At 43.4% G+C, this 288358-nt stretch overlaps 3 protein-coding genes, 1 long non-coding RNA gene and 3 pseudogenes across 6 annotated transcripts in view; 4 read left to right on the top strand and 3 right to left on the bottom strand.

The window, feature by feature from the left end:
- The window catches only part of NTN1 (netrin 1), a 151915-nt gene extending 45935 nt beyond the window's left edge, over positions 1-105980 (top strand). Inside the window, exons 3-7 of one of the 2 annotated variants that reach the window (XM_066617664.1) lie at positions 41825-42013; positions 61229-61378; positions 65628-65681; positions 90793-90867; positions 104554-105980. In XM_066617664.1, coding sequence (XP_066473761.1) covers positions 41825-42013; positions 61229-61378; positions 65628-65681; positions 90793-90867; positions 104554-104882 — 797 coding nt within the window. In that variant the 3' untranslated portion in view covers positions 104883-105980. The remainder of the gene's footprint in view (positions 1-41824; positions 42014-61228; positions 61379-65627; positions 65682-90792; positions 90868-104553) is intronic. The other variant, XM_066617665.1, reaches the window with a different exon arrangement.
- Positions 14755-14871, bottom strand: LOC136642598 (5S ribosomal RNA; annotated as a pseudogene).
- Positions 105981-115602: 9622 nt separating the features above from the next.
- STX8 (syntaxin 8) lies at positions 115603-221426 on the bottom strand. Of its 2 annotated transcripts, XM_066615177.1 has the most exons (8): positions 221305-221425; positions 215132-215231; positions 211712-211806; positions 209762-209872; positions 203686-203810; positions 199737-199829; positions 151506-151607; positions 115603-116548 (listed from the first exon to the last, which is right to left on the bottom strand). In XM_066615177.1, the coding sequence occupies exons 1-8, from the start codon at positions 221319-221321 to the stop codon at positions 116481-116483; spliced, it is 711 nt and encodes a 236-aa protein (XP_066471274.1). In that variant the 5' UTR covers positions 221322-221425; the 3' UTR covers positions 115603-116480. The 2 variants fall into 2 exon arrangements, with proteins under 2 accessions (XP_066471274.1, XP_066471275.1); XM_066615178.1 differs by lacking the exons at positions 115603-116548; positions 151506-151607 and adding an exon at positions 170829-171327 and having other exon boundaries at positions 221305-221426.
- Positions 139994-140107, bottom strand: LOC136642946 (5S ribosomal RNA; annotated as a pseudogene).
- On the top strand, positions 141200-163562 carry LOC136640220 (uncharacterized). The gene is made up of 3 exons (XR_010793778.1): positions 141200-141277; positions 143159-143252; positions 163250-163562. It is a non-coding gene; the product is annotated as an uncharacterized lncRNA (long non-coding RNA).
- A 9505-nt stretch (positions 221427-230931) lies between the features above and the next one.
- LOC136641236 (TBC1 domain family member 24-like) lies at positions 230932-252858 on the top strand (annotated as a pseudogene).
- Positions 252859-261223: 8365 nt separating this feature from the next.
- CFAP52 (cilia and flagella associated protein 52) lies at positions 261224-286753 on the top strand. Its single transcript, XM_066612891.1, has 14 exons — positions 261224-261299; positions 263515-263714; positions 264549-264685; positions 268668-268796; positions 269685-269784; positions 270680-270796; positions 275579-275679; positions 276929-277099; positions 281157-281305; positions 281820-281965; positions 283977-284128; positions 285489-285591; positions 285760-285871; positions 286578-286753. The coding sequence occupies exons 1-14, from the start codon at positions 261224-261226 to the stop codon at positions 286751-286753; spliced, it is 1869 nt and encodes a 622-aa protein (XP_066468988.1).
- Positions 286754-288358: the final 1605 nt, after the last annotated feature.

The following is a 288358-nucleotide window of genomic DNA, read 5'->3' as shown; positions in this document are numbered from 1 at the left end:
ACCAGAAGCTTCTGGTTTTGTTTTTAAACCAACCAACCACAGTTTCCTGTGGCATCTGAACTCAGGAAACAGTGGCAAATTTATAACTGTGGTTTGCTGACAAACCACAGTTTGATGCATAAGTAATGTGTGCTCCTCTTTCCATGTGTCTGATGTTTTATGCACCACCCAACAGGGAGGTGCATGAGCTGTACCCATGTTGGGAATACACACAATCCCCCTGAGGAAGATGATACACATTTCCCCTTACCCACTTAAGCCCCCCAAAGGGAGGCTTAAGGAAGATGCATGAACATGAGCAGATGAGAAGATGCATGAGCAGGGGGTGGTCTAGCTATGAGAGTGTCCAACTTCTTGCCCACTGTCTACCTGCCAGCTCTACCCAGCTACTCATTCGTCCTCTCTCATTTTCTCCTTGGCGCATATGAGAGGAGGATGGGGAGGGGTTTACTTCCTCCTCCTGCAGCTTTGCTGCTGTTGCTGTGATCGTTTTCCTGAGTGCTGTGAGGAGAGTGCTCAGGAAGAGACCCAAAGCTGGAGCTGCCAACATTGCTTCCTTTGCTCCCTAGCAGCTGCTTGCAAAGTAATGAGTGTCAAGATGGAAAGGATTCAGGGGGCAGAGAGGTTTCAGTCCCAATATGCCACCTGCTGCTCGTACTTTACAAAAAGTGGTGACAGAGGAGGATAAAGATGGTGAAGTGCATGCTGGTGCCAGAGGTGGATGGGCTTGAAACTCCCTTGTACATGAATTGCTCGTGTCCACTCACATCTGTATGATTATGGAACAGATGCTAATAATAATCCTTGTCAATCTTTTCTATCCTTAACTTTCAATCCTGTAAGTGTTTTCTTTTTACTGTTAAGCCCGTTGGATATATTATGAAAATCGTTTCGAAAGATTAGTCTTAAAGCCTTCCTCTGAAAGGAAAGGTCTGCTCAGTGGCATAGCTGAGGGGGCATACTGTGCTCCAGGGTGGCACTGTGCGTGTGCGTGTGTGTTCTCCTGCCTGCCAGGAGAACCTGTCCCCTCCCTTCGCAGCCACTCTTGGAACGGGTTCTTCTTCTGCTTTTCCCCCAAGTGCTTCATGAGTGACTGCAAAGGGGACAGGTTCATGTCACCACAATTACTTCTGGGTTGGTGGCAGCATTTGAAGGGACAACCCCAGGGTGGCACAAGAGCCAGCTACGCCACAGTTGCTACAGTCCAGTTGCAACAGGTTACAAACTGAGATGTGACTGGCTTTTCCCTGGGTAGGAAAGGAAGATGACCTAAGTAGTGGTACAGAGCAAAGACATTGATTTCTATACAGTCCACTCTAGTTTCCCTACACAAATGTTTATGAAAAAAAATTCATTAGTTCAAGAAGCTCCTTTCTCTTATGCATCAACACAAAAAATTATCTGAGGATTTTATTAGTCCATAAAAATGTCATCAGCTCATGAAGCAATGTCATAAAAAAGTCTAGTAAACTTTATCACCATAACTCAAAATGGGAGTCTTTTGGCAAGAGATAAATAAATATCACCACTTCCCCTGACACATCCTTACAACAGTTTTGGGGATGGGGAATGGAGCATCAAGAAGAACACCCAGGCAGCCAATAAGCTACACATGGGGGGGGGCTGCTTGCTTAGAAGGACTTTGGGTCTGGGGCTGAGAAAAGTATGATGGATGACAGATTTCTGCAGCCATATGAAGAAGCAACATTTAGTAAATAGAACACCTGACTATATTCCTGAAGGTTGTATACTTATGTCTCCTTAAAGAACAATTCTAAAGGATTACTGTTGATACTATGTGGACATCTTGCCCCCCCTCTGCTTCCTCCCAAGGGGGGGGGGAAGGAACACATTGCATGGTCTCAGGAACGACTTTTCAGGAGGGCACATCTACTGACACACTTCATGCTGGACTGCTCTTGCCCTTTTGTTGTTTATTTGACAGGGTGAGGGGGTGCCTTGGGGTTAGTTATGCCTGGCCTCTGCCTGTGGCTGCACCCTGTGGTTCAGAGAGAGGATCTCCTTCCCAACATCTTTCTTCCCTGTACAGAACGAGGCCAATGGACTCCTGGTTGACTTCCTGGGTGTCCCACCTGCTCTGGTCTTCCTTATTGAACCTCTTCTAGCTTCTTCCTTATGCCTCCTTTCTTACTGCTCTCTCCTTTAGCCAGATCCACAGACTTGCCCATAGCTTTAACTTCTTTCTGCCCCTTGTCCACCATACCACTTCTCACCTCCCACTCACTCCTCACCTTTCTCCTCCAGCCTGCCTCTTCTCTCTTCTAGCTCTCATGACCTCCTTCACTCCCTTGTCCCGCCTTCTCCTCTCCTCTCCCAGCTTTTCTCATCTCTACCTTCCTTGCCTTTTCCCCCTTCCACATCCCTTTCCTCCCTCTCCCTTGCCCTGTCTGCTTCCCTTTTGTATCCACCCACTCCCACATCCCCTCATCCTCAGTAGTGTTGCCTTCAGCTGGGGAGCTGCAGTCCTCTGTCTGGTGCCAGCTGTCCTACTCTTGTCTTATGATATTGCTGTTTCTGAACTCCTTTTTTCCCCCCTCAGTAGCTAAATACCATTGGGCTGAGTGAATCATTTTCACTCCAGAGTAAATGTGTGGGTTTATCTTCCTTACTCAAAAAAAAAACAATTACTTGCTGTCACTGCCATTTCCTTTTGCACTCTTAAAGCTGCCCCAACATTCCCAGCTCTTTCCTGGCTCAGATGAAGTGCTTAGAAGAAAAAGATGCAGGTGGGGCAGGGAAGGGGTAGAAACAACAGCTAGTAGAAGCAAATACATCTGCACCTGGGAAATCTCAAGCTTTGTTTTGAAATTTAAATCAGGCATAGTGACAGCCACAAGGGCATACATGCTGGGGGAGAGGTACAGATTTATAGCTGCAGGTCACTGTTGAACTGAGCACAGTATTTGAGTTGACTTGAGTTTAACAATTGAGTTTAAATGCAAAAGATTAAAAATGTGGGCTTTATTATAATATGAGATCAAGAGGAAAAAAAACAACAGAAAGCAAAGCTGCATGTTTCTCCTTTGCACTCGATCCCAGACCTTTGCAAAAAAAACAAACAAGCAAAACCCTGACAATTTTAGTGTGTTCAACCAGATCCAGTACATTTACATCTCAGCATCTTCATTGGGTCTCTTGCTTGCTATCACCTACTTAAAAGGGATCCTGGGATCCATTACAGTGGCCCCAGATCCCTTGTGCTGCTGTGACTCAATGCGTCCTTTTTGGACAGTCGTGATGCTCTGTTTTTCACTTTGGATTTTGCGTTTGTTGTCCAGGAATTTGATCACAGTTAACCACTGCCTGGATAATGAAGTCTTTCCTTCTTTTCTGTCAAGATTCTCAGCAGTCCAGGTTGCTGTATGTGTAAGGCAAAGGTAATGTTAATAATTAATAATAATGTCTGTGCCTCTGTCACAACTAACAGTGGACTGAGATGTGTGTTGGCCCTGAGAGTATGGTTGAGAATGGGAGTGAAGAGGTTTGAAAATGTAATTTCCCAAAAAGTTAAGGAATGAACAAAAGAAGACCAAAGTAGGTGGTGAGGAGATTAAAATACTTTTAGACAGAAAAGCACAAAGTTTTGGACAAGCCTTTGGTCACTCCCATGGGTATAGATGTATCAGCAGCTTCTTTATTATGAACAGGATACACTCCAGGCCCCAGCCCTTACTTGTTTGGTCACACTGGGAGCATGCTTAAAGCGTAAGTACAAGAATAAGCTAGAAATAATAGTTATGTTGTGCAGCCCTCTTCCACATCCCCCAAAACCTTTCCAGATGTTATTCCTTAATCTGCCATATTCTTTGGCTGACTATAACTGAACATGAATTGTGTGACTATCACTCTGGCAATAAGGTAAACTGGTCAAAGAACTGGTGCTGAACCTACAGAGGCAACATTCCTGCTCTACTTCCTTTCAGATATCAGAATTTGGGTAAGAACAGCTGGAATTGCCCAAGGGATAGAAACAAGGCTAGATAAAACTAGAGCAGTACTTATCAGTGTTTGTCCTCCACTATACTAATATGTAAAGTGGTCCACCTATTTGAAGTACCACCAGAAGCAACTGGTGATGACATCATTGCCAGTTACTTCTGGTTTGGGAGGCCAGACGTGATGCAACAAACACCGGCAAGAGGCTAAAGGTGGATGGGAGGGCTTTTTGGAGCACAGAAAAACATGCTTTGGAGCCTCCTACCACTGTTCGTTGTGTCAAGTTCCTGATCTTGCTGTCAGGTGGCATGTGTCCAGGGGTCCTGCAAGTACCACCAGACACCACCTCAAGTACTACTGGTGATACCCATGCCACTGGTTGAGAAATGCTGAACTAGAGGAAAAACTTGCTTGCAGCTCAGAGTGCCTGGAGACAGAACCTTGAAACCTAGGTGGGAGTCAGTAGTAACTTGTTTGAGCAGCAAGACTAACCACAACCAAGTTGCCAGGGAAGTATGAAACAACTGCTGTTGTGGTAGGGGGAAGGGGGTGGTGTTGGATGATTTCAGGAGGAAATGGTGCAGAGTTGCAAGGCCACTTTTTCCCTTTTCTAATTCATGTAATCTAGCTATTATTGTTGTGGGCAATCACACCAAACTCCTGAAAGCCAGGAAGTTTTTTTCTGCTTGCCCCTGTGTTTTTGCTTTATGCTTTTGTATGTGCAGTAATTTCAATTATTGCTGCCTCTAAGAAATGAAAAATAGTATCTCATTTAGATATTGCCAGGGGGAGTATTCAGAGATCTAGTTCTTGGTGTGGTATGTAAATGTGCTGTCTCTCTCTCTCTCTCTCTCTGAATCAGGTGTCTATTGTGCAGTAGGTTGTATAAGCTAAACTCCACCCACTAAGCAACACAGTGTAGACTCCTGAGCCTGTGAATGGGTTAGGTTTCTTTCTTTCTTATCAGGCTTTGATTCCTAAAATACAGTAAAAAGACTTACTAATTTGTGAAGTGCTATCAGCCGTGCTAAGGTATGGAGGAGATTGGTATGTGGAACATATTCCCCAAACCAGGGGACGTTTTCAGTGAACTTGTTTGGTGGCCCCACCAGAAATGCATTATGAGCTGGAGTGCTGCAGTAGTTTCAGTGCTTTAGTTGCCTCTTATTAATAAAATTTTCATACGATATTAATTATGTTGGCAAACTACAATTGAACTTCTACAGTAATTTTTTCTAGAAACAATACCCTCGAATGCAGTGAAACTTGTCTTGGGAAATACTGGCACATGAATTTAGAAACAAACCAGCAGCCCAATCCAGACTACCCTTATGAGAGCAGAACATAGTTCTGTTGACATAAATGACATGTGGCATAATGCACAGCTCTCCTTCCACAGCCATTTTGGGGCCACTGCTGCAAATGGTGGCAGTGCCAAAGGCCCACTGCCCCTTTTGGCTACCTCTGGCAACTAATCTAAGCAGGTGAGACGGGCAAGGGATGGGCAGGGGGGGCATGGGAGAGTTTCTGAACACGGAGCAGGGAAGACAGGAGGCAGAATGGGGTGGATCCTGGCAGCACTGGTGTCTGCTGGATCCTGTTCCCTGTTCCTTACTCAAAATTGCTGGTGTAGACCTAAGATCCTCTGGGACAGCAGAGGCTTGCCCCATGGTAAGGGAAGGGAAGTTCCCTTACTTCAATGAGGCTTCCAGGCTGCCCCTATGCAGGATACAGTACACACTCCATTGGCACTGTTGCATTGATGGGGGGGGGAGATTTAGGGTGCAATCCTAACCCCTTATATCAGTGCTTTCCAGCGCTGACATAAGGGCAATTCAGCTCCGAGTTAAGGAAGCAGTTAAGAAGCAGTTAAACCTTCCCTTACTTTGAGGAGGGCTCCGTGAGTGATATCCAACTGCAGGATGCAGCACATGTCCCACTGGCACCGCTATGCCAGTGCTCCCTTATTTAGGTTTGGGTTGTGAATACAGGCTTCTTTTCTTATTTTAACTTCCAATGTTGTTTTCAATTATTTAGTATTTTGCTATCACCTTTGAAAACTAATTTTTGAAACAGAGAAATGTGCTTTTTAAAAACCTGAAACTGGCCGAGAGACATTTCACCCATTTTGCCTACCCTAAATGTGTCCAAAGACACTAAATAATCTTCAGTCTTTCCAAAACTGAGAAGACTACATTTATGGATCTGTAGGGCATGATAGACAAAGGAAGAAAGCTGAGGATTGAAAAGCACATCTCATGCAGAGTGCAAATCTAGGTATTCTCTTTTTGCCCAGTCTGGGAAATATGGACTTAAATTGAGGGGAAATAGAAGATTGCTCTCTTCTTGCTTGTGTTTCCCCTTTTGTGGAATGTTATATTGTGTCAGAATGATATTGAGAAAGTTTCATGATTATAGCTGAGAAAACTGTTGGGTATCTTAAGGCTGTTGAGTTTCTTAGAACCCAATCCGATGTATGTCTACTCAGAATTAAGTAGCATTATAGTCAGTGGTGCTCAATCCCAAGAAAGTGTGGTTAGGACTGTAGTCATAAGCTCTCTTTTTTGGCCCTGCCAACAATACAAGTGCACTATTAGTTTTTAAAATAAGCCGTCCATTGCTATGACAAAAATCTGTTAGCTCGTTGAATGCTATGGAATTTTGTCGTGGTAACTGGCATGTCATGTCAAAAACTGATAGTTGCCTATACATTAGGAGAAGAGGCTGGTCACACATCCTCACCTTATTTTTGAAGGAAAGGGGCCAACAGAGAACCAATACACCAAGAAAGCTATCTCAGAACAGTGACATAATGGCCGATTAGGACGAGTCCACAGGATACCATTGAGATGCTTAGGCTTCCTGGGACCAGCACATGCAGGCCAGTTCATGCATTAACTGGAATCTATTGTGCAGTCCATCCTCCCCTCTGATGCCAAGCTTGCAGGAAATCCACTCTTCACAAGCCAAGCATTTGTGCTGATGTGGGACTTGCTGACAGACTGTCCTTTTGTTCACAGGATGTGCTCCCCAGGAATTTTTCCCAGTAGCATTGTGATCCCAGGGCCTGTGAATGGTGGCCTGGAAAGGAGTGGCTCCTGGGGAGTGTAGGGTTTGGGGAAGCCGGAGGCCTATTAAGTGGAAGAATACCCTGAGACAGCAGGTGGGATTTTGAGCTGCTAATCTGAGTCATTTTTCTCATTGGCATTTTAAAAATTATTATTGGTACGGCATGGCCTCAGTGCCTCAGAGACTGATATTATTCACCTCTTTTGTGCATCGTACCATGTTTGAAATAAGGAACGAGGCGTAACAGCATGTGTCTCCTGTTCAATGCTTTTCTACCCCACTAGGGAGCTGGGACCTTTTTATTTCATATTAGGCTCCAGATTGGCTTCTTTATCCATTTTAACTCCTTAACAAATATTACAAAATGGGAGAATAATTAGCACTAGTCCCCTGGGAGTCATTCCATCCATGTGATGCATAAGAATACAAAGGCGAATTTAAAAAAAAAAGTAGTTGATAACAGTGATCAGTAAATGTTTGATTTTAAGACATCAATGTTTTGTACATTAAATATTTTATAAATGTGAACTATTAATAAAAGTGGTCAGGAATTTTTATTTAAATTTTAAAGATTGAAAAATGAAGGCATCACTAAAGTTAATACAAAAATAACTGCCAACTCTTGAGTTTGAGATTTTGTGGTACTCATTAAGAGGACTCTCCAATATTCACATATACTTGTCTCAGAAACAAATAACACAGGCCAACACACATTTTGCTTCCTTAACTGTTACACCAATTCCTGGGTATATTTGGGGTGCTGATTCAAAAAATGGCATCCGTTTTGCCCTATCACATCTAGTTTTGGAGATATAGTATAGCCTCTTTAGTGAATGGTTCAAGCAGTTTCCTCATGAGGAAGCCTACACCAGCCTTCAGTCTGCACGACAAGGAATAGATTCCTTCTGTGTACACAATGGAGGTGACCCAGGAAACGAATATAGCAGTCCACCTTCCTTGGGGGAAGCTGCACCTCCAGGGGATTTGTGAAACCTCTGGACATAGCAGCCAATGCAAGAAGAATGCTCTTGTGGATTTATTTTCATTTAATTGGATCAAAATGGTTTAACAGTTACAAAGGGAAAGAAGGGGTTGTCTTCTATCTGCCTGGGATTATCTTTACCCTTGGCTCTCCAGGGTTCCCTGACCCACAAGTTAATACTGAGGCATGCCTCTTGTACGTAACCTGAGATAGGCCAGCCAAAGGGATACTCCAGGCTGCCTGCTGGGACAGCAGGTCCTCCTAGCCTCTCTCAGGGATTGGGTGCAAAGCCCTGCCTCACTGCTGCCATCTGTCCAGTCATGACTGTGACTCACAGAGTCTTAAGAAGCAAAACTTAAAAGAAGACAACTGAAACTGGTGAAATCGCTGTCTCTTGGTAAATCTCCTTTGTGCCCTTTATTTTTCATTCCATGTAAGGTGAGTTGAGAACCTCAATATACTATGTATTGAAAAAGGATTATAAAGAGAACATTCTCCGTCTACCATAGTTCAGAATTCCTAAATTAGTTCTGTGGGAATTGGCTACTACATTAGCAGAATGGGGCTGATTAATACATTTCATTAAAAAAAATTAAACAATTTCTCCCCTAAATAATGCAGTTGGCTTCTATTAAGGACAGGCTGTAACTCACCAGAATTCAGCACGTCCTCTCAGAGGCATAGACAATTGGCTCGCTGGTTTTCTTTTCTTTTTTAAAAGTATGTGCTTTCTAGATACAGTGCCAAGAGAACTTGTATTTTATATAATTATTAACCGAACATCAACCTCAAATATGAAAAGCAAGCCATTCACTGACAGTTTGCAGAAAAGATGCTGTTAAGTGTTACAGTACATGTTGCTGGAATAATTTGAACAGTATGATCAGGGTGATCATTTCACTCAATAGCTTTAACCTATCCATAGGAAAATTAACACCATATATTTGTCTCACATTTAATTCCCAAAGTTTGTGTTCTGAGGAAGGATGAAAATTAGTTGTTGAGATAAAGCCCGGAATACTAAAAGGGAAGAGATTCATGGGGCATTGGAAGGCAGTAGATAAGTAGGAACTGTGAGACAGTGAAGGGGAGTTATGTAGGGTGTAAGGTGTGGGGTATAAGCTGTGTGGAGTGTAAACTTCTTCAAATTTCTGATCATGTAGCAGAAGGCCTTCACATTTGACTTCTCTCCCCACAACCATGATCACTAGCAATGTACAGTATTCTGTTTCTTTTTTTAACAGACTGAAAATGGATATGTCAGATTCAACCAAACAATGAATTCTGAACCAACATCACACTTGCAGCACAGTTGCCATAATACACATGTCTTCTTTCCACTAATTACACACATACATTTTGGATGATTTCTGGGATATTTTCTGCGGATATGGAAACTGGAAAGGTTTCTGTTATGAGCTCCCCTTTGCCCAGTCAGAGCACAAAATTGGAGGAATGTATTTTTGTTTTTCTTAATTATATCGCTGTGGTCATTCACAATTAAAACAGTGTATAAATTCCGCGTGAGATATCTGTGGCAGGACTTTTCTCTTTGTTTCTTAACTTGTAGCAGGGAGGTGAGATTGCAACACATTGAAAAGCCAGTCAGTTCCAAACGTTTATGCCAGCTTCACCAGCTTGAAACCATTCAAGGTCTATAACTTTTCTTGGAAGATCATATTTGGGAGGGGGGTGTTATAAAATATATACATAATTTTTAAAAACCCTCCATAGCATCATAAAAGCCTTGTTAAAGTACAGCTTCTCCTCATGCAGATTAATCGTCCCAAAGCCAGGGGACGTGCACTAATAGTATTTCCAGCAGCTGAGTCTATCCCCAAGGCCTTTTGTTGCAGCTGCTTAAAGCCCAAGTACCTCTGAAGGAGACAGCATTTTGGATGGCTGAAAGGTTGCTTTTGGCTGTGGTATTCGTTTGTAGTGGATAAGTGCCTGCAGGAGCTCAGGCACCCAGTGTCTTTCAAAAAGGCCTTGGAGGGAGGGAGGCCTTCTCACTGTGCTGGGACACAGCTGTGGGAGTCAGGAAGAGGAGCTTCTTAGCTCTTTTAGAGCTTTTGTTTCCTGAGGGACTGAAATGGCATGAGATGTGATGGAGATCAGTTCTTTAACCTGCTTCAGACCTGAACCTCTATCAATAAACAGGTGGGTTTCTTGAAAGGATTCAAAAACTTTGTTTCATTGACCTTATAAACTGCTCTTCAACTCCTGCCAAGATTTTCAATTTCTTGGAAAACTGCAGGCCATACTGGCTTTTATCCAAAATAATTGTTGTAATGAATTACCTCCCAGTTCCCAATCCATGGCAAAGCAATGATGGATGGTAGATTCATCCACACTTGCTCCATTTCCAAAAGTTACTTGTCTCTAACTGCAGCTACTTGAATCTAACTAACATGCCTGGAACTGGTGGCAGAAAGGTCTCTTTTTGTCACTCATCACCTTACTCTGTATTTTACACTGTATACACCCCAGGATCAGTCTACTTGGAGCATCTTCCTATGGATTCAGATTCATTTTTGCCATGATTGGGAAGGAACACTCTCATCTCCAAGCTCACAATAACCAAAGAATGTGCCTGGGGAGATGCCAGCTACACAGGGTAGCTGGCATTGGGACAGTACAGAGAATGTTAAACAACCTGTCCGACTGGCAAGGAGCTGGCATATTTAGTGAACCCCAAATGGGAGCAGTTACATGCTGATTTGAAACAGAAAGTGCTGGGGGGTGGAGTGCTTAGCAAAACATCTACTTAATATAGACGTTGCTAACCTGGTCCAGTGTAGCATGTGCTCTATTCAGCTTGTAAGACCTGACCAAAGTGGAGTTGTGGTATCCTCTGGGGGTCATTGCCATTTCCAGCCAAGAAATATATGGAGTCTAGGGTACGATGATGGGAATGGGAGGGAGGTATTCATTGAAAGATGGTTTCCACGTCATGTAAGGGGAATTATATTTAAACTGGCATGGGGTACTTGTTTTCACTTAAGCAGAACTATGAGCAGACGGCTCATAACTGCCTCCAATGTGAGGTCTTGTTCATTTTGGCCAACACAGCTACAAGTTGGGAGGTGGAGAGTGGGGGAAGCTGATGACAGTTTCTGTAGGTGGTATTTGGTGAGAGGTGGATGAGAAAGAAAAGCTGTAGCTGGAGGCATTTTGCATGAAGCTGCTTAGGATGGACGGGCTACTTAGGCAGCCATTATGATGGGATAGTGTACTGTTAACATCAGAGGAGATACCATAGGTTATGTAACATTTACATTGCAATCATATACATGTTTACTCAAAAGTAAGACTGTCTTCAGTAGGGCCTGTTTTCAGTTTAATTTGCATAACCTAAATCAGTGGCGGACCTCCCATTATAAGCGATGGGGCAAATGCCTTTAGGACTCTGCAGAAGCCTCTCTGAGGCTCTTGACAGGGTCAGAAACTATGCTTCCGGTTTTCCGGAAGCACTGTTTAAAGCCTCAGGGAAGCCTCAGAAATCTTTCCTGTGCAGCCTGTGGTTGTGTGAGGCTCCGTGAGTCTCAAGGAATGGGGGGCAGATTTGCGTGCAGCAAGTGGCAGCATCGCGCGGGGTGAGCGGGCGCCACCTCAAACCTTTCCCTCAGAGCGCGAGGCTAGGGAGGCGCTACTGGCCTAAATGAGGAATTGGCTTCCTTGTTTACTATGATCCCTCTGCCTTACAGTTTTTTAAATGTACACAACGATTCTCATTAATTTATGTAATTAATATATATGTATCAATATATGTAATAGTATGTATATTTTATGTATTAAAATACACATACAATTACATATATTGATACGTAATAAATATTTTCTCCATATTTATAATGCAGCTAGTATAATACTAAAATGCCCGTACAGAATGCTGTAACCCTTTAGGGACCTGATCCTACCTAACTGGCATGCTGGCATAGTTCATGCTCCACCTTGTGCGCCAGTCCTCTGCGCATCACAAAAGCGCTGTAAAGCACTTTTAGAGGCTGGTGTGCTAGTGCAAAGGCGGGCACAGTGGAAGATGCCCATCAGGAGTAGAGGGAGGGTGGGAAGGGGGTGGAATGGGGCACGGAAAGGGTGGCAACAGGAGTGGGGGTGGGCAGATCAGACCCAGGAAGGAAAGGAATCTGTGGTGCTGGTCCATGACACATCCTGTCCCAATTTGCCGGAACGAGTGCCCGTGGGCTCCTGCCAGCTATGTAGCTCACACAGGTCCAAATAGACCCATTACGCCAGCTGGGGCTTTCTCTAGGGCAATAGGACGAATATCCCCTTACCTCAAAGAGACCTCCAGCCTACAAAACTCCCCTGCAGCATGCAGCGTAACCGTACTGGCCCAGCTGCATGGGGATTTGCACTGAATTGGGCTGCCCAACTATAAAACATAGCCAAATGGCAATTCAGGATGGAGCAACTAATATTGCTGCACTTTGATTCATAATCACAGTGATTGAGGGAAGGCTCACTGGTGAGTGTTAGAGACTTATAGTACAGCACTAACCTGGTGACAGGAATTATTACTATGCTCATCTCATATATGGACCAAATATATGTTGTAAATCTTTTGCAAATTGAAAATGATAGATAAATTATAAGCAGTCATTACTGTAATACAAAATAAGTATTTTGTGGGCTGTAGGTTATTACACCAGCATTTGCTGGTGTCAGAGTATGCAAGATGTTAAGTCACAGGATAGCTTTTCATCAGCTTTCAGGCAATTTTCCTGTGTTGTTTTGTAAATCTTGGATAGCATGATTTTAACTCATTTGGCAATTGGTTCTTAAACCACATTTATCTCATTACTTCATTGGAACTAAACTTAAGTTCCATTTGAGTTTAAGGGTTTAAAAGATTTGTGATTTAGGTTGAGTGTTTGCCATTACGTATAGAGGAAACCCACTAGACAAGAATGCTGATATTATTTTTTTTAATTGATGTGTGCTCAGCTCAAAAACTTACCCCAATTAACCTAGCCAGAGTTTGAACAAGATAACACATCAAAACAAGTTTTGATTGCATAGTAAAGTTTAACTACTGTATGTGGGATTGAAAATTGAATTTTCTCCTAAAAAATACTGGATGAGAATCCTGTTGTGGTTTTATCGTCTTCACAAATATCGCATCTTGCTTGCTTGAGCCATTTGGATTTGTTTGTTATTATTTCTCCTGCAGTCATTTATAGTGTTGTAAACACGATCTTACCCTACCATCTGCCCATGCTACACCTTCCCCTGAATGAAACACACTAATCTGGCAGTGGTATTTGGTTACGGAGAATCCTGCCTGAGCAAGCAGGCTTGGACTAGAAAATCTTCAGTTTCCTTCCAGCCCTGTAGTCACAGGGTTCTATGATTCATGACATTGGCTTGGAATTAGGAGAGGCACACAAACAAGGGAGTTGCATTGGCAAATGACTGCGGAACAATTGGGGATAAGGAAGTGAAATAACATATTTGTAGTCTAAGCTCCAGCAGCTGTAAAGACATAATGAGCATGAGATAGCAAGTTAGAGGAAAGTCTCAACTTATCTGTTGCAATGTTATAGAGTTGACTTCTGTTATATCTCTCATGCCTCTCCCCCCCTTCAGATTATATATTCTGGAAACATTATGATGTACACATTTGGAATAGATCTTCCTTTTTCTCCTCTTTAGGGAAATGTCAGTTCAACAGAAGGTGCAAACATATTTCCTGTGAAGAGCCTTACGCACCTCAGAAAGCAATCAGGTATAGTCAGTTCTCATTATCCACTAGGGTTAGGTTCTGCAAACCCTCATGGATAGTGAACTCATAAGAACATAATTCGCAGATAACGAACCATTGTTCCTATGGGATCAGTGGGGTTAGGTACAAGGGGTACCATGGAGGAAAGGGGTACCTGCCATCAAAAGAATTCAGCAGAGACCCTTAAGAGGTTATCAGAGTGTAGCATGAAGTGACAAAATATGCTGAATGCTTCAGGTGCCTACCAGAGGCTGCAGAGATCTTCAGAACCCGCAACCAGTGCAGACCTCTTAAAATGACCAGCGGAAGCTTCCATCGCCATTTTAAAAGGGTTTGTGCAGGTCACAGGCAACATTCTGAAGGTCTCTGCAGCCTTCGGAAGGTCTCCACGTAGTGGATAATCACAACAGAGGCGCAGATAATGAGAGAAGGTAGCAATTACACCCCTCATAGATAAGAGAATTCGCAGATGGCGAATTTGCCTATAAAGAGAACTGACTGTAATAATTAGTCTTGGGGAAGCTGGACATTTCTTAAGTCTCAGCCTTGAGAACCTTGCTGTTTGTATTCTAGGACACCAATGAAGATGATGGCACCTGCTTTCTCAAGTGAAGTCTTGGAGTTGTTCTGCAGGTTAATGGTAGCAGGGAACGTGTTGGCTGCACAATATAATTTCCCTTAAATCTGTCCTAACTTCTCTGACAGGCAAAAACAATTTGCTGACTTATTGGGGAATGACTTAGTCCACTGGGGAAAGGGAATTGGCAAGATCAAATCCCAAAGTCAGTGCTCATCTGATGGCTGCTGTCCTGCCTACTGTCCCTCTGTTGACTTAGGTGACTTTCTTAAACCTTGCTGCCTTCATAGTCCTCTCCCAAGATCACCATCAATCTTCCCTTGGACGTAGCTAACATATAAACAGAGCAGATGCATAAATCCTGTCCCTAACTTGAGGTTCAGCCATGGTTGGCAACCTTCAGTCTCGAAAGACTATGGTATAAGCCTACAGCACCCGGTATTCCCAAGCGGTCTCCCATCCAAGTACTAACCAGGCTTGACCCTGCTTAGCTTCCAAGATCAGATGAGATCAGGCATGTGCAGGGTAACAGGTTCAGCCATGCTCTTCCATTTCACCAACCTCTTGCAGCTGATGCTGACACTGCTAAGGACCCTGATACTGCAAATCAGAGCTCACAGATGAGGTTCCTTAATTTGCAAAAATACCTTAAAGCCCCTGTCCATTCCCCACCATGCTTACAACTGTTCTGTCACACCACTGTATAGCTGCAATCCACCAACCAACAGCAAATGCACTCATTCCATTGTCTTTACTGACTCTTAAGTATAAATAAGTGCTGGTTTGGAACTCGCCATAATTCTCAAATTATCTAATCAAGAACAATCACTGATTGCACTGGAGTGGATAGTAAAGAGTCATGATGTGTTTAGCATAGCAAAGGAGTGGCGTGATTAAGTCATAAAGAAAATATGTGTGGGGGCTGTGGAACATGGACCTGTGTCTGTGGAATAGGTTGGTTCAATGGTTCAAGTAAAATTGTTGCTGTAGGCTTATGGTATGAAGAGAGTGTGCTTTTTGTTGCTGTTATATAAACTTGGAGTATGTTGCAGCTGGAGGCTTGAACTGCAAGCCTGACTTTCTGTCAGGGTTTTCAGATATAGGCTTTTCTGTATTCATTTCTTTTGGTCTTCCATAATGTTTTTCTGGGACCCGTAATGCTTTGGAGTGAAACAGACTGAATGATATGTTCTCTTGGAAGGAACCTACTCAGTTTTTGTTTTTATTGCTTTGTGGTTACATACAATTTTCTCAGTTTCTTCATATTGTCTGTCTAGAAGTGCCTCAACATGTGGATTTATGGTAGCAGTTTCTAAACTATTAATATCAATTTACAAGTGATCTAATCAAGTACATCTCCACCAAGCAGATGTGAGCCTGCAAGCAGGCTTCTTTCATCTCTATGATTACCAGATCCTGCCCTCCCCTGCACCATCTTTATAACCCCACGAGGCATTGCCTAGTTGTAGCCAAGGCTTGGCTAGGCTTCTAGGAGAATTAATGAGTGGTTGGGAAAATATTATGGACCATATCAAATAGTTTTCTGCTGGTGAATGCTGCAGGACCCTCAGGGAAGACAGAGTCCCCAGCACCTTGGCTTTACACAACAGTCCCTTCTGTGTGCCAGTATCCTGTGTTGTCTCTCTTGAATCTCATTAGTGTTTTTGTGGTTCACTCCTTACTGCCACAATTTGGAATTCTGGCATGGAATTCACCGCAGCACTTGCAATAACCTTAAACAGGAGGGACAAAATAAATATAATTTACTAAGTGTTAACAGAGAGAGAAGAGATGGAAGTACACACTGTTTCCCAAGGGCCTTGCTATTTGTAAATACAGCTCAAACACATTTGTGCACAGACTGTGGTAAAGACAGTTAACAGGATAAATCCAGAGGGATATCATTAGAGCAGAAAACAGGAGATTTGATGATGTTCAGAGCTACCCAAGACCTTTTCTTCTAAAAAACTGAAATCTAGTTTTATAGGCGTCACTTAGTACCTGCTTATGGACCTCTGAGGTTGTCAAGCCTGAATGTGATGGGAAAAGGGAAATGCAAGTTTTAAAAAACAAATTATTATTGGATCATGGAGTTATAGGTGACCTTCCGTAGAAGACGGATAATGGTTCTCTCTTGGGCAGCCCAGTCCTAAGCTGCACTGGCACAGCCAGGCCACACAACCTGTGCTGCATCCAGTGCAGCTTAGGAGCAGGCTGGGGGTCTCCTTGGATATAGTAAACGGATATAGTTCCCCCTTACCCCGAGTAAAGCCGCAGCCATCCCTATGGGGTTTCTCAGATCAGCACTAGTTATAAAGCTGGTGCAAATTTGGGAAGCCCATGTAGGGCTGCCTGTCAGGGGTCAGGCATCCCTACAGGGGGGATGGGTTCAGATATGGCATGCGCTGCCACCACTGATCCTGCCCCATCCTGGGCCCAATCTGCCCCTGTTATACTTTTCTCCTGCCCAAAAAGTCCCCTCCCCACTTCTGTTCCACCCTCCTGCCACTCTCGCCCAGCCCCTGTGCCACCCAGCGCAGACTTAAGGGTGTTGTCCAGTGCAGGGGTCAGATCCGGCGCTGCCAAGCCTGCACAGCCCTCTGTGCCAGCCCAGTTGGCTCCCGAGTACGTGTAAATGTGCATATGGCACATTTATAATACTTGAAGCCAGTAGGGGGACTGGTGCACTGGCTCAACTTCAAATTGGGATTGCACTATAAATTGCATAAAATTACAGTAGTTTTTGGCTATACGGTATCCTTATGGCATATGGAATTTATGGCAATGGTGTTTCTGAAAGGTCTGCCATGTTGCAAAGCACTGCAGAGACACCACAGGCACCCACCCATAAGTCGACCCCACAGATAAATCGAGGGCAGGTTTTGAGCCAACAATCATGGAATTTTCTATGACCCTCGGATAAGGGTAGTTTAAGGGGGTTAAACTTAGGGGTGTCTGACTATAGATTTTACCTGAGGCCAGATCCTGAAAAATAACCTACCACTAATTGTTACCTAAGAACTGTAGTCTCTAATTTATTAAAAACACAGTAAAAGATACATTTTTATTCTTTTTTAAATTCTGGTCTTCACCACCTTTTTGTAAACACTATCAGAGTAAGTGCACTGTAAACAACATACCAGTGGTTCCCAACCTGGTGTTCACGTAATAATAATAACAAATAATAATAGGTATTTATATACCGCCTTTCTTGGTCTTTATTCAAGACTTTATTCAAGGCGGTTTACATAGGCAGGCTTTTATTTAAATCCCTTATTAAATAGGGATTTTTACAATTTGAAAGAAGGTTCTTTCTTTCAAGAACCACTACATTCAAGGTGTTTCACTCCGATCTGGCTTCACATTCTGGCCTCCATCCTCCCACGCTCAGAGCAGATGGAATGGCTCGGCTTTAGCTTGTCAGCTGCTTCAAGGTCGCACAGTGCAGGTGGCCTCGAACTGGCGATCTTGTGGATGTTATCTTCAGGCAGATGGAGGCTCTACCCTCTAAACCAGACCTCCTGCCCACGTACTCCCAGGGACACTCAACAGGACCTTTAGGGGTACTTGAAAAAGAATGGAATAATGGCAGAAAAAGGCAGGTCGTGCTCCAGAATGCTTTGCAGGGCCAGCAAGGCAGGAAGGAAGGTAGCTAGTAGGCTGTGAAAGCCCCACCAATAGCTAGTTTCTGGTCATCAATTCATCTATGAACCAGTGATTGAAAACCAGCACAGTAAAAAAGCTGAAACATAATATGGAAAGTGATCAATCAGCCAGAATTTCTCAGCACACTTCTGGTGCAAAACAGTGCAAAGACAGAGTCTTCTGTTCTTCAAACAGATGAAAAGAGAAAATATGTGATGAATACATGAAGTCTGGGCTTTCATATGGAGGAGGGCTTGTCTTACTAATTACAAACATTTTGCTAATATGAAGGGTACAATTTATGGAAATGGGCTGCCAAGGGATATGCCAGTGAAAAAGGTTGAACCATGAATCCTTTAAGGTGCCTGGTGTGTTAAGCCAGAAGCTCTACATACAACATACAACCCGTAACTGGGATGTGTAATTCAATTCACAGCAGAGAGAGGCAGCTGCATGTATTTGCAACCCTTTTCACTCAGAAGTAGACCCACTGCTTTCCATGGGTGTTATTCTGAAGTAATGGTGCACTGAATTGTAGCCTGGGAAGGAGGGTTCCATCCTGGTGTTTCCAAAAACAGACCTGCTTTGCAAGCATTTGCCAAGCAGAACCAGGCTGCAGCAGAAGGAAGGAGACTAAAAGGTTAACTTTGGCTGGAATTTCCCAGTTGCCGTAGAAAGGATCTCTGCCCTGCCTGCCTAGTACCTGCCTGCTGCTTGAGAAACTTGGCGCCTGTCTGCAGCTTGAGAAACCAAACTGTTCAGAGTTGAAAGGCTCTGCCCTCTGATTGACCCAGAGATAAGGCAAAGTGATAATTGGAGCTTGATTACTTGGCAAAAATTTCACTACTATAGGTGTGCATCTACGCTTATGCTTATTCTGTATATGGCTATGCATCTTGACCAAAAAGCAGCCATACTTTACACAGTAACACTAAAAAAAATACAACATTTTTAAACATTTAGGTTCTGTAATTTGTAATTAACCTTTTCTGGTTTTCCCTATGTTCTAATGTTCAGCAGGTGGGAACATGCATAGGCAACGTGCTGGGGCAAATGCATATTATGTTTCCTTTATTGTCTAATTAGAAAATAGAACTAATTTTAGATCTGCACATGTGTTGTTGTGTACATGCGTAGAACTTGTGTGGTATATTCACAACCCTACCTAGGTCATGTTTGACACTGCTAAATACCAAAGCCCCAGGGCTTTCAAAATGAGCAGATTTTCTCTTTGCATCCTGCTCTAGGGCCCCTTGCATGTCCCAGGACCACTTATTAACAAAAGATCTTCAAATAATTTTCTGCTAAAGTGTTGTAAGGACAAATATGGTTGTCTCTCTGCAAGACTACAGCGCTGTACACACATGGAACAGTAGGGAGAGAAATGCCGAAGATTAAGGAAATGGCCTCTAAAAGAGCTCTGTCATAACAGACACGTTAACAAAAACAGGACATCAAGGTTGATCCCAGCACATTTTCTGCTTACACCAACCTGTTCAGGTCAAATGCAGATGCTTGGCTATTCTTTTCTCTTAGGATCTAACCCCTTGGTTAGTTTGTTGTTGTTGTTGAAACATCTCTCCTGCTAGTGTCATGTAACTCTGAGTTTGTGGTCAGGAAGGAATGCACAGAACCCTGAGTTGTTTTGAGATCAGAAAGCCTTTTACAGACAATTGATGTTAGAAGCATCCACATGGCAGGAAAATGCCTTTCTCTCTCCCACTGTTCAGGGAACAATTTCTCAGTGCATCTCCTAAGCCAGGGGTGCTCACACTTTTTTGGCTCGAGAGCTACTTTGAAACCCAGCAAGGCCCGGAGATCTACCAGAGTTTTTTTACAATGTTTGCGCCATTATAACATATAACATTTATGTATACAATGTATGTTGGTGTACCTTGCATAACCGCATGAGCCAATATTGTACAACACAACATAATTAACTATAAACATTTTTTGTAATTACTTGAGTTTACTTTGATAACTTGCACTGAAGTGAATCAGCCAAGGATGCATAGTCCGGACAGCCAGCCTCAAGCACACTTCCAAATGTTCATCAGTCATGGTGGACTGGTACTTGGACTTAATGATCTTCATGTAGGAAAAGGCTGACTCACGTAAAAAAGTGGAGCCCTTCCTGCCTCAGGTGCTCTTATATCCCTGAGGGCCCTATTGCCTTCAAGTGGCTGCAGCTGTGCAGCACACTCTGCTGGATGCCCAGGCCTTACCCTTAAAGGGGCCATTGCTGACACCACATCTACCTCCTCACCAGATCTTCCTCGATTCCAGTACAAGTGGGGGGGGGAGAGCAGATCTCTGTACAGACCAGTGCAAAAACAGGGGAAAGGTGTGGGGGAGGGAAGATCGCTATATAGACATCACAGCAAGACCAGTGCAAAACCCCTTGCACACAGAACCAACAGATGGAAATGGGGGGGGGGACAGATCTCCATACATACCAGTGCAAAAACAGGGGAAAGGTAAGTCAGCCCCAGTAGAGTCAACGGGGCTCACTCCCAGGGATGTGTGGACAGGAGAGAAGCCTGCCAGAGGCTCCTCTCCCAGAGAGGAGCCTGCCAGGGGTTCCTCCCTGGGCTCACTCCCTGGGCTCACAAGCCTGCCAGGGGCTCACTCCCAGGGATGCATGGACAGGAGAGAAGCCTGCCAGAGGCTCCTCTCCCAGAGAGGAGCCTGCCAGGGGCTCACTCCCTAGGCTCCCTGGACTCACTCCCTGGGCTCACAAGCCTGCCAGGGGCTCACTCCCAGGGATGCGTGGACGGGAGAGAAGCCTGCCAGTGGCTCCTCTCCAGGTCTACTCACAAGTCAGCCCCAATAGAGTCAAAGGGGCTCACTCCCAGGAATGCGTGGACGGGAGAGAAGCCTGCGATGGACTCATTTTGCCTCGAGATCGACCAGTAGACGTATTGAGCACCCCTATCCTAAGCAATAATAAAACAAATAAATAAAATCTGCACAGGAAGTGAAGCTTTAAATACTCTAAGTTAGAGCATGAGAGTGGAGTGACACACAAAACATTTTGTCTAGAAAAGGAGGTTGGACTCTGCTTCAGAACTCAGATCATAATGACTTGCAACACCTAGATGTAAACAGTACTGAAGAGGCAAACTGGAGTGGTAATGCTTAAAGGTGTAGTACCCCAATAATGCCTGTAATGGAAAATGGGTGATGTCTGGACTGTGGGCTGCTCTAAGTGCCAAAACAGAACTTCTTGTAAGTGGAGGGGTCCCATCTATCTGCTGCTATACAGAATATTGGTAGCACTGTGCAGTACAGAATGTATCTTTGCTTGCATGGTTCATGCTTGAAGGGAGTAGCAGTGTAGGTGGTCTCATGCTTTCTGGGTCAGGGAGATTCTGTCTGACTGCTTGTGGCACCGTTCCAAGGCATACGGCCCACCAGAGAAATATAGGAGTGAGGGAGACAGATTCTCTCCCATGATTTCCCTGGCAGTACTTTGATCTGCACAGTTCTTCTGTCCAGTCTTCACTTGGCTGAACTTCATGATGAGAATCACTGTTGCTGAAAAGTGTATGCGTATATTGCACAGAGAAGAGCAAAAACAAATGATTTTAAAGAAAGGAGAGGGGAGCGAATCATGCTGGTCCCAATGCCTCCTTCCCTGGACCTTTGAAGAGGTGGAAATGTGATTACATACCATTAGCACCTTTTATTTCTGCCCCTGCTCGCCTTCTGCATTGACTTACAACTGGTGTTCAGAGGTATACTGGCATTCACTGTAGGCTCCCAAGGGCTGTCTATAGAGGAGGAACAATAAGTAGATGATTTTGAATTATTTAATTTTGACTAGAAAAAAATACATTCTTCAGTTAAATATTTATTTTGTCAATTTACACACCTTGTCTTGTTTTTGGTGACCAATATGGTTTCTATTATTATTATTTTTTTTTACTGTTCCTTTTTGGTTTTTGTGCAAGTGAAAGCGAGAGTGGAGTGGTGGCTTTTAGGAGACACTAGAGGACAACCCATCTATGTGAAAGAAGTGGGAATGACGTCAGGAAGTCTTAATGGTGAAGTCTTAACATCAGATGTGCCCAGTTGGCTACCCTTCTGGATTCCCTAACGGTAGTTGTAAGCCTTTCCCGCCTAAACAATAGCAAGTTAAAAGTGGCAACTTTTAATGAAAAAATATATGTTGAAATCGTGAGATTCTGTACACCTGGCAGAGTCTTTGAAAGGGATGAGGAAGATTGATGAAACCTATTTCTCTATATTTACGGCAGAGATTTTCTCATCTTACTCCTGTCTCAGGATACTTTAGCAAAGAGAACTGTGGAATAAGAAATTCATTGCAGGAGGTGGGGATTCATTCATTCCCCTGGGGGCTGGGGATAAGAATAGGCCCTCAGTTTGACTGTATTTGTCCTAAAAGGCGACTAAACAGCCACCGGGTAGATGGGACTCCTTGCCTGGGAAGGCAGCTCATCTGAGAGAAGGAAAACTCTGATCCCAAACCTCCACTGCCTTGTGGCTACGTCCAGTTATGGAAAAGGCTTCAGGAGTCAACCTCGAGGCAAAATCCGGAGCCGGAGTCCCTGAGGCAGTTCATGGCTGAACACAGTCACGTTCTGGCAACTCCTGCGATGCCGCTGGAACCAACCATATTGGCCTCTGCCTTTCCACTGGACCATTTCAGCGACGTGGAGAGAGGGATTTGCTGCATGGGAAACGGTCTATCCTCCATATCTACTTTACCCAGGCTTTGCGCACTCTGTTCCAGAACCACCATTCAGAGCGCGATACCATAGTCTTCTGAGACTGAAGGATGCCAACATGTATGCAGGAGGTGGAGATTAGGAACCTATTGCTTTTCATAAGAAACCATTACTGAAAGATGAAAATTGCCAGAATTGATTTTCCATGGATAAATTATTGGAGATTTCTAGACTGCCTAATGCTGGTGACTTCCCTTGCAGTGTTGTAACATATAAAGTGCTTGTGCATTTAAACATGCCCGGTGTAGAGTAGATATTGTCGCTACATTATTTTCATTAGTTACAACCTTTAATAGATACTGTCAAGGTATCCACCATTTCTAGCCTTTTTCTGTGTTGGAGGAAGCTTCAAATTCTCCTGATTCCAGGGTCTGCTTGGAAAAAAACAATGCCTTGTCTAAGCACACTCCACATCCTTCTGCATTGCTTAAGCTGCCCTGAGGGGAAGCCTAAGTGATGGGGCTAATTGCCTGCAATAAACCAATTAAATGACTCTGATATAAATCTTGGTGGCACGCTCCTGGGAATCCAATGGCCATGACATCATCCAGCAAGAGGATCTCCCTCCAGTGCATGGTAACCCCTCTTCTCTCCCCCAACCCAGTTTGTCAGCACCATTACAGGGCCCTAGATCTGTTCTTTACACTGCCTGCTTTTTTACTTCTTTACTTCCACTCCTGCCACTTGTATGTTCTTGACAGTGAATCCAAGATTTTAGAAACGCATGATGGTATGTTTGATTCCAGCTAATTATAATACCTTTGCACAGTTCACAATTCTGATAAGGGCACCTAGATTCCTTGAGGGTGCAAGACTTTAAGCATTATCCTGCCTTGAGCTACTGCATGTTTAATGCCAAGAGGAATAAACACAGATGTATATTGAACTGCGGAAGGATTCTAAGGCTGCAATCCTGTCCACACTTACCTGGGAGTAAGATAGAGGTATTTGAAAACAGTGTTATTTACCTTACTCAGAAGTAAGCCCACGGTAAGTAGGTAGTAATCCTATCTCACACCTCTATCCATAGATAAAGAAAGGAATTTTTAAAACTTTAGCAACAAAAATAACAAAACACCAAGATCACTAGTCATCTTGATGTTAGGAGTAAATTCTAGAAATGATATGGAATTTTAGGACATTTCAAAATCTATTGACATTTCAAAGTTTGACCTCAAATTTTAAACTAAGTGGGCAATCTCTTGTTTGGAAAACAACTGAGCATAGATAGTTTATTTAAAACATTTATACTTTGCCTTCCTACTACCAAGACCATGCAAAATGGCTTAAAATAATTAGAAACAATTTATACTAATTACTCAACAAATTAAAGCAGCCATCTATTTAAGGGAATATTTCCTGAATGTTTTCCTCATCAGATACTTTTTTTCTGCTTAAAAGACACAGTGAACTGTGTTTGTACAGATTCTGGGAAGAACTTGTCCCTACTGTATATATCTGGCAGTTCTGGTGTTATGGAAGTGATAGCTCAGTAGCATTGTCAGCTCCTCCTACTCTTTGCTACCATACTTATGTGGGTAGTCTCTTCATATAACCTCTGGTAATGAAAAAAATTACTTTCTGAGGACCATTTTAGAAATTTCATTTTAGGTGCACATCTACAATGTTTTAAAACTGTAACCTTGTGAATATGACAGTCATCGGGGAGCCAGGAACAGGTATAGTTCCTTATTGAGTGTATACTTGTTGACCAACTCAGATTGACTTCTGTATGATGCCTGAAATGACCCCCACACTTATCCGAATATGTCACATTCAATCAGCAGTTAGTTTGTGAAACTCTCCCATGTCTCATTGTCTGTGTATTTGACCATCTTTTTTTGAGTGGGATCTGTGCCTCCCATTGCAGCCTCAAGTTTGTGATCATTTACTGTTTTTACTGAGTCGAAATTGTACATCAGTGCTGTACATCATTATAGCTTGCGTGATTCGATCATACTGTTTGTTTTCCTAATTAACATATTAACAGACACAGTGTGGGTAGTCTAATGGCCCAATCCTATCTCAGGTCAACGTGCAGGATGCAGGGCCACTGGTACAGCAGCTGCTGTATCCTGCACACTGGCAGGGTACCAGAGTGGCTGGGATAGGTAAGTATAGAAAAACTTTACTTACCTGTCTTGGTGCTGCCTGTTGCCTTGCAGGACTCCTCAGAACTGCACTAGCTCTTTATTTATATTTATTTTATACAGGTATTTATATACCGCCTTTCTTTGGTCGTCAGATTTCTGCTCAGACTTTAATCCAAGGCGATTTACATAGGCAGGCTGTTCCAAACCCCCGTAGGGATTTTTACAATTGAATAGTTCTCATCTTTCATAGAACTCCTCGTTCCAGCTGGATTTCTTCCCGGTCTGGCCTCTCTCTGGCCCTTCTCCTCCCATGCTCCCCTTGACAGCAACTCCTCTCTGCCACCGAGGGTCAGCACATCAGTATATCAACGTGTTGTCAGTTCTCAGGTACTTCTGGTCATTTCGAACTGGTAGCCTCAGATCTTCAGGCATACAAGGCGGCAGCTCTACCGACTGAGCCAGACCTCCTGCCAGACCTCTTTTACTGGCATAGATTTGAGGAGTCTGTTGTGGGTGGCCTTATCTGCGATGGGGGTCTGGATAGGGCGGGCACTGATACAGCAATAGGCCCCCCACCCTTTTTGGCTTCACTGCTTTCTGAAACCTGCTGGTGGCTGATTTGCATGGCACCATTAGTAGCACATGGCCTTCCAGCGTTTGCACCGACAGCAGCACTCTGTAGACAGATGGAGAGACTGTCATGAAGGTGTACCTTGTGGAACACCAGCATCTCATGAGAATTGGACCATTAATAAAGCAATTGTGGCATGTAACAGCAGAGGAGTTCAAGAGGCAAGAACAAAACGATAAAGAATGGCACATCCATACCATGCTGTGCCTTCCACAGACAGTGGTGTCTCCAGATGTGAAGTTTTGATTCCCAGCTTGTTCTTACTCCTTTTTTCTTCTTTTCTCCCTTTCTGGAAAAATTTTTGAAACAGTATCACCCAAAAATTCTAAATGGACAGAATGAAGGAAGCAACCTGAAAGAAGCAAACTATGAATGCATGATGTCTGGGTTCTTAAAATCTTACTGTATCTGTGATCATATGAATATGTGAGGCTGCCTCATCCTGAGTCAACCAGCATCTCAAACCTGATCCTGAATTTTCAGATTCAGAAGTTAGAGGTCAACATTTCTTACTTATGTTCAGAATCATTAATGAGCTTTCTAGATCATGAGTCAAACGGTTGATCCACCTAAGCCTACATCAAGGTTTTGGAAGAACTGAAGATTTCCCCCATTCAAATCTGAGACTAAACAGTCCCACAAATCAGTTATCATGTCAATAAGTACACCTTTCAATGAGCTGCATTTTTTGTACTGTGTGACATGATTCTGATATGTATCCTGGGCCTGCCACTTTTCCCCAGAAAGAGAAATATGGTCTAGCCTTGTGCTTTATGGTATGAAGACAGTCAAAAGAAAACCCCAGTGGCCAATCTGGTTTAGCCCAGGCATGGTGACAACCTCAGTGCTACTAAACACACTGCCTATTGTTGGCTGGGTGATCTTGTTAGAGTGAAACATCCAAACAGCTGCAAGGTGTTTGCCCTGACCCAGGACTTGCCCTGACACCTCCTTGCAAAGCTTTTCATGTCCTGTGCAAGTTGGTGATAACTCTGACCAGGATGTCAGTCAAACAAACCACTGGGTCTCCTTTTCCCTCAGATCTCTCCTGATAAAGCCTCCTGGGCATTAGCTGGCTGTGTTTGCTGAAGGGTCAGCCAGCCCCTGTTCACAAAGGAGTGCTCTGTCAACAATCCTCAAGGGGCACTAGCATATCTAAGCAAGCAGGGGCCAAGCAAGCTCTTCACACCTGTTTAATGTTTTGAAAGCAAAGCCTCAGCCTGTCAAGCTGGATCCAAGGCTGATACCTTTTTGAAGATAGCAAACAAAGGAAAGGAAGGGAAGGGAAGTCTGCTGCATTTCACACCCGGTATTCCAGACTCGACTCCGGCTATACCCGCTTTCTTCTTTGCACCCATCCATATTGACTTTCTGTGTCTTGTGGGTCATTAGCTGATTGATCTTTGCTTGTTTGGATATGTTTGGTGCCAGACTGAAGGATATACTGAGCCCCGTCTTAAAACTGACATCACCCTTTGCTACATTCTCTCATCTATGGTTGCACTCACAGCCCACCAAGCCTGCCTACAGTGCAGGTTGGTGCTTTTCCCTATCCTGCCATTTATGTGCCAAGCTCATGTAGTTATTATGCTCTTCATGCTGTATTGGCTTTCAGCATTTTGAATTTCCTTGCAGATGTGAACAAGGTTCTTCTATTTTGTATAAAGGGGGCAGGCACATAATATTCCTGGCCATAAATAATTTGAGGGGTATTTGGCTCCTGAATGCACTCTCCAAAAATGAACACTTACAGATGGATTTACAATACCTTAACCCAGAGAAGTGCCTACCTTGATAGCTCATCCTCCAGTCACAAACTCTTGATTGCCTCTAGCAAACCACTGTCTCTCTGCCTCTGGGGATAATGTTACTGACTTACCTTAGAGGGAAATTGTAAGGATAATCTATGCATAGTATTTTGGACACTGAAAAGCTATACAGTATATACACATCTTCATAGTTGTAGTTTTCATAGTCATATTAGCATTAGTATTACTCATAAATTCCTAGCACAGACTGTTACTAAGCTAAAGCAAATCATTCTGACTGATAACTCTATTCTTACTGCATCTGATGAGAGGAAAAATGACCTGCTCAAGAAAGGTACAGACACTGGCAAAACTAGGCACGCTTATTGTTGGAAAGAGCTCAGGCATTTCATCTCTTAAGAAAATACAGATGTGTGAGCATCAAAAATTGGATCTCTTAATAATATGCATTTTAAAAAAAGTGGTGCAGCCTTTGCACTTTAGACATACAGGAGGAGCCTGTTTATTCACGGATTTTCTAGTCGAAGTTCTGGCTCAGTGCTAGTCATTTGCTTATCCAGTTTTTGGTATCTGCGGGGGAGGTCTGAGAATTGATCCCTCATGGATATCGAAGCCCCACCTGTAGTATAATTGCCTGGTAACAAGATTATGGCCTTTCTTTAATAGGGCTGTGAAATGATTCAACTTGAAAGCTTGAATGTTAAGCAGAAACGGCAAATTTTAATTGACAGCCCAATCCATTGCTGGTCACCACCCCACGGTACAGTGGTGCTGAAACAGTTGCCACTGTATCCCACAGGGCCAATGAACCAACCAGACGTATCCTTTGGGTAAGGGAACATTGGTTCCATAACCCCGTGTTGGCCCCTTGCAGATCCTATGGGTCTACTTGGATCTGCACCAGTAAAATCAGTCAGTGGAGACGATGCAAGCAGCCCGTGTAGGGATTTCAGAAGTGGGGGGGGGAATAGGGTGCAACAGCAGCCTCAGTTACCATCCCTCACCCAGGAACACCCTCTCCCCACCATGAAGATAAAATATCCACTTCATTGAAAACACAATACACCTGCCATGCCTCAGATTTTGGAAGTGCAGTGGCAAACCTCCCAGGGATGCAGCATGTTTATTTGAGGCATTGACTGTGCTTCACAAAACTTATTTTAAACGTACAGGCTCCACTATAGTGAATATTGGACTTTTGTGCTGTATGCTTGTGGCACTCTATAATGTGCATGTTCTTCACAAATTATAGGAAAGCAAACTCTTTTGCCTGAATGATGGTCATGAGATTTGTGGATATCACCTACTGTCAGATCCATATGCTCCAAACATCATATAGAATTCAAAGTTCTGACTAGGGGAACGATCATTAAATCCTATTTCTCGGATTATGAAGGAGCCTCCTTCCCCTGCATCTTTGTGACCTGGGAAGGGGCTCTGCATGATTTGGGCTAGGCTGCTATGTTTCTTTCATAGAAAGTGTCTTGCCTCAGTAGCTAGGCTAGCTGATCATCCCAGCCATTCCAGTTGTATAATTCTTAAGTCTATAAACACACTGTAGAGATTGTACAATTTCTGTTGCTGTAATACAGTTGTGGTTGGTCTGTTTACAGTGGATCAGACCTGTGGCTCTCAAACTGAGTTTGCCTAAAAAGGTGCAAAGCACTTGCTAAGGGAGGAACAATTTATCTTTCAGTGCCTCCAAGCCCAGTTTTTGCATGTCTTGTCTAAGCCACATAACACAATGCCAATATGACCCTGCAAATTGCCTCCTAATCAGTATAACACGTGTATGGTCTGTTTGTGGTGCTTCCCCCCTCTCTTGATCGATAGCAAGCAAGGACTTCTAATAACTCCTTTCTATTTTGTGGATTTTTGGTTGATTCATAATTTTGGCTAACTATTTGTCTTCTGTTGGTTTGATTATCATGATTAGCTTAAATATTAGCTGAAATATTACCATGATTAGCTTAAATAACAAGCTTTATCCCACTCAGTTTAATAACATACCCTGCATTATGACAACAGTCAGCCAATCTTATTTCAAGATTGAAATAAGTGAGTGGCAACAGAACTCACCATTTTTTAATTACTAAACTGGTTTTAAAATCTCATTAACGCACATCAAACAAGCATTTCAAAAGGTTAATTGAAGAGATCCACAAAATATGAGTTTCATTATTTCTAAGGTTTTTGCTTTTGAATGAGAAATTTTAAATTTTACTTTCCAAATTCCAAATAATAAGTTTCATTATTTCTAAGGTTTCTGCTTTTGAATGAGAAATTTTAGGTTTTACTTTCCGATTTCATTGCGGTCCATGTTGGAGGTCCAGGTTCTGGAGCCCATTACTTCCATTTTCATTACTGGAAAAGATGCAGAAGAGAGTGACCAAAATGATTACTGGGCTGGAGCACCTCCTTTACGAGGAAAGGCTATAGCATTTGGGGTTCTTCAGTCTAGAAAAGAAGTGCCTGAGGGGGGACATGATTGAGACATACAAAATTATGCAGGGGATGGATAGAGTGGATAGAGATGCTCTTTTTCCTCTCACAAAACACCAGAACCAGGGGACATCCACTAAAATAGTGTTGGGAGAGTTAGGACAGACAAAAGGAAATATTTCTATACCCAGAGTGTGATTAGTCTGTGGAACTCCTTGCCACAGGAAGTGGTGATGGCATCTCGCCTAGGTTCCTTTAGGAGGGGATTAGACAAATTTCTGGAGGAAAAGTTCACCACGAATTACAAGTCATGATAGGTATGTGTAACATCCTGATGTTAGAAATAAGTTACCTCAGAATGCCAGATGCAGGGGAGGGCACCAGGATACAGGTTGTGTCTTGTTGTCTTGTGTGCTCTCTGAAGCACTTGGTGGGCCACTGTGAGATACAGGAAACTGGACTAAATGGGCCTTCGGCCTGATCCAGTGGGGTCTTCTTATGTTCTTATGTACTAATGGTTCCTCTTTCATCTTGTCCACCAGCAGTTTATAGTGACCCAAGGTAACTCAAATAATTTTAATCTTGTTACTGCAAAAACTCCATTCGTGGTGTAGCATCCAGGATCTCTTGCATGGGGTGGGGAGGAGTGGAATGTGTGAGAATGGGCGTGTGGAACAACACAGAAGTTAAGCATAGAGGAGTTACCACAGCGCAGTGAATGGCTGGCCCTTTTTCTCTGATAATCAGCCACATTAGATGTCTGTGGAGAAGCATGAAACCCACATAATGGTTCTTATTGTTCAATATTCTCTCTGGCTCCGAGACCCCCGCCCCATGCACGCACTTGCACAGCAGGAGAATCAGCCACTGAATCATCTTTATCCTAGGCAAACAAATAATCTCCCACCCCTCACTCCCAAGCTCCACCTTGGAAACTGAAGATCAAGCATCTTTGGCCAAGCTGCACAACGGCAGCACAAACACTTGGTTTTGCTCGGTTGGGCAGGCAGCTTGACCTGCCAACTGTTCTCTGGAGCCAGCTCTGCCTCTGAGGAAAAACCAATGCTGCCCAAGAACTGCAATCTGTCAAGTCTCTGTTAGCATGTCTGGCACATCAAGCAGCTGAACCAAGGATTGTAATTCATTGGCATAAGGAGAAGGACCCTGTAAGTGCTCCCAAAGAGCTCACACTGTGTTCCGTTTCTCTTGCACGAGGCAGGAGACCAGGCAGAGGGAAAGTTATGGTTTTGCCAAGCCGGCTGTGTGAAAAAGTCAGTTCTGGTATGTTAGTGGCCATCTTTGAACTGACAAAAGGGACTTTTTCCCAAAGAGGCTTCAGGATTTATCTAGAATGGTACAATGATAAAAGTCAGGGGAAGTCACCCTTTATTTTTGGTTCCCTCTCCAGGGAGCTGCCATATGCTTGGAATGAAATCAATGCATTTCAAGAGGCCTGAGAATTGTGCCACAAAGACAAGTTCACATCTCTGCATTTCATACTAATTAACCTGGAATAACTATATCTCCTGCTCAGATATTTATAGTTACTAATGTGGTTTTGAACACTTGCTTGCCTATAACTGGAGGTGTTTGAGCAGTTGTTACTTATTTTACTCAAAGTAAGCCCATCTTGTTCAGTAAGATTTAGGATTACAGCCTGTCTTACTCATCAGAAACAAACACATCAACTAGAACACTGAAGCACAAGGTGGAAATAATCCGTCCTTCATTAACCCAGCTTCATTAATGAACCATTCCCCCCATTAGTCCATTAAGTCAAGGGTTCACTGTGTAGAGTTTGGTATCGGAGTATTGGCTTAGTTATTCATGATGTTTCAACTGTTCCATGACCCATGTGTAACAGAATCTTCCAACCTGAAGAGGGTAACTCTTCTCCCATGGTACATGTCTCAAGTACTCAGGAGTAATGACTATACTCTTAATTGCTCCACTTCCAAAGTGGTTGCATTTACATTGTACATAACTGAGCAACAGGAAACCAGACAAATTCTTGACAAGCTTTTTTGGTGATGTTGAGGTTTTAAATGTTAGGAGAAGCCCTTTCTTAACCTGTCTACAATCAATGAGACATCCAAAATTAGTGGAAAAACATAAGGGAAGAACAAATTCCAACTCACTTTGAATAAGGCTTTGGAAGGGGCACACTTTATGCATGAGATCGTGCAAAGCCACTTTGGATAGAAGTGACTCACAGGATGAACTACAGGCCAGGCAATGACTACAGTTTGGGAGTTGTGAGCACTTTCATTTCTCACTTGAAGGTCATACCTGAGACCTCAATGTGGAACCTTGCTGCTGCTGCTGCTGCTGCTGCTGCAACTTGCATGTTTCATATAGATTCAGTGTGAAAGTATTAAACAAGTTGAGTCCCCTGTGGAAGATCCATAGTACTCACCAGACAAATACTGTACTTTCCTAAGTACTTGAACACAGTGGAACTTTTGAGCATACATGCACAGGATTGTGCTCAGAGCCTGTGAAATGATTAAGATGTGGTTTCATGAATAAAATATCCATTAAACAGAGGCAGTATACATACCATAGCATACTTTTGTGGGAGATAATTTTTTAAACAATCTCACTCAGAAGTTATTAGGTTAATTCATTTTTATAGCTTGTGCTGGTGTGGTAGAGGCAAGTGAAGGAAGAAACAGGTTTCTTTGTGCTAAGAATAGATTGTCTGATTGAATGGGATTCTGAGCCTTGTGTGAAAGCTGTTAAGATGAAAGTGCTTTTTAAGGCAAAACTAGCTACGTTCCTGCCACCCTAATGGACTGAATATATTTTCTTCCATAAATGTGCATGGCTTCCATGGACTTCTGTAGGAGAAATTAAAGAACTGTAGTTGATGACACCATTGCGGTGGTGCCCTTTGCCAGTGACACTGGAATCATTTCAACCAACTAGTGGCAGGGATGGGAAAGTCCAGTGTGGCTTGATTCAAGTTGAGTTGCTGAGTCACTGCCCCCTGCGACTTGACTCAAAAAAGAGTCATGGGGTCACTTTCTGAGTCGCCGAGTCACCCTTTAGTGACTCTAAGGCAGTGTGGGTTGGGACCCACTAGGTGGGTCATGAGCCAATTTCAGGTGGGTCTCCATTCATTTCAGCATTTTATTTATAGTGTGTTAGACTTGATGTGACCATGGTATGTGACTACATTTGGGGAAATGTTACAGAACTGTAGTTATAACAGGCTACTATGTATATGCTTTTAGCAATGATAGTAAATGGGACTTACTCCTTGGTAAGTGTGGGTAGGATTGCAGCCCTGGATTGTTAAAACTTTTCCTGCTTGATTATGTCACTTCCAGTCATGACATCACTTTTGGTAGGTCCTGACAGATTCTCATTCTGAAAAGTGGGTCCTGGCGCTAAATGTGTGAGAACCACTGCTCTGAAGGACTCAAGTTGAGTCGCTGCCCCCCTTAAAAAGCCCACCATGGAGAAAATGGGACTGCTGCCAGGGTGTGTGTGTGTGTGTGTGTGTGTGTCAGAGTTCTCTTTACTCACTCTCCTGCTGTCCATGCCCATCTGTAAACAGGGCGGGAGGGGTGGGAGGGACAGCAAGAGAGCGGGAACAGAAACAGTAAGAGTGAGGAGGGTCACTGCAACAGCTGCAGGTCTTACCAGGATAATAATAATAATATTAATAATAATAATAATACAGGTATTTATATACTGCCTTTCATGGTCCTCAGATTTCAATCCTTTGTAGTCCCACTTCAGCTGGTCATTCAGTGGGGCTTCCTCCTCACAAGTAACAATGGAGTGCTTCACAGCATCCATCCGGTTAAAAGTGTGATCTCTATGAACTTCCTTCCCTGCTTCCTCTCCCTCCATGGGCTTCTCCAGCCAATCGTAGACAAGAACCCCCTTGAGTTGCTCCTCTTGCCCTCCCTCAGCCAATGAAAATATCAATGCTCATCCTTTGTCCAATGAACATCTGTTCCTTCCTTCCTTCCTTCCTCAGAGACAGGAAAAGAGAGTCCAGTCCCACCTCCCCCCATTCATTGCAACATTAACCCTTTCCTGCCTCCTGGCTGGAACCTCCCTGGTGCTCACCCCATTGGAATGCTGGTCCCACAAGGTTTTTCATGCAGTGAAAACAGTGAGCAAGCATCCCCAGACCCAGGCAGACTCGAGTTAGTATGCGTGGGGATGAGTGCTGAATTGGGGAGCCTCAGTTCAAGTCTTTTTCAGAGTTGTCCACATGCGTGATTCACAAGTTGCCGAGTCACCCAAAATCATGCATTTTCATGACTCAAGTCGAAGTCACTGACTCGAGTTCCCAACATTGACTAGTGACCCCCTTTACTTTGTTTCCATAGAAGTCAGTGGAAGCCATTCTTTCCAAAAATTAGGGATATGGAAAAGGCCCATTGCCAGAAACCTTGCAGTGCTAGGGCTTACAGGTGCACTGGGTGCATGTGTGCACTCACATATGTGCATGTGTTGTAATGCAAAATAGAAAACCAATTTCAAGTCATCTAACTTTAACTTTAAAAACAAATGCCCAGGGATGGTACCCTTGGCTGAAACACTGATGAGCTTTGCTTATTACTAGGCAATTGGAAAAAATGCTGTCCACACATTTTTCCTTATAACCCATTGTAGCAACATGACCATTAAATGGTTAAACCGTAATACTTTCTATTATGGCATGCAGCTAAACTTTACCTTTAAAGATTTTCTTTCTTGTGCTCTTTAGCTTTTTTTTTTTTTTTGCCCCACAATAAAAAAAACAAAACCATGCTGTTTGCAACAGTGAGTAAGGGTTATTTGGGATACTGGGCCTCGTACAAAACTCAGGTGACCTGTAACTGAAGTTGCTAGACTAGAGTTTTAAAACATAATTCATGGTGGCAGCACACATGGGACGGGATCTTCAAAAATCCCCTGGTTTGTCCTCAGCAAGCTGCACAATATTCTGAGTGGTGCCTGACTTGTTGATTTTAATATATTGATTTTATTTTATTTATTTAATAATAATAATATTTTATATATTATAAAATAAATAAATTTTATTTATTTATTTATTTTAATATATCAAATATATTTAAATACTATTTTTATTTATGGTACGGTATTCCTCCCTCCTTCAAAAGAGCTCTGGGTGGCATGGTTTTCATATCACCATTTTTCTCACAACAATTCTGTGAGGTGGGCTAGACTGAGACATGCGTTACTCACCCAGGGGCGTCCAGTGAGCTTTATGGCTAAGATTGGGGTTACCAGATACAAACTGGGATGTATAGAAGAAAGAATTTTGGCAGGTGCAGCTCAACGTGGAAGGGTTTAAAAAGCTGCACCTGCCAAAATTCCCTCTTCTATACAATGGTTAAACGTGCAGGTTGAGCCTGTTCATCCATGGATCTGGCTGAACCTGGACCCTATGGAGCTGAGGGGAGCTGTGCTCCGGTCTCCCCGACGCAGCCTTCTTGACGCTTGGAAACCCTTCTCAGGTTTCCCTTCTGTTGCTTCCCTTCTGTGAAGCCTTAGAAGGTCACTTCTGGTTTTCCGTGGAAACCAGAAATGACGTTTTAAGGCCTTAAAAGGCTTTTGGAGGGTCAGGGAGGGCTTCTCCAGTCCTCCGAAGTAAAACTTTGCACCTGGTTTTCACAGAAAACCAGAAACCTTCTAAGGCCTCACAGAGACTTTAGAAGGGCATTTGAGTGCAGCCTCCACAGTGCTCAGAACACCCTCAAGAGGCAAGTGGAGCACACCACCTCCAGAGGGTTAAAGGTGCCTTAAATCAGAGGTTTCATTTCCAGTGGCATTTCCAGACCACAGTAGTATTGTGCTGTGAGCATAGGAAGTTCTTCCGAACCTGGGCCCACTAAATGTAACACACCCTCCCATTCACTGTAATGGATAGGTATGTTGCTCTTGAGCACTATATATGGCCAGCTGAGGGTTGACAGGAAAGGGGGAGGGGAATTAGCTCATTGATGCCCTACTATGGGATAATTGCACTTGATGTGAAGAGGAAAAGGGCCCCTGTGTAACCTTGGATGATGCTCTGGGAGGGAGTGGAATCTTCTAGAAGCCAGCTGTTTTGCAGTTCTTCTTGTTTCTGTTCTAATAAATGTTTTAGATGCCTGGCTATTCTTTGACCGGTCAATTAAATCCCCCTTTTTTAAAGTTGTGAAATGCAACATAGAATAATTGCAAGAAGGAAAAAGTACAAGAATAGTTCTTATGTTACATAAAATCTACTTATAGTTTGCTGGAAAATGTAACATGTAGATTCTGTAACATGGTTACAGCCATGGAATGATTCTGCTAACAATTTTTAAGGAAGAGGGCAGGAATGTGTTTAAAAATATTTGAAACCAGTCTCTAGACTTTAAAAAAAAAATGTTTGGTAGATATACATTATCCAGAAATAATCCTAACATGATGAGGGGCTCACAACATGTTCTGTTGGCCCTACAAAAATGATGAAGTGTTGTTATGAAATACAAGAATTTTGAAGTGAAGATTCATCTAGCAATCCTAGAAATGCAGTTTAATATGACCAACCTGTGCAGCAAGAATAACAAACAATACTTTATTTTGAGAATATTTAGGAGTTGGGGAAAGTTCTGTGTGGAGAGAACTCTGCTTTTCCTGCAAACAGGGAAAGCTGTAGCAGAGATCTGAAGCAGATAAGATTGTGAGTGAACAGACAAATAGCTTAAGTGGACAAATTGTTCCCAAGTGGATTCCAATTGAACTCTAAATAAACAATTTAACAAGCCTTTAGGCATTTCTAACTGGACCTGGCTGCCATTTGCTTTCCTTTCTACAACAGGGTTTTGTGTTTTAAACACGCATCAGCCATGGCATCTGTAGGAGATGCAAAGCCTGTGTCAAAGCCTGTAAGCAATTAAACTTCTTCAGATATGCAGTCTGAAATGCAGGAATAGCTGAGTTTTAAGGGATTCCCTGTATTTGGGGCCTCCTATGAATCTGAGAGAGTAGCTGTCCCAAAACGGCTGTGTCTGGGCTTCCTCATTTTGGACAATGGCAGTGAAGACTTATTTTTTCCGCCAATTATGCCCAGTTTAATCAGTAAGAAGAGAAAAGCAGAGAGCAAAGGGTATCATTGCGAAACTCTAGGTACTATGCCCATTTTGCCATCTAGCTGCCTTTGCTGTTTTTGATGCTTTTTTCCCTCCCCCCTCCCCTTTTTGTGTTTGTAGAGCCCTTAAGGAAAGAAGCTTTGGGTTTGGAGTGGCAGAACAGGGTCCAAATGATTAATCCTTTCGTCCGCAGCCTTTTAGCATCTCTAGATCATTAGAATTCAAAATTGGGGAAAGTACGACAATAAGCTCTGAATCTAGTTTAATCACTTGCTAAATTTGTAAATGAGTATGTTTGCTTGGGATCATCCTGGGACCTGAATGGGGAATAGGAAGGGCAAGTTAAGATATGGTCTTTACCATTTTTTTTGAGAAAAAGTAGCAGCGGTTGGAACTAGGGAGTTGAATCATTAATTATTTGGTTTCAGTTATGATTCAGGTTCATCAGTATTTTTAAACTCTGGTTTGTGGGGAAAAGAAGTAGACCTAGCCACACATGGACAACTCAAGCAAAGTAATGGTACACCACCAAGAACAGTGGTGGGGGCAGGGTGGGCAGGAGGTGGAACAGGGGAGGGAGGAAGTGGATCCCAGTGACACCAGTGTATGCCAGGATCCTATTCTCATTCCCGCTCCTCTTCCGTTTCCCTTACTCTCCTTGGGTCTGCACCAGCAAAATGTTCCCTGCCCTTGAACATAACACATGCAATTGATGAGTAGCCACTGCACAGTTTGCTTCCGTGCAGAATGTTTATCAGTGCCCTCAAAATTCAGCTGCTAAGAAACAATGCTACTGTCAATTCATCCTTCCTCCTAGCACAGTGTTCTCTGTTACTTGGGAGCAATAGGTTATTGACTGTACACTTCCTAGGTCATCATCAGTAAACTAAAGTTTTTCTTATTAAACTTGCTGGCAGCCTTCATTCTTTCTTGAATGTTACTGTAAGGGGGAAATGGTAAGTGTATTTCTCAGCAAGGCCACTTTTCTCATTGGGCACCATAAAGCACAGCAGGCTAAGAGTATAATTGCCAAGGAGTGCTGGCTGGAGGCCAGCCCAACCCAGCGGCAAGATATTCAGAAGCTGGGCACATTCAGGGACAGAGTGGAAGACAATGGATTTCTAATCCATCCCCTTTCTAATGAAATTAGAGCCTGTATGAACTGCCATTCCAAGGGATGGTGTGATTTGTGGGGCCTGGTTTCTGCAAACAGGTGCATGATGAGGGCAAGGAATAAATAGCTACATATGTGTCTGCACTGGATCTAAAGTGGTTAGGAGGTGTTGTAATGTGTGATAGGACAATGGTGACAGAACCCCAGACACAACAAAACCCCAGTGAGTTGGCACAGCAGAGTGATTTCCCAATGATTATTTTGGTGATAAGGAAGCAGAGCCCTTCACTGTTATGTTGCTACATTCCAAACCTTGCCCAAGATTAGAAATAAGTGGGGAGGAAACCAGGGAGGTGCAGACAGCTCATGTTTTCTGCCAAGCTGGATAACTGGTCATGCATCTATAGCAGAAAAGTTGATTCAGATTTGCTGTAATAAACAACATGTTTGTAATATGCAGTATTATGAGTTGTTAGTCTTAGAAGCAGTGGAACAGGAGAGGTCAGGAAGAGTGGAAGGTAAACAAAACTGGCAAATCAGTAAATGGAGAAGCATGCTTGATCTGGGTCTGGAGCTTTGCTGAATCTAATAATATCCCAAGTAATCTTGGAGTCAGTCCCATGGGAAAGGTTTATACGAGGTATTACTAAAGCCAGGCAGACAGGAAAGGAAGGGATGGAGCACATCAGGATTTGTATGAGGGAGTGTGAAGTTACACCCTAGCTGTTGCTTTCATCTCAGAAACGATCTACTGTTATCTAAGGGCCACATCATTAAATTGCACAGAGCCCATGGGAGAAGGTATGGATGAATACTTCCCATGACACATCTTTAATCATTTGAGGCCTATGCATGTGATTGAGCAGCACCTCTTTCAGTTTCTCCCAGGCTCCCTGACTCATTTTGTAATCAAGAATTATTAGACAGAAATTTGCTGAAATGAAATTATGAGTTTGGTATTCAGGTTTCAGATTCTTGTGTTAAATAAATTTTGAGTGGAGTTTATGTGTTAAATGTTTGAACAGGAAATGTTTTGTTCTCCTCATAAATATTGGAGAGCAAAAGCAAGGAAAACTAGACTTTTAATAATAGTGTAGTAGGTCACAGAGTTAAACTGGAGTGACCAGAAATACTTTGACATTAAAATTGCATCCATTATTTCAAAGGGTTGCTCTTATTGCAAAACACTGTGGGCCCAATCCTGCTAAAGTTACTCTTGACCATGTCCCTTGAAACCAATGGAACAAGTTAGCCACAGCTAATTTAAATCCCGTCGTTTCAATGTGACTTAACTATGACTGACTTGGAGCCCAATCCTAAGTCAGGCAGGGAGGAGGCATTCCAGGGAGGGGGGAGGCAGGTGGAGGGGGAAGAGGAGGCGTGATGGGGAGGTGGGAGGTGGAGAAAGGGCGGGTGGGAGGCATGCCGGGAGGATGGAGGGAAGCGGGTCCCGTGGAGCTCCACTGCGCCGGATCCAGGGCGTTTGTGTGGGGTTCGGTGCCCTACACGAATGCCTTTACCTTACTGCTGACTTTTGGTCAGCGGTAAAGTGAGCCGCCCCATTGCAGGGCTGCTTCCCTTACCTTCCGAGGTACCGCCTGCGGCAGGCTGAGGCATGCAGGATGCAGCGGGAGCCGTTCTTGGAGCTGCTGCAGCTGCACGCCCCGGACAGCTCAGGATTGGGCTGTTAGAGCCCTATCCTGAGCTTGGTGCACCGGTTCACCGCTGGCACGTACTGTTGCAAACATGCCATAAGGCACGTTTATGGCCTTAGCACTGGTGCTCCGCTGCTCGGTGGTCACGTGGACTGCTGGACAGCGGAGAAATAGGTGGGGGTGTGGGGGAAGTTGGAAGGAGGCGTTTCGGGGAGGGTGGGGAGGAGGCATTCCAGGGAGAGGGGGCAGGGCAGGAGAGGCGGGACCAGTGCAGCTTTGCTCCACTGGATTCAGAGCCTCTGAGCTGGGCTCGCCATCCGACACCGAGGCTCTTGATTCTTCACCTACCTTTGGGTCGATGTAGAATTGAGTAGTCCCATTGTGGGGCTACTCGCTTTACCGGGGGAAGGGGAACGAAAGTCCTCTTCTCCCGAGGAGCCGGTGGAGGCTGCCTGGAGTACAATGGATGTGGCGGCAGCCATTTTTGGCGCTGCTGCAGGGCAGCTCAGGATTGGGCTATTAAGCTTGAATGGAGTCTACGACTTTACAGCACTCCACATCATCCTTCACTGTTATATTTTGATCCTGAATTCTTTCAGTCAAACATGGATTTTCATGCTCTGAATTTATTAGACCTATAGCGAACACATCAGGCCTGTAGCCTTTTTTTTACAGAATTAAGATCTTGGTTTTCCTTCTATTTAGAACAGTTTGATTAAACTGTTTCAGATGGAAGATGTTATAGCAAAGCTTCTGAGGAAGCATACATAGTACAGAGTATGGCATTAATGCTACCCTGTGCACAACTTGTGGATGAGGGGAAAGAAAAGAGCTAATTTGCACTTGCTGGCAGGCTTATGCATTCTCTCGGCAAGTTCTGTACTGTAGGAACATCAATATGCTGATTAGCCCAAGTCACAACACACTCCTTCCCCACTAATTTATAACATTTTAAAACATGTGGTTAAGAATGCATGCAGTATCTTTTTAGCCACATGAGTGTTCATGTATTCCTTTTGAAAAGAAAAACAAGAGTTCACGGCAACCTTCTCAAGTTTCGCAGTTTAAACAAAATTGTATATTTTATAAAACTATTTTTGTTTGAACAGAGCGGACTGTCCTGTAGCACAACTGAATGCTTAAACTTTAGCGCAACGTTAATGCTGAAACTGACTAGCCCAGAAGCTGTCCATAATCTTGGCTTCTGAATTTCATCACTCCAATTGGTTTATATGGGATCAAAGAAAGCAGCGGAATTACGAATTAGAAAGTGCAGGGAACAGGTGTTTCCTTTTGCAGCAGTTCACCCACTTCCCTCCCCGTCTATTATCAGCATACCATTATTAAACTTCTAATGCTGGATCAGGGTGGATGCCATTGTAGCAGTTTGGGAAAGGTACCCCTGCCGCTGCACAAAAATGGTATATGCCATGTTGCCTGTCTTTTTACACCAGATACAGAAGTCTTCTGGAAAGAAATTAAGGAATCCAGAAAGTGCCAAACACACCCATGTTTTTATTTCAGATGCAAAACATCTGCTCAGTTGTGCCAACATCATTTTCAGACACATTCAGTATGTACACGGTTTTATGCAAACTCACTCCTTCTCTGGGGTCATTGTATGACTGACTTTGCAGACACATTCCCGAGTACTTTGGGACCAAGAAGTTATAAAGACACTCTCAGAATTAGATTGCAAGTGTCCTGTCCGTCCCCCCCCCCCACCTTCCCCAAGGGAATTATTAAGAGCTGCCTTTGAAATCCTGACACTTAGAATCAGGTAGCACTTCCTTTACTAAGGAAACTCTCTTATTTCATGGTTTGTGGCTTTGGAATTGCAGGCAGGCACCAAGGTCCAGCAAGCCTCACAGTACAAAAAACATAAAACATAATGCACCAGTGTCAACAGAAATAAAGATTATTTCTGCTGATCTGCCCAAATCTTGACACACAGGTAAGAATTAGGACATCAGTAGGGAGGCAGATTGGCAATCCATACTAAAGTTAAGGCTACTAGAAGAAAAAACAAAGGAGCCACACTAATTTTCAGGCCTGAAATTTGGTAATGAAGCAAACAGCAAGTCTTTGTCCCCAGACAGTAGCATGACATAAACACCGAAAACCATTAGGGATTACTCTCTGCAGTGTGGAATGGCATCCCATTTTGGGGCTCAGGACATGCTGAGTGTCAGTTCAGGTATGCTCAGAATTGTTGGAGCCAAGGGCAAACCTATCTGTTGTGCAGAACAGATAAGAACTGTTGGTCAGTAGCAGCAACATTTCCACTTTTGTCTCTTCTTTTTTTCAGCTTGCAATTGCAACTTACATGCCAGGAGGTGCCGTTTTAATATGGAACTCTACAAATTATCTGGCCGCAAGAGTGGAGGTGTCTGCCTGAACTGCCGGCACAACACAGCGGGTCGTCATTGCCATTACTGTAAGGAAGGTTACTATCGGGACATGACCAAACCAATTACCCACAGGAAAGCATGCAAAGGTATGTGTGCCAGGGCAACAACAACCAGGAAACCACAGGTTTATTCATTTCTTTCTTCCTCTGCCATGCTTGTAGCTGTTCTTCTCCTTACAGGCTAATCTTACATATGTTTATTCAGAAAGAAGTTTCACTGAATATGTTCTACTGAGTTTAAATGGAGCATACTCTCAGCTAAGTATGCATAGGACTGCATCTTTATTGTCTTCCTTTCTAGCTATTTATATCAAGTGTGTCAAATTGTAACATATGCTTTTGAATTTAATTCTCGTATCTTTTTTACCTTTTCCATTTTTTTTCTTTCGTCATGCTCATCAAGGGGTTGATAAAAAATAAGCATATACAGCAAGGCACCAACATGCTAATCATAGCTTCCTAAAATAAGTTTTTTGTCTACAGATCTGTTTATCATACTGGTAAAAAGAGCAAAGTCTTGTGAGCATGTTCCTTGGTGGACAGTTGGGAGCTACGGAAACAGGTCACTCTTTATACATCTGTACAGCACCTGTACAGCTTAGCCTTTTGCAAACCTTGATGAGTAAGAACCATGCATTGGAGTGTGTTTTGAACACAAGTCAATGTTCTGTGTGTGCAAAGGGACCACTGCTCAGTGATAGAGCACCTGCTGTGTATATATGTTTCAGGCTCGATCCTTGCTATATTCAGACTGGAAAAGCCCCCATCTGAAACACTAGAGAGTCACTGACAGCTCATACAGCCAATATTGTTTATGAATCAATGGGGTACTACCATATTTGTCTCCTGGATGGTTCTGTTGTGATCAAATGTGTCCTGGTCACTGGCATCCCTGGACATTTGCATCTGGGTTTTTTGTGTCCCAGTTATTTTCATCCCACTATAAATGGGCAACAAACTATATAACTATATATAACATATAACCCCATGTTATATATCCTAACCTTCTTATCTCAGCCCTAACCCTACCTTTGCATTTCCAAAATAGAACGTACATCTAATATAAATATACATATATTGGGACACAAATGTCTGGGACACAACTGTCCAAGAGCAGGATGCATTTGTTCAGAACACAGTTTTCCAGGAGGCAATGTTCCAGGAGCAGAATGTACAACACTGAGGTTCTACCATGAGGAGGAAGAGCTCCATAAATTGGGTGAGGGAAGAAGATACTTCAGAATTCTAACTTTGAAGTGACTTCTTTCAGCTTCTAATTTGTTTTTGTTTTTTTTACTTCCTGTCATATAGAAAAAAAGCAGAGCTGTCTAATAAACATCAGCAGAATCAGCTTGAACAAAATTAGAGGCAAAAGATAAAGGCTGTTTTTGAAAGAACTGATCTCTGGAGTCTTGTTTTCTCCTTAGTCAGACGTACAAGCTCAAGAGCTTGCCAAACAGTTCTTTTTCAAAATACAGCATACACGTCTTGCAAATGTGAGGTACCATACTGCTTGGTACCAAATACCAAATTCCTTGGGTTGCTTCTAGCAGAACTGAGTCTGGGCATTGATTAGTTCTGTTGCTGGGAGCTCTCAGCCACTGTACATTTTCCCCCCTCATTAATGGACATCTCCCACATGCACAGCTGCTGAGGAGGATTCAGCTCCTCTGTCTCTGACGGGGGGGGGGGGTGTACGTGTGATCAGCAATAGCAGCAGTTTTCCCACACTTCTGTGTTCACAGCAGCAGTCTCCTCTGATGCCCCTCTCTTCTGGGGCCGGAGAATTCACAGGAGTTGGGGGAGGGGAAGTCAGAGGAGGCTGCAAATGTGAGCACAGAAGTGGGGGTGCAAATGTTGTTACTAGGTACCCTTTTGGGGGCTGAATTGGGAATCTTGTTCCAGAAAGAAAGAAACATTGCTTGGGCTGCCCCAGTTTTTACTCCCACACTCTTACCTATTGGACTTTTGGAGTACTGGAGCAATCCAGTGGGTGTTTCCCCCATGGGAGATGTGTGATTTTTCAGGGATGTCTCCCCTGTAGCCATTTACCCTATTGGAACCTGTTTCAAAAGAGGCATAATTTAGAAATATGGAACTAGGAAAGGAGGTCTGACCAGTTTAGTTCTGAAAGCTCCACTTGTCTGGAGTATGCGAGCTGTGCCCAAGAAACCATAATGCTTTCAGGACTTTTAAAAGAAAAAGATCAGAAGTCTGTTTTGTTCAACTTGTCACAGCTTATCAGTCTTCTTTCCTCCTCTTCCCCCACAACCCTTGCCCTTCAAACACATAAGCACAGGCACACATATAGAAATGCTGAATGGCTTTGAGCAGCTATTCAGAACACGTGTGACTAGACAAGTAAAAACAAAGAGGTGGAAAAGGGACCTCAGACATAAGAGAAGAAAGACAAAGGTGTGAATGGATTGTTGAGGTTATTCAGATCAGCAAATGGGCCTCTTGCACCAAGAACAAAAAGCTCGCTTTCCCTCCCCTTCTCACAGGTGTGCATACCAGCAAACAGTGGGCTCCATTCAACAGACTTAGTATCTGGGAGGACAAAGACCATTTCTTTTGCAAATATACATAGACACTGATCCACTGTGTGCGCACACACAGAGAAGGAAAAGTATGATTCATATACAAACAAGTTCACACTCTGGACAAAATAGCAAAAAAGTATTTCTAATACAATTGTAAATTGAGAAGCTCAAGGAATAAAAATTTAGATTTGTTCCCCTGATGTTTAATTTTCTTTTTTCTTTGAAAGTGAAGTCCCCCCAAATGGAATTTATGCAGTTATTTCTTCTGAAAAGTCATATATCAAGAGATGGGGGATTTTTGTTAGAATTATTTAAGAATCCTGGCCTTTCAGGAAAATAGATTTTTGTTTCTAGAGGACTAAGAAATCAATGACTGCTTTCCGGTGTCCATTTGATAACAGAGGGACCCACAGAATGATCTCCTACCTTAATGAGTGCTAACATTGTTACTGTTTATTTGAAGTGTCAAAAACATTTTGCAACCAACTTTTGTCATATTGAGAATGACAAAAGCAGTCAAAGCAGATATATCTGAGCGATGAAATGGGAAACACTAGGGATTTCTAATATTTTCCAAACAGAAAAGGGAGACCCAGAATGAAATCATGCTGACCAAACCCCCACCCCACTAGAGACAGCAGAATTTTAAAAAAGTAAAAGCAGATAAATTGGATGGATGAAATGGGCATCACCATGGAATGCAATGGGAAACACCAGGCACTTCCAAGTTTTTTTTAAAAACAGAAATGGAACACACAGACTGAAGCCATGCTGTCCACCCACTCAACCCCATTCCCTCCACATCTGAGAGAGCAGAATAAAAAAATAGAAGCATCACCAAGAGATGAAATGGGAGGCACCAGGCACTCACGAATTGTACAATGTTGTGGCCATGGTGGAGGCCTCTCTCCTGCTACTCTTGCACTTCCACTTATCCCTCAGCCCCTCTACAAGGGGGCATGAAGCAGCAGCAGCTGTGAAGGGCGTGAAGCAGCAGTGGTTGTGTTATTGGTTCACTGGCAGCGGCCACGGAGGGCATGCTGGCAGTGGCCGTGATAGAGGGTGGTTGCAGTGGAAGGCTCTCTCACACTGCTCTTGTGGGCACTGCAGTGCCTGCAGAGGAGAGCAGCAGTGGCCGCAGAGGAAAGCTCCTGAGCTATATGTTTGAGCTTGCGATAGCTGTAACACTTGGCTGCCAGCTCATGCGTGAGCTCTTCAACACTTGGCCCTTGCGCCAATAACACTTGTGCTGGGCCAACGAGGGGGAGTCTCTGGTGGACCGAGGGCTCACTATGGGTCAGATTGGGGCTCACTGAGGTCTGCAACTGGGTTTGGGCACCACTGCCCTAAAAGAATCAGATCACCAGATATGCTGGTAACAACAGAAATAATTAATAAATTGGTGCCAGGAATTCTTTAGTGAAGGCACATTCTTACTATCATAATCACAAGGAAGAAAGGATGAATCTGACAATTGATAGTGAGTAATCTGCTTACTTAAACCTGAGGTGACTATAAAAATCAGAAACAAAAATACTCCAAACTACAAAGCCAGTTTGTTCAAGCTGACAATGAACTTGACCTTCTTTTCATGATTAAGTTTGTAGATTGATTTCTACCTACTCTTCTTTGTTCTCTTCCTTGCACAAGTATTTTCAGGTGAGCCCATGTCTCTGCTATTCTATTTTTAAAAATTCTTTATGTAGTGGGTATCCAGGCCATCTTTTTGCTGCTCTTCTTTGAATCCCCACCAATTTTAAACTATTCTATGATTTTTTTTGAAAGTGTTCGGTCATACTGCATCACATCTGCTCCTCAATTTGCAGCACACCTCATCCCATAGTAGGTTACTTGTTTCTCTTTCTGTTAAACTCACTTTACACATTCTTTTCCAGTGGTAATTTAAAAGCCTCAAGTCTCCTTTCTTTTCCACTTTACCTTTCATCCTGGTTTCATATCCATATAAAGCTATATGCCATCTGTAAATGTTTATGTTCTGCTTCAGTCCTTAACTTCTGTCAACAGGAGGAATATGATGGAAGTACAAAAACAACACAAATGTGTTTCAGTTTTTAAAAAATCTAATGAATCGAGTCACATTTAATGTATTAAGCTCTGTACAGCATCAGCAGTAGTGGCACTAGTTTATTGAAGGTAGTGCCAGCCACAGTAAAGTTAAACATACTATTTTCTATCTAAATTGCAAACTAATAGTGGAAGGGAGGATGGAGTGAGATACTGGCAGGTAGGGGGCAGGTGAGGTAAAGCAGTTGGGAATATCTGTTGTTTATAGAGATGGGACTGAACAGGGAAACAGCAAGAACTTTGCTCATTGGAATCTCCTCTGAGAGCCCCCCTCTAGTCTCAGAGCTTATAGCAGATGTTGCTTTTCCTTTATAAATGTTATATTTGGAACCACAAGGGTTTGAACTGAAAGCTGAGATTCTCAAGAATACAAATATAGAAGCCAAATTTTTAGATTCATGGCATAATTGTAGGCATACAGTGACTCTGTTTATGTTCTCCAAGCTCTGTGTGTCTCTGCTCTGGGCAGGGCCTTGTATTTCAGCTATGAGTATGTCTGTGGGAGGCAGATGTATTGTGTACCCACCTCATTCATCTGTTAGAAAGGAAACATGCCCAACTAATGTGGACCACTCAGAACAGCCTGAACCTTTTGACTAAACCGGGATTTCAGCTGCGAGGGGGGGGGTGAAGGGAGGCAGCCGCCACAGCAGTGAATGTGGGCACTAAGAGAGGAAGAAAAGATCCCTTGACATCATTGCTTGGCAGGTTCGGAGTCCACAAGAGCAGGCGGTTCAGAGAGACCAAAGAAATCCAAGCCTGTAGTGGAAGGGAAGCAGATATGACACAACAGATGTAATATTTTTCAAGCTGCTCAGCCATCTTGCTCATTGATCAGTTGTTGGCAGAGCATAGAAACACTGAGTTGATATGTGTCATAACAGGCTAACAATATAAGACTGAGTCCCAGACCAAGTAACAAAGGATGCAACCAACAAAGGGAAACTGAACACATGGTTGCTTTCCTAATAAAATGTGAGGATGCTGAGAGGAGGAGGGAGGGAGGAGAAATCTTTACATCTGCAAGAACCTTTTGAGTATTTTCTTGCAGCAATCTGTGAGACCTCTTTTTTCCTCCTTGGGGCTTTGAAATGGGATCACGGAGATGAAATTTTTCATGGCGTTCATTTGACAGTCAGGTTCCCTGGAAAGTATAGGCAGAACCACTGGATATTCTAAAACATAAAGATAACTCTCCAGCATCCTCCAACACTCCCTAACAACTTCAGTAACATCTTGTAGTCACTTGGGTGTTGTTTTATAACCCCTCCCATAGAACAGGAGTGAATTTGTGAGATGGTAGCTTAGGCTGGGTCAGCCCTTAATATTACTTCTAGCCACCAAAGTGGATACAAACTGGGTTTGAAGGGGCTTTTCCCTCCTTCAAGGAACCTGAGTATGCAGGACATGGCCTCACCTTGGACAGGACAGGACCACTTGCAGTTAGATGCTCTACTTCCAGCACTGGCTAAAACCAGGAAGTGCTAAGGAAAACAAATATTCAGTTAATAAGAAGGTTTTCTGCCATAAAACAAATATGAGTATCCACCTGTTCAAAGAATTACTTCTTACGTGTTAAACCTATTATCTAGAATGGAACTCAGTCTCCTGAGAACTTTTGCATTCTTTAAAAAAAAATACACATTTCATGACTCTAGCCCTTATGGATGTGGAGAAAAGCTTTTAAAATGTATGAGCAGTATCTGGTGAAGTTTCAGTGGGGAGAGTGAAGAATTTTGGGCTTCAGTGCCTGGCACAGTCCCCTGCCTCTCTCACCTTGCAACTGTTTCCTGATCTTTTGCTTCTACAGCCACACACATCCACATCCTTACCAAGAAAAGTTCCCAATTAAATGAAACGCTGGATCTTGGCAGAGCCTCAAAACAGCTTTCATTGCCAGGCTGCATGCTTGAATATGTGAGGGAGAGAGTGAGTTTTAACATATGCAGCTTGCCTTTAGTGACCTTGACGCAGTTGGACTTTAAATCCGATGTGAATGTGCATGATGCAGATTCAGTACCACTCCTGATGCTATGCAGGTATGGGCCCGGTCAGTGCTTGGGTGGGACACCACCTGGGAACTCCTTGTATGGTGCCTTGAGCTCCTGCATAAAAGAAAGGTGTACTACAAAGAAAGTGAATACAATTATGGATCAGGGATATGAATTACAGAAAGGGTTATGACCTGCCACCTCCTACATAAGCAGGTAGATTATTATGCAGTTTTTCTCTCTTTCCCCTCCCAAGTGTTTTCTGTGTTGCTGCCTTCTCTTTCTCTCTCTACTCATTATTTGACTTAGTTCTCACAAACAGCAGATGAGGTGTGAACCTGTTTCTGGACTATACCACTACATAAACTCCATGTGGGATCCTCACACAATTGAAGACTCTTCCATAGATATTTTTTTCCCTATGCAGGTACATGGGAAAACTAGAAGCCAGGAAAGAGAGTTCTGTCCTAACCTTGTCCATGAAAGAAACTAGGGGAGTAGAAAAAAATAAGAGGTATTAAAGGGCATGGTTCAGGTAGTGTTTCAACTTGGGCCAGGCTTGGGCACAACCCAGAAACAGCATTTCCATCTGAGTCTCTAACCATTCTTCTAGAGCTCTGATCAGCCTGCCATATTTATTTTCTTCCGTGCTTACAAAATTTAGGCAAAATAAATATAAGGTCTTTGTGCAGGAGAAAGCAATGTCTTCAAAAGTGCTGCAGGATTGACAATTGTGAGTACTTCAGTGAAAGCTCCTCATTCGGAACCAACTTTATTCACAACAGATACACACACAAAAGACCGCTGAGTCTGAAGTTTGCTTATTATGGTTCTCTGGAATGCCCTATAGATGTTTCCTGTTGACATAATAGTAACTTTGTTGTTTTTTGATTACTTATCAGAATAGAAATCAATATCTATATTACTACTGGATGATTGTTGTTATATTATAATTTTCAACCAACTCTTTTTCTTCCAGCTGAACTGTACAAAAGTGCATGTGTTTTATTTTGTTCCTTGAAGAAGCACCATCATGTTGGTTCAGATTACTCAATCCAAATCTCTACTCTTTCCCCCCCCCCCCAGTTGAGCAGGAAGGAGCTATCCAGGATAGTCCATCTGACTGGTAGTCTATTGTGAATCTGGTTAATTTAATTTGATTTATGGTCCAGTGAAACCAAACCTGATCCCAACCTAATCCACATTCATCATTCTGTGGGTCTGATTAACTCCCATGAAATGAGACAGCCATTATAGAATATAGGTCACATTGGCTTGTTTGACTGTCTAGAGCTTTTGACTGATACAGAACACCAAGACAAGCAGGATACTCAGAATTGGGAAAAGCCCTTTTCTTTGTTAATCTGTCATTGGTTCATTCAAGGTCCCTCAACCCCAAAACATGTAACCATAACTGAATATCTCTTACATTTAAGCCAATGTGAAATATGCCACGTCTGGAAAATATTATTTTTTATTAAAGTAGCTTCATAGTGAATGATTCCGTGTGTCACGTTGCTTCTGAAATGGGAGAGGGGCACATTGATGAATTTGTCTTTCTTTAAGTCCTTGTCATGACAACCTCCTCTATCAGAGAACAGATGTAAGGAGAACAAAATACTAGGCTACTATCTGGTCACCCACTACTCTATGTAGGAGAACTGAAGTTTCTTGTGATTGCCTCCTGTTGTTATTTAATGTTGACAGGCTAATGTGGTATTTTGCAGAAAGAGCAGTTCCTCTGAGGTCAAGGTGAATGTTTAGAACTGGGTTCCTTATTGTTTGTGTCCTTTATGTTTTGCTTTTGCACTTTTTGAAAACAACTGTACTGGCACAGGTTTGTGAAGAGTTACCATTTAATATTCTCAACCATTTTCTTCCATTGATAACAATATTAATGTCCACATAAGGAGATAATTTGCCATCAGGCTGAGCTTTCTAGAAATACCATGTGATCTGAACACAATTTACGCTAGGAGATTAACTCACTCATTGCATTTCTCATCAGCTTTACCAACAGCTCACCTTCCATCCTAGAGATCATATATTGTTTCTCCATAAGATTTGATTCTTTCAACCATTTTACCCTGATTCATTTGCCCTTGCATTTAATACATTTAAACAAGTACATCTAATAAAACATCGGTGCTTCGTGAAAGTACCAGTTATGTGACTGTCTGCCAGGCAAGCATGCAGCAAACTTTATCATTCTTGCAAGTATATGTTGGCCGATACGATCCTGTAACTCCCTGCCATTCTCTTAAGACTCTGTGTGGGGTGTTTGAACATAACAATGCAATTTCATCCATTCACTCTAACAGACATGCTGCGCTGAACTGCTTTTCCTCACCCTTCTGTTTCCCATCTGTCACTCTGTACTATCCGGGCTGGTATTTCTGAATGTGCAACAGACTCACTATTAAGGAAACAGAAAGATGGACTTACTGGAAGGTGGTGTCAAAATAAACTTGATTTGTGGAAGTATGTCTTATCTTGAAATTGTATAATTGCTTTTACTTACACATCTGCATGAAATGTTTTTCCCCTTTGTCTTTAAAGCAAACACACACACTTCATAAAAATATGTTGATACTTTTGCAGTGTTCTTTTTAAGTTCGTTCTAGTTGATTTAAAAAATGAACATTTAATTTCAGATTCTGTTCTGAAGTGAATGTTGCAGTTGCGAAATAGAAATTGCAAAGTGAAAATCTGTGCATTTCAAAAAGCTCCATTAGTGAATGTTAAACATTCTTGACAGGTAGAGCAGAACCATGCAGTGCCTTAATTTGGAGACTATTATTTTAAAAAACAGCAGGAGCAAACCCAGAAAAACAAACGAATAAGTGGAATGGATGCTAATCTATAAAATCAGTTTAAACGTGAAAATTGTCAGCAGAACAAACAAAAGAGAAAATGCCTCTTAATAAAATGGCGCTAAAACAAAATCTTTTTAAAAAGACTGTTTTAAGTCACTGAGAACATGTCATCATTGTTGACTTGTTCGAAAATTTCTTTATTCCTGTCTGCTTTTTGCAAAAATTAGTTTTCATGGATGAAAAAAATGTCTGCTCCAATTCTCTGCCATGCAGAGAGCATCGTACTAAAGCAAATGGAAGACATTTCCTAGGCCAACAAACTGGATGAGCTCCTTACTGCAACTTGGAAACAAGCCACACAGCAGGAAAAGAGATGACAGATTGAGTAGGGATATCACATGAAGTGGCAGGGTTGGGATCATGCCAAGGCCTACCGGGGCAAAGCCTTGAAACAAGGAGCCTAGATGCTAGTGGGTGGTCAGGCACAGAAATTAGATGCCAACAGTTCAAGAAGGCATCCTGGTGAGAGAATGGGGAGAGGCCTGGAAGTGAATGCAAAAGAGAACTGCTGTTTTAGGCACTGGAGTGCGAGGTGGCGTGACTAAGGGGTGATCCAAGGCACCTGCTCTTATCCTCTCCCTGTCAGACAGCCCAATCCTGAGCTGCCCAGTACGCAGGGCTCCCACTGTGCCAAAATGGCTACCATGGGATCCTGAGTGCGTCGGGCAGCTGCTGAAAGCTCCTAAGGGGAAGGGGACTCCCCCAGGAAAGGGAAATAGCCCCGCAATGTATTTATTTTCCACATTTTTATACTGCCCTTCCTCCAAAGAGCTCAGAGAGGTGTACATAGCTGTTCCCCTCCTTTTGTCCTCACAACAACCCTGTGAGGTAGGTGAGGCTGAGAAACAGTGACTGGCCCAAGGTCACGCAGGAAGCAATGGGACTACTCAGTTCTGTGGCGACTGTTTGCTGGCAAAGAATGAAGGAGTCCAGTGTTGAGCCGGCATGCACAGGTCTGGATTGGACCCTTAATTACTGTCCCATTTCAACATTAAGCTTAATTTCTAAAAATTTTATTTAAGGTAAAGATTTAACGTTTAAATCTAGAATTTCCCAAATCAGAGCTAAACAAAGTACTACATTTCGTAAACTTGGCAATCACATGAAATCTATAATTGACTTTTAGGCACATCTGAACATCCACACATTACTTTATTTTCAGCTTCAACATGTGTGGGTTTGGCTATCCAGGAAGACTGCTCCTGGTGATATTCCTCCTCCTGGTGCATCTCAGCAGTCTCCAAGTTCATTTCTCACACCTACTTGACAGATGTCCGAGTTGGGACAACTGTCTCACTCAGTATGAGGCAGCTTCCTATGCCCCCTAAGAAACGTGGTTGTGTGTGAGTTGGGAAATCCCCAGCTTCAATGTCACTGCAACCTCAAACTCACTAGTGTAATGTGAGCACAAATTGCAGTGTACTATGGCAGCCTATGGAGGAAAGTGGCAAAGGCACTTCAATAGTAGCAGCCTCTCTGCTGGTAGGCTCCAGCAATTACATTGACCCCTGGATTATTATAACAGGGAGCTTAATAGGGTAGATAAGACAGGAAAGTCTTCAGTCTCCTGGGGGTGGGCCACAAGAACACGATCCAAACAGGTGGTAAACAAATTCTTCAGCTGGGCCTCTGGCTGCCAGTTCAGGTGCAGCAGCATGCCAGGCACCTATACAACGTATTAGTGTCGTATTTGTAAGCCACTTTCAGCACTTGCTGTAGCACAGGAAAGTCAGGATATAAATCCTTTAAATAAATATTCTCCAGGGTTTCCCCAGAACAGCCTGTGCAACAAGAGACTGAGAACTACCTTTAATCCTTCTCTTTAGCCAAGACTCTTTCTCACCAGCCCTTGCCAAACCTACTCCCAGGCTGCAACTCTCCCTCTCTGTTGTTCAGATGCTCTTCTTTATACCTCTCCTATCTCTAGCAAGGCCCCTCTGCTTTTCTAGGTCAGAATCATAGGTTGCAGCTGGGGTTGTTAGGAAATGTAGTTCCATCACCTTAGGCAGTCGTAGACATTCTACTACAGGTGGGACTTTGGTATCCACTGATTTGGTATCCACTGATTTGACTCACCACTGATACTGAGGTCCACCTTTAAATGCCTTGTAACAAGGAAAAAAGCACCAAAATCCAATTTCCCACACTTGTGCTGTTAAATAATTATACTTTCATTCCACTAGATTCCATTATTCACCCCATCTAGTGGTTGAATACAGTATAGTGTCTATACCAATACAATCTGGGACGACAATGGACAAGCAAGAAACCTGGAAGGGGGTATTTAAAGCTATTTTTCCACTGATTTGGTATCCACTGATTTTTTTAAAATCCACTGGGGGTTCTGGAATGGAACCGTAGTGGATAATGAGGCACGACCTGTATCTCTTAGGCCCAAATCCTAATCCACTTTCCAACACTGACATAGCTGTGCCAATGGGACATATGCTGCATCCTGCAGGTGGGTGGCACTCACGGAGGCCTCCTCAAAGTATGGGAATGTTTGTTCCCTTACCTCAGGACTGCATTGACCTTATGTCAGTGCTGGAAAGTGGGTTAGGATTGTGCCCTTAGTGTCTGCACCATCCATGATCAACAGTGTGGGAATAAGAATACTGGCCTGCCTTCCAGAGTTATTGTAAGGATTGCTGAGATAATGTATATGAAGTGCTTTGAACACATTAAAGTACTAATATAAACACTAGTAGTGTAAAGGCTCTGCTGCACTTTCTCTGTGTTGAAACTATAATACCATACAGTACTGTTAAGAGACACTGCTGACTCTAAAAATGTTGTTCTGCTTTTGCTTACTGCAACACTTATTAACAACAGAGTTCGGTTTAGTGGTGCAGGAGGGACATTGGGCTGACCTGAAGCAGACATGAAATGGAAAGCTTTCCTCCATTGTTTCCTGCTAAATAAAAAGTTGCATTAGTTTTGATTTCAGATCAGGGAGATGAACGGGAAATCAGAACAAATGCAACTTTTTATTTAGCAGGAAACAATGGAGGAGAGCTTTCCATGTCATGTCTGCTTCAGGAGGTCCCCTTCTGAACCAGTGAAGATGATAGGGAAGCTCCAAACCACCTTCCTTTGTCAACCCATTCTTTTGTGCACTAGTTTATGTGGAGGTGGTTCTGTAAGCCCCTCTGATTAATTTCAACTCTGATATTTGCCAGGCTACTGGTACTAATGTAATTCTATTGAAACAGAGCCCCTCTCGGGTTTTATAGTATTGCTGTAAAACTGTTCTGCACACTGGGGAAAGGATTTCCATGCTTTTGATGAAAAAATGATGAATGATATGAACCATGAATGCACTCATGCTCCAGTTGCCAATGTAAACCTAGTGAGAAACAGTGGAATTTAACATATGGAAAGGCGGCAAGTTGGCTTAATGCAGGCTAAACTTTTAATTAAGACTGCCAATCTTCCTCCTAAATTTCTGAACCAGAAATCCTCAGCCAAATTTCAAAGCTTCGGCAAGGGATCTTTGCTCAGCTTGCTCCCCCTGGATTCAGTAGCTGCTGCCCTTCTCACATGCGCAGAGATGCGAGGTTTCTTTTGGCTCTGAGGAAGTCCTGTTGCTTTCATACAGAGATGATATTTGCACATCATTTTGATAACTTCAGATCAAATATGCTGTACTCAAGTTCAAATGTCCACAACTATTTAAAAGTAAAGTCCATCTAATGCTTAGAATTTAAACAATAATTGACAAAATGCACTGACAGGGGGCTTGCAATATTATATTACATCACGATGGCAACAAACTGCATTCCTGAAAAATACTATCAAAAGATAAACACATGCAGTCCAATGTGCTTGTGAGCTAAGAGCGAGTGTTGTACTCGTAGTAACTTCATGGCTCAGAATCTGTGCTTTCCAACTGAGTTAAAAAATGTTAAAATCAGATATACATACAGTTAAAAGTATTTTAATTATTTTAAAAGCACTACGTCCAAGTCATGAAGTCACTATGACACTTCAGTACCTTCAGCAAGTTTTATAGATCAGCTTTATAAAATTCCCTGGAACTACAAACAATAATTTCATTTTTGTAATGTTTGTTGATTTAAAGCTTTCATACTTTTCTTTTTTCAGGGACAGATTAATCCTGTCTATCTTTTCTCTAGTCCCAAATCTGGCATTCTATTTCCTCAGGTCCTTTGCAAATACATTATACTTGAGGCAAAATCAAGCCATACATGCACAGAGACCTTTCTTATCAAGAGGAAACAGTGGAAGGCAGCCTAGGCATCCCGCCTGACTACCTTTTCTTTCATTAACTTTAAAGGATTTTTAAATCGCAGTTTGTTTTCACATAAACTCATGTAGTGTTGCAGTTTTTTTCTAGCTACATAAGAAGACTAGTTTTCAATTTCCTGAAGTCCCCAAAGACTTATGGCCCAATTCTATCATTAGTCAGCCTGCTGGCCTCTGCTGTATACTGTGGGCTGGCTGGGGACCATGGCATGATGGAAAGGTAAGTAAACAAAATTCTTATTTACCTACTCTACTGTGCCATAGTCCCTCCTAGGACTACTTTGTAGGGGCCCACCCCTGGAGGGGCCTGGAGCAGGCTTGTTCCACCCCCCAGGGAGGCCTCAGAGTGGCTGGAGGGGAAGGGGTTCCAGTACCCTTGTCCGTCTCCTTAGCAGAGCTGCCACACCTGACTTGGGAGCAGGAGCTGTTCACTTCACACTGCCTGCCTCTCATCCCTGGCTTCCCTGTTTTATGGAGCAAGCCCGCCCCCTTTTTGGCCCCTCCCCTTCCTCCAGGTGGGGCAGAAAAGGCCTTTCCTGTGCCTGGCTTGTTTCCTTCTGTGTTCCTTGTTTGGCCTGCCAGCTCCCTCTGTCTGGTTGGGGTGAGCCAACCTTCTTTCCCCCCCTCAAGGGCAGGGAAGCCTCCCCACCCTGGGCATAGGGTGCCTGCTCCAGGGTAAGTCAGGGCATCTGGGAGGGGTCCCGACATACTTAATTCTGCACCTTCTTTTTGACTGGAGCAAGCAAGTGGACCCAAGAGGACAAGGTGAGACTGGGTGAAGGACATAGGATATTGATGGCCCTATTGCCACCAACAACCACACCCTGTCCTCCCCAACTTTTTCCCAGTAGCCCTGATCCCCACCCCATCTTCCCCCTCGCTGCCCATAGCCCACCCCATATGCCAGCTCACTTCCTCTAGTGATGGCTGGGTGCTCCAGTGTCACGCATACAATGGCCAACCTTTTGAGTTGGTGACCCAGCTTTGTGTGTTATCACTGCAGCCACTAAACTGATTAAATAGGTCTTCCCCTGATGGAACGCTCATTCCATCAATGAGGCACCCATAGGATTGAGCTATTAATCTCTATAATGGTACTAATTTTATGACCCCTTATTAGTCATTGATGCTAGAAAATGGAAGAGAAAAAAGGAACGATTTATCTCTAAAAAGTATGAATACAACATTGTGAAAGTTGAGTAATTTTGTCAGTCACTCTGTTGTCTCTGAACTTTGGCGGCAGAGGCCTCAGTCCCAGCTCCTTGAATATGAATCCAGTAAACTAATGGCTGTCTACATTCAGTGTCAACATCAGAGTGAAGTCACATAGATGCCAAAAATCAACTCATGCTGCAGATGTCTTAAGGCTCCAGAGAAGCCAATGGCTTTACACACTTCCACCCAGATTACATCTAGTGCAATTGTGTGTCCAAGAAAGGATCACCAACTTCTTTCCCTTTGGACCATTTATGCTTCAGATGGTGACGTTCTGGAGCAGGTGGTTTCTTCCCCCACAACTCCCCCCTTTTTTCCCTCAAATACTTTAGCTTTCTGTTTCTACAAGGGGATAAAAGACTACAAGGCAGTGCATTTGCTCCTTAGACTTAATGTTGGTCTGGAACACAGAACTCAATTTTTTGTGGCACTCAAAAAATTTTGGGATATTCTCCTCCTGAATTTTTTGAGGGAAAGTTTTGGAAACTTGTCATACTTTCCTTGCACATAAAACAGAAAGGTCCTTGGGGAAAAACAAGGATGAGGCTTTTTGTGGTCCTTCATAAAGGCCAGAAAGACATCTGGATGTAAACAGGACAAAGATTTCTTGGAACCATGTCTGACCTCCGGTGTAATTCCCAGAACATTGTGCCGACATGTTTGCTAAACTTCCCTTGTGACACAGCTCAGTCAGAAAATGGTTGAGAAATATTCAGGGGTTCCCTGCTTTGTTATAATATCTCAGCACATGTGCTTGTAGCTCCTGGAATAGGAGCTCTGCACTTGCACAGTTGCTTTTCATTTGTCACAGCTTTGGTATTTGGCTTCAGGAAATAGCTTGTTTCACTGAAGAAAATGCAAGCAGAGCTCCAAGTATTCACCACCTGAGAAGAGCCATGGTGGAGAGGGGAAGATAGGAATACAAAGGAGTAGTTATGGGTTATGAATCAGAGACTATTGAGTATTTCTGGGAGGTTGAACTAGCATTTACAACCAATGTTGATGTCCATTAGATTTAGCTGATTCATGTTACCTAAACCTTGATACAAAATGTTCACTGATTTTGTGAACTTCAGAAGTGTTGCTGGCATGTCTTCTTTTGGAATACAGTTATCAAATAGCCTGGATGTAACTGATGACTCACTGAACTATGAAGCAATGCAAATTCAACCTGGTTGATAGCAACCTGTTGCAACATACTATGATATTGCAATGCAAACCACCAGAAAAGCATCAACAGTATAAACCAAGGACAAATTCTGAAGAAAGTCCAATTACAAACCATAACATATGTTTTGGGGTTGAATGTGGAAAAACCGCTGAACCCTATCTGTCTTAGCTCTTAGATAACCCTAAGAGAACCCTATCTGTCTTAGCTTAGATAACAAACCAAAATGTTAAATCAAGCATTTGTTATAACAGGTAATCTGTAATTCTGTATGCAAAAGCAGGACAAACTTTAATAATGCATATACATGGCAACTTGAAGAAACATATTTGTTGAACAGTAATCAAAAGAATGAAAACTGGGATGAAGAAAACACACAGGTAAAATGTTTCAGTTCTCACCAGGTCACTAATGTAGAATCTTTGGGGCAATGAAGCGTAGGTGGCATCTTGGAGAAACACATAATATAATCAGGGAGGGAAGCTACAGTAATCATAATTTGTATTTATATAGCATTTTTCTAGGCGCTGAAAGTGCTATATATGCAGTTATCTCAGAAATTCTGATATATTAAGGAAGGGCAATCCTGAGCATACTTCTTTGAGTGTTAGTCCTATTGAACTCACTAGGACTTACTTCTGAGTAAATATTCATAGGGTTGGGCTACTTGAAAGGGCCAAAAAACAGAAGCAAACTCCCCCTCCCCCAACAGACAATAGTGAGAGGCCAGTGTTTCACCTTTTCTAAACAGACTGTGGTCCCACTTTTCAGATGGTGGGAGGAGAGTGCAAGTGCTCATTATGTCCCTATAACATCTATAATATAACATATGATACACATGTAATATAGATGTTGTGTGTAAATACATATGTCCTAGCAATTGCCACCTCTTTTTCGGAAAGGATGGAGATAATAGTGCATTGAATTACAATTTAGTAGTTGCATCTGGGTTTTTAAAATCAAACTTTTACAAAATGGATACAGTACAATATAACTGAATTTAGAATTATTGGTTGCTTCAGAACTAGTTATATCTTCAAAACATGTACATACACATGGCACTTGGCAACCTTCAGTCTCAAAAGACTATGGTATCGCGCTCTGAAAGGTGGTTCTGAAACAGCGTCTAGTGTGGCTGAAAAGGCCAATTCGGGAGTGACAATCCCTTCCACACTGGGAGCAAGTGCAGTCTGTCCCTGGTCTGTCTCCCTAGCTGTGGGCCTTCCTTCTTTGCCTCTTAGCCTCAGACTGTTGGCCAAGTGTCTCTTCAAACTGGGAAAGGCCATGCTGCACAGCCTGCCTCCAAGCGGTCCGCTCAGAGGCCAAGGTTTCCCACTTGTTGAGGTCCACTCCTAAGGCCTTCAGATCCCTCTTGAAGATGTCCTTGTATCGAAGCTGTGGTCTACCTGTAGGGCGCTTTCCTTGCACGAGTTCTCCATAGAGGAGATCCTTTGGGATCCGGCCATCATCCATTCTCATGACATGACCGAGCCAACGCAGACGTTACCTAAAATTAGATGTCAAACCACTTTAATAAAGAGGCATACACTTCCAATAAAAACCCATTCATGGCTATTTACTGACAGGAGTAATATCACTAGAAAATGATTAGGGTTCTAATAAGAAATCCAAGGCTTATCAAAAAGTGTGTAAAAAACCATGCGGTTAGGCTGAAAAAGGTGGATAAGGATTTGCCAGAAAAAAGGATGCAAAGTTCTCAAGACTATTTTCTCTAGCCAATGACATTCATTGCAGACTCTAAAGATCCACTGCATGTAAAATGCTAAAAATGACTGATTGGAAGTGCTAGTCAGTCTGGACGAGGGTACTTCCTGTTGCTAATGACAAAAGCGTTGAACAAAGAGTGGCGATACAGAAACTAAACTGTGGAGAAATCCTTTAAGTTGAACCAATGTGACACTGACACCCATTTGGTAAATCTCTTCCTGACTACACATGCTGCACATGTAGACTTATGAACACACATAGAATTTTAATATTGTGAATCAATATAGGAGAGCATATCTTTGTCATGGCTATAGTTCATCTAGATAATAGGCAGATGGAGACATTAAAAGAAAACAAGGTTTCCGAACAGAGGATAGCACTTAGGCGCAATCCTAACCAACTTTCCAGCACTGGCATAGCTGTGGCAGTGGAGCATGTGCTGCATCCTGCAGTCGGGGGGGGGGGCAGTCATGGAAGCATGTATCCACAGCTTCGATACAAGGTAAGGCAATGTTTGTTCCCTTGCCTTGGAGTTGCATTGCCCTTATGTCAGTGCTGGAAAGTTGGTTACGACTGTGGCCTTAGATCATTTCACAAACATGGTGACTTTGGGACAGAATTATCTGGAGTAAAATGGGAAGGTGAATCCACTCTGAATAATATTGTGGTAAGTAATATGAGTGGATTCCATGGATGTCTTTCACCATGTGGTAAGAGCAGTTGTAAAAGATGGGATTCTGTATTCTCACTGATTTCTATTAGAGTATTAGGTTGCCGTTTCCTGTTTGCTTTTCAGTGTAGAATTGGTCTCCTGGTCCCAGAACTTATGGAACTTTGTTTGCCATCCAAACAAGTGATGACCCTAAAGGCTTTAAAGGCTAAGTTATGCCTTAGATGTAACAATTAACTTTAGTGAAATTGGGATCTACAAGTACCACTGAAACAACTGGAAGCAGTTAACTGTGACTAATGTTACGCAGTGGGACTTAGAATCACAATTAACTTTAAGTGGAGTGGGACCACAGAGTCCTCTTCAGGGCATGGTGAGGGCAGAAAGTAGATGTGTGCCTTGAAACATTTTATTTATGTTTGGCCCAAGGTTATTACTAGTCTTGCTTATGGTTCTCACAGGGTTAGCACAGTGACGAAATAACCACATTGATGACAAGCCATCACTTTCCTTTCAGATTTTCTGGGACAGGTTGCACTGTTGTGCTTCTAATGCAGTAATGTTAAGATGGAACTACAGTCAGCTACAGTCAAGGGTGGAGGCCCATAGCACTGGCTGCTCTTACCTCCTTCCTGTAGGTCTGGTGGAACAACCCCTATTGCTTTTGGATACTGTTGCTAGTTGATAATGCATATTATTTTTGAAAAATCCCTCCCCTGCCCTTCTCCTCTGATCCTCTTGTTGTGTGTTCCCCCCACAGCATGTGATTGCCATCCCGTGGGTGCAGCTGGGAAAACCTGTAATCAAACTACAGGGCAATGTCCCTGCAAAGATGGAGTGACGGGCATCACTTGCAATCGATGTGCCAAAGGTTACCAGCAAAGCAGATCTCCCATTGCCCCCTGCATAAGTAGGTGGATGCTCTTTCTGAAGTCTGTGCCATAACAGAATTAATCCTGAGTCTGGCCTGTGTACTAACATCTGTTTGGATAGACCCACTTCGTCTGTCGGTCACTTTACACATTACTGTTTCCATGGGTACATGCTATAGATCCACCTGGTGAACTGACTGAAACGTCAATTCTTCAAATGCATACACTGTTTCCCCTGCTGCATCCCACCCCCATATGCACAGCGGAAATGCACAGTGAAGAACTGCAGCCAATAGAAAAGTAATAAAAAGAGACATATGAACTTCAAATGGACCAGTTTTAATGAGTACATAGCATGGGTCTAATGTGTACCTATTAAAACAAATGTGTGCCATGAATCCTGTGTGTGTATATATTTGAGTTGCTTGTGTTTATGTATCTGAATATATGGCTGAATTTCATATACCTCATTGACCAAAATGGTTAGATGATGTGACTCACATAATGTAAGATCAAATCCCACTAAAATAATTGGTTGAAAGCAGTGTTGGCTGCAGGTGTTTTAAAGGGGTCTTGGGCACGCCTGCTCTTTACCATGGTCACCATTGCCCTTTTTCCTGCCTACTCCCTGTGACCCAACATGCACCACCACTCAGAAGAAGTTAGTTAGGACGGGGCTGCCCCACTTTGTGTGCCCGTTTTATAAAGTTATACTGAATAGCACTTGCAGATTTGAAATGCCAAAACATGAACTGTATAAGGCAGATATATTGGGGGGGGGGAATGATCCATTCAGCCCAGTATCCCATCTGTAGTCGCTGGATCTGGATGTTTCCCATATTGTTCGTTGTCGCTTGCGGCAAATGAAAATATTAGGAAACATCCCAAGTGTCCTATGTAGTTGGTTATTGCCTTTAATAACATGCACAATTCTTTTAAAAATCTCATTCTATGCTAGGAAAAGGCCCATCACTATTATGGTTGAGAAGTGAGTGTGGCAGGTGGCGTGGATGAGATGGGTGTACCTCACTCATAGCAAGTCGGAGCCAGCTTCCACAGTGTTTGTGATGAAGGGCAAATGTTGCCCTTGGTGCAGTAGTGAACCCAGTGTAGCACTCTGCCCACTTTATGGTCCAATCATTTCCTACTTTAATGCTGGTGGAGTGTGCTCTGCTGGCACTAGCCCTTGCAAAAATGCTGTAAAGCACTTTTAGAGCATTACAGTTAGGCACACTTGTGGGAAGGCGAGAGCCTCCCCATGTGTGCCAACACAGTGAAAAACATTTGCCAGAACAGCTATGTTCTGCACGTGCAGTGCAGGGGCAGAGGGAGGGCAGGGAGGGGCTGGAATGGGGCAGGTAGAGGGTCGATTGGGCTCAGAAGGGGGGCAGAGTCACTGGCACTGGTGCATGCTGTATCCTATCCCCCTTCCTGGGTCTGATCTACAGACACAGTTCAACATGAACTTGTGCTAACAATATCACTGGTGCAGGTCTGAGAGTGCACTTGAGTGTGAAGAAGGAGAGCTTTAGGCAGAGACTAAACTTGCTTCCTGTGCCTAGGGATCCCAACAGGAGCACAGAAAATCAAGTCAGTTGCTAGCTGCATAAACCCCACCCTTTCATCTGCATGGATCCATTCAGGGTTCTTTTTCTTGGTCATACTACAGTGTGACAGAAACTTGGGAACTGACTTTTTAATCTACAGAAATTGGTCAATACTGCTAATGATGTTGCAGACTTCCAAAGGCCAGCCATGAGTTGTATGAGAAGACTCTTCTTCCTCTTCCTCTTCTTCCATATTACATTTGTGAAGCTGCAGAATGATAAAGTGTAAACAGTCATTTCCTGTTCACCCTTCCAATTCCTTCTGCTGTCTGTTGCTAGTTATAATACTGTAATCATGACAATGTTGCATTGGGCCCTGTCTGCTTCTGCCTTTAAGAAATGCCTTTAAGTCTTAAAGAGCAAAGACAGATCCACGGCAACCTTGGAAAACCAAAGGTCTACACCCAGAAGCAGAGAACAGACACGCTGTGCTCATCACTCTGTTTCCTCATGGAGAGCAGGGACATCATGGTTGAAAGAATCAAGCCTTTGTGAGAGGCCAGGATACATAGAATAACAACAGCAACAATAATCTGGAATAAATAGTGAAATACTATACTCTGGTTCTGTTCTTTCATGGCTGTAAAATTACTCATGGCCTGAAGCACATGACAGAGCAATTTGGCTGAAGCTAAGCAGGTCTGGTGAGTGCCTAGATGGAAGAAAACCATGTATGCTGCCTGGAGGAAAAGCAGGATATACAGGAAATAGGTAATGAATAAATATTGTGGGTTGAAATCACAACCACACAGATTACAGCGAAAGATCACAGAACGATGACTAGTTAATCCATAACATGCTGTCATCATCATTTTGTTCACATGAGTAGAGTAGAGTAGAGTAGAGTAGAGTAGAGTAGAGTAGAGTATGGGCCACCAAACCCCAACCCATGGGCTGAATCTGGCCTTCCAGAATAATTCTTCTGGGCACAGCATAGCGGTGGCAAACCATTCTGCCCCACAGCCAGAGGTTTTCGCACCCAGTCATTGTTGAGTATTGCGCCAGTCAACTGCTTCCCCAGGAAAACACCTTGAATGGCTCTGCGTCTGGATTTTCTTGGGGAAGTGGCTGACTGGCCCAATGCTCTGCAAAGTTCGGGTGTGAAAACTATTGGATGTGGGGTGGAATGGTAGGGCTTTGCCACCACTGCGTCGCTTCCAGAATAATTATTCTGACACACCTCAGGCTGCAGTTTGGAGACCACTGAACGAGAGGATAAAAATGTAGTGAGGATCACTCCATGCACTTTAAAGGGCCCAGCTTTATCCAGTTTTCCAGTGCTGATGCAGCCATGCCAATGGGATGCAGTCATGGAGGCCTCCTCAAGGTAAAGCCCATTTTAAAAGGGGCCCGGGGTGCACTGCAGTTGCATCAATGCTCGAAAGTTGGATAGGATTGGGCCCAAACACATTTAAACAAAAATGCACCATTTTGTGAAATTAAGCACTCTGATTATGTGAACAGCATAGCCCTGCTCAAAAACTGTATATAATCAGCACGTGGAGGGTGAGGGATCAAGATCACAATGCTAAGCTCTGGCCCTGGCCCTGTCTTCTGTTCATTGATTGTTGAACACGGTGGCTACACAAGTACACGTTGCATGCACATAGGCTGTGCCTCTGTCATCTGTACCCCTACAAGTATACTAGGTATAAAGTCCTCATATGGCTTTTATACATGAAGTTCATGCACAAGCAATTATCAATGTGAAGATCAGGGATGGGGCTAGTGTGCGTGATCCTGACCACCTCTGTGTGTTTATTGGACCCCATTTTCAGAATATATGGACAGAGATTACATGAGGGCCTAAGTAGCCAATTAACCAGGAACACTGCAGATGCAACATCAGGCTATTGCTTATATTTAATGAGATTTGCCACTGAGCTTTAGAATGGTTAATTTTGAACCATTGCTAATATAGCTCTAATGTGCAGCAAGCTACCTGATATTTTCTGACATTTGTTTTCTAAAAATGCACAGTTGGAGGCAATTTGTCTTTGAATGGCATAACTTTATGGCCTGATTAAATTATAGGCTCTGATTTACCATTGGCTCTATTTTATTCACTGCACATTTAAAAGGATTCCAGTTATTTCTGTGTACCAAAATTCATGTGATATGGAAGATCCATATCTTTTTTTCAAAACAGTTGTGGGGGATATGGCTCTGGAAGGGAGTGATTTCGACTGAGGAATTGGGACAGGAGAAAAGAGCTAACCTCTCCATGTCACTTTCCCCAATCAAGTTAACTGCTGTGAAGTAAAGGAAAAGAGATCAGAAGATCAATTCACAAATCTTGTATAGTTTGGCACCAATGTACACTAGAATGAAATGAGAAAGCTCCTAGAGTTAGGAAATCCATATGTGGATCTTTGATGCAGCCCTGAAACTTTGAAATCAATTCCAGCATTGCTATATGCAGTGATAACTAGATGACAGCCTGTTTTGATAATAATTAGACTTGGATGGTGAAGAGAAACCCCAATGGGTGCTGAACTAATGGCTATACACACAGTTACTAAATTCCCTCTCTGGCCACTGAACTTTTATTTACAATCAGTTTTCTTCCTTTGCATGATGATTTTTGCAGTCGTTCTGTAAAAGTGTCCAACATTTCCTTAGTTGGAGGAAATAACTTCCCATTTATTCTTTCCTCTTCCTGTCCACATCTTCTCCACAGAGATTCCTGTCGTGCCTCCCACCACTATTGCTAGCAGCACAGAAGAACCTGCAGGTATGTTATTTATTTATTTAAGCCTGTTCAGTTGTTTGCCCAAAAAGTTCCTATTCCATGATAGGATAAGCTTACTGCTAAAATTATATCCACAACAAAGTAAATGAAGCTGAAAAAGATTCACGTCTTTTAACTGTAGAAGGTATAGTATCATCGCCTTAAAATATGTTTTCTTAATTTTAGAATAAAAGAAATGACATTAAAGGTTAAGAATTGATCTTCTATTAGCCAAAGAAAGAGCATTTGCACAGTATGGTACTACATAAAGAAGATATACATGCATTCTTTTCCTAGAATGTGTACATATCTGATTGGTTGTGATCACTGGCATTGCTAGTGGGGTACAGGCCGCACCGGGTGATGCGCCGGGGGGGTGATGCGCCCTGGGGGGAGGACGCACTAACATCGTGACATTAGGAGCTAACCATCGTACCATACGCCGTTGGATGTGGAATGTCCAGTGGAGTGCAATGCAAAAAACAAATGAAATCGCTCCTTTCCTTCAAAAGTTATGGCCCAAAAACCGGAAAGAAAAAATGAATTGATCCCTATGGAAAGTGAAAGTGAGCTGTATCACACGTTTACTTGCAAGTAGGCGAACTTGCCTTAGTGCATCGGAAAGGGTAGGCTGAGAGGAATCCAACGATACCAGAATGGTCCTGATCCACTGAATGCAGCCCCCAAAAACAGAAAAGGGAGAAGGAGGTCCCTGCCTTCCTCCCAGCTGCAGTCTATTGAGCCCTATGGAAAGCAAAGCAGCCTCACAGTCGTGTTTCCTCGCGAGTAGGCAGATGTGCCTTGGCTGCTGGTCAGGCCAGGCAAAGGGGAATGTGAGGACACCAGAAGGGTCCCAGTCCGATGGAGCTGGAGTGCAACAAATGCTCCAGAAGGCAGCCTTCCCCCCCCCTCACTAAAAAGGACAAAAAAGAGGCTTGAACTGGTAAGAGGAAAGTTTTCTATTTTGCTCTTGTAAAGCCAGGAGGGTCTTTATCTTGATGTGCCTGAAATAGAAGAACTTTAAACTGGGCACTGGGAGGGCTGGAAATCTCACTGATTCTTTTTTTGGGGTGGGGGGGTGGGGGGGGGAAGTTATTGCAGGCAGACTAAAGAGTAAGCTCCATTAACCACTATGGGACTTACTTCTGAGTAGACATGCATAGGATTGGGCTCACAGGCTGCAATCCTACCCACACTTTCCTGAGAGTAAGGCCCATTGACCATTATGGGACTTCAGAGTAGACAAGCATAGGATTGGGCTCACAGGCTGCAATTCTACCCACACTTTCCTGAGAGTAAGCCCCATTGACCACAATAGAACTTACTTCACAGTAGATTCACTTGGTGGAACAGGACTGGCTCCCCCTTATTTAATTATTTATTTTACTTTATTTTATTTATAATTATTTATTTTAATTTGCTTGGTGATGTCACTTTTGGCCATGACATCACTTCCAATGGGTCCTGGACAGATTGTCATTCTAAAAAGTGGGCCCCAGTGCTAAAAGTTTGAGAACTGCTGCAATAAGTAGTTAATAAGTTGACACGGGGTGTGTGTGTGAGAGAGAGACTTTACAAGTTTTCAAAATCACTAAAATCAGAGTTTGGAGGACTAATACCATCATGTTATATGTCAATCAATGCGTAATTTCATGGAGAATACAATGAAACAAACATATCTGTGTTCTAACAAAAGGTACAGCCAAAAAACCAGTGGGGACGGGGTGATGGTACATCACCACGCCCACCACCTGGGGCATTTCCCCCTCACTGCATGGGGTGATGCGAATCCTAGTGATGCCACTGGTTGTGATACTCTGGCTGGGTAGATAGCCTGCAGGAGCAGCAGACGATCCTGTGGGTAATCAACTGATTTTCAGGACCTCACATAACTCAGGTAGCTGGGCATAAATTACCTAGTTGAAGGGAGCCAGTAATATAACTAGGCTCCTTTTCTTCCTTACTATATAGTTGCCTAGGAAGAAGATATAACTTGGAGTCAGGATGATCTTTGGAGCAAGATGCACAATGCTGCAAACCATCTCTGTGGCAAAACTCTGGTATCTATGAAAGGAAGAAGCAGCAGCAGTGCCTTTCTGTATGATCTGTGAACAGAGATGCTTTGCTTCGTCTGCCTCTTTAGCATGAGAAGCATGACGGAGACATGCTTTCTACATACGTATAAAACTAGCAAAATGTCTTTCATGATGGACTGATTGTAGTGAAGAGAACAACCACATACTACAGAAAAACTGGAAAGAGGGCAAATGTGTTTTGGTATGCTCTGTTTCTTGGACATGCTGGAGTGTGATGCTAGAGGGTTGTCAAAGAGATGGCTGATTTTTACATATGCTGTATTATACTATTAGAAGTGCAGTTAACGTTATTTATGCAGTTAGCATTATTCATGATACGTGTAATTTTTACATTCTGTTTGGGCTAAAAGTTATAGGAATACAAGTTTTTATTCTCATACAGTGTGGAGAGAGTTATTAACAGAATGGAGAAGGAGTAGCAAACAGTCAAACTTGCAACCAATGAATAGTGGCCTGACAGTATCTCCTGGATTCCTAAATTGTTTTTAAAAAATATTCTTTGCCCCTTCCCTAGCATGTATCATTTACAAAGGAACAATCCATCTTTTCAGAAGAGATTGTAGCACAAGGCGCCTTCTCTTTAAAAGCACAGCTTTAAAAGGAAAATTCAGCCAAATTGAGCAATCTGATTGGCGGTGGATCCTAAAGTGCATGATATCCTTTTAGTAGTAATTTTCTTGGCCTTCTTAAGCACTACTTTAGTTGGGAAGGATGCAAGCTCCTGTACTGTATAATTTTTATTTGACTGCTGCATGACCAAGATTTAGGCAGCTGTTGGAGTATAGTATGTTCCAGATTCCATCACCACATATACATTATGCAAAACAGTTGCTCAGATGTAGTGGAAGATTGGGGGGCATCACCACTACTTTTCCATTTGAAATTGCTTGTACTGTTGCATGTAACGTGTATGTGTGTATTTATTTATTTATTTACTTACTTACTTACTTACTTACTTACTACAGTATTTCTACACCACTTTTTGCCTCATGGTAGTTTACAGTGATAATGTAAACTTGCTTGCAGGCTAAAAGGCTAAATAAACTCCCCATGTCATCTATTGATAAATATGCATACAACTGCATAGGTTCCCAAGACCTGGGGTTGAGAGCTGAGCCATACATAATACCATAATAAGCAACCCAGAAACCCAGAATAGGTACCATAGAGGGACACTGATTCCCAGGGAGAGGTAGTACACCCCAATCTTGAGCTTTTTAGCACCCACTGGAGCAGTGGCACCAAAGCAGCTACTGCTGTATCCAGCAAGCACCAGGAAGCAGCCAGACTTTTGTCCCCTTGCCCTGGGGAAAGCTCTAAGCCCTGCAATGGGGCTTCTCAAGTCTGCATCGGCTTTTTTGCCGGCCCAGACTTGAGAGACTCTATATTGGTCCTTGTGGCTAGACACAGAGTTCAGGATACAGCAAAGCAGAGCTCCTCTGATCCCAACCCCCTCCTGCCCCAGTTCATCTGCCCATCCGCCCTTCCCCTGCCCTCATTCTTCCCTTCCCCACCCCCCAGAGGTCACGCTGCTGCCTGGCAGTTGCACATCAAGTCCTCTTCCTGCCAGCATGTGCCCAGCGCCAGCCAGTGCTCCCTACTCACCGGGTGCTGTAAATGTGCTTTACAGCACTTTTACGGCATCTGGCACTGGGCCAGTGTAGGATTGGGCCCTTAGAAAATAGGGACTGCCCCAGATAAATAATGTCAGTTCTATACAAGTTCCAATATAATTGTAAATAAAAACATCTCTATTTTTGTTACCAACCTTTTTGCAAAATTGCTGTACCTACTAGAACATCAATATTTATTGTTTCTTGTACACTGTACTTCAGAATTAAGGGGATAGGTTGGGAGCAGTTGGAAAGAATGACCTTGAGATCAGGATCATGGAAACATGATTTGAGGTTGAGGAAAGTTTGCTGTTTTGAACTACAGGCTTACTTCTGGTAGCTTAAAAATTGGACTAGGAGACTCATGAGAAGGCATGTGATCAGTATCTTTCAAGTTACCTTATTTTAGAAGTTAATTAATGTCTAGGAAGCATCAAAGCAATGTACACAACAAGGGCATCGAAACCTGGAGCACACCCCATGTTCCTAATGTGCAGTAAAAAAGAAAAAAGTTTCTTCCCGTGCTTCTCACACAGTTTTGTCAGGTTCAGAAACTTCTGGTTTATTTAAAGCTGGAAATCTTGCACTTCTGGCTTTAAGGAAACTACACAGGGAGCAAGGGAAGGAGTGGGATGATCTATGGGGAACGATCCGCTTCTCAGCTGGGTGAGCAGGAATCAGATCATAGCAGCTTGTGGCAGGCTAGAGGAAGGTGGCAGCAGACCTGGGGCGAAGAACTTCCTGAATTTGCTGCCCCCAGACTCCTTGCAATCTGCTGCTGATGTAGTCTGCTTCACCTTGCCTCATGAGTGGACCACAGCAGAGTCCTTGTGAGTGAGCAGGCAGGTTATTATTGAGCTTACCGTACACATATCATAGATTTATAATATGTAGACTCAGACATTTCCCACATTGTTTGAAGACTCCCCCCCCCCCCCTTTAGAAACATAGAAGCAAAGACAGGAATTCCTGCTCTTGATGTTATTTTCCCTCACCTGGGGCAGAAGTGAAGGCTGCCATAGAATACAATGGAAGAATTCAATATTTTAGCATAAATGTGATTAGGCTGCTTTCTCCTCTCCTGTAGTAGCAGCATGTTTTAAAATGTGGTTTTTATACTTTTTTAAAATAGTTTTTTTAACATTTAAAAGTATTATATGGTATGTCTGCATGCAGTCATCTCAGACTATCTGGTGCTGAAGTACAGTACTTTTCTTTATTGTACCTGTCCCCTCTGCCTGTGGCACATTGTGCTCTAGGTTGCATATACAGGTGTGTCTGAGGAGGAGCTGGAAAATAGGTGGATTGATGGCCCTGGCTTTTCTAATGATTATTTCAGCTAAGCAATTACATTAGTATAAACTGATTGTTCAATGCAGTGAACTTAGGGTATGAACCATGCTATGAACTTTTTTGATGCACCTGAATTTCACCTTACAGCTGCCCAAAAGATTGAGCTACACAAATCGGAGCAGTCCCTTGAAAGATGAACTGAAACAATTCTTTTGCAGTATTTAAGGTTAAGGTTTCCTGTAGGTCTTATCTAGCTTCTCACAAAATGTAGGAACAGAATGGTGTCAAAGATGACCCATTCTGTTTTGGCTTAACATTCATACTTCATTTGTAACAGCTGTGATACATGTGATACAATGTAATTATATAAATGCTTGGGCTGATCAGAACTGGACAGGACAACATCCCAGAGACTCTACTGTAGGAAACATTATTTCATTGCCCCTGGAGATGAATTGAATTTGGCCTGTTTTCCAGACTTGTAATTCCACTTGTACTTAATCAGAAGGGGGTGGGAAAATGAAAGAAAAATAATTGTAATTTTCTTGGTAATCAGGAAAGAGAACCAGTGTAATTCTGTCACGACTGTGTTAACTGACATCGGCTGCAGTGCTAACCTCACTTTCCTGGGAGTAAGTTCCATTGAACACAATTGGATTTACTTCTGAATAGACCTGGTTAGGATTGTGCCCTTCACCACTAACAATATGCTACTTGTGAAATGCAGAACTGTGTTTCTTCTCTATGTGTATACATACAGTATACATACATACAGTATGATGATGCATACAGTAAGTATAATTGGAGATTATTTCACATGACATGAAATCAGCCCAAGCATGGAGGAAACAAGGTGTTGAAATCAATGAAACTTGCTCCTAAGCTCGTATAGAATTGCAGTCTAGTTAAGATCCAGACTAAGGTTTTATTTGAAGCTGATTGCAGAAGAGCACAGGCCCAGCTCTGGCTTAGTTTTCCAGAGCAGAGGTTCCACTGGCATCGCTAGGGAGGTGTGGGGGGTGCGGGCCGCACCGGGTGATTGGCCGGGGTGTGTGTGTGTGTGATGCGCCCTGGGGGAGGATGTGCTAACATCGCGGTTTTAGGAGCTACCATGTCATGCCATACACAGTTGACTGCGGAATGTCCAGTGGAACACATTGCAAAAAACAGAATGGAAATAGCTCCTTTCGTTCAAAAGTTATGGCCAAAAAACCGGAAGGAAAAAATGCATGGATCCCTATGGAAAGTGAAAGTGAGCTGTATAGTGCGTTTACTCGCAAGTAGGCGTACTTGCCATAGTCTGTCAGAAAGGGCAGGCAGAGAGGAATCCAAGGACATCAGAATGGTCCTGATCCAATGAATGCAGCCTCCAAAACACCTGAGAAGGAAGTCTCTCTCTCCCTCCTGCAGTCTATTGAGCACTATGGAAAGCAAACTCAGCCACATGGTTGCGTTTCCTTGCGAGTAGGCAGACGTGCCTTGCCTTGCCCTTTGTTCAGGCCAGGCAAAGGGAAATGTGAGGCCACTAGAAGGGTCCCAATCCGATGGAACTGGAGCACAACAATTGCTCCAGAAGGCAGCCTCTCCCCTCCCCCCCCAAAGGACAAAAAAAGAGGCTTGAACTGGTAAGGGGAAAGTTTTCTATTTTGCACTTGCAAAGCCAGGTGGGTCTTTATATGGATATGCCTGAAATAGAATAAACTGGGCACTGGGAGGACTGGAAATCTCACTGATTCTTTTTGGGGGCTTGTTACTGCAGGCAGACTACAGAGTAAGCTCCATTGACCACTATGGGACTTACTTCTGAGTAGACATGCATAGGATTAGGCTCACAGGCTGCAATTCTACCCACACTTTCCTGAGAGTAAGCCCCATTGACCACAATAGGACTTACTTCAGAGTAGATTCACTTGGTGGAACAGAACTGGCTCCCCCTTATTTAATTATTTCTTTTATTTTAATTTAATTTATTTATAATTATTTATTTTAATTTGCTTGATGATGTCACTTCTGGCCATGACATCACTTCCAATGGGTCCTGGACAGATTGTCATTCTAAAAAGTGGGTCCCAGTGCTAAAAGTTTGAGAACTGCTGCAATAAGACGTTAGTAAGTTGACACGGGGTGTGTATGTGTGTGTGTGTGTGTGTGAGTGAGTGACTACAAGTTTTCAAAATCACTAAAATCAGAGTTTGGAGGAATAATCCCATCAGGTTATATATATCAATCAATGCATAATTTCATGCAGAATGCAGTGAAACAAACCACATTGAAATATCTGTGTTCTAACAAATGGTACAGCCAAAAAACCAGTGGGGGTGGGGCGATGGTTCATCACCACACCCACCACCTGGGGCATTTCCCCACCCACTGCATGGGGTGACATGCAGGCCTCCCGTACCGGGTGACAGGAATCCTAGTAGCGCCACTGAGAGGTTCTTAATCTTTCACAATTACAGACTCCTAGTGCATTGCCTACTATACCCCATATCCCTAGTTTAAAAAAAAAAATTGTTCAGAGATCGAGACGCCCATCATTTGATCCCACACTTCCAAGATAATGGATATCCCTAGTTAAGAATCCCTGATCTAGACTGAGAACGCTGCCTTCAAAAACAGCATTCCCAAGAGATCAAGGTGGTTCTGAGCATGTTTGCAACAGCTCTTTTCATAGCCTGTGGCCTGTAAGTCTGGGGTGAAAATTCAAATGCAGAGTGGTGTCTTCCCTGGTGTGACCATTTTGCTGGCATCTGCAAGTACATACTCCTGTGCTCCTACTTCTGAAATACATGGTATCGTGTGATTCTTCCTAACACGATAAAGCAGCAGTGATGGAAAACACAGATGCAGCCACTGTGGGCTTTAATAGAATTAATGTGATACTTGATATTACACAACCTCCAATAGAGAAAGTAACACAAATTACTTTCTAATACCAAAATATGCAGCAGCTGCTTCCCTACTCCTCCTGTTGCTACATCTCTAAGGGAGGAGAGCCTAAAATGGTGCTTAGCATGTTTAACACTGTTCTTCTGCTTTCAGCAAAAACATTTCACAGTGGAGCTCTCTTACAATGAAGGAAGGCAAAGGTCATGCCAAGGGTTAGAAGGCGCCCACCAGGGGCTATGACTTGCTGTCAAACACAACACAAAGTTCGTTGCATCCCCAACCTCTAGGTTGGAGCCTGTTCATCCTGCTTTGGTTTTGTGGGTAGACATGGCTGTCTTGCAACAAAAGGACATCTTGAGAGGAGCTGGTAGGCGAGGAAACAGGTGTGGGTGCTCTTGACAACTGCAATCCAGTCGCCTCCTAAATATCTCCCTGTAGTTGAAATTCTGATTTCTTTTATTTTTGTTAAAAATAGATAAACATTTTTCTATATGCCACTTTCGCAAAATTATTTTACAATTCTATTCTTATCTTCAATAATTGTGATATGTTTTGGTGGGAGGCTCACATATGTCACCAAAATAAAATGTTTGCTCCAAAAGATCCCACACATTAATTTGCTTTTACTCCTGCTTTCCTCCTAAAATGAGATAAGGGCTAAAGATGATAAAACAGTTTCACTTCAACACTGATTGTAAGAAGAGTATATCTGTACAAATTTGACAAAATAATGGTATTTGTTTCAGTTAAATTAATGTTCAGATGAATAGAATGGAGAAGGAAACATGAAAACTTATAGAAACACTGTTATATGAAAATCTGTTGGGCCAGATTCTGGTCTCAGTTATTTCAGTCAGGCTGCAGTTATTTCAGTCAGGTTGCAGGTTACAGACTTTCCAGGGAGTAAGCCCCATTGAATATAATGGAACTTACATCTGAGTAAACAGGCATAGGATTGGGCTGTGAGTCCTTTTTCTTATATTGGTGGAATGGCCTTTTTTACTGGTATCTTTTGCTCCCACCTACCATCTGGTACCAGGAAAATCTGACACCATGATGTACAGATACTCTTTTAATGGATTTCAGACATATTAGGATGCATTAAAAATACAGGTGGAATCAATTTATGCTGACTAAGATCCTAACCAGGTCTACTCAGAAGTAAGTCCTATTGTGTTCAATGGGACTTACTCCCAGGAAAGTGAGGTTAGGATCACAGCCTTAAGCAATAATGCAGTTCACTCATTGTAGATCACAATTTTTAGCGGGTCCACACTTCATCATGCCACTACCACCCCTCTTTCAGAAGTCAATGCGGTATGAACCATGTCTATTGATACTTGGTTGATTAAGAGAGAGCGCAAGACTAGCCAGAAATAGAAATGGGATGGTCAGTAAATAAGGAAAGGTAAAATGTTGTTCAGCACAATTCTATGCAGGTCTACTCAAAAATAAGGCGAGACTTACTCTCAGGAAAGTTTGCATAGTATTGCAGCCTTTGTCTTGAAAATTCTCAACTGGCAAGCCTACAGATTAGGGAAGACTCAAAAGACTTATGAAGCCATTCATCACACATTACTTGTGTTTCAGAAAACCTGGACAATGCATGGGCTTCGTTAGGTTTGGTTCCCAGTTTTCCAAAAATGAATGCACCTCCTGTTAGATAGGAGGGTGCTAGGTTTATTCCAACCCCTGCCTGCTGGTCAATTGTTGTTTTAGGGTGATACGGATAGCCCAGGATATGTGAGGGTGTCACACTTGATTGTCAGATCTCTTCCACCAAAGCAGTTCTGTGTTTCTGAAAGATTTAGCTCGATGCTTTTATCTTGCTCCTGTATGTCTTCAGCATATAGTCCATGAATGTTGGGCATGGCAGACAATGTGACATATGTTCAGAGAGTAAAATGAAGCTGGTAATTTATAGTGTGTTGTGTTATCCTGTTCAGATTTGTAATCATGTAGATTGCATATCCCTATCCTTCAGGCAATTTATAACCAAGAATTCTACAGCATGCCAAGTACTGGTACACTTCTTGAGTGTCACCTGACAGTCCATGAGAAGGATAAAAAATGGAGAAAATCCTTCTGTCCTCCATATAATGATGCGCTGGTCAAGAGTGCTTCACTTGGTACAGTGAAGAGTACAGACCAAGTGCCTTCACTTGGTCTGTAAGGCTGGAGAGACAAGGAAGGGCCACAGCAGGGAAATTTATTAATGATGCTGTAGCTCTCACAGCAGGCTGCTCAAGTCTTGATTTCCCTCCTGGCAGCCCCAAGTGAAAGACTATAATCTAATTTCATGCTTTATTTGTGCCAATTTGTTTTTCAATCAATCTTACTCAGCAAGAAGAAAAGATATTGCTGGGGGCCCATTTGTTCTGTCTTGTTCCAAGGGTGAAGTTAATAGCAGTTATGTTTTGCTGGGATTCCTGAAGGGATCACTGAACTTTACTCGTTCATTCCAGCTCCCTGTTTGCACCTCTGCTCTGACATCCCAACCTCACTTTAACCAGTGTAAGCAGCAGGGCCTTTGGCTTCAGCAACACCTTGGTTCTTAGGCAGACTTAGGGCGCAATCCTAACCCCTTGTGTCAGTGTTTTCCAGCACTGACATAAGGGCAATGCAGCTCTGGGGTAAGGGAACAAATATTCCCTTACTTTGAGGAGGCCTCCGTGACTGCCACCCAACTGCAGGATGCAGCACATGCCCCATTAGCACCGCTATGCCAGTACTGGAAAGCACTGACATCAGGGGTTAGGATTGCACCCTTAAGCATTATGAAGCAGCTTAAATTGGCACAAGGAACATAGGCCAAGAACCACCCCAGGCATTCTGTAGCAGTGGCAAGAGATGAAGTTTATGCTTACTCTTCCATACTCCTAAATCTCACCCAAAGGAATGAAGAACATATTCCCCCATGGGCAATTTATGGGATGTTCTCCCTATGCGTGACAGAATGTATGAAGTAAATACTCACAAGGGAAATGCAAATCTTTATCACTTTGCACAAGGCTGGAGCACTCTTTATGGTTGCTTTTCAGCAGCCAGTGCTGGTGGAACGCTAGTCCTGCCAGCCATATGTTAGTAAGGGCAAAGGATTTTCAGACTGCAGTGCCAATGCATGCTTGCTAGAGACACTCTCTCCCCACCTCCCTTCTGCCCACCAGCCTTCAACAGCAACTGGAGAAAATGCTAATTTCCTCAAGCCTTGCTTCACCAGCCTCCTTGGAGGATTAGGGAAGCACTTGCTCTTTTCTTCCCCCTCCTACTGCAGGTCTCAGAGGGGCTGACCTTGAAAACACCCTCTTTGCCTTGCTGCTTTTGCCTTCTCATCTTTGCTTCTAAGCAGCCCATCAAAAGACAGAGCCGGAAGATGACTGACAAACATTTTTCTCTCCTGAGCAAGGATAAGAAAAGTAACCAATAAATGACCTCTCCCTCTCTTCATTTCACTATGGTTAGTGAGTGCAGCCAAAGATCCCTGGTACAGTCTCCCAAGAGAATGATGCCCCTGGGCTAAATCACCTGGATTTTCAATTATGCCTGTCCTGAAAATGAACCCAGGAGAATCATTCACACAGAAATGTGTCCCCAAGGGCAAATAGCTGTACCCTTCGGGGAAAGCATAATTTGTGCATGCTTAATGACCAGATGGCTTCACCTAATGACCAGGTGGAGTAGCCATTGCAGGAGATAGTTTGAGAGAAGACAACTGGCAGTGAATCACAACCAGACTGATGGAGACATCCTGGTTGCCTTCCTTCTCTTTCTAATTTGTTCCAGTGGAATGGCTGCTGATAACAACACCTATATTCCAATTCCTGAAAGTTTTCACGTTGGGAGAAAAAACCTGTTATCTTCCTATCTGAAGAGGAGAAATAGTGTTGTGGCTTTTTATTACAACAATATTGAGCTAGATTATGTTGTTAACAGCCTGATCCTAACCCATGCTGCAAAAGGTAGTCCAGCTGGCCTGCCCCTATCCAGCACAGAGCTGGGGCTAACTGTGGCGCAAGTTGAAGTAAGGGGAATGAACTCCCCTTCCCCTGTGTTGCGCCGCAGCAAGCCCTATGGGGCTGGTCAGATTTGCACCAGCGAAATTGCTGATGCAAATCCGAGCAGCCCGGGTTGGGGCAATCCGGCTGGGGATGGGGGTTTGAATCCAGCCTAAGTGCTGGAGTCTGGTCCCACCTCTCTCCCCGAGGCAGTCCACCCACTTGCCCGCCTGTTGCTTGCCCTCCCTCTCCCCTGGAATGCCTTCATTCTGCCCTTCCCTACACCCTGCCCTCTGCAACCGCCCCCCCACACCAGCCAATTACCTTCTCTGGGCAGCACAGATGTTGGATGCAGCTTCTGCAGGCTGGCGTGCATCCTTGTACCAGCCCAGCTGACTCCAGAAGAAGTGAAAGCCTTTGCTACAGTACTAGACTGATGCAAGGGATTTGCACTGTCCCAGAGAGTGCTCAAGATTGCGCTCTCAGGAAAATAAACTTCATAACAGGAAGAACGACTGAGTATTCAAGCATTTTCCCTTGGGAAGTATGGGATCTCCATCACTTGAAGTGTTTAAAAGACCAGAATGGCACCTGACTTGGATATTTTGGATGCGGTGCTTCCTGCGCAGAGTAGAGAAGTGGACTCGATTGAGATTTGTGTTTCTTTCAGTTCAGCATATTTACAATAGCTTCCACTGACTTGAGACAGAAAAGTACATTATGCATAACTTTCTCTGGCTTGTACCTTTAATAACAAGTCATTTTTTAAAATGTTCTGTTTTGCCACCCCACCTCTGTGGCTACAGGGATGGGGCAAGTAGCATTTACTGACTAGTGAATTCACACTAGTACTACAAGAAAAGAATGAAATCTATCAACTTTACAATACCAAAGCTTTGAAAAGTATCAGAGGCACGGGCCATTCACAGACAATACTAAAAACTATCTGTATTGGAAAATCCATATATGTGATTTAAATACTGGCTGCACTGAAGACTGGTGCCATTGCTTTGCAGTTGTCACAACACCATCCACATAAGGTCTTTGTCCTGAATTACTGTACCATAATTTTCCATCTAGGATCTCTAATCCCAGTTCCCCCCTCTTTGTGACCAGTCAACCCAACATCGCAAACATAAAGGCAGAATCTGTCAACCAAGGGCTTACAGCAGCAGAAGGAAAGTGTAGATATTTGGCACAGAAAGCAGACATTGCTGCTCTGAAGTTGATCTCAAAGATATTAAAAGCATTAAACTCACTCCAAGGACAGATTGAGCCTGTGCAAAATTGTAATTGTAGGACTGGGTGGGACCAGAACATCATCTAGTTCAATGTCTTGTACTCAGAGGAAGAAATCAACCCTCATGGAATGCCCTATTTTATCTGGAATATACTTTAACATAAGAAGACATTCCAAAGTTTCTACAACCAGTTTCCTAAAAACATATTTTAGGCAGCAGCTTCCTTTGTGAGTTGTCTGATGCTGCATAACTGTGGCAGGCCAGGTGACTTATAGTTAAGTTTTGGAAGCTTCTTAAAATCTGGGATGGTTTATCTGTTCATGGCTATTCTCTCTAAATGCAATTTATGGAGGAAATTCCTCCTTTCACTTCATTTATGAGTGAAACCCAAAGTTGACCAAAGTCTTTCTTCATTACATCTCTGATGTGATAAGCTGTGGAGAATGGATCATTACTAGGGGTGCTTGTTTCCAGTGAGTAAGATAGGATTACAGCTTTACTGAAAACAATGGGCTTACTTCTGAGTAAAATAAATAACACCATTTTCAAACACCTGTAGTCTAGTTCGCTTGTTTTCCTGTTTCAGCAAAGCAGGAATTTTTTATCCATGCTCAGCAATACTCCTCCCCATGCATTTTCCTTTACATTTTTTTTAACCTCCATTGTTGGAGTTATGGCTTGCTACAGCGTTGATGATCAGGCCATTCCTTATAAAAAGGTTTGGAGACTTGCATCTGCAGCTGGAGAACAAGGCAGATGGAGCATGTAGATCTACAGAGACAAGGTTTATGTGAAGCTCTTTGGACTTGTTTGTCTACCTAAGGCAGCAAAAAGACCTGATCCCTATTCAATGGAGTGTGTCTGTGGGATCTACTGGTACAGTTTTTAGTTCTTCCCCTCCCTTTCAACTCTTGAACCTTCCCTAGAGAGAACTACTTCCCACGCACAGGGTGTGTTGCAGCACGGTTTGGCAAGAATGGAAGCTGTAGGCTATGCTGCTGTCTTTAAAGCTCTTGTTTTCTGATTCAGGGATTTGGTTCATTTATAGTGCAATCCTATAAATATGTACTCTGAAGTAAGCCTCATTGAGTTCAATGGGACTTACACCCAGATAAGTATATATAGGATTGTAGCCTTAGAGCCCAATCCTATCCCCCACTATCTTCTGCCATGCAACTGTGCTGACAGAGCATGTGTTGCATGCAGTTGGGAGGGGTAACCAGAAGGCCAGGAAGAGCTAAGTAAAAATACTGTATTTTACTTACCTCTCTGGAGGTCGCCTGGCTGTCAGTGGGTCTCTTCTCAGACCAATGCCAATTATTTTGCTGGTATATGTCTAAGGAGAGGCAGAGGGTGTGTTGGGCTGGGAAAATGGGGATCCCCGCTGGGATAACTCTCTCCCACCCTTGAAATGCCCCCAGCCTAACCCACTCCCCACCTTGCTTCTCCCCCACTCTTCCCTCTTGCCCTTGAACCACCCCCAGCCTGCTTACCTGCTCCAGCATAGCATCAGGAATGCTGCCACCTGTGTGGAGAGGGCCTCCAGCCGTTGGCAACAGCAGCCACAAAGCACACAACAGTGGTGTGTCTTTTTCAACACTGCTGTAGCATTTATGGTGGCAGATCAGGAGTTCTGCCATGATGACTTCTGTCATCATAAGTGTCCAATAGGACTGGTCTGTTAGTTACAGGTGAGGTGCCAATACACAAGATCAGGTCTGAAGGAGCTTTTACAGGGTTTTTTCCCCCCGACATGGATATTACCTATAGCCTTCAGGGATTGACATTTTGGATGTAGTGTATGTTACCCTGCTTATAACTGTACCAGTTTGAAGAGTAGCAAATGTTCCTGCTTCAGCTTACCACATGAAAAGCCTTCATCTGTGATATCATGGGTCTTTGCTTATGGATGGAGACAAGCATGAACGTGTGAGCTGCCTTTCCCATTTTTGTTCTTGTGTGCGGTTGTTCTTTTCCCAAGAATATAACAGTGTGGAAGTCTAAGAGAATGAAATAAATAGTAACAATGAGAAAGCCATTTTTGAGGAGTAAAGATAAATCTGGCTAATGGACCAAGAGACACCCTAATTATTCTGACATCAAATGTGCAGACCCTGTCAAATAAAATGGGAAGCAGAACATGGTGCAAAACAGATGTGTTGTGAACAATATGAACTGTTCTTCCACAAAATACAACCAGAACATCCTGCACTCAAACATGGCCACTTTGTCTCTTAAACTTCTGGCATCTCACCTAGGATGATGCATCCCACCTCATTCAATAACACTTTATTGCAGGCTCCAAATATTTCTAGAATTTTGTTTTAAGAGGTGCTTTGTGCAATGTAGTTTCAGCAGCAGACATGTTGATGATCCCATGATTTCCATTGCTCAAGTTGGCCATTACGCTAAGAGCACAGGCGACAGAATGCTAGGTATTCTTTGTTCAAGATTTGGCAAATCAGAGTGGGGCCTGTATAGGCAAGGCTGTGTCAGCCCACACATGCTTCTAATATTCTAATTATTAGAATATTCTATATTTGAATATTATTATATTCAAATAATTATTAGAATATTCTATATCTATTCTAAATAATATTCTAATTTGAGCTTCTAATATTGCTCAAATTCACTTACACACAAATGCACTTTAAAAAAAAAAGATGGTGGGAAGGACATTACTGATTGCTCAAGTGATTTTTCGAGAATAACTAAATGAACCCATTTGGAAAGGTGTTTAGGTGTGAAATTGCCCCTACATGTTTGAGCTGCAAATGACACAAAACAGCTGTCTTGCATTTTATCCTTCTTTGAGGATTTTAAAAACCTGCGTGTGTTTTTTAAAGGTTCTGCTTCCCAAATTCTTCTTGTTTTCACTGGGAATGACATGAGGGGTTGCTCTTGCCAGTTGCCGTGTTGTTGTTTTTAAATTCAAGAATATGTAACATTTTGTCCTCTGATGCAGGAAGGCATGTTTGTATCTTCCTAGGTCTGGCAGATAGTTTACACAGCTGGGTGATGATCCGTGTTATGTGTCTGTCTGAACCCCAAATTAGCCTTGTCTTTCCTCCAAGCGGGCTTCCTCTTGCTGGGTTATATACTCTGAATCCACCCTGTTAGGGTTGCTGGCAAGCTCCATGAGGTCTGCTTTTTTCTTCCTGAGAGCGAAGCACTGCTTGGTGTAAACACAGAGCCTTTCAAGGTGTGAAAGAGTCCCCTTGCTCCAGCACCTTGCATGTGTACTATATAAAGTTTTCTCCTTTCACAGGAAATAGAAGCATCATTCGCTGTAGTGCATCTGCAGCCCTGTGCACAGCTGCTGGCTATGCTGTAAAAATTAGAACCAGAAATTTAAAAAGTACACAAGAGTGAATAATTCACTTCACAGTTTTCTTGTGATTACATCCTTGTGATTACTTAGGCACTTTTGGGTCCAATCCTATCCAACTTTCCAGCACCAGTGCAACAGTAATGCAGCCTCAAAGTAAGGGAACAAACATTCCCTTATCACTTCATCCTACAATGAGGAGGCAGTCAAGGGGGCATCCTCAAAGTAAGGGCATGTTTGTTACCTTGGGGCTGCATTGCAGCTAGGTCAGTGCTGGAAAGTTGTTTAGGATTGCACCCTTAATGAAGTTAATGTAATGTTTAGTAGTTCTGTTGCAAGTTAGGGCACAGTCCTAACCAGGCCAACTCAGAAGTAAGTCGTATTTTGTTCAATGGGGCTTACTCTCAGGAAAGTGTGGTTAGGATTGCAGCCTTACAGCCCAATCCCATGCATGTCTGCTTAGAAGTAAGTCCCATTAGAGCTGCATGTCATCTGTCAAAGCTTATCACATGTTCACTGTTACAAGTCTGATGTCAGATACACAGTGGTTTCTACTCCACTGTGAAATGCTGGTTGAACTTGCTCTAAACTGGATAATGTTAAATATCTGCTAGATGACTGCTACTACATGCCAGCTATCTGATAGTATTAAATGTTGCCGGATCTTAAGATGTCACATGCTCATATATAATATCAAACATCCATGAAATAACTCAGATAATATGTACATGTCCAGAGAACATCTGAAGAATATTTATCAATATTTGTAGAAGGGAAGAATTGTGAGGAAATGTTTAGGGGTCAAATTCATTCCATCTGTAGTTGGATTTATCATCTTCTGCCATTTGGAAGAATGAGATTCCTTCCTTCCCAAAGGAAGCAGCCACTGGGTCAGCTAAAGGCTCAGGAAGTGGAGGTTTCCTTCTTTCATGCTCAGTTACTGCATGAGATGCATCATAAGAAAAATACTTGGGCTTCTTGTAGTGGGGGATTTGATTATTAGAAACATAGAGAGGGGGGTTTGTGATGGATGTGAGGACTTGCCTGCCTGGTGCGAAGGTTGCGGACATCACTTCTCGTCTAGACAGGTTGAGAAGGTAGCAGTTGTGGTGCATGTCAGCACCAACGACGTGGACGAGTGTAGCCAGGAGATCCTGGAGGCCAAATTTAGGCTGTTGGGTAGGAAGCTGAAAGCCAGGACACCAAAGGTAGCGTTCTCGGATGTACTACCTGTTCCATGCGCAGGGCCAGCTAGGCAGGTGGAGATCAGGGGTCTCAATGTGTGGATGAGACGGTGGTGTAGGGAGGAGGGGTTTAGATTCGTGAGGCACTGAAGAACGTTTTGGGACAAGCGGGGCCTTTACAAGAGGGACAGGCTTCACTTGAACCAGAATGGAACCAGACTGCTGGCGCATAACATTAAAAAGGTGGCAGAGCAGCTTTTAAACTGACCCCTGGGGGAAAGTCGATAGGAGCCGAGGGACATCCGGTTCGGAACTCGTCATCCCTATGGGACAAGGATGGGGAGGTTAGAGAACAACAAGGTAAAGGCAGAGTAGGAGAAGAAATTGGGAATAGCAGCATGATGGGGATGTGATAGGCAGTTTGGCACAAAGAGAGGATGTGGGAACAAAGGAGCTAATAAGCAGCCCATCCTGGGGCATTCCGTGTACAAATGCTTTTATGCAAATGCCTGAAGTCTCTGAGCAAAGATGGGAGAACTGTAATGTCTGGTAACTAGGGAAAACATTGACATAGTGGGCATAACGGAAACCTGGTGGAATGCGGAAAATCAGTGGGATACCACAATCCCGGGCTATAAACTCTACAGGAGGGACAGGGAGAGGTGTGTTGGAGGTGGGGTGGCCATTTATGTTCAGGAAGGGATAGAATCCCGCAAAGTAGAGATTGAAGGCGGGTCCAACTCCACCATAGTAGCTCTGTGGGTTAAATTACCAGACCTGAGGAGCGATGTAATACTGGGGGTGTACTATCATCCTCCAGACCAGAAACCGGAAGGGGACCTTGAAATGAGGAAACAGATCAGGGAGGTGACAAGGAGGGACGGGGTTGTAATCATGGGGGACTTCAATTATCCTCATATAGACTGGGTCAGTTTGTGTTCTGGTTACAAAAGAGAGACCGAATTCCTTGACATGCTAAATGACTGTGCCTTAGAGCAGCTAGTCATGGGGCCCACCAGAGGACAGGTGACTCTGGATTTAATATTGTGTGGTACTCAGGACATGGTTAGAGATGTAAGTGTTACTGAGCCATTGGGGAACAGTGACTATGCTGCAGTCTGCTTTGACATGCATGTCGGGGGAAGAGTACCAGGCAAATCTGTCACAAAAACTCTTGACTTCAGACAAGCGGACTTCCTTCAAATGAGGAAGCTGGTTAGAAGGAGGTTGAAAGGGAAGGTAAAAAGAGTCAAATTTTTCCAGAGTACATGGAGGCTACTTAAAACAGCATTAATAGAAGCCCAGCAGAAGTGTATACCACAAAGGAAGAAGGGCTCGACTAAGTCCTGGAGGGTGCCCACATGGCTAACAAGCCAAGTTAGAGAGGCCATAAAGGGCAAAGAAGCTTCCTTCCGTAAATGGAAGTCTTGCCCTAAAGGGGAGAATAAAAAGGAACATAAACTGTGGCAAAAGAAATGTAAGAAGGTGATATGGGACGCCGAGAGAGACTATGAGGAACACGTGGCCAGCAGCATTAAGGGGAATAATAAAAGCTTCTTCAAATATGTTAGGAAACCCGCCAGAGAAGCAGTTGGCCCTCTGGGTGGTCAGGGAGGGAAAGGGGAGATAAAAGGAGACTTATAGATGGCAGAGAAATTGAATGAGTTCTTTGCATCTGTCTTCATGGTGGAAGACCTTGGGCAGATACTGCTGCCTGAACGGCCCCTCATGACCAAGAAATTAAGTCAGATAGAGGTTAAAAGAAAAGGTGTTTCAGACCTAATTGACAAATTAAAGATCAATAAGTCACTGGGCCCTGATGGCATCCACCAAGAGTTATTAAGGAATTGAAGAATGAAGTTGTTGATTTCTTGACTAAAATATGCAACTTGTCCTAAAAACGGCCATGGTGCCAGAGGATTGGAGGATAGCAAATGTCACACTGATCTTTAAAAAGGGAAGGAGAGGGTACCCAGGAAACTATAGGCCAGTTAGCCTAACAACTATACCGGGTTAGATGGTGGAATGCCTCATCAAAGATAGAATCTCAAAAAACATAGACGAACAGGCCTTGCTGAGGGAGAGTCAGCATGGCTTCTGTAAGGGTAAGTCTTGCCTCACAAACCTTTTAGAATTCTTTGAAAAGGTCAACAGGCATGTGGATGCGGGAGAAGCCATGGACATTATATATCTGGACTTTCAGAAGGCGTTTGACACGGTCCCTCACCAAAGGCTACTGAAAAAACTCCACAGTCAAGGAATTAGAGGGCAGGTCCTCTCATGGATTGGAAACTGGTTGAAGACCAGGAAACAGAGAGTGGGTGTCAATGGACAGTTTTCACAATGGAAGGAGGTGACAAGTGGTGTGCCCCAAGGATCTGTCCTGGGACCGGTGCTTTTCAACCTGTTCATAAATGACCTGGAGACAGGGTTGAGCAGTGCGGTGGCTAAGTTTGCAGACAACACCAAACTTTTCCGGGTGGTGAAGACCAGAAGCGATTGTGAGGAGTTCCAGAAAGATCTCTCCAGACTGGCAGAATGGGCAACAAAATGGTAGATGCGTTTCAATGTCAGTAAGTGTAAAGACATGCACATTGGGGCAAAAAATCAAAACTTCACATATAGGCTAATGGGTTCTGAGCTGTCTGTGACACATCAGGAGAGGGATCTTGGGGTGGTGATGGACAGGTCGATGAAAGTGTCAACCCGATGCACAGCGGCAATGAAGAAAGCCAATTCTATGCTTGGGATCATTAGAAAAGGTATTGCAAATAAAATGGCTAATATTATAATACCTTGGAAAAGCCACACCTGGAGTATTGCATCCAGTTCTGGTCGCCACATCTCAAAAAGGTCATAGTGGAAATGGAAAAGGTGCAAAAGAGAGTGGGTGTCAATGGACAATTTTCACAATGGAGGGAGGTGACAAGCGGTTTGCCCCAAGGATCTGTCCTGGGACCGGTGCTTTTCAACCTGTTCATTAATGACCTCATCAAAGGCATTTCAATGTCAGTAAGTGTCAGGTCATGCACATTGGGGCAAAAAATAAAAACTTTACATATAGGCTGATGGGTTCTTAGCTGTCTGTGACAGATCAGGAGAGAGATCTTGGGGTGGTGGTGGACAGGTCGATGAAAGTGTCGACCCAATGTGCGGCAGCAGTTAAGAAGGCCAATTCTATGCTTGGGATCATTAGAAAATGTATTGAGAACAAAACAGCTAATATTATAATGCCGTTGTACAAATCAATGGTAAGGCCACACCTGGAGTATTGTGTCCAGTTCTGGTCGCCGCATCTCAAAAAAGACATAGTGGAAATGGAAAAGGTGAAAAAGAGAGCAACTAAGATGATTACGGGGCTGGGGCACCTTCCTTACAAGGAAAGGCTAAAGCATTTGGGCCTCTTCAACCTAGAAAAGAGGTGCCTGAGGGGGGACATGTTTGAGACATACAAAATTATGCAGGGGTTGGACAGAGTGGATAGAGAGATGCTCTTTACCCTCTCACACAACACCAGAACCAGGGGACATCCACTAAAATTGAGTGTTGGAAGAGTTAGGACAGACAAGATAAAATATTTCTTTACTCAGCGTGTGGTGGTCTGTGGAACTCCTTGCCACTACATGTGGTGATAGCATCTGGCCTAGATGCCGTTAAAAGGGGACTGGACAAGTTTCTGGAGGAAAAATCCATTACGGGTTGCAAGCCATGATGTGTATGCGCAACATCCTGATTTTAGAAATGTGCTACGTCAGAATACCAGATGCAAGGGAGGGCACCAGGATGCAGATCTCTTGTTGTCTTGTGTGCTCCCTGAGGCATTTGATGGGCCGCTGTGAGATACAGGAAGCTGGACTAGATGGGCCTATGGCCTGATCCAGTGGGGCTGTTCTTACGTTCTTATAATTAATCTGCTTTTCAGCAACGTTTTGCTCTCATAAAATGGCTTTCACTGTGGTCTAATGCTAGGAGATCATAATGCCAATAATGATTCCTAGAGATAGCAAAAGTAAGACCCAGCAGTGACAAGAACTCTGAAACTGTCATGTTTGTGAGGGGCCATAGCTCAGTGGGAGAGCAGCTGCTTTGCATCCAGAAAGTCCCAGGTTCAATGTCATCTGACATTCAATGTGAGACAGGGAAAGATTCCCATCTGAAGTTTTGGGGTGCCACCACCAGCCAATGTCAACAATACTGAGCCAGATGGACCCATGATCTCGCTTAGTAAATGGCAGCTTTCTATTTGTCTCTTATGCTAGGAGTTAGAAATGATAACCCTAGAGCAGTGTTTCCCAACCTGGGGGTCACAACACCCCAGGCCAGGCATTTCCAACCTTCTTTTGGGACACTACCCCCTTAAGGAGGGTTTTTTTTTTACTTACATGTTTTTGGTGGCGGTGGTGGCAGCAGCAGTGAAACCTGGAAGTGCTGTTCCAACAGCACTATGGGTCCTCAATTTGGTTGCCACCCTCCTTGAGAGGGTAACATCCTAAAAGAAGGTTGGGAACCACTGCTCTAGAGCTTTCAAGGATTAAGCAGCATCTCTTGGATCTGATATCAGCCAAAAGTAATGCACAGTGAAATAAAGCTGACTCACAATTTGTTTTAAATGCTTCATATTTATACTTAGCACTGATATCCTACGTGACACTTTCTTTTGAATCCCAAGCTTTGGTATTTTTTTTAAAAAGTGCTCTTAGCTTCCATCTGGGTGACATGTCTACTATTTGCTTTGCTGTCTGTCATTGCAAATTCCCAAGCTTCACTGAGTCTGCTGCTCCAGGCCTTTCCCTCTGTTGATGGACTATGAGGAATGGTGTGTGTGCCAAAGTGGTATAGGGATGACATGACACACACTCACGGTTTTCCTCATTGGCTCAAGATGGGAAAGAAAACACAACTTTTTCTCAGAGTCTTTAAAAATCAGTCTAGCACTAATGCAATGCGTATAAGATCAGCAGCTACGTATACTTTTAACAGAGCAGAATGGCATCCTTTAGCCAAAGTGAGAGCACCTAAGCTGAATTGCTCTTAACGAGACAGAATTGCAATTTGTTCATTGGATAACTTCAGAACTGTGACAAGGTGATTTGTTCTATAGTAGAGGACAAACTAGGAATCAGCAAGGAGGTTTAGGCAGGCTGAGGGAGTCCTAGGTCTTCATTATACATGTGCTTGATGGGCATATTCATTGTCAGTGGCTGTCTCTCTTCTCCATTTTTGTCTTCCACTGTTCCCTCCAAACCTGACATGGCTGATGTCTTTTCCCAAAGGAGTTGAAACACATGAAATCTTATGCAGGTGTTGGAGCTGTTGAAATCATGTTTGGGTTTCCTCTGATCTGTTTTTAATCATTAAGCAAAGCTAGTGCCTGGTGTGCAAACTGATGGTCTGCAGACTCTGATTTTGAATGTTTGAGTGAGCTATGAGATGTATTTCAACTGTTTATACTTCTGTCCCTTTGCAGATCTTTATAATCTTACATTTTTAGTTGTATTTACATGATCTCAATTTGTCCTAAGGGTTCAAGGAAGGTGAAAACATGTTTAAAATAATTAAAAGTGTAAAACCTAACAAAAACAAACCAAAAGCAAGCTAAGCCAAAGTAGCCCCATATTAACTGTTCATCAAATCCTTGTCTAAGCTCTGCAACATACACCAAAGAGGCTGCTCTGGTAAAGCTGTCTCTCCTGGCACAATGCTAGTTACACTGGCAATTATGGGAGATGGGATTAATTAATCGGATTAATTAACAAAGCCATTGATTGGTTTTCTGTGTGCCACAATGCTAAATTTTGTTCTCACCTTCCTATCCATATTATGCTGTGTTTTGTTGCTTTTATAGTTTTTATTTTGTTTAAAATAGCCATAATTTGCCTTGAATCTAGGAGAAGGGTGGGATATAATTTTTCATAAACTATTGAATCAGTATTGGATAGGGTAGATGCAGGTAAAGCCCAGCCTTGTTGAAAATGTCACCCATTGTGCCATGCAGAAGGAAGCAGGGCTATGTTTGGATAAACTTCTTCTTTAATCCTTAGCTGGCACTTGGGGAGCAGGTTGACCTCTTAACCAATACGCTGCTGTAGGTGCTGCTGGGATCCGTATGTCATTCTTGACACGCTTCCACTTTTGGCGATTGCTGGTGATATTTCTAGCCTTATCAATGGTCAATCACTGGTTCCTTAGATATTCCTCAAGATCTGTTTCTGGATAAACAGACATGACACCATCCATGGGAATGGCTTCAGTAATAGTTATGAGGCAGTAACTGGGGCAGAGTCATGGGTTATAGGTGTGAATATGCAGTGGGGTTGGAACTTTCCACCCCTTGTTTCTTGCTCCCCATGAAATCAGATAGTATCATTATAAAAACTGCTAAGTGCTTTGTGGGCTTTCTCGTATATATTCTGTCTGTAACTCAGTGAGGCAGATTGTTTCCCATTTTGTAGTCCTTTGAGCATGTCTGGTTCTAGAACACATGGATTTCAGGAGAAGCTGAGCTGTGCCGGTTCTGTCACTGGCTGATCATGAGCACTGTTGTACAATCATTGCTTTTTGGCCTCTCCTGCCAGTGACAGTGCAAGTCGGAGTATGCTTGTGCCGCTCAGTTCAGCTCTGCAAAAAATCAGACAGTGAGGAAAACGACAACATAGGACGTAACTGTACACCCCGTGTTGTAAAGAACGTGAAATAGCTCTGGCGCAGCCCAAGCAGGGGAGAGTGCCAGGCAGCACGGTCGCATCACATTCTCAGCGCTGGAACACAGGATGATGTTCAGGAGGAGTAAAACCATCGTATCACAGCAGTAGGGCCCATTAGAAACGAAGCAGTCCCACTGGGGCATTTTATTTGCACACTCCAGTAGAGTGGACGCCAAAGGCTTTGCTAATGCTTCATGGGCTGCTAATTTCCTCTCTGACCCCTTTTGTTGAGGAGTGACCCCAGCTAGAATCCCCCTGCAATGAATGCCAAAGCCTGACACAGGTCTGGGTTAGGGGGTGACAAAGAGGCCTCTGTGGGCTTTAATCAGGCTCCAGTTTGCAGTTTAAGAACTGGGAGTGGGGGGTTGGGGGTTGTGGCACTCTAAAGATCTGGGTGGCACAATAAGGGAGGCCCCAGGGTCTCCCATGGAGGCAGCAGAGTTGTGGCAGCCTGCAGAAGACAGCTTAAAGGACCCGTCAGGCTGGGAGCGGAGGGGAGGGAAAAGGAGAGGAGGATGGCTTCTTTTGTGAGAGACTTTCTTTAGAAAGGAAGGTTTTTCAGTGAATGCCCCCATTAGATGACCCAATCAGGTCCTGGCAGATGGATATCACAGGCATGCTGCTTATTCATTGCGGGCTGCAGCTTTTACTGCTCTTTCCCTAACCCCCCCCCCCATTCCTCCTTTTTCCCTCCAGCCTTTCATTCATTTTAAGACTAATTTGTTTTGTTAATGTTTTCTTCTCTCTCTTCCTCCTCATCTCCCTCTGAAGACTGTGATTCATACTGCAAAGCCTCCAAAGGGAAGCTGAAGATCAACATGAAGAAGTATTGCAAGAAAGACTATGGTGAGCTATCTGCTTATTCCCCCCAAAATGGTACAGGATGCCTGTATACTATGGATGCCTGGAAGGAAGCCGCCCAGGAGCTTGCAGATGGGTACAAATAATAGGAGCAAGTGAGAGTCATGTGGCAGCCAGACTGTAGTGTTTTGTCCTGGGACACCCAACTTCAATCAGTGGTGTTCCCAGGCAAAACGGAACAGGAACTCCAGTGTGCTCTAGCTCTTTCTGCTTGTGTCTTTCTTCCTGTATTGGGAGAGGTGAGGAGAGAGTGCTTATTCTTTGTGAATGAGATAGCATTGATGAATTTTTACAAATTCTGCAATTACTCGTTTCCAAGAAAAAGGCTGCCTCCAGCAGCATGCCTGCAGAGGGTTGCTTTGCCAACCTGATGATTATGTTAATTACAGTGGGGATATTTATTTTGTTGGACCTTGTTGATATGTATGGGAAGGTAACTGGGTGTTTTATGGGGACATTTGCTTAAACTGTAGATTTTAGACAGGATTTTTTCTTTGCCCTACCTGGAGCTGCTGGAGATTGATCAAGGACCTTTCTGCCAGCAAGGCAGATGCTCTTTCACTGAGCTGTGGCCCCTCCCATACATCTATCAGTCATGTAAGTAGTACAATGTCTGCCTCAGGCCCAGATGAGCTATGCTGATTGATGGAGGTTTTGGAAAAGAAAAAGTATTTTTCTTTTCCGTATTTTCTGATAAAAATGTGTTCTGAGAGTTTCCAGGGTCAGCAGTAGCACCTTCAGCTCATTTAAAACACAAGCGTATCTTGAAAGTATTTGCAAATGCCAAACAAATTTTCAGGTAACACCCTTTGCAACATCTTTGGAACGCAAGGGAATGCTTTGTAGTAGATGAAATTGTCCTGTTGCAGGATGTGCTGATTTTGTTTTGTAGTCAAGCAGCTTATTGCGAATTCATGGGAGCAAGATTGCCCAGAAGAACAGGCAAATAACAAAATGTCCCTTTCCTTGTACACAATCTCCTCCCACTTCACCATGCCATGGCCACCTGCCCACTCCAGCAAAACAAAATTCCAACTTGCATTTGCAGAGATAAACCCTGAATAATTTATCATCCTTTTCCCATGGAAGGACAGTGTGTGGACTGTGCATATGTGTGTGACATTTAGTGAAAAAGTACTGTTGTTAGTTTCTTTGCCAGTTCCCCATTGTGAGGGTCAAATGCAAAAGCTTGCTGTTTAGACTTGCTTTTACAAAAAGGCAAATGTGTTCTGAAGCTTAAATGAGAACCCCCTCCTCTCTTTCTTCCACAATAAATATTCATAGCCAGAGCTGCAGAGAAGATTCACGTGTCTGTGAGCAAACATGAGTTGGGACCCACTGGCAATCTCCCTGCCCCTCCACACATTCTCTCTCTCTCTCTCTCTCTCTCCACCATTCTATCCCCAGGAAAGTCAAAATAATACTAGATTCTGCTCCATAAAAATGTAAATAGCATATCTTCCTAGGCAGATAAGGGAATGGCATAAAAGAAGCAGCAATCTCTGTAGTCCCAGTGGAGGTTGTCCTAGGTGTGTGTCTATGTATCAGGTGTGTGCTGGATCCACAGATACAATCTAAGCCCAGGCACAACTATTAATTTAATTAATTAATTAATTAATTAATTAATTAATTAATTAATTAATTAATTAGATTTGTATTCCACCTTTCTCCCTGAAGGGCACCCAAGGCAGCTAACAATCAACTTAAAATGTAAGGCAAGAGATAAACATTAAAAATACAAAGCACTTAAAAACAATTAAAACAAGATAAAATACATAGCAGCAGATTACAAGCACGCAGTAAAAGACATAATTCATAAATTTATAAAAACAGCCTCTAATGCTTTCCTGAATAAAAAAGTCTTCAAGCCCCACTGGAGGAATAATAATAATAATAATGATAATGAGGAAGCTGCTCTCAATTCAAAGGGGAGGGAATTCCATAGTGCAGGTGCCACCACCGAAAAGGCCCTGTTTCTGGCCGCCATTCTCTTCACCACTCTCAATGACGGCACAACCAACAGGGCCCCTTCGGATGTCCTTAGAGAATGGACCTGATTATATGGAAGAAGGCGGTCTCTCAAATATACTGGTCCCAAGCCATTTAGGGCTTTAAAGGTCATAACCAGCACCTTGAATTCAGTCCGGAAACAAATGGGCAGCCAGTGCAGCCGCCAGAGTAGTGGCATGACAGAGTCAAACCGCCAACCCCCAGCAACTACCCGAGCCGCCGCATTCTGCACTAGTTGTAGCTTCCGGACCATCTTCAGGGGCAGCCCCACGTAGAGCGCGTTACAATAATCTAATCCTAATGTCACTACGGCATGGACCACCGTGGCCAGATCCGCCCAAGACAGGTACGGCCACAGCTGGCAAAGCTGGGCAAAGGCACCCCTGGCCACAGTCGACATCTGGACATCCAGGAGGAGCTGCGAGTCCAGGAGAACCCCTAAGCCCCCAAACTACCCCATTAGCCCCACTCTCAGTGAAACTGTTCAGAACTAAAAAAATTTCCTTAGGCTAGAGAATATTACAGATAGGCTAATGGGCTATGTGGGCTATATGGGCTTCACATATAAGCTAATGGGTTCTGAGCTGTCTGTGACAGATCAGGAGAGAGATCTTGGGGTGGTGGTGGACAAGTCGATGAAAGTGTCGACCCAATGTGCGGCGGCAGTGAAGAAGGCCAATTCTATGCTTGGGATCATTAGGAAGGGTATTGAGAACAAAACGGCTAGTATTATAATGCCGTTGTACAAATCTATGGTAAGGCCACACCTGGAGTATTGCATCCAGTTCTGGTCGCTGCATCTCAAAAAGGATATAGTGGAAATGGAAAAGGTGCAAAAGAGGGCAACTAAGATGATTACGGGGCTGGGGCACCTTCCTTATGAGGAAAGGCTACGGCGTTTGGGCCTCTTCAGCCTAGAAAGAGACGCCTGAGGGGGGACATGATTGAGACATACAAAATTATGCAGGGGATGGACAGAGTGGATAGAGAGATGCTCTTTACACTCTCACATAACACCAGAACCAGGGGACATCCACTAAAATTGAGTGTTGGGAGAGTTAGGATAGACAAAAGAAAATATTTCTTTACTCAGTGTGTGGTTGGTCTGTGGAACTCCTTGCCACAGGATGTGGTGACGGCATCTGGCCTGGATGCCTTTAAAAGGGGACTGGACAAGTTTCTGGAGGAAAAATCCATTATGGGGTACAAGCCATGATGTGTATGTGCAACCTCCTGATTTTGGAAATGGGCTATGTCAGATGCAAGGGAGGGCACCAGGATGCAGGTCTCTTGTTATCAGGTGTGCTCCCTGGAGCATTTGGTGGGGCCACTGTGAGATACAGGAAGCTGGACTAGATGGGCCTATGGCCTGATCCAGTGGGGCTGTTCTTATGTTCTTAATATTGAAGAGATAGGCATATCATATCTCATTGCATCCCAGCCATTTAGTTCCAGCTATAGAAGAATTTTAAAATTCACATTCTTGCATGATGAAATTATTTAGATGGCATATTGTCACTTTACTGTGAGTTGCATTTTCCAAAAGATTAAATAGACTATCAACTAAATAGGTAAAAAGAAAAAAGTACTTCAGAATCAAAGCTTCTAGTTATTATATATTTTCTTCTTCAGTTATACGCTCTTCAATACTCTAATCACCAAGGAACAGAAGGGATTGGGGAGATGTTAAAAGCTTCAATTTTTATTTCTTCATTAAAAAAGAGAAAGCTCTTTCTGGAAGATTTGCCTTCTGAGCCTAAAGACAAGTCATATAAATTAATCTTCATGTGTTTAGTGAAATTTAGGGATGAGTCACATGATCATTTAGCAGTGCTGTTGGCTTTCAGTGAAGGCCACTAGTGAACCTGGTAACTAGAAACTACAGTGGGGGATTTGATGCACATGTGCTGTGTCCAAAAGACCAATGCATGAAGTAAAAATGGGCAGGCACTGGACAATCCGACTTAAAAAGATGGGCACATACAACAGTAAGGAATCAACAGATTTAAAAATCAAAGGCATAAAACCTGCACAAGCCTTGTGCATATCAATGTGATAAGAAGTCCTCAGACAACTGGCCACATTCGTGTGCTAAACAGCAGGGTCATTTCTTGCAACCAGGCCTTTAGATGAGGGCAGCACAGTGTTCAAACCAGTCCAGCTGGGAAGAAACTGCAGAGTTGGTTACACAGAAGGACAAGAAAGACTTTTTATGAACTCACCAGCAGGAAGCCAATTAGGAGACTGTTTTCCTCAACTTTGCAGATGATAGCAGCTCTGAATATCCTAAAAGGCCCTAATTAGATTGAACATGGTTACTTCCCTTGTGAGCTAAATTAGGATGCTATCATCTAGACAACCAGCCTCTATAGAGCTTTTATTGTCCTTTTAATTTGCTGATTCAAAGGGGGAGAGTATCTTAATGCAAACAAAATAAAACAATCCCTGTCTTTTACTTAGTTATAGTTTTAAAAGGTAGATTCATAAACAAATTACAGTATATTCTTTTCAAACACCAGAGCTGAAAAATGCCAGAGGGGATTTATTTTCAACAAGTTTTATTTTGATTCACACCAACTTTATTTTTGGTTAGCTCCAACCTGAATTATGGCCCAATCTTCTGCAGTTAGTTGGTCCACCATCAGAACTAGTGTTCCGGGGGCAGAGCATGCTTTGGGGTATCACAGACACTGTTCTAGAAGCATGCATAGCCATGTACTTCCAGGCTGCCTCCACAGTTTGTAGGGAGGACCCCTTGCCCAGTAGTGGCCCTGCTGATGTCAATAAGTCAGCAAAGTGAGCAGAACTGGGCAGGGGTGTGGAAGGACTGGGGCAGATCATGGGGGGGACAGAGCATGTTGGAGGCAGGAGGGGGTGTATCCTGCCACAAATGATTTCCACTGGATACTAGCTCCTCTGGAGCCTCCCAGCATGCCTCCCTTGTCTCCTTGGACTTGTATAAACTAAAGTGCCGAGGAAACCCACTGGCGATTGAGGGGCTTATGGAGGGTGAAAGGGAAAATATTTTCCCTTACACCTCCCAAGGCTCCCGATTGCAACCCATGTCCCAGCATAGCATGCAGTGCAGCCTGTTTTGGGATACCTTTGTACTTCTGCTAGAAGGCATTGCCTTCTGGACAGAAGAGATGTCACTATGTCTCTGAAGGGAAGTAAGGGCATTTGCCCCACACCTGGACTGAGAAAGGCAAAAGGTTTTATTTCCTAGGCTTTTATGGCCCAATCCGATCTGGGCCTTGCACTGCCAGAACTTGAGTTCTAGCAGTGCAAGGCCCTTTGTGGTGGCACAGAAGCCAGGCCACAACAGGCTGCTGCCACAAAAGGGCAGAGATGTGGTGCGTGTGCCAGCAGCTCCAGGAGGCCCCACCAGTCCCAGTAAGTTGGTGAAAGGGCAGATGGGGGGGAGGAGGGGATTCAAAGGTATTCCAGGGTGGGGAGGGAGAGGGCAAGGTTTGGAGAGGGGGGAGGAAGGGATTCTGGCAGCAACAACTTGCTCCAGGTTCCTATCCTCTCTTTCCCAGGTCCCCTAACCCCCTTTCTCTCCTCAGGCTTATACCTGCTACCTAGCTGGTATGAGTCTGAAGAGATCCATAGGTGGTCAGAAGCCTATCCAGACCCTACCCAGAGGTTTAAAAAAAAAATTACCTCTGGTTGGTCTGGTCACCGCCTACCACCATTGGATGCAGTGCATGCTCTATCAGCACAGCTGTGTCACAGACAATGGTAGGGAGCTGCACTATAAATCTCTTTAATTCTTAACACATTATATCCTCCCTCCATCCACCACTTAAACATACACACCTACTTCTCCAGGCTGCAAATGGGATGCCAATACTTCAGGGAAACAGGCATTTTGATCTTCTTCACTTCCATGCCACCTTCTTTGCCCAAGGTGCTTGATCAGGAAGTTTCTCAGACTCATTAAGACTAACTACACAAGAGAAAAAAAATCCAAACTAGTTTTGGGTTTTGAACTAAGGCAGTGTCACCTGGACCCAGCCCAGGTGGCCAGGAGTTCCCTGGGAGCAGCAGTCTCCTCTGGAGTCAAGGCCTACTCAGGAGTAAGCCCCAAGTGTTAGCAGGACTGGGGGCCATGCAGGACACCTACATGGGAGTAGGGACAGGGAACAGCTGGGAGCAGGAAGACATGTGGGCAGGAAGGGTGGGGCTAGGCCGACCTGAGGTAAGCCTCATAAGGGAGCTGGAGAGGGAGAAGAGAGGTCACTCCTCTCTGGAGGGGTGGAAGTTCAGAGGGAAAGGGTGACCTCAGCCAAGGGGAAAGGAGAGAGGCCTCTATAGGGAGGGGGCTGCGGTCAGCTCTAGAGAGAGGAGGCTGGGGCAGAGACCTCCCAGACCCAGAGGGCATACCCTGGAGAAACATGGTTGTCGAGATGGGCGCTTGATGACAACTACAACCCAGCGGGACTAGCTGACAAGGGAGCCAGCACCAAGGTATCGTGAGCCCTCTCAAGGCCAGCCAGCCTGACCCCGGCCAGCTGGGGCAGTGCCATCCAGAACCCTGGCACAGGGCTGAGGGACTTGGGCCAGGAGGCCTGGACTACAATCTCCAAAGAGCCAGAAGGACCGGGGCCTGAGCCGCTTTGACGACGACGACACCAGTCAGGCTAGACTGAGGTGGGCCGTGAAGTAACAAGCCACATGAATGTAAAGAGGTTGACTCAATTAAACCGTCTGTGTAAAGCTGCCATACCTGCTTCCCGTTCATTAATTCACCGCTGACCACTGTGCATCGACCGGGTAAGCCCCTCGCGCTCGGTACCGACCCCAGGGCAGGGGCCTCCTCCCCCCATGGACATTACAGGCAGTCAAATCTAACTTGTCTATAATTCAAAATGTGCAAATCACTGCTGGCATTGTTGCAATTTCTACTACCTTCTCAGCAGTCCATTCTTTATTTTATTTATATTTATATAAATTAATTCATTAATTCATTAATTAACCACCGACCACAGCGCCTCGACCGGGTAAGCCCCTCGTGCTCGGCACCGACCATATATATATATATAGAAAAGCAGGAGTCAGAGATGAATCTGGGGGCTCTTATCCCAAAAGGTGAGATCATCCGGCCTCCTCCAGCCTCCCTTGGAAAAATATTTTTTCATGGAGACTTTGGTTAGTCATCCTCTTTGTTGAAAGGCACCTTGGCAGCAACACATGGAAAAATAAAAATATGTTTTCAAAAGATCTTTTAAACAGGTATTTGACATAGAAACCCATAGTTCTCAAGGATAGAGCTGAAGAGGGAGAGAAAACATATGCTCTGTCTAATGGCTTCTCTCCCAAGCATGTTAATATCATGAGCCCATACTTCTGATCTTTGTGGGGAGTTACAGGATCCTTGGTGCAACAGCATCCATATGTATTATGTGGATATCTGTGTGACAAAAGAAAGCTCTAAGGAAATGTGCCCTGCCAGGGTGGCCATAAAACTGGCTGGAGGAAAATGAATTAAACTGTGCAAAGAAGGAAAGTGACTGGATGGGTCACACCCTCTACAAAAAGTGGTGATTAGACCTCATAAATCTTCAATATTAAACTAGAATGAAACAGGTGAACTCAATAAGTCCTGTAGCTCTTCATCAAAAACAAAGATTATAATAACACTGACACAGTCCTCCAGAGAGAAGTTGAAGCCAGAATGACCCAATCAAGGTTTAGATAATTTACAAGAACTAGGAGGCCTGTGACATCTGGAGGGGCTAGGAAGGGGAGAGAGGACAAACTCCTCACAGTCTCATTGGATGTTTGTTCTTCAAACACTGGCGTAGTTAGCAGACCTTTAGAATTCTTTGAATAAATTTTCTTTTAGTTAAACTTCTGGAATGGGGTGAGATCAAAATCAGATATATTGTACTGGTAAAGCAATCTTCCAGGATTCCTAAAGCATTTTGTGATTTATCTGAAATTTCGAAGTGAGTACAATCGGGGGACGGGGCGGGGACGGGACGACAACTGGGGACTCTTCACACAGTACAAAAAAGGAGTATTATTAAGAACCCTTAATAATTCTTGTATACAGTAAATATGTTTGTTTTTAAACATGTATCATGTGCACCTTTTTTGCATCTCAAGAGGTGCGAAAGTTTCAGATTGTAGTCGGTGCTTTCCCACCACTTGGAACCCCTGGCTGCTGTGTGTTAGCTGCCTACGATGTCAGATTGCCATCTGGTGGCAGGTTAGTAGCACAATTGAACTACATCCTTGTTCCCCATCCTCCATTCCTTCATCAAAGGATAGGTAGGGTGAACCAAGGTTGGTAGGGCAATGGCAACCAGACTAGCTTAGGACGGCAAGGTTTGGGTGGAAAGCCTCCTCTTATCGTTTCCTTTATTGATGTAGACTTTTCTTTGGAGAACTGTCTCTAGCATTTTTAGCCAGGAATACCCATCTGAAGTCTGATACTAGCTGTGTTCGTTCCTTAACTCATCAAACAGATTTTCCAGAAGTCAGGGAGTGAGTAACTTAATGAGGGCTCCTGCATTTGACTATGAACATGTTTTTTTTTAATGTGTGCAGTTTTTTTTTTAAAGATCATTTCCAAGAAAGATTACTCCTGGCCTGGCTTGTTCTTGTCTTTCCTAACAAGGCTATAAAAGAAGAGTTTACAAACATTAGGACTGCTGATTATTTTAATTGCACAGTACGAACCACAAGCTGGGGATCCCTGCCCTCTTCTGCTCACAGACTCTAAACTGTGCATGCCGAGGATATTTTTAGCCAGGAGCTGGACACATGCCACATCATGTCGGAAACTAGTGTCATCAGGGCCCCAGACAGCAACAAGCTCAGTGTGAAAGCTGTGACTCATTTCATTTTGTTCTCCCCCTCAGGGGGTACATTGCTAGAGACCAGAGGATCACAGAGCTGTTTAGGGGGCACCTGCTGCTTGCTTCATCTGCTTGCCCCCAGTTACCAGCCCAAATGGTTTTGCCCATCATGCTTTCTCTTATGCCAGGGCCCAGGCTAATCCACTTTGCTTGTGATCATTTGACTGGGAGGGGGGCTTTGTGGCTCACAGCACAATCTGGGCTATGAATGAAATAGAGATGCTGCCTCTGGCAGAAATTTCCCATCTTCCCTGCTGCGAGAGGTTAGGAGCCCTGTAAACCAGCTGGCTTGTCAGTTCTTTCCATGTCAAATGTGGATTTGATCTCCTATTAGTCTGGCAAGCAGTGGAAAGATGTGCCAGCAGCTGTAGAATTGTTTCTGTTCCGCACTGTAGCTATCCAGAGGATGGCACTGGGAAGAAATATGGTGCAGGTTATGTTAAAATGTATGACCACACACTCTCACACTATGTTGGTAGAGTCCTACTGATTGTACAACTTCTTCCATCCCAGCCCAGGATTACCACTAAACTGGCTGTCCAGCAGTAGGTTACTTGCAGAGGAATGGGGGGATCCTGCAATGTCAAGCTCTGATAGGCTGATATAAATGTCACAGATCCCCAAATTTTTCCACTGCCAAGTCAGGTGGGATGATTTGCACCAATGATTAGGTAGCTGTAGAGGTCCAGGGAGGTTTAGCCATGTGCCTTTGTTTCTCCTGGCACTAGTGGACAAGCTGGCACTCTCACTACATATCCTAGATAAAGTCTACCTTTGATATGTGTGGCAGAGTGCTGGTGGAATGAGGAAAGTGACAGACAGCTCTGCTATATCAGCATCACAGCTTACCAAGACTGGAGGCCCAATCCCATACAACTTTCCAGGGCTGATACAGCTGCAATGCAGCCCCGAGGTAAGCATTTATCTTCAGGTGGACTCCATGACTTCGTTCTCACCACAGGATGCAGCTTGCGTCCCATTGGCATACTGTATCAGTGCTGGAAAGCTGAATAGGATTCAGCCCTGAGTTGTCATTTATGGTCACATGTTTATTACACTCCCCTAAGCACAAGTGCAGTGGTGCAGGAGCAGAAAGCCAACACAATTGACATAGTGTATTATGTCTAGCAGGAATCAGAGCCTCACTCTCCTTTACCTGGAACTTTAAAATGAAGCAGCAAATTGTTGCTTACAGGCCACAATGGCCGTATGTCTTCTGTGTATTAGAGATCGGTGGTAAGAAGCAATGTGTGGATGTGAATTCAGTTGGAAGAGAAGAAGCAGACTCTCAAACAGTTGGTTTAGCGATTTGTTAGTTCTCTGTAAGCCACGTGGGATTGTTGGCTAGGTCTCTATGCCAAAACATCTTGTTTTTTGGGTTCAGATCATCAATACCACAAAACTTTACAGAGTTTAAACATGGAGGCTTGATGCCAATGCATAAAGATATAAACATAGCTAAAAATATCCCTCACTGCCATAAACCATCACAGTTTGAGCCTGCTCAGAATGTATTTTCTCAGTACTGACTAACCTTGACAAGTCTCCACATAGTTGGGAATAGGTAGGTCTGAGAGTGAAGCTTTCGGGAAGACACCTTGCTTTTTAAAGATGGCTCTCTGTACTTAGAAAACCATAATCCTTTATTTGGCACCCTCCCACCAATTTGAGTTTGACAGTCTTGAGCTTGTTACTATACAAGGAAATCCCTTTCTCTGACATTTTTGGAGCACCACTAGCTCTTTCCCCCTCCTCTAAATGCTTGTAAACCACACATTTTCACACTGAATTCCTCACCACAGTATGTTTTCCTATACTTGACACTCATGCTACTAATGGGAGGGGAGACTGGAGGAGGAGTGTATTGTGTTATGTTCTAGTTAGGTTCTGGGCTGATGCCCCCATACTTTATTAAGAACAATGATTTCTGTAATTTTGTGAGAGCATAAACCTTTCTGGCAATGAACACAGCTGTGTTACGACCATTTATCAAAGCTGTTGCAACTTAATTATTTAAAAATGAGAGTGACTTAGCAATTTTTAAAAAAAATAGGGTCTGGAAATAAAAAATTTTCACAACACCCCCCTCTAGTCAGTTTCCCCCATATGGCCAACATAGATCTGAGTAGTTCAGAGATTTGCTTTGAAAAAGGTTTATTTCTAAAACCATAAACCAGGCTCATCTTCACCTTTCTGACTTTCACATTCATTGGGGAAATATATAGTCAGAGCCCTGATTTTTCAGAACGGTTTTAGTGACCATGACATATAATTATGAGTATGTATAGTTCCCTGTTTTGTTTTTTAACATGTCACAGGCCTATTTCTCTATTCACATTACTACTGCCAGGGATGTTAGGTTATTGTTAATACAGAATTGTTGTATTTGCAAGTGGTAATTTTTGCTTTGCATGATTTCTATATAGCTCTTTCCGATGAGTCTGTGTAGCTTCTCCCAGAAGTGTCCAATTAGAACAGTCATTCTAGTTTCCCTCCACCAAACAGCAAGACTTACATTTCTTCTATGTAGTATTATGGTTTCAGTTCAACATTATTCCTGTGACATGTTCAGATTCTAGATTGGCTTTTTAAAAATAACATGTGAAGGTCTGAAATGGTTTAGCTAGTCTAATGAAGTCAATAATTCTGAAATAAATGATTGTTGCATGTATTTTGCTACTGTGTTTGACTTCCCCCCCCCCCACATACCTTGAGTATTTTATAAATGTAATTTCATGAATTTTTAAACATTAATGCCAACTAAATACAGGAAACAAAATACTGGGAAGGATGGTCTGTTAATTGCTCCCAAATAGTTAATTGCTCACAAATTATATTTGTGCAGTGTTTTCTGGGTACACAAAGCACTTTATGGGTGATACTTGGTGTTGTCTTCATAACAACCATGTGAGTATAGTATTATTATCCCCCTATTACAGCTGGGAAGCTGAGGATGATGTGACTTGTCTAAGGTTACCTACAGAGCGTCTGGGTTGAGATGGGCTCCTCCATCCTAAAGACAGTTCCGGGGAAGTGGCACATGCCAAGTGTGCTCAAAAAGGAATGCCTCAATAGATTCTCCATTGCTAGGGCTACTAGAGTGTTCCATGCAGGATACATACAACACCCTAGCCCCAACAGAGCAAATGTTGGAAATTAAGCCAGATCTGACTGCACAGGTGTAATGGGACAATCTAGCCTTAAAACACTCATTCCTGGGCTATTGTGACAGGAAAGAGGATGCAAGGCTGAGAAGTCTCTGCTGCCCAAAAGAAGAAAGGGTGTAGAAATCTTGGGGAAGCTATCATTTCTGAGGAGGAAGTATCAGATAATTGTGACCCTCCTCCCCTTGCCACAAGTTCTGAAGCCACAGCAAAGATGCTTCTTTTGGAACTGGACCGACTTTCTAGGCAGCGGTGAGGACTTCTCCCTCTCTCCCATCATTATGAGCAACAGAGACAACCTGGGGCATCCCTGAGCCTCACAATGAGTTCATCACAGAGGTGAGATTTGAACTGAGGAAGTTCTGACTTGCAGCCTAGCCTCTAGACTACATGAGCTCTGATCTGACAAGTCTTGCATTTTTATGAGCTGCATAGGGTAAAGGTGAGGCCACTGATCTGTAAGAATATACAACTACCGGGAGATTCCTTTCACACCATATACTGGCCCCAACACATGCTGGTGTGACAACATAATGGATAGGTTTTTGTTTCCTTTCTCCCCCACCCTTTTGCTCAAATGAAAGGGATGCCTTTTGTTACCATGGTCACCTTTCATGACCTCAGCCAAACAAGATCATGATTTCCTTTACATTTTATTTATTTTTTAACTTTCATATTGAACCTCAAATCCCTAGGTAAGGGAAACATGGAAACTGTTACCATCATAGCTGGGCTTGGAATGTGGGCCACTAGCACAGACCTCAGGTCAGGATACCTAAGCAAGAAAAAGAGAAACTTAGAGAAATAACTCTCAAACTCCATCTGCAAGAAATAGCCAGCTTAACAGTGCTTGGGGCAGCAGGTAGAGACAATCAAAGCAAACAGATTCAAAGGGTTAGATCACTGGTCACCAAAGTCGTGACTGCTGCATCTGGAAAAAGCCATCCCTGTTCAAAGCAGCACTTACTGTTCCACCGCACTGCTCATAAGCAGCCTACCCTATCTGTACAGAGCAACTCTCTGGGTAGTCATGTCTGTAGCCCACTGCCCCCAGATTTCCAGGCAGACACAACTGTGCAGGGGGTTGCTCTGCAGAGATCAGGTGGGCTCCTTGTGAGCAATGCAGAAGAAAGGGTAAGCACTTTTCATGATGGAAGGGCTGCAGCGTTGCACTGGATCCAGCCTGCGGGCTGTAGTTTGGCTGACACTGGGTTAGATGGAGATTGGAAAGTACAAAGAGTAAAGTGCTGTGCCCAAACTGTAAGTATCCTATAGTCCAATTAAAAACGTCTGGACTTGAAGGCCATGATCCAATAGAGTACCTTTCATCGTAGGTGTAACAGGAGGAGGTAGGCCCTCCCTGCTTTCAGATGATACCACCCCAATGATTGTTAAGGGTTTGATGACTACATACAAGTGAATTTTTGAAGCAATGTTTTCATTACTCTTTGCCATGATTTGAGAAGTTGGAATCTGAAGCCATCGCATCAGGATGGCCATATGCATGTGCCTTGACTGCTGTTGATGAACCACAGCTATTGCTCCAGGAGGGGTCATTGCAATGTGGACATTGTCATCTTGAAGAAAAATGCATTAAAATGATTGTTCCCATCTTGGCTTTTTGTTTCCAGCTGTCCAGATCCACATCCTGAAAGCAGACAAGGCTGGAGAATGGTGGAAGTTCACAGTCAATATCATATCTGTGTACAAGCAAGGGACCAACAGGATACGGCGTGGTGACCAGATCCTCTGGATACGCTCCAAGGACATTGCCTGCAAGTGCCCCAAAATCAAGTCCATGAAGAAATACTTGCTGCTGGGCCATGATGAAGACTCTCCTGACCAGAATGGCATTGTGGCAGACAAAAGCAGTCTTGTGATACAGTGGAGGGACACATGGGCTAGACGACTGAGGAAGTTCCAGCAACGAGAAAAGAAAGGAAAGTGCAAGAAAGCCTAGAAAGAACTGGAGATGGGAAGAGCCAGAGACTGTATGCGCTGCTTTGTGTAGGACTTGGAGCAGATGGGGTGGGATTAGGGATGCCAGCAGGACACTTGCATTGCAGTTTATCTGCGCTTGGGGTGGGAAGGGAAAAGGAGGGACTAATAACTTCTTATGAGACATGGCAATTTTGCACCTCAGACTACAGATACACCACAAAATTTAGAGGAGGGCCACATGAGACTTTACCGTAGCAAACAATGTTATGTCAGTTACTAGTTCCCATCATCCCTTTTGATTTTCCTCTCTCTCTCTCTTTCTCTATGTGTGTCAGAGGAGTGACCAGCTGCCTTAATTTTGCTGATATCACCTAGTTCCATCATCCAGACACAGAAGGAACGGTTTGTTTAAGCAAAGTGATAAAAGACAGCGTTGTTGGAAAATAATTGCCCTCTAAATAAGAGAGCATATCAGACTGCTAGGGAGGATGGAGAATAGGCACTTGGCCTGGAACAGATTATTGAGGGGGCACTGCAGGACCAGCAAACCACATTTTGCTGTCACCATCTGCACAGTAGCAGGCACTAGAAGGCCACCTGTGTTTTCCTGGAAATGTAGTACCAAAACTTAAAACACAGGTCTTGCTGCTCAACTAAAACAAGGCCAAAAGAAAAATCATCACAAAAAAGTCCATTCTTTTTTCTCTCCTTGCCATTTCTGCATTCACTGGGACATGAACAAACTGCTACACACAGGTCCTGCAACATTGTAATTGCTGCTTTTTCCAGTCCTAGTTAGACCTTCTGCATTCATCTCAGTCCACTAGAAGCAAAGATAGCTTCGGACAGATCCCACAGACTTTTGAACCATTAAGACCCCACATATACATATACGCACAATCCTACTTGTGGGTGTTACAGTCTGAAGAGAGCAAGCAAAGGTCACAATGTCAGAGATAAAATATCACCCCTCTTCATTTGTGAGTCTCCACAGCAGTAGTTACTGATATCCCCATCCAAGGGATGCATTTCTTACCAACTGTAAGGAATGGAAAGGAAAAAAGTTAATACAAAATATTTCAAATGCACATATGGAATGAAGTTCACATAAAAACAAGTAATCGCCTACTGTAGCTTTGGTTTTATGCAAGAAAGTTTGTGGACAGATAATGGGTTTCAGTGAAGGAGCCATACTCTCCAGGGTGCCCTACAACAGTTCTCATAAATGTCTGCACTCTCTTGGAAGCTGGGGTTGGCTTATCACTTCCATTTTAGGTTCACAGGAGGTGAAGGAAATGTTTGTTCACCCACTGTCCCTAAACTGGCAAACTAGCAGGATCGTCTAGGCAGGCAGTCCACGCGTGAGCTCAGGGACGCCTGCCCTGCAAAATACAAACTTCCCTGAGATGTTTCCTGCTAGGAAACTTGGAAACACTTTTTAATGACATTTTCCAGTGGTTTTGCCTTGTTTTATAGCAATTGACAATATTTATATAATGACATAAACTACCATAAAACAAACTGCAGCACAAATAGGTGTAAAGTGGCCAGATGCCGGGGAAGTGGGGAGTACAGGGAAGACCAGTTAGGATCCCTGGCTTGGGGTACAGATGGAAAAACTTCTCTGACTCAAGTGATCTGCACAATGCTGAGCGTTTTGAGCTTTCACTTCTTTTTAAGAGCTTGGTTTTTCAAAGAGAAATCTCTCATGTTATCCAAGCTGAGGTATATAAATGCTGCTCACAAATTTTCATTTTAGCTTCAAAGAGAACTAGGTACCTAGGAGAAAGGTGCAAGAGAAAACTAAGCCAATTGAAACGTACCCACCCAGACTCTAGTTTTGTCTTCATTGTTGTCTCTCTGGCCTGGTCCATCCATGCACAGGACTGGGCTGAGGGTAAAGTGACAGAGTTCTAAGATGGAAGAATGAACAGGACCCATTTCAAATCGCAAATGGGCAATACAATATCTGAAGGCTCCCCTGTGTTTAAAAAAAACTTGTAAAGTGGACTGGCACAGCAGGTGAGTGGCTGGGAAATGAGCTCCCAACCTACTTTGCTAGGTTTTTTTTATTTGCAAGGAGTTTTATTACATGACAGAACATTAATTTCAGATTGTGAATGCGACCAGCCTGAGCTTTCCATGCATGTAGATGGTGCTATATGAACATGGCTGGCCCAAGATCTCCTGATGATGGGCCAGTCTCTGCTCCTCCCACCTCCCAATGTTCCCATCTGTTCACCTCTTCCAATCCAGGACACGGAAGAGCAACAGCAGTGGAGGCAAGTCATAAGAACATAAGAACAGCCCTACTGGATCAGGCCATAGGCCCATCTAGTCCAGCTTCCTGTATCTCACAGCGGCCCACCAAATGCCCCAGGGAGCACACCAGATAACAAGAGACCTCATCCTGGTGCCCTCCCCTACATCTGGCATTCTGACTTAACCCATTCCTAAAATCAGGAGGTTGCGCATACACATCATGGCTTGTACCCCATAATGGATTTTTCCTCCAGAAACTTGTCCAATCCCCTTTTAAAGGTGTCTAGGCTAGACGCCATCACCACATCCTGTGGCAAGGAGTTCCACAGACCGACCACACGCTGAGTAAAGAAATATTTTCTTTTGTCTGTCCTAACCCGCCCAACACTCAATTTTAGTGGATGTCCCCTGGTTCTGGTATTATGCGAGAGTGTAAAGAGCATCTCCCTATCCACTCTGTCCATCCCCTGCATAATTTTGTATGTCTCAATCATGTCCCCCCTCAAGCGTCTCTTTTCTAGGCTGAAGAGGCCCAAACGCCGTAGCCTTTCCTCATAAGGAAGGTGCCCCAGCCCCGTAATCATCTTAGTCGCTCTCTTTTGCACCTTTTCCATTTCCACTATGTCTTTTTTGAGATGCGGCGACCAGACTGGACACAATACTCCAGGTGTGGCCTTACCATAGATTTGTACAACGGCATTATAATACTAGCTGTTTTGTTCTCAATACCCTTCCTAATGATCCCAAGCATAGAATTGGCCTTCTTCACTGCCGCCGCACATTGGGTCGGCAGACAGAGATGGGCACACCTCACCAATCTGCTGCCCGAGGCAACCTCTTCAGTTGGCCTCATAGGTGGACCAGTCCTGTTCATGAACAAAAACAAATTATAATAAATTCCAAAGTGGTAGCTGCTATCTGCAGTCTGAAGTGGTACAGCCTTGTTCTATCACCTCATTCTGCTGCATCTGCCTAACAGTAATGTCAAGCCCACACAAACCTGATCAATACCTGCAGCAGAATAAGGTGGCAGAATACCTATACCAATCCACTATAGCTGGGGTTGCATTATTGACCGATCACCTAAATGTTTATACTGCTGAGGAACAACTGTGGTAATGGGGATTCTGGAGTATGGTATACTAAGCTAAGTATGGTATACTAAGCTAAGTATACTAAGTATGGTAACATCATGTGGGATGTTAGCCAGGCCTGTTGGCTCTGCCCTTAAGACTGCTCACTAAAAGGCACCCAACAATGTCTGGGCTATGCATAATAAGAGATTATCCACTATTACTGGTCATATTATGAAGGAACCCTCATCACCTTTCCAGGAAACCTAAATTCCAAGTAACACAATTTGAAAATGATTGCAGTATATAATCAAGGTTTTCTTTCCAAAAGCCTTCTTCATTCATCATCTCTTAACAACAGGTTGAGCACTGTATGAAAGAAGATTGGATGTCACCACTGTGCAGATTTGCAAAACAGACAAATGAACAATGGGAAGTTCATCAGCTATAGCAATGCAATTTCAAACCAGAGGATGCAATTGGAAGTTCATGTCATGAATGGGATCAAACAGGCCCTGAAGTGAAGCATAATCATTCTGCTATTGCAGAAAAATAGCAAGACTTCCAGTGCAGTGACCCTGTGCTGGGAAAAACAAATATGATCAAACCAGTTCTCAGAGGGTCACACTGGCTACATGAATGAGGGTTGTTTCTTGATGGTGTCTTAAGCCTAGCTAAAACGCTACCTTTATTTTGGTTTGCCCTGCACTGTGCACCATATCAAGTGTTGTCTATCTACACATGATTTTTCTTTGGACTGGTTTGCAAGAAGCATAATCAGATAGTTATTTCCCTGTGAGAAATTCAGTCTAGTTACTGAATGGAGATGCCCACCTCAGTGGAGATGCCCAGAGAAAACTGAAACAAAAGCCTGATGCCAAGAGCTTGGGGCACGAGGCAATGAACTTGACTAGTACTGGGTTTTATCATAAAGTGCTCAAGGGCTGTAGGGTTTATTTCTTGCCAGGGATAGGAGATTTTGTTGCCCAGGAGCCTTGGCATCTTCATGAGAACTCTTCAACACCCTGTCCATTTCTACCATGCTGGTGGTGCAATGTAAGAAAAGTGACAAGTGAGGAGAGGGAAGCTGAAGTAGCAACTCCTGATGAGATTGTGCCAAATAGCATTCATTTCTGCTTCATTAATCACCATAGCTCATGTCCTGAGGGAAGCTCAGGGAAGCTTGTATAAATGCAAAGCAAAGGGAGCTTCCAAAGTCTTCTGGGGGAAAAGGAGGACTCGGGTTCATGATGTACAATGTGTTTACAGTACATTCACAGCATCAGTTTAGAATCAGAATGCTAACTGACCACTCGAACTTACAAAACAGTGAGGCAGCTACTCCTTCAAGGAGCAAGACACAAGAGCACTTGGCTTGAGAGTTGGAACCATCTATTTAGTTTCACTGTTTTCAAAGATCACCTCTATTTTGAGGCATGCTTTTGAATGCCATTTTGAAAATTTCATTCATTTTCTGTTTGGACCCTGAATGTGACTCCAGTTAATTGTGCAGTTACTGAGTTAGATCATAGGACTGGGGGGGAGGGGGGGGAGGCAGTGCATTACCAGTCACAAGGGTGGACATGGAGAAGGGTTTGTAAAGAACATATATTCTACATAAGCCTTGCTCAGTTGCTCAAACAGCTCAGGTACTGCAAGGATCCCTTGCAACTGAAGCTTGGGAGCTTCCTTGAGATGGCCTGCAGACTCAGTCTTCTTTAGAGCCCCCTTGAAAAATCAATTTTGGGGGCTTTCGCACAGCTACCTCTGAACAATCAGTTCAGACTTGGACAGAAGGCAGAGAAGCTCCATTTTTTATTTTTTGCTTAGCAGCCTGACAAGAGTTCTTCCCCTGAATGTGCACATTATGACCTGAAAGTTGACACATGAAAATCTGGCTCAACTGTCCTGGGCTTATCTCAATGTAAACACCTCTATTCTAGCTTCCCAATGCTTTGACAATCACAAGCCTGTTCTAAGTACAAGTCCTGGTGTAATGTGGCTCTCCCTTGACAGCACCTCTGCTCCAACTGTACAGAGCAGTGCTTGCAGTGGCAGACCTGTTATGAGCATTCCAGAGGCATCTCTGTTTGGCTTTTGGAGTTAGTATTGATTAACCACTATCTAATCACTCAGAACCATGTTTACAGAACAAATATCCTCATTGTGTCCAATCCCCTTAAGGACAGCGGGAAAGCGGTCTCTCCTTCTGGGACAGTCACTGATATCATGAGAAACTGAAAGAGGATGGGGACATTGGACAGCAAATGGAAAATAAACTACAGAGAAAGCCAAGATTGACTAGAGTTAGTACAAGATGTAAAAATTAGGGTAGAGCTTGGAAACTGTATATTAACCAGAAGTATAATAGCCTAAGGTTGTTTCTTTTTTTGTAACATTCCCCTTCCACCCACCCCCAGCCCAACCATAGTAAGAAAACCTTTTGCTCTTTTATCTACCTGGATGGCTTCTTATGCATTTCCTACATCTGACATAATAATAACAACAACAACAACAACAACATGTATTTATATACCGCCTTTCTTGGTCTTTATTCAAGACTTTATTCAAGGCGGTTTACATAGGCAGGCTTTATTAAATCCCTTATTATATAGGGATTTTTACAATTTCAAAGAAGGTTCTTTCTTTCAAGAACAACTACATTCAAGGTGTTTCACTCCGATCTGGCTTCACATTCTGGCCTCCATCCTCTCACGCTCAGAGCAGATGGAATTGCTCGGCTTCAGCTTGTCAGCTGCTCCAAGGTCGCAGGGTGCCGGTGGCCTCGAACTGGCGACCTTGTGGATGTTATCTTCAGGCAGACAGAGGCTCTACCCTCTAGACCAGACCTCCTGCCCTGACATACCTCCCTAGATACTTTGAAATGAGCAGACAATTGCAGCTTCAATCAGCAGAGCAAAACTAAGAGTTGCAGCTTTGGGGGACTGTTCTATTTCCCACAATGTTCTTCCTTCTTTCTTAGAGAAATATGCCGAAATGTCAACCTACACTGATTGGGCTGATTTGTGGCAGAGCCTTAAATCTTGCTCTGATATCAAAACTTACTTAGGTGGCAGCATATGAGATTTTTATTTGGAAGCAAAAAGTTAGGCAACTTTGAATAAAGGCCGGTATCACCTTGCCTTTCCTCCTGCTCACAGCCAAAGTTTATGAGCCAAGAACTGGGCAAGAGGAATTTTGTAGTGATTATGGCTTGGGAGACATAATGGTAAACTCATTTTTCAAGCTTTTGCAAAGAAAGTTATTATTCCAGGTGAGAACACAAAACCTTCACCATACATATCAAGGAGCCTCAAAGAACTAGAAACCAGATCCTTGAACTTGCCTCTAAAATGTCACATGGGGTTGGACTGTCAAGACAACATCTGCAAAGCAGAATGCTGGGATCTTCAGAAACATTACAACTTCTGTGCTATCTGGGTAAAAGGGTAAAAAAACCCAACCATTCTGAAAAGCAGCTGAAATGCCAAAACAATTATCACTCACAAACAATGGCTTCCTCCTCATTTTTCTCTGTTTTAGCTGGTCTGTATTTGTTCATTCCCTTGATCATCTTCACCTTTTCTACCCTGTTCCACATACTTGCTGGAAAAAAAACCCTGTGTTTTGATTCTTCCTGTTAATATCAAGAATTGTAAATGTTGTTTAGTTATGACCATTGCATATAGTTTTTGGGGCAATGCTTCTTTACAGTGCATACTAATATATTATGGTTATATATATGAATATATTTAATGACATGTGGGAAAAAAGTTGTGGATTTTCTTATTCCCCTCCCCTCCATTTTCTTTTATTTGTTAGATGGGCTGATAATGGAACCAGAAGGAGCATGTAACTGTGCAGAATCCATTTGATAGAACTAAATCCAGACATCTGTCAAATAAATACTTGTAAACTTCTACTCACCTCATGCCAGCTTTTTCTGTTCTATCAGGATGAACAAAGTGATCCCTCCAGCTTCAAGGAATACAGGCCCCCCAAACTGATAGGCAATTATTTCCTATTTGTAATTATTTCCCTCTGTAATTGAGAAAGGTGAAATAAAGAGCACTAATTGGATCAGAAGTGGGCAAGTCATAGAGCTTATAATCAAGTTGCACTAAAACACTTCTGCATGCACAGTTCCATTGGAATCTTTGTTATTAATTTTCACAGGCAGACTGAAGCACCAACATCCTGCATTTTACAAATGAAGCCCTGGATGTCCATGTCAGTTCTGCTCTAAGTCATGGTGAAGTGGCTGCCGGACCACTCTGGCAATGGAAGAAGGGCCCTAGAATTTAATCAGTAGTACAATCCAGTTGGGTTTGAAAGCAAATCAAATGACTGATTTCATTTCATTCAATGTCATTCAATGACAGCATTTCACTGGCTCCAGGAAAATTGCTTATTTTTGCCATCCCTTTCTTCCACATTACTGTCATCCTATGAATCAACATATACAGTGATACGGACTCCAAAGGGACTTTATGCCATAAATCTGGGCTGGCCCAAGACCTCCTGGTACCAGAGGTGGTGTGCCAAATGCTTCCTCCCTTAACTTGTGAGGCACCTGCTGCTGTTCTTCCCATTCCCTGGATTAACAATGTTAAGAGGGGGGTAGAGCAGAAGATTCTCCAGCCTAGTACTCCCCTATGTACTTCCTCTTCTGATCCATCTTCCTCTTTCCCAATCCAAGGACAGGGAGGAGTAGGAGGAAGATGAATGGCAGAGGATGCTTGCCTCCAATTTGCTGCCTGTGATGGCTGGATGAGCTGGCCCGGCCATAGGTGAAATTTTTCTCTTCCTATGTCACACAATGTTTGTAAGGGTCAAAAATGCAAGTTAAGCGCTAGGAAGTTCCTAGCTGAATATTCACTTCAAAAGGCCTTAGGGAGGCCACTGTTCTCTCAGTCTAGGATTGCAATTTGGGAGATAACACTGACCAACTTTACATGGGTGTAGTAAAGTTGAGCTAGTATCTACAAAGATCTCTGAACACTTGAAAACTTCACAAATATTACTTCCATAATCCTATACCAATGCTAAATTTTTTGTAAAGAGTGAATTATCCCTTGGAGATATACTCTAGGAATAAGATTTACTCTTTTCAATGTATGTGGGATATGCAGCAGAGAGGGTGCTTTGATCATCTCTCTGGTTTTCTCTTTGAAAAATACGCACTTGATGCTGAGCTGTGTGTAAAAAAAAGTTTAAAGAAGTGTATCCCACTTTCACTTGTGAAAACCTGTCATCACATTAACAAGGCCAGTAATTGCTTCAGCTGCTTCCTATGTTCCAGATCCTGAAGAGTGGCTAGACTGGGTACTTTTTTCAGTAACCATCCAAATACACTGTAAGGCATTTTAACAATCCCCACAAAAAGCAACAAAAACCTTGTACCTCCAGCCTCACCTAAAAGGAACACATGAATTGGCCATGAGCAGAACTGTTTCAACTTCCCTTGCTCCCAAGTCAACTGTCTCCAGCAAATAAGCAAAAACATGAACAGAGACCCCCAACAACATTCACTGGAACAGTGTTTCTTTCATTGTCCAGAGAAAAACTGCTCTCTGCGATTCACCAGCTTTGCTGGCCACTTCTAGCAATGGCGGAAACTTCCAATGTTAGCTTATAAAAAGGGCACCCAGTGACTAGTTTACTTGGTCACTGCTTCACTGGGCATGATGGTACTGTTTTGGTTATTCAGCTACCATATCCTTTTGGTGGGTAACTCTTGTGTGGGTATCAAACCTAGACAAGACAGCAAAAGCACTCCTTCCCTTCTGAGCAGTGGTTCCCAAACTCCCTGGGAAGGCATGGAAACCAGCCAGTGGAGCCACGGAATCCTCATGAAAAACCCACCACCCTATACAATGTATGTGCAGCCCTAATGGGGGAGCAACAGCCAGTGGCCCAGTAGATCAAGGTCGCCACCAGATGAAAAAGTTTGGGAACCACTGCCTTATGGGCATTCCCATCCTGACTCCAAGCTGCAGCATGCCAGTTTGCAGCCTGAGCTTATCAGCACAAATCCTATGAGGTTAAGGAAGCTGCACTGCACTGCCCCACCCAGGCTGAAAAGCATTTGAGGTTTGCTTAGCAATCTAAGCCTGAGGAACTCCCATCTGCCTCCCTAATTCAGAAAGCATATAGGGATCCTTATAGGTCTCCCCTCCATCCCTGCTGACCTCAGGGTGAACACAAAAAATCCCTACACCTACTCTCTGACCCACACCATAACTACCACATGGGGGGAGCCTGGAGTTTGGCCTCCCCCTGCCTCAACAGGCCCCTCAGGCCCTGCCACAAGTTATGTCCCAAATACGTCAGCCCCAATCACAGGCAAAATCCTCTATCACTTTGATACAGGTGGACTAAGAATGAACTATGTGTGGATGGGCAACAACAGCCCTGCCATCCCGAGCCCCCACTCTCCCCAAGTTACAATTAACCTTCCATTTAGCTCCATGGAAAGTTAATTGTAACCTGGGGAGAGTGGATGATTTATATGGCCTCTCTTGGCCAGCAAAGTAACCTGAGCCACACCACCTAAACTAAGCTGGGTGCCAAAACAGCAGAAGCTTGCTCTCTTGGAGACCAAAAATAAATAAATAAATAAATAGTGTGTCCACAAAGTATCTCTTTGTGGTCAGGCATGATCTAGGTTTGCAAAATGTAATTGCTGACTTGCTCACCCATTTTTGGAGGAATATTTTCAAGAGTTAGCATCATTTGCACATCAGGACCAGGACACTATGCCTTTGTTGCCAACTGACAAACATCCAGATCCTCTAGGGTAGTGGTTCCCAAACTTTTTAGTGTTGGGACCTACTTTAAAAAAAGTTTCCATTTACCAGCCACTCAAGCCTCTGTGGCTATAATGGTGATTGGGAAGTAGTGCTCTTCTACCGAAGTTGCAACTGGTTTAACCCTTGATGCACAAAGCCTAATACATACCCTTCAGTTTTGCAAACCACCAAAAATTGGGTTGTGACCCACTGGTGGACCTCAAACCCACAGTTTGAGAACTACTGCTCTAGGGTGATGAGGCTGATGAGAATATTTGTGCTTCAGTGCCTGCACTCATCTTCAGAAAGACTGGTCTCAGATTCACTACTCACTTTAGAACTGGCTTTAGAACTGACTAGCCATCTGCTCTGGAAAGCAAAATAGTAAATGTGCAAAAGGGTTCACATGGTGGCTTACCGCATTGTGCTGGAATCTCAATGCAGTTTTTCCCCCCTTAAGAACTCCAGTAAGCAATCAACCAATATTAGAACTAGTTGAACTGAGAGATTAATTATAGGTGTTAAAAGTAAGAAGTCTTTAAAGTTTTCTAAGCTTGTAGGAGAACAAAAAAGTAGCAGGAGAAAAGAAAAGAAAAGCTATGCCCATAACAAGTGATGTAGAAATGAAGTGGGTTTTATTCAGTCCTTGTTATTGTGCTATCAATCAAGTTGGCACATATATAGCAAAATAATGATTTCTGGAGAGGAATGGCATTAAAACAGTGACACTTTCTAAATTGCTAGCCTTGTTCATCTATTTTCAGAACTTACAGAAGAGACAGATTTTGGAACTTCAGGTACATACAGTGTAGTAATTACGTTGCTTCCCTGCTATTAGTGAATTAGGGGAAAGACCACATGGCATAGCACAAGGTGTTCGATTCCGCATTCTGAGATGGAACTAACAACTCCTTTTCATTAAATATCCATTTGCTTCCATCTATGCAGGCCAACATCAGTGAGTGCTCCTTCTCTCCAGCAAAAGTGAGCTGTAATTTCTGTGCATTTGAAAGCTATCTGCAAATGCATGTGTGCAGCTATGTCCTTGGATCAGAGCTGCTGTTTGCCCTGAATTACTCCCAAATTGATTGGCATAGCATAGCACCCAGTATACAGATTTATAAATATTAGCCCCAAGGGAATATGTTAGAAAGGAAAATCCTATATTTGAACCAGGCACGCAGAAATTAACAGTAGATTCCACCTTGTCCTCTGAAGAACAAGGGCAGTAAGTTAGACAGCACTTCAGCAACTGTTTCTTTGGAATTAAACTGCATGTATGCATTGATATTCACTGGGAGATCAATTTCCTTGCAGTCACACCTTCGAAAATACAGACTTTTCAAAATGAACTCCTGCCATATGGATCAATCAGTTTTCCCAGAAAGGGGCGAGTGTAGTCAAGTCCATGCGTCCATAAAATGCACCAACAAGGAGATGTAATTGTTCTTCTATGGATGCACCACTGCCACGAAACGATCTCTCTGCTGATTACTTTGTAGGCCACACGGCTACGACGACAATTGCAATCAGCAGTAGTACAATCATCACCATCATCCCTGAAAGGAACCAAAACAAAATCTATTATCCTTTTAATAATTTTCTAGACCTTTAAAAGGACAGTCCAGGTCACTGTTCGTAACACATGAATCAAACTCAAGCCCCCCTTGGCATGTTATATTGGTGGGTAGGAACTTTTCCATGCTACTGCAGTTATGCAAGAAGTAGGTCTACATGGATTCACAATGGCTTTCAGTCAAGGATTTTACCAAGCTATATTCACTTAGCCTTAGTTCACTCTCTCGATGAGAATAGGAAAAGCAATCAACATTAACAAGGGTGCTGTTACTACAATTACAATAGAATGATTCTGTATATGAAAAATGCCACAGACAAGTTGTCAGAACAAAAGGTGAGAGCTCAGTCAACTGATCTAAAATAGCCTAAATGCCCAGGTCACTACTAGCCTTGCTGAGCAGGGCTTGCTCTCTACATTTTAAGGTCAGATTCAGTTTAGACTTGGAAACCAAGTAAATTGCACATCTAGAGCTGGTAGTGAAGAAAGTCTCCCTAAAGAAAACAGAAATTACCCAAGCAAGGACTGTATAGAGGTCCACAAGCACCTCAATCTGACTAGTTTGGAGAGGCAACCAGGGCTAGTACCAGAGTTGCAGTGAGTGACCTGTTTGCAAGGTGCAGGGCTTCTGGGGCTGTTTAGAAGAGCAGGCCTTCTTCCCCTTGTGTTTCAGTGGTGACCAGTTAAGACTCAACATCATCCTCCAAGGCATTGTAAAATACCCCTTAGGCACACACCATCTTCTCTTCAGTTATTTCTAATCATTTATCGCTATCACTGCTCATAGGATGGAGGAGTGTCCCCATTCATTTGGCTGGCTAACAGAGGATTGTACTCTACTTTTAAAACACAAACACATAGCTGCCTCTCCTTTCCACACTGAAAAATGATATTACAATACTCTTAAGTAGCATTATGTTTCTGTACAAGAACTGTTTGGAGACTAGGGGCCCATTTTTATGCAATTCCTACTCATTCCTACCACCCACACAATGTTGGAGACGTTTTCCTATAATGAGGTTCAAAGTAAGAGGATTGCAGCTCTTCATCAATCTCTGCCCGCCAAAGAAAAAGTTAATACAGTCGGACCCCCATCTCATATGCAAAGGACTTATGCAAACTGAAGTATATGCACTCAGCCCCCTGCCCCAAAAGGCAAAGAAAAGCAACACCATCCACAGGTGGATGCTAGCCACCTTTGGACAAAACTGAACAGAATTCCAGTTCAAGGTTGGGAGAAAGCTTCAACATGTGTACACAGCTGCCAGTAGTAAGCGATAAAAATCTTGCTCTGCCATACTCACTTGCTGAGCTTTAGGAAAGACACTGTCCCTAAGCCCCAGATCAGCAAAGCAATAGTGACCTTACAGATCTGAGGATGCAAAAGCACTACATAAATGTTGCCTATGACAGTGTATTATTGCAGCAGTGGGTTGGAGTACAAGAGGAATCAAGACAACAGAATCCAATCAGCGACACCAAATGAAACCTTTCAACAAATGTGTAAGGTTTTGGCTTACACTGCACAGAAACCAAAACCGCTACAAAGCTCCTGTTTAAACCAGCGGATGCAGCTTGCCTGTTGCCCCAATTTTCAGGGACTCCATAATTCTATTATATAATTAAGCCACAAATGTCTTAGAAAAGCTCCGTTTTAGATTTATTCTCCAATAGGGCTCACACCGCACGAAATTGTACTTTTAGACAACTCCCCTGAACGTGTCAGTTTCAACATGCTAGTGCATATTTTAAAAGCTTCTTGAAGAACAGCTTCAATCAGACAGAATACATTTTAAAAGCAATTTTGAAGGCTTAAAAGCCTCTGCTGGGGTTTTTAACAAAGAACTAACTCTATAAAGTAAACGGAAGTAAAATTGACAAAAATGATTAGAATACAGCCCCTAGGTAACAGACCAGCTCCTACAAAGAAAGAGACCTAATATTTCTAACTTTAGAGAGGTTAATGGGCTCTAAAAACATGTTCAGGACGGAAAAGTGCATCTTCTGCCAATATTAATCTGTGCAGAAATGTAATACAATCCAAATGACTTCAAACATTGTGCATCACATTTTGGGTCAAGTTCTCAGGAGACCTGTATCTGGGTTACACTCCTTCAGACTGCAGGTGGGTGCTCACTTGACTAAATTCTTTTCCGTAACACCACATTTCTTCCAGAGAGAATATTAGCCTGTCAGGAAGGAGACCAGATGCCTTTTCCCTGACACACAGCTTTCTAGGTGGAGGACATTTTTATATGAAGGAGACTTCCATCATGTGAGCTCCCACCTGCAATCTTGAGTGATGCAGCCCAGGCACAGGTTTACCACTTCATTGAGAACTTCATTTTTGAAGCCCAGCTACACATGATCCAGGTAGTTCACAACTGCATATGCTGGCCCTTTGCCCTGTATTATTTTCCCAGATTAAGAGTCCACACCAAACAACTTCTTGCCATGATGGGGAAAACATACAGGTCAGTGGCAAGCACCAAGTTAGCAGGGACTATGCGTATTAGATCAGGGAAACTGCACAAGGGGAATACGGTAGTGAAATGTTGCCACTGTGAGGATTCAACAGGAAGCTCCTTGCCATTGCTCAAGGAAGAAGTCCTTTAACAACAGACCCCTTAATGAGAGAGAGAGGGCAGCAGGCTAACAATCCATCAATCCTTCTCTCTCCTTTGGACCCCTTCCTTCCCCCAGCACTTGAAAGAAACACTGGCATTCTGACCAAGGAGACAGTTTTTTCTTTGTGATGGGGGGCGGGGGCTTACATTCAGATGCTGGATGAGGTGAGTGAAAGCACCCCTCCCCTGCTGTGTGAGTGTGGGGGGGGCAGAGCATCTGTGTGTGTGAGAGAGGGGGGAAAGTGTTTGTGTTGCAGAGAAGTTGTGATGCTCCAGGCTTGGGGGGGGGGGAGAGAGAGAGGCTGGGATGCTCCAGGCTTGGGGGGGGGGAGAGAGAGGCTTTCCTGGGAGTAAGCCTCCCTGACTCTAATGGGACTTACTTCAGAGTAGGCATGTACAGGATTGAGCAGCAAGACTGCCACCCCACCCACGCTTTCCTGGGAGTGAGCCCCACTGACTCTGAGACTTACTTCTGAGTAGACACGCGGGCTTGGGCTCCGTCCGGCGCTGCCACAGTCTGCGCGGGCGCTGAGGGAAGGCAGGAGCCCCCGGCCAGCTCAGTCTCTGACTGCCCAGGGAAGCAGAGCAGAGCGAGCGGGCAGGGGGCGGGGCCGGGGGCGGGGGCGGGGCCAGGGTTTTTTTTTATTTTTTATTTTGCAGTATTCGCTCCATAAGACGCACACACTTTCCCCCCCCCACTTTTTTCGCGTCTTATGGAGCGAAAAATACGGTATTTTTCAGGATCTGGCCTCAGGTAAAATCAGACAAAACTACAGTCAGACACCCCCCTAAGATTAACTCCCAACGTATCCGAGGGTCATAAAAAATTCCATTATTTCGGCTGAAAACCAGCCCTCAACTTACCTGTAAGACTGACTTACAGGCAAGTACCTATGGTAATTCACAGTTAGTAGACAACAGAGATAGGATTTGTGAAAAATGCATCACACATCCAGAGCACATTAAGACAATTATGATGTACAATTTTTCCTCTGTAAACTCCTACCAGAACGAAAGAACATTACAGAGACAGAGAATTACTGAAATGCAAGAGGAGGCTGAAAGACAGAAATTCATAGGAAAAGTCACACTAACCAAAGGATGGAAAAGAATGAAACTCAAATGTATACCTAGAGTGAAACAGTATAAAAAAGCAAGGCAATTGCTTTCATGGTGATCAAAATGTGGCTGCCAAAGAAAATATGCAAAATTGTGCATCGCAAATATAAACATCAATGTACCCCAGCAATGAGTCAGTCACTCAGGTCTATTTTACTCACTCACACAACTTTGAAGGATAGCACAATGATGGGCACTGTCTCCTGCACAGCAGGACTTCCAAGTGTCAGAGTCTTGCCAAGTGGTGAGTAGCTCTCTTGGTGCTTTTTCAGCATCTTTGGAGCGGCTGATCAAGATGCCAGAGGAGTGGTTCACATTCTGCAAAGTATCACTAATTTTCTAAAGTGAGGATGGCCTAAAGTTTAAGCAACACAGGGTATGGCCAAGAGATTTTGCATGTGGAAGCCTAGACTGAGATCCAAGGTTTCAAATTGCTTCTTCTAAAACAAAACTCACACATAAAAATACTGAAAGTTTGAACCAAAAGGAGGATTAGCAGAAATTGCATTTACTCTTATGTCCACCAATAGCACTGTGCAGTCAGAAATTATGCACATTTACACATAACTTGATTTGCACATGAGTATTCTGCACACAGAATTTGGATTCTGAGCAGCTACATGTGGGGGCAGTGGCAAAAGTTCCAGAAGTTTAGCAACTCCTTCCCTGCCTTCCACCACAAAGAGCTGTGCCCTGTCTCCCCAACCTCCTTCTCACCATGTTATGGAACCAATGTGGGAGTCCTGCCTCCTGCAATGGAAAGAGGAAGAAGGAGCTAGAAATCAACAAGTTAATCACAGACCAAGTCTGCTGAGCTTATCCCAATCAAGAACCTCGAAATAGTACTGTACCCCTGATCTTTATAGAAAAGGACCTCGTAAATCTCCATCACAAGCAGACAGAAAGGTCACAATGCCAAGCAGTTGTTTCAACAGAGAAAGTAGCTATGCATTTCCTAGTCACTCTGGTATGCTCTATAGACTTCCTCTTAAACTAGTGTTGCTAAGTAGAAGATAGAGGAAGTAGAAGTTGTTAAAGCAGGCATGGAATACCTTTTTTAAAGCATAGCTTATACAAATACATGTTGCAAACTGCACAGACTCAACAAAATTTTAGACCACAATGCACTCCCTGACCTAGCAGCCATTATTCACATGTTCATAATTTAAAGAGGTGACTACTGTGAACATGTGGATATATCTTCTAAGACTGTTTAGACACAGAAGATGGCCCACAACACATCAGTTCACTATTCAAAGGAAAAAGACCACTGAGAAGATATGACATCTGCATTGGCTTCCTTCCCCCCCCCCCCGCAGTGCAATGCCTTCCTCTTTAGCCAATGGCTGTTACCCAGTAAGTCCCAGAAATGGCCTCCTCTTACATGTCCCACTATAATGACTAGATCAATTAAGCATGTCTTCCCATATCATACTGGTACTCTCTGGAGACATTCCCACTTTATGCAACCTTTAACCCTGGAGATTTGACAGAGCACTAGACTGAACATATAAATAAACACAACACCAGGGTAAAAGGTATTTGACTAAAATCTTTCAGCAAATATAGAATATATTATAACTCGGAGCTTTCAGAATGGGGAAGACACAAGCTCAAATTAACTGATAGGCTATTTAGGCATCAGAGAATGAACTACGAGTAATGTACGAATAATGAACTCGTACATTACTACAAGATGTATTTATGCCTAACCAATTGCAAACCATCCTACTCCCATCTAATCTTTTTTGTTGCTGTCCTTAAGAAAACACATTTCCCTTGTAAAGCTATCAACCCCTCTTCCTTCCTGACATTTTCCTGCTGGGAAGTGAGGCTGAATATCTAATTTGTATTGCATTTAGAACACTCTAGCCAAAATCCCACACTCTTAAGGTGGCTCCTCTGCAAATAGGCTCCTGATGCAACTCCTGCCCCTCCAAGAAACTTGGTCTTTTATTAATTTTGTGGCAGCCTGGCTTTCTTACTAACGCGATGGTGTCGGTGTCAAACATTTCAACTGCACATGTGCTCTCCTGCTCCAAACAGAAACATTATTGCTTTTGACCTCCTTTTTAGCCATCTACAACTTGAGAAACACTGGCAATTCTGTGCCCCAGATTTAATCCCAGGATCTGTGGCAATAAAAAATAGAAATCAAGGGCAGGCTAGGGAGAACAGCTGTGAGAAGGACTCAGAAAGCCATATATTTAGTTGGGTCTAAAGGCAAACAGAAACCTGCCAATGAAGTCCCACTGCCTAATGAAGTCCCATCATGCCTGCGGGGGTACTACTCCCAGAAGTTGCCTCCTGCCCAATCTATACAGAGACATTTCATTACACAATTATCTTCAGAAGAACCCCAAGTACAAGTCACTTCAGAAACGAGCCCTATGCAATGCTCTCTTGCACATTTCCCAGTAATTCAGTAAGAGCACAATCCGACCTTTGACTTCGGCAGGGACAAGTCCCTCATGCCAGCCCAGGAGTGTTGCAAATGTGCCAGAAAGCACATTTGTGCCTCCTTGTGAGCAGGCTAGGCTGGTGCAAGGATGTGTGCTGGCCTCTCTAGGCTGGATCCCACCCGGGCAGGGGTAAGTAAGTGCCAGCTGAGGGGAGGGGGCAGAAGAGGGATGTTTTAGGATAGGGGAGGGTGGACCAGTGGGTCAATAGGGCCTGGGAGGGGGTGGGACCATCCCAGGTGATTGGGCTGCTTGGATTTGTGCCAGTGATTTCGCAGGCACAGATCCAACTAGCTCCGTAGGGGTGGCTGAAACATGACATGGGTAAGAGGACAAAAATCCCCTTACTCTGAATTGCACTCTGTTCACTGTCAACCCTGTGCTGGATACAGTGCAGGTCAGTTGGTCTGCCTATTCCAGCGCAGGATGTGATTGGACTGCGAGTTTATGTCAAAAGGAGTTCCTGGTGAAGTTTTCCAAGACATGAAAGTTATTTATACTTTACACACTGGACACTGATGCTGCCCAGTCTCCCTTGCTAGAATTCTATTGGTCTTTAGCTGGAAAACACTGGTTTTTCTGCATCACATGTCTGTAATTGGTTTCTTTGGGGCACTATTTGTATTTTTGAACCAAATTAATTATAAACTAGGATCTTAGAAGTTAAATCCCCCCAAGAAATTGTCCCAAGAAACAAATTAAATCCCCCAAAGAAACAAATTTCCTATTACCAGGACATTTCTAATGCAGTCACAAAATAAATGCAGTATCATCAGGTCTGAACAGCATATCCCTTTCATTTGAATTCCATGTTAGTGACATTGCTGCACATCTGTAAAATAGGCAGGATACATCGTGAAAGTGGTTCTTGGTGCTAATCACCACTATATTTTTTAAAGTTACTGTGCTGGGGACAAGGGTGCGATGGCCTCTGCCTAGAGGGGTTAGAACCTGCACTTGTGATCTAATAAAATCTACCACTGACTTGAAAAGCCGATTCTTTTCACAAAAGCCCCTTTGTCTGTTTTGTGAATTTATGCCTGATTTATTACTCTGGTGGTGTAATAGAATTTTAAAGATCTGTGCAGATACAACACAGTTTTCTAAAATCTTCCACAAAACTTCAGTTGGCAAGAAGATGTTTTCTTCTTCTCCACTAAGACTGGCTGGTAAAGCATGTAGAATAAGGGAACATACAAAGGAGAAGAAAAGTCCACAAGAATTCCTGCATGTCAAACTCAGTCAGAAAAAGTGTGTAGCGAACTTCAGTCCAAAATGTTTATTGTCTCTATGATGAAATAATCCCTGGAGCTTATAGTCCCAAACCACACGCACAACCAACTGAATGAGAGGAAATGACATAAGTGTTTCCCCTCATCTATCATTCTTAGACCTCAATTTCTGGTTCTTTATTGTATTTTACTTTAAAAATCTGTGGCTACTTTTCTAAGAGAGAGTCAATGCCAGATAACGGCTATTTCAAAGAATTTCCATGTTCCTTGCAGAAAGCAGAGTCGTCAGAGCCTCCATTTGTAAGTAAGCCATGCCAGAGGACTGCTTGCTTTGAGCAGATTTTAAAACATTTCCATTCATGCTCTGGTCTAGTAAAAAGGTATCTTTTATTCCATATTGTCTCACTTGACATACAACTTTCCAGTCCTTCAAAACACTCTGGAATCATTTTTGGGCAACCCAGCTCAGGCATTCTTATGACCTGATAGAGACCTGCTACTTCCAAATAAAATTTGAGGATGAAAAAAAAGGAGACAAGCACAAAAACAAAGTCAGATAGAGAAATGAAACGGTGGCTAAGTGAGGGCACTGCTTACTGGACAGCATGACAAGTATTTGTGCATCACTTTGTTAGAAATCAAATGATCTTCTAATGACTGTGAGGTACAATCCAGAGTTCTTCTGATAGTGGAAGAAAGGCACTCTCATTGTTAGCTATGGAATAGGCAAAGGTCTGGACAACATGGACAATGTTTGCTGAACACAGCCAATTGTGCAGAAGTACCAAGTGCAGTCACACTCATGACCACCAGCCAAAATCTACTCGGATTCTGCAATAATTACCTTTTCCCACACAACTTCCAGTGGGCCTGGATGAGAGCAAAAAATGTCCACTTTCAGCATGTGGGAGTAAAAAGTGGCCATCTTTCTGGAAATGCAGACTGATGCCCCAACCATGGTCTTCAAAAGCCATTGTAGGTGCTTGACTTGGGCTCAGGGAGGAGCATGGGTTGCCACTGTGTTCCCCAAGGGCCAGAAGGTTTGAGACTTGTGTCTGTGTGTGTCATCTACTGTTGGGGACATTGCTCCACCTCCTATTAATCCACAAGGCCACAGAAAAAGATAAATTTGGCAGACCTTCCCTTTTTGTTGTTGTTGGTTTGCACTCATATTGGAAACAATACAGATAGTCCAGAACCATCATCATATAGTGCTAACGCAAGTGGAAAAAAAGCAAAACCAGAATAGGATGGTGGAGGGGGGGGGGGGGGGAGAGAGAGAGAGAAAAGATTAGATCCTTATGGGTCTTGCAGTCCCTGGAACATTTTCACATTCTTGATCACAACATGACAATGAAAGTTATTTCTCTTTAATATATTCTGTATTATTGGAATACTAAAAACATCCCCCAGGCCAGGCACTACTCTCCTCTCTTCTACAGAGACACATCTTCATCCTAATATGCTGCATTTCAAAGTCAGCAATAAACATTTCATCACGAGCCGCACAGTCCCCGTGCTCATATTCTCTATTTCCATCATAGCTCTCTGTTATCATAAAACAAAAACAAAAAACACCCTCACAGCCCCACTGCCATTGTAAATCACCTTTGGAAATCTAAAACATTTAAAAAAAACAACACAGCTACAAACATATGTATGTTTTCTTGCCATTTCTAACTTTTCATTCAAAAAGAAAAGGCATGTCCAACTGCAATTCCTCAACAACATATACCCACTAAGATGCTTCTTATGACAACCTCAGTTTTTGTTTCAAAAAACTGAAAGCAGAAAAACATCTGATAGAACATGATTGTTCTGTTCTTAATTGTAAAAAAAACAAGGCAACTCAAAAGAACTAAACAGTTTTTTAAAAAAACAAAACAAAAAAAAACCCCATTCCTGAAACTGTTTTCAAATCTCATGGATTCTGATTGTTGACTTCCGATTTGCAACACTGTAGCCAGTAAGGACAGTGTTTCTCAAACTGTGGGTTGGTTGCGAGCCAATTTCAGGTGGGTCTCCATTCATTTCAATGTGTATTTATTTTTAATATTTTAGACTTGGTGCTATGTGACTGGTAAGTGACTGTACTTGGGGAAATGTTACAGAACTGTACTTTTAACAGGATACATGCTTGTAACAATGATAGTCAATGAGGCTTACTCTTGGGTAAGTGTGGATAGAATTGCAGACTTTGGGATGCTTGGGGAATTTTTTTTAAACAGATCAGCAACAGTTTGAAAGGATTAGCTAGGGTTCTTCTTTATTTTAAATAAATTTTAAAACTTTTATTGTAAACTTTTCATTTACTTAGGGTGCAACCCTAACTCATTTTCCAGCACCAACATAAGGGCAGCTCTGAGGTAAGGGAACAAACATTCCCTTACTTTGAGGAGGCCTCTGTGACTGCCACCCAACTGCAGGATGCAGCATACGTCCCACTAGCACAGCTATGCCAATGCTGGAAAGTTGGTTAGGATTTGGGCCTTAGCTGCCTAATTAATTTGATTTTGTCCTATGGGGGGTTAAAATTTCCCTGCTTGATGTCATCACTTCTGGCCATGACATCATTTCTAGGTTAATGACATCACTTCCAGTGGGTTCTGACAGATTTATCAATCTAAAAACTGGGTCCCCGTGCTAACAGGTTTGAGAACCACTGTGTTGGGAAAACTAAGCTGGTTAGGACATGTCATAATTCACAACATATGACTAGCTTCAGAGATACAGAACACAAACAAAAGGATGAACTGGCACACTCTACCTCTATATGGAAGCTTATTTTCTTTCCTTTTCGACACAAATTTTCAGTAGCTTGAATGTGACTGCAGATTGTATGACATAACTGGTTCCCATGGGTTCTTATGTGCATGTGGTTCACATGTGTGCCTATGAAAATATAAGCACATCTGCATGCTGGGATTAATTTGCAAATCCAATGAGAAATGTTGCTGAACATATTAAGAATCAGTCCTGCAATAAGAATGATCCTCACACCATGCGTTTGTACTTGTCACTCTGTAGGAAAGAAAATACAAGGTATTCTGTCAAACAACAAAATGCAAGTGTATAACCCAGCGGTTTTCAAACTCTCTAAAATAGTTTGAACCGCCGTAAGTTCTTGTGGGAGCAGGGGGGAGGCAGTGATGCGATCCCCAGGAACATATCACTAAGGGGATTGCAGGGTCAGGGATGTCACCAGTCCCTGCAGAAGCCTGTCAGGGGTGCAGGGAGACCTGCACGAGTGTCTGCAGGGTTCCCCACAGTTTAAAACAGTTTAAAACAGTTTGTGATCACGTTTCACTTCCACAAAACCGGAAGTGGAGCGCGATTGCTGCACTTTCACTTTTTAAGACCTGGGGAGACCTGCAGAAGGTGGCGTAGAACTCACTGCACCCCTGACAGGCTGCTGCAGGGACTGGTGAGTACATGCCAGTCCCTGCAGCCCCCTTAGCTACGTGATCCTGGGGATCGTGTCGCTGCCTCCCTCTGCCCCACCCCTTAAGGGGAAATGGCCAGGGCTCTCTGGCTGGGGCATTGCAACACCCCAGTTTGAAAAGCCCTGGTATAACCCAACAGTGAATATTCCTTCTCACAAATCCTTAGGTGAAACAGTTCTAGTGTCATAATGCTAGGAGGACATAGCTTTCCTTCTCACTCTTATGGTGAAATCCCTACGCCGCTGCAGTGTATTTCAAACAGAGTTTGACTCCATCCATGCCAATACATAGCTGATTCAAGAGGGACTGTGTAGCCTCTCTCTCTCTCTCTCTCTCTGCCTGCCAAGTATTAATTTCCCCTTCAATAAGAACCGAGCAGGCTGGGATGCGATTTTTTCCAGAGCACACAAGTGAGGTTTTGCTGAGGTATCCAGGCTGATTCGTTTCAGGCAACATTCCTACATTTTTCATTTCATCAGGGCTGAAGGAATGCAGAGATCACGCCAACTTGGCTTCAGGAGTCATGGAACTGAATCTAGCCAATACGAGCTTGTGCCTTATCTTTATTAAGTTTTAACTGCATTAGAAATTGTTGGTATTTTGTTTTTAATACTATAAAACCAGACTAAAAAAAAATGGAGCTTTGCTCCCTCTCTCCCGTTTCCTAATCCACAGCACCACCAAGATTTTACCACCACCCCCACCCCTGGCTAATTTTAAATGCAGGTGACTTCAGCCCAAGTAAGCCAAAACTGCATACATTCCTGGCTCCCAACTGGTAGCCATCAATGCTTGTCCAACTTACTCAAGTGAAGCACCATTAACACCCTCTGCTGTCCCATCACTACTGGGCATCTAGTGACACACCCATAAGCCTCCTGTGGCCTTCTGCTAGGTATCCACACACTTTAGGAAGCACTGGCCCAAATGTCTCCAACTGCATAACAATGCAATTGGGACACATCTGGGACTGCAAGAGCACTCCACAGTTTTTATTAGGATAAATGTGAGAAATGATACACCAAGTCCGATTTGTTCACGTCATTCATTTAAGATTGTAATTTCATTTCAATTGCCTAACAGCTTGTAACAGCTGTTACAAGTCTACTGACAAAATTGCCTCACGTTCACATTTCACACCTGAGCACAGTGTCTTGAAAGAATTTGCCTTAAATTGGTTTTTATGATATATGAAAGTAACTTGAACCCGTTTTAGCCATGTCTACTATAATGTGGCCCAGGCCTTGCCAGCCTGTGGCATTCCGAGAAACTGTGAGCACAAGTGCTATGTGAAGTCCTGAGACCTCAAGCAGAGGCATCAGTTATGATTGTGTGCTGTCCAATAGGCACTCAGAACGGCTTTTTTTCCATGAAAAGTCTGAAATGATTTTAGCATTCAGATTTAGGAGGAGAGAATGCAATGCTCAAAAAGCATTGCATTCTCTCCTCCTAAGATCTGAATGCTAAAATCATTTAAAATTTAAATCAATAAACTCAGATAAAGCATAGTATTGTTAAAAAAAGCCACCACCGCAATGCCTCTTATTTATCCAAACTCCTTTGTTGCTCAGCCTCCTTGAAGCTTCTCGGTACTAAAATAATCATCTCTGGTCATCCAAAGTTGCAGTATGCCACCATGGTTAGTACCTGTCTGAATAACAGTCCCCAAACAAGGAAATCCAGCCCAGGGGAAAAAAAACCCAACCCTGAACAGCTAGGCATTTCTTTCCTTTCAGAAGAGAAAAGCGCCCCCTCTCACCTCTAACCCCACCTCCCATACATGTCTTGATCTCTGACTCTTAAATGTCAGCACACAATATCCAATTATTTTGGCTTGGGAAAACTATGCTGTGTGGCTAATTGTTTTTTAGAGCACTGCCTTAAATATTCTCACAGTACGAAATTTACGAAACTGCTCTGCAGAAGTCCCCCACCTTAGTGGAGGGGAGGACACCATGCAAAAATACAGTGGCATTTTTATCTCTATACTTCTTGAAGAAAAAAAACACAGTGCTAAGTTTGTGCTCATAGTTCTTTTCTTTGCCTTTATACAAGGCCACAAGAAGCTGTCCTAGCAGCTGCACACAGGGTATCTTTAAAGGAAATAAAGAAATAATTGCATTAAGAACAAAGAACTGAGCAAAACTCGCTGGGTGACACACTGGTGAACTCCAATGTCCCAAAACCAAAAACCTTGATGGACCACTCATTTCCGATTGATGTAGGTCAACGTCAGATTACTAAACAGAAAAAAAACACTCTTTGTTCAGGGCCAAATAGGTAATAAATCCAATTTTTTTTTCTAATTGTGTGAAAAGCATGCGGTGAACCTTCTCATGGTAACACTGATGGAAAGTATTCTCATGCTTCAGAAGGTGTGCAACAAGAGCCACAGGTGACAAGGGACTTGTTAATGAAAACATGGTAATATCCCAGAGTGAAAATACACAAGTGCATACAGACTGTTGTGTGTAGTTCCAAGCAACATTTTCTGACATTTCCTTTACACTCTAAGGCAGGGGTGCCCAAGCCCCGGCCCTGGGGCCACTTGCGGCCCTCGAGGTCTCTCAATGCGGCCCTCAGGGAGTCTCCAATGAGCCTCTGGCCGTCCAGAGATTTGTTGGAGCCCACACTGACCCGACACAACTGTTCTCAGCATGAGGGCGACTGTTTGACCTCTCGCGTGACCTGTGGGATGAGGGTTCCCTCCACTGCTTGCTGTTTCACGTCTGTGATGTAGTAGCGGCAGCAAAGGAAAGGCTGGCCTTGCTTTGTGCAAGGTCCTTCATTCATTCATATAAGTTCATCTTTAATCTATTCATTTATGTAAACTTATGTCAATATATTCAAATTTTAAAAGTAAATTAATTCTTTTTTCCCCCTGGCCCCCTACACAGTGTCAAAGAGACGATGTGGCCCTCCTGACAAAAACTTTGGACACCCCTGCTCTAAGGTAAAACCATGGTCTGTCAGATATGGGGTATTTTCTGCCAGCTGGTTAAAAAAAATTTGAATATTTTTTCCACTATAAAAAAGTTACAATCCATAAAACCTCCAACATTTAGTCCCTTTCCCAACTCACCCAACATCTAACCCAATAATAATCATGTTTAAGAAGAGAAGAGATAAAGAATAAGGGAAATTATACCTTAATTTCAGCATATCTCCCACCCCATAAGAGGACAGGTGATATGCCTATAATGAGTCTTACTGATAAAGGGGATAAAAGTGGCTTCTATGGGCAGAAATTTAAGTGAATGCTTGGTTACCAGTGGCACCTCAAAAATTCATCTCCGCAACGGGAATGGCTTCTCCTCCTCATGCTTTCTCCCTCACTTATAGAGGTCTACTGGGTAACCTTGGACCAGGCACTCTCTCAGTGTAGCCTACCTCACAGGGTTATTGCAAGGATAAAATGGATGTTGGAAGGTCACATACGCAGTCCTGAGCTTTTGGAAGACGGGTGGGATACAAGTGCAATGCAAAAAAGAGAAACCTGTCACACTCCTTTTATCTCACCTTCCTGATGTGAGTATGCATTGTACAGAACAAAGATCCACAAATGAAGAGCAGTTTTATGCACGGAGTTGCAGTTTGATAGTGTTATTCTCCATCACAGTTAAATTCAAAATAACCTTTCACTCAAAGCCTTCCAGTGACCTTGCTCCTCCCTACTTCTTATATGTTGTTCTGTATATATATATTAATCACACTGCATATAAAATAGCATTACAGAAGCAAACAAAAACATCTCTAGTAGTTAATTTGCTCTGCTTACAAGTCAAGAGCACACCCTCATGTACCAAGCTCTTCCACTGGCCTTAGAAGGTAGAAGCCATCTCTCTCCCCCCCCCCCCCCAAATCAGAGACCAGTTGTTAACATTTTGGCTCTCCAAACCCACAGTGAAGTCCATTACTGCACTTAAATGAAGGAGGCTGTTCGAGGGCTCTTCCTCATTTAACCCACAAGTGAACATGGGAAACCATCCGTTCAAGCTGCCACAATTAACTCTCAGCTTCCCCTTCAAAGGATCTCCCAGTCTGGAGCTACTTATCATGCAAACAGCCTATGAGCCTCATTCTCCTTGCAAAGCAAAAGGAGGGGAGAACTACTGAGTTAAGTAGATTATTAAGGAAGGAGTCACACTCAGCTGCCCTATAAGATTATTAGACCCTGGGAAATGCATACTCCAAATCCCCTGCCCTGGCAGTGAACATTCATCAACTGTTTTTAGATAATCTGCAATCAAGAACTATTACAGCAGCTTCCAATATCCCTCTACCCATGGAAATGCAGGTGGAAAGGAACGTCAGTTTAATTCTGCACTAAGAAATCTTCAGCACTAGCCCACATGTAACTGCAGAGAGCCTTCTCTACAGTGCAGTTGCAGATTTGTCTGAATCAAAATGCACAGTAAAGTACAAAAATTTCCAGCATCTGAAAAGGGAAAAAAACCCTTTCAAGTAATGCCTCTCTTCACACACCCAGAGTTCAAGATTTGAAGGCTTTTCCAAACAATGGGGTTTTTATTATTTCATTTAGATCAGGTAAATTGTCATATAATTTTTATAACAGAAGGTAAACCACAGGCAACAACTTTTGAAGTGAAAAAAATACAATTAAATGCATTCCCTTGAGCAGTTCATCTCCATCCACTTCTCCAGAAAATATCTAAAAAACTCACAAGCCTAAAAATAGAGTTTGCAGTTGTAGGGGACAGATTTAAAGAGGAAATGGCATGATTACAAGAACTTGTGCATATGAGTGCAAGTCACTTTGCTAAATCATGTCCATTAAGGGTTGTTTTTAAATGGCCACTTTGTAGCAATGTTTCGGCTGAGGCCTATCAATTTTCCTCAGCTGCACTGCTTGAGAATCTGTCAGGAAGTGATGTCATGACCGGAAGTTACATCATCAAGCAAGAAAATTTTTAACAGCCCTAAGATGCAGTCTTGCCCACACTCACCCAGGAGTAAGTCTCATTGACTATCATTGTTAAAAGAATATACATAGTAGCTTGTTAAAAGTACAGGTCTGTAACATTTCCCCAAATGCAGTCACATACCATGGTAGCATCAGGTTTAATATATTAAAAATTGGCCGAAATCCACCTGAAATTGGCTGGGGAGCCACCTAGTGGGTCCTGACCCACAGCTTGAGAAACACTGGTAGAGACAATACTGACCTAGATGAATCTATTGCCCAACTGTATATAAGGCAGTTAAACTCTGGTTTCTCTCCAGATCGTATACAATCTTTTCCTTTCTCTCTCTCTCTTTTTTTTTTTTAAAGACAAGGCAGTTTCTCACATTTTGCCTTGGCAAATTTTGTATAAGACTGCATCAAGGGACAGGATTTTCCCTTCAGCCTAGACACACACATTATGTCTTCTGGTGTGTTCAGTTATATGCCATTTACATGCTGTTGAATAAGTGATGAGTTACTCAACAGCTGAATAACTGATGAGTTACTCAACAGAAAAAGTTGACAAAAACTGATATGTAGTATAATATAAGGTGGATGTGAAAATAGTCTGCTACTTAAGTGCTAATTACCACTGTGTTACAGGAAGAGAGTTGACCTAAAAGTAATAAATGTGCATTTGTGAGAAAGTAGATACGAGCAGGCAGTATTTTGATAAAGACACTGAAGAGGAAACCAAAACAACATGCTATCTGCAACCTCTTCAGCATTTCTCTGCAAATAATTAGCATCCTCATTCCATAAGCTAATGAAGGCAAGCACTGAAGGGAGTCCAAACACACAGATTCCCCGGACCAGAAAAGAAAACTGCAGGACTTAAAGAAGCAGATCAATTTCCTGAAACAGTCATGAAAGTGAAAAGTGGTTTAAAAATTACATTGCACTTTCCATATGATTCTTTCTTCATTCATTCAAACCACTATCCAGTGATGCAGTTAGCACTCTTTCCTTTTTGCACCCTGTAAAACTGGGCCATGAGGTAGTAACTTCCTAAGACCTCACTCTTAATCCACTGAACCATACAGTTAGATGTTGAACACTAGGCATGTGAAAAGGAGATTTGTGGTTATATCATACTGTAGAAAGCTGCTATGTCCGAGAACCTCAAACCAAAAGGGCTTAAGGTAAGCAACACTGTGAACCGAGTTCTGCAGTTCAGCTCTTCAGATACTTGAACAATTTCACTTCCAATTCCAGCAGTAACTCAGAAGAGAAGAGGCAAGAGATTCCACAGTTAATAGGGATCTCTAGGTCCCAAATCATCACAGTTCCCTTCAAGGTCTCAGGCATTTTGCTGGGGCACTCAGCCTTGGTTTCAGATCTGGAGTGCCTCAGATTATCAAAGTGTTCCAAGTCAGTGGTTCCCAAACTTTTTAGAGGCCACAGAGCAACGTTTTTCAACATTTGTCATCCACTGTACCACTTCACACGGTCCACCTATTTGAAGTACCACTGGAAGTAACTGGGGATGACGTCATTGTCAGTTACTTTTAGGTTGGGAGGCCAGATGTGATGTGACAAACACCAGTAAGAGGCTCAGGGTGGACAGGAGGGCTTTTTGAGTGCAGAAAAGCATGCTTTGGAGCCTCCTACCACTGTTTGTTGTGCCACACTTCTGGCCTCACTGCCAGGCAGCAGGTGTACAGGGGTGCCACAAATATGACCAGACACATATTGGTATCATTGGTGGTAAACATACCACTGGTTAAAAAACACTGCCCTGAATTATAAATGCCAAGGGGTGTGGCTGTTATGGTGATGAACAGCAATGCTCCCGGAGCTCTCAAGTAGCAGCTTGTTTAAACCATTTCTGCCCAATGTTGCATATATGCAACAGGGATCAAATGTATACCTGTGAGCCGGGAAGAAATGGGTTAATCCTTGATGCACATAGCCAAATCTGCTCCGAGTTTTGCAAGCCACCAAAAATTGGGTCATGACAGTTTGGAAACTGCTCTTCTAAGTTCTTCCTGAGGAAGATTATTTTTAAGCAGAGCCGCAATGCCACCGCATTTGATCATATCCAAACCAGCAGTTATCCATTTGACTTTTCCCTCCTAAACTCAAGTCCACAGTCCTGTCTCATAAAGTTCACAATCTAGCAAGACTTCCAACATTTTTTTTCCTCAGACGACAGTATATGGTCACCTCTGTATGGTGCAAATGAATAGCTGACAGTTGGATAAATAGTTAGGTAATGTATAACAACAGGTCTAACACCCTTTTAGGGAAGGTGGTGGAAAGATTTTGATGCAAATCCTCCTCCCCCACCACTATACTCTAATTCAGCTCATTAACGGATTCACTGAATTGCTTTCAGCAATACTCTCTCAGCCATGGTTTCTGATCTAACAACCAAAATAGCGATGACTAATTTCATTATGATTGTGCACAGAATTTAAATTTAACTTAACCTTAAATAGCATAGTAGCAGCGAATATCAGAGCATGAAATTTCATACATTTCTCCAACAGAGAAACAGACACAAAGTGTTGGCTCCTTGAGGAAAAGTGTTTGCCCTTTGTGGTTTACCCTCTGACCCTTCATTAAGGCTAAATAATCAGACTGTGCAAAGTGTTACAAAACCTCTTCTACCTCCCACTGGCTTTTTGTTTACACATATATACACATGGACATAAAGGTTGGTTATTCTCTGGGTCCTAAGAAAGACTCCCGCCAACTACTCTTGCTTTCTCTTGGGGATGTGGGCTCACTTCTCTAAACAAGAGGATGACCTCCTGCAACAACGAGCCTGCACTTGCTACTGTCTTCAGTTTGGCAACGCAGCACAAAGGCAGTAGGCATGTATATACAATTTCAGGGCTGAGCCCCCTATTCATGCAATGGGCTCCCCAAGAAACAAAGCCGGCAAGGTTCTTAATTAAGTCTAAGTGAAAGATGGCCTAACCACATCCCGCTCACATCTTCAGAGTACCTTCATTCTAGACTTCAAACACCCCCAGAACGCTGCCCATCAAGCATGCCATGGCATTCACAGTCGGCAGCAAACAATTTTTGCCTCTTTTAAAATATAGAAAGCCCAGCCTTCAGCTATGCCTCTTCAGCCTGCTCTCATTTTGTCCCCGATTTTAGACATGTCTCTGGTTTGTAAAACAGGAAACAAAGGGACTTCTTGTGTGTTAGGAGCCCTCCAGAGGGTCTGCATTTCATTCTTCCCTCTCCAGGCAGTGTCTGGAGAGCTCTTTAGCCCATTTCGTCTCATTAACATTTCCATGAGGGATCAAAGAATATATTAAAAAAATATCCAAGTATTAAGTACAATTCCTGCTAAAGAAGCAGAACATATAGATACATTTAAGAAACCAGCCCAAATTCCTTTCCCTGACTCATTTCTTTATTAGATAATTGTCTCTTCATAAAGACCAGCTTTTATTTCCATTTAACTGCCTTTTGACAAATCCTGTGAAAATCTTGATAAATACATTCCATTGAGCACCCCCTCCCCAAAACCAGCAAACAATTTCTGTTTTCCAAGCTTTGCTGTGATAATGTCCCTTGCAAACAGAAACCAATTATTCCCTGGCAGTAAGTCACTAGCAGTATGAATTGTTGTAATTTTGCCCCTTTAACCAGCTGCTGCGGGTAGGCTGAGAGGTGGCCGTGGTAATGAAGCAAGGATGAATACTAAAGAAGCACTGAGGCATGGCATCCTGTGGAGAAGCAGTGTTAATTTTGCTTAAAGTACTTTCTTGCTCCAGGAAGCAAATCAAGGAGATTTATACGTCAAAAAAGGGAGCTTTCTACTGTATATTTGCATTCACAACCCCAACCAGAATACGAATTTCTATGCACCTGACTAGCTTGTAAAAAGCTTCCACCTTATGTTTTAAAAGTGCTATGGCACCCCTCCCCTCCCTCTCTGTAATTCTTTGCTTTCTCATTAGAAATGCCCAGCAACATCCTCCAGACAAAGAAGCTGCAAACAAAGTGCATGGAAAAAAAGAGAGGGGGGAAAAATTAGTGAAAACAAAACCCAAAAAAAGACAGACATGCAGAGGAATTCCTTCTTCACTGATCGGTGGAATACATTAATATCCTAAACTGTTGGCTCAGACCCGACTGCTCAGACGGGTGACAATGCAAGCAATGACTCTGAGTCTGGGATCTTCAAATAAACCTCCCCTGCTGTCATGGCCACCGGGAAAGAGACTGAGGGCAATATTAGCTGACCTTCATTTCGTTGTTTCACCAGACCTAACTGCTGGACCTTTGTTTGCCTGTTACTAGGAGTTCCTCTTTCAAAAATGTCAGCATTTCCTAGACGATACAAGAGCCCGTTTATTAGGTAAATAAGCCCATCCTAAAGCAGTCTCTCCTGAATTCATGAAGAGTAGAGACAAGAAGCAAACCTCCCCCACTGAGCCTTTAGAATGATGTGGTGGGGGAAAACCACGCACCCACTTACCGGCCATGCTCAGGGCCCACAAACAAATGTCATATTAGATAGGTGAGGAACAAGATCAGAAATCGTGAAGACTCCAATAGGGGTCCCCTCTCTAACCAACAACAACATGGTTTAGTAATTTACACATCTCTGCTGATTATTTCTGTGTGGCCTACAGAAGATTTTCATACAATCCATAAGTGGTATATAGTAGTAGTGATTTCCTGGTCTTGATCATGCAGACCAGGATATGCAACTTCATCAGATCTCATACACTAGGATGCTACTTCTGTAGGATGATTTTAAACTCATGATCCTTCCACCCTCCCCAACACTACTGATCCACTGTAGGCACCACAATGTCCATTGTTATTACAGTGATGCCTCGCAAGACGAATGCCTCGCGCAACGAAAAACTCGCAAGACGAAAGCGTTTTGCGATTTTTTTGGTGACTCACAAGACGAATTTTTCTATGGTCGTGCTTCGCAAGATGAATTTTTCTGCATTTTTTTTTGTTTTGGTTTGTTTTAAATCGTGCTTCGCAAGATGAAATTTTCGCAATACGAAACAACTCGCGGAACGAATTAATTTCATCTTGTGAGGCATCACTGTACATTTGAAATTACAAGCCGGCAACATTTATCTGTTTGCAGTGAAGTTTGCGACACATTTTATTTATTCCATTGCTACCCACTCTTCCTTAGCAGGATCCAAGGTGGAACACAAAAATCAATGCCACATAACTAACTAAGGGTGCAATCCTAACCCACTTTCCAGGTAAGAGAACAAACATTCCCTTACTTTGATGAAGCCTCTGTGAGTGCCACCCAACTGCAGGATGCAGCACACCTCTCATTGGTACAGCTATGCCAGTGCTAGAAAGTTGGTTAGGATTTGGGGCTAACACAATCATGCAGAAAGAGTTAACTGGACAAAGAGGCAAATTTTAAAGAGGTGGTCCTCTTATATTTAGCAAGGGGGGGGAAGGGAGGCAACAATTCCTATTCAGTTCTGCATAGCATCTTTTTCAGTGACTGCATCCTGGATCTTGTTAAGATTGTGAGCCCTTTGGGGACAGAGAACCATTTATTTTGCTTTGTGAACCTTTTTGCTAAAAAGTGGTAAACAAATACAAATTTTATTTCAAATGGTTTTTGGTGACTTTGGGAGGTGGGGACATTGGGAGGGGTCTGCTAGAGTTTTTGTCATCTGATGTTTTTAATTCATTGTCATTTTTCTGCTGCTGGTTTTTAGGCTTTTTATTTTATGGCTACTGTGGTTTTAAAGAGTCATGATTTTCTGCGTATGTTTCATGTGCTGTAAACTGCGCTGGATGCCAGGTCTTGTTACCTGGAGAAAAATGGTACATTATCTGCTAAGAAGAATATTTTTTTTATTTATTTAAGAGGAAGCCACAGTTCCAAATGCTTCCTCCCTCCTCCATGACTTTCTATTCCTTTGAAAAAAGGTCAAGAACAATGGCCAAGACAAGAGTCCCAGATCACACACACACACTTGAGAGGTGTGATGAAACAGCATGGTGAGGAGAGGAGCTACATGAGCCCCCCCTTTCACCACAAAGAAAGCCCCTGCAGTGCGAACGTCTCTGCACAAGTGACCAAATATTCAGAGGCCCAACTGGTAGGATTCTTCTGTAGCTTCCATGAGAGGCTGAAATTGCACAGTCCAGGCTGGTGTGCAGTCAGGTGCTCATGAGGAGGGCCCAGTTCACATCCATCTCTGTCTGATATGAGGGAATGCTTTTGCTGCTCCATCACAATGGCCTCTGGTTGAACATCATGAGCAGAATGAGCCAAATGGACCTTTCAGTTTTACTTGTGACAAGACAATAAGGTATTGCACAGAGGGAGGGAAAACCGGAGGGAAAAATTTCTGCACTTTAAAAGCAGAAATTTCCTAGGGTGTAGGGAAAATAAGTTAAATTTTATAAAAGCTTAGCACAAAATGATTGCACATTTTTAAAGTAAACGTAGGTGGCGGAGGAAGTAATTGCAGTCCTCTTTCTTGCAGAAAAAGTTTAAAACATGAACATGCAAGAAAGATTAACAACATTTTAACATTATAGCTCCTATTCAAAGTGAAAGTGCAACATGCTGGTGCAGAGGAGTTGCTGCATGTATAAAAAATACTCTGAAGCCAGTTGATGGTGGTTTGTTTCAAAGGTGTGATGCTGCAGAATACTAAAGACAGGGCACAGGACTTGAACAGTGCAAAGAGAAGGAAACACCTGAGGAGGGATCTCACACCTTCTCTGGAATCAGAGAACTTCAAATTTACATGAACCTGAATCACAAGGAGGCAGCTTTGAAGAAAATGTGTCACCATTCTGGCTATTAGATTTGAACATCCTTCCCATTTTTCTAAGCGCTTGATTGTATACACCAGAAATCATCACCATCTCAGTGCAGACTTATAACTGGATAGCCATCTTTCAGGTATAGGGTATTTTAAAAGATCTATAGCCTTCTGCATTCTCAGAGAGACTGAAGGAGGTAAACAGCGTATTTTACAACTTTAAAAACAAGAATTAAGCAAAATAAAATAATAAGACACACCAGAACAGTGAAGCAAGAGCAAACTCAGAAGCTAAACACCATCCAGAAAAGCCTGAGAGAAATGTTCTCACTTTATACTTTCAAGAGATGCTAAAGGATCACCTTGAGCATCTTCACTTTTAGAGATGAGATGCTGCTATGGAACTCTGGAATCTCCATCCTGTCAGTTTAGGGCTTATTCTTCTGAATTATTTCTTTACCACTTTCAGACCGAGACCCTTCATACAGGTAATACAGAACGTCATCATGTCTTCTAGTTGCTGCTGTTCTTAGTCTGCAACAGGTTTGATTTAAACAGCCCCCAGAACAGACTGGCAGCAGATAACACAAGAGCCATTTTCCCTGCATTGGGCTGCAGATGCAAGAGCAACCTGCAGCTGTTGTCTCTTCTCTGGACAGGATAGCAACAGTCTTCACTCCAGCCTAGATGTTTCGACTGCTGCTCCTTCATTCCATAGGATGGGGAAGTTCTTATACTGAACATGGAGTATGCTCTATGTTCATCAGTTGTGCTTATTCATCTGTGCTTCTTCCTTACAGAACAATGGTTGGCAACCTTCAGTCTCGAAAGACTATGGTATAAGCCTACAGCACCTGGTATTTCCAGGCGGTCTCCCATCCAAGTAATAACCAGGCCCGACCCTGCTTAGCTTCCGAGATCAGACGAGATCGGGCATGTGCAGGGTAACAGCAGTCTTTGTGCTGCCTAGCATGCAAGTTTGAAATCCCCATCTTTCTAACAAAGGAAAGGAATGGGACTTTGTCTCAGAAGAGTCCATGCATGTTTCATAATTAGATAGAGAGGGCAAGAGGTTTATAGCTCTCCCATCTCCCACGAGTTCCAGGAAATTTTAAGTTACAATCTCTGCAAATCATGACACAAGGCTGAACTGCATTTTGTTTTTTTAAAGAAGAAAAGTTGGAATACCCACCTAAGACCACATAAAACCACCATCACCACACTAGAAAATAAAAGGCGGGCATCAAATTCCAATTATCACATTTCAGCACTGTTTCCAGAAATATCAAGCAGTGATTTAATTCTGTGATATGTAACCTTGGAAACCAAACTGTAAGCAGTTACCTCTGGATATGGCACAAAATGCCAGGTTTTCCCATCTTTGTATTCAAATATAACTAATTACTTGGCCCTTAAAATGATAGATGGTTGGGAGGCATCGTGGGGACTCACTACAGCCCTCCAATGGCATAGCCAGACTGTAGAGGCTGGCAACAGCTGCTCCAAAACCCCTCCCCGCTAGGGCAAGCACTGGTGAAGCTCTGTTTGAACAGCTGCATATGCAAATGTAATTAACTAGGTGTTGCTGGCTCTCTTGCTGCCCCAGCCTGTATAGGCACACTGGGTTCCACCTTACCCATGTATTTACGTAAAGAACCATATTAAATCTTCTCTCACTGGGTGCGCCAAATCTTCCTTAGATCTTAATAAAACGACAAAACCTATACCCTGAACTAACAGATTCCAAATTCCCTACCAGTACAGCCCAATTCTGGATCTATCAATTACTCAGAATTTCAGATCTCTGCTGCTGGAAGCAAGATGAGACAAAAATCTTAGCTAAGCTCAGACCTTAGTTTTGTTTGTGGGGAGGCCCTTTGGGGGTAGCAAGGATTTTTCTGTCAAGACTGTTTCTCTCTGAATGCTTTCACCATGGATTTGTGCCAACCAGCGAAGAGGCTGTTCAGTGATTAAAGCATGGGGCGAGAATTCCAGAGATATGGGTTTAATGATAGTTCTGGCCACAGGCTCTTTGGGTGACCTTGGCAAGTCAAGTAACTTCCCCCTTATTCCACCTGGAAAGAAGAATCAGAAGAGGAAAGACAACAGAAAATGATGGGGTGGAGGTGAGCTAATTTGTATTTGTTATGTCTTTAAAAGCCTTACAGAAGAATGATGTTCCATCGGCGTGCCATGAATCATAGCACATTGAGCACAATTATCTCAGCTATGAAAATTATTAATATACCACAGGACATGCAGACCTCAGAAGTACAAACAGATTTTACAGGCATGAGGGGATGATATATTGCTGAGGTGGCCAAACTTGCTTAATGTAAGAGCCACATATGATAAACTTCAGATGTTAGAGAGCTGTAATATTTAAGACGCATTTAAATTCTTATCTATATTTACTCATATTTTAATCCAGTAGACTCTCAGTTTGTACCCAGCAAATAATTACAAAACTTTGAGAATTTGTGTACCTTTTAGCCACCTCAGATATATTGGTTCCTACAGTACAGGAGACTGGAGTAGATGACATCTCAGTTACAGATACTGTTAAATCCTCTCTGCCCTAATTTCATTTCTGCTGACGTAATTAAAACCCATTACATTTTATTTTCCTGGAAGAAAACTGCTATAATTGTGCAGGCTTCTCCGAACCCAGTCTCTCAGTGTACAACTTGTCAGCTGGTTTACTATCCACCTGTGAAGTGCCACATAACATTGTCAAGAATGCCTCAATGGACTAAGATGTGCCAACACTACAAGAAGAAATAACTACAACACAATGGAAAACTATACCTGAATAACCAGACAGCTAGACACCGGGAATATGAAAAAGTAATACAGGTGGAAGAGGAAGAACTGAGCAGCTCATAAAACAGGGAAAAATTTCAGGAAAATCCTCTTTTGGTTTGGAGCCAAGGCAATTGTCCGACAGTTTTTGGACAGAACAGAGGCATAATCTCCTGGCAAAAATGGGCCACAGTAAAGGCTGACTTCATGTTACTCAAGACCAGGGGCCTGTGGGCCAGATCCGGTGTACCTGATGATTATATCCTAGCACGGTGCAGTGGTTCCAGAGCCTTATCGTTCCTGTCCAAAGTGATGCATTTTTGCATTGTGACTTTGCAGAGCTTCGCACCGGGCAGCCACTTTTGCCAGGAAATCAGAGTGCAGAGCCTCTTGGGGAGACTGGCAGTGGAAGTGGCTGCCCAGTGTGAAGCTCTGCAAAGTCACAGCACAAAAAGGGGTCGCTTTGTGCTGGAACTGCAAGGCTCTGGCACCACCATGCTGCACCCGGACGCAATCGGACACATCATGGGCCACGGTTTGGAGGCCGCTGCACTAGACTAAGCTCTCCACTGCACTAAATTTAAAATGGAAGGAGATCTGCAGATCAGAACATACACAGTCTACACCAGATGAACAATGTTTGCAAACTTTCATTTATCAAGACAATTAACTTCCTAGTAAAAAATAGGATTAGGACTGTACTGACATGATGGAGTCAAGAGCTTATGCAGACCACCACTTTCTAGGGTGACTCATAGAGAATGTTTTATGGATTAAATAAATCTGCTACGGCCTTAAAAAGGCCAGGCCAGGTTTGGAAAGTACCTTAAAAGTAAACATTCCTGTGACATGTTAGTATGGTGAAGCACATATTGATTAAGGTGATAAAAGTTAAAGCCACAATTTTTGTTCTCCTCAGGAGGCTCCATCAAAAATAAAAATGAAGAGACGTGTTCATCTTCTCAGTAGTGATTTTTTTAAAGGCTACTGAGCTGCAATGCCACCTTGTGGAACAGAAAAAAAGGGGAGATTTTGACACAAGGTTGGCCCATCACTTCTTTCACTATAGTAGTACATTTATTTGCACAGAATTATTATGCTAGTTACAGGGGAGGGGTTAAATCAGCTAATAATGTTACCACATGGTATATGCTTCTAAAGCTTTTCTCCCACAGTAAAGATGTCATTTCTCTCTCAAAATGTAGGCTTGGGAGCTCAATTTATTATCCCATCTCCACCCTTCACTTTCCTTTCAGCTTTAAAATCCACCTTTGAAATCTGCACCTACAGCAGAAAAAGGTACAGTAATCTCTCATTATATGAGCAGTTGCTTCATGAGATTTCACCATAACAGGATGCATAAAAATTTACACCTGAAAATTCACTACGGGGAGGTCCCCCATATCCGTGGATTTCGCATCCTTGAAATCCGTGGATTTCGACCCCCAGAGCATGTACGCTTGCATGCACCCCCTACAGAGGTGAGGGAGCCCTCCTTCCCTCACCACCAAGGGGCCTCTGAGCTCAGCAGAGGCTGAGGACATCCATTCCCGGCCTCTGCTGAGCTCAGACTGAGCTCTGAAACTAAAAATCACAACTTCATTTTGTGGAAAAACCGGAAGTCACATTTTTAATGCCTTATAAGGCAATGGAAGGCCCAGGGAAGCCCTGGAAGAGCTCACCTTGCCTTACAGGGGAGATTGGCCGCCAGGACAGGCATTTGCTTATATCCACGGTTTCAGCTATCCACAGGGGATTCCAGAATGGAATTTGCAAAGTTTTGGTTTGGTATCCTTTTCAATGCGGTCAATGACAGTCTGATGTTCCAATTGGTATCAGACTCGGTCCTGCCTTGTGGGATCACCATTTTACACACCAAGTTAAAATCAACTGGTCTCCATATGGAGTGTCTGGGTATGTTGTGTCAAACAGCAGCATATAGAGTTGTCAGGGAGAGAATCATGGACATTGAATGTCAAGAGCTAATGAGTTTGGCTAACACCTCCTGCTCCCCATTGCACTTTCGTGTACCCGTCCAGTTAGGCAGGATGCCATCTTATTTATCCCAGCTGTATAATCCGCAGTTAAGAAGAGCCTTCATGTTGGCAAGATGTAATGCCCTTCCTTCAGCCGTTCTATGGGGCTGGTTTAAAGGGATGCCTCTTTCAACAAGGCTCTGTCCTTGTGATCTGAACCATGTGGAGTCCGTTGAACATATCCTTTTGTTCTGTCCCTTGCATAAGACCCAGCGTCAGAAACATCTTATGCCCATCCTAGCGCGCTTCCGGGGATGGGCAGAGGCAGATGTGCTACAAGCACTTTTATCAGTAGAGAAGAGAGAAACTCTTATCAACATCTCTTGTTTTGTTGCCATAGTCATAAGTACATGGGAAATGAGACTGGAAGCTTAGCCCTGTATGAGATCAGCTAATGGGGGCACTATTGACTATTGGATTTTTCCTGTGTGTAACATGCATTTATGGATCGTGGAGCCATCTTCTGATCTTATATAAATTTTGAATTTTATTTGTATATTGTTTTGATGCATATGTATATGCCAATAAAGGTTACAACAACAACAACAACAACAACATTTGCTTATATCCACGGTTTCAGCTATCCACAGGGGATTCCAGAATGGAACCCCCGCGGATAAGAGAGAACGCCTGTATCCACACATAATTTTGACATCAGATTTCAGCTTTAAAGTGCTTTATAATTATCATCATCATCATCATCAATTAATAATAATAATAATAATAATAATAATAATAATAATAATAATAAACAGTATTTATATACTGCTTTTCAACTAAAAGTTCACAAAGCAGTTTACAGAGAAAAATCAAATAACTAAATGGCTCCCTGTCCCAAAAGGGCTCACAATCTAAAAAGATGCAAATGAATACCAGCAGACAGCCACTAGGACAGACAGTGCTGGGGTGAGGTGGGCCAGTTACTCTCCCCCTACTAAAGCACTGTTGAGTGCTTTACATGCACTCAACAGTACAATATGAAGTTCTCACATGCTAGAGGGAAGCACATTGGGAATTCACGCTGGTGCTCAAGAGGATACAAGAAGTGCACTTCTTATATCTTCTTGAGCGCCAACATGAGTTTACAGCATGCTTCCATCATAGCATGTGAGAACTGCATGTTGTGCTCATTGAAAATCAGTACCAGACACCAGACCTTCACAGACGACCAAGGTTTCAACTGCTTGGTTGGTATTAACTAGTAGTGACATTGTTGAACAAACGTACTTTAAGGTAATTGCATAAATAGTTGAAGGGATTGTATTGTTTTCATAATTTGCTATTGTTCTGTACTCTGTTTGGGATTTTAGGGGTGAATTTTTGGGCTCAGGAACCAATACGAAATTATTACAAGGAATTCTATGGAGAAAACACTTTCACTTTACAACTTTTTGTCTTACGAGCAGTTTTTAGAGAACAAGTCAAGCTCATAAAACAAGGAAATACTATAGTAGTTTATGTGATAAAGTCTGTAGATACATGTTGGAAACACAAATCCAAACAATGAAGATCAAAACTTTTTATCTGAAAAATAGTATCTGCTAACTGGTAAGAGGCACTTTTTCAAGTGGGTGCTCTTCTTTTATTTAGCAGTGGGAGAGTAACTGGACCTCCTCACCCCAGCAGTGTCTTTTCCGATGGCTGCCTGCTGGTGTTCTTTGCAACTTTTTAGATTGTGAGCCCTTTAGGGTCATTAGATATTTGATTTTCTCTGTAAACTGCTTTGTGAACTTTCGTTGAAAAGCAGTATAAAGGTACTGTTAATAATACTAATAAAAAGTCATTTTGAATTCAGATTTGGTGAAATACTACTCCACAAACTTAACATAGTTTCATCATACAATTTTTCATCTAGTTGGCATATTATATGAAAAAGCAATGGCACTAAACATTCTCCACACATCATCACTGGTCAAGAAAAAAATAAGGTTTTGAATCATATATTTAGATGCCTAACTGGCAGGATATGATTTGTCAGCAATGAAAGCCCAACAGCAGAAACACAAGTTGGGAGATACATGGTCCCCACAGAAAGAGAACTCTGTTTTTTAGAACACATGAGTAAGAAAGCAGGTTTTCCTGAATGAAACAACTGCTTCAGAAGAACTCTGCCACTGCATAGGAAGATACTTTAATTTCATCATATTGACTTTCTTTCTCCCTCCCCACATAAGAACATAAGAACAGCCCCACTGGATCAGGCCATAGGCCCATCTAGTCCAGCTTCCTGTATCTCACAGCGGCCCACCAAATGCCCAGGGAGCACACCTGATAACAAGAGACCTCATCCTGGTGCGCTCCCTTGCATCTGGCATTCTGACTTAACCCATTCCTAAAATCAGGAGGTTGCGCATACACATCATGGCTTGTACCCCATAATGGATTTTTCCTCCAGAAACTTGTCCAATCCCCTTTTAAAGGCGTCTAGGCTAGACGCCAGCACCACATCCTGTGGCAAGGAGTTCCACAGACCGACCACGCGCTGAGTAAAGAAATATTTTCTTTTGTCTGTCCTAACCCGCCCAACACTCAATTTTAGTGGATGTCCCCTGGTTCTGGTATTATGTGAGAGTGTAAAGAGCATCTCCCTATCCACTCTGTCCATCCCCTGCATAATTTTGTATGTCTCAATCATGTCCCCCCTCAAGCGTCTCTTTTCTAGGCTGAAGAGGCCCAAACGCCGTAGCCTTTCCTCATAAGGAAGGTGCCCCAGCCCCGTAATCAGCTTAGTCGCTCTCTTTTGCACCTTTTCCATTTCCACTATGTCTTTTTTGAGATGCGGCGACCAGAACTGGACACAATACTCCAGGTGTGGCCTTACCATCGATTTGTACAACGGCATTATAATATTAGCCGTTTTGTTCTCAATACCCTTCCTAATGATCCCAAGCATAGAATTGGCCTTCTTCACTGCCGCCGCACATTGGGTCGACACTTTCATCGACCTGTCCACCACCACCCCAAGATCTCTCTCCTGATCTGTCACAGACAGCTCAGAACCCATCAGCCTATATGTGAAGTTTTGATTTTTTGCCCCAATGTGCATGACTTTACACTTACTGACATTGAAGCGCATCTGCCATTTTGCTGCCCATTCTGCCAGTCTGGAGAGATCCTTCTGGAGCTCCTCACAATCACTTCTGGTCTTTACCACTCGGAAAAGTTTGGTGTCGTCTGCAAACTTAGCCACTTCACTGCTCAACCCTGTCTCCAGGTCATTTATGAAGAGGTTGAAAAGCACCGGTCCCAGGACAGATCCTTGGGGCACACCGCTTTTCACCTCTCTCCATTGTGAAAATTGCCCATTGACACCCACTCTCTGCTTCCTGGCCTCCAACCAGTTCTCAATCCACGAGAGGACCTGTCCTCTAATTCCCTGACTGTGGAGTTTTTTCAGTAGCCTTTGGTGAGGGACCGTGTCAAACGCCTTCTGAAAGTCCAGATATATAATGTCCACGGGTTCTCCCGCATCCACATGCCTGTTGACCTTTTCAAATAATTCTATAAGGTTTGTGAGGCAAGACTTACCCTTACAGAAGCCATGCTGACTCTCCCTCAGCAAGGCCTGTTCGTCTATGTGTTTTGAGATCCTATCTTTGATGAGGCATTCCACCATCTTACCCGGTATGGATGTTAGGCTGACCGGCCTATAGTTTCCCGGGTCCCCCCTCTTTCCCTTTTTAAAAATAGGCGTGACATTTGCTATCCTCCAATCTTCTGGTACCGTGGCTGTTTTGAGGGACAAGTTGCATACCTTAGTCAAGAGATCTGCAACTTCATTCTTCAATTCCTTAATAACCCTTGGGTGTATGCCATCAGGGCCCGGTGACTTATTGATCTTTAATTTATCAATGAGGTCTGAAACATCTTCTCTTTTAACCTCTATCTGACTTAACTCCTCGGTCAGGAGGGGCCGTTCGGGCAGCGGTATCTGCCCGAGGTCTTCTGCCGTGAAGACAGATGCAAAGAACTCATTTAATTTCTCTGCCATCTCTAAGTCTCCTTTTATCTCCCCTTTCCCTCCCTCACCATCCAGAGGGCCAACCGCTTCTCTGGCGGGTTTCCTGCTTCTAACATATTTGAAGAAGCTTTTATTATTCCCCTTAATGTTGCTGGCCATGCGTTCCTCATAGTCTCGCTTGGCCTCCCCTATCACCTTCTTACATTTCTTTTGCCACAGTTTATGTTCCTTTTTATTCTCTTCATTAGGGCAAGACTTCCATTTACGGAAGGAAGCTTCCTTGCCCTTCACAGCCTCTCTAACTTGGCTGGTTAGCCATGCGGGCACTCTCCTGGATTTAGTGGAACCCTTCTTTCTTTGCGGTATACACCTCTGCTGGGCCTCTATTACTGTTGTTTTAAGCAGCCTCCATGCACTCTGGAGAGATTGGACTCTTTTTACCCTCCCTTTCAACCTCCTTCTAACCAGCCTCCTCATTTGAGGGAAGTCCGCCCGTCAGAAGTCAAGGGTTTTTGTTAGAGATTTGCCTGGTATTCTTCCCCCAACGTGCACGTCAAAACGGATCGCAGCATGATCACTGTTCCCCAATGGCTCAGTAACGTTTACATCTCTAACCAGGTCCTGCGTACCGCACAAAATTAAATCCAGAGTCACCTGTCCTCTGGTGGGCTCCTTGACTAGCTGATCTAAGCCACAGTCATTTAGCACGTCAAGAAATCCGGTTTCCTTATCGTGACCAGAACACAAATTGACCCAGTCAATATGAGGATAATTGAAGTCCCCCATGATTACAACCCTGTCCTTCCTTGTCACCTCCCTGATCTGTTTCCTCATTTCAAGGTCCCCATCCGATTTCTGGTCTGGAGGACGATAGCACGCCCCCAGTATTACATTGCTGCACAAGCCTGGTAATTTAACCCACAGAGATTCTACGGTGGAGTCGGACCCACCTTCAATCTCTACTTTGCTGGATTCTATCCCTTCCTTAACATAAAGGGCCACCCCACCTCCAACACGCCCCTGCCTGTCCCTCCTGTAGAGTTTATAGCCCGGGATTGCGGTATCCCACTGATTCTCCGCATTCCACCAGGTTTCCGTTATGCCCACTATGTCAATATTTTCCCTTGTCACCAGACATTCCAGTTCTCCCACCTTTGCTCGTAGACTTCGGGCATTCGCATAAAAGCATTTATACACGGAATGCCCCAGGATGGGCTGCTTATTCGCTCCTTTGTCCCCGCATCCTCTCATTGTGCCAAACCGTCTATCACATCCCATCACCCTACCTTTCCCAATTTCTTCTCCTACCCTGCCTTTGTCTTGTTGTTCTCTAACCTCCCCATCCTCATCCCATAGGGATGAGGAGTCCCGAACCGGATGCCCCTTGGCTCCTGTCGGCCTTCCCCCAGGGATCAGTTTAAAAGCTGCTCTGCCACCTTTTTAATGTTATGCGCCAGCAGTCTGGTTCCATTCTGGTTCAAATGGAGCCCGTCCCTCTTGTACAGGCCCCGCTTGTCCCAAAACGTTCCCCAGTGCCTAACGAATCTAAACCCCTCCTCCCTACACCACCGTCTCATCCACGCATTGAGACCCCTGATCTCCGCCTGCCTAGCTGGCCCTGCGCGTGGAACAGGTAGCACTTCAGAGAACGCTACCTTTGAGGTCCTGGCTTTCAGCTTCCTGCCTAAAAGCCTAAATTTGGCCTCCAGGACCTCCCAGCTACACTTGCCCACGTCGTTGGTGCCGACATGCACCACAGCCGCTACCTCTCCCCCAGCACTGTCTACCAGCCTGTCTAGACGAGAAGTGATGTCCGCAACCTTCGCACCAGGCAGGCAAGTCACCATGCGGTCCTCACATCCGTCGCAAACCCCCCTCTCTATGTTTCTAATAATCGAATCCCCCACTACAAGAAGCCCCCGACCCCCCTCCCGCCGAGGAGTATCCCGAGTGCGCTCGGATACGGGCCCATCCCCTGGAGAAGGGATCCCCCCTAGGGGATTGTTTCCCTCCTCTCCAGGATGACGTCCTCCAGTCCCGAGACTTCCCACCCGGGCAGCCGAGGAGCTGCACGCCTGAGGTTGGGACGAAGCCTGATCGTCCCCGGAAGTCTCCCCACGGTCCTCCTCTGGCTGCCTGCGCTTCTCCAGGTCGGCCACCAAGGCTTCAAGGGAGCGGACGTGTTCCCTGAGAGCCTGGAGCTCCTTGCACCGAGGACACACCCATGACTTATGCCCCAGAGGCATATAATCATACATGTGGCACTCGATGCAGAACACTGGATAGCCCCCACCCTGCTGCTGGCTGTCTGACTGCATAGCTTTTTTGTTGTTGTTGTTGTTGTTTTATTTAGGGGTCCTTTTAAAAACCGTACACTGGATAGCAGCCCTCTTCTCAAGGGAAGAGGAAGGGCAGTGTCTGGGGCCCTGGCCTCCTCGCCCTGCTGCTGAACTCGCCCAGATGCTAAACTCTTGTGCCTTACCTGGCACTTAGTTCCCAGAGGCACTGGGTTCCCAGAGGCCACACGCGTCTGCAGAGAGCCTCACGCGATGGCCCGCCTAGCTTTATACTCCTGGCTGGCTCCTCCCCCCTCCTTCCTTCCTGATTGAAAGGGGGCTGGCCTTCCCAGGTGAGTTTACAAAAGCTCAGGAAGGCAAACGGCTGCTGATGGGCGTGACCTACTCTGCAGGCTCCTGAATGGACTGCTTGGATTAGCCTAATGGGGCTCTTAATGGGTTGGGAATTGGCCCTTCCTAGGTCCTTCCCCTCCTAGTTCTGTTCTCTTAGGCTGGACTGTTTTTGTAACCTCAAGCTAGTTTTTATTTGGGTTTGTTTAATTATTTATTGCTCTCTAGATCCTGTGTCCCAATTTACTGACCTGTTTAGGTTATGTTCTAACTTAGATTAGGTTTAACCTGGGTTAAGTATAGGTTTAATTTAAACAAGTAGAAAAAACCTGCTTTCCACTTTATCCTCCTCCCTTCCTTCGATTAAGTGCTACCTTAGGTGCAGCTAACTTTCAACTTTGATTTAAATGCCTGACCCTTGGGCTCTTACTCACGAGTAGGACTCTGCTCTTACTCACGAGTAGGACTCTGCTCCTGCTCACAAGTAGCCCTATGTACCTCCCTTAGGTGCTAACTTTCAATTTTGATTTAAGGTTGCTTTAAAGGTAAGATTAAGGTTAGAAGACAGGGAGTTAGAAAGACAAAGCGTTAGAATGAGTACACTTACCTCCTCCTCCTGCTCCTCCTCCTCTCCTTCTCCAAAACTCAGAGGTCTCCTTGCCTTCTCCTCGCCCAGATGCTAAACTCTTGTGCCTTACCTGGCACTTAGTTCCCAGAGGCACTTGGTTCCCAGAGGCCACACGCGTCTGCCCACTTTCCCCACTCTTCCAAAAACAGTATTTAATAATGTGCTTAATCTAATTGCAGTAATGTGAATAATTACTAGGGATAGTGAAATTAACTGAACGACAGTATTGCTCATTAGAAACACATCAGACTGCTTCAAGCCAAGCCTTAGAACAGAATATTAAGTCAAGTAAACTCTTACCACAGGAAGTTGACTTTTTGTCCACCATCTTCACTCGCCTGGTTTGGTTGCGTAGTTTGTCATCAGTATTTTCTAACAAATTGGCGACATCATCAATGATTTCTAAAGAAGAGAACACATGGTTAGATATTAATATCCAATCTTCCCTTAACTGCTTCCAAACAGATGTTATTTTATGGCACCTTTTCAGTTCACCAAGTGCTCTTGAACTCACTCATCCTAACAAGCTAGAATAGACTATTTTAAGATAGCTGCCACGTAGAAGCCACAAAAAAGCACTAAGCCAGTGTTTCTCAATGTTTGTCTTCCACTGTACCACTTCACATGGTCCACCTGTTTGAAGTACCACCGAAATAGCTGTTGATGACATCGCCAGTTACTTCTGGGTTGGGAGGCAAGATGCAACAGGACAAACACCAGAAAGAGGCTCTGGGTGGACAGGAAGGCTTTTTTGAGTGTGGATAAGCATGCTTTGAAGCTTTGCCCACTAAGCTAAGTCTCTTATTGCCGTTTGGTGTGTTAGGTTCCTGGTCTTCCTGGGTGGCAGGAATTTGGTGCTCTAAAAGCTGTCTGAGGCTTCTGGAGGACCTTTAACAGTACTTCTGGTTTTTCTTTGGATAGGACTCCAGAAATCTCAGGTGGCTTTTGGAGCACCAAGGGGAAGGTTGAGCAAGGTTCCATAAAACCAGGTAGTTACAGGACGGGGGGGGGGGGGTGCAGCATGCTGTGGACCTGGCCCCGGGCGTTACAGTGGCCAGGCCTATAACTGAATTCATCAACTTGCAGGGGATGGACAGAGTGGATAGGGAGATGCTCTTTACACTCTCACATAATACCAGAACCAGGGGACATCCACTAAAATTGAGTGTTGGGCAGGTTAGGACAGACAAAAGAAAATATTTCTTTACTCAGCGTGTGGTCGGTCTGTGGAACTCCTTGCCACAGGATGTGGTGCTGGCGTCTAGCCTAGATGCCTTTAAAAGGGGATTGGACAAGTTTCTGGAGGAAAAATCCATTACGGGGTACAAGCCATGATGTGTATGCACAACCTCCTGATTTTAGAAATGGGTTATGTCAGAATGCCAGATGCAAGGGAGGGCACCAGGATAAGGTCTCTTGTTATCTGGTGTGCTCCCTGGGGCATTTGGTGGGCCGCTGTGAGATACAGGAAGCTGGACTAGATGGGCCTATGGCCTGATCCAGTGGGGCTGTTCTTATGTTCTTAACTTAGGGTGCAATCCTAACCCCTTATGTCAGTGCTTTCCAGAACTGGCATAGCGGTGCCAATGGGACATGTGCTGCATCTTGCAGTTGGGTGTCACTCACGGAGGCCTCCTCAAAGTAAGGGAATGTTTGTTCCCTTACCTCAGAGCTGCATTGCCCTTATATCAGTGCTGGAAAACACTGACATAAGGGGTTAGGATTGCGCCCTTAATTGCTTAATTATCCACAAATGGGACAGTATTGTTTAAAAAAACTGCACTTTATTCAGAATAGAGATCAACTGCTTTTTAAGTTCATCCACTGGAAGAGGGGTTCCCAAAGTGTGTGCTGCGATGGCTTAGGGTGTCATGGTGTACTCACATGGGCACTGCAAGATGTCGCCCATAGCCCCTTCTACGTGTTCTCTTGGGCACTGCCATCTTGAATCTTGTGAGATCCAAGATGGTGGAGCCTGGCTGAGCTAAGAAGAGGAGGCTGAGGGAGCGCTGTGACCCCAGAAAGTTTGGAAACCATTGCACTAGTGACTTAGCCGCAAAATAAATATAACCCATTCTTCAGTAATCTCCTGACTCCACAACGGGGTCCTGTTAAATGGGCTCAATTAGGAACTGGTGCCCTTAACCCATTTCTGCCCAGACCACAGGTGTACACATTTGGTCCCTGTTTCATATATGTAACACTGGGCAGAAATTGCTTAAATCTTGCAGTCACTGCAGCATCTTTATGCTATACCTGCAAATGGAGACAAGAGGCAGGCAACCCAAGTACAGGACACTGTTCTACAGAACTTTAAAGAAGTTCTGTAGACTTCTCAAGGCTGTAACGCATTCAGTTAAGATCCTTGTCTCTCCAGACATGATGCTTTGACTCTCAAAATGTTCGCATTAGCAGATCCCTTAAATTGTTTCAGTTCATATGAGACCCCATGTCTCTAATTAACAGGATCTAAATTAACATCTTAAGGTATCTCCTGAAGATTCTCACAAGTCACTGCCACCTATTTAGGGCTACATGAACCATTGGGGTGATGGAGTATAAAACAGTTTCTAACTTGATGATTGGTTTTCATCACAGCACATGCAGTGAATTCAAAATGAAAAAAGAGTGAAATTAAGTACTAGAAATTAGCAAAGGGCAGACTGCCAAAATCTGAGTAAGGTTTCAACATGTTGTCTTCTGGTTACAAGTCTCTCTCTCCGCTATTGATCAATGGCTTAGTAAATTCAACCCCTTTTCCACAGATCTGCTCATTGATAGGGATAAGGCCAACAGCCATGTGTAAGTTGTAAGTTATGTCAGAATGCCAGATGCAAGGGAGGGCACCAGGATGAGGTCTCTTGTTATCTGGTGTGCTCCCTGGGGCATTTGGTGGGCCGCTGTGAGATACAGGAAGCCAGACTAGATGGGCCTATGGCCTGATCCAGTGGGGCTGTTCTTATGTTCTTATGTTCTGTTCTTAAGTTATGACATTATTTATACTTAACTCCTCCCTCCTTTGCGGTATTAAGTTCTCTCAGGCAACCAGTAGTGAGAGTAATGGAATAATGGCCATGCATGGGCAGTGGCTGGTTTTTCATAGCTATGCTTTTATCTTGGGATCACTCCCATCCCAGCCTTGTTATACACTGATTTTTTATACATGGGTTTGACTCAACAAGAATGGCCACTGAAAATGAGAAGGAATGTGCTGAAGGGGAAAAATGCATCTCTTTAAAAGCAGTTTTTAAAAACTGCTTTTCTTACTGTTGTAGAGAGATAGTCATGCAAGCGATTACAGGTATAATCTAATTATCCATGGATTTTTCAGTCTTAATGGTTTTTTCCTCCACTTACCTCCACCTGTACTGGCCTCTGGGGGTTGCAGGGAGCCCCACCAACACCACTGCAGGGCTCCCCAAACTTTAGAAAAGTTTGAAAATAACAATCGGAAACCACTTCTGGATTGAAAACCAGTTTCTTTACATACTCCCGCTATACAACTTCCCCAGATAGTCATATCTGCCCTCAATCCGGGCTTTTGAATTTTGTTTCTTTCAATTACAATAATGACGAAAAGCAGCATTCACCTATAGGAAGGTAGCTACTGAGTCAAAGTGAAAATATCAGCTTAGTTGGAATGGCAGCAAAAATTGATAGCTTAGTTCATATCACTCTGCTGCCTTAAATGGTCTTTGCCAGTCACCACTTATGTAGGAGTGGTTTATACATATGATAGTGACACCCAATGCCCTATATGGAAAGGCTTCAGGGTTCACATGGAAATTGTGTGTGTGAACCTGGAGTATACTTGCATCTGGTTATTAATGACTGCTGCACATCTTACAATTGTGATTGCTGTCTGTTGGACATGTAGCCACCACAGAAAACTAGTTCTTCCTAGAGTGCCGATAGGATTCCAAACACTTTGCTGAAATGCTTCAGACAACATCTCAAACTTACACCCTATTAGAACGAAGACTGTTACTGATCTAAGAATTCACAGCAATTTCATCTGCACGTAAATAGTCACCATCTTTGCTCTGAAAGCTAGCTGTATTACTGGGACTCATCTAGCCCAGTAGCTAAGTGGGCCTGAAGCTGCACGTCCTCAGTTCAAATCTCACCTTATCAGCAAATTCACAGGGTAGGCTGAGGCCTCAGCTCCACCATCCATATTAGGGATTTAATCAAATTGGCCTATTGTCTGGAGGCGCTGTAAGGATTGCTGAGATAATGTACGTGAAGTGCATTGAATGCCTGGATTTGTACAGCAAGTCCCCAGCATATATACTGGTTCTGTTCTAGAGATCTCTTAGGGGCCCAGTGCTATCATGCCTATGCAAAAACACCACAATGAGCAGACCACACCTGCATGAAAGCACTGATGAAGTCATCTGTAACTTGGGCATCCATACCTCAGGAAGTCAGTGTACTATGTAAATGCCAAGTGTGGTCAAAACATCATGGTTTTCTACTTGTGAAAAGCCTCATGGTCCTGTTCTCCTCGATTCAACCTGCCTCCTCTTGGAGAACTTCATAAATTTCCTCCTAGGAAATTTACAGGCCTCAGTATGGAGTGTTCAAGGCCAGGGTGAGCCGCTACACACACTGCAAACAGGAAGATGTTGGTGGGCAGTTTTTCTTTTGCACTGCTTCAGTGGAAACCTCTCATTCATGGCAAGAAGCCACTGAGGTTTCCAGGTAGACCAAGTCTGGAAGTCCCTAATCTTTATGAGCCTAAAATATGCACTCTGTGTGAGGCACCAATCAGAAATCTAGGATATTACAAAATGTTAGGAATTAAAGAAAAATAAACAAGCCTTCCCTTCCATCACTCTTCTTTATAAATGAATTCACCAGGAAAGAATTCAGAGGTGGGGGGTGACAGGCAGAGAGGGAAAGAGAACTCTGTGAAACTCAAGGCAGACGGGCAATGAGCAAGAAGGGGAACAGAGAACGGTTCAGCTTAAGAAAACAACATTTTTGTTCTGCAGGAAGTCAAGTGCTCCTTCTCTCCTCCCCTACTGGAGGAGGAAGAGGATTTATTTGGTTTACTTTTTGTTACACCCTATCCTGAATCAGAGTTTCTGCCTGTGTGCTACTCAGGTGTGCCCTCTCTCCAGAGACTTGAGGGCTGTTATACTTTTGAACCACACACAGAGTCCCAGGAGTGGTGGAATTCGTCCAGCGTTCAGATGGAAAGCAGGCCATTTGCCACGCAACCCCCCACCCCCCCCCCCCACACACGAATTGATTTTTAAGTAAAAACCTTGTTTGGATTTGACAAGTGACTTAAGCCTCACTATTCCTGCCATGTAAGTAAAAGAAAACCAAGTAAACTGCATTTACCCAAAAAAAAAAAAAAAAAAAAGCATAGAGAAAAAAGGAATTCATTAGAATTGTTTTTCTCTCTCTATTGATTAAACACCTGCCTCCTCTTGGAGTTTTTATTTGAGAGTTTTCATCAGAGATTTTTAGTTTTGTTCATTTTCTTTACAAACATCTGATAGAACTCCCCTACATTCAAATTTTCCAGTACAGGATGAGTAAACAAAGGTTGCTTACCTACAGCAGAGCTTAATTTTTCTAAATTCTATGCACACAGAACAGTGCACAAAATCCTGAGGCTAACTGCTTTAAACAGAAAAAGAGGTTCTAGCCCTCTTGAATGGAGAAACAACCACGAAACAACACAGGCAAAGAGTTCCAGAATCCAAGGGCTGATGTTTTGTAAACCAGAGCCTTTCCTCATAGTCTCTTTGCCCATTCAATGCCCCACTGTGTAGGTGAAATGGGCAAACTTATTTGATCTGCGAGTTTATGGGTTTGTGTGTGCGTGGAACACTAACAGCAGCAAGAACTTTATTTATGGTCACTAACACATCTATTTTGGCATTAAGGATTCTTCCCCCTATCGACTGGAAGCTCTGTCTAGTCTTCTGCCTAATTTCAGAGCGTTCAGCAGCATTTTTTACAAAAGATTTTGTCCCAAATTAATGAAAATCAGGATTATGGAATCACCTCTTTGCTGCAGACTGACAAAGCTGAAGGGATAAACACAGGTAATATTGCTGCCACCCCCCCCCCCCGCAATTTCATTTATATTCTGCCTTTCTTCTGTGGACCTAAAGGGGGCACCATATAGGATTCCTTGGCAGTCTTCTATCTTGGCTCTTAACAGATCCAGATCTGCCTACCTTCAACCAGGTTGCTGCTTCATGTAGACCTCAGGCAGTGCCCTAAGATCAGGAATGAACGTGACTCAAGACCCATCTCACAAACAGTAAATGGTGGTAAACCTGCTCTACAACTGTATCACTTTAGCCTGCATCTGGGGAATCACATTATTGAGTAACCCTCCATTAAAAAAAAATACATTGGGCCCTTGATATTCATGGGAGATGCATAACGCAGATACCCCCCAGAGATACCAAATGCCACCAATAAATGAATCTGTAGGGGACCCCACGCAGTGCCGCAACTTACCTGTGGGGGGTTTAACCCAGCCCTCTGGAGGTTGCAGGAGGCTTCCCGGCATCCTCAGAACACCTCTGGATGCAATCAGAAGTGGCCAGTGCAAACCGGAAGTACTTTCCAGTTGTGGCTGGGAGACCTTCTGAGGCCCTCCAGCAGCAAGCTTGGCATCTGCGGATGCTCAAATCCACGGATAAGGAGAGCCCACTGTACATTTAAAAAATGCAACTAGAAATGCAACTCTCCATGACGTTTCCATTTTTACATAAGGTAATTGTTTTGTATTGAGGATTTGCTCTCATATCAAAGGTTCTGTCTGCCTCAGACAAGTCTCTAGAAATGAGAGTCTCTAGAAATGAGATCAGAAAGATATAGGGGTTAGTCTATAATTGCTGGCAGCTACCACCCTATAAGCTGTAGGCATTATCTGTATCAACAAAGTTTTGCCATAGCTTTAAGGTTACTCTAGTGAGTTATTGTGCCCCAAAATAATTGCTCCCAAGCTTTCCTGGTTGTATCCTCATTCCTCCCTCAATGATGGAGTTCCTGCCTATCTGATGTCCTTATGAGAACTAGCCTCTCAAATCCAAAGGCAGGTTTTCCATCTGGTCAGAGGACACAACCAAAGACCTTGGCTACACACAATGCCAAACTGCTGTGAGCAGAAAGGTCATTGCGGCAGCAATGGCCAACTGGTGCTCCATTAGCTATATTTTCACTGCCTTGAGCATAAGAAAAGTGGCAGGCAGGCAGGCAGGCAAAAAAGACAGGTGTGCACATAAGTATAGGAAGGATACACAACAGCAATAACAAATGGGGAGGACAAGAGAATGACACATATAGAATGACAGACAAACATTGGGAGGGAAAAGTTGGGTGACCAGGAGAGGTATATGTGAAAGGCACAAGACCACATGAGTGTATGTCACTATCAGCAGTTGATTTGGGACATTTTGTGGTGAAGAAAGGGCACTCTGAATCTGCATTCCTGGGCACTGTGGAGTGCACAGATGAATCCAATGGGTGCCAAAAACATTCAGCTCCTGATGCGTGAGAGGATTACCACACCTGATTGAGATCATACATCAAAGGATGGCATTGGTCAGATGGAATCTGGAAATTTGAAAAGCTAGTTATTCACTAGCAGACTGGCAGCTCAATCCTAGGCATGTCTACTCAGAAATAAGTTCCACTGAGTTCAGTGGGACTCCCAGAGAAGTGGGTATAAGATTGCAGCCTAGCAATGCAATCTTAAACCTGATTACTCAGAAGTCCCATTTAGTTCAATGGAGTTTCCTCCCAGTAAGCATACATTAGATTACAAGCTTACATCTCTTATGTTTATTCTGGAGTCATACAGTGTAGAAGTCTAGATTCTCCCAGTGTAGATCCATCAACCAAGTAATGAATACCTGTAACATACACCATCAAATGAGTCATGGAATATGGCATCTCTAAATATACTGGAACTAGGCTTAAGAAAAACATCTCAAAAGTTGAAGGCCAGAACATTTTATATTGTACCAAGAACATTACAATGAGACAAACTGAGTCTGGAAGCAATCCAACTACATAGCCATTGCCCCACTTCAAGGGACCACCCTAGAGCAAGATGCCAAGGTAGTGAATCATTCTAAATGCCAGGCTAAACACATCAAAACAGAACACTATACTCACTAGAAGAAAGCAAACATTGTGCATCATGCCAGTGATAAAAAGATTACAGCAAATGTACGTATAAGTAAGGAGAGGACTTGGGTATTTTGAACCATCTGGAATCTGAGAGCTTGAAGAGGAGGAAAGTAAAACAATCAAGAGCCAAGGCTTTTCTTAGTTCCCCAATTAAGCTACCACTGGACAGTTCTTAAAGTCTCAAAAAATTGCTAAGGAGTCTCCATATGATGCAGCAGATCATGACAAAAGAGAGCACTTCAGGCAAGCCAGTTTGGGTTTCTAAAAAGGACAGAAGCAGTAAATTTTAACACATTTCCACCTCATCTTTCTTAACTCAATAGGACAATCCAAGGTAGCTCACAACAACAAAACAAAACCAACAGAACATCAATCCCAATAAATAAAACAACAAATCTAGAATACCCTTTTGTACTGTTAACCAACACCTCATCGGTGACTGATTCTTGTGCCTTTGCCTTCTTGTTGATCTGCAGTCACACTTCCCAAGTCTTACTACTTCAGGATCTGAGTATTTCCCCTGCTTCAAATATGTAAGTGTTCATATATACCTCATATATATGTGCACACATAACCTTACATGAAGATTCTCCTCAACCTGAAAGTGTTACCAAGGGAATTATTCTGGTATGGGGAAATTAATAAATATTTGTCTCTAGAAGACACCAGGGCAGTGACGTTGCTAGGGGGTGTATGGGCTGCACCAGGTGATGTGCACATCAGGGGCTGGGCCCCACTACTGGCTAAAAAAATTTTAATCAGTACTTTCGAATAATACCATCATGTTATACATCATTTGATGTGTAATTTCATGAAGAATGCACTGAAATAAACCATACTGAAATATGTCTAGTCTATCAAAGGTTATAGCCAAAAAACCAGTGGGGCAGGGCAATGGTACATCACCATGCCCACTGCCCAAGGCACCGCCCTGTCTGCTGCATGGAAGGAGTTCCATTATGGGGGTGACGTGCTGGCCACCAGCACTGGGTGACACAAACCCTAGCAATGCCACTGCACCAGGGGACCAGCCCTTGCTGCAGCTTCCAGGAAAGGAAGAATTAAAATGAAGTACACATCTGTTTAATAAAGATTGGGTACAGATCAGCATAATGCAGAGAATCCAACTCCTTTAAGAAAAGGAGACCAAGAGAAAGACTGCTTCCTGCTCAAAGATCACAGATCTTTCAAATTAAGGAATAAATATAAAATGCACCATATTGGTAACACAATTTATAGCAAACTATAAATACCCGGATCTATTGTGATTGGGTAGGCTTGCGGGGAACTCTGAACAGCGTGGAGACCACAATTTGACACAACACACAGAGTTGTTGCACCAAGATAGAGCAACAGGGTCTTTGTCACGATTTGGCTGGTAAACCTATTCCTGGATTCAGACCTGGTCATGATGACACAAGCCCTGGTTACATTAAGACTAAATCGCTGCAATACGCTTTATGTGAGGCTGCCCTTGAAAACTACTCAGAAGTGTCAACTAGTTCTACTACAAAGCTACCACAGCCAGCTATATGGAGTACGTCACTCCACTGTTGTTCCAATGTCATTGACTGCTGGTTTGGTTCGGGGCACAATTTAAGGTTAAGGACATTACCTTTAAGTATGTTGTGATAAAAATCCTTGAGTTTGCCCAATATTCTGCACATTTCTATACCTACACCTTTTTTATTTAAAAAAAACCTACATGCTTCTGCAATGCCTCAACGTTCTAAAAATCAGTCCTCTAATAAACCTTGTCTTTTTTTTTTTTAATCAAGTCAAGCCCACTTGGAAAGGTAATAGGGTGGGAAGGCATGCCCTAACTAGATCAGCAAAACTGGGTTTTCAAAGGGCATGCACAGAACTGCTCTTGGTCATTCTTTTGGTTCATTCATTGAGGCACCATGTCTGTGCATCAATGAAAGAACTCACACACTTCTTGAAGGAGTGTAGGAACACACTTTTTCCTTTTATCCTTTTATCCCAGGCAACATAAGGATCCAAGGATAGGTAACATTCAGTTAACTTGCATTCAGGGATTTTCTTTTGTTTTCAACTAGGATCCTAAGCTCTGTGCCAACTTTGCCAAACCTGTTTTGGGATAGTCCTGCTTTCTCTTATGCGTCTTGTGGTTTTATCATATGCATTTCTCCCCCCCCCCCCCCATTTCTTTGACTTGCCTTTTTTATTCAGCATTTTATTTCCATCACTACTATAAATATAATTATATTTCTTTTCAACAAAAAATAAGTTTTAATCAATGTTTAGTTACCTTAGGGTCCAAACCTATCCAACTTTCCAGCACTGGTGCAGCTGCTATGCAGCCCATAGGCAAGGGAACAAACATCCTCTTACGTTCAGAAGGCGTCTGTGACTACCCCCCCCCCCCCCGCACTGTAGCAGGATGCGGTGAACACCCTGTTGGCAAGGATGCATCGGCACTGGAAAGTTGAATAGAATTGGGCCCACAATCAACTGCTTAAAACCAGTAGACTGAAGGGTTAATCAGACGGCATTTTAATCAAACTCCTTTTTACTACCTGCTCACTCTCAGTTCCTTCTGGGTTGCCACACTTTCCCAGACTGCTCAGTCTTCTCTGTTGTTTGGTTTTTGCACCAGGTTTTGGGAACACAGATAAGGGAGGTAAATTTCCAAGGTGGCCTCTAGCTAGCTTTCTCCCCATCTTGGTAGTGGCTGTGGAGAACTGCTGAAATTTCCCTCCAGATCACCAAATTAGGAAAAAAGTTGGAAGGGTTGTTGCTAACTGCTAGGCATTGGACCTGCTTTGCCTTCTGTTCACCCATTCCCTATTCCACCACAACCCTAAAGAGTTTAAGGCCAAGATAATTTGATCACCTCCTCCCATATTGTTCTGTCCAGCCTCAGAGGGCTTTTTTTGGGAGAACTTCCATCATAAATTTTCTTTAAATCACTTTTGCATTTGTTCAGTCAAGTATTTGATTTGCTCTCCGTGATGTGGCTCTGATGTTGCCAGCCTCTCTTTGGTTTTCTTATACTTTGTTTTGTATTTATCGATTCAACTGATAAGTTGTTTTGTGCATTAAAAATAAATAAATATGAAATAATAACACAAATATATGCCCATAAAAGTTACTCTTCACAAGCCAAAGGCCCAGCCTGGACCAGGACTTTATTCTCTCCTTGTACAGACAAACCTGACAAGGTAACACACTAATGGCTAGAAATACGTTTTGTATAGCTAGTAAGTGTGGCAATCTCAGGGGCATTTCCTCCCATACTACCATTCACTTCCAGCATTGGATTACTGCATACCCATGTGCTGCTATAACTTGGGATTGCAACAGGATGTGGGCTGGACAGGCTGCTGGAGGAAAGATGATACGGTTACATCAAATCCATTGCAAACATGCAATTCTGACCATTTATGTACACTTGAAGATGGAAAGTTGGTCTGTAACTGTCAACTGCTTACCTATAGACCAGGAGTGGCCAAACCCTGGCCCTGGGGCCACTCGCGGCCCTTGAGGACTCCCAATGAAGCCCTCAGGGAGACCCCAGTCTCCAATGAGCCTCTGGCCCTCCGGAAGTTTGTTGGAGCCCACACTGGCCCGACGCATCTGCACTCAGCATGAGGGTGACTGTTTGACCTCTTGCGTAACCTGTGGGACGAGGGCTCCCTCCACTGCTTGTTGTTTCACGTCTGTGATGCAGTAGTGGCAGCGAACAAAAGGCCAGCCTTGCTTTGTGCAAGGCCTTTTATAGACCTTGAGCTATTGCAAGACCTTCATTCATTCATATAAGTTCCACCTCTAGTATATTAATTTATGTAAACTTATGTAAATTTATTCAAATTTTAAATGTAATTAATTTTTTTCCCCACCCCCCGACACAGTGTGGCCCTCTTGCCAAAAAACTGTGGACACCCCTGCTATAGGCAATGAGAAGGCCATCTGTACCCCTCTCTTGAACAAGCCATGGGAATGGCTAGTACCAAACATTTCAGAGCAAGACACCTTGGAGTGAAAGCAAGACTTCAGATCTTTCATTTGCTTTTGTTTTGGTGTTGTGTAAATGCGACCACCAGAACCGGAGAAGACAGATGCAACTCCCTACACCAACTTGAACCACAGTTTTAGTAAACAGTTGCTCTGTTTTGAAAATGGCATTCATTTGATTCATGTAACAATAAAAACATTTATATAATACTTTCTGAGGGTGCAAAATGCTTTCATGTATTATTTTAACTTTTTTGTCAAAAATAAAGTAATTCAATGAGGGCTAATGACATGCATCTTTCTGCCCTTTTCTCCCTGTTCTCAACTCTGGAGTCTTATGGCCCAGTCCTATCCAACTTTCCAGCAGTAATGCAGCCGTGCCAGTATGGTGTGTGCAGTATCCTGCAGTGGGGGGCAGTCACAGTGGCCTGTGGCTGCATTGGTACCTGAAAGTTGGATAGGATTGGGTCCGTAGACTCCCTATCTCCATCCTATGGATTTAAGAACTGGAAAATCCTGTATTAGAACAGAGAGAAGAACCATCAAAGCTACATCATCCCATGTACTAAATACATCGACTAGTCATTCATATTCATAAAATTCCATGGAGAGTGGAAGAGAATAATGCTATACCCCCCACCTATGGCAATATTCACCATTTAGAATCACTACTTGTATAAAAATGGGGGGGGGGAGGGGAGAGGAACAACACTGAGCTCAGAATCCATGAATATTAACTGGAGCCCTTACTTTCTAACGTGCACTAGGGATTTTCTTTTCCAGCTGCTTATTTTGTTTTATTCAAACAAAACACACAAGCATTAATTTTAGTTGTATTTAATTGAATAATTTCCCAGGAGAATAGTTCAGGAGAGTTTTAGAGCAGCTTGTTTCCAAAACCCATTACTGACTGGCATATACCACAGCATCTGCGCGCCAACCAAAATAGGATGCTTTAATGTTACTGGAACTGCTTTCATTCCAGATGTGTTGAGAAGTCTTGGTGATATAATGCAGGCAATAGCTATATTTACACAAGGTAATATTTTGAGTATCCTTTTCCAGTTATCTGGGATAAGATAACAGCCCCCTTAATTGGAAGCATTTGAATATAAAGCAAGGTCACTTGTTTCTCCCCCTCATTTTTAATGAAGGTTTTGCTTGCTTTCCTTTGGATTAAAATTGCATGCGAAGTGGACCTACGGCTAGCAAAGCAGCGGTTAATAAAAACATGAACATCTGCAGTCCCGAAAGCTTTCATAAGCATTAGGAAACAACTCATTTTACCCAATTTGTGGGGCAAAATGTTGAGGCAACTTCTATCTTACATAACTTCTCAACATAAAGCATTAAGATGCAAGACAGAAGGAGAATTGGGACTGCAATATTGCAAAAAGCTGTTTCAGCACTTGTTGGGGGGAAAAAAGCTAAGAGTTCTCCTACTTCTAAAACAGAAGACTACTTGACCAAGGTGAGGCAGATTTCAGCCTTCTGAGATACAACTGAAAATGAGAGGATTGCAGCTATATTTCTGTTTACCATAATTCCTTACCATAATTCTAGATCAAAATGGAACATATGATCATAAACACAGAGTTAAAAAATTCAGATCATTCAAAATACTAACTTATTTTCAAATCTGTTATGTTGTGCTCAAAATGTACCACACAGTATATTTTCCTATGATGTTGGCAACCTTCAGTCTCGAAAGGCTATGGTATTGCGCTCTGAAAGGTGGTTCTGGAACAGCATCTAGTGTGGCTGAAAAGGCTGATTCGGGAGTGACAATCCTTTCCATACTGGGAGCAAGTGCAGTCTGTCCCTGGTCTGTCTCCCTGGATATGGGCCTTCCTTCTTTGCCTCAGTCTGTTGGCCAAGTGTCTCTTCAAACTGGGAAAGGCCATGCTGCACAGCCTGTCTCCAAGCAGGCCGCTCAGAGGCCAGGGTTTCCCACTTGTTGAGGTCCACTCCTAAGGCCTTCAGATCCCTCTTGCAGATGTCCTTGTATCGCAGCTGTGGTCTACCTGTAGGGCGCTTTCCTTGCACAAGTTCTCCATAGAGGAGATCCTTTGGGATCCGGCCATCATCCATTCTCACGACATGACCGAGCCAACGCAGGTGTCTCTGTTTCAGCAGTGCATACAAGCTAGGGATTCCAGCACGTTCCAGGACTGTGTTGTTTGGAACTTTGTCCTGCCAGGTGATGCCAAGAATGCATTGGAGGCAGCGCATGTGGAAAGCGTTCAGTTTCCTCTCCTGTTGTGAGCGAAGAGTCCATGTCTCGCTGCAGTACGCTTGCATCATATTATAATTTGCTGTAAGCCAAATGCCATTTACCATAAAAATCACTGCCTTGCTACTAAACAAAGACCTGGTACCCCTTGGTTATTTTCATTTGTGTCATTTAAAAATAATCTTGCAAGGTTTATTGAGAACAGCTGGTTCCACTATATTAATATTAATTTGCATTCATCTTAAACTGAAGAAATAAACCAGCAGTGTTCCTTCTGTGTCTTTGAAGTGTCAATTTTTTAAAAGCCTTTTCTGAATTTGAGCAGAGGCCTAATCGTTCCCAATATGAACAAAGGAAGACGTATTTAAGATGACATGTATGTACTGTTTATGCACAGTGCAACACTGGTCAGTGGCAGCACATGATAGATTGGATAGGGGTGGAACCTCTCAGATTGCAGGTCAACAGTAAAGGTGTATTTAAAGTGTGTGGGCTAGCTGTTAGCTTAGAGTACACCTTGTCCAGCTATGTGACTGCTGAAGATTTTTACGTAAGACAAGGACTTGTGACAAGAGAGGACAAACAGGATAGAGTATCCAGAAAAGGAAAACATTGAGAACCTTTAATAGGTCCTACACCTGTCAGAAGATTGCTGACTATAGACAAACTCCCCTTGAGGGGCATGGTTTCCTACGACTATTCTGCATTAGAAGCTGCCTGGTGTCATTCATATACCAAATGGAGAAGCATAACCCAACAGTCAGACTTGACACCATTATATACCAACTGAGGCCATCTATGCTAAACTTATAATAAAAGCTGCAACTATTTGCTTCTCAGCTCTCCATGTATAGTCTCTCTGACCCAGTAAGGAAAAACAAAGCAAAAACAAAAAACCAAACACACACACAGCAGCTGCAACACAGGCAATTTCAGTTAGATTATTTAGAAAAGCCAAAGGGATTTAGTTGCTCAAACTCCACTAAATCTAAATGCGATGTGGATGCCATAGTTTTGACTATGTTCTGCTTCAAGCATCACTTCCCAAAAATTGGTAGGTGAAACCTATTCTGATGAAAAACAAAATTAAACAAAGTTTAACTTTGGAGATAACTTTTCATGAAATAGTAGTCGATAGTTCACAAAATGATCTAGATCAGTCTTCAACTTTTTTCATGCCACAACCCAAATAATGAGACTGGGGACCCACAGTTGGTTCCGCCCCCTCCTGGGACCCAATCCACCCACTCCCTGTCCCCATCTCTGCCCACACCCCATCTTTGTTACAGTTCCATCCCAGCACTGTTTACTGTAACCAAATATTCTTATTAGAGAGCAAAAAAAAAGTTACCATGAAGCTTGGCACTAGTGAAAGCTATGTTAGCACAACTGCAAAGAACCTGAGCAGGATTGGGACACAATTGTCTGGTCCCTGAAAGTGTTCACCAGATACCTTCCCCTTTTCCTGGTGGTCTTCAACCATTTTCATTCCTGTAAGTTGCCGCGACCCCACAACTAAGGCTTCGTGACCTCAATAGGGTCTCGACTCCAAGGTTGAAGAACACTGATCTTCACTGATCTAGACCAAACTGTATAAAACAAAGGAGAGTGCCTTGTAATGTAACTTCTTTTGAAAAGAAAAGAAAAATCTGTCTTGTAGGCAGTGTTTGACAGCAGATCAGAAAGCAGGAGGGATATATTTTTCTTCCAGTAGTTACAGCTTCTGCACAATTCTTTCCCATCTACAGCTTCAGTACTCAGAATCTTTCATCATGTCCTACTTGACTACTAAAGTCAGTCTTTGTAAAAACGTCCAAAATGGCTACACTTTTGAAACTGGACTAAATTAACTAAACAAATTTAGACATGTGTTTCTCACACATCCTTTATTCAGACCACATAATTTGCATTTCTCATTACAACTTAAATCCTGGTAAGAGTAAGGAATGAGATGTATACATTTATCCCTTAGCAGGATTATGCAATTCATTTTGAAATCATTTCACCTGCCTGGTAGAGAATCCTTCACAAAGTATGAAGAACGCTGGCCTCAGTGCCAATACAGGCATGAACTTCAATAGGCAACGAGAGACTCAACCTAATAAATTCTCCCTGTAGTTCTGAGCCGCTGGCTTTTCTGAGAATATATCATCAGTGAAAAGACCATTAGAAAACATTCACTGGTCAGCAGGACACAGATGTGCAGTCCTTTGCTTGACCTGCCTTGGCATTGAATGATGATAGCAGTACATTGATTGATAACTCAAAAGACAGGAATCTGCTGCAAGACAAAAAACCTAGCCACATGGGAGCACAGCAACAGCATCCAAACAGCTTGCAGGCAGTTTAGCTGGCCTAGATCTGAAAACATTATTTGATCCAGTGTAGCATTAAGTCATTGATCAGAGGGTAATACTACTCTCTCCATCAAGGAAAAGTTACTGCAACAAACAGGCTGTGCTAGAAGAAAAGCCACATTACACATTATCTAAACACTTTTACATTTAAACTGATGAGGGCATGTTTCATTGATTCTGCAAAGAGCCAATGTAACCAGGTAGAAGGCAACTAAAAATAACAGAATTCCAGAGAAATCAGTGGAAAGCTAAGACTGGACAAAACCCCCAAATCTATGCACGCACAAGAGGATTTCTCTCTATAAAAATGTGTTACACCTAGCTTGATAGGGTATTTCCACACCACACTGAAAACTGAAATATAAGATACACATACTTCAGGATATCCAGATTACTCATAAAATCTGAAAGGACACTCATAGTTCTCTCTCAAAACATGGGATATAAAGTATGCACTGTCAATGAAGTACAGGCAAAGGCAAAAGTGGACGAGAAAGGTAAGAGATACACATGAACTCAGATAGGGGGTAAGAGGGATTGGAAGAAGCACCCTTGAATGAATGTCTGAAAGTGGGACACGAATTAATTGGGTAACTCCCAGGTAACTGGGTGCTAAATTGCAACCTCTATCAATGACTACATAATAGGTTTTCAAACTTAGTAAATGCTGTCAAATGTTGCTGTGCTTGCTGTCAAAGATAAGCTGGCAGCAATGACAGCCAGATATTGTTATCACAGATGGAAAAATGGAATATTTGGAATTGAAAAAGGTAGGAAGAGATAGAACCTCTGGCACTTGAATTATAAGAAGTTATGAAAACATGCAGAAAATTTAATGCAAGAGGACAAGGGACATTCCATTTATATTTGTGCAACAGTGCTGCTATTTGGGATCTACTCCCAGCAAGGATTCCCTTAACTGTGGTGGCAGTCAGTGCTATACCTCCAATGTACCACTTGTTATGGTCCTTTTGTACCTTACAGGTTGCAACAAGCCATTGCTAACATTATGCTTTATTTTTTTAGAAAGACTAACTAATTGTCCAAAGCAAAATCTTGCCTTTTTAAAACAACAACAACAAATTTGTGCTGTATACAAAATTTCACTATTTCATTTTGGTCTATGAAGGAGTCACTCATCAGAATTTGCATTATACCAGAAGATAACTCAACTCAAAGCTTCCAAAGAAAAGTTCAGCCATTAACATTTCTTTAGATTTGTGTGTTTGATACATGGAAGGCATATTATACATTAGATATTTGGGCTCAGATTTAGAAAGATGTGTGCATGTATGCATGAACACTGATTTTCTAGTGGCAACCACTCACACCCAATAGGATGCTCTGAAGGCTTTTCCAACCTTCAGAAAAGGCTTTTCAAGATACTTTTCAAGCTGAAAAGTTGTATGTTATGTTTCTTCAGTATCTCTAAAGGAAATCTATACTGAGATTTTGTAATATTTTGCAGTAATTTGTCAAAGTGTAGCTGATCAACCACCTAAAATTCTTTAATCTGTTGACAATCCCATTAAAAATTAAATGGAAAGATTAAGCTACTGAAACTGCATAGCCACTCTTTTGCAAAGACCTAATCTGACTGTTTAAAACTGAGAGGAATCTGCCTTTAGCACAACAGCAAGATCCTTTGGAATCCATATTATACCAACCTCTGCAAAAACAAAAAAAAAGTACCTGCTTGCAACTCTATAACCTTTAAAGTAGGGTAAGCTGCTTCCTAGTCCCTGCCTTTTATGCACTTTGCTTTTGAACTCATAAAATTTGGAAAGCTTATCTCTTTTGTGGAAAGGGAAACCACCTTCACCACCATTACAGGGTTACCACTTTGAGACAGACTATTAAAAACTGAGAGCAACACGTTGATGAATAAAGCCTGAGAAAACATAATAGGATGTAACCCAGAAACTCATGAAATAGATAAAAAGAGCCACTGTATAACTTCATGGTTCTAATACATGTTAGGATCTTAAGGGACTGAATCAGAGTCAGGAAACATTGGTAGCTGAGCTTCTGATCACCTAAGAATTTGCTGCTGAAATTCTTTCATCTTTTAGCCAACAAAAAGTCACAAAAGTTTGATGCAATGATACATTCCCTCTCATATGAACATTCAGATTTCGGAGTCTTTCTTCCACTACTCACACTGGAAACCTTATTAGAGATGGTAACTATGACTCCCACCTGTGTCCTGGTGTTGGTCATAGTCACACAAGTGGTGGCCCTTTATTTGTGGCTGCATTCTGTATACTTTAATGTTATTACACCATTCTTTGATTTTAGGATTATTGCAGTTTATATTTTGTTCTTTTTCTTGCATTTTACTGGTTTTTCCTCTGCTGTATTCCCTCCATTTATTTGGAGGGAAAGGAGATATAGAAATCATTTAAATAAATACTTTATGTAAAAATAGTGTATGTTTTAGCCATGGGGCTCCAATCCACTTCAGTTTTACAGTTCAATATTCAGTGCTGAGCAAGATGTGCTGCGTTTTTAAAAAGTTAGTCTAGAAACAGTAAGTTCAGTGCTTCAAATACAATTTTTAGCTTGCAAAGAAAAATTGCACATACCCAATCTAATCTTTCATTTTCTCTTTAAGAGAAAGGTTTGACATCTGGACTGACAATCTGCATTCCAAAGTTTTAGCCCATCACAAATTGAAACAGCTGAGTTATAAATCTTTAGGAAGAGAATTGGTCACGGAAAACAGAAAACATTTACTTAAAACAAACCTAGCTTGGCAAGAAGATAAAACCCATAAAGCCAACTTTTCCTGGTATACCCTCTCTAGACAACGTCAGCAAATAAATCTTGCTCCAGAAAATAAATCCGGAATCCAACATCAGTAAAACAACATCAGATCTCATGAAGTCCGTGTCTTATTTTTAATTCACAACAGTTTTATAATACAAAAACATGACAGAAATCTCTTGAATACCACAACTGATATTCTTCCTCATCCTTACTTCCATGTTATACTGTGTATGTTGACAATTTCCCAAGAGACCTTCCCCAAGTTTTACAGCATGAAGTACAGTCATGTCTAAAAATACTACATGAGCAGGGTTCAAACAAGCAGGATCAAAACCTTGAAAACTAAAGACCTAGGAGAAGCTTGATGGTAAGCATGTCTATCATGGAAACAGCAACATACACTAACCATTCCCTTGAGACTATTTAGAAAGTGAAATGTTAAGAGCACTCCTCTGCAAAAGTATACTGTAGCATATATTCCTGAAGTGCTCAATGAAGCCAAGTATTCATCACCCACGACCCTGGCTCTCAGGAATGGCAACTTCTCCAGATATTCAGTTCCACTGGAATGATGAAACCAGAACTACTAACAACAGCATGGCTTGGGATAAGACAGCTGCAGGGAAACACAGAAAAGAAATCCCATTGATGCACTAGAACAGCAGCATGACAGCCAAACGTTTCTGGTAATGTTGTAAAGAGTTATTAAAATGCTTTTAAATCAATGCACTATTTAGCTAGACTTTACACTTGCAGGATTCAGCTAAAAACACTGTTCTTTCCATTATGACTTTCAAACTACTTGATTCACTCCTGTGCACCATTCTGTTATTAAAATGAATGTTGCATGGAAAAGAACATGGAGCTAAACACTGAGCTTGGTGCAACATGGAAGTACTTTATCAGAAATCAATTTAATTGATTGCAGAATGACTTCAAGGATACTAATGAGCCTTGAGTTTAGAGTGATCTTAGGCTTAGATAACAGTGGCCACTCCCACCAACTCCTGATGTTTGATAGAAATGCATTAGTATCCTTGAAGTCATTCTAGAGTCAATATTCACAACGTGTCATCACTTTCATAAAGCAGAATCAATCTCTGCTCATTCTGCAAGATATACCGAACTCTTGCCAACTTCATGCATTATTGAGACAGAACACAAACATTTGCACATTACAAATACCATTCAATTTAAAGACCGCCCAAGTGAATAGAGATTCTTACAGTTTCTTGTGTGGGATCAGCAGAGGTAAACTGTTGCAAGCTCAGGCAATTTCTTTTCATGGGATACAATATACTGTTTAGAATGCAACCCTTTGAAGATAAATGGGAAGAAGTAGAGAGGGGGTGGGCTGTTTTGTGCAATCTTTTTTGTAGAACAAAAGGTGATGCAATCAGTTTGAAGCACAAATTAAGAGGTGATCTCATCGGGCTGTTAACTAAAAAGCAAGATCATCCCATGCAAGAAGATGTGCTGGTTAAATACCAGCAGTTGGTCGTTGAGTGACATTACCATTAACAAAGTATAAATGCAGGCTTAATTACACAGGCAGAACATGGTGCACAGACTTCAGACATCTGCAAACAGTTCAACCACACTGCACCATGGAATTTCAGACTAGCATCTCACACTTTCCCAGTTTATACTGAAACTAAGGCATGCCTTGCTACTGTACTTTTAGAAATACTGTCAGTTTTATGAATTCATAGAACAAAGATGCCTTGTAAAAAAAGAGCAAGCAGCCAATGCATGAGAAAAGAGATGACACTTTCAAGTTTTTTTTGTTGTTAAAAAAGAACTGGGACTTTTAATTTTTTTTTTAAAAAGGCTAAAGTATTTGATGTTGGGTTTATTTGCTACTTAGTGAATCCAGCAGTTTGGCTCCAAAGACCACAGAAGACCTCACACTTAACCACAGCCCATTCCTTCCTTATAAAAAAAATCTTTTGTCATTAAGACACATTTAAACTAAAGTTTTATGAACTACTGTATACATTCTCAGTGTCAATGGTATCAAATTAAGATGAGTGTATCTTCTCTCTCCATTGGAAGAATCAAAAGTGGAGAATGCCACTAGAATTGTTTAGTGAAGAGAACTGCACTTGATTGTGACAACCTGCCCCATGCAAAGAAGCAATGCTTGGTCCATGCTGCATTCCATTTAGGCAACTGGAGAACTCCCAATATGGAAGCCAACCAACCCCTTCCAAATTATTTCTAGAAACAGATCAGTGGGGTGGAGCAATACCATGCATCCACTTTCAATACTTTTGGCCATCATACCATATTTTCATGTTAGTGCCCCTACATAAACTGTATTGAAAAGCACTCTGAAGCAGGTCACTGAAATGTCTTCTCAGCTATACACAAGTGTCTGTGCATCTTTTTATACTCAATACAGTACTCATTTTATCTACTTCATAAATTAAACTCAAAAGACTAAACTTACTATTAGTTAGCTGAAGGAGAAAAGTAAAAATTAAAAAGACTCACCATTTCATATTTCGAAGTCTTAAGTGTATAATATCATCATCATCATCATCATCAACTTTATACCGTACCTTACTCCCCAAAGTATAATAGTGACTGCACCACATAATTCTCCTCAAAACATCAAAAAACCCACTGACATTGTTCCCTTACCTTGAGGAGGCCTCCACGACTGCCCTCTCACAGCAGGATGCAGCAAGCATCTCACTAGCATGGCTGCATGAACCATGTAAGGTTGGATAGGACTGGGCCCCGAGTTTGACTAAAGAATTGAAACTAGACATCATGAGACTGGGACTGTCAATTTACAAGACTGGCATATGGCTCAAGCAGAGAGACCTGGATTCCCTCAAAGGTGGACTTTCTTTGGCAGTCATAAGGTTATTTACTTGGTTCCACAGCACAGTAGCTTTCCGTGCCTTCATCCATCCTGATATGAGGTACATAGCACAGGGTACACTCCTTGGAATATCCTCTATTGTAGCTCTTTGGGCACATGATAGAGAGCTGGAGTCCCCAGACTCCTTCTAGTCATATAATCTTTGCTTCACATTAGCAAAGCTGAAGCAGTCCTCCATAGTTTAGACAGCTTATACTAGGTAACATAAGAATGCAACCATATCAAGACACTTTGGTTTCAAAACAGAATTACTAGAAAACAGAAGGTTTACACAAATGACAAAACTTTTGTAAGGAGACAGAGCAAGCCATCACTCGTTCCCAATTTTCTACACTTTGACATGGCTAAAGAATTAGAGGTGAGATTTGAAGCAAAGCAATTAATTTTTCTTTAACATCATCATGAATGTCTAAAGACAGAAGTTCAGAGAAGCTCTTCTCTTATTACTGACTGTGTGGATCATACAGACTGCATATTTTTGAACCTCATGTCTCCTATGATCAGTAAAGAATAAATGTTCACCTGTCTTGCAAATAATCATTTGCAAACATTCAGGAAGAACATTATTCCAACAGGTGGGCCAAATCTTGAGTCTCCTGCTAATAAACAGATATGATTAATGGCCACATTGCTTCATTTTACTGACATCTGACTGCTTATTTCTTAGGAGCATTACTGTGGTTCTCACAGAGCTGTTCCCAGCACTCAGCAAACTATTCATAGCAGCTGTTATGTGAAAATTTAAAGAGCATATTTTCAATAAAACAAGAGGGATTTTACCTTTGTGTCAGAAATGATAAATAGTTTCCAGTGAGTTTTTGCTGAGAGCCTGGACACTAATGTCACGCCAGTGTTAAATGGGACTATTGTGGGAGAGAAAGTATTGCTGTGTACTTGGCCCAAGTGGGGAATACTGCAGTACCACAAAAGTGACAGTAGTCCCTACACAACCAACCAGCAACCAAAAGAGCCTTTTGGCTCTTCCCCCATTCAGTCAGCTTATATGGAGCCAGTGCTCAACATGTCGCGCTGCCTCCGTCTATATGGTAAGCAAAAAAGAAACGCAAGCTAGGCATGGTTTATAAAAGGAAAAGAGATGGAAATGATTATCCCGCAACATATCCAAGATGCATCCTTCTAGTCATGCCAGTGGCATGAAATGCAAGGGCAAAATTTCTGGGTCAGAACCAAGCAAATGACTGAGTAAATGACCCAGCTGGAACCTGAAACGGAGGCACTGATGCACACCCTCTTCCTATTGGATGCACCTGGGAGAGAACACATTGAATCACAGAAGGGACATACAAGATCATCAAGTCCAAACCCCTGCTAATTCAGGCTGTCCACAACTACAACATCCCTGACAGGTGGCTACCCAGCCTCTGCTTAACCTCTTCCAACAATGGAGAGTCTACCACTTTCAGAGGCACTGTTCCACTGCTGAGCAGTTTGTGCCATCAGGATGTACTTCCCAACACTTAATTGAAATCTCTCTTGTAACTTACTCATTTATCCTGGTCCCACCCTCAAGAACAAGCAAAAAACAAATCCACCCCATTTTCCACATGACAGCCCCTCAAACATTTATAGATAGTTATGCCCCCAATAAACCTTCTCCTCTCCAAACTACACATGCCCAACGTCTTCAACCCGACTTCCTCGGTGGCGGCATCCAGCTTCATTTTCCTCCTCTGGACCTGCTTTAGTTTATCAACCATCTTAAACTGCAGCACCCAGAACTGGACACAATATCACAGGTGAGTTCTGACTAAAGCAGAACACAGCGGTACCATTCTCACAATGTCAGTGCCATACTTCTGTTGATACAGCCTACAATCACATTTGACTTTTTTGCAGCCATGTCACACTGCTGGTTGAAATTTAGCTTGCCATATATTAAAAAGCCCAGATCTTTTTCACAAGTACTACTATTCAGGCAAGTATACCAAATCTCTCTCTCTCTCTCTCTCTCCCCCCCCACACACACACACACAGACACACCCCATCTACAAGAGATTACTGGATAAACTGCCTGACAGCTTCTGGTCCCAAGAAATGGACTGACTGGCTTCTTAGGAACAATGGAATAATCTCCCTAAAGTAGATGTGGAATTAAGGACACTCATTACTTATAAGTGAAAGATTACACTCTAGTGTGTGTATAGGGTGTATGGGGTGTTCAGGAAGGGGTAGTACCTCTGCTGTAGGGGCATGTCACGTCCTTTTAGGGCAGCTCGTCCACCTTTGGTCCCCACCTGTCACTCAGCTCTCACCTGTGGTTCCCAGTCGCTGTAACATGCGCAGCGGCCACACCCCGGGCAACAGCTTTGACAGGCTGGCCAAACCAGGTTGAAGGTAGCCATCGGGTCATTGACCTTTGGCGAGATTGGGACTTGTCTATCCCAAGCATGTGAAGACAGACTCCAGTGGATTGAGCGGATGAGACCTACTAGAATAGGACCAACAGTCACAAAGGCGGTTTCTGCAAGCGATGTGGTATGCCAAGAACACAGAAAGACACGAAAGACGCCTGGTCAACCACTGTGCCCAGCCCATCTCCAACTGTCTCGACTTTTGTCCTGCCATTGGAGCAAGATGGAATCTGGGAAGAGAGAGTGAGGCTGACTATGCGCACCTCTCCCTCACTTTAATCCAATTCACGAGCAAGTCTTGACATCCCAGATGTCACTCCTGAGGGCTGGGGGATAAGAATAGGCCCTCAGTTTGGCTGTACTTGTCATAAGAGACGACTAAACAACAACCGGGTAGATGGGACTCGATAGCCTGGGAAGGCAGCTCATCTGAGAGAAGGAAAACTCTGATCCCAAACCTCCACTGCCTTGTAGCTACATCCAGTTATGGAAAAGGCTTCAGGAGTCAACCTCGAGGCAAAATCTGGAGCTGGAGTCTCTGAGGCAGTTCATAGCTGAACACAGTCATGTTCTGGCAACTCCTGCAACGCCGCTGAAACCAACCATATTGGCTTCTGCCTTTCCATTGGACCATTTCAGCGACGTGGAAGAGGGGATTTGCTGCATGGGAAACTGTCCATATCTACTTTACCCAGGCTTCGCGCTCTGGAGAGGACATTCTGTTCCAGAACCACCATTCAGAGCGTGATACCATAGTCTTCCAAAACTGAAGGATGCCAATGACATGACACTCTAGTGGACACTGGAAGAACAGTCCCTCCACCTGAGCCCTCCCATAAAGTATCAGAAGAGTACAACTGTAGACAGATTTATAAATTTGAATTCAAGTTATAAAAAAATATCTCTTTAGAGACGTTTGCAAGGATGAATAGCATCTACAGGAGTAGGTAGGTGATAGGAAAACACTTTCCACTTCCATCTCACAATGACTTTTGACCCTGGCCTTCTTCACCTTCTCTCAACATGCAGCACTTAATGCACAAACAATGAGAAATCGAAGGTTATAAGCATCCCAGAGGCCTTTATATTAGCAAAAAATAATGTTGAGCAAAACAGGAATGCAGATCTCAGATATATGTCTCAATGACTACAAATTATGATTCTGTGCCCATGTTTCCTAGCGTCTTTTCCTTCCTCTGGTCACTCTTCCCCAGCTCATGGCTTCTCCTACTAGTCTCCAGATCTTATTACAAGTTTTATACACAGAAAACCAAATTTGGATTGTTTCTTTAAAAACACTTTTATCCCACCATTCCAAACCTGATGGGAAATCAATCAAACTTTTTTGTTTCACCAAATCTATAACAACCCTTCAGCACATCAGTGAAGGAGAGATCCCGATCTCAACTAGGAGGGAATTCCATAGGCTGGGCACCACAACAAAGAAGGAATCATTGTGAGTCCCCACCAATCATATGGCAGGTGATGGCACCTGCCATAGACACTCCCTAATTGACCTGAAGACAGAAGAGGTTTATATGCATCCCATTCAGACTGCAAGCCCTTTAGGGACAGGGAATGATGTAGTTATTAGTTTGTTTGCTGCTTTGTGAATTTTTTGTTGCTGAAAGAAGACACACTCTTTAACACTGCCAAGTTTGGGTTTCTGCCACAGTTGCACTCAGTCCTAGTTATGATCTCACTGATTTATCCTAAGTCAGAAGAAAGGCTTGGCAGTCTTCAGGGGACATCACGCACCCTGAAAATATTGAAACCGATGCACCACTTTTTCCTGCACTGTTTGATTTTAGCAAGCATACACAGAGGTTTTTCTACAGCAAGGGCCAGCGACCTTCTTTAGCAAAGGGGTCAGAGACCATGTCTGAGCGAACGGTGGATCACCATGTCACAATGCTACTTCTGTACGTTTGGCAATGACATCACAGAACTTCTAGACAGCTGATTCTGTGCTGCGTAGAGCTTGGCTTGGAGGTGTGTGGCCACTAAGCTGTGCAAATAGAGGGAATAGTGATGGTGAGTAGGTCAAGGCTAAGCTGATTGCATTTCCCTCCAGTCTACACAGATTGAATTTAATGGGCAGGTTGAAGGATCCTTTTAGCAGATCTTTTTAAAAATCACTATCCAGTTTTCACAGTACAAATCATTCCAAGAAAGCTACCAAAAAGCTCCACTAGCCAACTCAGGATAATTTAAGATGAACAACGCTTTGTGCAATCTGCAGCAAACCTCCCTAAATCCTTTTGCAGATTCAAGTACAAAGAATACATTTAGCAATTTTACAACACAAAAGAAACAGGTCAAGAACTTGGTTTGAGTGCCCAAAGCATAATTCTTGCTTAATAAAGACATTAAAGATGTAAAATGCCATAAGCTTAGAAATCCACCACATTCATATCGGGGTGAGAAGAGGGCTGTAGTCTTAATTCATTAAGACAGATTAATGCACCCACATCCCACCCCCCAGCTGCATAAATGCAATTATGACTTTCCTTGATTGGCTGCCAATGTGATATAAGTCTAAGAGAAATGAACCTTTTCTACAGAGACAGAACAATAAATGGGCTTCCTTGAATACAGTGGTTGAGGAATCCAAGTTCCTGACCCCAAATGTTTTACTAGTAGTGCTCTATGCAGTGGGGAACAATCAGAATGACATCTGCTGAAACGCGGGTGATTTACGATATAATTGGTTCTGCATATGTGCCAAGAGTAAAACTCCTAAACCCAACAAAAAAAATCAAGATTAATTACCGATTAACATACCAAAAGGGAACAGTGCAATACAGGTGGTGAGGCAAGCTCTCTCCCCTCTACAAATGTGTGGTTAAGCAAGTTAGTTCTGAGGCCGTATTAAGCCTGATGCATCTTCCCTCGCACTCTCCCTGGGAAAAAGGAGAAGTGCTGCTGCTCAGCTTTTTCAAGGCAGATTTTAGGATTCCATAAACAAAAGTTAGACAGACTCTTTCGGGAGCAATAGCAACAGCAGTGGTCCAGGTTATCGTCACATTAAAGAGTGTGCTGTAGTGCGATCCAACAGTTCTGTGCATAATGAATTGCTGATTATTCATCACAGTGCCGGTACAGAGAATGAAAAAATGGTTTCTACTCACTTATCACTCTAAACCACATAAACCACTTTCTACCCTTCTTGCCAGAAAAATGGGCTAGACGTTTGCATGGCTGTAAGCACATAATGGTGTTGAGTAATATAACATGTAACAATTTAATGGCATACGTAAAATCCTGAAAAGGAACTCCTCTCCCCCACCCCAATATTTCCAGCCCTAATGGTTATGTGAAAAATATGGTAAAGATGGTTTAATGCTCAGAAACAAGAAATTTCCTGTCTGGAGTATCCAACGGTCCTAGGAGAAGTAGCCTTTGGATTGTATAAGAATTCCTGTTCCATCCCCAAGGACTCTTTTCTCTGTTCTTAACATGTTTTCTTATTGCCTCAAGTAGTTGTCTTCTACTACTCTGAAAAAGGGTTAACATTTGAGCACATAAACATCATCCCACAGTTTCTGAAATGGGAATAAATTAGGAAATTATATGCATGTTTAATTTGTCTGTTGTCTGGTATTTTGATCACCAATTCCACTTTGAGTAGCAGAAATGACGTTTACTGCAGAAACCAACACATATAGTATGTGTCAGAGTATAGGTTAAATACATTATTTATTACAGCTACAGGGCTGCGAGAGGTTGCACAGGACATAAGGTAAGTTTACAATTCCCTTCATAATCAGGACCAAACCTCCACTGTTTAGTAGCTGCACTGACTAGCTGTAGTCATTAAGAGTCTGTTGTCCTAAAAGGTCTTACAGGGTAAGGAGCCCAACGTGTCCAAAGAACAGATACTGGTTTTGGAGACAGAAAACCCTTCTCCAGGCCACTTCAAATGATGCAGCAAAACACAGACCCCTAAGCCTTTCAGGGCTATACCTCAATGTCTATTGGCACCATGCCATGCTGTCCTAAAGAGAGACTAAGAACCCAATCCTATTTAACTTTCCAGCACTGGTGCAGCCATGCCAATTGGGTATGTGCTGCATTTTGCGGGGGGGGGGGGCGCAATATGGAGGCCTCCCCAAGGTAAGTGAAAGGGAGTGTTGGTTCCTTTACTTCAGGGCCACACTGGCACTGGAAAGTTGGATAGGATTGGGTCCTGAGACAGCTTTAAAGTTTCTGCACTGCTTTTGGAAAAGTCTGTGTGAATTATGTTGTACGTTTATTAGGGTTGGATTTTTGGCGTTAGTTACAAGTTTACTGTAACATCTAGCTTTGCCATTAGGTGGTCAGCTCTTCCATCCAGGGCATTTCTAGTCCCTGCTATGCAATAATATGAAAATAATGTTCATGTATTTGAGCTCTCCTAAGTAATCCCTCCTGTTGCTCAAGTTCAATCATTCTTGCCTCGCTAGAGATCACTTCAATATATCACTAGCAGTCAAGCAAAATAGTAGAACGCCAAAGTTATTGCAAGCGTGCAGTGGAATGGCATCAGGAGATTAATTTGTATTAAATAGTAATATGGACTTCTAGAGGGAATAACAACAGCCTTAACAAAAAAAGTGACAGAATGTGGGTTTTGTGTTTGGATAAACACAAAGAGAGCAGCATTGCCATTTCCATGATCTCCTTACAAGCCAATATAGATGTATTTACAAATATTAAGATTTCAGAACCATGTCAGCCAATGATCACTAGCCATCAAAAGCCAGTCATAAAAACATCTTCGGCACCACTCCTGAAGACAGCTCAGGTTTGTACTTCGTTGTTATCTCCAGGGGAGAAAAACTCCATGGCTAAAGGACAACCCTGAAAATTCCTTCCCACATCATCTTGCCCTCCTAAGATAACATTCAGATCATGACAGAACAACAGTGTGGGACAAACTCTCAGATAAACAGCAGTTCAATATTTGTGCAAACCTCTGTGGATGCATCAGTCTCATCAAAATCCACATGGCCTCACAACATATGCAGGTGGAGTATGGCAGGTGCACCGTGATCCCAGATCTAACAGTGAAATAAAGAAACCCCATTTCTCATCTCAGTTGTGGGAAGGGAAGGTGGAGCGTTACATGCCCATAACAAAAGCCTCAGTCAGTGCAAGTGCTTGCAGCTGTAGTAACAGGATGCCAAGCTGAGAGCTCTGCTTCTACAGCAGCAATTTTAAAACTTTTCCATCTCCCAGCACTCTGACAAGGCGTTAAAACAGTCAAGGCACACCATCCTTTTTCTGACAATTGACAAGGCACACACACTACCCAATGGTCCTACTAATAAATGACCCTCCCCCAAACTCTTTCAGCACACCTGTGGATCATTTGTGGCACACAAATGTGGCAGGAAATTGTTGCTCTACAGCTATCTTGTGAGAGGAGGAAGAGGAACCGGTGCTGCATAACCCACTCTCCTTTCAAAACAGCATTGAGTCAATGAGGGAAGGATCCTCTTAAGTTAACAGGGAGAGACCTCTTTAAAGCCTGGTGGAACTATTCAGTATTATAGGGGTGAACTGCTCTCATCTAAGCTAGGGTGATGTGTGAGGGGGGCTGTCCTACAGTAATTTATTCTTAGTTACCTATAGGTCTCAATCTCTTGTACTTAGAGTTCAGTCGCATGTTCTCTTGAGGGGAGGGTAACTCACAGCCATACTAGATCTTTGGTGCTCTACTATCTCCTACATATATTGCCTAGAACTTACCTCTGCACTTCTCATGCCCCTGACCTACAATCTGAATTGCTTTGGTAGTTCAGGAGTAAAACAGTATCACATTGAGGGATCAAAAAAGAGGAGTTGCACTATTTCATAAGTGACAGGTACTAATTGGAAGCAGCTGAAGTGTAGACCTAACCAGCTCTTGGAAGAAGGTTCATTCTTCCATAATTACATATACTTAGGTGAATCATTAGAGCATTTTCTTTTTTTTTAATGAAGACAAAGTAAGTCAAGTCATTCACCCAAGGAAGTTGTCTGAGGAGCCAATTTGGCTAATTGTGAATGTCAAGATACACAGTTCGGCAGAGAAAACACCAACAACAGCAGAAGAATCACAAACAAAAATTAATTTGGTAAAAGGAGCAGCCAGCAACAGAGTAGCATGCCCATTTTCATTAAACTATTATAGATACCATTCAAACTGGTCTGTAACAGCCCATTGTTGAAACATGTTTTCATACTCAGTCTAGTTAACATTAGGAAGTATTTAAGATGCACCATTCTGCAATTCAAGGTTATGTCTTTTTGTTTTAAAGGAGCACAACAATCATTTAAAAGCTGACTTGTACCCTCAGAGATAACAATATACAAGCCACCTTTGGGAAACACATTCAATTTTTTCCAGGACTTTGAAGTCTTGGGGAGGGCTGTGGGAGCTGTAGGCACCCCAGACCCTGTGGAGAGCCATAGCAACCCCCTGTTGATGATCGTGTTGCTTCCCCCTGCCCCTCCCCAGCAAATACTTACAGGGTTCCAAAGAGCCAAGTAGGACTTTGGGAACTACTGGACTAGACTACAGATGGTTTGAAGCCACTTCAGAGACCAGCTTCTAAAGAGACGTCCAACTAGTCCTGCATACCAAGGAGTGGTTTGGGCTTTGACATCTTGGGTTGTGACTTGCTCCTGGTGAGACTGAGCAAACTTTCACCTTCTCTATTTAATACAACACTTTAAAAGGTGCAGTATTAAAATCTGGTGGCACTGTCTTAATATTGTAGATATACTATTCAAAATATTCAGTTTCCTAATTTCCAAACATTTAGAGAGATGGAGATGGGCACTGCATGCAGTCATTTATTCATTTTCCATCCTAAAATTAAGTGAACCCCATCCACATAGTACAGATGGAAAAACAGGACTGAAATATTTGTCTGAAGACATGAAATATTCTTTCTACCTTCAGACAAACATTTTCACAGTCCAATTCCTCTCTCACACCCAAACACTGGAAAATGAATTTCTGATGTCAGATATCTATTTTCAAAAACCTCTCCTTCATTCTACTTTCCCTCCCCCATTCACCCCACCCCAAATTATTTTCATTTTTATCCCCAGTACTACCACTTGTTTATGTAACTGGAGAAGAGACAGACCTTCTTCTTCCCAAGTGATTTAAAGTGCTCTAGTGTTAAAAGTAAAACAGAGAGAACAAAGATGTTAAAATATTAATCATCTCTGCAGCATCCACTGGGAGCAACTGAAAAATGCTGTGCTTTGCAATCTACTGGCCTCCCTTCCTTGCTATGCACAAAGAGACTCCCTTTCCTGCACATATGGAGAATACTAGGGAAAGAGTTTTCCTCAGGGGCCATTTTTATCCATCGTTCATTCTTCTACCAAAAATTACTACAAAGTCCATTCCAGAGGGTTGCTACCTGTTCCAGAATTCCTAGAATACATTTGACAACAAACACCCATTAGAGGTAAAGTCACCTCCCTCCATATGTTGCAATGCAAAGGGCAGAAGAAAATAAGCCTGATGGCATTTCCATGCTTTGGGATTCCATGAATCTACAGGCCCACTTGCTCAAGCAACCTACTCAGGAAGACAGTAAGCTCACAGAACCATGAGTACTGCTGAATACTTTTTCAGAACTACATTCCCAAGGACCAGAAGCAATTCCTGGGCAATGTCAACCTTAGAGATGTACAATTTCCAGAAATTCTGAAGCCACAGAATTAAAAAAGGGGGTGGTTTTGTGGTTGTTTGCTGTTTTACAATGGGGGAGAGGCAGAACTGACCAGAGCTGTGTGTGAGTGAGAGAACTAGGCTGCAGAGAGAAGGGGGGGGGAAGTAAGTAGATAGATAGATCTGCCCAAAGGAACTCTAATTTGAATCTAATTTGTCATTATGGCCTTAATGTTGCCATTTCTGGGAATCTACTTGAAGAACTGCCTCTCCCTATATGAAACTGCTGCCCTCCAGGATTAACTGAAAGGGCTTTCTTGAATGTCCCACCACTGGCAGAGGTGCATTTGGCAGTGACTTGTGAGATGGCCATCCCTGTAACGTCACCCAGGTTGTGGAATTGCTTGCTGTCTGGATGCAAGACTGGCTCCATCACTTCCACTGTTCTGTTGGCAAATGAAAATATTTCAATTCTGTTTAGCCCTTTGGGGCTTAGGTTTCTGATTATGGGTTCTGTCCTCTCTTGGTTACAGATTTGATTTTTTTCTCCAGTGCTGTATATGGTTTTTATTGTTTTTTGCCATTTTATTTTTATTGTGCTTTTTACCATGTTGTGAACTTCTTTGAGTGCCTCCCTTGCAGAAGAGAAAAAATGGGATGCAAATATTTATAATATGTAATGAAAACCATACGAAAGATTAAATCTGAAACAAATGAAAGCATTACACACACGCAGCAACCAGCCTGAAGAGTTTTTGAACCATTCCCCAACAATCAAGACCACCGATAGTCATCCTTCAAGAGATGTGTCACAAGTTTTAACTATAAGGTAGTACCACCAGCCCAAGGCACACAACACTGCATAGACAGTCCCTTATACCTTGTATTGGCTTTGTCTAAGCACTACACTACTACTTCCCTGTCAGACACAGTAGACTAAAGTGGTAGGCAGGTATGTAACCCTGCCTGTATGGAACGGCCTTCCTGCTTCTGTCCAAGAACATTACATGCCTCCACGGCCTCTGCCATCTGCAGCACTATTGTTGCAAATCGAGCACCCATGCTCCATGTTCCAGACAAACGAGTCCTTATGGAGAAATATTCTGCCTCTGCATGTGAAAACATAACATTTCATAATGGTTATTAGGTATGTTCCAACTGACTTTTTCTGTAGACAAAAGATGACATATTTAAGGCTAGAAAATCTCAAACCATACACTGCTTTGTAGATTACTCTCAAACCCTTGAACAGTGCCTAGGAGCAGATCAAAAGCCAAAGACGACAAAAGAGCTCAAATATCAAAACTGTAGAATGTGTGCCTGGCATAAACAGAGTTTATATGACTGTAGGAAGCACACATTCTACAGTCATCTGCTGCTACTAGATGAGAATTAGCAGGTACCTTTCAAAAATGTAAGTGATCAAAGCTAATGCTTATCAGAAAAAAATGAGCTAGTAACAATATGTTCCGAGACTGAAGGTTGCCCACACTGCAACTACTGTATTGTATTGGCAACCTTCAGTCTCGAAAGACTATGGTATCGCGCTCTGAAAGGTGGTTCTGGAACAGCGTCTAGTGTGGCTGAAAAGGCCGATTCGGGAGTGACAATCCCTTCCATACTGGGAGCAAGTGCAGTCTGTCCCTGGTCTGTCTCCCTGGCTATGGGCCTTCCTTCTTTGCCTCTTAGCCTCAGACTGTTGGCAACGTGTCTCTTCAAACTGGGAAAGGCCATGCTGCACAGCCTGCCTCCAAGCGGGCCGCTCAGAGGCCAGGGTTTCCCACCTGTTGAGGTCCACTCCTAAGGCCTTCAGATCCCTCTTGCAGATGTCCTTGTATCGCAGCTGTGGTCTACCTGTAGGGCGCTTTCCTTGCACGAGTTCTCCATAGAGGAGATCCTTTGGGATCCGCCCATCATCCATTCTCACGACATGACCGAGCCAACGCAGGCGTCTGTTTCAGCAGTGAATACATGCTAGGGATTCCAGCACGTTCCAGGACTGTGTTGTTTGGAACTTTGTCCTGCCAGGTGATGCCGAGGATGCGTCGGAGGCAGCGCATGTGGAAAGCATTCAGTTTCCTCTCCTGTTGTGAGCGAAGAGTCCATGACTCGCTGCAGTACAGAAGTGTACTCAGGACGCAAGCTCTGTAGACCTGGATCTTGGTATGTTCCGTCAGCTTCTTGTTGGACCAGACTCTCTTTGTGAGTCTGGAAAACGTGGTAGCTGCTTTACCAATGCGCTTGTTTAGCTTGGTATCGAGAGAAAGAGTGTCGGAGATCGTTGAGCCAAGGTACACAAAGTCATGGACAACCTCCAGTTCATGCTCAGAGATTGTAATGCAGGGAGGTGACTCCACATCCTGAACCATGACCTGTGTTTTCTTCAGGCTGATTGTCAGTCCAAAATCTTGGCAGGCCTTGTTAAAACGATCCATGAGCTGCTGGAGATCTTTGGCAGAGTGGGTAGTGACAGCTGCATCGTCGGCAAAGAGGAAGTCACGCAGACATTTCAGCTGGACTTTGGATTTTGCTCTCAGTCTGGAGAGGTTGAAGAGCTTTCTGTCTGATCTGGTCCGGAGATAGATGCCTTCTGTTGCAGTTCCAAAGGCCTGCTTCAGCAGGACAGCGAAGAAAATCCCAAACAAGGTTGGTGCAAGAACACAGCCCTGCTTCACTCCGCTTCGGATGTCAAAAGGGTCTGATGTGGAGCCATCGAAGACAACAGTGCCCTTCATGTCCTTGTGGAAAGATCTGATGATGCTGAGGAGCCTGGGTGGACATCCGATCTTGGGGAGAATCTTGAAGAGGCCGTCTCTGCTGACCAGGTCGAAAGCCTTTGTGAGATCTATGAAGGCTATAAAGAGTGGCTGTCGTTGTTCCCTGCATTTCTCCTGCAGTTGTCTAAGGGAGAATACCATATCAGTGGTGGACCTGTTGGCTCGGAATCCACACTGCGATTCTGGATAGACGCTCTCTGCAAGTACCTGGAGCCTCTTTAGTGCAACTCGGGCAAACAGCTTTCCTACAACGCTAAGGAGAGAGATGCCGCGGTAGTTGTTGCAGTCACCCCTGTCACCTTTGTTCTTGTACAGCATGATGATGTTTGCATCCCTCATGTCTTGAGGTACTCCACCTTCTTTCCAGCAGAGACAGAGGATTTCATGCAGCTCAGTGACAATGATCTCTTTGCAGCATTTTAGGACTTCAGCAGGGATGCTGTCTTTTCCAGGTGCCTTGCCAAAGGCAAGGGAGTCCAGGGCCACGTGAAGTTCTTCTAGAGTTGGTTCACTGTCAAGCTCTTCCAGCACAGGCAGGCACTCAATGTTGTTCAGTGCTTCCTCGGTGACTACATTTTCTCTGGAATATAGCTCAGAGTAGTGCTGCACCCAGCATTCCATCTGCTGCGCCCGATCCTGGATGACCTCGCCTGTGGCAGACTTCAGAGGGGCAATTTTCCTCTGTGTTGGACCTAGGGCCTGCTTGATACCGTCATACATCCCCTTGATGTTGCCCATGTCAGCTGCTATCTGTATCTCGGAACAGAGCTGGAGCCAGTAGTCGTTAGCACATCTCCTGGCAGTCTGTTGGACTTTGCTGTGAGCAGTTCGGAGGACCTGCAGGTTGCGCTCACTGGGACAGGCCTTGTATGCTGCTTGAGCTCTCCTCTTTTCCTCAATGACTGGTGTCAACTCCTCAGAGTGGGCTTCAAACCAGTCTGCCGCCTTGTTGGTCTTCTTGCCGAATATGGAATAGTTGCCGAATATGGACACTGCAACTACAAGGCGGCATTTTCAAATGTTTAAGTGTAAAAAAAATATCCCCTCTTCACCCACCCCAATCAACTCCATAGCTGGCAGTGATGTGAGGTTTTCTAAGGAAATGGAAACAAGGGAAGCTTCACCGCTGAAAATGACAGGATAATATAGATTGGCTGAATCAACAGCTTTGATTAGTATAACATCCCCTGATCCAAAATGTGCCTATAAAGCAAAAGTTAAGTATTACGGGTAGTGTATAAAGAATAACTAAAAAAAGAAAAATATTTGCCACTCTCCTCCTCAAAGCAGTGCATTCGCAATAACCTCCACTAATTAACAGAAAAGATGAAGGATTGCATGGGTGGGTGGGTGGTGACCAACATGTTAAGTTTACATGAAATGGCTGTTCACTCTCAAAACAACCATAGAAGCTTTCAATGAGAACCATTAAATGACTCACATTTATAAAGCTTTGGAAATCCCTAGGAGGACTGGGGAAAGGAACACAGTCTTTATTTTGAGAGGATAGGGGAACCAATAAGTATAACTTCAGTCACCACTAAGCCCCCACACTGGACTTCCTCTCTCCCAGAACAGCTATTTGGCCCAGAAGGGAAGCTGCTATTACTACCAACAGGTGTTCCTACTGGAGCAAATGGTCAGAAGAAATATTACAACGAATCAAATAAGATCCTCCAAGGCTCTGTGCTGTATTGGGAGTGGTGATGTTTTCCCAAATGCCCCACCTCCACCTGATCTCCTTCATTTGGGGTGGTGGAGGTAGATAGATCTACCAGTCCCGCGCCCCCCCCCCCACTCCACATTCAGCTGCAGAACCAGGAGAAAAGCAGGAAAGAGGTATGTGAGTCCTAAGCACTAGGTACCACTTCCCTCAGTTGATGGGAGGTTCTATGGCCCCTTCCCTAGCAGACTTACTAGAAATATATTTGACTGACTCACTGGAACATTCCAATATTGTGGGTTATAATGACTTTTAATAAAAATTTATCTTCCAATATTAAATATCCCAAGAGATTCACAGGAGGATGCCTGAATCATCATTACCTGAATAGAGATACAAAATTATTCACAACATAATCAGCACTGGATGCCTCTATACCTAATCAAAATCCAAATTACACTCCCATTTAGAAATTCAGAATTTATCAAATGAATGCCAATTAACCATTTAAGGCTATAATCCTAACCACGCTTTCCTGAGAGTAAGCCCCACTGAACAAAATAGGACTTACTTCTGAGTGGACCTGGTTAGGACTGTGCCCTAAGGCTTTTAGCTCTAGCAAACACATTCCACAAACCAGGAGGGCAGAACATGACTTCGTGGATTAAGAATCTTTTGCAAGGAAACCGATTGTGTGTGCGCTTCAGTGACTAACTTTCCTTTTGCCCTGTAATTACTACTAACAGGAACCATTCAAAAGCTTTCCTCCATTTCCAAAAACAAAACTCTTGCTAATGTCAATAACCATAGCTGCTATATAAAGCATTTTACAGGATACAGCTGAGGAATAATTATTTTTCCCTTATTGAATATGTTTTTGGTAGGAAGAGGCCCTATAGTACTGATGAATAAAACCAAAAACTTGTTTTTAAACCCCATCTTCAGCACTCAACTTTATTTGAGCCTGTTTAAAATGTTAGTACATTCCTCAAAACATACAGTATGAGATTTTTAAGTTTTCAGAAGTTATGAAATAGGGATTTTAGTTTATGCTTTTTTTTTATAGCAAGACAGACAGACAAACAGCTGGGTAGCCACAATTTAGAAACAAGGAAAAAGCATTCATGGCTTAGTTAAGTCACAAGTCCCAAATTCATGGTTGCCTCTGGTATCAAAGCCACTGTGTTTCATCTACCTTGCTTTTCAAGGGGACAGATATATTGCCAAGTCCTGGAAACTACCCAATGCCTTAATTAAGACAGAAAAACTTCCACCCTCAAAATACCTTAGTTATCCAAGTTTGTTCATTTTTGGGCATACGTTGCAGGATAACTGCCTGGTTTAATCAAACAATGCTCAGAGACTCTGGAAAGATATAAAGCAGAAGTGTTACTAGAGTCTGAGTCACCCCCATGATGGAGCTCCTTCATACCAGACCATACAGAATTACAATATCATATGCACAGCCTAAATGCAGTGGTATTGCTAGGGTTGGTGTAACTCCCATTAACTTTATTTTAATATGTAACAGTACAAGTCACCCAACAAATCACTAACCAACAAAAAACCAGTGGCCAAATTGACGACATTCACACAACTGAATAAGCGTTCTAATATTGGCTCTGACACATGGAAATGAGAGCTGACTCATACTAACACGTTATTGGTTCCCCGCTGTGTCATAACACCTCATTGGCTCTCAGAACAATCAGTCTCCTTGGTCAGTTTTGAATTAAGGAAATCCACTTTTTGTTACATAAGGCAGTTGTGTTCTCTCTTTCTGGTTAATAGGCCCTAACTTTTGACAGAGTGCAGGTAAGTCAACAGTTTGTTTCATTACAATCTGCATGAAATTACCTTTCCAAAGCTATATAACATGATAGTATTATTTATAAGTACAATTTCCCCCCCAAAAATTCCAAAATTTTGGTCACTTATGGTGTCTCACACACATACCCCGTGGGTGTCACCAGGTACAGTTCACATCTCTTGCACCCCCCCTAGTGACAACACTGCATAAGGATATCACTTATTCAGAAATCATAAGTAAGGATCCCAGTTTGTTGTTCTAAGTACCAAACAGAATTTCTTAACAAGTTGCCCACCCAACCACACAGCACTGCATGTTTGGGCATGAGAGAGAATCTGCTTTGAAGGAAAGGCTGGAGCAGTTCTGACTGCAAGATCTACTCTTTACAAATGGCCACCAATGCAGGTTGTATTGTTTCTGCAAGTAATTTCTATACAGCTCTATACACATACAGAATGAAAGCACCAAAAGAAGGAGAAGCAAAGTTTTCATTCTGTTTTGGAAAAGGAATATGTTGGTGCAAGTACAGTTTAACATGGCAGCTAATGTTCAACGCAAGCAGTCCAGTCCTTCCGCCTCTAGCTTTTCAGATCCAGCCTAATACACTAGTCCAAAAATAACACTTCTACAGAGGCTAGGAAGTACTAATTCTTAGAAAATTAAAAGCAGAGAACTAGTCAACATCAAAACGAGGCAATAAAAACCTGCAACATAAATAATGCCACAAACCAATCCCGTATAAAATTAGCAACTTCCTAAGTGCGTGGAAAAGTAAAGATGTAGAGTCATTGGATCCTATTGGCAGGATATACTCTTTGGGTCACATGCTGAATTGCCAGAAACCAATTACTCTTCTCAGACACAAGAATATGTATTGTCCAAGTTATTTCCTATTACAAAGAGAATAGGACATTTTAAGGGTCTCCTACTTGAGGTTATGTTCCTTCTCCTACACACAAACATCTTTATCACCCCAATTTACTGTAAATGACAGAATGTGACCAAGTGACTCATGATTTTTGGATGCCAATTTCTTAGTACCCAAATTGTTCCACTAACACCTCATAGCAAAAGCCTGCCCCAGCCTTCTTGGGCCGTCTGTGTTGCAACTCCCCACGTTTAGGTTTGGTTGCATAGCCTTTTGGAAAAGCATTAAAAGGAATTGGAGCAGTCAAAAGCCACTTCAATGAGATTGCCCGGTTGCCAGCACTCCACCAGTTACTACTCTCAGCATTTCATAATGTGCATGTCACAGGTTGGAAAGTTAAGTACAAGGGTAAGAGGGGGGAAAAAAGAACCAACTACAACTGCACAGCCCTTTAAAAAAACATTTTAAGATCCAGCAGCCCAATTCAGGATCACCATGTTAGGCAAATGGATTGTATACTCCTCACAGTTTCCAATTATCTCTTAACTAAGAGGGACATATACCAGATTATGTCTCCTCAGAGTGCATGTATATAGCTAAATACCATGGATAATGTAGGAATGACATTAGTGGCCTTTTTCATCATTGCAGTTGTTCCAGAGAATAAGAACAGGGGAAATACAAACACACATTTGGTAATTATGCTCTTATCAGTAGAACATGCAAGCTGTGAAGAGGTGGGGGAAGAGTAATGTTCATTCACAGGGAGGGCAGAAGCAGACCTTAACTTCATGTGCTTCCTCACTGCATCCTCCACATTGCATCTACAAGCAAATGCCCAAACTAAGAGATACCACATTTGAATTATATTAAAATTGCTTTGGGGGAAAAAACAAAGCAAAACAGAAAGTCGAAAGGGAAGATTCAGTTCTCAGTTAATTGTGGCATTTCTTAGTTCACAACTTCCATGTGCAGAGAGGGATAGAGATTAGGAAAGGAGATGGGAAAAAGCTCCAATTCTGAATTCTATCACACATGGCAGAGACAGGAGGAAACTAAGTCCAGCCAGTCCTTTTACATTTTCTCATGTTCCCTACTACTGAATAACTTAAATGGACCACATAACACAGAAAGTTTGGCCCAACAGAAAGACGAAAATGTTTAGAACAAAGTTACTGCAATGATTTGCAAAAGCAGGAAGACCAATAGATGGCATTTCTCCTTAGTCTAAGATCCACAAATCATGATGTTCCCAAGATGTGCACAGTACTTACCATGGTACCTGCCAATAAGACTCATGAAAGCAGAAACAGACTTGCACGCACACACAGGATCCACAAAGCCTGCTTTGGCACTTGTACTGCTGCAACCTTTATCACATCCAACTCCCTTGCAAGTTGCCCTCCTCTTGAAAGCTGGAGCTCTATATTATTTTGCAATGCCTCATTTGCCCTTAGTGAAGTCTAAAAGAATCAACTGCCAATTAATGCTGATTAGGAATGGTCTCAAATCAACTGGCCAAGAAAAGCTGACTACAAAGCAAGATATGAAACAAAATCAACCCACTAGCTATGTTGAGTTCTTTGCTCTCAAAACAGTAGTCTCCATACGGTAAATCAGACAGCCTGTACATTTGCAAACTGGTTTACTAGGCCAAATAAAAAATGCAATGAAAACTGGCTTGGGTAGGAGGTTGGCCAGATAAAATAGGGGAGTGGTTCTCAAACTTTTTGTACCGGGACCCACTTTTTAGAATGACAATCTGTCAGGAACCACCAGAGGTGATGTGACCAGAAGTGACATTATCAAGCTGGAAAATTTTTTAACAATCCTACCCACACTTACACAGGAGTAAGTCCCATTTACTATCATTGTTAAAAACATATACATAGTAGCCTGTTAAAAGTACAGGTCTGCCACATTTTCCCAAATGCAGTCACATAACATGGTAGCATCAAGACTAATATATTAAAAATAAAATATTGAAATGAATGGGGACCCAGCTGAAATTGGCTCGCAACCCACCTCGGGGGTCCTGACCCACAGTTTGAGAAACACTGAAATAGGGGAAGACTAACAAGTATGCATGTGAAGTTGTTAGTAGACTATGGCATCTTTTCATAGGAGAAACTGCTGAAGAAAGAAGCAAGGTTGTTTATGGGCCAGGCTCAGAACAGTTGCCTTCTTCGCAACTCAGTGCATGTGTCACCTTCTTTAGCAACAAACCACATGGATCAAACCTTTACACAGATTACACAGCTGGCAGCATTTCAAAGTTCTAGCTCTACCTTACCATAAGGAAGAAATGAAAAAGCTGGGAAAGCTTTGCAGATTTGTTCTTTCAAGGTCATTGAGCAACTGAGTGATGCAGCATGTTTACCTTCAAATTTATGCCTCATACTGTTTAGACAATTCCCTATCAGACTCCTACAGGCAATGTTTGTGCAAAATAAAGTTTTCCATTAAAACCTTAGGACTAAAGGTATTTACAGTGAATTAAATCATGTGTTTGCCCTCTAATCACAAACCATGAATGTGATCATTTAAAACAAGAAATGAAAGATACGTATACTGTGCTCACAAAGCAAGACTGGGGAAATTCAAGGCAGACCTGTAGCTAAAACAAACCACCAAATTGAGAAAGTACATTTCACAAGGTGGATAATGTCACTCACTCGCTGGAAAAGGAAAGGAAGCTGGAAAGGGTTAAAATGTTGAACCCAAGAAAGTTGAAGGCATTGGTGGTTACTTGCAATGCCAGTTCTTTGAGCAGCTGTTTGGGCAGACACAAGTAGTAGAGTTCTGTGCATGCACAGAGTTGAACTTGGAAACCTCCAGATGTTTCTCAAGGGTTCTGCCTCTGCACGCAAAACGTGGAAACACCATGCACAGTCATGTGCCTCAAGTATCGGCAGAACACCCAATCACTCTGTTCCTTTAAGGAAGAAGGGGCTAATTTGAAAGTAGAACTGGATCCAATGGGTACAAACTGCAAGAGAACAGATTCCGATTGGACATCGGGAAAAAATTCCTGTTGATAAGGGCGGTTTGGCAGTGAACAGATTGGTGAGGGAGGTGGTGGATTCTGCCTCACTAAAGATCTTCAAGCAGATTCTTGATAAGCACCTGCTGGAGACGTTCTAGGAGAATTTCCTGCTACATGCAGGGGGTTGGACTAGATGACATTTTAGGCACCTTCTAACTCTAGGATTCTATCATTTACAGTCTGCCCCAAGTTTAAACTGTCAGAAACAGACCTCCAAAGGCGATAGTCCAACAACCAGTTCTCCTCTTCTGTGGTCTCTGTGCACTTACACATGGTATTGACTAGGAAGCTTTCCCCATTACCTGGAGGTGGGTGGAGAACTATCAGAAGAACATGTTCTGCAGAACAGCACACCCAAACCAGGCACCAGCTCTCAACCTTGCAGTAAGGCATAGTTTGCCAAATGTGCAGATTTCAGGTGAATGTCATATTATAGAATGACCTGAAAGAAGGCATCTCTGGGTTGAAAGTCATTAGACATATATGAAGAAGCAGTTACTGAAAATGTCTTATAGGTCGATGGTTTCCTTAAGCAGGCTAGGATATTCTTTAGCTCTTGCTTGATACCAGCTAAGGTTGGATTATCCATGCTGCCAATTTTATTTTGAAGCTGTTTTGTAATAGTTCACCTTGATTCTGGGACAGGAGGTTCAGGTAAGAGGGGAGATGAACATACTTAGAAGAGATGGTGGGAAGAGATGAACATCAGAAGATTTTAGATTCATTAGGCACTGGGGAATGTTTTGGGCCTGGTCAAGAACAAGTTTCATTTGAACCAAGCCGGAATTTGACTGCTGGCATGTAATGTTAAAAAGGTGGCAGAGCAGCTTTTCAACTGACCCTTGGGGGAAAACTGACAGGAGCAGAGTAGCATCCACTTCAGGTCTTTCCATCCCCAATGGGATTGGCTAGAGATGTTCCAATTCTTCTCTGGGGACAGGTGTTTTTATGCAAATACTTGAGGCTGCCATGCTAATGGCGGGGTGGGGGGTGGGAACCAAAATAGTTGGTGGCAGAGAAAACAGATACAGTGGGCATAATGGAAACCAGGTGGAATGATACCCCAGAACTAGTGGGGTACAGCAATCTAAGGGTACAAACTCTATAGGGGGACAGGGAGGGGCATGTTGGAGGTGGGGTAACCCGCTTTGTCAAAAGAGTAGAAGCTAGAAGAGCAGAAACGGAAGGGGCATCTAACCCTACAATAGAATCATTGTGGGTTAAATTACCAGCCCAAAGAGCAATGAAATAGTGGGGACATGCTATTGTTCCTCTAGATCAAATGACTGAAGGGGACCTTGAGATAAGGAAACAAATCAGCGAGACATCTATAAGACACTCTGTTGTGATAATGGGGGGCTTCAACTATCCTGACAGGACTGGGTCAATTCATGCTCTGGTCATGAAAGAGGAACTGGATTTCTCAATATGCTAAATAACTGCTTTGGAGCAGCTAGTCATGGAGCTAACCAGGATGACAGGTGAGTCTGGATTTGATTTTATGTGGCACCCAGGGTCTGGCGAGGAAAGTTATGTTATGCAACCATCAGAGAACAGTTACCATGGTGCAGTCCACTTTGACATTCACATGGGGGGGGGAAGCTCCAAGGAAATCTGATACAGTAACTGTTGATTTCCAAAGGCCAGATGTCTTAAAAATGAGGAGACTAGATAGAAAAAAAGCTGAAAGGAAAAGTTTTGGGGAGTTTTTGGAAGCAGGAAGGAGGACAGAAGGGAGACAAAATGATAAATAGGGAGGGAAAAGAGAGATTTAAGCAATTCTGAACACAGAGAAGGGCAGTAGGTGGGAATGACTCCTGTAGCCTGGATTGAGGGCTACAGGGAAGGGGTGGGTCTAAGAACAGGCTGGGAAGCATTTCATACACTTGCAGTGGGTGAACAAGTCTTTGTCTTTCTCTCTGAACAAACTCTTGCCATTATATTCAACTTCCAGCACTCAGAGTCTGTGGAAATCCGAAGAGTTTTCTTCTTACAGGCAGACATGCTTTTCTATGAGGAAGTTCAGATTCAGATGATTGTATAGAAAAAAACAGCCATCCTCTTGAACCCTATATATCTGCTCCAGTCTTCATGAGGGAGATAGTACTGATTACAGTTTATTGCATACTTCTTCTGCTTTTGCTTAAGGAGTACAAATAGCATTGGTAAGACTCCTGGTGCCTGGGCCTACACAAATTGGGACCAATTGTCAGACGGGAGGATTCCTCACAATGCTACTTTTGTAGTGGTCAAAATGTAACTGAAAGACTGGGCATTCTACCCATGCTCAGATGGACAGTTGTGCTTGGGGCTTTCCCCACTTAAGCACAGAGATGAAAGCTCAAAGCAGCTCTGGAAGCTTTTAATGTTGGCTCTGCGCACATGCAAAACTTCATTATTTGGTTTTCACAAAGATTAAAGATAGAGAGTGGCAGAAAGGGGGCTCTCCTGATTGATAGGAGAAGGAAGAGAAAGCAGCAAGGACAGCATGCCCCTGTCTTGAAATGGCTTTAACCTCTCAGCTCAAGGAAGAGGAGGAAACAATGGCGGAAAAAGAGCATTTTGCTATCGTCTGCTGCCACCTACTGGTCAAAGATGAAATAAGCCAGTATAAGATTTTCTTTAAGGAAAAGCCTTTCCCAAGAAGGTACACATACTTACTATGCACCTGAAAGCGCATATAGCTACGTCGTTGAACAGCATATATTATAAGAGCATTTCAGATCATGGGATATAATTCTGCTAAGAATAAGCATTTATTTTACATATGTTTCTAAATCAAACAAACTTGCCTTATTAATATCAAGGCTGACCACTGGCCCATCTAGTCTTTAATGTGAATCTCCAAAGTCCTCAGGCCTTCCTTATAACTTGCCACCCAACCCCTTTTTCAACTAGGGATGTCAAAGATGAAGTGTGGTATCAGGGCTGTGGCACATCCACAAAGTGTGAGATGCAGGTACAGGTATACCTTGGCTTTCATCAACTTGACTTCTACCACTTTGCCCTTTCAAGCGTTTTCAATTATAACTACATTTCAGATTTCATTCATGTGCTTTCCTCTTTTTGTCTGATTTCACCCAGCTTTTCATGATGTTCATCAATGTTCTTATGTTTATTTCTTTTATTTCTGTTTATTAGGTTTCACACACATTTGCATGCGTTATATTGTTATTTACATTTTTCACTGGCCAAGGTAAATTTGCAAGCTAAATAAATCTCTGCTATGACATTCATCAATTTTTTACTTTTATCCATGCTCTGGTCCCTAACCAGATGAAAGTATTGCTGTATTACTTTTATGCCCTGGAGACCAATGGATCTAATCTTTTCTCCTCTTCCTTAGTGTTCTCCATCAATGGACAATTTTTTTTTTATTAAAAATGAAGAGGTGGGTGGCTGAGGCAGAGATGTTATGATGAAGTCAGGTACAGGCCATCCTGATCCTTACCTGAGATGTAGTCATCATAATTTATATTCCAAATAGTTCAAAGTTGTTAACAAATAACAAATTACTAAAGAATAACTTTTTAAAAAGAGCAGGAAGCACAGCAGCACTAACACACAATCAGTTAAGTCTCCCTCCCACCAACAATTGGTCACTAAAAGCTTTGTGGAGAAGAAATGAAGACAGGGTGGGAGCCCACTTCATCTCCCTGGGAAGGTGCAATGATTGACGGGAAGTGGTCCTGAACTCTCCTTCCTTCCTTTCCCCAACCCACTGGTATTTTGCAACAAAATGATAGTAAATGGGTGACACCACCAGGGCCAATACCACAGGGGGACACCATCTTGGACAGCTTCACTCTTTGATGCATGACAGAGACCCAAATTCTCAAGTGGATCTCAAAAACCGGATGCAGTACAATAAGGAATGAGGCCCTGTTCTCTTTGCTGGGTCAACATGCTCTTTGCTAGGTCAACCAGAACATGCAGGTTAAACATTAAAATGAGAGAAATTTATTCAAACAGGAGCAGCAAGTAAAAAGAGTAGAAGGTAATTACAGAACAGTTACATATGAAAAACCTAGTCACAGTTCTAACAGTGCAACAGCAGATTGGCAGATAAACAGAAAATCTAACATGATGTTCTAGACCAGGGGTGTGCAAACTTTTGGGCAGGAGGGCCACATCATCTCTCTGACACTGTGTCAGGGGCCGAAAAAGAAAGAATTAATTTACAATTTAAAATTTGAATAAATTTACATAAATGATTATATTAGAGATGTAACTTATATGAATGAATGAAGGTCTTGGAATAGCTCAATGCCTATAAAAGGCCTGGCACAAAGCTAGGCCAGCCTTTCCTTCACTGCCACAGCAATATCACAGACGTGAAACAGGAAGTAGTGGAGGGAGTCCTCATCCCACAGCTCAGGTGACAGGTTGAACAGTTGTCCTCATGCTGAGAGCAGTTGCATCAGGCCAGCACGGGTTCCAGCAAGTCTCCGGAGGGCCAGAAGCTCATTGGAGACTGGGGGCTCTCCGAGGGCCTGACTGGAAGCCTCCGAAGGCCACAAGTGGCCCCCAAGGTTTGGGCACCCCTGTTCTAGACTAAGGGCGCAATTCAAATCTGCGCTGGAGCAGGCAAGCCAGAAGGCTTGTGCTGCATCCAACGCAGGTTCGTTGGCTGCTGTGACTCAGCCAGAGGCAAGGGTAAGCCCTGGTTAAGGGCTGCTGGCCCCAATGGGTCTCCTCGGATCTGCGTCACCTCTGGAGCCTTCACCATTTCCAGTCACCTCCCCCTATCATTCCATCCCTCTGGAGGTGGCACAAGTCTGAGGAGAGCGGAGCAGCTTGAAGCCGCTCCGTTCTCCCCGGGGACGGGGGTAGGGATCCAGCATAACTGCTGGGTCCCAGCCCCGACCCCAGCTCCCCATGCACCCACCCCCGGGCCGCCCATTGCCCGCCCTACCCCCACCCAGAAATGCCTCCCTCCCACCTCCTCCATGCTGCCCCACACCTACCTTTGCTGCTTGTTTCTGCGAGGGTGCGCTGACACAAGCGGCAGCGAGGAAGTCGCCATGAAGGCTTCTGCTAGCCTCTGCACATCGGCACATCCACATGCGCCAACGCAGCTTTCTCCCACAGAGGCACAAATGTGCTTTATGGGGGACTTATAGCAGCCTATGTGCCGGTTAGGATTGCACCCTTAGTTTCGAATCTTACTGACTCTGGATGATAGTTCCTGTCCACCGTGGCACCTGTCTCTCAAAAGATGGCTGGATTCTAACAATGCACCAGTTAGCATCCTTCAGCTTAACCTTATTCACTCTTTGTTCAGTATTATTATTCTGCCTCATTTATCAAATCAAGGTCCATGGGAAATCTTTACCTGCCCAATCTGGATGCATGCCAGATTCTGTATAAGGGCCATGCTACCACTGATGCCATCTGGGATGAAGGCTCTTAATCCCTCAACATCAGACCATGCACTGGACCCAATGGGCCAGTCCTCAACCATTCATTAGATCATTTTGAGACAGAGTAAGGGGACCCAGGGACTTCCATCAGAGAAGGGCATTTGAAAGCTGTGGCACCACCACTGAAAAAGGGCATGATCTGTTCCTTCTAACCTGAAACTGTAATCCTCTCCCTTTTCCGATGATCTGACTATCTTATAGTTAGGACCATAGTAAACTCTGCCTGCTAATTCATCTTTCTTTTTTATCACTTAAAATTGGAGAGGCTTAGCTAGGACTGTCTTGGTTCAGAGATTTATTCTGACAACAGCAAAGATTTGTAGCAAAACAATGGTTTAAGTGTCTGCTAAAGATGCAGAATACCCAAAAGCACAAAAATGGTTTTTCCCCTTTTGTAAAATGCATCTCTCATAGTTCTAAATAACATCTGTGTTATTTCCATTTCATGCTGGGCTTTTTAAGGGAGCCCTGCAGATACCACCACATTCAGAATGTTATTTCGCTTACAACTCTTACCATTCTGTTCCTCCAATTCATTCCCAATCTCTTGTCCCATCTGCTTTTGTCGGGATAAGATTGAAGAGAGAGCATCGAGACCAGCATCTTGCTCTGCACCAAAACAAAACATTACGCTAATAAAGCAAGGCAACATTACAACCTGCTAAAAATCCAGACAGGATAGAAGAACAAACAAAAGTTGAACAAATACGTAAGACATGCATTCATATTGTTAAAACGTATTGACCCAGAGATATCTTACATGTGGCGTAATTATAGATTCCAAAGAGTCAGATTTTACAAAACTTGGCTAAATGCCAACAGTGCAAGGTACTTTCTCAGGGGAGGGGGAAAAGAAAGGAGTTTAGCCAAGAATCCCAAACCCTTCAGGAACTGGATTTACAGCTGCCTCTCAATCATAAGAGCACTGGATTTTCTGGCACACTCATCTAGTCCCGATTAAGCCTTTTTGATTTCCCAAGGAAGGTTAACATGACTGTGAGTCAAATAGGTGATGCAAGCACCAAGGAATCCAAAGAGCTTTTCAAGTTGCCTGCAAATGTAGCATTCATGGGAGAGATAATCCCACTCTTGGCAAAGGGACCTGTAGCAAACATAGCCACAATGCACATCTCTCTCTCTAGCCCTATAGAATACCCACCATTGTAATCTGAAGCACATGCATTACCATACCTTTGGTGCCCATACAGCATAGAATTATCATTCAAATAAAGGATATTTTTCCTTTTCCCCAAAGAGCTGCGTACAAGACCATTTTTGCCCAAAAACTTAAGTATCCCTTCCTCCAAAATATTACAACATGCCAGGAATACAAGAGGGGCAGACAGGGGCTAGGTAGATTAGAAAGCCAACACACTAATCAAGTTATCTGAGGGTTGTGCAACCTGTGATCCAGCAAGGCAAGTGAAGCCACTCTCCATATATTGTTGCCTGCTAGGTACTTGACATTTGAAAATCCAAAGCAAAGAGCAAATATAGGAAGCTTATTGAGGCCCTGGTGAGCCAGCATACATAGTGGGTGGGCTGCATTCAGCTTAGCAGGTCACAAATTGTGCAGATCTGCTCATAGAAAGCTGTGATGAAGCAGTTAAAATAAGGTACAGATTTCAAGTAAGGGTGGACTTCAAGATGCTGTGGACTACTAAGAACATTTGCCCCAATCATATAAGGCTGGATTAGAATGAGATTTTCTTGTCTGAACATTGAAATAGGTTAACCTGATCAGCTCCTACAAAGATGCTACATATCTCCAAAACTTTCTGCTGGCAACCACAAGATGCAGAAGATGGATATTTTCCAAGAGGATGACAGGAGTCAGGTACTGCAACTCTTTTGGCACTGCTTGCTACCGCTGTATCCCGCAGGGGATTTTTGGCTGCTGGATGTCTCCTTGGGGCAAGGGGAGATTTGTCCCTGTGCCCAGGGTAGGCCCAAGCAGCCACAACAGGGTCTTGGATGAAGCAAATTATCTGGATCCTTTTCAAACTGGTTTCAGGCCAGGCTTTGGGACGGAAACTGCCTTGATGGATGACCTACGCCAGGGACTGGACAGGGGGAGCACGTCCCTGTTGGTCCTGCTGGACCTCTCAGCAGCCTTCAATACTATTGACATAGTATCCTTCTGGGTTGATAGACCAAGTTGGGAGTTGGAGGCACTGTTTTGCAGTGGTTCTGCTCCTACTTGGAGGATTGGTCCCAGATGGTGGTGCTGGGTGATACCTGTTCAACACCCTGGACCTTGAGGTGCAGGGTGCAACAGGGTTCAATTTTGTCCCCTATGCTATTTAACATCTATATGAAACCACTGGGAGAGATCATCCGGGGATTTGGAGTGGGGTGCCATCAATATGCTGATCACACCCAGCTCTCTCTCTCTCTCCTTTCCCCCAGATTCCGGGGTGGCGGGTGGAGTCCTGGAGCGCTGTCTGGAGGCGGTGGGGATCTGGATGAGGGCTAGTAAGCTGAAATTAAATCCAGATAAGACAGAGGTTCTCCTGGTTCAGAAATCCTCAATGTAGGTACTGAAATATCGACCTGCACTGAGTGGGATTGCACTCACCCTGAAGGAGCAGGTTTGCAGCTTGGGGGTCCACCTGGACTCACAGCTGCTCTTGGATTCTCACGTGGCAGCTGTGGCCAGGAGGGCCTTTGCTCAGCTTCAGCTAGTGCACCAGCTGCAGTCGTACTTGGATTGTGCAGATCTGGCCACGATGATCCATGCCACAGTGACATCGAGGTTAGATTATTATAACGCACTCTATGTGGGGCTGCCCTTGAAGGCAGTTCTGAAACTGCAACTAGTGCAGAATGTGGTGACCCGTGTAGTTACTGGAAGTAGATGGTTCGACTCTGTTGGGTCGCTTTTCCAGCAGCTGCATTGGCTACCCATTTGTTTCCGGGCCCAATTCAAGGTGCTGGTTTTGACCTTTAAAGCCCTATGCTGTTCAGAGCCAGAATTTCTTAGAGACTGCCTACTCCCATACAATCCGGCTCGTCCCCTTAGGTCATCAGAGAAGACCTTTTTACAATTACGCTGCCCACGGAGATATGTGGGGCGATGGCAAGAAAGAGGGCCTTCTCAGTAGTGGCACCAACACTATGGAACTCCTTTCCCCTTGATTTATGAACTGCTTCCTCTCTTGAAACTTTCCGGAGAGGCCTGAAGACATTTCTTTTTAGACAAGCCTTCTGAGTTCCTGGCCTTTTAAACATTTTTTACATCTCTTACACCTTTTAACATCTGGTTACAGGCTTGGGGCCTTTTTATAAACTGCTGCTGTTTGCTCTTTTTACACTTTTTTGTGTGATCACTGATTTTAAGATGTTTTGCTATGAAGGTGTTTTATCTAGTTCTTAAATCATGTTTTTTAATTATTGTTGTAAGCCACATTTGGGGAGAAAGGTGGGGTATAAATGAAGTAAATAAATCAATAAATTCAGACCTGCACCAGCAATATTGCTGGCACAAGTCCATGTTGATTTGCATCAGTGGATCAGGCCCAGGAAGAGGCTTAGGATTTGGTGCACATCACCACCGTGGAACCCGCCACCTCCTCGGCCCAGTTTGCCATCTTTCCTACTCCAGTCACTGCCCCATTCCACCCACCCCCACCCTGTTCAAGCATCCTCCCGGGGCTTACCTGCTCCAGTGTGTCAGTGTGCAGGAGGCCACTCCGGCCACCTTGCCAGCAAGCCTGCAGTTTGCGCTGGCAGAAGCTGCTTTGCGACTGATGTAAAGCAACCTCCACTGGTGCAATGCTAGTTACTCCAACGGAGGGGGATAGGATTGGGCAGTGGTGTACCTGAGGGGTTCAGGTGGCAAATGCCCTTGGGTACCACCAAAGGGGCAGTGCAGCAACCCTCTTCCCGCTCTCTCTCTCTCTCTCTCGGCTCAATTACAGGGCCTTAAGAAGGCCTTCTGAGGTCTCCAGAAGGCCTAAAAATGTCATTTCCAGTTTTCTCTGAAAACTATAAATGACATTTTTAGGCCTCCAGGCCACATGGGAGACTGCATTTGCAGTCCTGGCAACACAAGGGCGAGAATCACATTTGGAATTGGGCCATTTGAATGATGACAGCAACTCAACAACCAGATTCTCTCAGTTTGTCCAGTAAGAGAAGATAAGTGGAAAACAGGGGACTGAAGGTTAAATGTTAACCAATAGACACAACACCACAGGTGGCCAGCCCTATAGCTTACACTCCCTTCAAATCAAAACAGATATACACCAAAGTACTCAAACATCTTGGATAATGAAGGACAAAGCAGGTGAACACACAAAACAATATATCTAAACAGTACAACAGAAGAACAGCTGGAAAAATGGGGGGGGACACCCATCTTATGCAAGATTTTTTGATCAAGGTTGGTTGTGAGGGAGCATGTGATATCTGTGCACAGGCACTGGGATGAACTAAAAACCTAAAACAAAAAAGTAGGTTTTACCTTCCATAACTCGCCATTGCTGCTGCTGGATATCATGAAAGCCAAGCCCTCTTGTTTCCTCAGGCTCTTCAACAAGCCATGGATTGCTCACACCTTGCCTGACCCGTCCTGCCATTAGACTGGACCTAAACACAGTTTTCAAAAAATAGACCTTTAATATTTTTAAAGTTCCTTGGAACAAAATTAAAATTCAGCTCACAGAAGTGTTTCATGAAGTATTGTGTGTTACCACATACAAACATACAGTAGATTCCACACACTTCTTACAGATTTTGCAGTCATTCACACGTAGTAGATTTTGAGTGTTCCTTTCTTAGTGATGACCATGTGCCATCTCCTAGTAGAACTGTGGCTTAGCTTGGAAAGAGCAAAATGCTCTGCAAAGGGACCCATGTTGAGTGAGATCCATGGATGACAAGATCTGACCTGTAATTTGGAATTTAAGGTAAGAATTGCACAGTGGTGTGATTCTTTGATATACATTTCTTACTCTCCAGCCCTTTAAAAAAAATACAACCAAATATGGCATGTGCCCCAAAATATTTGGAGGCCTCTGGTTTAAGCTAGTAGATTGTGGAACACACTATAGGGAAAAGAGGTTTTATTTTTTGCTATTAAAATGCCACTGGTCAAACTTTCCCAAAGGGAATTCCCCATCTTCCAAAACAATTAAATCTTCAAAAAAAACACAGAAGCTCCTACAGAGAAGCGTCTTTAACTCAAATCCTCTGATCCAAAATCTGCACTTGTACTTCTCTCTAAAGTTTTCTCTCTAGCACCCCACAACGTTAAAGAAAGACAGACTCCTTTTCAATTTCAAAAAGAGGCACAAATTCCCTACTGCTAACTAGCCACAGCTTCCAGCCTGAGCTGTGAAAAGTGAAGTGCTAGTATCAAAAATTCTTTCTGATGTGTTTGGTAGCAGTCTTCCCACCCAGCATAGTCCAACTTCCTCCTTCCTCTGATCTTCCTCCCTTTCGTGTTGGTGTGAAGATTAAAGCTTATCCAATTAGCCACCCACTGCCTTTGCCAAGTTAATCACTTAAATCTTTGAAATCGTCACAGCACAGTGGAGTGTGCAGATAGCTTTTGATTATAGGAGCAGATTTAACTAATTAAAAGGCTTAGCAATGTGCCCAAATATAAAAGATGTTTGGAGGTTATAATCAAGGGTTGTGCCTCTACTCAACAAACAGCAGCTTATCTTCCCAAATGCATTGTTTCGCTGGTAATTCTTATGAAACTTCCCAAGAAACTCAGATTAGTCAAGCAGACCTTACCCCTAGAGACCATGGCCACACATTAAGGTATTCAAGACTCAGAGCAATCAGAAGGAATGATTTTCAAACAAAATCCAGGTCATGTGACATTGGGCTCTGCGATTAATCACATTTTCCCTTATGGATACCAACAATACAGTAATCATCTTTGAAGTGTTTTGAGCATCTTAACTTGGACTCTCAAACTGCTATTAAATGTGATTTATGCATTCTGAAAACTACTGGGCGTAGGGCATTTACACACACTACATATCTTCTCCATTTTTCAGTCCAGATGGCTGCTGCTGTGTTGATACAACAAAATACATTCAAATTACTGAAAATGAGACTGCTACATCTCAAAAGGCCTGGTGTTAAGCTTTCAAGCATTTAATAACCCTCATACCACAACAAGTTAATTCAAAATGCAGACACAAAACCCTACATGCAGCCAGACAAATGCTTGTCACCAAAAGCTAGCTACAAGTAACGCTTTTCAGCCCTTCCCAAAAATACCCAGCTTAGTCTCTGGCAAGACTCTGTGGCATCGCTAAGGGGTGCAGACTGCACTGGGTAACACACTCCTGAGAGACAGCGCTCCTGGCCAGAATTGTGAAATCTTGGTATTTTTGAATACCATCATTTGATGGGTAATTTCATGTAGAATTCAATTAAACAAACCGCTTTGAAATGTCAATTCTATCAAAAGTTATGGCCAAATAACCAGAAAAGAAAAACTGCCTTATGTTACAAAAAGTGGATTTCCTTAACTCAAAACTGATCAATGAAACCAATTGTTCTGAGAGCCAGTGACACAGCAGTGAACCAATAAGAGTATGAGTCAGCTCTCATTTCCATGCATCAGAGCTAATATTAGAATTCTTGTTCAGTTGTGTAATGTCAACAGATTGGCCACTTGTTTTTTGTTGGTTACTGATTTGTTGGGTGACCTGTACTGTTATATATTGAAACAAAGTTAATGGGGGTTACAACAACCTTAGTGATGCCACTGCATTTAGACTGCATAGGATATTGTAATTTATTGTGTATAGCCTGGTACAGGAGGAGGTTCATCATGGGGGTGGCACAATGAACTCTCACACTGGGTTATGCGAACCTAATGACACCTCTGGCAAAACTTCAGTGAAAGAGCATTTCACAAGCATGGGGGCAGTAAACTAAGGATCCAGACCTTCTATAAGCAAAAGTGTTAAGAAGGTGCTCCAAGGTGATTTTAAAGACAAGGTGAGACTTGGAGAGGGAGTCGCATGTTGGCTCCAAACCAAATTATAGTTAAACCTCCTTTTCCACCAATCCCCCCCCCCCCCCCCGCAAAAAAGAATACATATTTCTATAGACTATCTAGTGGTCTTGAACAAGGCGGATTTAATCATTCTGTGGCTGCCATTACTTGATTTATTCTGCTTAGGAAGATACTAGATTTCTCTAAGCAACATACACCATACATCACCACCTTTTTATTATTTTCCTTACTCACTGGAGTAGGATTAGTCACCAATAACAAGAAAGCTCAAATTGCTCTCTTGACACAAATACCACATCATCTCATTGCCATTATCCATTACTAAAAGGTTTCACCTCTAACTGTTGATCTTCAACTTGGGATTGCAGTGGAAAAGAGTCTTTACTGTCAAACATTATCCTCCTTCAGACGGCAATGAACAGGGATGGCGCAACCCAGGATGCCACCAGATGTCATTGCCACCCATGGTGCTCTGGAAAAAAGCCCCTTACCCTGCTTCTTGTCTGATTTCCACAAAACCGAAAGCACTGGACTTCCGATTTACAGGGACTGCATGAACTATAGATCATACAACAGAGGTGGGTGCTCTGCTTCCCACTTGAGGAAGCAGATAATGTGGCTTGTATCCATAGCAGACTGGAGGGAGGTGGCAGAAGATTTGGGATGAGAGGTATCCGAATCTGCCATTGCCTTGCTCCCCTGCCATCTGCTGCTGATGCAAACCACATCAGGTCAACACATTGCTGGGCTGGCCATGGGGTTGAGGCTAGAATCTTCAACTGCATCACAAAAACCCAGCTATGCAATCCCACTATTGCCTTTAGCAAAGCCTTCATTAGTAGGTATGCAGGAAGTTTACATGGGAGCTTATTTTGTCTTTTAAAAAGATGTTAGTACCCTTTAGCTATTCCAATAGAGGATTAATAACTTAACAGATTTATTCATAAAGAACCCAGTAAAGGATTTGTTTCCTTATTTGGTACTACAGATGCAGAGAAAGCATAAAGATGTTGTGCACAATTTAACATCTTACACAGTTTCCAGAGACGTCCATCTTCTCCTCCTCCTCTCCCCAAACTTTTCAGTTTATGCAATCAGCATCCATTGTGAAAGACCATACACAATAAATCACTTCACAATGGAAGAATTACAATAGAAGACATTTAGATATTGTATGGTTAATTGAAAAGCAATTAAATAAAGTGTATCGAGCAAGAGAAAAAACCCTATTCCAGAAACTATACAAATAACATAACCCTTCTGGTTACAGAGAGCTGTATCCTAATTAAGACTGACAATGCTGGAAAGTAAACTACTTTGGCGCCGCATAAATGTCCTGATCTGCATTCCAGCTCAAGCTGTCACTTAAAATAAGAGTGAGAACTACTAAGGCCACCATACCACACCAAGAGGACTCACATTAAGCAGATTTCAAAGGATATAAACTCACTGAATGGTGACCAAACATAAACGGAGATTAATTTTGAGAAGGCCCTTCACAGTTGCACTCCATGAGGACAATAAGACATGCGATCACCGATGCAAAAAGGTTAATGAAGGGGAGAATGTAAAAATGGCATCTGAAATTGTGGGACATAGCAATGGATTAGATAAAGAAAGGAAGAGGAACACACACTCCATCACCGTATACACACACCTTCTCTCCATGCCTACAAAGTTTCCTCCTTCTGAAAAAGGAATTATACAGGTGCACAGCCATGATTGCCTATGGCAATATAGAGTTTGGCTTGGAATATATAATAAGAAATGACAAATTCTGAATCCAAAGCTTCATTTTATTGTCTGGCCAAGAAAGTTCCACAACCATTTCAAAACACAACTTGAACACCTCGCAGCCTCTAATGCTCCTCCTTTTTGGACACAACATTTCCAAACTAATATCTAGCTTACTTTTGGTTCAAAAGAGTAAAGGCAAGAGAAAATTTTTTAAAATATATATATATGTTAGGGCCCTTCTTTAAGATGCCATTCACACCACTGTGGGTTCAAAGACAGAGGAATCTGCTCAGCAGCGTATGCTCCCTCTGCTGGTAGTTCAGAAGTCCTGAACTACAAAGTCCCCCGCGAGGAGCAGTTTCTCAATAAAACTGCCATACTTTGTGTGCTCTTGCTGAAGCATGAAATAAACAGCAACCCAGCTCAGATAATCCATCTACATGGAAGCCATTGCCGGATTGATTTTCCATGCTCAGTTAAACTAGCTAAATGCAAAACCCAGCACATTGGAAGGATTTGCAATACTCACCAGGGGATTAGAAAGTCATAAAACAATTAATGGATTAGACATTCTTCTGCAGTTTTGCTTTGAGCAACACAAACACACTTTCTCCACCTAAAATTTCTAAGTTATGCATATGTGCTTTAAGTAAACTTCTATGGAGGACAGAAACAGAGAATATGGAATAACTTATCAAAATACCAAATTGAGTCCTGCAAAATTTTTGAAACTTCTATTATTTCTTATTTTGACTCCAAGCAGGTGGCAACAATTTTAAAATACAATTAAGACAATTAAATATTACTAAAAGATGCCATCACTCCCCAGTCTACATGTTGCATTCCCAATGGTTTGTACACTGATTTTTACAATGGTATAACATAGTGGCTAAGAGACCGAGCTGAATCAGGACTTTCCTGGTTCAAAATTCACCTCTGCCATGAACTCTGCAGGTGGCAAGCCACTACTCTCAGGTTTAGCTTCCCATATGGAATATGGGGATACTACTGCTTACTGCCAAGTTGTTGTATGGACAACTTCAAGCGAATACAGGTGAAGTACTTTGCACAATCAAATAGTGATCTATAAAAGTATTCGTATTTCATTGACTATGGTTCTACTACTCCTTCTTACTGTCTATCGCTATTGGTTTTCTAGGACATAGATTTCCACAGCATTTAGGTCTCTAAGAAGAACACCACAACAAAGAAAAGGGAAGCACTGCAGCAGAATTCAAAATGGCACACATTATGTGGCCTCTGGCTATTGCAAGATATTTTCTGTTGGTTAGCCAGTTTCCCACTAGAATATCAGAGAATACAGAGATGTTCAGCCTAGATGCAACTATGTGCACAGGCTTCTCAATTTCTTGTCTATTTGTTTCTTACCCTCCTTCCAGTCCTTGGTTCTGTTCCTTTCTCATTCCCACTTGAAATTCCTGTCTTGGGTGTCTCCTGTGCCCCAATCTAAACTGACTCAGCAAAATTCTACTTTCTCTGAATTCTAGCTCAAAGTCACTGAGTGAGCAGCTGACTTGGGCCTTTTATAATGATTGGCTCCAATGCAAACACAATTTCTCATTTTAGAAGTCAACAACAACAGCTACTAGAATCTGTAACTGTGTCCAATTCTGCAAGTAGGCTGGGATGTTTAGAAAGGACATGAACACGACCACCATGAAAAATAGGGAAGGAAACACTTGCAAAGTTATTTTGAATTGAGCAGGAGGGTATCTATGAGTGTACAGAGCAGAGAGGTTCATTCAGAACATCGCTACTCTCATGCCATGGTTATTTAGAAGTGGCAGTACCATACCTTATCACATCTGGTTCTGTGCCTTCATTTTTAAAAGATGCCTGAAGCTGCCTGTGCCGTGTGAGAAGGTCATCCAATAAGTTCTGTCGTCTGTCTCCTTCAAGTTGGGTTCTGCAGGAACTGGGTTAAGGTTGATTGCCAGAAGTATGAATCAATTCTACATCTCACGCTTACAGTATTAAAAACAAACACTTAAGTTGAGTAGGAATGTTAAATTCATCCAACGAGGAAGAGTAATACATACACCTGTCAGCGCAATAAAGAGAATGCTAGATCTCCACTTGGGGGCATTAACTAACACACATAAGTTCTGTAATAACTAAATAAGGAAATATAATTACCTGCTTTAAGCACTGAATTGAGGACAGGCTGCTATCATTCTTATAGCACTTTGCCACATGTTAAATACTTACAATTCTTACCCCCTCTCCATAATCACACAAAATAAAACAGTAATCGTGATACAAAAGTCAAGAATACTTAAAGATTCTTATCAGGAGCCTAATTTGTTACGTGAAAATCCCCTTTTTCCTTTTAAGTTGTGATTTTATAACTGGTTATGTATTATGGACTAAAACTCATGAAGGCCAAACCTCAAAATACAAGTCACACTTCTCCCAGCACACTTTTCCAAAAACCCTGGTCAAGCCACAAGCACATGGATTACACAACCCCCACTTCCCTGTAGGTCAATGTATGCATTGTATTGTTTTAAGAGATATATGCAAAAGTGTCTCCTGAGCCAATCACTGTGTATGCAAAACAAGTCGGCATGCAACTCCAGAGGTAGAAGTCTAGCATCTTAAATCATTGTTTAAGTATCGCCTATTCTTTGTATTGTTTTAACTCGATCACTGCTTAAGTACTCTATGCAAATTTGAATTGCCTTCCTGAGCTGCTGTATTTACTGGTTATTGTGTAAGGTCCCCCACTAGGAAGCCAGCCATTAGACACATTGAATTCTGCTGATAAGGGACATCCTGACCCCAAAAGACCCTGGTGGGCGGTAGTTTCCCCCAGCTCAGCGCCCAGCCCATTTCGGTCACAGCAAAAAAAACCCTTTTAAGAGAGGGCTCCGGCCATGTGCTCTCTCTCTCTGACTCTTCCCCCAAGGCAGAAGGTCCTCCTCCCAGGACTCTTCCCCCCCCCCATCCATCTGCTCCTCAGGACAGGTAACTATTTTGCGTTCTGAAACTCTTTCCCCTCTTTCTTTCCCACCTATTTCTCCCCTTCTCTCCCCATCTTTAGTTAGCAACGGGGTTTAGCAGATCAGGGACCCCTAAAATCCTTCCCTACAAATTTCCCTTTTCCTAATTTCCTCAGATGCACCAAATACATGTCACATGCAACCACCATAAGCTAGGTACACTTTTCATGTACTAGAACCAAGAAATGTGCATTATGTTTACCTTTGTGCTTCTGTAATAAAATTATAATCTTTTATTAGAAGTCATCTTTCTCCCAGTCTCCTCCTTAAGCTAAAAAGGGAATTTCTCTGCATTACGCCTTCTTGTTTATCCAGCCTGTGGTCCTGAAGTTTCCAATAAGGGCAGTGTACTAATTCCCCTAAACAAAACAGCCCTCCTTTTGGTAATAAATTCACATGTGAAATAACCTACATTACTATCTTTTTTTTTCCTTTTCAACAGCCACATGGGTACAACTTCCAATTAGATACCCACTAAAGTGGTTACATGTGTAAAGTAGACTCCAGTCATCTCTGGCATAACACATGCTGCAATTCATTTAGGAAGGAGTGAAATGCTTACAGGTTACAGAACAAGCACTTAAAATAAAGATTGCAAATATTTCCACATTTGGGTTTTCCCCAGGTTAGCAATATTTTTTTCAAAATGTATCCGATCGTTCCAGGTGCTTTCTTGAAACAGAACATTGAACCTACTTTCACGACACCAAGAAGGCTGATGAGACCACTGTTTACATGGATACATCTGACGTGTTGATGCAGAGCGAAACAACAGGTCCCTCAGATTATCAGTCTTCTCTCTGAGATTTTGCAACAGCGACCTGATGGTAACATTGAGCTAAAGGGAGAGGAGAAACTTGTGAGTCCAAAACATGTAGGCAGTAAACAAATAAAATATAGCGCATGTATTTCCTCCAACAAAGGAGAACATAGCTACCTACACAGAATTGTAAAAAGACTCTCAGAACTTCATGAAGCCAGATTCAAAAGGTATACATACAGATTCCTTTGTGGAAAATATTTTTGTCCCAGAATTGGTAGTGGCCTGCTGATTTCCCACTAAACTATGGCTTTTGCATTTCAGTGTGGTAACAGTGCTTCTTAAAGCTTTCAAAAAGCAGTGTTGGCGGAGGGGGGAGTGCCAGTTGCACATCATCGACTTGGACAATTTAGATAATTTTTCCTATTTAAGATCCATCATTAAACAAAATCAATCAAGTCTAATCAAAGAGCAGCAGTCAAACCTCATAACAAACAGTAGCACATTAGCCTCGGTTGGCCCTGGATAGAGCGGAAGGCACAGTAGTTCATCTCAAGCTTAGAGCATGGCCACAAAGGGGGGGGCACCTTGGGCACGTAGAATCGTTTATAAACCACCTAATTCTAGGTCAGGGTTTTGTACACTGCAGACCAGCTCCCTCGCTGTGATCTACTGAAAGTCAAAGAGCAGCAAATTGTGAATAGGAGATATGAATTGACAGTCAATCCAGTTAATGTCCAGGAATTCCCTGGTCATGAGGCACCAAAAATCTTGTGTCACTATAATTAAGGTAACGAAGCTATGCCACCCACTCCCAAGACCTTTCCCAGGCTACAAGGCCTTTTGGGCCAGCAGTTCCCATGGCCATCCTGTAGATTAACAGCATAAACGAGACACCCAAGTTATGCACACAATTAAAAAGCATAATCATATGGCAGATGCATTAACCCCTACACTAAGCCCTTTGTTTGGAAGCAAGGCCCATGGATTTTAACAGTATTTACATTCAAATACGTAAGTTTAGGAATACAGCCATGTTACTTTTGGAAAAGGTGACTGAAAGAGATCAAGAAAACAACCAATATTCCATTAAGGGCACAATCCAGTAGAAGGTCCTTCAAAACAAGATCACTCTCAACCACGAGAGTTAGGCAAATGCATAACAGTGCTTACATGTGAACACAATTCATTGAAAAGGTAACTTTTTTTCAACAGAGCATGCCCATTGCGGGTATATTAGCTCACTACACTTCTGAGAGAGGGTGAAAGAAATCTTCATTATTTCTTCCTGATCTTAGAATGTGAGTCCCAATGGGAGGAGAATCACCTGGCTTGTCTCATAGCGTTTGCTTTTTAACACTCAAGTGAACAAAGGTGGCAAAACACCAGAAAAATGAGACACTGCTGACATTTTCCCCACTTGGCAGGTATGGCGGAAGGACATTTTTCTCCATTAAAACTTTCCCTGGTCACAGACAACATGACTGATCTGCTGAGTGTTTTTCAACATCAGCCCATAACATCAGTTGTTATGGCAATAAATATTGCCATTGCTGGAAGCCTGTTTACACTGGACTCAAACGCTGCCAATGCTGGCTTCCCACTTGTTCACCAAGGAAAGGCATCCAAATCTATGAACCCAGAAAATACGGAAAATTTTCTTCATAGAACCATTTATCAACTGAGCAAAGCATTTTGTAACATGAGCCATAATACTTACAGTACGGGAAAGCGCAGGGGAGCATGAGATGGCTCTGATGCAATATATACATGCACAGTCGGTGGCTGTTCCAGCTATAGGTTCTTTCTTGTGGGAAGTAACCCACAGAGAGTAGGGGGGAGACTAGAAGATGCCAGAGATGTAGAAACCATAAAGTTGTGGGGCTTTATAAGTGCATAAGAAGCCGGATGTCCTAGCTTTGGCGGCCTGGATCTAAGGGCTGCACCAGTCTTTACACAGCAAGTATGCCCTTCATAGGTGTTATAAGTCATTCACTGGTGTTACAACAGTATCTCCCACTTAACACTTATCTCCCACATGCATCAGGGAGCAGTCAGGATTCACAAGGCACACAGATGCAGGTGCTTATGAACACGCATCTATTGCAAACTCAAATGTGTAAGCTGAAAGAAATATGGGTATACCCACAAAATGCCTCCAGTCACAAAGGCTTCTCAGTTTGTCTTCTGGCTTCTCCTACCTATTTCAGATCAGAGAGAGCTTTGCACTCTTACATGAAGTCATTTACAAACTGGCTTATGAAACTTTTTTATACTAGCTGTGCTTGACAGCAAGTGTCAATATTGATACAATGGAAATGAGAAGCTCTGACCCGCCCCAGCACTGGATTTGTTCTGAGGCTTCTGACCCTTATTTCTTTTAGGGCCCAGTTTTCTGACCTGGCTAACAGCAAAAAAAAAAATATTCAGATTCTCTGTTCAAAATACTCTAAAAAGGAAGATTTTTAAAAATGAAACGTCCACATTATGCAAATGATTATTCTGCATCAAGAATTTCCTCTTTCCAGTTGGTGTAGGATATCGGTTGCTAATAACTCTTATGCAAGGTTGGAAAAACCAAAGATACGCAAGTTCCAAAATTTTGCTTCTGATGCTTAGAGTTCTGTGCACAGCTAACTCTATAAAAATAGAGATTAGGAAGCAATATAATACTGGTTATCAGTTGCAATATAATATTGGGCTTATCTACTGAGATAATCTGAATCAACAATGATTTCAAGTAAGCAACTGAACTCACTCCCCCCCCCCCCCGGTCTTCTAAACTGTGACTCAATGCATTACACAAGTCTATTTTTATCCCATTCTATCTCTGAGGCACAAAACCGGTAACAATAATTTACAAATCCAACACAAAGAATAAACAGAATACTCAGTTATATTACAGTAATTGCTCCATTCCCGCAAACATCAATCACTAAAGATCCAGTGTTTTTGAGTATTTCTAAAAAGGCTCCAAGCTTGATGATCATCTAGGGCAGCCATTTTCAACCACTGTGCCATGGCATACTGGTGTGCTGTGGATGGTCTGCAGGTATGCCATGGGAATTTGAGGGAGGGTCATTTGTTAGTAGGGCCACTGGGGGATGTGAGCCCCTGCTGTCAGTGTGATGTGCCTTGTCAATTGTCAAAAGACTGATGGTGTGCCTTGAAAATTTTAGTGCCTTGTCAGTGTGCCATGAGATGAAAAAGGCTGAAAATCACTGATCTAGGGGAAGCGATTCCCACAATAATGGGGCAGCCACCAAGAACATTTCTCAAAGGATTTCAGGTGGTCAAACGTTAATACACAGTTGGCTTGGACAACAGGACATTTTTGGTTGCTTTTAAAGGCAATGATAAAACATAAGGCAAGGCAGAAGGTGGACTCTGAGATATACAGTACCTTAGCTGTACTTTCACCATTTCTCTGATATCTGTTGCATTCTTGGATTTTTTCAGCAATCTCTTGGGCAGTATGGAAAGCAGAATCATACATCGACAACCTAAAAACATATATGTATGGATAGTTAGGCAATACAATATATACACATTTGTCAGTTATGCTTTCATCTCTGCTGTTCTTAAGAACCAGGTTATTCAATCTCAGCTTTTGCTATGGACTTCCAGCCCCCTAAAGCAGATTGCTTCCAAGTCAAAGCAGCTAATATTGAAGAATGTAACCCTCCAAGTTTAGACCACAGCTCCAGAACTTGCCACAATAGTACCCTATAGGGATGCTATAGTATCAGTTTTCACAGTGGGGCAAGTTACAATGCATGCAACACTGAAAGACTACTAATGAGTTCTTTATAAGCAGCAAGCCACATATTTTAGCCTTCATATTAAGATGTAAAAACTTTCACATGGTACAGAAATCTGTACTCTGACGCACTGAAGAGCAAGAAATTGTAAAGTACTTTCATTTACACTATTCAAGAGCTTCCAAGTTGTGTTTCTGCTGTCCTGCAGAATGGGGGGGGGATGATTTCAATTAAGGACAGTCTTAACCCACCTTTCGCCTATTTAGGAAAAACATGGGCCACACAGAAACAGAAATGACCCATCTATTTAGTGATCCAACTTGGACACTGCAAGTAAATAAATACTGTACAGAGCTTTGCTTGCTCCATTTAAGTTAAATTGCCTGGATAGTGCTACAAGACACTTCAATGAATCTATGCCATCATTCCAGTGGTGAATCTACAGTATTCCATTCTTCCTTCCAAACCACTATGCAACAATAGACGAAATGGGTAACTACGGTCATCATCTTATCCCCATGGGTCAATATAGAAATAAAAACACAAATCTAAATGTTCTCAATGTTGAGGTTCAATAGAAAATGTATATACTTCATACATTTTCATTTTTACAATGTTTTACACAAACAATTAGAGACATACATAACACATTATAAAACATACTTATTATAACCTAGTATCCAGAACTCATTAAGCTATTTGTATTCTTCTCTTATTTGCTAAACATCCAAATGTAGCACTGCTTAGTATGCTCACCCTTACTGGTTCAAACTAACTTTTATACGTTTTCCACCTGAAGATAAATTGTACTTTGTACATACATACTGCCATTTTAGAAAAGGATACCTAAATTACAGCTGCAATCCGATAAACACATTCCTGGGAGTAAGGCCCACTGAACATAATAGGAGTTACTTCTGAATCAACAAGCATAGGACAGCACTGTCTTTCTCTGACATGCCCTTTCATGTAATCTTAGCAAGCAATTTAGGACATTCACAATACTGTTTCAGTAAAATTGCTATTTTTTATGGAGGGCTTAATTTGAGACAGATTCTACTCCTTGCTAAGTAGCAGGGGAAATTTTTATTTTTTAAATTTAACAGGGAGCAGCATACTTTTCCTTTACCATCAGGTAAAGGGAGAGATTCCAGGCAAGCTTACAGTTGTATCCTATTCATAATTTCAATTGAGCTTATTTCTACACTAGTAACTCACATTCACAGAGGTATATATTTCACTTATTGTTGCCAACATAGTCATCCTATTCCTACTGTGTGAAGCTGAAATGGTTAATACTTTTGATTTATAGTCTCCAAAATAAAGATGTTACATTTTATTGAGATAAGTTCCAATCTGATTAACTGAGGGCGCAATCCTAACCCTTAATCCTAACTTTTCAGCACTGGCATAGAGGTACCGTGTGCTGCATCCTGCAATTGGGTGTCACTCATGGAGGCCTCCTCAAAGTAAGGAAATCTTTGTTCCTTTACCTCAGAGCTGCCCTGCCCTTATGTCAGTGCTGGAAAGCACTGACATAAGGGAGTAGGATTGTGCCCTGAGCCACATATTTTCTTTGGGATTTATTGAGCAATCTTTAAAGTTAGTCACACTGTTCACTTTTAACACACCAGTTCCAAATATATTTAAAAATTAAATCCCACTAGTTTGAGTAATGCTTATTTAGAAGTAAGAATACTTGAGTGTTCAGCAATTTAAGCTATGGGTTATTTATTGATATGTATCAATCATTCTATCAATTTATGAAAGGTTATTAGCTGCAGACCTGGCATCAGCAATCATAGTTGTGACTATGTCCCACAACAAGAGACACTCTAAAAAACACTAATGCTGCTGTCATCTTTGTACATAGTGTTTGTTTCCAGTGAGTTAAGACAGATTTGCGTCCCAAGTCTTACTGAACACACTGGGCTTACTTCTGAGTGTGGTGACAAACACCTTTATACATAGGACTAAGAAAAGAGTCCAATTGCTTCATTTAGTTATGAAGGAGCCAAGTGCGATACTAGCAATTTTTCAATATAGAAAAACACAGTCTCAACTGCTCAATTGTTCAACCAAATATTCCAGTGAATGAGGTGTCCCGAGTGCAAGTCAGACCAACTCATAAGAACATAAGAACAGCCCCACTGGATCAGGCCATAGGCCCATCTAGTCCAGCTTCCTGTATCTCACAGCAGCCCACCAAATGCCCCAGGGAGCACACCAGATAACAAGAGACCTCATCCTGGTGCCCTCCCTTGCATCTGGCATTCTGACATAGCCCATTTCTAAAATCAGGAGGTTGCGCATACACACCATGGCTTGTACCCCATAATGGATTTTTCCTCCAGAAACTTCTCCAATCCCCTTTTAAAGGTGTCTAGGCTAGACGCCAGCACCACATCCTGCGGCAAGGAGTTCCAAAGACCGACCACACGCTGAGTAAAGAAATATTTTCTTTTGTCTGTCCTAACCCGCCCAACACTCAATTTTAGTGGATGCCCCCTGGTTCTGGTATTATGTGAGAGTGTAAAGAGCATCTCCCTATCCACTCTGTCCATCCCCTGCATAATTTTGTATGTCTCAATCATGTCCCCCCTCAGGCGTCTCTTTTCTAGGCTGAAGAGGCCCAAACGCCGTAGCCTTTCCTCATAAGGAAGGTGCCCCAGCCCAGTAATCATCTTAGTCGCTCTCTTTTGCACCTTTTCCATTTCCACTATGTCTTTTTTGAGATGCGGCGACCAGAACTGGACACAATACTCCAGGTGTGGCCTTACCATCAATTTGTACAACAGCATTATAATACTAGCCGTTTTTTTCTCAATACCCTTCCTAATGATCCCAAGCATAGAATTGGCCTTCTTCACTGCCGCCGCACATTGGGTCGGCACTTTCATCGACCTGTCCACCACCACCCCAAGATCTCTCTCCTGATCTGTCACAGACAGCTCAGAACCCATCAGCCTATATCTAAAGTTTTGATTTTTTGCCCCAATGTGCATGACTTTACACTTACTGACATTGAAGCACATCTGCCATTTTGCTGCCCATTCTGCCAGTCTGGAGAGATCCTTCTGGAGCTCCTCACAATCACTTCTGGTCTTCACCACTCGGAAAAGTTTGGTGTCGTCTGCAAACTTAGCCACTTCACTGCTCAACCCTGTCTCCAGGTCATTTATGAAGAGGTTGAAAAGCACCGGTCCCAGGACAGATCCTTGGGGCACATCGCTTTTCACCTCTCTCCATTGTGAAAATTGCCCATTGACACCCACTCTCTGCTTCCTGGCCTCCAACCAGTTCTCAATCCATGAGAGGACCTGTCCTCTACCCAGAGGTGAGGGACTGCCAGGTCACATTGAGTGGTGAGCAGCAGAAAGACTTGAGGTGCTTTTCACTCCAAGTCTGCTATTTTTTCCCCTGAAGTCTGACAGAGATGGAGCCTCTGTGGTCCACTTCCCACTCATTTTTGAATCAGAAGGCAGAGCCCAATTGTCACACACTGTCCGGGTTGTAAAGAACTCACCACATAAATGCTACGGAATCCTATTTAAATCAAAACAGTATCATATCATTTTGTGCTCAATATATGACATGATACAGTAAAAATATTACAGTACCTTTATTACTGATTACAGTATTTATATTGTGCACAGGCCTGACATAACTCCTGCTAACTGGGCAAAGAAGCACCTTTAAAGAGGTGCCCTCTTATATTGAGCAGGGGAGAGCAACTTTTCCTCTTCAACCCAGCATAGTATCTTTTCCAGTGGTTGCTGCTGGTGTATTATTTTTAAGATTGTGAACCCTCTGGGGACAAGAAACCACTGATCGATTTTATTATATAAACCGCTTTGTGAATTACTCTGGTTGAATAGTGGTGCATAAGTATTCTTAAACAACAACAACAACAGGCTCAATTTATTATTATTTTCTGCAGCACCATCTATGTACATGGTGCTTTACAGCAAGCAAGAGGTTAGGTCCCTGCCCCAAGAGGCCTCAGTCTAAAAAACAGATGCGAGGGAGAAAACAGAGACTCATCAGCAACCTACAGCATCCATAAGGCCTACATAAGAAATGTACAGCAGTTTGCCCCCATTGCCCAAGACCATCCAAAAGCATAGGCTTCTCTTTTCAACAAACAACTGAGCATCAAATCACACAGCCCAATTTGGACTACGCTTATAATAAAGAAGACATATTTCCAAGCATTTGCTGTTCTCAAAACTCTACAGTGTGGCTAAAATTCTGTGTGCTTCACAAAGAATTTAGAAAAATAATCTCTCAGAACCATTACGCAATCTCAGACAAATAAAATACTGTACACAAAGGGGGACGTGCATAGTAGTTGTGCGAATGGGCCCCAATTTTCTGAATGACTACTACTAATAAAACAAAATATACCCTATACCAGCTTTATTCAAATGTTTAATCCATCTTGACCAAATGGCTCAGAAGAGTAATTGTATACAGAAGTGCCAAACATAAGGCCCGTGGGTTAGATGTGGCCACGGAAGCTCTTTATCTTACCCTCGGGCTCTCTCAGCATCACCATCAGCTTCTCTCAGCAGCTGAGCTGTGCTGAAGTGTTACTGCTGAAAGGGCAGCCTATGTGATAACTGGGTTTTCTCATATCTTGAAAATATAGTCAAGATTTGCATATTTGCTGTTCTGTCATTTGTAGCTATTGAGTTCCTAGGTGAGAAAAAAGTGCTTATTTCTGGTCATGACCTGATTTATGACATCACTTCCTGCTTAATGACATCACTTCCGGTCCTCAGAAGACATCATGCATGCTATTCAGCCTGCTATATGAAACAAGACTGACACCCTGGTATACAGTATAAATTAATCACTAGGGTCTTTGCTCCCAAAAAGATTCAAGATCTAATACATATTCAATTGTTAGTTTGTGTGCATAGGTTCTCAAATGCAAGGAAAACTTGCGGGGCATGGCTAGCATAACCAGCTGCAAAGGAACGTAGGGCCGCTGTACCTGAACTAGCCATGTCAACAGCGGCATTTGGCAGGGGAAGATATCACATGCAAAAAAGCTACACCTGTTGAAAGCCTCTTTGTTTTTTTAATGCAACTGTTGAAGAACTCATTTCCTCAGCATCCAATCCTTCCAGGTGCATTTTTTTCTCTCTTTCCACTTTGTGGTACCAGGAAGAAGCTGCACCTACAGAAGTTCTCCCCCATACACTGCAGCGGCCCCCATCTTGGACAACAAAGGTGGAGAACATAAGAAAAGCCCATTTGGATCAGGACAGAGGCCCCTCTAGTCCAGCCTCCTGTCTCTCACAGTGGCCCACCACATGCATCAAGGAGCACACAAGGCAACAAGAGACCTGTGTCCTCTTGCCACTCCCTGGCGCCTGGCATTCTGAGGCAGCCCACTTCAAAAACCAGGAGGCTGCACATGCACATCAGGGCTTGCCACCTGTGATGGACTTTCCCTCCAGAAATCTGTCCAGTCCCCCTTTAAAGGCACCCAGGCCACATGCCATTATCACATCCTGTGGCAGAGGGTTCCACAGGTTAATTACACACTGGGTAAGGAAGGACTTTCTTTGGTCAGTCCTAACTCTCCCAGCACTTAAGTTTAGTGGATGCCCCCACTAAACACCCACTTTTGTGGAGGAGACACCTGACACACACACACCCAACACTACCCAAGGCTGGTATAGACAGATGAGGATGTGCTTGGGGGGGCTGCCCTCCCCCTGCCTACTTCCACCAGGCCTGGAGCAAAGCCTTGGTTTCCCTCGCCTGAAGCTCCCACCCCACAGCCAGCAACCCCCCCACTCACCAGGGGTCTGGAGCCATCCTCACTCCAGGCAACCATACACAGCTTTCAAGCCTTCCTATCTCTATGCCAGGAACAGTTCCTGCCTCGGTGACATGACTACGGCGGCCGCAGAGGCTCACGATACTAACGAGGAACGGGGACGCGCCTCCCTCAGCCGAGGGAGGGGCGGGGACGGGCGTTCGAACGCGGACACTAGAAGCGCGCGTGCGCATGCGTTCTGCTGTCAGCGTTCCACTGACTGTAGGGGAGGCTCGACAGGTGGGCCAGTGAGCATTGGTGGGAGTGTCCTGGCGCTGGCACGCGGCGCTGACTCTGCCCAGGCGCAGAGATGGGGACTTGCTCCAAGGGCGCCTCTCTAGCTCATTGTCCGGGAGGGGGCATGGACTTCTCTGTGAGCATTGCCCAGTTGCTCCTGCATAGCTCAGTGGTCTTCCACCTGTTTCATCTCACAGCACAGCGAGAAGGCATTCAAATGGTCAAGGCACACTATCAGTTTTTGGACTACTGACAAGGCACATCACGAGTAGCATAGCTGGAGGGGGGCGGAGCACTCAGGCTGGCAGTGAGGCAGGCAAGCGGCCCCCCCTTCAGAGACATTCCCCCCGTAAGCCTCTGTTTTGCTCCCCCCGCCAGGAATGGCTCGGAAGGGGGGGCCGCTTGCCTACCTCACTGCCAGCCTGAGTGCTTCGCCCCCGTCTAGCTACGCCACTGCACATCATACTCCGGCCAGGGGCTCACATCCCTTTGGCCCTACCAATATATGACCCTCCCCCAAACTCCTGCAGCACACCTGCAGACCATCCATGGTACACCAGGGTGCCACAACACACAATGGTTGAAAATGGCTGCTCTAGCTGTACATTTGCACCCGGACTGTGGTTGAGACAAGTCATAATACAGGTCTCCGTCTTGCATCACCCATTGCTCCTGGTGCTTTGCAGTCCTGCACAGGTTTAACGGAGAAGGTGCACATTGGATTGCATCATAATAACCCAACTGCCCTCCTCTAATTGCATACAAAAGCATAGTGAGACTTGAACTTTATCTGCCAATTTTTCTGCCTGTGCTCTATGAATGGGGGGAGGAGTGGAGGGAGGAATCCTGCTTATGGTGCCCTGCAAATGGTGCCCCACTAATCGTAACCTACCTTCTCCTGTATAACTTTACTCTCTCCCCACCTCTGCCACTCACACATTAGAATGGCCAGGGGAAGATGACAAGTTTATCCATCACCTCAAAGGTGTCCTGAGAACATCCCTTTTTTTTTTTTAATCCACAAAAGTGAAGTGGTTCCCATTCCCTTTTATTGGACGAAGGGTTGAGTAAACTTAGCACTGGAATGGGAATTTATTGTAATGGGAATGGGAGGGGACCTGTTTCCAGCACCTGGCCTGACCCTGAGTGATCTGATGCCTGTGGGACAGGAAGGGCGCATTATTTGCTGCTTTGCAGAATGTGTAAAGGTACATTTGCTTTTATCTCCTCACTCTGCAATTTGTAGGACCTTCCTCTGCTCCCACCCTGTTGCATAATGATGGGTGTTTTGCTATTGGGAATAGTACTGACCTTCCTTGGAGAGATTTTATCAAGGTAACTAATGTACTTGAAGCACTTGGGGCACTTGTAGCACATCCCTAGGCACATCAACTGAGAGCTAATCCTATGCATGTCTACTCAAAAGTAAGTCTCATTTTAGTCAATGGGGCTTACTCCCAAGAAAGTGTGGATAGGATTGTAGCCTGAGTTCTGTGGATTCTACCCTTGGGTACAAGCATATAGGATTACAACAGGAATATTTTTCCTAATATTATGATAGCTACACAGAGCCCTCTCCTCTGCCCCTGTATTTCCATTCTGATTGATGGCTGTTTGAGACAGCCCTGCCCATACAAGAGTGTGTACTATAGCTGAATCTGTGCAGAACAGGGATGCTACAAGCCTCATTATTAGATGGCTTTATTTTTTTTAATTAAATAAACTCCCTATTTCATACAATCACAATTCCATAAAATATTATGAATGATTTAGTTCAGAAACATTCTGAATTACAATATTTCCCTACAGAACAGAGATCTGCAGGTACCCATCTCTTTCATTTTTGAAATACAGTCATTATAACCTGCGGGCAAGCTTTGAAACAAAAACAAACTGAACATGGATGGGTGGAAAGCTTGCCTAATAATGCCATGTTTGGGTCACAAACAATGTTTAACTTAGCATTCTCTTCTGTTGTTTTAAACACTGAAAGGAAATGATTAGTTAGATTATTACCACGCATTTTATTTTTACAGCCCTATCTTAGGGGCTGTCTACACCATGAGAAGGAGCATTGTGGAGCATAAACAGTTTTACGGCTGTCACAAACTTGACAAGCATCAGTGAACGTGAGCTGACCTATGCACCAAGAACTCACAGCCCAATCCTAACCAACTTTCCAGTGTTGATGTAGCCCCAAGGTAAGGGAACAAACATTTCCTTACCTTAAGGAGGCCTCCTTGACTGCCCCCTTCCACTGCAGGATGCACTGTGCACCCCACTGGTACAGCTTTATCAGTGATGGAAAGTTAGGATTAGGCTGTCAGAGTCTGGACTCTGCATCATTATAACTGAAGCTAACGAGCTGACCCTTTCATTGTGCGTTTGATAGCAGCTCAACTCAGGCCCCAATCCTAACTAACTGTCTAGTGCCGATGCAGCTGCAATGTATCCACTTGGTAAGGGAACAAATGTTCCCTTACCTTGAAGAGGCCTCCGTGACTGCCTTACCTGCCGAAGGTACCTTACTTGTGCCCATTTATAAAGAACATTATTTTTATAATTTATTTTTGTGTGGATAGCGTGGCAGGTGCAGTACAGGAACAAGTGACACTCTCCCTCATAGGGGATCTGGCAAATGGACAGGACAAGAAGTGGGCAGACTTAATTAAGGCTGCATTCTACAGCAATAGAGAGTAAAGAGGTAACTTAACGTACCCAATGGCACCTAACTAGTTGGGATAGCATTTTCATCAATGGTAGAAATGTCTCACTTGATTATTTTTAACTCTAAGCCAGGGGTGTCCAAAGTTTTTGGCAGGAGGGCCACATCATCTCTCTGACACTGCGTCGGGGGCTGAATTAATTTACATTTCAAATTTGAATTTGAATAAATTTACATAAATTAATATATTAAATTATATGAATGAATGACGGTCTTGCAATAACTCAAGGTCTATAAAAGGCCTTGCACAAAGTAAGGCTGGCCTTTCCTTTGCTGCTGCTACTGCATCACAGACATGAAACAACAAGCAGTGGAGGGAGCCCTCATCCCACAGCTCACTCGAGAGGCCAAACAGTTGCCCTCATGCTGAGAGCAGTTGCGTCGGGCCAGTGTGGGCTCCCAACAAATCTCCAGAGGGCCAGAGGCTCATTGGAGACTAGGGGCTCCCTGAGGGCTGCATAGAGAGGCCTTGAGGGCCGCAAGTGGCCCCAGGGCCGGGGTTTGGGCACCCCTGCTCTAAGCAAAAGAGGCTGTTGTTGCAGAACGTGTCTGTTCACAGTGGAAAGTAGTCTCCCGTGGTGGACATAATATATCTTGTCAGTTGTTCACCTGAGAACGATGTTAAATGACCATTGGCCATCATGTTCTCCAAATGCCCTTTGTACATGGAATTCTTTCGGCCCTTTGTACTTGGAAGTTTTGGTAAGCCTGCTTCACCTTGATCATATCAGATATAGGTCACGTAACAGTCTGTTTGAGTACAATTCTCCAGAACTGATAATCAGGATGTTAATAATCATTCATAGGGTAACTGAACATTTTAAGATCAATAAATAATAATAATAATAAAACTATATTTCTATCCCGCCCTTCTCCCCAAAGGGACCCAGGGCGGCTAACAGTGTTTTTAGAGGAGCACTCTAAAATTCTCAATGACATCTGCTCTCTTGGCAAGCCCTTCTGCTTCCTTGCTGTAATCTTGTCCCATTGCTTGTACCCAAAGGAGTAATTTCCCTGGAAGTACTTCAAGAATGCATCTGAATACTTCAGGGAAGCTAAAAAAATAAGGGCAAATGTCAAATATGCACTTCGGGGTGTACAAAGCATTTACTTTTTATCTCATTTTTAACCTTGTAATATCGGTATGTCCGGCTAGACAGTGACAATGTCCTAAAGCCACTCAACGAGGCTCATGGCTGAGCAAGCATTATGTGAGCAAAGCTCTTCCATTTTTGAACAATCCAGATCCAGAAATCTGGCAATCGCACTACACTGCTCTCTCCACAGGCTTCCCCCAGCTTGTCCTCCACAACATTGCTTTCACAGCTGATATATAATTATTCCTGTATGTACTGTATTTCTAAATAGCAAATGTCTGCAGAGACATAGGAGATGTTGTTCTGAGGCTCTGGTTATAAAAATGCTGCTGCTCTAGCACAGGAGTGCCCAAACCCTGGCCCGGGAGCTATTAGCTACTCATGGGGACTCCAAATCCAGTCTGCGGGGACCCCCCCAGTCTCCAACAAGCTTCTGGCCCACCAGAGACTTATCGGAGCCCATGCTGGCCCTATGCGAGTGCCAACGCGACCCGCGGGCCAAGTTTTCTCTCTGCTGCTTGCTGCTTCAATGTCTGTGAATCAGCAGCAGCAGTGAAGAAAAGTCTGGCCTCTCTTTGCACAAGGCCTTTTATAGGCCTTGAACTATGGTGAGACCTTCAGGTTTCTTAGGCTGCCGCTTCAGGCTCTCCAGGGTTGCCCACATGCTCACCACCCTTAAACCTACCTACGGAGAAAAGAAGAATGGTGAGTCTTGTAGTCTCAAAGCACATCCCTGATTGTCTCCTGATTAGCATTATTTTAACCACTCCCAAGTCCCATGAGCATCATTGCCTCTGAACAATTTATGTCTTCATGTGTTTTATTTCTGGGCAAGAGGTGTGTGGTCAGGAGTTGTTAACCCTCCCTCCCTTTTCTGGCTTGGTCTGTATGCTTGGTGGAAAAATACAACCCTGATGGTCGCATGTGCAGAAAAATTCAGTAAAATTAGTTCATTCGTATAAGTTCCATCTCTAATGTATTCATTTGTGTAATTTATGTTCATTTATTCAAATTTGAAATGTAAATTAATTCTTTTTTCCCCTGTCCCCAACACAGTGTCAGAGAGATGATGTGGCCCTCCTGCCAAAAAGTTTGAGCACCCCTGCTCTTCTATGAAAGATGATCACAGCCCTTTTGCTGGTTTTGGCAAGGAGTTCTTTCCAGTCATTCTGTTTCTGGACTCCCTGCACCTCCTCAGCAATTCTTTAATAAATGTTTCTCCTTGATACTCACACCCTGGGATCTCAAAACAGCTAGACTTTTCCTTTGTAACTCATTCCATAGTAATCTTGGAGAGCAAAAGGATTCCTTTCTGTAAACCACAGACAGATTTGTTCATTAACAGCCATGATACAGCCTTTTTTTTTTTCTGGGCTGAATGGCCATTTTGGTGGAGGGAGGAAAGAATTTTAACCCTTTGGCCTTGTCACAGGCTTGACCCAGATCAGGGGCCCCATGGCTAATATTTGACCTGAAAGGCTTGGTCGGAGGTTTTATTCTCCTTTACTCTTTATGGTTCCAAAACCGAACCAGTTTTAGACTCACATTCTGTCATGTAGGTCTGAAAAACTAAGTATACCAGGTCAAAGCATTTTGCTAGCATACTGTGTACTTCAGCTCTGAAATAGTTTCAGAAACCTGTCACCCTGACTCCTACTTATAAGCCATTGGAGGCATAAACAAGGAATCTCAGGTTTTAGCCACAAGTCTTTGCCGCCATTCTTAAATCAGTAATTTTATTCTCTTGCAAGAGACCAGTGGAGGAACAAAGACAGAAGCACAGCAGCTTCCTCTTCTTCTAGTAGTTCAGAACTTGTACAAGTTCTAGTCTGCATCTCTAGTCTGCAATCTGATGGCCCTTTTGGTTGCCGTTAATGAACCTAAATGAGTTCAAGGTTCCAAACTGGATGAACTGCATCCTAAAGTACTAAAATAACTTGCTGTATTCTTATAACCTTCCAGAAATTCTGGAAGATGGGGAGGTGTCTCAAGACTGGAGCTAGGCTAATGTTGTCCTAATCTTCAGAAAGGGGGAAAAGGAAAACCTGAGAAATTATAGACCCATCAATCTAACTTCAATACTAGGAAAGATATTAGAACAAATTATAAAACAATCAATCTGTACATATATTGATACCAGTGTAATGATTACTAGAAGACAACATGGATTTGTCAAAACTAAATTGCACCAGACAAATCTCTTTTTTTTTATTGGGTTACAGCACTAGTGGATGATGGGAATGCTGTGGATGTCATTTATCTTGATTTTGGTAAAGCTTTCAAGAGAGTTCCCCATGACATCTTGATTAGCAAGCTAGCAAAATATGGACTAACCCAGGGGTGTCAAATTGTTTCATACAGAGGGCCAAAGTTAGCATTCATGGTACCTGGTGAGGGCTGAAAGTGACATCATTAAGCAGAAAGTGATATAGTTAAGCAGATGATGGCCAACATAAACACTTTGCAGGTGTCAGAAGAGAAAATGTGAAAATCTTGTTCATATTTTTGCAAAATGAGAGAGCCCAATTATAAAAGGTGCTGGAGGAATTGCTTCTGGAAGTCGCATTTGGTCCACGGGCCTTATGTTTGACACCCGTGGGCTAGCCAGATCATACAACCACTAGATGGATTCACAGTTGGTTGAACAACTGTACACAAAGAGGGCTCATCAATGGTTTCTCATCAGTCTGGAAGAAAATTTCAAGTGGAATATCTCAGGGCTCTGTTTTCTTTACCATCTTTATCAATGACTTGTGTGAAGAGATAAGAGGAATTCTTATCAAATTTACAGATGACTCCAAACTAGGAGAAATGGCCAGCACTGCAGAAGACAGTAGATTTAGGAGGACCCTGAAAGAATAGAATATTGGACTGAAACTAACAAAATAAAGTTCAATAGAGAGAAATACAGGATTAGACAGGCAGGCAGACATGAACCTACAATGTGATGTAGCTCCAAAGAAGGCTACTGCAATTTTGGGTTGCATTAATAGAACCAGAATTTCCAAATCATGGAAAGCAGTGTTTTTGCATTACTTCTCACTGGTCAGATCTCATCTACAGTACTCTGCATAGTTCTTGGTACCACACTAAGAATGATGAAGCCGTACTGGAGCAGGGCAATAAAGATTATCAGGTTCTGGAAAACATGCCCTTTGTGGAATGGTTGAGAAAATCTGAAATGTTTGTCCTGGAAAAGAGAAGGCTGAAAGTGGAACATGAAGCCCCCCTTCAATGTTATGATTCTATGAACTGATTAAATCAGGGGCCATCAAGTCGCGGCCCGAGGTACACCAGAATAATGATTCTAGCTGCAGTGCTGGTGAAGCTCTACTGTTCTACCATGCTACCAGCAGTTTCTGCTCCTGAACATTGCTGATTCCAGTGCTGGAGAGCCACCCCAGAAGGCTCTGCACCCCAATTTCCTGGGGAAGCAGCTCCCAGGCCAGGCACTACGATCAACAATGTTTGGCCACAAAAACTGGTGATGTGGCAGAACTATAAAGCTTTGACACTGCTGCGCCGTACCCCCGAATCATTATTTTGGAGCACCAGATCAGGCCCACAGACTGTGGTTTAGCAACCCTTGGATTAAAATAAATCAATGGTGGGCATATGTGGTTGATAGAGTGCATCCTCTGTCCCTTTACATTGGGCCTCCAGATAAACGGTTGTCATAATCTTTTTTCTCCATAAAGATTCTGGTGCTTTTAACTGCTTCACGGCTTTTGGAAATTAATATGAGAAGCTGCTCCTGGCATGAAGATGCTCCACTTTTCTGAAGAGCTCAGATCAGCTTAAGTCTGGTACCCAGTTAGTCTCTCATTTGTTCTCTCCACAGTTACAGGATTAGTGGTTTTTCAACTGAGAGTAACTTTGGCATCAGTTGACACTGTTGGGAATTTTCCTCTTGGCAACCATTGGGGGGCATATGGGGAACAAAGGTGAATATATCCTCCCCCTCCCATGCCTTGGTCCCAATCCTGATCATTCCCCCCGCCCCCCGCCTCTTATTTCACTTAAGAAAAGCAAGCACACTGGGCCAAAGTACGTTTTGCTGTGACTTGCAGTTTCCTGTTTTCTCTTCCTTACTGTTTAGCAAATGGGATTAAGAGGATGCTGGGCTCAATCCTTCTCTTTGCACTTTTGACATGAAGTAATCATGAAACATTTATAACATTCGGCTGCATGCTTCATCTGCAGAGAACGGGGTCTCTGCATATTTCATTTCTTCTGCATTAAAATCTCATGAAAGAGTGATCCCTTGCTCAAATTCCTTAATTAGTTCCTTTTTATTCACCTCCATTTGGCTTGCTCCAATTCATCTGGAAGAGTACAATGAAACAATCCTTCACATTGCTGGGTGCTGTGGATACACAAGGAGGAATATTTGGTAATCCTATCTATTCATGCCGGATCAATGGTGCCTCTGAGTAAAGACATATAGAGGATTAAGCTGCCTGGTTTCTGATGATGTAAATTAGAAGAAAACTGCAACATAACAATCAAAATTGAGGAAGAAAGAGTTTAGTTGGGTTGGGAGGGTGGGGAGCAGGTGGGTTGGCCATTGTTTAGCAACAGTTGCCAACTAGGACCTCACAACTATTTTACTAGCCCCGGCTCATGTGCCTTTAATAGCTGTTTGAGTTGCAGCTATTAGCAGGTGTTTATTTCTGAAGTCTTCAGGGAGTCTTTATGAGCTAGGTAGGATGTGGGACCCCATCATGTCATAGCAGCAATCTTCCTGGAGGGCAGTTTCATATGTTAGAGCTGAGGCGCTCAAACAGAACACAAGCTTCCAGACTTCACAAGGCTCTTCCGCAAGTGGAAATGAAAAACCAAAATGCTCCATATTGAAACAGCACAAAGCTGAGCTTTAGCACTGGCTTTCCGAGGTTACACAAAGTTCAATTGACAGCCATGCGCTTCTTCGTGAAGTGTTGCCTGACATGTATTCAGCTCAGAATTACATGTGATCATGCACCCAAACCAAAAGCCCTCCTAGTCTAGCCCTGCAGTATGTTTATAGCAGCTTTTCCCTTTATTTTTACACACCCCAAATCTCCCAGCTCTGTCAATTAAACATTTGGCATTCACAGGTCACATGATTCTATTTCAGTCTTCAAGTAGAAACAAAGAATCCAGTAGAAAGCAGTTTGAGAGCCAGACTCTGTTTATGTTGCATTAGTTCAAGGACATGTAAACATCAAAAGTACAGAAATCCAGACACACACCTCTCCATCCATCCAAGTTCTCTCTCTCTCTCTCTCTCATTTTTCTGCTTCATATGGGACTCATTTTCTTGTGACGTTGCAAGAAAGTCGTTTACCCTTAGAAAATAAATGATCCTTTTTAATGGCCTTGTTGATATTGTGATCAATATCTTGCTTATTTACATCCCGCTTGTCAGAGAGGCATATGGCAGACACAGATGAGTGAGTAGGTGTGGAAACATTTTATTACTGTTTACAGCAAATAAGGAGGCCTCGGGTTCGATAAATGAGGCCCAGAAGCAGAGCTTTAATCAAGTAATTCAAGCAAGGACAAGGGATGCCACAGATAGGACTGAGCTACGCCAGCCCCAGTGGGGGTCCCATAGCAGATCTCTCTTTGGACAAAACAGCGACAAGCACATTCCACAATGGATGATCTCGAGGAAAGCGACCTGAAGGACATGCTAGGTAAGATAACTCCTGAGAACTTTCACTATCTACGGGAACAAACAGTTGAATTGACCTAGCAAAGAAAAGGAAAAAGGTGTATCATATCAGGTTTTTCCTGTCATTCAGAGATGGCTTGAGCAGTGCAGCTGGCAGGTTGGTCACTGCAAAAAGCTATTACTCCTTCTTAGCAAACAGCTAATTTTAATGGTGCATTAGGGTCTGTGTGATGCAGGGTGGATAGAGTTTTGTGTTTGACTGAGAGAGGCCCAGGTTCTGATCTCTTCTTAAGATTGACTCACACATTGCTTGGCAGAAAATGCAGGTCTGTCACTTTGTGAAGAGGTGATAGAATCCTAGAATTTGAGAGCTGAAAGAGACTTTGAAGGTCATCTTGTTTAATACAGTATATAGATTTGCAAAACTGTTTGGCACATGTGCACGTTATATTTTACATTTACATTCATTGCATATGGTCAGCTCTGTGTACTGCTCCAACCACGTGCATAATTGGGTAAGAGGCACTTTTTCAAGTGGGTGCTCCTTTTTTTTAGCAGGGGGAGAGTAACTGGCCCACCTCACCCCAGCACTGTCTGTTCTAGTGGTTGTCTGCTGGTATTCATTTGCATCTTTTTAGATTGTGAGCCCTTTTGGGACAGGGAGCCATTTAGTTATTTGATTTTTCTCTGTAAACCACTTTGTGAACTTTTAGTTGAAAAGCGGTATAATAATAATAATAATAATAATAATAATAATAATAATAATGAAGAAGAAGAGGAGGAGGAGGCTGAATCCCATGGTGCTTGGTGGTGACATCACTGCTGAGCTTCGGACACTGTGGAAGGGCGAGGAGACCCACCTGGCATCAGCTGCTGATGCTCAGGCTAATGGGGTGTTGGGTTGGTATTGGCTCATAGAGGGAGGTTAGGGGCAAGGGGCAGGATGAGTGAAAGATGCAGAGAGGAGATGGAGAGGTAGAAACAGTGGAGGAGTTCAAAGAACAGAAAGAGGGAGGACCGAAAAGAGAGTGAGCAAGAGCAAGGAGGGAGGAAAGAAGGCAAGTAGCACATGGGGAAAAGGAGAAAGAGAAGGGACGGCTGGGGGGCAAGTAGGGGTAACAGGCAGGTGGACTGTGAAGCGGGGGGGGTTGGTCCTAAGCCCCTGGAAGAAGGTCTCAAGGAATAGCTGTAGGGATCATGGATGCCTGGCTGAGCAGGGAGGAAGGAGAGTGGCAGACTGAACCTACAAAGGGAAGAGAAGGAGATTAGCACTGCTGGGGGAACCCTGTAGGCTAGCACTCCACATGGGGGCGAGGGTGGGATACTGTCACTCCTTCAAAGGCAAGTGGCAGACCACTCAACTCAGCAAACATCTATCTTCTGATTGGCTAGACCCAGCATCAAGGGATCCTGCCCTGCTGTTCGTGCAGCAGCAAGTAAGTTGGCCTCTCGGTTACCTGCCCCAGTCCCTATCCCATCTACTCAAATCAAGTCTGAAGAGGTGGAGTGCAGGGGTAACTAGCCCAAAGGTGAAGGAACCTATCAGGGCTAGATGGCACTACCCTGCCTGCTTTGGATTTCCTGTTTTAAGAGTTGTAGAGGAAGGCACCAGGGAAGGGGGGCAGAATCGCTGCATTCCAATCCATGCAGCACAGTGATCTGGCCCATTGTCGCCTTCTCACATTGCTTGTTCCTCAGCCCAATGGAGAAAGGAGGAAGGTGAGGGAGCCAGATCACGGAGCTCCAAGGATCAGAAGGCAGAGATCTCCTTACTCTGTACAGGCTCTTTAAACACAGGCTTTGCCAGAAATGCAGAACACTCATTTCCTGCCTGGATTTAAGAACCAGCACAAAGGAAGGTTCAGGTAAGGACTCCAACTCTGTTGGTGGCAAACTGGGAGGAGGTGGTGAGCATTTGTTTGCCGCCACCACTCTCCAACCTATTGCCAACACAAACAGTATAATTTGCTTTATGGATGGGCCAGACATGCCCTGAGGGCTAAAAGGTAATGAAATGCAAAATTTATAATCTGTAGCCATTTTAAAATTTACATGTCAGAGATGTGCAGAGACGATGCACAATAGCAACAGCCAGGAAGCACGTGTTGTCGCAGATAAAAGAGAACGTTCCATACAGCAAACCTAGATTTGGCATATATATTCCACTCCTTCCCTGCAAGCTGGTTGCCCCTCCTCTCTGAGATGCAGCACATTTTTATTTTTTGCTCCTGTGTGTGTTTCTGAATTGGAACGATTCCCCTCCTTCAGTCAGCTTGTCCTTCTGAACGGTGCTTCAGCTAAGCATCCTACTCACTGCAGTCTCAGGACATGGCAGTGGAGAGTGTCGCACCTAATGAAGCTCCAGGCCTTCAGCCCTGATTGCTTGCAGAGCAGCATTAGATGGGGAATAGCCACAAGCATGCTCGCAGCGGCTGGGCATTCACAGAATGTTTCCAGGCCAGCATATTTCAAAATGCAAGTGCTTTTGTTAAAATAATAGCACTGCATTATAGTTGGAAGGCAGATCAAACTGACCTGACCGTCTCTGCAAATACTGGCAAGGGGTGGAAATATGCAACAAGCAAGTGTCTTTTTGCCAAGTAAGCTAGCTGTCAAAACGCAGCCTGGATAAGCAAATCCTGAGCTACAGAAGTGCACCAACTGCAGAATGTAATGTTATCTACACCGGATTTATTCATCCTAGTGTTTTAATAAAACTGTAGCAACTCTTTTCCACATGTAGGGCTTCAGAGAGGCCAAAGGAGAGCAGCTCTTTCTTGCAGTAAGCGGATTTCCTCCAGAGGGAGCTCAAATTCAACTGCAGGGTTAAGGACAGCCAAGTCCTAAACACAGCCTTTTAAAAACTGCAGTCTCTTCCAGAGGAGCAGATGAGCAGACTTTGACTAGGGCAGTGGTTCTCAAACTCTCAGCACCATGATCCACTTTTTAGAATGAGAATCTGTCAGGACCCACCAGAAGTGTTGTCATGACCGGAAGTGACATCATCAAGCAGGAAGGTTTCAACAATTCTAGGCTGTAATCCTAACCACACTTACCCAGGAGTGAGTTCCATTTACTATCATTGTTAAAGCATATGTTAAAAGAAGCCTGTTAAAAGTATGGATGTGTAAAATTTCCCCAAATGCAGTCACATACCATGGTAGCATCGAGTCTATTAAAAATAAAATATTGAAATGAATGGGGACCCACCTGAAATTGGCTTGTGACCCATCTCAAGGGTCCCAACCCACGGTTTGAGAAATGCTGGACTCAGGCTCACACAAGGAAAGAGAACTCAAATAAGCGCATCTACATTGATGATGGTCTTCCTTGGAACAGATAATAATGTTGTGAAGGGATTCCTGGCCTGCCTTACTTCCCAGTGCCTTCTGTTCAACAGACTTTGTTCACCTTGTTCTCTGAATAATGCATTTTCCTTTTTGGAGTTATGGCTTCATTTTCGAGAACTCCTATAACGTTCATCACCAGCTATCCAGATTTCCCCCACCTTACTCCAGTCAACTCCCTCTTTGTTTGCCCCCTCCCATTTCCTTCTTTCCATTCATTGATTTCCATATTGTTATGTGTTCTCCATTTGCAGGTGGCAAGAAGTTTCAGAAGGAATCCCACAGGTTTTGTTTCTTTTGAATGAGATTGCATTAGAGACTTGCATTGTCTTTTCTACTATTTGCTTTATTTAGAACTCTACAAGCAGAGCATACTGGAAGTAAACTTGCTTAGAGCTGAGGCAAAGTCACTCGTCCTACATCAGATTTCCAGACAGAGCCTCTACATCCCAAGATGCTTTAGCTTCGACCACATTACAGTTAGCTATCATTTTCTCTGTTTCCTTCTCCCTCAAATTCAAAACTGCCACACTGGCTCTAAGCTAATTCCCAAACTCTGATGGGAAACTCTGATTGTCTTGGTATTACATTCCAAGACTAGCGAGCAATTCCTAGCAAATCAAGAATTGCTGATATTCTTTTGGTAACCCTCTGAGCGCCCAACCAGTGACACACTTTAGGCAAAGCCATAATAATCCACCCATACACACCATGGCCACAGTTACACCATCACCTTATACCAACCCAGAGCACAGCAACAACTTCCAGATGGTTTTTGCTTTTGATTGTCACTCTCTACTCTCTGTTTTCAGCACTGAGGCATTGCAGCTGACACCCGCGGATCTGTTCTGGCACTGCTATTTCTGTAGCATCTCTGCAGTACAAATTAATAATATAAGAGTGCTATAAATTGTTGGACGGCAGGTGCTAACTGAATGCTAAGTATTAGCACAGTTTAACTTGCAGCTATTATGGGGGATTCTGGGAAAACAGTTTTGAACACTGTCAGCTCCAAATCCACAGCAGCAAGCATGTCCTGATCTGTTATTTCTCTCACCTGCAAGACTATGCGAAACTATAGTGAAATCTAATTACCGCACACACCACACACTGAATTTCAGACTCAGCTTTAACTATTCAGTCTTGAACATAATTACTCTTTGCAATTGTTTTTTTTTCAGTTGCATGGGGTGTGGGGGAAGGCGGGGAGGAGGCATTCCAGGGAGGGGGGAGGCAAGGAAAAGGTGTGCAGAAGGCAGGGAAGAGGCATAGTGGGTGAGGGAGCAGGGAGGGAGGGGATGGGACCAGTGGAACACTGCTCCACCAGATCCTGAGCCCCATGTGGGACCACATGCTCTGACACTGGAGTCTCCGATTCTGCGGCAGCTCCGTTTGAGTGTGTGTCTTTGGGATCATTTCCTGAGTCCTGATCTCTTTATTCTGTCTGAAAATGTGTGCCTGGATAGAATGAAGAATAGTAACCAGCATTTTGATACTGCTTAGGAAAACAGACTTTGGCCTCAATCCTATCCCCTGCCACCAGCATTGATGCAGTTGCACCAAAAAGATGAATACTGCATGCAATGTGGAGGGGGGGGGGATGGGACCCAAAGTCAAATAGGAGGTAAGTAAAAATTAAGTATGTTAAATAAAATTATTTTTACTTACCTCTGCATAAGCCCTGGAGCCACCCATGGGTCTCCTCCAACATAGGCCACCTAATTTGGTGGCATATCTTTGAGGAGAGAAAAGGGATGGGGAGGTTTAAAATGGAAGGGATAAGATCCAGCACGTGCCATTTCTGCCAGAGACAGACCTCCTCCTGTCTCCTCTCCCAGTTCCTTCCCCCTCCCTGCCCAGTTATGCCCCCAGTCTGTCCACTCCCTCCTCCTCCCTGCCCAAAGCCCATCCTGCCACTGACATACTAGTATCAGAGGTTCCAGGCTGCTGACATGTGGTTGACACCACTTGCTGCTTCCAGCAATGGCCCAGTCATAAGCTATATGGCGTTGCATTTTACAACGCCTTAGGTGGGGCTGAGGAGCTGGAATGCAAGTTCCAACACTACATTTGGCTATTTAATTTTAGAAACCCCTGGCTATGCATTTATGTGACTAGTTTTTTTCAATTTCATATCGCCTTCAGACAAATTTTGTTTTTAGGTCCATTTTAGAAACACTTTATTCTCTATATCAGTGGTTCCAAACCCAATACCAGGACCCACTTTTTAAAGCCAAAACGTATTAGCATCAGGAACCATCTGGGTTTACCAGACTTTTAAAAAAGGAGATCTAGAAAGAAATGATTTTATTTATTTATAAGTAATAATAATCAGAAAAAAGTCCCACAAACATTTATCTCCGTATATTTACACATACTGGCAAACAGCAGGAGCTTAGTACCTGATTTTTGAGGCAGTTATCTGATCTTTCCATCACCCTTTGGCAATCCACCAAAAATCGGGTCGTGACCCACCAGTAGGTTCCAACCCACCCCACATTTGGGAACCACTGCTTTATATTGTTGAATGCCCAATAATTCTGATTTCCTAATGAATAAACCTAATTTCCATCAATTACATAGCATGCCCATGAATCCCACTTTTCTTTGCCTACATTCATTTAAATGCTCTGTTGTGCTTTCTTTTTACTGATGAATAGTGTGTTTTATACAAGAAATTTTAGAGTAATAAAATTGTTTTTGAAGTAGTGACATGTAATAACTACTTTTCTTTTGAAATTTTAAAATTGATTTGAAGTGGAAACCATCTGAGGATGCAAGTAAAGCGTGACTGGTGAAACCCTTGCTTGACCCCATGGTTTGCCCCACAGCTGTCAGATGGTGAAAACAAAGACAACGTGTGGAGTAATATTTTTTTGCACTGTAAGCTTGTGGAGTAAGCTTTCATAGAGATCTCTTCATCAGGTACAGATGGTCAGCTAATGGTTTTCTCTCTGAATCGCATATACCTCTCTTGAATAAAGTGTTTTTGTTCTACAGAGACAGCCAATCCTCCTGTCTCCTTGCAAATCACCTCCAAGGCTGAACCACAGGGCAGCGATGCAACCTCCTGCCTAGGCTGCAGTGAATTTGTGAACCGAAATATGATTCCCAAGTTGGACAAGCAGCAGGGCACTCACGAATATTTCCTTGGCAAGTCTATGAAAGAGCTAAAGAAGTTGGCAAGGGAAGGATATTGGGCTGGAAGTCATGCTGAACGGGCACAGGTTTACCAGTACATTATCCAGCACATACCTTGCCGGCACATGACTTCTGATGCTTCGGTCTACAAAGATGTTGCCAGCAAGTTGTTTGGAAACAAGGGTGAGAGCTTTGAACCCTTGCCTGAATTCCTATCAGGAAGCGTCATGCCTGAATACTGCCTCACCAAGGAAGGGGTCACTGGTGTGAAGAAAATACTCATCTGCATCGCCAATCTGTACCCTGACATCACCTACTGTCCCCTGCTTCCAGCTGTGACTGCCTTGCTGCTCCATTACAGCCAAGATGAGTCCCAGTGCTTTGAGAATACCTGCCGACTCCTCTACTGCAATGCTCCCCATACCTCCTACATCGACCAGTCCTTCCTCACTCATGAAGCCTCCTGCATGACTTTTGGGGACCTGGCCAACAAACACTGCCCAGCCGCCCACCGACTGATAGCCAGCTCAGCAGATAACATTTCTGAAGTGTATTCTGAGTGGCTGGTATGGCTATTTGATGACCTTCCATTTGATTATGTCATCCGTATATTTGATGTGTACCTCCTAGAGGGGCAGAAAGTTCTCTACCGAATTGCTTTGGCCCTGCTGAGGCAATACCAGCTCTCTGTGGCTTTTAAAGGGTTGGAGGTGACTGATCTCAAGGCCAGCTTGCATGCTTTCATGTGGGACATTCACGAGCACCTGACTACTGACAAGCTTCTTGAGAAGGCATTTGGTATCCGACTTTTCTCACGCAAAGAGATCTGGCTCCTTCAAATGGCTAACAAGAAGGCACTGATGGAGAAGGGAGTAACCATGGGAAAGCAGAGGTACAAGATCCTGATTGACTCCCTTTTAGACATGTCCCATTCCGTACTGACAGCCAGAGCAGGCACCATCAACTACAAGACACTGTACAATAGAACCTCTATAGCATGATTTTACATAGAACATTGTCTAAATGCACCATGGATCACAGAGCTTCTACCCAATCAGAAAATAATAGGCCAGAGACTTTAAGTGATGTGCAGCGCAATCCTATCTTGCACTGGAACAGGTAGGCCAGGAGGCCCGCACTGTATCCAGCACAAGATAGGGCCCCAAAGCAGCTCAGCCGGAGGTAAGGGGAAATTCTTCCCCTTACTCCTGGGTAAGCCACTGCAGCCCCAGACTCGTGCCATTTCCTGAGGTGGCATAAGTCCGAGGAGACTGGGGCAGCTTGAAGCCACTCTGTGCTGCTCAGGAACGGGGTTGGGATCTGGCATAAGAACTGGGTCCCAGCCCTGCCTCCCGCTCCCTGTCCGCCTGCTCACGGTACCGCTCTCCCCCACCCTCCCCCTCCCCAAAACGCCTCTCTCTTGCCTCCTCCCTTCCCACCCCAGAGCCTTATGTCAGCCTAGCTCGGCTGATGCAAGGCTTTCTCCCTGAGTCGTTGCAAAGGCTGGATTCAGCCTCCGTGGACCAGGCACGTCCATGTGCTGGCCCAGCCAACTCATGAGGAGGCACAAACGTGCTTTACGGCATGTTTGCGACCCTCTTGGGCCGGTGCAAGGGACATGCGCCGGCCCAACCCCAGGTCAGGATTGCGCCATCACACGAGTAACCTTAAAGTAGTCCTTAGAGTAACCTTAGAGCAGTCGTTTTAACAGATAACACTGACTGGCTGGGATTTGAAAAGAGAATTGTACTGTAATGGTGCAGATCCACCCAGCCTAATACCAGTGTAGTCCAAGCTTGAAAAAAGAGTAAGCAGGCGAGCTGGCAGGCGGGCACATACACTCCTCAGACACAGACTGTATGTGATGGTGGCAAACCTTTTTGTTGACTGTGATTCAGGTGCACCTGGGTTTAAACTGGGAGCAGAGACTTGATTTTAAAAAAGCAAATGGGTGTGGGAGAGATTAGAACTGAACTATAGCCCCTCCCTGGCTTACTTCCCTGCATCCATCAGTGGCAATCCCTAATGGGCAGATAAGTGCTTGGAGTAGCAGGCAGGAAGTTAACACAAGAGATGGGGGCAGATACACCTCCTCTCACCCCTGAGTTTTTTGCTCTAAAAGAATCAGGACTCCTGACTCGAGCAGACCCAGATTGAAATAAATAGCCCTGCCACAGTCACATGTGATTTGAGCTGCAGTGTGACTTCTTGGAAGTAGATGTTAGTCAAAATGGTAGCAAGCTGATGAAAGAGGCAGGTAGCTGGAGGCAGACTGATCGCGTGAATGGGTATTAGTAGCTTGGAAAACACTTAATGCCTTTTGTTGCTATTCTCAGGTGTGGCCTGAGTGCATCTGTTGCCTGGATTGGGGCAGATCTGCCATCCCTGATAATTTGAAACTCCCTTCAAAAAAGAAACTGACATGAGCATTACCATGTGCTGCCTCCTCCTTTCTCCATGAGCATTACCTAACACAACAGGTGCTGCCTCCTCCAGCTCCTCACCCGCCCAGCTGCTTAGAGAAGCAGCTGTACTTGCAAGGTGAGGCAGAGTAGAGAGCTCCCCACTTCTCCTTACCTTCAAGTCTGTGGTCATTGCTGCTGCCGCTTCCACTTTGCTCCAAATAGGATGGGTTCAGCATGCTGGGAGCGCTCCCAGCACACTCTGCTCACCCTGTTCTTTTTCCAAAGGGCAGAGCAAGTGGGGGGAGGCAGCAGACCAAGGTCCTGAAAGAGGTTGGAGGTGGGGAGGCTCCACCTCCTTTCCCTTCTTGTCTGCCTGGCCTTCTTGTTGAGCAAGCGAATAGGAGAAGGTGGTCGAGCTGAGCAATCAGAACAGGATCCCTGTGCTGCTTATTTTTGCAGCTCTGCCATTGCACACAGTGGCAGTGCTGGAGGAAGAGGTGGGCTGTGGCTGACCCAGTCCTCTTCCCTCTCACTCTCAGCTAGCAAGAAGAGCATTGGAGAGCTGGCAGCTCAGAGAGGGCTGGTGGGCAAACACCTTCTGAGTGGGCACCCCTTACTAGTTTGCCACTTCCTCTCAACTTGGCTTGAAATGACCATTCTGATCATGGCTGGGCCACCCTGGTTCTTCTCCAGTAGCAAAATTCACAGAATTTTTTTAAAAAAAGGATGACATCACTCTGCTGTGAGGAGATATTGGAAAGACCATATGGACTTTCACTTCTGGAGAAAGAGACTTTACAGGCAGGTAAAGCTATTTTAAATAAGTGAAAAAGCTTACCAATTGCTGGCGCTTCATTCTGCTGATAGTACGTTTTCAGGAAGGGCAGTAACTCTCCTTTGTGCTGGACTCTGTAGAACTGCTTACAGTGCTGAACTACCTGTTCTTTCCTCTGTTGTTGCACAGGCAATCGTTCCACCTCACTGTGAATGAACATAATTTCAGTTCCACCATTGTCACAGCTCATGAAATGCGTATTGTGTGGTCTTGGATTCCTGAACGATTTTCTTTGTTCTCACCTGCCCTCTTATTTTCAACTTCTGAAGATGGGTATAGCTTGCAAAGGTAAGGTGGCTTCTTGCAAATTCAGGCTCGAACTGTCAGAACCTTATCAGGATAAGAAGCTGAACTGGGACTATATAAGGTTAAAGAATTGGCCCAATATATTGACTAGAGGCTGAGAAACACCTGGGCCATTTCTAATAGGGATTGCTTTGTGGGATCAGCTTTCTGAGATGAGACTGTCACAAAGCACCTTCCTGTATTGAAGATGAAGAGGTATGCCCATGGAAGTAGAGCATACCTGTTTAGGTTGTGCTAAATTGTTGTGACCTCCCTGTCCAATGCCCCATTTTTGGCAGCACCCCTGCCTATGACTCAAAATGGTCTGAAGACCTAAATGGGGATTTGGGGCCTGAAAATAGCCTCAGAATTTATTATGGGGAGGGGGTTTTACCTCTGCCATGGATACCTCTGCCATGGATCTGCTGGCTCCATCTCTGGACTCTGCTGGGTGTTCCTTCATCTGCCTGAGGCACCGACCCTCATGCAAACACTCTAACATTGCTGACCTCCTCATCGTTTGCCAGACCTTCATTATATAGCTTTCTCCCTGCTCTGCATCTGCCATTCCCTTTCGGACCCCTCATTTCTCACCCTACCCTCCTGACCATAAAAAGGGGCTTATTTGTGGCTCCCACTGAGCCAAGCCCAAGGGCATGGCGGGTGCTCCACATCTCCTTGCTCTTGGGTGTTGGTAAGGCAGGTTCCACTCGGTCCTTCTTTAGCCTTCCTTGCAGCTGGTCTCCAAGGCTCTGCGGATTAGGCAATGCCATCAACATCCATCCCATTCTTGTGAGAACTCTCAGGAGAATGGTGCAGGCAAGCACTCTCGCCTGAGGGCGAGGTGAGCCTTGCCACATTGTCACTGGGGGATACTGAGCCAGTGTTTCCCATTTCTGGGGGCCAGCAAAAGTTCCCAGGGCTGTCACATGAATCTAGATGTGGACAAATATATATTGCCTACCTTTGGACTTTAAGGCCTTTCTGGGCATTCTAAGGACTGTCTGGTTATGCACATTGGAATTAAGGTGTACCTAGGCAGTGCATCCCCCATGGTGTACATGAAGGATTCATGTGGGCTGGAGAGACTGTACAACCACCCTCCCACTTTTGGTGTGGGAGTACCTGCCTGCCAAGGGTGATTTCTGCATTTTTGATAAGATGCTATAACACCCAACTGATAGCAAAGGCAAGCTACTTTAGAGATCCTCTCTCAGACTGGCTCACTAATTATTCACAACGTGACCTGCAGACCGTTCTGTTTACTGTCTCACTTCTTCCCTCTGAATTCTGCAATTCAACAGATACATGGCAGAGAGGGACCAGGCCATGGAGAACATGCGAGTATATGATCTTTAATGGTTTGTCAGTTTGGCAATTTCAAGAAATACAATTTTGGAGGATGCTAGAGTTTGTAAGTCTTCGGTTATGTAGTGTGCTTGGGCACTTGTACCACCAAAATTTATAATATCCAAGAGAACTTCAGTGCCATTTATAATATTCTCCAGGTCATTATCCAAGCTAAAGAGAGTTCAAGTGAGCCTCAAGCAACATTTGACAGAGGATGAGCATATGGCTAATGTTTTTTCCGTATGCTTCTTACCCTCGTGACCCACATGGCCACAGCCTTGCAGGGAGGATTCTGGATGTCTGCCACTCAGAAAGGGCAGAAGTCCAAATGAAAGCAAAAGCAAAAGAAGCCACAGCATGTTGTGGTTTCAGTGCAGCCCAGTCAAAGAGGGGAAATAGAAGCTGAAACCTGCAGCAAAGGCCATTTGAGAGCTGTTGCCAGTATTGCATTTTCTTAGCCACTTTTTGAAAAAGCACAGGCAGGAGTGGCTGAAGTGCTGTGCCCTGGTAATGTCAACAGGGTCACACATGAATATGTGATGAATGGATTGGAAAGCTCCCTGGATCTTCTCGGCATCTCATACTCGGACTTGACTGTTCTGCCATTAGAAAGAGATGTGCCTTTATGTCTTTTTCCCCCATGTTCATTTTCAAAATAAAAGAAGGGCAATATTAAAGTGCTGTGCACAGTGGTGATGCTACCTAAACAGTAGCAACAACAAATAATGTTAGACACAGCCCTGAGGGTCCAGCGTGGGGGAAAAGGTGAGAAAACCCATCCTGCCCTCTGACAAATTGTATGGATGGGTCTGGCCCAAAGGGGCCTTCATAGCATGAAGTTAAGCGCTTGAGGTACGAACAGCTTGGGGCACCTAATATTTAAGACACAGCTGCATTCAGAGAAACATACTTTCACAATCACAATTAAGCTGTCTGACTTCAGCCCTGGGAATCTATGTCAAAATCCTGCATGTGCCACTGAGATTGTATTGTGTTAAGGTTTTATCTGAGCAATTACCTGCTTCACTGAGCAAAAATTATGACTTCCAATTCTCTATAACATGCCTGTTTTGCCAGGTATTACATAATCTTGAACAATACACAGTACTAGAAAAGAATGAAGACCTGTTTTTGCCATCACTCCTTTAGGGTTTGCATAGGCGCCCGATTTTAACATAACAATGGTTCGCACTAAGAAGTTGGCAGCAACTCCTTACAGATAGTTGTTTCTTCTTGCAATTTAATAGTTTTGTCAAGTCCTAAGGAAAGAGGTGCTCAGACAGATTCCTCTTTGCTGCAAGGCAGCTAAAAAGGGACAGAGTTCCATATGGACTTTGCAGTGATCTTGTTGGGCTTGCAAGATTGATATTCTTGATATTATTGAGCCATCTCCTCCCTGCATTGTATGTTCCGCTGTCCATCAGCAACAAACCAGATCCTTCTCAAAAGCCAAGTAGGTGGAAGGAGAGGATCACAAGGCCTACCCTTAGGACTGAAGAGAGGTGTGTGGGGAAAGAAATACAAAGCTATCCAAAACTGGAAGTGAGGGCATAACACAGTGGTATTCAAACTGGGGTGTCGCGGCGCCCCAGACTGTGGGTCCTGGCCTCTGCCCCCTTAAGGGGTGGGGGCAGCCAGGAAACAGGGGGAAGGCAGTGGAGCAACCTGCAGGATCGCGCCGCCCAGGGGGGCTGCAGGGGCTTGGGTGCACTTGCCCAAGCCTCCTGCAGCCTCCCGGTGGTGCGGGGAGCCCTGCGCAACCTTCAGCAGGGTTCCCCAGGTCAGGAAAAGTGAAAGCCCCGCTCCGCAAAACCAGAAGCGGAGCACGATTGCTCCACTTTCCCTTCTGACGGGGCTGCAGGGACTGGGGTGCACCCTCCAATCCCTGCAGCAGCCGTCCCTGGGTGCGGGGAGCCCTGTGCGAGCGCCTGCAGGGCGCCCCAGGTCAGGGAAAGGGAGAGTGGAGTAATCTGCTCTGCCTCCGCTAAAGCGGAAGCGGAGCGCGATCGCCCCACTCTCCCTTTCCCTGACCTGGGGCGCCCTGCAGGTGCTCGCACAGGGCTCCCCGCATGCAGGGACGGCTGCTGCAGGGACTGGTGAGTGCATCTCAGTCCCTGCAGCCCCCTGAGCGACGCGATCCTGGGGATTGCGTCACTGCCTTCCCCCTGCTGCCTCCACCCCCGCCCTCGCAAAGACTTACTGCGGGTTTCAAACTCCCAGAGAGCTTGAAAACCGCAGGCATACGGAAATAATGAAGAGTATAACAAACAAATTCAGGGTGATTTGAAGGTTAATTTTCATAGTATAAAAAAAACACAGTCCACTACTTGGTCTGCAGACATTAGAAATAGTCTGAGAGCAGTATAAACAGTGCAATAGTTCTGTCCTGACTGAAAGAGTGATGTCCCAAAGAAGCCATGAAGAGCATGAAGATGATACTGTGAGGATTCTTGTATGCAAATACAATCGTTTGAGGAACCTAGATGAGAAAATTGAAAGTTCAGATCATCATTATCGTAACAGATTTGCACTGTGCTTTTGGGTGTTCCAAACCCTTCACATAAATTATCTGGTAATCTTTACAACAATTCTGTGAGGTGAATACCTTGACAGGGGGTGCCTGTGCTCTGTGTCTGTGTAGTATTATAGTCACATATGACAGTCTGGCGAGCCCACAATGGATATGGATAATCAGGAGATAGTTTCAGATAATGGGTGATCCTTCAGCAGAATGTGTTGTGCTAACAGGTCATACTCTACTCAATCCCACCTCAATGCTGCAGTGGATTCTTTCTCTGTCATTCACACCAGATTCAGCTCATCCCCTTTCCTCCTCTGCTTCCTGCAGGTTTTATTCCTGCTGTGAAGGCTACGAACCAACAGTACTGCTGATAAAAACCACAGTGGGGGAAGTAAGTAGTATCTGCTGAGCATCCAAGAAAACTGTGGGTGGAGTATGCTTTTGAGGGGCCAAGATGGAAATGTATGTGTCAGAAACCATATGCAGGGTACTGTGTACTCTGGACTAAGAACAAACCCACATGCTTACAGTACACAAGCTTGTATTCATTTACTCTGTTGTAAATGTTATGTGTTTATGTATGCAACTACCTTCGACAGTTATATACCTGGTTTTTATCAAATCTAGGATGCCGTGGGAAGGATAGAGGAGGAAAAAAAATACACAGCTCAGAATCATAGGAAGGTTATAAAGACTGAGGAAAAGAACACAAGTTTAGAGACCAAGCGAATGACATAAATCTATGTAGGACAGAGAGCCCTCTAGACCAGGGGTCTCCAAACCCCAGCCTGTGGGCCAGATGTGGCCTGCAGTGAGCCTCTATCTGGCCCGCAACCAGCCTCTTGCCCCCTGAAAGCCCCTGGCCCACTTTGCCGAACATGACTGGAACTTTGCTCTGGTTGCATCTGGAGGGTGTTCTAAGGGCCAGAGAGGTTGAATGAATGAGCCCATTCATTCATTTATTCACGCATCTAAGTTCCATCTCTAATTTATTTATATAAATTTCATATTAAAAAAAAAATTTTTGGCCCTCAAAACCGTGCCAGACATTGGATGCTGCCCTCTGGCCAAAAAGTTTGGAGACCCCTGCTTTAGACCACAAGGGTGCATCCACGTGCCACCATTCTTTGATGGTGGTTAACAGCCATATTAGTTGCCTTTATGCACTAGACAAAAAACCAGAAAGAAAAACAAATGTCATTAAAATGAATACGCTTATTCCTATAAGTACTACTTATAGGGACCCAGGAGAAGGTGGGCTGACCAAGGGGAGTACCATCGAGTGGTTAGTGTGCATGCTCCCCCTACCTGCTCCTCTCTTTCTCTTTACTGAACCAGCAGGTCAGCAGTAAAAAATCTTTGGTAGTTTGTATTCACTGGTATCATCCCAGTCTACAGTAGTAGTAGTAGTAGTAACTTTATTGTCATTGTGCTACAGCACAACTAAATTTATGCACCTTTGAGATACAAGCATAAATATATACTACAATTCCAACAATCACACTCTACACACTCACCCACACATTCTATACAACATGCATCATAATATAAAAACATAATATAAAAATACAGAGACCAAGCAGAGAGGACTGTATGGGAACACCCCCCCCCCCCGGAAAGCACCAACCCCGGAGATCCTTATTACAAACTAAATTCCATAGTACCATTTGTAAGGCAAAGACATGTGAAATCCACTGAATTACCAGTGAATATGGACTAGGTAGACAAAGGGTCAAAAAGTGGCTAGTTTATTAAAAGCCTAAATGAAAAGGAAATTGATCAATATGGGGAAAGAAAGATGAGCAGTAAAAGTACAGGCAAGCAGGTGGAAAGTGCCTGAGCTTGTCTAGAAAACACAAAGAAAAGGTTTCATCAAATGGATGCAGTAACCACTAACACCCAGCAAATGAGCTAGGATGCTACTCAAAACATGCAACCCACAACCTCCCTCAACTCTTAGCCTGAAGATTGCAAGCAGGTTGAATAGAAAGAAAATGGCAGAGCAACAAAAAATTCCCTGATTGCAAGACAGTCCCTAGCTTAAGCTACTTACATTGCTCAAGGAAGCCGCATTCCTTGCACTTGCGGGTGAGCAAACGGGTGCTCTTCTCTGAGCTCCCAATAGATGGGTCACTTAGGCAACTGGCAGAGAACATCAAGTTTCATGAGCACTGGCAAATATGTATTACTTGCTGGGATGATTACCTGATTGGAGGAGTGGAACTACTTGGCTTCCCCATCCTACCCCTTGGATCTCAGATAGGGTTTGCTACCCAATAGGAAAATAAACTCTTCCAATAAGCAAATAGCTGCCCCAAATATGAAGAAAGACCCTGAAACCACATCCAGCACATGTTTAGGGCATAATGGAGTTTCCAAAAAAGGACAAGAATATTGCCAGAGGATTTTCCAGCTAAGACTGCTGAACCTGAACATGAGTTTCTAGGAAGAGAAAATATAGAAAAATAGGCAAAAAAAACAAGGGGAGGGGATAGGGTATTAATCACACGTGTCTACTGCATGTCTCCTTTGCAACCCTGGAGAAGGGAAACAACCATGACTTAAGGGCTGTTTTGTCAAGTTTGTCACCTACTATATACTCAACAGAGAGCTGCCTGATGAGAGTACCTGTATGAAACACATTTTGTTTGAATTTCAACTTTACGTTACTTGATGTACACTTGAAAATGTAACGTAAAAAAGTGGTCTCGACTTCTATTCAATTTGTCTGAAGTGACATTAACAGAAAGCAAATGCTGCAGATCTAAAACTCGCAGCCCCATCCTAACTAACTTTCCAGCACTGTTGCAGCCATGCCAGTGGTGTGCACATTACACCCTGCAATAGGGGGGCAATCACGGAGGCCACCTCAAGGTAATGGAACGTTTGTTGCCTTACCTCAGAACTGCATTGCAGCTGCATCAGCTCTAGGAAGTTAGTTAAGATTGGGCCATCAGCCATTCAAACGTGATCCTGCCATCCTTATTTTCAACTATTTGCGTTGGTTGATCTCCCTATAATGCCATCTAGAGGAACTACAGGACTGTGATAATACCATAATTTGTGATTGCACCGGTGATTCACAGCCCTGTCTATCCCATTAGGAATGGGCCATTTGAATAAGCTAATAAAATGACTCCATTAGCTGCTGTGAGAATGTGTTGTTTTAGTTCTTTTGAATATCTAGTAACCATGAATTATATAATCTCTCTCTCTCTCTCTCTCTCTCTCTCAGGTATGCGGAGCATTCCTCTCATCAGACTGGAATGAAAGAAAAAAAGGTGGAGGAGCACCAGGTTTCTTTGGCACAGGAGAATGCTTTGTGTTCACAGTGAGTCTAAAATTAGTTTCCTCCACTGAAAACAGTTTTATAGCTATCTCTTTTTAGTATTTTTCTATCTCAAAATATGGCTTATTACTGAGGTAATGTACAGGTCTGTAACATTTTCCCAAATGCAGTCACAGGCAAGGGTAGCATCAAGTCTAATATATTAAAAATAGAATATTGAAATGAATGGGGACCCCACCTGAAATCGGCTTGCGACCCACCTAATGGGTCCTGACCCCCAGTTTGAGAAACACTGCACTAAGGGATGTTTGCCTAGAGCAGTGTTTCTCAAACTGTGGGTCGGGACCCGCTAGGTGGGTCGCAAGCCAATTTCAGGTGGGTCCCCATTCATTTCAATAGTTTATTTTTAATGTATTAGACTTGATGCTCCCATGGTATGGAACTGCATTTGGGGAAATGTTACAGACCTGTTCTTTTAACAAGCTATTATGTATATTCTTTTAACAATGATAGTAAACGGGACTTACTCCTGGGTAAGTGTGGGTAAGATTGCAGCCTAGAAATGTAAAAATTTTTCCTGCTTAATGATGTCACTCCAATCATGACAACACTTCTGGTGGGTCCTGACAGATTCTCATTCTAAAAAGTGGGTCCCAGTGCTGAATTTGTGAGAATCACTGGCCTAGAGTAAATGCAGTAATGTAAATGAGTAAATGAGTAAATGAGTAAATGTGGCTCAGTTACACTTTCCAGAGGGCTCCATGCATTTTCCTTCTCAGTTCTCTGCTTGTCAGTTTCAGCATCATGACCCACCAACAATTAGGCCACAACTCACCAAGTCAGTCATGACCCACAGTTTGATAAACCCTGCTGTAGGAGACTGTGTTGCCATTACTGCTATTGTTACTCAGTAGTCATGCAATGCCATGCGCTGTGTGTTCATATCAAGGTCTCCAGGAACTCACCCCAAATCAGTTCCCTCAAGAGGCCAGACCTCTGAGAATTCTAAACATATGCTTCCGTAACAGAGCAAAAAAACAGATTACACTAGAAAGCTGTACCTGACATATGTCGTCTTTGTTTGAAAGGTGCTCCCTGAAATGGAGCGATACGAGTGGGTATTCATCAAGAAGCCAGAACAAGCAAAAGCCATGCCTCGCTCCCCACGCCAGCGTTCTCCATCTCCCTTTTCTCTTAAAGGTGGTTCAACCAGCTCAAACCAGCTCACTGTGCCAAAATTAGACATGATTAAATACCGTCTCTCCCCATTTCTGGCTATTAGACACTTCAAGCTGCCTTCCAAAACAGCCTCCATGTTTATGTCTGGAACACAGGAAGGAATTGTCATAGGTAATTATGCTGCTATATCATAATTCTCATTACAGAGATCATAGTTCCACAAACAGTTGAGGAACTTCAGGTTCTGTTCGGCCCATTTTGTTCCCAGTTCTCACACAAGTGAGAGAGAACTCTCTCTTGCTTTCACCTCAGATTCACAACTCTGACACCAGCAGGAAAACATCTCCCCTCAACATTTGATAGTCTTGCCTCTCTTGCTAGATAATTGGTGATATGATGGAAAGGAGATAGAGCTGATTATTCAGTTGAAGGACACTGGTCAAGTTTGAGATACTTACAGTCAGAAATCCTTGTTCTGACATTTCTTTTATGTCATAAAAGGGTTCTGGGTTCGGGGAAGGTGCTGCCAAGGGAGGCTGTTGTGGTTCAGAAATGGTGTCTGGAACAGGTCACGGGCTGGATGTAAACTAACAAATAGGCTGTAATCCTGTCCACGCTTACCTGAGAGTAAGCCCCATTGCCTATAATGGGACTTACTTCTTCGTAGACAGATACAGAATTGGGCTGTGAGCCTTACTCCAGAGAGTGAGATATGCTGGGCAGCCCAATCCTGAGCTGCCCAGTGTGCAGGACTGCAGTGGTGCCAGAAAAGGCTGCCACTGCATCCAGCGTGCTCCAGGCAGCCGCCGGTGGCTCCTCTGGAGAAAGGAACTTTTGTCCCCTTCCCCTGGGTAAAGTGAATAGCCCCACAATAGGACTACTTGATTCTACTTCTTGATCAACAGCCTCTGTGTCAGGTGGCCAGCCCGACACAGAGGCTCTGGATCCGGGGGAGCTTTGCTCCTCCGGTCCCATCTCCCTTCCCCCCGCTCCCTCCCCCCAGCACACCTCCTGTCTGCCCTCTCCCTACCCTCCCTCCTTCTGCCCCCTCCCTGGAATGCCTGCTCCCCACCTACCCCCATGCCTTCACCTACTTCTCCACTGCTTGGCAGTCTGCGTGACCGTTGGGCAGCAGAGCTCTAGCGTTTGCCCAGTGCTAGCCCAGTACCGGCCAGCACTCGGTTAGCACTGGTGCTTGGGCCTGCAAACGTTTGCAGCAGTGTGCTCTGGCGGTGAGCTGGTGCGCCAAGCTCAAAATTGGGCTCTTAGACTCTTAAAACTGCCAACCCTGGGACAGGGATTCCACCTGTTTTGGAAGAGGAGAATCTGGTTCATAGCTTGGGAGTATTCCTGCATCTGGTTCTGCTCCTGCATAGTCAGGTGGTAGCCATGGCCAGGGGTGCTTCTATCTAGCTTAGGGTGGTGCAGTGGCTGTTATGGAGAAGAGGAATCTGGCCGTATCACATCTTAATATGGTTCCTGCAGTGTGATCTGCATGGGTTTGCTTTTGGAAGTTTTTGGGCAATTTAGCTCTTCTAAGTGTGGTCACCAGAGTTTTGACTGGGACCAGTTTTTGGGGAGATTGTGGCTCCACTTGTATTCCATGTGCACTAACTTCTGCTTTGCTTCTGAGCCCAGCTCAAAGGGATGGTTGTCATCTTTAAAGCCCTAAATGGCTTCAGGTCAGGTATTACCTCTCCTCCTGCATGGGCTTACCCATCTGTCTTGATTCTTACAGGAGCCTCTGCTTCATGTTCTACCTCTGTCAGAGGTACAGATGGCTACAGTGCAGGAGAGAGCTCTCTCGGTTATTGCACCAAGGCTGTGGAATTCCCTGCCTCAAGATTGGTCCCTTTTCTCATGACCTTAGAAGCCAGATGACTTTTTTTACAAGCGTGCGCTGCTTAACAACTGTTCACTTAACAATGGATTGCATATGTGATGATAGTCAAAGCACAATAAAGATGCACTTAATGAGGCAATTGCATCTCCCATAGGCTGCAGCAGTGTGTGTCTTTACACAGCACAGAGGCTCTTAATGCAAAGAAAATGCAGTCTATCCCCAGTAGCCTATGCAACCAGCTAGTGTCTAGCAGGAAGTGTCTGTTTACACAACAAAGGCAATAGATTGGACTGAATGTTCATTTAATGACCTAATCGCATAACAACTGGGATCAGAGAACGTATCCCCGTCATTAAGGGCTCAATCTTAAGCAACTTTCCAGCACTGGCATAGCTGTGCCAGTGGGGCACATGCTGCATCCTGTAGTTGGAGGGCAGTCACAGAGGCATCCTCAAGGTATGGCAATGTTTCTTCCCTTACCCACATGTTGCATTACCCTTATGTCGGTGCTGGAAAGTGGGTTAGGATTGCACCCTAAGTGGTGTACACCTGTATTTTGTTGGCTATATGGTTTGGCTGGTCCTGACTTCTTCTGACTTCTCTGGTGCTCATACATGTTGGGGTTGTTGAATTCAATAATTTGTTGTCAGATTCATTATTTTATTTAGTTTTTTAAGCTTTGTATGATGTCGTTTAGTTGTCATGAGTTGCCTGAGGTGGGATATCAATTAACATTAAGTATGAGGAGTTTGGTGTGCAATAAATGACATTACACATGGAAACAGAACAATGATGCCCACCTCAAGGCAAATTAAGGAGAAGTATGCATTCTGATCAGGCTTCTTGAAGAAAGCTGCTTCGTTATTTAAAGAGAGAGGGGATGCAGCCATAAATCTATGTGGTGTTTTCATAACAGCATTGAGTGGCAAGAAGACCTTCACATACATCAGGCACAGCTCTATGCACACTCAGGTAGCAGGAGGACAATCAATCAGACAACCTACCTATGATGGTATAATGACCCTTCAGTGCTTGCAAGCAACAGCACATCTATGAATTATACTGTATTTTTGCATCTAGAACCAGGCAGTGATCTAAACTGGGATCTCTGGGATCTTTGTGCTCGTATATCATGCAGCAGAGACACACACACATCATGCATGCATGCATGCATGCGCGCACACACACACACACCATTTGTTGGGAGGTAATTGTTCCACAAAGTAACAGTTTAGGAGCTTCCTATGAAACGGAGGCACTTTGCTATCTGTCTTCAAAAGGACTAACCACAAGCCAATATACCTACAGCTTATTCTTGTTTCCTATCACTGCATTCTTGTTCACCTGAAATTAGAGTCAGAAGCTGTGTTCGATAGGGATGTCAGGAAAAGAGATGGAAAAAACCAAACAGTATCTAGGCTTGTGTTTCATTACATCGTATGCAAGAGTTCTCAACAATTTGATGTTCTCTTCTCAGGTGGTGGTGGAGGCCAGGCTCTGTTTATTGATGCTGATCTGCACCATGGGAGGACTGAACACTGTGAAACATTTGACAATCCTCTGCTCTGCCAAGAGAATTTCCAGGTGCAGTTTCTAGAAGTCTGGGGCTTTCAAAATTCCTGAACCCATGTGAAATTCTTTCCCATGTGAAAAGATGCAACGTCTCCTATTGAGATTCCTTTTCACAGCGCTGGGCGTTACACCTTGTAATGAAATAAAAGGTATCAGATGACCAAAACCTGACTTGAAAAGATCTCCCCACAACAGGACGCCTGAGGATTTCATTTGATGCCACACATGGACAATCGCCTTACTTTCCATTTCTGCTATCATATACATCAAGGACTAAAAATGGAAGGAAATTCTTTAAAGGCAATCGCCAGTAGAGCTAGTTCCTCACCCTACTGTTGCAAATTCAGATGAATATAATATTTGACTCAGCTACTTTATTCTTTTATTCCTGGTTGTTCTTTTTGTCTCATTCTATGCAGAATTCTCAACCCAGCTGCAACCAGTCCTTGCACATAAACTTTATTATAGTGATGGATTGTTTACAGGCTGTATCATCCTTCCCAGCTTCACAAGGTTAGGACACTGTTGATCAGACCCATCTTCAAAATCATAGGCTGCTATGAGAAATAGGACATTGGTCTCTGTGTAATTGTGCAGGTGGCTTTGAAGTGTAGCTGCTTTTGCCAACAGAGAGAGGAACCAGAGAGCTCCAAGTAAGGTTTCTTTGTCTGCGTGTTTTTGGCACTTCCTTTGAAATATTACACTGGAGAATCAATTCAACATTTGTAAGGTTCCTATTACATTCATCAGCAGTTGTACTGTCTCCAGTACATACCTGTGTAGCTTTGCAGCTGTTCTACAGGCTCCGACAACCTGTCCCTATGGTCACAACAAAATTTCAAAATGCCGTCGAGCCACCGTAGATCTCAAGAAAAAGGCATCTTCTGTCTGGGATGTTCTCTGGACAACACACCTATATATGATTAAGAAATGTCAGTACAAAATTTGCCATCAAAAAGAACATCTTTCCTCCCAAAGAATGAATGCTTTGAGATTAGGGATGAGAGCTGAGAAGCCTGCCTACCAATGCACCTCTTCTAAAGATTAAAGAAAAGAAAATTGTCCTCAAGGTTGTCAATCATTCCAGTCTGCACCAATGAATAAACAGTGCAGTGTATTGTTCCCTTTGCCATCAAAGATGCACATTTACAACAAAGAGAGTGGCAATATGGTTGTCACCAGACACTAGCAAACATAATTGGTATTCAAGTTACAGTAGCACAGCATACATCATTCTTAAAATTAAAACAGTCTATAGACAGAGGTGTTTCAAAACAGTGTTACGTATTTATTTTACTCAGAAGTAAGCCCATTATGTTCAGTAAGACTTAGGCTGTAATCACCGGAAACAAGCACCTCTATCTGTTGTTGTTGGCATCCTTCAGTCTCAGAAGACAATGGTTAGTTGGCAACCTTCCGTCTCGAAAGACTATGGTATCGCGCTCTGAAAGGTGGTTCTGGAACAGCGTCTAGTGTGGCTGAAAAGGCCAGTTCGGGAATGATAATCCCTTCCACACCGGGAGCAAGTGCAGTCTGTCCCTGGCCTGTCTCCCTGGCTATGGGCCTTCCTTCTTTGCCTCTTAGCCTCAGACTGTTGGCCAAGTGTCTCTTCAAACTGGGAAAGGCCATGCTGCACAGCCTGCCTCCAAGCGGGCCGCTCAGAGGCCAGGGTTTCCCACTTGTTGAGGTCCACTCCTAAGGCCTTCAGATCCCTCTTGCAGATGTCCTTGTATCGCAGCTGTGGTCTACCTGTAGGGCGCTTTCCTTGCACGAGTTCTCCATAGAGGAGATCCTTTGGGATCCGGCCATCATCCATTCTCACGACATGACCGAGCCAACACAGGCGTCTCTGTTTCAGCAGTGCATACATGCTAGGGATTCCAGCATGTTCCAGGACTGTGTTGTTAGGAACTTTGTCCTGCCAGGTGATGCCGAGAATGCGTCGGAAGCAGCGCATGTGGAAAGCATTCAGTTTCCTCTCCTGTTGTGAGAGGAGAGTCCATGACTCGCTGCAGTACAGAAGTGTACTCAGGACGCAAGCTCTGTAGACCTGGATCTTGATATGTTCCGTCAGCTTCTTGTTGGACCAGACTCTCTTTGTGAGTCTGGAAGACTATGGTATCGTGCTCTGAATGGTGGTTCTGGAACAATGTCCTCTCCAGTGCGCAAAGCCTGGGTAAAGTAGGTATGGATAGACTGTTTCCCATGCAGCAAATTCCCCCTCTCCACATCGCTGGAATGGTCCAATGGAAAGGCAGAAGCCAATACGGTTGGTTCCAGCGGCGTTGCAGGAGTTGCCAGAACATAACTGTGTTCAGCCATGAACTGCCTCAGGGAATCCAGCTTCAGATTTTGCCTTGAGGTTGACTCCTGAAACCTTTTCCATAACTGGATGTAGCCACAAGGCAGTGGAGGTTTGGGATCAGAGTTTTCCTTCTCTCTGACTTCCCAGGCTAATGAGTCCCATCTACCCAGTGGCTATTTAGTTGCCTCTTATGACAAGTACAGCCAAACTGAGGGCCTATTCTTATCCCCAGCCCCCAGGTAATAGAATTATGACTGTCAGGGCAGCAGGGGAGGATAGCCCTTGCTTTCCCGATAGCAGAGTGGTACGGGAGCATAGGGAGACAGTACAAGAGGCAGGCGATCCCAAACAGAGCCAAAGAAGCAGACACAGGTTTGTTTGTTGCAGAAGCAGGTATTGGTAAAGGAGCAGGCAGAAGAGCAGTCAGTCAAACGGTCCAGGAGTCAGGGATGCAGAGAGGCACAGTCATGGTAAGCAATCCAAGTCACAGAATAAACCAGCACCACAACATGCAGAAACTCCACCTCAGCAACCCACATTTGGAGTCTGTTCTTGCCCCCATATATACCAGGGCCAACCAATCAGAATAGGGCGACCTCATCGTCACAAGACTGTCTTGTGACCCTTTTTGATTGGCTGTCCAGTGGTGCATTGCACCACTCCACCGTAGCCTACATGACTCTGCACACATCTCCCCAGGTCACGTGACTCCCACCTGCAACAGGTGCAGCTGCTTGCATCAGCATACATGTACAATGCTGCTGTTCCTTTAATTACATTGCATACCAGGCCTGGACTTCAAGGCCCCTCCTGCCACATCCTGGCTTACAACATTTCAGGACCTGGGGTGCCAAAGGCCTGACAATGACAGTGAATGCTTTTGGCAGGGACATGCCAGAAATAAAAGTCAAACAGTAGAGTAGAGCAATGCTTTGAAAATACTGGTAGGTAAGCACTGTACTACTAGATGTGAATGGAGAAGTACAATTTGAAAGGATCAGTTTAGTCCAACTTTAAGTTATTCTAAAATATTGTTATGCATATTGAAGCCAGGATCTGCGTCTACTGGGAGGCTCTTTTACTTACAAAACATGTGTTATTTTCTTAATGTACTATCGAAAGACTTTAATCATGCATCCCAATAAAAACAGCATTTAAATGTCCTCAGCCTGAATGCTTTGGAGATAAGCTATTTACATGAATCTTCCCAAATGCACAGTTTCATATGCAGCCATAAGATGCTGTTGACCCAGATTGTTCCCAAAGGAAATACAACATCATAGACTTTACTGGGTGTACTGGGAAGACTTCTTAAAATAAAATTGATTTGGTTGAGATTCAGAATACTTAAAAAAGCACTCAGAGTTTAGCAGTTGGGGAATTTAGTGGGAATAAAATCCTAACAATGTTCAGTTAATGCCTAGAAATTGATGGGTGCTCTGGGGGACAGATGAACTACATCAGGAGCACCAACTAGCAGCAGAACTGGCATTATCAGGCCCTCTTGCTGGATGCTCTGAGCACTGGATAGAAAAGGCCACCATAGGCTCACCTGCCCTCTGTGCTTGTTTAATCCAGTTGGGGGTTAGTGAACCTACTTGTTCCCTTTTATTTAGTAGAACTATAAAAAGGAATATAGCAATGTATCTTGGCATACTGGTAAATCCAAAGCAATTATACAACAGACCGATTTATCCTGGTCTGCTTCACCTATTCCCCTTTCCCCTAAGCCAGTGAGGAACTCCAAAAGTATTTGAAGACTGTTGCAGTTGCTTCAGGGTATCTCTGTTCACCAGCTATTCATGTTCTTGCTTTGGTACTTTACACAGCATTAGAAACAAAGTACCTGTTGTTGAAAAGACAGGACATCTCTGATTACACCTTGAAGGTGATTTTGCATCTTCCAGCTATTGCCACTCTTGCAATTACACCCACGGTTCGCTGTGCTAGCCTAGCAGAAAGAACTGGCACATGTGAACTCTGTGGATATTCTTCCTTCTTCTCCAGCCAGGAAGCCCTTATAACACCTTGAGATTGCTCAACAGGGAAATAGCATCACTGCCTGGCACCTGTAGCCTTTGGAACAGTGGGCAAGAATGACATCTGTGGCATTCTGCTGAGTTCTGGTTGTACCTGCTTATTGGAAGATTCCACCCACCTGATTAGGACTAGCGGAAGGCCCAAGGGATGGGTTAGAGTTTCCTGACTCTGAACTAGCTAATGAGAACAGTAGAAAACAATCCCCCAGCAACCCATACAAAAGAAAGTTGGTTTTGAGTTGGTCTGCTTACCTTGGAAAGCCAAACTGCCTTTCTGGTAACTGCAAATGCAGTCTGATTCCTCCAGTCTGCCTAATGGTATGTTTAGAATATGGAATGTGTAGATAAAACTGTTCTTTTTAGTTCTTTTGTATTCCCTCTGATTCCAGTTTGTCCCAGTTTTATGTATTGTCCTTTTTCTTTAATAAATCCTTTCAATATTTTAAAGACTTCTTGCTTAACTAGTAAAAGGTGTGTGCTAAGAACACACATTCTCATTGCCTCATTCACATTGCCTTCTCATTCCCTGGCAGTCCACTGGGCCAAATGTTGCAAGGCCTTGGAGTGTGAGCACTGTAAACAGAGGGCAGATGATACCTCATACCCCTTTCTTCAGTGCTAAGGGGTTCCTAGACTAATAGGAAACTCCAGGCTGGAGAAAAAGCAAGAGATGAAACCTTATTTCTGGTGGCAGGGAATTCAGCCCCAGGGGTCAGGTTAAGATATAGCAATGATAGCCAAGAAAGGTTGCTATGCCTTAGATTCCCCTTGAGGAACCAAAGAATGCATGGGAAGCAAGACCACATACAGTGTATTGGTCAGCAGTTGGATCACAGCTATGAAAATCCAGTTTCAAATTTCTGGGTCACATAATAACTCAGTCTAACAGACTTGTTACACAATGACTGCAGTCCTGAAGTTCCCTAGAGGAAGTCCAGGGTGCAGATGTAGCAAATAAGAAGGCATATCAGTGCCAGAGAAGTCAGGCAGTTGCCACAACCAAGAACCAGCGCCATCATGTTCATTAACTTGGCATGAACTGGATCCAGTGAGACTGGAAGCTGCACCTGGACATTAAGAAATCCAAGATGCTGAAGACCTTCCAAGAATGTGTTGTGAGCCATGAAGCACACTTACCATTTTCATTTAAAATGTTTGAAGCTCTGAAACACAAAACATGGCAGCGCAACACAGTTATGCACATGATGCTCAGGATGATTAGACTTTGAACTTTGAATCAGAATTCCCCTAATGACTCTAGCTATCATCCTGTACACTTCTGTCAGATCATGAAACTGACAACACACAAGGTTAAAAATGATGCCAAATTCTATATGCCCAAGAGGAGGAAGTTGGCATTGTCTTGAGAATCCAGACTTTGCCTTTCTTGACTTCTCTGTGCATGAAAAGCTAATAGCAATGCTTCATCGATGTTAAAGTAACTGCTTCCTGACAAAACAGCCCTAATCCTCATAGGGAACAGAAAGTACACACTGCTCTTCAAATACAAAGCAGGCACCAGATGTCCCACTATCACCTATGTTTTGCATGCAGCTATCACTGCCTATTATGTTCTGCTACACTACCTGCTGGTTCTTGTTTTCAGGTAGCTGTTTACACTGAAAAACCAAGGCAGAAATAAAAATGCTTCCACCTAGCTCTGCATGTGTGCATTGCCCTTCAAAACAAGTTGTTCTCTTAAGGTAGGTTAGATCTGTTTTTCTTGTTTTGCATGCAGAAAAGCAAAACTGGAGAGTCGGTGACTTGCTCAGGTCTTTCCTCAGTTAGGTTATGTGCTCCATGAAACGATAACACATCGTGAACGATAACACATCAACTCACTAACAAGGCTTAGAAGGCACAGCCAGGCAGAACACAGCCTGTTCTTTCTCTGCAAAGCACAGAGAGACTCCTGATGAGAAAGTGTTCCTTTCATTGGAACAGGTACAGATGCCTCATAAAGTAGGGCACACACACACCAGCACTTGCCAAAGATAGCATAATTGGCTGCCTCTCCTACCTTAGGAAAAGCAAAAAGTGGCAGCTTGCCTGAAAGTAGGACAATCCTTATCAAAAGCAGGTTTCTCTCCCTACTGTAGCTTGGAAGAAGGGAGGTAGGCCAAGTGGAAAATTTTTTTTTTTTTTTAAATGGGGAAGATAGAGTTATTCTAGACATTCTACTCTGCTAACAAGACTGCTTTTCTCCATGTGAAAGGAAAAGTGCCCAGAATGTATTCTTGGCAATGAACACTGAGTCCAGCTAAGAGCCTTGCCACATTCCAGACTCCCCTTAGTGACACTTTGGGTGAATTTGTTAGCAGTCTCCCTATAAATATTTGATCCTGCCATTACTTTTTCAACAGAATCCTACAAATATGGGGGAAAAAATTTAAGAAGCAGCTGAACAATCTCCTCCATTTACAGCTTGACTGGTATGACAAGCCAAAGAGCTGCCTGGGTCCTAACTCTCCCAGCTATGGCCACAGGGGAAAAGATATTCATATCTTATTAAGGGGTGCCAGGCATCTGAACATTTTTCTAATCTAGCAGTCAAGTGAGTCAGGTGCCCTGCTCCATTGCTTAGGCAAAATACTATAACCAGTTGTCTAGGGTTACATTCCAGCCAGTCAACATCTAGGAATTTAAGTTTGAGATTCACCCTGTCCCTGTGGCACCTACACATCTAATTGCTGTCTGTCTTTCTCTCTTCCAGTTATTGCAATAGGAAATCAATAATAGTGGGATGGGGGGGCATGCTGATCTGTGCATAGAACAAATCAGGACCTGTCGTATCTAAGGGTGCAATCCTAACCCCTTATACGTAGGACCTGTCGTATCTAAGGGTGCAATCCTAACCCCTTATGTCAGTCCTTTCCAGCACTGGCATAGCAGTGCCAATGGGACATGTGTGGCATCCTGCAGTTGGATGTCACTCACAGAGGCCTCCTCAAAGTAAGGGAATGTTTGTTCCCTTACCTCAGAGCTGCATTGCCCTGATGTCAGTGCTGGAAAGGTTAGGTTTGTGCTCTAAGGGTTAGGATTGTGCCCTAAGGAGGTTAAAACCTCGCTGTGTCTGTGGGCTGGTGTCTTCCTGGAAACAAGTTAGAGTCTCTCTGCCATTCCATGCAGACTTTTGGTCTCTTGGGGGAGTGCAAGTCAGGTTCTCTCTTGTTTCACTGAAAGTCTTCATAAAATTCTTCAACAGCAGAGAAAGTCGAGTACTAGAATTTCCTTGGTAGGTTGGCTGTAGCTTCCTTGTTGTCCTGCCTCAGAAACAGAAGTTTGTTTTTTTTCAGCAGCTACAATGCTTTACTGATGTTTTGTGCAGCGATCCAATTTCTCATCAAGAATCGGCATCTGCAAGCGAACTTGATGGGCCACGTGGGCTTGGCTGTCACTCTGGGAGGGCGATTTTCACCTTTAAGCCATTTCTGCCAAAAGTTGCATATACGCAACAGGGATCAAATGTGTACACCCGGTTGTGGGCTGGGCAGAAATGGGTTAAATAAACAATGCTGGCAGGGGAGAGTGAACCTCCTTCTCCTGGTCGCAGCCCAACAGGGGGCACCCCCCCATTAGCCAGTTGTAACAAACCCCCCCCCCCCATTTCCTGGTGACAGTATAGAAGCCAACTAGGTTTGGGCACTGTGACTTTGAGGACTGCCAAGCAAGCCAGCTGCGTGAAGATTCCCTTGCAGCCGCATCCTATGCATGCCTACTCATAAGTAAGTCCTACTGTAGTCAATGGAGCTTGCACCTAGGAAAGCGTGGCTAGGGTGGCAGCCTTGAAAGCATACAGCCCGCTCCCTCCTGCCTATGCAGGTCCCTAAAAGGAAGGGTAAGTGGTCCGTCAAGCCAAGCCGCGCTTGCGCGGCCCTCTCTGCACTTGCACCGCAGCCTCCTCCCAAGCATCACCCCAACGTTCTAAGATCCGCTCCACCCAGTCCAGCGAGCGCTTCTGCGCACGCGCAGCCGGCCGGCAGAGGGCGGGAGGGAGGCGGGGTTTTCCCGCGTTTCCATAGCGACGAGAGTACACAGCCGCTGGGAGCCAGGTGCGAAGTGCGGAAGCGCCATGGCGACTGGGAATGGTGACTCTTCGACGGATGACCTGGCTGGCCTGGAGCTGCAGGCGGTCATCGGCTTCAACGGTACCTGGAGGCAGGAGGGGGGTGGGAGGTGTCCAGTGCTCACTTACTTAAGGGGTGGGGAGGTGCTGCGGCTCAAAGCTGCCTGATGCGCACAGGACCTGTTTCAGTTGAACTCTGCACATGGTCAGAGGCACTGTTGTCCTACATCCCAGCATTAAGCCTCCGCTGCAGGCTATGAGAGTCTCCTTTTACACAGTCCTGCTAAGCATCTGTGCATCACTTTCTAAGCCTGCTCAGCACATGTATCAGTCCTGGAAAGTAAATATTATTATCCCTGTATTGCAGCTGGGTCTGGGAGGGAGCGACTTGCCGAAGGTTGCCTGGTGACTTGTTTGTGGCAAAGGTGAGACCTGAACCTGTAAAGTCCCAATTTGCTGCTCAGGTAGGGTGAACAGATGCCATAACCACAAAAGAGGATCAGGCACACCAAAATGTAGGACATCGAAGAAAAATGGAGGACGTGGCAAAACAAAAGCTAAAAGCACTGGTATATGGATTTCATGTGATTAATTGAAACACTATACTATTTGTTTTTAAATTTGAAACTGTATTACATATAACTTATTACATATAATTTGTTAATTACAAGAAGGCTATGCGCAGCCTGCTGACAGGGAAAAGGAGGACATTTGAGTTCTTGTCCAGGACACGAGGCTAATAAAGAGGATATGTCTTGGAAAAAGAGGACGTCTGGTCACCGTGAGCTCCAGTCTCTTAGATATTATGCTACATCTGTTCTCTGTACGCTACTCTGAAAAGATACATTAAACATTCATTTCCAGAGAGAGGAAGACAGAAAGTCAGCCCTCTGTTTTCCAGCGCCGCTGCTTCAATTTCCATCCCTGCTGTTGCCACTGAAAGACCACTGAGAACAGCCAACTGCATCTCTTCTTCTTCCATCAATAATAATCTTCTATAGGATTATTATGTCTGCTGTGGTTTTATACTAGATTTATGTAACTGTTTTTGAGCAATGCAATTAAGGCTGCAATCCTAACCACACTTTCCTGAGAGTAAGCCCCACTGAACAAAATAGGACTTCTGAGTTAGGATTGTGCCCTTAGTTGCCTTGGGACATACGCAGCAATAGATTAAAACATGTCCTGGAGCCTAGCCTTCATGAGACCTCTTTAAGGTCAAACTGATTTTGAAATGTATTTATCATGGGATGCAGTGAGAAAGAAATGGGATGAGAAAGAAAAATGAGGATTGTTGGAGAGTTATTTGGGACCTGGGCTTGGAGGCATGAGCAGTTGCTCATTTGGTGTGGTTTATGGACGCAATATTTATTCAGTGTGTTTTATGGAAACACAAATAAGAAGCCATTCTCCATAAACCTTTCAATTCTGTGAAGAGGTTCAGTTCAGACTTTCTCTGGGTGGACTTTAGAGCTTGGTGATAAATGATGGCATCTCCGTTGGATGGCATAACATGGGAAAGCAAACCAGAATCTGGGTTGGGAGGTCTCTTCTAGGAAGTGGGTAGCAACATTCTGAAGACAAAACTAAACAATTTTGTTTACAGAGAATCAGTGGGGCTTGGAGAGTTACGGAGTTTGGAGAGAGATGGTTTGAGTTTCTATCTACATTTTGAGTACACAATGGGTATTGAACATTCCTGATGTGGCTCAGGCTGTGGAGTGGGAACCCTTTCAACGTTCTCCCAGAAGCCATAGTTGTCTTCTAGTACAGAAAGTTCTGCTTAAATATTAAAAGCAGCTGAGAAACAGTTCCTTCTATCTCTCAGATCTTTGCCCATAGGTAGAGTGAACTGAGAGACAGTCAGTATGGATTAGAAAAGAGTCTGAACACAGAGTTCTGCACTACAGACTAGATCAAATTCAATATTCAGTTCAGTGTATTCCCTAATGTCTGAGTAAAAGAGCAAAAGAAGAGATTGAGAGAGAATCATCTGAGTGGTAGGAAGCATTAATGAACACTTGCAGAGCACAGATCAAACAAAAAAGACAAAGGAATCAGTATGTTGATGTTAAAGTGGGCAATGAGGAGAGCAGCACAGAGGAATGTCTTTTGCTCAGAAGACTGGATGGAAGACTGGACTGCACATGGAAAACATGCTAAAACACGTATGGGAAGCATGATAAAACACCCACTGCTTATCAAAATGCAATTCACTAAAGCCCAGAATGCCCCACAAGCTTTCTCAATAACATGACCCCCAACTTTTCTCTCTTCTATTCTCATTTTGTTCTTAGGACATGTTCCAAATGGTCTCATCTGCCATCCAGATCGGGAGCACCTCATCTATCCTCTAGGCTGTACAGTCATTGTCCAAGGCATCAATATTCGCAGCCAGGATTTCTTGCATGGTCACACGAACAATGTTTCCTGTGTCACTGTTTCTTCAAGTGGCTGTTATGTGGCTTCTGGTCAGATCACATTCATGGGCTTCAAGGTACATAAGGGCCCCCTTCCAAGAATGTGTTTGATTTCCAAGGAAGTTACAGTGGTCTGGGGGAAAAAAAGCATGATCCTGGAAAGTGTGTGATTCTCAGTTTGATTCTTTGGCCTTTAAATTGTATCTATAGGTTTAGGATTTGAAATATTGCATCTGTGAGCAACCCTGGCCTAACTGATAGAACTTGGTCTGTGTTTGATTTCTGATGAAGGTTTTAATTATCTAAGCACATATTTGTACAGCCACTTTGAAGGTGGAATACTGCAAATCAGATTTAGAACAACCAGAAAATGCTGGGAAGTGTGAGAGCTGTATTTCTAAATGGTTGTTTTACAGCATCACACGCTTTGTGTGTGTGTGTGTGTGTGTGTGTGTGTGTGTGTGTGTGTGTGTGTGTCTAGACATGTATGCCCCTGAGCAAATTAGTAGAGGTTTTTCTTTACATATAAATTTATAATTCTTTATTACTTTGTACACACCTGTATACAACCTGTATACAATACAATTATAGACCAACAGCTCTATAATACTTTAAAATGTGGATTATATCAACTCATTCACGTTTTTAACTCTTCTGCCTTATGTTATTGCATTCTTTTTGATTCTGTCATTTGTTTCTTATATGGACATGCTTGTACAAGTTCTTTGTTCATTTGAAAAAGTGATTTTAACCAGCTTTCTGTCTCAATGAGGCTGTAACTAATCCAGAGGAAGCTTGCGCTAATAGAAGTCCTGCTTATGGCTTTTTAAACTGATTTTTTCCCAAATATCTTTCACTTCCCTTCCCTAATTGCTGTTATCATGCTGACCCTTATTTTTTTTGTGCCTCAGGCAGACATCATTTTATGGGACTACAAGAAAAGAGAGATGTTGGCTCGGTTGTCACTTCACAAGGGTAAAATTGAAAATCTCGCATTCTCTCCAAATGACCTTTACCTAGTGTCACTAGGAGGTCAAGATGATGGCAGGTAATGTTCAGTCAGTGACTTTCCCTCTTCTTTGCTGTCCTGTAAACGGGAGTTGTGGAGAACAGCATAACTCTGCCTAGAAAGCTATTTATACCTACTTCCATATCTTTGCTGGTGAGGTTGGCCCGGAAAAATATTTTCGGGACAATGCCAATGATACATTTCGTTACTCATGCTCCTCACATTCATTTGCAGAAGCAGGGAGAAAATGATTGAAGATGTGAGTCTTTGTAGTTGAAATGGTTATATGCATCTTTTTAAAATGTAAAATTCAAAAACTGAAATGAGATTGAGGGCACTATCCTAACCTGTGCTGGAACAGGCAGGCTGACTGGCCTGTGCTGTATCCAGTGGTGGTTTGGTGCAGGTTGGGGCACAACTTGGAGAAAGGGGATTTCCTTCACCTTACCCTGAGAAACAACCCAGATAGTACTATGGGGCTTCTTAGATCTGCACCTGCAATTTTGCAGGTACAGATCTGAGAGGCCCAAGTAATGCTGCTTAGGAAAACCAGCACACATCTTAGGGAAACCTGCAGACAAGGACAAATGCTAAGAGAATCTATCCTTATTCTCAGTTTTTGTTTGGTTGAAGTGATAAAGTTAGACAAAAGACCATGTCCCTTAGGTCCAAGGATCAATCCAGAGTGATTCAGGGGGATTTATAATGAAAACTTTTGGAACTAAAATATCTGAGTCCTCCTTTAAAGGTGTCCTTGTGGTGACTTATGCCCTGGGTTCTGTTTTGGCCTCTTTGAGATTTATATAAAAGACATGGTTTGTTCAGCTACATATATGTCCTAGCCCCTTTTGCCTGACTCTCTCCAGTTCCCAAACTTTGAATTATCTCAGTGCATGACACAAACATTGGTATAGTACAGATAAGGACTACACTCAAACTACAATTGTGCAGACTGTGCCTGTGCGACTTGTCACCAACCAAGCTGAACGCAATCCACCAGCCGTATTTTGTGGCCTGCTACCAACTTGATAATCAAGTTGGTTTGGCTGCCTGCCTAAGACTGAAAAAATAGAAGTTGTCAAGCACCTGGGAGACCGCAAGATTTGTCTATGTTTGCCTTGGAAAGCTGCAAGTTGAGCAGTCCTGGTGGAGGAATTTAGCTTGATTGTTGTATTTGCTTCCAAAACCAGCATCTTTGCATTTGCAGTTTAGCATTGGAATGTGCTGTGCACCAGTCTGAGATGGGCAAAGACTTTTCAGAGAGTGTTTGAGCAGATAGAATTCTAATGTTTTGTTATTTTATTTAGACTATTTATATCCTGCCTTTCCTTCCATAAAAATGGAATGCCCAAGATGACTGACAACGAAGATTAAAATGCAATACAATGAAAAAGTTATAGTAGTTAAAAAAAAAGCAGAATAATAAATAATAAAAGCATGAAAAGCAACAGAGCAATAAAAATACCACCAATGTTAAAAACATAGCAATCAGTTTACAGTGTTCAGTGGAACATTAAGTGGAAAAGGTATCGTCTTTAGCCCCCCACCAGAAAGCTAATAGGGAGGGTGCTGATCTTAACTCAGAAGAGGCAGTTTTAAAGTTAGGGCACTACTAAAGAGAAGGCCCAGTCCCTTGTGGCCATTAACCTGGTTTTAGCCAGTGGTGGCATATGCAGCAGGGCATTCTCCGATTATCTTAGAGCATGACCTGGTTGGTATGTAAAAGGGTAGTCCTTTAGATACCTCAGTCACAAAACATAAAGCGCTTTAAAGGTCAAAACTAGCACCTCAGATTGAGCTCAGAAATGAACCGGCTGACAGTGCAGCCACTGGAGCAGTGGTTTGACAGAATCAAACTGCTGAGGCCTGGCCACTGCACATGCTGCTGCATTCTGAACCAGCAGCAGTTTCCAGACAGTCTTCAGGGGCAGCTCCACAAAAATTGCATTACATGGTTGAATCTTGAGGTTATCAAGGCATAGGCCATTGTGGTTAGTCCGACCAACTCAGGTGGCTGCAGCTTGCCTACCAGCCTAAGCTGGGCAAAAGCCCCCTTGACCACTGCTTCCACCTTGGCAATCCAGGAGAAGTGATGAATTCAGGAGGACTCCATGCTGTGAATTTGCTCTTGCAGGGGGAATGCAATGCCGTCCAGAGCAGGTTACCTATGCTATCGGTTTCCAAACCAAGAAAATCTCTGTTTTGTTCAGGTTTATTGTCAGTTTATTTACCCGCACTTTGTTCCCAACTATTTACAGGCAGTACTCTAGGATTTCTGTAGCCACGCTGGGATTAGCTGACATAGAGAGGTAGAGCTGTGTGTCATCTACATACTGATCACACCCTACTCCAGAGTTCCAGATGATCCCTCCAAGTAGTTTCATGGCATTCCACATGTCAAAAGGCAGGGTACCACAGGTGTCCTCCAGTAACATCTTCTGGAATTTGTCAGCCAGGAAGGACCATAACCAGCGAAAAATGTTGCCCCTGAGTCCTAACCAAGCCAACTGACCAAGAAGGATACTATGGTCAGTGATACTGAGAGGCCAGCAGGACCAACAGGAACACTCTTTCCTTCTTAAGCCCTTAGTGCAGATCAGGGGTGTCCAAAGTTTTTGGCAGGAGGGCCACATAGTCTCTTTGACACTGTGTTGGGAGCTGGGGGGAAAAAGAATTAATTTACATTTAAAATTTGAATAAATTTACATAGGTTTACATAAATGAATATATTGAAGATGGACTTATATGAATGAATGAAGGTCTTGCAATAGCTAAAGGCCTATAAAAGGCCAGATCATTCATCTGGCTGCCAAGGCTGTTTACATTGTGAAGGCTGGTCTGAAGCCAGATTGAAAGGGTTCCAGATATTCAGTTTCATCCAGGTCTTGTGGAGCTGAGACATCATCATCTACTCAGTTACCTTGCCCAAAGACTTGACAGTGTCTGGTAATTATCCAACATAGTGGAATCCAGGGAGGGTTTCTTCAGGAGGGGGAAATGTACCATCAGCTTTAACGTACTGGCATCACCCCCTCTATCAGAGATTAATTAATTTCTCTCCACTTGACCAGCCCCTTCCAGGCAGATCTAATGAACCAAGCTTGGCAAGGGTCAAGCAGGTAGGCAGATGGTTTCATGCTGCAGAGGATCCTGCCCACATCTTCAGGTTGTATGAATTGAAAAGAATCCCAAGTTACAGGATCAACAGATGTCTGGGAGATATCCCAGGGAGACTTGGTGGAGACAAAGTGACTTTAGTTGCTAATTGCATAGCAAATTGGTCACAGCAAGCAACTGAGTTGTTACTCCTGCCCCTGGGAAAGCAGCTGGAGCAAGCCATGAGCCACCCAGCTCAACTGGGTGACTTGTAGACATGATGGTGGCAGAGAGAAAAAAAGCATTCTTTGCTGTCATCATTGCCATGTAGTTGGCTCTAATATGGGCTTGTAATATGCCAAACTTGTGTCTGGTTGAACTTGTCAAGAGTTTTCTGCCATTGTCACTCAAGGCATCAGCCTATCTGAATTATTGCCCAGATTGATTGATACAACTATTCTTATACCTAAAACAGAGTAATGGAAGGTAACATGAGCATATATTTGTGTTGTGTTCCTAATGTTGCAACGCCTATACAGTATATATTGGCATGAATACGTTTTCTGACATCACACTGGAGTTGCCATCAACGTCCTTTTACTGGTATAGCTAGTCTTAGAACTGGGCTGTAAGGGTATGCTAAAGATGGTGTTGCAGTATTTTGTGCCAAGGAATGGACTAGATGAGATTTATTCCTACCCTACAATTCTGAGATAACAGGATTTAACTTGGAAAGAAAATTGCTCCATTTCAAAGTGAGAATACCAGTAGTCCTGAACAAAGTTGATGTTGCATTTCTAAGGCTGCAGTCACATGCACGCTTGCCTAGTAGTAGCCCCAATTGATTCAGAGTGGCATGTTTGTATGAATGTTTTGTTACATGCCTGGAAGTCAAAGTAAAAAAAAAAATTCCTTTTTCTGGCAGCTTGGTGGTATGGAGTGTCCAAAAGAAAGAGGCCATTTGTGGCAGTCCTGCTTCTGCTCGCAGTGCTGGAAATCCAACTACGCTGTTGTTTTCCAACCTCAGGGATGAGGTGGTCATTAGTGCTGGAAAGTATGACTTTGTTTTCTTGGGGAAAGGCATCTATTCCATTTTAAAAACACACAGACATACACAATAGGCACACTTGAGCACACATGCTCTGCCAACATCATCTTCATTATACAAAAGCAATTTGCTTGCATGACGAGAATACTGAATAAGGGAGAGAATTGGTGTTGTTTTTTTCTTCACTCTTTCTGGAAGTGGATGGCTTGCGAATTACTCATAATATCCTTTATGGGTATTTCCATGTGTTTAACACTTAACTAGGTTTATGAAACTGTACACTAAAGTCTCAAGTTTTGTGATTAAGGAGTTGTACTCTAGTCTCTCCTATGACCTTTACTGTACAATGTTAATGTTCAAAGGTCTGCAAAAGGCCAGACATTGTAAAATTGTTCTGCACTATCGCTTTTTAATACTGGAAGAATGGTATTTTTTGAAATTGCAATTGTTTTCCTTTCATCATCCATAGTCTGCAATCATTGGCTTTAAGAGAAAGTGGGGCAGAGAAATTGGTCAACTTTGTTTTCTGTGAGGCTTTTCTGTATCGAATGATTACTACTTATATATAGCTAATTACAGGCAGTTTCCATGGAAAATAATGTGGTTTGTAAGTGCCTAGTGCTTTGGTCAGGACACTTCTTGATCTTTTCTAAAAAGACCTAAGCACCCACCCACCTTCACCCCTACCTAACCCCAGAGCATGGGATGTGTTTGGATTCCTAATACACCACATTGATGTATAAGAGGTTGGTGTACTCTTTATTTAGTGGTTCCTGATATTGGTAGGACTCAAAAGGAAATATTAAATGCGCTATTGAGTACTATTCTATTGAGGAGGTTAATGTGACATTGGTCTATCTGGAATTGATTTTGAAATATGTTTTCTGGCTGCAGTGGAACCATTCGTGTATGGGAATTGGATTTACCCAACAGAAAAATACGACCAACTGAGTGTCAGACAGGGCAGCTGAAAAGAATAGTTACGTGTGCTGTGGTAAGAGGTATACTGAACTCATGTTTACACTTCAAAGAGAAGTTAAGTCCCTAACTCCAAAACATAGAAAATGTCTTCAAAAATGTCAATATAATATTTTGACTTAGGTTCAGAAGGCTAAGTTTTGGTTCAAGAGGCTGAGGGATCAATTGTAGCACTGTCAGGTGTCATTTCTTAATATCTGTCTGTCAGAAACAGATCAGAACCAGAAGATATATCCTCCTTGAAGAAGGATCCCATCTCCAGCGTATATGGGGACCAAAGGAGGGTAGCAGACTCCAACATACATCTCAAGGTCTCTGTGAGGAGGCCTAATGTAACCCAACTGGTCACAAATGTACACTGTTCCTGACCCTCTGTAGTCACATGTAGAGTCCGAGAAGCAGAGATGGTGGTTGTCCAGACCAAAATGCACACTGGCAGCCCAAGAGCAATCTCTGTAGTTGTGGGAAGAGCCATGGATTGTGGTGTGGTGATCAGGGCTGTGCAGCTATTCTAGGACAGAGTGGGGTGGCAAGGTTGGCTATAGAACCTGGTTGTTGCTATACTTCATTCTGCCCAGCCTCAGTTCTTCATCCTTGGTTGGACAGCTCCAGTGCTGCTTCAGCATCATTTCTATAAACCTGCTTTTTGCCCTGCTGGACAGCTCCCTAGCCTTGCCAGCAGCAGTGACAGGAATGGGACACCTTTAGAAAAATGCCCTGTGTTTTCTAGAAAGAAAAACATTCAAGAAAGACATAATAATGTCTGTGGCTTTTATGTGAGCATGCACTCAATCTTTATATCACTTGAAAGATAACCTGGCAATTAATTCATGTGTGAGATCAATGCTGTTCACTCATTCCTGGGAGGGGTGTGATATATGCTGCTAAACCTCTCCTTCCTCTTTCCCCAGATGTCAGAGGATGACAGTTTCTTTTACGTTGGAACAACCACTGGTGATGTTTTGAAACTCAATCCAAAAAACACACTGATGAATGATTACGGCCCAGTGAAGGAGAAGTTCAGCATAGTAAGTAGCTAATATGTTCCATCTCTTGCTATCAGAAGCAGTGTAGACACTGTTACTTGTATAAGACGTTGGATATCCTGAACTGGGACACTAGCAGTGGGACCCAGGCACCTTGCTCTCTGCACTGTCTTAGTGGTTTGTCAAAGAAAGAAGCCGCTGGTTTTATCTCTGCTGCATTTCAGCAGTGGCATCACTAGGATTCGTGTCACCTGGTGCGGGAGGCCTGCGCGTCACCCCATGTAGTGAGTGGGGCAATGCCCCAGGTGGGCGTGGTGATGTACCATTGCCCTGCCCCCACCGGTTTCTTGGCTGTACTTTTTGTTAGAACACAGATATTTCAATGTGGATTGTTTCATTGCATTCTGCATGAAATTACGCATTGATTGATATATAACATGATGGGATTATTCCTCCAAATTCTGATTTTAGTGATTTTGAAAACTTGTAGAGTCTCTCTCACACACACACCCCGTGTCAACTTACTAACAACTTATTGCAGCAGTTCTCAAACTTTTAGCACTGGGACCCACTTTTTAGAAATGACAATCTGTCCAGGACCCATTGGAAGTGATATCATGGCCAGAAGTGACATCATCAAGTAATTAAAATAAATAATTATAAATAATTACATTAAAATAATTAAATAAGGGGGAGCCAGTTCTGTTCCACCAAGTGAATCTACTCTGAAGTAAGTCCCATAGTGATCAATGGGGCTTACTCTCAGGAAAGTGTGGGTGGAATTGCAGCCTGTGAGCCCAAGCCTATGCATGTCTACTCTGAAGTAAGTCCCATAGTGGTCAATGGAGATTACTCTGTAATCTGCCTGCGATAACAACCCCCCAAAAAGAATCAGTGAGATTTCCAGCCCTCCCAGTGCCCAGTTTAAAGTTCTTCTATTTCAGGCATATCAGAATAAAGACCCACCTAGCTTTGCAAGTGCAAAATAGAAAACTTTCCCCCTACCATTCAAGTCTCTTTTTTGTTCTTTTTTTGGGGGGAGGCTGCCTTCTGTTGCACTCAAGCTCCATCTGATCAGGACCCTTCTGGTGTCCTCACATTCCCCTTTGCCTTGCCTGACCAGCAGCCAAGGCACGTCTGCCTACTCATGAGTAAACGTGACTGTGAGGCTGCTTTGCTTTCCATAAGGCTCCATAGACTGGGAGGGAGGCAGCTGGGAGGGAGGAACCTCCTTCTCTGATGTTTTTGGGGGCTGCACTCATTGAATGAGGACCATTCTGATGTCCTTGGAGCCTCTCAGCCTGCCTCGACTGAGGCAAGTCCGCCTACTCACGAGTAAACCCTGCCACGTGGCTTCGTTTCGGGTTGCAAGCAATGTGAGTCTCTTCACATTGGCCTAATGAAGGAAATCAAGAACTAGATCGGGTAGATAGTCTTTGCTACCTGTAACTTAATCCAGATGTGTTTATAGCAGGGATGGGCGAGTCAAGCATGGCTTGACTTGAGTCAAGTCATGAGTGTCTGCCCACCGCGACTTGAGTTGAAAACATGTCCTAATGGGTGGACTTTCTGACTTGCCCAGAGCATTTTGGCAGTTCGAAAAGACTCTTACCATGAGTCTTTCCCTTCAAAAAGCCAGCTGTAGCTCTGTGGAAAAAGCTGAGCTGCTGCCAGGCTGTGTATGTGTGTCAGAGTTCTCTTTAACCATTTCCCTGATGTCCCCATCCCATCTGTAAAAAAAGCGGGTGGGAGTGGGATGGACTGCTTGAGAGTGGGGACAGAAGCGGCAAGAGGGAGAAGAGTCATGTGCAGCAACTGGGAGGCTTACCAGTATGACCCAATCCTTTGCAGTACTTCCTTTTGCGCCAATTGTTCAATGAGGCTTCCTCCTCCAAAGTAACAATGGAGCCCAAAGGAGCCACGTGGTTGGAAAGTGTGATCATTATGAGCCACCTCTCCCTGGCTACCCCATCTCCTTTTTCCCCCTCTCTGGTTGTCCAGCCAATTCTAAGGCAAGAACCCCTTTGGGCTCCTGATCCAAAGAAACAAATCAGGCCGCCCATCCTTCGTCCAATGACCATTGGTAACTTCAGAGATGGCTAAGTGAGCCTGCTCTCGCCTCCCCTCTCCTACTCAATGCAAAAGGAAAACATTAACCTTTTCCTTCCTCCTTGCTGGAACTTCCCTTCTGCTCACCCAGTCTGAATGATGGCCTCATGAGGTCTTTCATGCCACGAAAAAGGTAAGTAAGCACACCGAGACACAGACAGACTCGAGTTTGCATGTGTAGCAACCGAGTGCCGAGTCGGCGCCTGAGTCATCGACGCAGGTGACTTGTGTCTGCACGAGTCAGTGAAAAATACGTATATTTGCAACTCTGGCTTCAGTCATCTGCTACAAGTTCCCATCCCTGGTTTGTAGTATGAAGAGAGTTCAGAGAGGAATTATGGATAAACAAGTGCTGAACTAGAAATGGGTGATAACACAGGCCTACAAAATTGAGGGTCAGAAAAGATTTTCCCAAACTTTATGGTGATTTGATATAAATTTGGGGTACCGATTCCAAAAATGGCATCCGTTTTGCCCTATCACATCTAGTTTTGGAGATATAGTATAGCCTCTTTAGTGAATGGTTCAAGCAGCTTCCTCATGAGGAAGCCATGGTGTAGGCTTCCTCATGACGAAGCTGCTTGAACCATTCACTAAAGAGGTTATGCCGTGTCTCCAAAACTAGACGTGATAGGGCAAAACGGATGCTATTTTTGGAATCAGCACCCCAAATATACCCAGGAATTGGTGTAACGTTTAAGGAAGCAAAATGTGTGTTGGCCTGTGTAATTGGAACAGAGGCTGTCTTAATTATAGCTTTCCATGCTGTTGGAAAAAGGTGTGGCAAACCTTTGTGAACAAAGTATCAGGGTACTCAATAGAGAGATATTGATAGGACTATCTTTTTGCCTAGTTCTGCCAATTCCAGGTTAGAGAACAAACACTGAAGTGTCTTTCGAGGCCCACCAGCCTATCAAGTTTGTGTGGATGCAACTTACCGGTTTATACAGAATTCAGTACACATGATGGTGTGGCCATCAGCATGCCTAAATATATTTGATTTTCACAATATAGGTCTAAAAGAGTGTTTTGTACATTCTAGGCATATGCCCAGACAAAAATCAAATAGTGAAGAATTTCCAAATTCTCATAGCTTCCTGAAAGTTTCCTTGCTGGTGGTTGTAGGTAGCTAACTTTTGGGTGAAAGAAGCTCTGAGAATCCACAAGCAGGAAGGCAAGTTATTTAGGTAGATATATAATATGCACTGCTGCTTTGGATGCTGTACTGTGTCTGTCCTTGAAGAAGAAAAACCTTGAGAACTGACTGTGTATAAGAACTAGCAAGGACTGGAACAAAATTCTGAAACATGATGGAGTAGGTTCTTTGAGATAATCATTCTGTAGCCTTTTTCCAGGCTTCACCTGTTGTATATGCTTCTGCCCTCCATTATGTACATATATGTGATAGTGCAACAGAGCATATAAGGTCATTGGATATACAATACTTTAGTCCAGAGATTTAGCTGGGAACAAGCTTCTTGTATCTGAGGATTATTCCTTAAAACAGTGGTTCTCAAACTGGTGGGTCGCAACCCACCAGTTTTTGTAAAGGTTCCCCCCAACCTTTAAGGGGTGAGAGAAGGGGGGGAGGCAGCAACACAATCCCCAGGATCACATTGCTAAGGGGGGCGAGGGGAGTGCTTTTATTCGCACAGGGCTGCAGGACATTGCAGGAGGTGTGGGAAGCCCTGTGCAGCCCTCTGCAGGGCTCCTTGAGGCTTGGAACGTTGGAAAAAAAAAAAGCAAGCGCAAAGCACTTACAGTTTCCAGGAGGTGCTTTGCCATCACTTGTTTTGAATGTTCCAAGCCTTAGGGAGCCCCCTGCATCTCCTGCACTGTCCTGCAGCCCGGTGTGAGTAAAAGCACCCCCCGCCCACTTTAGTGACGTGATCCTGGGGATCGTATTACTGCCCTTGCTCCTCCCCCAAGGGCTCCTCCTGCCCTTGCTCAAATCCCCCTAAAGTTTGAGAAACACTGTCTTAAAGGAATACTCTGTTGTACAGACCTAGGGAAGCTAGGTTGGTGGTGTCAAACATAAGGCCTGTGGGCCAAATGCAGTCCACAAAAGCTCTTTATTTGACCAAGTGATAATTGAGTTCTCCCAGTACTGCCTTTTCAGCAGCACTGCTTCTGCTGAGGCTCTGGGAGGGAGGGAGAGAAGGAGGCCTCAGAAGTCAAGGAATGCTACAGGAGATGGAACAGACCAAGAGGGGTAAGAGAGGGAAATGCTGCTGAGGTGCTGGAAGAACCCAATCATGTGGGGCACCTTTCAATGCTTCTTTCGAGGCATAACTTTGCAGAGCACCTCTCAGCTGCTGAGCTGCCAAGCGACTCCATGGCAGGCTTGCCATGACCCACATGATAAAGATAAACAAAGGCTGGATTGTAGAAATCACTGATGGAACTGATTCTGTGGCACGGATCATTTTAAATGTAACGAATATCTTGCTCAGTCCTGCTAGCTCGGTTTAGGAACGTGCTCCTGTACTCTAGCTCTCAGAGATCTGTTTTTCTTATTCACTTCACACTGCTTGGAAATAACAACTTTTTCCTTTTCCTCAAGATTGATAGAAAAGTTGAGATAAAGCGGTAATCTTGATTGCATACATGCTGCCTCTGTGTGCAAGATAAATATTCTGGTTAGCTATCCAATCAAGCTGCACAAATGCAATAATTTGGCTTACATATAAGTGTTTCAATCCTGGTTTCTTCTAGGGAATCACAGCTTTACTTTTGCTGAAGACGGGTAACTTGGTTCTTGGCACTGGAGCTGGAATTGTAGCGCACTGTTCAGGATCCAACTATAAAATAATCAAGTGAGTTTCTGAATATTCATTGGGAAGGATACTTGTGCACAGAGTATTTGTAAACCATGAGGAAATCTCATCTAGTGCTCAGAATGATACAGTTCAACAACTGCAGACCTTTCTCTAAGTAGTATCTTTTACAATGAAATCGTACGCATGTTTATTCAGAAGTTCCATTCTGTTCAATGAGGTTTACTCTCAGGAAAGTGCATAGAATTACAAATCTAGTCCAGCTGTGCTGCACATTGCAAAATCAATTAATCTGATTTTGTCATTTTCAAAAGATAGCATGCAGCCCAGTTCTCTGCATGTTTATTCAGAAGGACCAGCTAGTTCAATGGCACTTATTCTCAAACAGCATTTCAAGACTTAATGTGCATATTTAGAGGGCAGTGACCTAAGGATATACTTATTTGTCTCTTACACTGAATAAAAGTTCAGTACAAAAGGAGCATGCTGCCCTTTTTTATATCTAGATTTGAAATGTACTGAAGCAAATGTTGAGTTGGATTCTGAATGCCAAATTCATGTTGCTGCTTCTTTGCCACAAGAACAGCAAGAGAATATAACCGATGGTATTGATTAGATTCACGTGACAAGGAATTTTTGATTTGCAGATGGAATTAGAAGATCCATTTTTGTCAAGCAATTTTCAGTATTCCTAAATGTGAATTTTCACCCTGCTTGGTAATGTAATGTGATAGATTTAGGGCCCAATCCTATCCAATTTTGCAGTGCTGGTGCAACTGCGCCAATGGGGCATGCACTGCATCCTGTGGTGGGGAGGCAATCACAGAGGCCTCCTCAAGGTATGGGAACATTTGTTCCCTTACCTCGGGGCTGCATTGCAGCTGCACCAGTGCTAGAAAGTTGGTTTGGGCCCTCAGTTCACAAAGTTCAACACTGAATTATAGATCTTTTAAAAAGGTACTGGTGCCATCCACCTGTGCATTCTGAATTGTGCAACAAGAGACCAATCATAGTGTACAGAATTTCCAAACTGCAAAAATATCAGTCAACAGATTATGGAAAAATGTTCCAGTTTTGTCATGGTATGTGAGGTCTTTTTTTTATTAAGGTTTTTTTTTAAAAAAAACAACAACCATAAACGAATGTCTAGGCTTAAACAGTTTCCTGATTATTGAGGCAGGTACATTGGTAGAAGAATAAAGGGGCAATTAATTTAAAACCTAGGGCTGAGAGGCAAGAATTATCAGAAAATGTGTTGTCAGCATAAAGCTTTCCTTTGGCTTTACAGAAAAGTTCAGTTGCAAGGTGCCATCACATCGATCACACCACGAGGCCAGGGACACCAGTTTTTTGTGGGCACCAGCGAGGCACAGATTTATCGTTTTTCATTTTCAGACTTTAAAGATGAACTCATAACCACCTGCCACAGTGAGGCCATCCATGCTATCATTTTCCCATTGTAAGTATGGCCCAAATATTATCCTTATCCTGTATAAAGAGAAAAGGCCCTGTGGGTTTACCAGACAGCAGTAGTCTTAATGCTTTTCATCCAGGAAGGTTGTTGTGTGTTTGACTAACCTTATCAGCTGATTAACAAAGCAAGGGTTTATGTAGGTTTAATGTTGTAAGCTAGTCACTTGCAGTGGCTTCTGATAGGAAATTACAACAGTCAGAGCAGGCAAGAAAGTGCTGGAATGTTCTCTTTTATGGTCTTGTCCATCAATCCAGCCTGCCCTTGCTATTACAGTGACATACTTTCTCTGCATGTGCACTGAGGTTCTGCGCTGAATTTTCGGACAGGGTATTCAGCACTATAATAATACAGAGATATCTTAGCATATGAAAACAATATTACTTTAAATAATAATTGGCCAAAACATGACAGAAGGTAATATGCATAAGAGTTTTCCAGGGAAGGCCCAAACACACCCGTTACAAAAACGACGGAGCAGCCTTTGGCTGTAGTTCTTTCTGTAAAGTTCAGGAACTTATTGATCTCTGTGTTCCAGACCAGATATGTTCTGGAACAAAGTGGGAATAATGAATATTTTTTGGCAAGAAAAGAAGGGAAGAGTTGGCTGGACAGACAGGGAATAGGAACTGGGGAAAGGATAAAGAGTTTTATAGAATCCCATTTTCTGGCCATTTGAAATTGTGTCTAAAATCTGCTTTGATGCTTTAGGAAGTGCTGCCCTTGGGCTTTGTCATCCTGATGGCTTTCACAATGCTTTCCAAATTTTTCATTTCAGATTTTATGCTGCAGTTGCAGTGTTGACAAAAGAGTGTTTGTTTATCAAAAGTGTTGACAAAAGTGTGCACAGTCCATTTCATGTTCTGGAAGGAATTTTCTCCTAGGATCTGTGATTGACAATTTAGATGGAAAAGGTTCCAATTTCTCCTCTATTTCTAACCCCTGCTGAGGTACCCTTAGATTAGTCCCAGCCATGTGGGAGCTGTTTTTCTAGAAGCAGATTCCATGTGGTTGAGAGCTGCATCTGAATAACTGTGTGCACAGAATTGCAGTGATTCCATGATCAAGCTGCACTTCATTTGGTCCTGCCCGTGTTTTTGAATTAGTGGCGTACCTGGTGGGGGCTCCAGGGGGCCACATGATCCAGGGCAGCAGATACTTAGGGGTGGCATTTGCCCCCCCCATGCCCGCTGCCGCCCCGCAGAGGTGTTCTGAGGGCCTTCTAAGGCCTTCTGGAGGCCGAAAACTGTCACTTTTGGTTTTTTTGCCAAAAACAGAAGTGATGATTTATGACTTCCAGAACACCTTTTAAGGGTGGGGCAGGCAGCTGGCGCAGGGGGTGGCACATCCAGATGGGGGCAGCACCCCTGGAGCTGTGTTCCTGGCACAGTGGTGAGAAATGCGACTGGTTTGAATCATTCAGATGCTTCTTACAGCCACATGGAATTTACTTATGAAAAGCTTTTCTTGTGTGATTGGGACTGCATCTAAAGAACACCTCCGCTGAATGGCATTTTTCTTACATTTATGTTTGCCTGCCTTGTTCTCCAAAGCCCTATACGTAATTTAGTACACGGCTAGTAGCTTTCAGAAAGAATCTCCTACATTATTGGCAGAGCTGTGTATGACTGCGCTATCGATACTGGTTCATCATCTGTTTGTATTCTCCTGAAGAACCAGCAGGTGAATTCCCATTTGCTGTCAGTACCAAGATCATGACATTTCTTAAAGATGATGGGTTCAGTTGCTGTCTTCTGCAAATGAAGCTTGGCAGCTTCAGACAGAAAAACACGGTGGGCTTTGTAGGCCACAGCTGTCTCCCCTGCCCTCCCTTTCATGTGGTGTCAAACATTTTACTGAGTTACATTGAAGTGAGCACCTGAACAATTGCAGTTCACCCTTGTGATCAAAATGCCAGCAGATATATCTCCTGTTTAATGAGACAGTCCTATGTGGTTTGCAGTAAGCCGGTGCTTATGTGTGATTCATGCCTTCTGTGTGAGAAGCATTATGAGCCTGATGGCATGGCTATTGTTAGGTTTCCCTAGACTATTCATCTGTTTTCTACTCTTGAACAAGGCTCATTGCAGCTTTTGAACCCTTTTACATCCTTCTTTGTCCTGACATATTCTGAAATACATACTCCAACGTGCTGGTGGTGTTCTGCTATGTACAGACCACAGGGTGCTCTTCAGAGTTTTCTCCTTCTGGTTGCTGTTACTGGGCTCATTTGAATAAAAAATGACACAGTTCTCCCCTTCGCTGTCCATAATCTCAATATTCTGAGCTATTGCATTATTTTCAGATGTTGCTTACTGATTTAGACATTGTCGTGCTTAGGGAAAGCTGTGGTTTATGTTTTACAATCATGGCTGCATTTCACAGCCTCCTGCGTCTTGGTTTTTGCCAGTCTAGTCATCCAGTTCCAAATTCTTCTAGAGCAGCGGTTCCCAAAGTCCTACTCAGACATTGGAGCCACAGTAAATTTTTGCTGGGGTGGAGGGGCAACGATGAAATCCCCAGGATCAAGTAGCTGTCAGGGAAAGAAGGGGGGTTTTGTACTTTCCAAAGTGAGTGCCGGCCTCGGGGGGGGGGTGGTGAGGGAAGCCTTGTGGAGGCTTCCAGAAACCACTTCTGGTTTTTGATCATGAAATCAGAAGTGGTTTCCGATCACTATTTTTAGTTAATCAGAGGCTTGGGGAGTCCTGCAGAGCCTTCTGTGGGGCTCCCCACACCTCTGCCAGTGGCCGGCACTCACTTTGGTGTGTACAAACCCCCTTCTTTCCCCAGCAGCGGCGCTATTCTGGGGATCACATTGCTGCCATCCCCTTCTCTGCCTCTTAATGCACCAGTGCTGAGTGCTTTGCTGGCTGATGGGTCACAACCTACCAGTTTGGGAACCACTGTTCTAGAGCATTCAGGGTAGTAGCTGGTGTGGTCCAGAAGTAAAGCTCTTTGTTTCCACAAGCCTTTGGATGCAGTAGACTCTGAAATGTAATAACGTTATGTTCGAAAGAACAACTCATAAACCCTTCCTTTACCATGCCTTCCCCTACTCTCCACTGCTAATAGTTTTCAGATGCAGAGTGCCCAGAAAAAAGCAGGCACTGAATATAAGCAGAGCCTTGCCTAGAAACTTCACTGCTGTTTCCTGGGTACATTGGTGGAGATACATATCAATTCATTACTGATTTACAGTGAAACTCTGCATGTTTTAAGTGAGTGTAGATTGGCTAAGTCCCTTAGGGCCCAGTCCTATCCAATTTTCCAGCACGGATGCAGCTGTGCAAATGGGGTGTGCACTACATTCGGCAGCGGAGGGACAGTCATAGAGGCCTCCTCAAGAAAAGGAAGCGTTTGTTCCCATACTTGGGGGCTGCATTGTGGCTGCATTAGTGCGTTTGCTAGAAGTTAACTTTCATCCATTTATGAATTGTCTGGAAAGCAAATTGTGACTTAGGGTAGTGTTTCTCAAACTGTGGGTTGGGAACCACTAGGTGGGTTGCTAGCCAGTTTCAGGTGGGTCCCCATTCATTTCAATGTGTATTTAAAAAAATACCTATATTAGACTTGATGCTATCATGGTATGTCACTGCATGTTACAGATCTGTACTTTTAACAGGCTCCTATGTATATGCTTTTAACAATGACAGTCAATGGGGCTTACTCCCGGGTAAGTGTGGATAGGACTGCAGCCTTTGGGATGTTTGGGGATTTTTTTTTTAAACAAATCAGCAAGAGCTTGGGAGGGTAAGAAGGGTTCTTCTTTATTTTAAATACATTTTAAAATTTATTCTTTTGTAAACTTACATGTATCTTACTTACTTACATGTATCTTCCACCTCCATTGCACCTCCAAAGGAGAGGAAACATAGAGCCCAAGTTGATGACTGAAATGGGTGGAGAGGGATACGGAATGGGCTTCAAGGAAATATGACCCAGTTTTGACATCTGCTTCTTAATATCTGATTGTTCTCTCGTTGTGGTTTGGCAGTACCTGTTTCTTGTACAAACCTTTTTAACTCAGACTTTCTACTTCACACAGTGGTACATCTGATTTGTTTGCCACCTGCTCTCAGAGTGACATCCGTGTATGGTATACGCCTGAAAACAGGGAGCTGCTGCGAATAACAGTTCCCAACATGACCTGCCATGCAATAGAGTTCATGAGGGATGGCAAGAGCATTATTTCAGGTAAATGCATTTTGCATTGTCCTGCTGATGGCAGGACATCCTCAGTTTTGTGCTTGAAAGAGTTTGTCCTTCACTAGCCAGACCAATAAGTACTGCCCAATTTGCTCAAGTGAACAAATGAAGTCACCTTACTGAGCTAGACCATCGTTCCATCTAGCTAAGGGACTAGCAGTGTCTGGTCAGAATTTGAGACATGGGTCTTTCCCAGCCCTGCCTGGCAATGGTAGGATTGGCCCTCTGAGCACTGAAAAAATGATGCAATTGCATTTTGGGAAGGTGAGTTACAGGATTTGGGTGCACAATCAGAGTAAACTATGTTTCTCACTGTTGGAGCTATGACAGAAAGATAAATGCAGGGGGCCCCCATATCTGTGGATCCATCTATAATAAAACTGTAAGTGTGCTAATGGCAACTGGCCATGCTGATGGAAATAACGAAAGCACTCATTGGGTGAGGGAGGGGAAGCAGAGGAGATCCTTCACCTTCAACAAACTGTTTTCTGTATTGTAATAGCTTGGAATGATGGCAAAATCCGTGCCTTCACCCCAGAAACCGGGAGGCTCATGTATGCGATTGAACATGCTCATAGCATGGGTGTGACAGCTGTGGCTACTACAAGTGACTGTAAAAGAATTATCAGTGGAGGAGGCGAAGGCCAGGTAATGTCAAGCTGAAATTGTTGTGTTGTCTCTGCAGATTGGATTTAGATGGCATTGTGAAATTCTGCAAATGATGGGAGGTAATGGAAGGATCTGTTGATGTGATTCTTCATCCTGGCACCTAGAATTTAAAAGAGAAACACTCTGCTGTCTGTGACCAGGCCAACCTCAACAAATCCCTTCCTCTTTCTCTCACCTACACCTGGTTCATCTGGGTTATTATTTCTGCACCTAACCCTGTTCTTAATCAAGCTACCTTGTTGTTCTCTGCGTGCTTCTTCTGGTGCATCCTCTTCTGACCCAGAATCAAGGTCATAGTTCCAATATTTTCTTGCACTTCTACAGGAACAATTCAGCAAAACCACATGTTCAGAATAAATTCTGATAACATTGGATCACACAGGTACTCACACAGAAAGTGCCTTACTCATATTCCATTTTGAATTACTTCCTCTTCACACGCCTGATGGCTCCCTACGTAATATTATCTTCATGACTTCTGAAACATGCCTGCTTTTTATACTGCTGGATAAGTACCATGAAGTCCACTTGTGTGAGAGTCCCACTGAATATAGTGTCTCCTTTGAGAATGGCAAAGTAGATCACTGATAACTCAGTCAATTGGCAGCCCAATCCAATGCTTCCCTAGTGCCCAGGGCTGCAGCAGTGCTGAAATGGCAACCGCTGCATCCAGTGGGGCAGGGAAGCTGCGTCAAGTCTCCTTGGGATATGGGAACTCCTGTGTAGCGGCCCCAATGGGTCTCCGTGGATCTGCACCCACTAATGAGTGGGCACAGAATCGAGACCCGTGTTGGATTTCCCTGGCTGGGAGAGGTGTTAGGATATGGCAGCAGAGCCTGCCACCATCCCTGACCCCCTCCCAGGTCCACCCCCCCGCCCTCCCACCTGAAAGGCCTGCTGCCTACCGGCAATACAGCTTACCCACCAGGAGACCTCACAGCTCCTCCTCCAGCACTGCAGCCCTGCACTGACTGACACTGGGCCAAGTGCCAGTGGTGAACCAGTACCACTGCATGGAAGTGACATTTGGCACTTTTTGTATCAGGCCAGCAGCACAGGTGGAGCACCGGCACTGCAGCCCATAGGATTGGGCTGTAAGTGATCTAAATGCTCAGAGCTGATGCAGGGTTTTCAAGATGAATAATAAATGTAAAGGTTAAAAACCTATGTAGTCAAGCTGCTGTTATTTTCAGGCTAATTGCACTTATTCTGTTTATGAGAAATTACCTAAATAAGAGCCGAATCTTTAAGTCTGAATGTACAAAACCAGTGTTAGCCACTTCCATCCTGTATAAAGTAGCACTCCTGGTTTGAAGAACCACTCCTGGTTATTGAAGAACTGACCATTATCACATAGGATAGCGTTTTTCAAACTTTAAGGGAGCTTTACTCCCTCAGTAAGTGTTTGTGGGGGAGGGACTAGGGCAGCAACGTGATCCGCAGGATCTCGTCGCTAAGGGGGGATGAAGGGGGTGCTTTCCACTTACTTGTAACTAGGTAGGGCTTCTGGAGGCTGGAGGAGGTGTAAGGAGCCCTGTGCAGCCCTCCACAGGACCCCCCAAGGCTTGGAATGTTCAGTAACAGCGGGCACAAAGCACCTCCTGCAAAATGGAAGAGAGAATTCACTTGGTGGAACAGGGCTGGCTTCCCCATGTTATCTCCTCTTATTTAATTATTTGCTTTAGTTTAATATTTATAATTATTTTTATTTATTTCTAGCCCACCTATCTAGGGAAAATGTGCAATTTCAGTGCTTGGTGCATTCTCAGGAAAGCACTTCTTGCTTGATGGTGTCATTTCCATTTCCATGTCAATGCCATGACATTACTTCCAGGTTAATGACTTCACTTCCGTTGGGTCCCATACTGAAAAGTGGGTTCCGGTGCAAAATGTTTGAGAACCACTAGATGATCTAGATGGTATTGTCTTTGCATTTAGCAAGTGAAGTGCTATCATATGTGCTTGTGTTGGCTCTGTTGCTGTATTGCAGGTAAGAGTATGGGAGATTGGCAAAGACACACGTAAACTGGAAGAGGTAATGAAAGAGCATATCTCTGCTATTTCATGCATCAAGATCAAGAAGAATAACCAGGAATGTGTTACAGCCAGCATCGATGGAACATGCATTATCTGGGATCTTGTGTAAGGTCACTCTTGCTAGGGAGTGTGGCTGTCTGCAGGCACAACTTTGTACCAATTGCTTTTTACCACAGAGAAGATGATATTAGAGACGTCAGGTAGAAAGTCTGGTCTCAAGCCTGGACTTCATAGGCTAAAAAGGGGAGGGGGAGACCCTATATATGTCTAGGAGTTCAGTGTGTGCTGTTACTAGATGTGTTCAGGCTCTAACTTCTACAGGTAAGAGAATAGGATTAATACAGCACAGATCCAGAGTAGCACACACTTGGCAGGGGTTCAGGGAATAAAGGAGTTTAGGCAAACCAAGAGGAAAAATGCTAGATCACCTCATCAATGGGCTGTTGACAGTTTAAATTGGAAGATATTTAGAAAGGACTTTGCTGTCATCCCTTTTCAAATCTGCTAGGATGGTTCTGCTGGGATGGACTTTGGGATCTATAGGCAGACTTTTTATAGGATTTTCTGACTGTAAGCTAACATGACAATCTTTGGACTCAACCTGACCTAGGGCCAAATTCTATCCAACTTTCCAGCACTGGTGCAGCTGCAATGCAGCCCCAAGATAAGGGAACAAATGTTCCCATACCTTGAGGAGAACTCTGAGATTGCCTTCCCAACCAGGAAGCAGTGCATACTCCATTGGCAGAGCAGTACTGGCACTGGAAAATTGGATAGGATTGGGCCCTTAGTTCTTTGTGTGTGGATGGCTCTTAATAGGCTATCCCAAGTTCTCAGAGGTCAAACTGGGAAATAATTTTAGGGGGGGGAAGGGAAGGGGAGATAATGGGATTAAAATATGGGTGAACTGTTAACAAAGTCTTGAATAGGGATGTCCTGTTGTGCAAAAGAACCTGGACACATGATTAACACATGACCAGATTTTTCCATCTGAATGAGAGAGGATTTGTGGTTGGAGGTAGAAGCCCAAGTAGTTTGTTTTTCCCTAGGATCATGAAACTTCAGATTATGCCTATATCCTGCAAGCAGATTGGATAATTTCAGGCAAAGTGTACCCTCTTGGAAATTTCCAGGAGCCTTTTCCATAAAAGGTGGGCTGTGCAGGAAAATAATTGCCATTTTGACTTTCACTTGAGACCAGCTAGTCTCACACTTTGGTCAAGAAAACCTATGTCTGGCCTGGACACTCATCCTGGGCCAGAGACATAGGTTAGGGCAACCCCCCCCCCAAAAAAAAATAAAAAGGAGACCTTGTAATAGTGTTTTCACTAGCAGCAAAGAGGGAATTGGCTGTTTCTTCAGTCACAGTTCAGAGATAAGAATCTAAAATGCAGAAGTTTTTAGTGCAAGGTCTGATTAGATCTGACAGTATGTAACTTCAGAAACTGGATTGTTTTTTTCCTAGTCGGTTCATGAGACGTCAGATGATCCTAGCAAACACCCTGTTCAAGTGTGTGTGTTATCATCCTGATGAACACCAGCTTATCACCAGTGGCACAGATAGGAAGGTAAGTATTTGGGACAAGGGGAAGCTCTGTGAGGTGTGTCCAGCAAAGCTGCTGGTCATTGCCAAAGAATCCAGCTGCATGGCTCAAATGCTTAAGAAATGGATTCCTCACTGCTTTCTTGGGAAAACCTCACAGAGCTTCTCTGCCTCTGATTCTTCCGGCTTCCAGATTGGTTACTGGGAGGTGTTTGATGGCTCTCCAATCAGAGACCTAGAGGGCTCCCTGTCTGGTTCTGTCAATGGGATGGATATCACATCAGATGGAGCCTACTTTGTAACTGGTAAGTTGAATGTATGAATGAAATGGTGGGCCTGGAATTTTGGTGTACTAGCTTTTTCACCATCAAAGAGAGTCTTTCTCCCTCATGCACTCCCATATGTTGCTAGGTTTAAGTCTTGGGCCCAAACTGCGTGTTACATATAACATGTATTTTGGTCTCTTGATTACCTCCCCCCCCCCTTTACAATAGTGTGTAGCAGCACAAAACCATGAAGCATTTTTGAAAAAATACTTTCTCCTACCACTGTTCTGATCAGAAGTGCCTCTCTCCGGCTCACTATTTACAGAAAGAAAGGAACTGTCGTTGACTTCCATAAGAGAAAAAGCCCAGGAAATACACAAGCGAAAACATGGTTAATTTGGTCTTTAGAACTGAGTGTAATGAAGCTGAAGGGCTACAAGAAAGAAAAAATTGGATGTAGCTATGGAAAGATTAAAAAAAAAAAGTAACTTCTGGAAGGAGAAATCTTAGAACATGATTGAAAATGGCTAGAGGAGGGGAAAGTCAATATCCACAGCCCAGGTTCATGTCTCCCACATCTCTGATGAATTATGCAAAATCCAACAGTCCCCTCCTGGCCTTTTTATTTACCCATAATGCTTAGGACCTTGCATTCCATCTGCTTTCGCTTTCAGTCCCCGAACTCAGCCCAATTTACTCCTAGAGCAGCTGGCAGTCTAACATTCCTCCCTTTTCTCTATCACAGGAGGTGATGACCACTTAGTGAAAGTGTGGAACTATAATGAGGGTGAAGTGACCTTTGTCGGGGTTGGCCACAGTGGCAGCATCACCTCTCTGAAGGTCTGCCCTAACCGGAAATACATTGTGAGTGTAAGTGCTGATGGTGCCATCCTTCGCTGGAAGTACCCTCATGTCCACTGATGCTTCACAGTATGCAGCAGTTGCTGCTCTCCTCTTTAAAGACTCTAATTTTAAAATAGATCTTTTTTAATTTGTCAATGTTCTCAAAGTTTAGCAATGTTTTTTGCTCCCAAGAAAAATACTGGTGACGTTTTGCTGTTTGTTTGTTTTTTGTGGGGGCCGGAGAATGTAAAAGGATCTAGCTGAAAATTGTCCTCAGAGCTAGTTGCTTGCTGTTCTTGTTAGTTTTCGTGGATGCTGAGTTACATGGCTCTGTGAACCTTGCCTGCAAAATTGTATTTACGTTTGTGATTTATTCTGTTTGAAATTTCTGTTGCAATGCTTTGTCATGCCTCCCTCCTTTGCAATGAATTCTGGGTTGTGCAAATCCTCTGTTCTGTGTACATCTTTAATATTCCTCAGCTAAAAAGACAAAAGGCTTAGAATTATAGTAATAATTCTAAATTTAAAAGGGCTATCAAAAATTATCATACTCAAGGATGCAGTCCTGAAATGAATGCCAAGCTGACTGCCTCTGAAAACATACGTATCCAGTCTCCTCATCAATTAGTATTACATTTATTTGTTGTATAATCTATAACATTTATGATTAAATTTTTCCCCACTATTACACTGCACATATATCCCATATAAATCTCAGAAGTTTAATCTGGAAATCCAACTGGATTTGAAACATAACCAGGGGGTTGAAAAACATTTACTTTCCATTCTGACCTACACTTCAGCCTGGACACTGAAATCCCCTGGACAGGTTCAAGCCTCACTTTGATCTTGGAAGTCTTTAGTAGGTGCTCTGAAAATGATGTATTGGTTGTTCATCTAGCCCTCTATATGTAGCATTTCCCAAGGATCACACAGCACCACTTCTATCCAAGAAGTGCTACCTGCAAAAAATTCATGAAATGACACTTACTGAAGTCTTCCTGATTGCCGAGGATTTCCTAGTTTTGAAAAAGCATATTTCTGAATGGTTCATATGCACTACCTGCCTTCCTATACTTAGGGGTTGCCACATGGTTTAAGTCTCAATCCTACCTTGTGAAATCCTGGTGTACTGCAAGTTCTGCGAGCTGGGCCTGGGGTAAACCAGTGGCGGGACAGGAAGATCTTGGTGGCCACTAAATTCTATCCTATTGTCTTGGACCTGACATGATCCCTTTGGCCTAACAGATCTATGCCAGTTAAAGAAGTGACATAGATCTGAGTGGGCCCATAGTGGAACTTAGACTGGCCAGAAAGTTAGCTACAATTTTTCTTACCGCTTCCAGCCAAACTGGTCCCCAGCCAACCCGCAGGATACAGCAGATGCTGCGTCAATGGCCCAGCACCATGCAGGCTGTCCCAGGTTAGGATTGGGCCATTAGAATAGCAAGTTAATAACTTTGACCTAGTTGGAGAGATATAATAAACACCTGTCCTTTGGCTCTGGTTGCAATAGCCGAAGAAAGCATTCCTTAGTGCTGAACTACTTTTGAAAAGCAATTGATGTTTCCTGCTTCTGGCAGAGTTATAAACCAGACACCTAGAGGCCATAAAGCATATTGCCTTTCCTTCATTCTTCCTCCTGTGGATTCCCACCTCCCCTTCAGTGTTGAAGTTTACCCT

This window comes from Tiliqua scincoides, chromosome 2 (genome assembly GCF_035046505.1).
Source record: "Tiliqua scincoides isolate rTilSci1 chromosome 2, rTilSci1.hap2, whole genome shotgun sequence".
Lineage (NCBI taxonomy): Eukaryota > Metazoa > Chordata > Lepidosauria > Squamata > Scincidae > Tiliqua > Tiliqua scincoides.
The sequence above is the reverse complement of the archived record's forward strand: the minus strand, read 5'-3'. Positions and strand labels throughout refer to the sequence as shown.

Coding starts and splice junctions, on each gene's coding strand:
- STX8 (XM_066615177.1), bottom strand. Junction 199,830..203,685: donor GCAATGGCGAGTTATGGAAG/GTAAAACCTACT, acceptor GTTTTGGTGCAG/AGCAAGATGCTGGTCTCGAT. Junction 116,549..151,505: donor CAAAAAGTCAACTTCCTGTG/GTAAGAGTTTAC, acceptor GGTTCCTTTCAG/GGATGATGGTGATGATTGTA.
- CFAP52 (XM_066612891.1), top strand. CDS start 261,224: ATGGCGACTGGGAATGGTGACTCTTCGACGGATGACCTGGCTGGCCTG. Junction 275,680..276,928: donor TCCAACTATAAAATAATCAA/GTGAGTTTCTGA, acceptor TTGGCTTTACAG/AAAAGTTCAGTTGCAAGGTG. Junction 285,872..286,577: donor TGGAGCCTACTTTGTAACTG/GTAAGTTGAATG, acceptor TCTCTATCACAG/GAGGTGATGACCACTTAGTG.